At 45.0% G+C, this 288,358-nt stretch overlaps 7 protein-coding genes and 1 pseudogene across 10 annotated transcripts; 2 read left to right on the forward strand and 6 right to left on the reverse strand.

The window, feature by feature from the left end:
• Nucleotides 1-298: 298 nt before the first annotated feature.
• KIAA0319L (KIAA0319 like) lies at nt 299-88,711 on the reverse strand. 4 transcript variants are annotated; one of them, XM_032877218.1, is made up of 21 exons: nt 88,612-88,711; nt 85,403-85,572; nt 58,288-58,814; nt 38,704-38,950; nt 36,255-36,356; nt 33,208-33,305; nt 29,891-29,978; nt 27,772-27,864; nt 25,677-25,809; nt 22,418-22,646; nt 20,801-20,924; nt 20,080-20,212; nt 18,187-18,353; nt 16,944-17,095; nt 16,301-16,439; nt 14,428-14,587; nt 10,136-10,278; nt 9,165-9,287; nt 8,523-8,613; nt 6,842-6,933; nt 299-1,546 (listed from the first exon to the last, which is right to left on the reverse strand). In XM_032877218.1, exons 2-21 carry the CDS (start codon nt 85,542-85,544, stop codon nt 1,359-1,361), a joined length of 3,171 nt encoding a protein of 1,056 aa, XP_032733109.1. In that variant the 5' UTR covers nt 85,545-85,572; nt 88,612-88,711; the 3' UTR covers nt 299-1,358. The 4 variants fall into 4 exon arrangements, with proteins under 4 accessions (XP_032733109.1, XP_032733110.1, XP_032733108.1 ...); XM_032877219.1 differs by lacking the exon at nt 88,612-88,711 and adding an exon at nt 88,368-88,465; XM_032877217.1 differs by lacking the exon at nt 88,612-88,711 and adding an exon at nt 88,273-88,444.
• LOC116879195 lies at nt 30,435-31,274 on the reverse strand (annotated as a pseudogene).
• Nucleotides 88,712-89,078: 367 nt separating the features above from the next.
• NCDN (neurochondrin) lies at nt 89,079-97,530 on the forward strand. The gene is made up of 7 exons (XM_032877220.1): nt 89,079-89,295; nt 90,173-90,313; nt 91,388-92,356; nt 93,143-93,384; nt 93,966-94,190; nt 94,570-94,712; nt 95,999-97,530. The coding sequence occupies exons 1-7, from the start codon at nt 89,263-89,265 to the stop codon at nt 96,433-96,435; spliced, it is 2,190 nt and encodes a 729-aa protein (XP_032733111.1). The 5' UTR covers nt 89,079-89,262; the 3' UTR covers nt 96,436-97,530.
• Nucleotides 97,531-103,728: 6,198 nt separating this feature from the next.
• TFAP2E (transcription factor AP-2 epsilon) lies at nt 103,729-120,513 on the forward strand. The gene is made up of 7 exons (XM_032877026.1): nt 103,729-103,755; nt 104,064-104,537; nt 105,098-105,149; nt 116,186-116,408; nt 117,757-117,875; nt 118,387-118,528; nt 120,109-120,513. Exons 1-7 carry the CDS (start codon nt 103,729-103,731, stop codon nt 120,389-120,391), a joined length of 1,320 nt encoding a protein of 439 aa, XP_032732917.1. The 3' UTR covers nt 120,392-120,513.
• Nucleotides 120,514-128,290: 7,777 nt separating this feature from the next.
• PSMB2 (proteasome 20S subunit beta 2) lies at nt 128,291-160,687 on the reverse strand. The gene is made up of 6 exons (XM_032877221.1): nt 160,513-160,687; nt 155,167-155,289; nt 152,427-152,497; nt 132,558-132,720; nt 131,014-131,063; nt 128,291-128,521 (listed from the first exon to the last, which is right to left on the reverse strand). Exons 1-6 carry the CDS (start codon nt 160,601-160,603, stop codon nt 128,414-128,416), a joined length of 606 nt encoding a protein of 201 aa, XP_032733112.1. The 5' UTR covers nt 160,604-160,687; the 3' UTR covers nt 128,291-128,413.
• A 61,830-nt stretch (nt 160,688-222,517) lies between these two features.
• Nucleotides 222,518-227,150, reverse strand: CUNH1orf216 (chromosome unknown C1orf216 homolog). Its single transcript, XM_032877223.1, has 3 exons — nt 227,064-227,150; nt 224,150-224,843; nt 222,518-223,619 (listed from the first exon to the last, which is right to left on the reverse strand). The coding sequence occupies exon 2, from the start codon at nt 224,836-224,838 to the stop codon at nt 224,152-224,154; it is 687 nt and encodes a 228-aa protein (XP_032733114.1). The 5' UTR covers nt 224,839-224,843; nt 227,064-227,150; the 3' UTR covers nt 222,518-223,619; nt 224,150-224,151.
• A 14,243-nt stretch (nt 227,151-241,393) lies between these two features.
• CLSPN (claspin) lies at nt 241,394-273,093 on the reverse strand. Its single transcript, XM_032877224.1, has 25 exons — nt 272,955-273,093; nt 269,740-269,848; nt 268,770-269,218; nt 267,989-268,159; nt 266,793-266,870; nt 266,397-266,469; nt 265,390-265,498; nt 264,643-265,217; nt 259,774-259,965; nt 256,213-256,454; nt 255,058-255,236; nt 254,733-254,797; nt 253,919-254,118; nt 253,435-253,589; nt 251,856-252,082; nt 251,198-251,309; nt 248,163-248,238; nt 247,811-247,914; nt 245,376-245,540; nt 245,159-245,280; nt 244,807-244,934; nt 244,172-244,274; nt 243,518-243,600; nt 243,107-243,268; nt 241,394-242,795 (listed from the first exon to the last, which is right to left on the reverse strand). Exons 1-25 carry the CDS (start codon nt 272,976-272,978, stop codon nt 242,685-242,687), a joined length of 4,014 nt encoding a protein of 1,337 aa, XP_032733115.1. The 5' UTR covers nt 272,979-273,093; the 3' UTR covers nt 241,394-242,684.
• LOC116879198 (ATP synthase F(0) complex subunit C1, mitochondrial-like) lies at nt 249,949-250,544 on the reverse strand (the record flags this gene model as incomplete). The annotated part of the gene is made up of 1 exon (XM_032877222.1): nt 249,949-250,544. A coding segment is annotated over one exon (402 nt), but the record flags the coding sequence as incomplete, so codon positions are not given.
• Nucleotides 273,094-288,358: the final 15,265 nt, after the last annotated feature.

A 288,358-nucleotide genomic window follows, 5' to 3' on the forward strand; every position in this document is an offset into this window, starting at 1 on the left:
GGCCAAGGGGGTGGGGGAATGAATCATTTTTGTGTTAACAGAAGGTATGGAGAAGAGGACAGAAAACCGGCCTCCCTGAGAGCTAGAGAGGAGCAGCTAGCCGGCAGGGGGCCAGGAGCGTGCACTCCTCCGCCCAGCCAGCAGCAGCAGCTGAGGCAGAATTCCCGCACCATCGGCCATACGCACTGACGATGCCAGGCCTGCAGCCTGCCTCCTGGAAGCCACCGCATCACCGGGATGCGCAGATGACTGGACCCATGGTACAGGTCAGCGACGCAGCACACCTGGCAGGCACACGTACAATTAAATAGCATGTTTAATCATCTCACAACAGACAGTAGTGCAGTAGTGTAAACTAAGTTTCTTTCCAAAAAGTCACTCCCCCGAAGCTCCTGTTCCTCAACACTCAGAACATGGCTGAGGAACCGGTGACAGGGCCAGAGGGGTTCAGGAAGTCTCTGTTCCAAGGAGCTAAAAGTCTGTCCAGGTCAAGGTTGCCTTGCAAGTAGCCGAGAGCCCTATGAGGAGCTGATGCGCGCACATTCTGACACACACGTGCAAGGGACACACGGAGAAGACGTAGGTGGACACAGAGGACCCGCGGTGGGGCAGTCACACACATGCGCTCATGCCGTCACCTTCCAGTCAGCATGTGACTGTCTCCTGCTGGCTCAGGGTGGGGGGGCCTGAGCCCTGAAGCGCTGGTCAGGAGGAGGAAGGGACACGTCTGTGACCAGCCCCATGTCTGACACAACAGTGCAGCCAGAGGGGTCCCTCCCCATTCCTGAAACAGCCAGTCCTCCTGGAATCTCGGCCGGACACCCACATCAGTGGTGAGGACGGGGGTGCCACTTCCTCTGGACCTAGTGAAGAGGTGCGTTCTGTCCCAAAGAAGGGAACAAAGAACATGCCCAGGCAATCCTGGGAGCTGGAGGCTGGGAATGCTTGGTTCTACAGCCAGGTGTTGGGGGCAGAGCCCGGCCTCCCTGTGCAGGCACCCTGGGAACAGCAACACTCCGGGCAGGGAGCCAGAGAGGAGGCTGGGAGCTGCCTGGATGGCCCTTGAAGGAGGGGAGGGGTTTGCGAGAAAGGAGGCCCTGAGGTGAGGAGGTTGGGGTGGAGGTGGGGCTACCAGAAGGGTTTAAAGAGGAAACCTCTTCATTCACAGCTTCATTCAGGGTTCCTGGAGAATGTCTCTGGATTCAAGTACCAGCAGCTCTGGTGGAGGGGATTAGGGTGGAGTGACCAGCAGACGCTGGAAGAACAGCTGCCCACACATGGGAGGTCTGAGGACCAGCCCGGCAATGCTCTGGACCCTGGCACTGCCCACCCCTACCCTGAGGAAGCAGACCAGGTGGCTACAAGATTTCCTCCCGTGGGCTCCTGGCCTTGAGTGGGGTCTGCCCGTTGGGCACAGAGCCATTCTGACCATGGAGGAGTTTGCCCTTCTCTCGGTCTGGCCACGTGAAGATGGCATCATCGCTGTCCAGCTCCGACTCGGAGCGCATCAGGCTGCTGCTCAGCATTGGGCCTTTCTGTTTGCTGCCTGCAAGAAACCGAATCCAGGGTCAGGAGCACACACCTTCCTCGGCTTTAGCCAGGCACTGTACCCTTCTCCCAGCCTGAAGAGCAGCAGAGGGACAGGGAACGTCCCCGCCGCCTGTCCAGGCTGCAAGGGGCTCCCTGAGTCCTTGTCCCAGTCCTGGTTGGCTGGAACAGTTCCTTCAGGAAAGTCACACAGTGAGTAGATGGGACCGACAGACCTGGGGCGCAGCGTGGATTCCTGACCTCCGGCATCTGTTAGCTCCGCTTAGTGCCACCCAACAACATTTCTCCTCGTTGAAATGTGGAATGTTTTATCATCTCACCTCATGAACAGAATGGAATTCCCACAGGAGGCAGGAAAGCACAAGAGGTCAGCTCTAGAGGAGGAACTTTTCACCATGTCCTGGCTCAGCATGGATGGCAAAGGGCCTGCCCGAGTTCCCCACACTGAGGGAGGATACAGCCTCATGCCCCAGAGGGGTTTGCTCCGGCTCCATGGCGTGCGTGCGTGCGTATGGGAGGCGGAGAGCAGGCCCATGCCTCCGAGAGGTCGCTCCTACTGAGAGCGCCTGACTGGAGTACCGGGACTCCCAGACACAGTCCCAAGCCATCAGTTCATCAGAACACACAAACAAGGATCCATAAGGAACACCTGAGGTCAGAAAAAATGCTTGAGATTCTGCAAGCCATTGGAGTCACCTTCATTCTGTGTCATCCCTAAGGCTGCAAAAGCTGTGCCAGAAAAAGCCAAAGGCAGGCAGAGCCAGCAGCACAAGGAGCCGGACATGCCCAGGGCGAGGACCCAGCATGGCAGCGCTTCTGGCCCCACACCACCCACGCTGGACCTAAACTACCTCCTTTCTTAAAAAGGTGACCAGACAGGTGAGGTGTGTTTGAAACCCCCATATCCAACAATCACTCTCCCTTTCCTCTGGGCCCACCCAGATCCCCCCGAAACTCCGAAGGAGTGTTTCTCAGGATTCTCAGAACGTTTTCACGTCATTCTGGGCAGAATGACATAAGGCTGACACCAGCACCCTGAGCTGCTCCAGTGTGGTGGAGGACAGTGGCAAACATAAGAGCAAGGTCCCCCCAACCCCAGCTCTGCCCCTGCAGCTGAAATATCCTTCTCCTTCTGTCCTGTGGGGGCAGGCCCCTCCAAGGACCCACATGAAGCTTCCCTCTCTCAAAGCTGGTCCCGAGCCCCTCCTTCCCTCACAGCTGCTGAGGACAGGAACCCGAGCCTGGCTCCACAGTAGATGGTCTCACACGAACCTGCCCACACGAACTCCTGCTCTGCCTGGAGAACAGCGATTTCCCCCACTAACCAGTACAAGCTGGGCACGGACCAGAGCGTTTGCAGCGGCGCTCCTCATAACAGCCAAAAATGGAAAGAACTCAATTGCCTGACGACCGTATACCCGCCAAAGACATTCACACAGCGGAAACGACACAGCAGGGAAAGAACAGACTCGTGCTCTACCTAACAGCACATGTGAACGTCGTAAATGTAATGGTGAGTGGAAGGGGCCAAATGCAGTGACTCCATTTATATGAACCACTCCAAGATGGTAGAAGGAAGTTGGCAGGGGGAACGCAGTGACTGGAAAGAAAGGGGGTGGATTATATGGGTATGTTCACTTACCGAAAACCCATCAAGCTGTCCTTATGATCTTCTGTACATGTTAGATTGAACCACAAAAAAAACCCACCATTTTTAAAAGTCAGAGAGTCAAATACCCGTAATTTTATATGGTTCAATCTCATATGCTCACTAGAAAGCTTTGAAAAGTCAATAAAATAGCGAAACAAACCCCAGAACCACAGTTGCTGAATGTAAACCAGGTCTCCTGAGGGTGGTCATCCCTCAGGCCCTGCCTGGTGGCCTTCGGCGCTCCAGCTCCCCAGAGACCCCTCGTCCAAGCTCAGCGTGGCTCCCGGCAGACAGGGTCGATGCCCGCTCACCTCCACATCCCAACATGGCCTGCTAAACCCACGCTTCGAGCTGAAGAACTGCCATTCTAAGCCTTATTGCTGACAGGCTCGAATCCCATTCTCCCTGTCCTGCCAGTGGCTCTACTCTGGGTGGCACCCACTCATGGGCCAAGTCTAGGACAAGAGCGGGGCTTCAGCCTGGTCAGCTGCATAAGCCCAAACGCCCAGGGACTCTCACTGCTCCCTCAGCTACACATTTCCTGCACAGAAGGGCCCTCCTGGCTGTCCTCTGGTCTCACCCTGGTGACCCAGATGCAACTGGCCACCGTGGGGCTTTCCCTTGCCACAACCCCTTTTCACTGGACATCTGCCTCCTTTGCATGTTGCCTCTTCAATCCAGCACTTTCTCATGCCCTCCCCCAGCCTTTCCCTCTACGCTGTCTTGCCAAAGCAACTCCCTGTATCTCCCACCCTCTCCTTTCCCCCCACTCCCTCTCTCCTCCTCTGGAGCTTCACCTCTATCTTCTTTTCTGCCTGCAGCCTTGCCCTCCAGCCCCACTCTGCTTCTCCACAACTCACTGCTCCACCCGTAAAGGACTTCTCAATAGTCATGGTCCATTTCCTCACCGTGTACTCACTGCCTGAACAATCTGCATTTCTCTTCTGCTGCCAGTCCCCATCCTACTCCAGCTCTTTAGATGACCAGAAACTTCTCTAGTGATCATGGAAACATTCTGTCTTCTGCAGCTGCAGACACTCCTGACCATTCCCTAATGATGCCCCCCTCCCTCACTGATGGTCCTTCTCGGGCTCTTCAGTTCTGGACTCTTCTTTTGTCCCTCAGTATCCTCCCTAGAAGGGATGTGACCCACTTTTGTGTTGACCCTCATCAGTATCTAGAAGATTCCTACATTGATGCTTGGCAGTTCAACCATTCTACTGAGTTCAACTAAATTCATCTTTTCTTACCCAAGCTATCACTGCTCCAATGCCTTAATTCTGTCTATGGAATCATTCTCTGTCCCTCAGGTCAGAAGTCAGCCCTAACCTTTCCTGTCCCTCCATCCTCCCTCCATCCTCTTGACCCCATGCTGGTTGAGCCATCGTCACCTCCCTCTTAGACCACTGCAAAAATCTCCCTGCTGGCATCCACTAGACTTTCAAGATGACACTTCTCGTCACCATCAGAATTCTTAACTCCTTTGGCTGATTTCAGTGCTTTTACACTTTGGTCCTTGTCAGTCTTCCAGCCTCATTTCCTCAGCCCCATTCACAAGGATCCTAACTAAACACTACTCCTCTCCAGCACTTCCTCTCCAGTACCACCCGGTCCACACATTCTCAAAGCAGCAGCTCAGGGACCAGACTGCACGTCTGCTTTTCTTCCACACCCCTTGGCCAGCACGCTCTGTACTGCATCATGTCTTCCCTGCAAAGGCACCTGGAATCTCTGGGCCTCCTTATGTCATCACCTCGCCACCATTAGGACATCCTATCGAATCCTTTCACCCATTCTTGCCTCTCCAGTTCCCTCACATAGCAGTCGGGGTTTTTAAAGATATAAGTCAAACAGATCATTTACCTCCTTAAAAAGTTGCCCGTGGCTCCCTATTGCTCTCAGAAGGAGCGCATAGCCAGGTCCCTGCTCACCTGCGCAGCACTGACCCTGTGCTCGCCATGTCCAGCAGGTCACCTTCTACTTCCTCAGATGCCTCCGCTCCTTCCACCAGCTGGGCCTTTACCAACTCTGCTCCTTTGCCTGGACTGCTCTTTCTCAGAGTCCTTCTGTGGCTAACGCCTACTCCTCCCTTGAGTCTCAGTTCAAGCGTTCTTTATGTTCCTGTGAAGACCTTTTATTACCACATTCTGCACATTTGTGAGTCCATGTGTTTCGTGTCTGTCTGGGAGAAGCTGCACAGGAGCAGTCTGTTGGTGGGCTCACCGTAATGTTACCGGTGTCCGGCAGAGGGCCTGGCACACAGTGGTCTCTATCCATGTGCACTGAGGAGTAAGACACAGTCCCTGCCCTCAACGATTCCACTGACTGGTAAGGGGACACGCAAGTAACTAGTATAATACAGGGAGAGAAATGCCAAAACAGACACGTGGCAGAGAGATGAGCACAACGTGAGCAGGTTAAGGGAGGGATGAGAAGGAGCTTTCTGGACAGAAATATGAACCAGCAGAATTCGCTGAGGAAGAGAGAGGTCAACAAGGAGGAAGACCTCAGAGAAGCAAACAGATGAAAGGTCACTCAAGGCCACGTCGGCCAGACCCAAAGTCAGCCACTGAAGGGTTTCAAGGGGTGGGGAACCTTTGGGAGTCATGTGAAAACAACCTTGGCAGCTATGTGGAGGGTGGACTGTGCATGTTTTTACCCCCGACCCCTCTCCCGCCTGAGGACCCCACATCTCCTCCAGTGCCGCCCCGCAGACTTCCCGAATCCAGCTGCCCGGGTGCAGGCCCAGACCGCCTCAGAGCATTTGTTTTCTTCTGATGTGCCTTTGCTCCCTCTGTAGCCTGGAATGCCGAGGGCAGAGCCTGTGTCTTGGAACGCTTTGTACTCCCCTTCCGCCTCTCCTAATACAAAGCTTTAACTATGAGTGCTGTTTCGTACTTTGTCTAAGAACAGTTCTGCTTGCCAAGTGTTTAGGAATAGCTCTACCTAGAAGCCCACAGATACTCGATGCCTACCAGAGCCTCGGTGCACGGAAACCTTGCCAACGACACCAGGCCAAGGAAGGGCGCCCCTGCCCACACCCTCACCGAAGCCACCTCAAAGCTGGCGCAGTTGGTGATTCTTGGGTGGGAGGCACCAGACAGATGGGCCCCCGTGCACCAGAGCCAGCAGGCAAGCTGCCCTCCCGCCTGTCCCTCCTGTGGGACAGCAGCAGAGCTTGTGCGTCTGCCAAATACTGGCTAGAGGAAGATGGGAGAGGAAGGCCCACGGAGGAGGACATCTAGAGAGCTGCCTCACCTTATTGTCTGCCCAGAAAGGACAGACTGGTTAAGGCCTAAGAGACCCAGGTCCCTAGGCCTGATAACCCGGGACAGCCTGAGGAGCTGAAAGCCAGGAGGCAACCCTGAGGCAAATGAGCAGGCCAACAAGAGCCAGAGGCTGAGTCCCTCGGCAAAGTGAAGCAATCCTGAGAAGCAGCCCCATCTCAGAGCTCATCCAGCACATGGCTTCTGCCAGGGTGGTGCCAGGTCAGCCCTCCACCTTCATCAAGCAATAGACAAAACGCTTTTCCAGAATGAACAGCTGTTAGCGACAGATTTAGGGGGGAACTAATGACGGCGGCTCTTCACAGGGAGAGTGCACGAATCTAGAGGCCCCACCCCTAACCCCAAGGGCCACTACCTGCTCGGGAGGTTGGCTTCAGTTCCAGACTCTCCTGATCTGTGGCATCCAGGATCTTGTACTTGCTTTTCCTCTTGGGTTTTCCTTTCTGCCTGAAAAACACAATCCCCACCGCTGCTCAAGAAGGGGGTTCTGTGTGAGACTCAGGTAGCTCAACACAGGGTGGCGGCCAGATTACGGAGAGCGCCTGTCCCCTGTGAGCTGCCTAACAGGAAGACAGTTTTTTCCCCTGTGCTTCCCAGCCGAGGGACGGTGGCAGCTGTGACTGGTTCTTCACATACTCCTCACCAATTCCGGGAAGGGAAGGGAACTATGACTATCTGACCAAGGAGTCACCACTGCACAGTGCAAGGAATCAGAGATTGGTTAAAGACACAGCCGTAACGGAGTACAAGCTCACCATGCTCCCCACACGACAGCTGAGGGGAAAGACGCTTGGGGCAAGAAAAGCAACTTGAGTCAGAATGCCAACAAAACGAGGAGATGGTGGACTCCTATCCCATAGAACCATTTTCCCCAGTGTGAGATTTGAGCTGCTTTTATGTAAAGGGGGGAGTGAGAGGAGGCTGGAGTCAAAAAGTGACTGATATCTACAGACGTCCAAGAAGGCTGTGGAACTTTGTCCTTGGTCAGTTGATCTCTGTAGGAATCTGCCTGTGAATCTTGAACACAGCACAGGCATTTCTATATGTACTTATCTTCTCGAGGTAGGTAGGTAGGTTTCAGGTAAAAAAGCAGTTTTGTAAATGTCAGTGATTGGTATGCCCATGTGCAGGGCTCAGCACAGGTGCCTAAGCTGTAGGTCACAGCAGCAAGGGAAGGGAAGCAACATGAAGTCAGACATGCTCCGTTTCTCCCTATTAATCAAGAGAACAAGAAACTGATGCTTGAGGGGTAGAGCGTTGAGGAAAGCATTAAACCAAGCTATTAATGGTGGTAATTTTTTAAAACGGTTTTCACTTTCTGTGTTTTATGTGCAGTTAAATTGCAGGTTAAATCTCAGCTCTGCTACTAATTAACTGTGTGTCCATGGACAGGTGAGGCCATTTTCCTGAGCCTACATTTCCTTAGCTGTGAGATGAGAAAAGGGGGTTATATGCATTAAAAAAAAAAAACAAAAAACTATCTACAAAATATCATCCTGGTACTTGGCACAAAGTAATGCAGAAATCATACTTATTCTTAATAATGAAAAAACATCTAATAAACATACCCTAAATACCGTAAGACTAGATAAGAAGATTCCAACCAAAAACAGCCCAAATGTTTAATCATGACTAACCGAAGTCCACAAATATGTGGAAACATGTAGACACATGAATCCCAACTAGAAAGAAGGGCAAAAGAATTGAAAACTCATGTGTTGAGGCAGGTGTGGAGTAGAAACACAGCCCTAGAGAGGTGAGCCAGGCGCACAGACAGGCCCTCCTGCTCCCACCTGGTCATGGCCACACTTCCCAGGCTGCAAATCGGTACAGTGACAGCCACTTGGCTGAGGGAGTGCGCCCCGGTCCTCAGGAGTGGGAGAGGGTGACGAAAACCTTTTTGCACCTGCCTCGGGTCATGACAGGAAGCAAGGGATGCCAAGACTCAGTGTCTTCCATGTGGAAGATGCCAGATTCCTACCTAATGAATACACAACTAGAAGTTTTAATGAATTTCCGAAGAGACTCTATCTTACCTCTTACAACAACAGATCACCGTCCAGGACAGGATTCCCAGGGCAACAACAATGACAAAGGAAGCAATGATAACATACAACACGCTCCACTCTGCCAAGAGAAACAAAATGGAGAGGGCTGTGAAGACAGAGGCCAGGAGGGCGGCCTGGGGTGCCCCGGCCTCGGCAGGTGGCTTGGCTCTGCGGACAAGGCAGCCCCACAGCAGCCCAGCGCAGGGGAGACCTTGCAGCTGTAGGCAGCTGAAGCTTTCAACCTCCTGCACTGTCCTTGCTGAGCCCGTGGGGCAGAGGGGCAGGCTGTAAGGAGCTTTCTTAGGGGGCCGGGGCACCCAGAAACCTGAGGGCTCCCACCAGGCTGCCGCACAGAGGCACTCCAAAAAGGCGGCCGTGCAGCTGATCCGACCTAGGCTGCAGTTTGCACTCGGTCGGACTTAAGCCTGGTTCTTCGTACAAGCCCGCTGCAGAATTCTGCTCTAACCCAGAGCAGCGTGGAGGAAGGAAGTAAAAGTCCTCTGCAAACAGAACATACACAGAGTTCTCCTCGCTTGCTCATCTGCCTCGGAAACACCACCACCCACCTGCTCAACTCAGAACTGCGTTCAGCGCCAAAGCCACCGGCACAGTGCCGAGCAGAAGACTCACCACAGTTGCTGTCTCCATCCCTCAGCTGCACCTTGATGAAGTTCTCCATCCAGAAAGGGTCGCAGATACAGCGTTTGGTGAATGAATCACAGTGGCCATGGTCAGAACAGTTCAACTGGCACGCTGAAAGCAGCGGGAAAGGGGACGGGGGGCAGGAGTCAGGGCTGGCCCAACGGCTGCCAGCGCACATGAGGACGGAAGGCGCCCCTGCCCTGTGGTCTGCGGTGCCCCTGCCTGGGGGCCTCTGCCGGCACGCACGCCGCCCGGCCACGGTGATGGTCATAGGCAGATCAGCCAGAGTCGGGATCAAGGCCACTGGCACAGTCCAGCTGTCCAGCTTTGCTGCTGCTCCCTGGGGGACGTTCTTAATCTCTCAGCGCCCACAGACCCCTTCTGTGCATCCCATTAATGCCAATATAAAATACACAGTATTATGAAGGAGAGCAATGATATTGCACGTTTTTGAAATATTTAAGAATGTAGTTTTAAGCTAATAATATATGTGTGTCTTTATGAAAACATTAAGTAACCAGATCTAACAGCAGGTCTAAGAACTGCCATAATTTTGAAGTAATGATGAGTAAAAATGACATTTCGTCATGTAATGTGCTATATACTACCTGTGATCTCTACTGCCTTAAAAGTCACAGGTTCAGTTAATACTACTGGGGTTTTTGCCTACCTTCATAATAGCGGGAAGTAATGGATTTCAGTTAGAGGTGGGTGAAAACAAAGACGTCATTTTTATCGCATTCAAGCTCCTAGCCCGCTGACCATTGTCTCGCGGGCCCATGGAACCCAGGTGAAGAACCCCTGCACCGAGTCGGGACGCTTTCAGGACACTGCTGGTGGAGCAAAGTGACTGTCTCCATGCTCCTCGAAAACAGGAGACGAAGCCTGAGGACAGGGAGGCTGCGGGGAGCTGTGGGCACTGGGTAGGCTCTTCTTCCCAGCTGCCCAGGATTACTCACTGACAGTATTGATTTCCAGAGCTCTGAATATCAGAAAGTCTGCTTTTTGCTTCCGCAGCTCACTCTTGAGCATCGCTGCCACCTCATGGCCTTTGAAGATCTGGTGGGGAGGCTCGTTTTGAACAAAAAATACCATCTTGGTGCTGCAGAGACACGCGACAGTGTGAATGAGTGGAAGCCGTGCCCAGCAGCGGCAGCTACGTTCGCTACAGAGCACCGCGCGCCGTGCTGGACACTGGGCTAAGTTCTAGATTCCTTCTCCCACCGCGAGCCAGCAAGAAAGCTGCTCTCTGTGTCCTCTCCATTTCACAGAGGACAGTGTGGGCTCGGAAGGGTTAAGTAACTTGCCAAGGATCACAGAGTTAATCATGGCAGAGCCAAATCCCAATGCTGAGATGTCTGACTCCAAAACCTATGCTTTCAGAAATGCCCTAAGCTGTCCCAGCTCACAAGAGGACCTATTCCAAACCAGTCACTGGAGGTCAGGAAAATGGGGATTTGTTTGGTTACTATATGTCTGCTGCCAGCCTTTAAACAGCTGAGACTGTAGTGTGGGGCTGTTGCATTTATGTCTAGGTTACCTGTAAGACAGACCACAGTGCTCTGAAAAATGTCTGCTGTCGGACAGCATCAAAGCATTATCCATGGGAGCACCTGTGTGGCTCAGTCGGTTAAGTATCTGCCTTCAGCTCAGGTCATGATCCCGGGGTCCTGGGATCGAGCCCTGCATCAGGCTCCCTGCTTGTGCTCTCTCAAACAAATAAATAAAATCTTTTTAAAAAGCGTATAATCCATGGATCAGAACAGCCAAATGATCATTACTACACAGCAACAAGAAAGACCCTACACAGTGGTGTGGTTGGTGCAAGACCATGCTACCCCATGTCCAGAATCTGTTTGCTTTTCTGTCAGTTTCTGTCCAAGGCAGACCATGTTTGACCTCACATTTATGTGGGCACAAAGTCTGTTCTCTATGCCTCGGTCTTCACCCCAGGGAGCCCATGACTCCACATTACTCTCACAGCCAAACCTTTGCAATCAACTCAGAACTGCGTTCAGCGCCAGTGGGTCACACTGGGTTGTAAGTGCATCCAAGATAGCGATCCCCTTGGCACACAGGGTGGCTGCTGGGACCCGGAGGCCCTGGATCAGTTCCTTCCGGTAAAGCAGCCTCATCAATTTACCCCAAAGTGCCCCACACATGGCATTGCTTCCTGTGTTGGTACGACATAACTGGTTAGGAAGCACTGTCATAAAAGACTTTCTGTAAGTTTGCTGCGTGGTGAGATGAACAGTGGGGTATTATAAATTCCAGAATCTAGAAACAAACCTTTGCCATAAAGGGTCTGTGGTTCACTTCTCATTATTTTCTCCCAGTTACCTAATCCATGCTGACAATTTCAGTATCTCTCTCTATACCAGTAACCCTCAAACCTTCACCTCTTCTCTCCTTGTCTCTCCTGAATGACCACATCTACAAAAGCTTGCTAGAATACCCACCCCATCTCTCTTTCAGGCACTTCCAATCCAACAGGTCTCAAACTTAAAATAAGCACCAATTGAGCACACTGTGTGGTAGGGACTGTATAAACATCCTCTTATTTAATTCTCAGTAACAATCCTATGAAAGGGGACTAGCATTTTTACAAGTGCACACCAGGTTCAGAGAGGGGAAGTGCCTTGTTCATCATCCCAGAGCTGACACTGACAGGTTTGTCTGGTGTCAGGCTTGTGCTCTTTCCCACTGTCGTATATTCCCTGCTTACCCATCCTCCTCCTGAATTCCTCAACTAGGCCAATCAGCCCAAGCCAGAAACCCAGAACCACTGTGATCCTGCATCCTCTTCCAGGTGCAGTGAGGGTAAGTGTGCCAGCAAACCCTTCCAGGACACTTCAGCAGCACACCTGCTCACGAATTAGCATTGCGTCTGCCCCGATCCCCACCAGTTCTGGTCAATCCAAGCAGCCACTCGCCCTGTTCCTACTCCCAGGCAGCCAGCAGAGCTTAAAGAGAAAGCCCTAGTCATCACACTCTGACCCAGTGAGCCCCAACTGTGTGCGTGTAGAGAGCTCTGAAGTTTCAGGTGCCCGGACCTCACTCCGGACCAACTGAATCCGAGTCTTGGTGGGGGAGACGCAGCTAACGGCGTATTCAGGAAAAACTCCCTGTGTGGGGAGACGAACCATGCAAGACTGTGGACTCTGAAAAACAATCTGAGCGTTCTGGAGGGGCAGGGGGAGGGAGGTTGGGTGAGCCTGGTGGTGGGTATTGTGGAGGGCACGGATTGCATGGAACACTGGGTGTGGTGCATAAACAATGAATTCTGGAACACTGAAAAGAAGTTTAAAAAATAAATAAAAATTTAAAATAAAAATACCAATCTCCAGGTGTTCTGTCAGGTAGCTGGAGTTGGGAACCACCACTCTCATCTCCTGTCTCTAACTTTGCCTCAGACCTCAATACTGCTCAAAGCTAAAACCCTTTTCTGGAACTCCTATTCCCAACCTTTACCATTTTCCTCAGGCTACCCACCTCCTTCTCACCTCCTCAAAGCAGATGGCCTTGCCTCCAGTTTCAGAAACAAAACCCAGCACACTGGTACCAACGCTGTCAGACACCATCCTGTGTGCTTCAGAATCTATCCATTATAGCACATCTGCCCGCCCTTCCTCCCCCCTCCAGAGAAAGTGCTGCTGCTGCTCCGCCCACAGCTGGGCCCCCAGACCTGCCCCCATTTGGAAGCCACCTCCCCAGCCTCTACCTTCTACTTTTCTTCTGCACCTTCCCTCAGTCTATAAAAGTACTCAAGTATTTCCTGTCTTTGAAAGGTGTTCTTTCAACCTCCCATCTTCTCTTCAGCTCCAGGTTATATTTACCATCTCTGTATCCTCCAACCATGACATGAATTTGCCTTCTGTCCCCAACATCGAAGTAAAATCCTCTCACTATACTTCCAATGATCTCCCAATCAAAAAGCCAAAAAGCCTGTTTTATGTCCTCACCATACTCTTCCTCTGTGGCATCTGAACCCTGTGGCAGCCCCCACCTGCCAGCAGACTGCTCCCATCTGCTTTTCCTCCCGCCTCTACTATTGGTTCCCAGTTGCCTTTGCTGGCTCTTCTTTCCTTGCCTCCTCCTTAAATACTGGGGTTCTCCGGCATGCCGGACACTCCCCCAGCGTGACTCATCTGTCCTCCTGGCTTTGATTCCTGCCTGTGTGCCATGACTCCCTATCTCTGGCTTTTTTTCCCACCCCGAGTTCCAACCTATACTTGCCACTGTCTGATGAAATATCTCTACATGTTACCCGTGAGACAACCAAAATTCAACAGTCAAATTGAACTCATTATCTTTTCTTTGAAACTGATTCCTTCTGAATCCCTAACTTCAGTAAATGGGTCCGCCATCTGTGCAGGCGCGTAAACCTAAAGCCTTCGGTTTGATGCCTCATTCACCTCCGCTCCCAGAGGATCCCCAAGTCCTTCTGATTTACCTGTTTTCATTTCTTCTCCTCTCCTGTTATTCCATTGCCACTACCTTAACTTGGGTTTTATTACCTTTTTACTAGACTAGTTCTAGGCTCCCCAACCCTGCGTCTCTCCCTATTTTGGTTTAGCCTCCATACTACTGGTCTTCCTAAAACAAAACAAAAACCACATTTCCTTGCTTCAAAAACAAAACAAAAACTTCATACATATAAAACTTGAGTCCTCCCCTTCCCAAACTTTTATAAAAACGAAACTCCTTGGCTTGCTTGTGACTGTTGCCCATCTGTACAGCTTGTCTCATCTCCCCCCTTGTCCTGGGGCCTAGGAAGTGCTCTGAACCAAAGGACTTCTTCCAAGGGAAACTCTGTACTTTCATATCACAGGACCATGGCTCATGCTATTCCCCTTTTATGAATTTCCTCTGAGTCTTTCTATGCTTGCTCGGTGGAAAATCTTTGGACCACATCCTGCCCCTACTCATCTGGAAGAATTAATCGGCCTTGCGCATGTCTCCGTGATACCACAGTCTGTCAAATTCACCCTGTATTATGTTATATGCTTATTCTGATTGTCTTCCCTACTAGACTATGACCTGGTACCTGACACCCTGCTACAATATCTAATACTGAGTATGTGACCTGTGCTAGAAGAGACAAGTTCATTCAAGGAACAGAAACCATGAGCAGTTCTTGGTCAGAGAGCCCACCCTTCTCTATCTAACCACACTACTTCTCAGCTCAGTCGGGAAGCCCAGGGGGCCCCTGGTCTTGCCTTCTCACCCCACCACTCCATTGCCCAGCTACCTCTGCTCCGTGTATGGCTGAATCTTTTGCACAATGATGTCGGAATCCAGCACCCCCAGGAGGACCCCAATCTGGCGGATGAACATCCCTTTCAGCCTCTCAGTTAGCTGACTGACGTTGACATCCAAGATGATCTCCACCAGGTGGTTTTTCCTGGGATCTGGAAAGCACGTGGATCAGTCATGGCTTTGGAAGGAGGAGAGTGAACACAGACCTGCCACTGTGCATCCGTTCTGGCACAGGAGCGAAAGCAGTGAGCATTCGGGAATGCAACTGACCTCCTGCAAGCGGGAAGGGACTGGAATGAACTGCCAGTAATGCAATCGGGGGCTGGCGTGGAGAGATCTATGCCATCCTGACAACTACCACACGTGAGCTGGGCATGGGGCCATAGCAGGCAGACAAGAGGTGAAGGGAGTGGTGAAGGGAGTGGGGAAGAGAACACTTCCAGGTCTGGTCTAAAAGCTTCTGCCCTGGGGCGCCCGGGGTGGCTCAGTTGGTTAAGCGTCTGACTCTTGGTTTGGCTCAGGTCATGCTCTCAAGGTCACGAAGGCATCAGGCTCCCCACTCACTGGGGAATCTGCACAAAGGTTTCTCGCCCTCTACCCCTCCCCCCGCTCTCTCTCTCAAATAAATAAAATCTTTAATAATAATAATAATAAAAGCGTTTTCCCAGTTGACTTTGCTGAGCTCTCCAGGCTGAGTGGGGGATATCTACAATCTCTCCACAATCTGATTTTCAATGACTTGCTGTGCTTTGTCTACAACAATGGGAGGGAAAATGTTCATCTCAACAATCTTACTGATAATGGAAATGTATTAGCCCTACAGGTTTGAAGACAGTAAACACACAAAAAATCTGGGTGGTCAAGAAACAAGGACTTCCCTAGAGTAGTATCAGAGCACGATGTTCTTGTAACTCTAGAACTGGGAGACCACTATCCTTCATTTCTGATTGTGTCCTAGAGACTGCTCTGCACTTGGAAGTTAAAAGCGATTATTCAGAATACCTTATTCCCATAATTGGATGCACCATTTGCCTGTCCTGATGTATCATTTACATAATAAGTAGACTATCTGTGATCTGATTTTAAACACAGAAGAGACTTTATAGTGTCTTGGCTGTTGTCCTTCATAGAGGCAGGACAAGGACTAGAAGATCTGCCAAGATCCCTTCCCATCTAAGACATCTGTACATGAGCTTGGCCTATATAACAAAGAGTAGATTTAAAGTTAATACCTTCTCATCAGATGCTCAGGAATTTATAAAGCTCTACCCCACCTCACACTCACTCCTTCCCTAATACCAAATCAGCCTCAAAGCAAAATAAAAACACAGTTCTATTTAAGAAAGAAATTTTATTTCTGCAAATCTGAAAAATGTAAAGGATACCAGTTACTTTACCTTCCCTGGGTTGTCAGATAAAGCCTGAGGCTCAACTTATAAAAATAAATTGTTTTCTGCAGCTGGGTGGTGATGAGACATCATGACTCAAGTTATTCCTGTGCTCAGATTCCCGAAGCACCCAGAGCCCTCTCTCATCCATCACAGGGACAGGAAGGAGTGCTGGACCAGGGACATGAGAGCCTGGCTCTGACACAACTGTTGTGTGACACTGAGCAAGCCCTGCCCTCTGGGAGTCTCAGTTTCTCCATCGGAGATGGGGGGGTGGGGCAGGGGTCCATAATCCTGCGTGGGGAGGAGGGGTACTGTTGAAACAGTCTCCAAGGATTTTTCAGCTCAGGATTTCTCGAGTGTTTAGAAGCTGGCTTTGCCACCTTTCTGTCCTCACTGGGGGAAAGGGGCCCAGGTCCGAGGTCCTGCTGGGCTAGGCCAGCACTCCCAGCCAGTCCCAGTGCTAAATGAACTCACCAGGCTTCACCTCCACGGTAGTCCGATCCATGTCACTCTCCCCCTTCGCATCAGTCACGTGCAGGTGAAATGTGTAGGTGCCCTCAACCAGGTTCGAAAGAAAGAGGATTGGGTGGTGGTCAGAGTGATTTAGCACCTCCTGTGGGGTTGAACAACACTGGCTACACTGAAGGGCAAAACCAGACTCCTTTTGTGGGGTTGGGTGCTATTTCTGTTAAGCTCCCTCTGGGCAGCTCCTGCTTTGTAAGAGCTTTGCAGCCCACAGATGCAAGATTAGGGCGTCCTATTCAGCTCAGGTCCTGATCCTAGGTTCCTGGGACTGAGCCCCGCATCAGGCTCTCTGCTCAGCGGGGAGCCTGCTTCTCCCCCCTCTCTCTGCCTGCCTCTCTGCCTACTTGTGATCTCTCTGTCAAATAAATAAATAAATAATCTTCAAAAAAAAAAAAAAAAAAGATTAGGGCATCCTACCTTGCAGAGCAATGCTAGGCAAATCATTTGGGTCCCCTGAATTTCAGAGGGCAATCCAGGTTTGACATAAGAGACCCCCCGCCATGTTGAAACAGATCCTGGAATGTTTGGCTCAGCCTCCTCTCCCCATCTCATCACCTTGACCCTGTTTAGCTCTCTGGTTCCTGACACTTACCCCTGCCGCTGGGCTCCCTTCATCTCGGGTCCAGAGGTAGCTGACTATTCCCTTGTCATCTGAGGACTTGGAGCCATCCAGCTCTGCTGTGTCCGTGGGCAAGGTAATCACTACATTCCCAGTTATCTTGGCTACAGGTGGTTTGTTCATTTCTAACCAAAGAGATATCAGTGAAATAACATTCTGGAAAAGAAAGAATGCTTCTTCATGATGCTTAGGGGGAAATTAACATCGAAAGTATCTGAAATGGAGAAAACGATCATAAGCACCTATCCATGCCAGCACCTAACAGCAGAGCGGGGGGTTTTTTGACAATGAACTAACTTTCAATTAGTTGGGGGTTAGGACCCAGTGAAGACCAGGCTTCGGTTCCCCTCTCTGCATGGTAATAAAACCCAGCCCAGTGAAATGTTCTTCTGACATCGTCGAGCAGAGAGAGCTGAGTCTTCTCCTGGGTCCTCCTAGCAGCTTCCCTGAAAGGGTTCCATATGTCTCCTCGGGAAGCATGTGGTGACTAGAGACAGAGACCCCAACTGAGCTAAAAAGCCTTACACTTTAGATTTCATGTAGCTGATACCACACATTCTCTTCAAAATATGACCTAAAAATGTTATTTTTTCAACATCTTCTTTTATTCCTTTACACTCTAACAGAAAGAGGGGGGGAAAAAAGGATCTCTCTTCTCCTGGGCACCCCCTGCAGCCTTGTTTACTCAGGTGTGCAGTCTCTAGCCGCTGAGCGTGGACACCCTAGCAGGAGTGACCCTCGTGCCTCCCGTCCACTTATAGCCCTCCCCCAGGGCCATCGCCGGTCTGGGCCTGCAAACCTCAGCAAAGCCAGAGACTCCTGCCTCGTGCTGGCAGCTGGTCCACAGGCTCACAGAGGAGCACAGGGGAACTACAGAGCATGAAAGTCATTCTAAGGCCTGACAGCAGGTGTCCCTGCAGCCAGCAGGAGAACCACAGAAACCCCAGGGCTTAGCAGTGGAGGCAAAATAAAAACGCAAAGGAAAAAAAAACAAATTCTTTCCCTATTCAACTGAGAAGGAAGGTGGGGGACAAGAAGTTAAAATTCCCCTTGCATTCACTCCCAATTAAAGGCCGTTTTAGAAGCACGTAACAGCCGCCCTTCTCCCCCGTTTACCCACGCCTCACCTCTGGTCAACTTCTGCTGCCAAAAAAGGAGAAGCCCGATTCCTCAGATATCTGACCCAGACTGCACCCACCCAAGGGCAGGGAGGTACCTTCTTTGACAATGACATTCACAGAACTTTGGCTTTGCAGGTTTCTCTCATCTTTGACAGTCAAGGTGAACACATAGGTTCCGACTTGGAGCCCTGTCACAGTGGCGACACTGCTGTTGGCATTCTCAAGCTGCACGCCATCAGGTCCCCTGGACAAAGACAGAAACCAGAGGGTGGAGTTGTACCTGTCGGCTATTCTCCTGTCCCTGACTCAGCAGGAGCAGACAATTACTGCCTCAGCTGAGACACGAACGACTGTTTCCCAGCCCTTGAGAGGGCATGTTTAAAAATATTCCATTTGGACAGAGTGTCATTTGGCCCCAAAATACAGGCTTCCCTGCTGATCAGAAAACTCCATTCACCAGCTTTCAAACATGTCTGGCTTTATCCTTTCTAGGAGTTTCTAGAACATTCAAACTGTTTGCTGTTCCAGTTTATAAAGGGAAGAAAGTGATCTGAGCAGGTCTCTGATCAAAAGAATGATTTCAGAGTGATGTTTCTGAAAAGCATTTCTGGCCCAGTAGTTGGTTCAGCTCTTGCCAGCAAAGGAGCAAGATGCGTTTCTTAATCACATGCCAAACTCCCTCCTACTGAAAAGTCAAGGAAAGGAAATGGGCCAAGGCTGCAGAGGAACTCTCAGCAAAACCATCCTCATCTCAGCAGCTCTAAAGCCAAGCTCCCTGCAGCTCCTGGACAGTGGTCACAGAGGACCCCCGGACACCCTGCAGCCTTCCTCCTCCCCTGTGGCCTCACACAGCAGCCTGCAGCCAGGGAGTGAGCTCTGTGCCAACATCCAGGCACAGCTCTACACATTCCAAGGAGCAGAATGCCCCAGAGTTTTCCTTAAAATTAAAGGATGACAAGAGAAATCTGCAGTCTCCCAGGTTTTGCTTTGTTTTGCTGATTAAATCTATAATCTCTGGCCCTAGTCATCCCTCCGAAGCAGATTCTCCTCCAAGAAGCTACTCTCAGCATTAGTTCTGCTGTAGGCACTAGTGAAACTCAGCTGAAGGTTTATCAGCTATGTCTTCAACAGTTATAATTCAAACACACTGGGCTGAGGAAGACTTGGTTCTCCATAAGAGATAAGAGCCGAGGAAAAGAATTTCTAAAATCCAACTCAGCAATCGTTAAGTCAAGTCCCTTCTACAGTCAAGTTATAGCCCCTTCCTACCCATTTCTAATGCCCTCATCAAAAACGAAAATAAAACGAACTCAGTCTGTCCTGTCGTTGGTACCTTTGGAAACTAAGAATGCTTTTAACTCTTCCTTAGAATTCTTTTGCTTCCCGTGGGATCCTGCATACAATCTGAGTTCCATTTGTTATGGCTTAAAGGAGCTGAAAGAAACTGAGAACCAGAAACGGTTCGATTAGGTAATTCCAGTTTAATTAGTATTATTTTGGTTAGTGCCTTTGGCCTCTCACTAACATAATTCGTAAATGGTGTCTTTAAGGAAATGATACCAGAGCAATGTTTTCATTGTGCAGATGAATTTTCAATTCTCTGTAATAGCTTTTCTGCCCCATCCCCACTGCCAGCCTTACCCAGTTAATTTTAAGCAATGGTATTTTTCTGCTCCATTACCCCCTTCCATCCTGCCTCTCAAGTGTAATTAAACTGTGCATTTCGGCAGATGGATTGTACCTGTAAAAGCACCAGGACCACAAAGTACTAACTGGAGACTAGCTGATGGCAAGCATTGTTTTTTTTTTTTACAACAATTATTTTCTGTCATTATCTTAGAGTTGAAGTTTAGGACTGCTAACGTTTCTTTCTCAGTCATCCCCCTTGGATAAGCCAGCAAGAGCAAGTGAACTCTTAAACACAAGTAAGTCCTTGCTTTCAAAGGCCTGCAGACGTTGCAGCATAAAGGTTTCGCGTCAGTACTCACTGTGTTTTCTCCCAGAGATAGGAGATAATTTTCTGGTCGTCAGAGCTTTTGCCGCCATCCAGGGTTGTGCTGTCCACCGGAAGGGTCAGCTCTTTATCCGGGCCTGCGTCTGCCTGTGGAGGCTTGTTGTTTTCTAGAAGACAGAGACAGAGAGGTCAAAAGCAGGCGGTTCAGCTGGGAAAGGAGAGGAACTAACAGGGACATATGTTCTGGAAGACATGAGAACTCTGCCTCTCTGCCCACAAAACCATCAGAGACTGTGGGTCAGGGAGAGCACAATGAAGAATGTTAAGACTGAACCCTTTTTATAAGAACACAGCGGAATGTAATGAAGTTGTCACGCCATGCTACATTTGAGACTCGATGCTCTGGGTGTTCAGAAGAGAGGGTCTGAGTGATAAGGTAGGGCTTTCTGGAAGAAGTGGGCTTTAAGCTGTCCCTTAAAGGCCATGGGAGGGTTTGGGATAACAAAACTCTATCTGCTAAGTCCCCTTGAAAGCACAATAACCAGCCATGGGCAAGACCGCAGCTGAGGTTGTGAAGTCCTGTCTCTCTCTACCTCTGAAGCAAGCACTCAAAATGGACAACCACAGTTGCCAGTGACCCGCGGACTGCCACCTCCCACTCCAGCATCGTAGAGCTCAGAACCCAGACCCTCTTGTCCCGCACAGTACAAAGGGTCGGCCTGCAGAAGGGCCTGCACGATAAGGCTAGAACTTACCAGGCTGCACGATGACAGTCACCTGGGTGGTAGCCTGCTGTCCAATGGTGTCCGTCACTGTGAGCTGGTAAGTGTAGTCTCCTTCTTGCATGGCAGAGAGCTGCAGGGTTGGGGTTCTAACCCCCTGCATATATAAATACAGACAAGTGGGACAGCAGACTCCCAGAATCACAACATCACACAAGTCCTACTCCAGCCTAAATGATGCACCTAGTTTTCTAGAGCTAGTGCGCGTGGCATCAGACACTGTGGGACATCCTGTTAAAAGTAAAGGGCTCCCCTTTCAAGGGGACAACCTTCCCTGACAGCAGCAGTTTCAAATAAAGTCCGAGTTCTCACAAGGGAGAGGAGGACAGGAAAACGTGCAGAGATAACCAAGTTCGGTCTTTATGACCCAAGCCAGAAAGGAGGCCAGGAGTGTAGAATAAAATAACACACTTTTAAAAACCATGTTCTTCCTGCTGAGGCCACTCAGTGAGCTTAACCCAGCTGCCTGAGTAGCACATGGCAGCAACGGCCGACGCTGCGCCGTCACCAGCCGGGCTGTGTGGATTCTGCAGCAGAAGAGAAACCGAACAGGGTATCTAACAAAAGCCGGGTGAAATGTGAGCTTTAAGTCAGGCCTCCAATTTGGAAACACAGAGTGTCAGAAGGAACATTATACACAATTTAGGGCAAACTTCCAAGGCAGGAACTTCCTCTAGAACAGTGGACAAAACTTGACAGCCTCTGGGCAGAATCCAGCGTGCAGACATTTTGTTTGGTCTGCAGTGTCTTAAAAGCTGGAAATTTTCTTTTTCTCTTTTTTTGAAGATTTTATTTTTAAGTAATTGTTATACCCAACATGGGGCTCAAACTCACTCAAACTCAAAAGAGTCACATGATCCTCTGAGCCGGCCAGGTGCCCCAAAAGTTGGAAATTTTTACATACAGGTCTAGATTTGTTTTTTCTTGGAAAGCTGGGCCCCTCTAGGAATACTGGGACCATATTTCCATGTGGCAACAACTCGCTGAGGCGCAGCTGACCACTTCAGTCAGGGGTTATGTTGTCTGGTTTGCCACAGGCCCTACTCAGTTTTATTTACTTACGTCACCTACGGGTCTAATCTCCTAAGTATGTCCATAGAGCCGACTGGGCTATGCCCACTTGTAGTAGAGCTCATTAAGATTTGAAACCTTGTATCATGATCTCAGGGTCATGGGATCAAGCCCCTGTCAGGCTCCATGCTGAGTGTGAAGCCTGCTTGAGATCCTCTCTCTCCCTCTGCCCCTCCTCCCTGCTCTCCCAGTACCCCGAACACATGAGTGCGCTCTCACCAAAAAAAAAAAAATCTGTACCCTTGTGGCTTCGGAGCAGTCTGGCTCTCTGGCATCATCCTAGAACACATCCTTTAATACTAAACATTAAAGACAAAGGTTTTGGTAATGTGTTCCTTAAAGACTCCTTAAATTTTCTAGGTTTTTTTTTTTTTTTTTTTTTAATTCTAGTGTTCAGTGTTCTATATCAATCTGGCTTTGGTCATTAAAATGGGAGCAAAAATAAGCCTCATGAGGGCAACCCAGTCCAGCAGCTGTAATTCTCCTGGGCAAGAACAGACGGAAGCCATTCCCTCCTACCTGCATCTCCACCACTTTCCCCTTGCTGCTTGGGCTGAGTGACCACTCAAAGCTGGTGATGCCGTGGTCGTCAGTGCTCTGGTTCCCAAAGAGGGTGATGGAGTTCTGGGGCAGGGTGATCACTTGGTTGGGGCCTGCGTTGGCCACAGGGGGGTAATCCACCGCTTTGTTCACCGTCAGACTTGCAGTGGTAGAGCTGCTTGCTCCGTCAGAGTCCACCACCGTCAAGCTAGCAGGGCAGAGAAAGGAGTGCAATCAGGGACAGGCTGAAGGAAGAGGCAGCGATCTGAGAGGACTGAAAAATCGAGGCTAAGAAACACCAAGGCAGCAGGGGTACCAAATGGTTACCAATTCTTTATCCATTCTTCTCGGACAGGCAGACTACAACTAAATGCTCACCCTGACCGAGCGCCAGGCACTGTTCCAAGTGCTTCCTATCTCCTTAAATCCTCACAATGGCTCCATAAAGCACGACCCTCATTTTACTCCTTACATATATGAGGAGACTAAGGCACAGAGAGGTAACTTGCCCAAGCTTGAGTGGAGTCAGAATGCGAATCCAGGCACTACATCGCCAGCACCGTTCTGCTCTGCCACCTACACGTGTCCGTGTGCTGGGACCTTCACAGGCACTGTCTGCCCTGGCCCTCCCAACAATCGTATGAAGTAGGCGTCCTCCATCTCCCTGGACAGGAAGCTGACAGAGGCTACGTCACCTGCCCAGGGCTACACAATGAGCCAAGATGCAAGCCCAGTTCTCTGACTCCAAAGCCCAGAAACCAAGTTTTAAGCGTAGATAATCCCTGGCCCCAAAGCCGCGGGGATCAAAGGTGGCCCCAAATAGAGCAAGAACGGACTGCGGCCCGCTCTCCTCCTGCCATCCTGCCTCAGCCATGCACACATCGCAAGAAGGGATGCCCTGGGCAGACAGCCCCTGGGATGGACCAGGAGGGCCGGCTCCGGTAAGACAGGAGCCCGAGATGCAAATGAATTCTCCTACGCAACAGCCCCACAGCTTGTGCCAGTGTGAAACAGGATTTGCAAGAGGAAAAAAAAAATGTTCATTTATAAGAGCAGGCTTTTACCTAAATGATGCCTTCCAGCTGAACAGCCTAAAGCTTCTCTTGCCACCTCAAAATGTGAGCATAAGCAAGCAAGGAGGTTTGGGTTCCTTCCATTTTGCTGACAGAAAGAGGAAAAGCATAGAAAAGACATGTCGTTTGTTTAAATCTCACCACCAGCCACAGACAGAGCCAGACATCTGTGGGGCTGCATCCCACAGTCTCACCTTTTACCTAGGGCCTAAAGGGGATTTGGGGGATTTTATGCTTTAGAGAAAGAAAACGAAAACATCAGACACACAGACATGTGCAAATCAGCAAATATCTGCAGAAAAATCCACAAAAATTTTCCTCTTTTTCCATTTTCCATGTTGTTTTCAGTTTTTTTGTTTTTGTTTTTGTTTTTTTAACATATCCTATTTGTCTCCTATTTCAGAGCAAAAGCAAATTATAGACAAATGGCAAGATGGCAGCTGCCCGTTTACTCTTTCACCTCAGTCCCAGGCTTGCCTGCGAGAATCCTGGACCCGATGAGCAGCCGACCACAGGGCTGGGGAGAGAGGCCACTGCCATGTCAAAGGAGGAGAGAAGGAAAGGTGATTGGAACCAAACAGACTGGATCTTAATGCTAATCAAATCCAGTCCCATCATTTCATAAATTGAAATTGACAGAAAAGAAGAATCACTCCCAATACCGCATCCGCCCAAACACTATGATTGAAAGTGCAGACTCAAGTCATGCTGCCTGTGTGACCTTGGGCAAGTTACTTAACCTCTCTGTGCCTAAATTTCCTAATCTACAAAATAATAGTAATTATAATACTTGGTATAGGATTAAATGAGCCACTGCCTGCACAGAGCTCATAACAGTATTAAACACAAAGTAAGTGTTCCAGAAGCAGGAACTATTATTATTACTTTTTTTAAAAAGGATCAGCCTGGCCTAAGCTAAATTTCTTAAGTGTTAGAACTCCTATATTAGAAATCGAAGGTAAAAACCAACTCACGTTTCCATTTTAAGCCAATGAGAAGGCTCTAACCTTGTGGAATGGCAGCTGCCTTTCATTCATCTGAAGTCTTAAGTCAGTAAGAGTGCTGCTAAGTCATATTTATTTACAGGGCAGATGCTGTTCTAGGACCTGTCACTGTGTCTCTGGTGGTGTCAAAACCTGGTAAACTACAGACCCAGTGGGGAAGAGAGACGCCCACGAATAAACTGTTGCACCACAGAGATAGTTCGGGTGCGACAGTTCCGGGAGAGACATGTTCCCTCCTCTCGGAGGAACCTCAGGAGGGTCTACTCTGCCTCACAGAAAACTGAGTAGGTCCTTAAGGATGGGCAGAACTCTGATGGACTGAGAAGAGCATTCAAGGAAGCATGAACAAAATATGTAAGGTCAGGTCAAGGAGTGGAACAGAGCGAGTCCGGACTTGGTTACAGAATCTGTACTTCGGTTCTAGCTGAAATGTGTGACCTCAGAGAAGTTAGTAAATACACCGAGCCTCATTTTTCTCAGCTGTAAAATGAATTTAATATCACGTACATACAGTGTTTTATGATACTCACATACAAGTGCTCTGTAACAGACAAGGAGTTTTGCAAACCTAAATAGGACTACTCTAGAGTCAGCTCACACTCTTACTAATCACATCCTAGAATGTCAACACGAATTCCCAGGACTATCTTTGAACCAAATTCTCTAAAAACCCCAACAGAAAAAGATCCCACAAATCATACTGAAATAAACCACTAGTCCAAAGTAAAGATTTTGAGATCTTGAGGAAGCATTTACCAAAGGGAAGAGACGAGATGGAAATGGGTTCCTTCTAGATTTTTCCTGAGAAAAGGCACAGGAAGATAGGCCCTTTCACTTAATGACAGAAATCCCAAAAAAATGGGGATCTGCCAGGCACAGCTTTGGGAATGGTTAACTGTGGTGGGTCCTGATCTACTATGCAAGGCCCGTTGCCCTCATCACTGTTGTGACCACAGCCACCAATAGGACTCAGAGAACTAATGGAACCAAAGGTTCTATCGCTTCTCGGCCTTTTGGCTAAGATCAAGTGTGGAACCAAAGGCTCTATCATCAACCAAGTCTATAATGACTTTGATATCTGGTCAGAGTTACTTCTAGAAGAATGTAAAACCCACAAGGGAAAAACATAGCCTAAGGGAAACTTGAAGGGTCCTAATTTACCTGAAAGTGTAGTTCCCAGGGACGAGCTTACTTAGTTTTAATATGGCCGTGTCTTCTGAAATCTTCTCTTCTCTCAGAGGTCCCTTAAGCTCCTCCCAATGGTATTGGACGATTTTATCATCATCAGTGCTTTCTTGACCATAAAGAAACATCAGTTACAACACGAGAGCGCTGGGTCTCAGCACTTACCCAGCTTACACAAACCAGGGCAACTACCAGAGATGTAAGGCTAGGAAAACTTCATGAAAGGACAGACTATCTCTCCAGACTGTTTCTCCCCTAGGAATATTGGGTCATTCTGCCTCGCTATGAATATTCCACTGTGTAGTTTTCCAAGGACCCCAACACAGGCAAACTCTGGTTAAAATGCTACTGTATGAAAAAAGGAAAATCAAAAATTCTTAAACACGTGAAAAGATAAAACCTTACCTAAAATAAAAGAAACGCAAATTTAAATTACACTTCAGATACTGTTTTTTTTTAACCTACCTGCTTGGTGAGGCCAAAGTTTCAGAACACACTCTGTGGGTACAGGTGCGGAGCAAACCCTCTCCTAAGTCGAGGTGGAAGCCCACGCTCGTACCCTCTCCATAAACAGCAACCTAGCAAAACTGGTCTTTGCCCCTGCAATTCCTCTTTGAGGAATTTATCCTACAGATTCATCTGCACATGTGTTAAATGTCACGCTTACAAGATTATTCATGGCAACATTCTCTGTAGCAGCAAAGGACCAAAAATAATCTAACTGGTCATCAATAGAGACTGACTGAAGCCAAGGATATAGCCACATGGGGACATACACAGCCATTCAACGGAAGGCTGTGCAATCCATCAGAGAAAGAAAACAAAACTATTTCATGGATTGGTTCAGAGAAATTCTTCGACATAGAGACACAAGCACGGTACACAACAACGTGTACTCTGTGTTATGGTAAAGACTACATACATATTTTCTTACCTATGCAGAGACTATCTCTAGAAAGAAACATAAAATAATACCATTGACTGGAGGACAACTGGCTAGCCGGGAGATGGGAGTGGCGGTGATTGTCTCCGCTGTACACTCTTACACATTATTTAACTTTGACCTATTCACCAATACCAGTAAAATGGGGCCAGTGACCCTTTTTGCCGCTCTCACAAATGCTTCTCCCTGTTCTCTCTTCTCTCTTGTCCTGCTATTCTTCCACCCTCCTCTTCTTGCCAGTTCCCTCTACGTAAAATGTCGCACCTCGCTGGAGATTCCTCTGCTAGAACAGTACTGCCTTGCCCATTAGGGTGACTGTTGGCAAGACAATCAGGGTAGCAGGGCCTTACTAGGCCGCCAAGGGGACCAAGTAAATACTGCTCAGATGACAGGCCTGAACCCCCCTGCATGCATAGCCAGCCTCAGTGGCAAATACCCACAAGTCTTCTCACGTCACCCATCAGGGGATGCTATTCCGAAGGGTGAAATGTTCACGAGCCCAGTCGGGGCACGGAGCATGTTCTGGGAGTCTCTCCGGGAGGAGGCTGACAAGAATCCAGTCAGCCTTGCACGCTGGGGGAGGGCTCCCAGCCGAGACCCTCACTTACTTATCTTGCACAAGAGGAAGGAGCTTTGTTTCTATAGATGAGAATGGTGACTCTATCTAAGTAAATTTGAAAACAAGCAAGTTTCATACAAAATAATGCTAAACATCTGCAAAATCCCATTTTCTTACCATCTCAAAAGAGCAGAAATATTACTTCAAACAAGTCACATGGGGTTTTTAAATAAGGTCTGTCCAGTTTTTACTTCCTAATCAGTTGCTTGAGATGGGTAGTCTTCCCATAACATGGTCAAGAAGATGGGCCTAACCAGAATATTGACACAGGTGGCACCAAATCTTCTTCCCTTTTTTTTTTTTTCAAAGTGGGCTCCACACCCAGCAGGGAGCCCAACACAGGGCCTGAACTCACAACCCTGAGATCAAGACCTGAGCTGAGATCAAGAGCTGGGCACTTAACCAACTGAGCGACCCAGGTACCTCTGGCCCCAAATCTTCCATAGCGTTTTCTACCACAGTTCACAGTGAATGCTCCTCTAAGACATCATGCCTAGATAAGTACTCACGGCTGCCATCAATGACTGTAGAAGTGGTTGGCAGAGAGATCTCCTGGAACTGTGGTGATACGATGGCAACAGGAGGCTGATTCTTCCGGGGCTCTGCAAGAAAACAATGCAGAAAACACTGGAAGAGGAGCTTTTTAAAAAAAAAATTAGCCGTTCTTATTTATTCAATTTTTTAAAGACTTTATTTACTCATTTGACAGAGAGAGAGAGAGAGTGAGCACGCACAAGCAGGGGGAGCAGGAGAAGGAGGACCAGGCTCTCCACTGAACAGGGAGCCCAATGTGGGGCTCAGTCCCAGGACCCTGGGATCACGACCTGAGCTGAAGGCAGAGGTTTGTTTTTGTTTTTAAAGATTTTATTTATTTATTTGACAGAGAGAGAGATCGCAAGTAGGAAGAGAGGCAGGCAGAGAGAGAGGAGGAAGCAGGCTCCCCGCTGAGCAGAGAGCCCCATGTGAGGCTCGCTCCCAGGACCCTGAGATCATGACCTGAGCCAAAGGCAGAGGCTTAACCCACTGAGCCACCCAGGCACCCCTGAAGGCAGATGTTTAACCAACTGAGCCACCAGGTGTTTTGTTTTCAGTTTTTTTGGTAAAGATTTTATTTATTTATTTATGCGAAAGAGAGCACAAGCAGGGGGAGTGGCAGGGAGAGGGAGAAGCAGGCTCCCACTGAGCAGAGAGCCCGACATAGGGCTCAATCCCAGCACCCTGGGATCATGGAAGAGGGCCTTTATAAATTATAGGAGGAGCAGGCCTATGTGGGTGAATTATAAATTAGTTTCCATTACATAACTGATGGGTGCAGCATCACCGAATGGAAAGTTAAACATCAGGTTACCACTCCAGCATAAGACACATGGAAGCATCAGAGCTCTTCCAAACTTGACTACTCCTAAGACTGTGCCTAGTGCATGCTTTCAATGCTCACGTGCTATCTTGTTCATGACAAGGACTACAGTGGCACAAGCTGAGTAGAGGAGGACAACAAACAAGCTTAGGACAACAAACAAGCTTTGCACAACAAGGGCTTTGACAAACTATCCCTTGGCACAGACTATGCTGAAAAGAGAACGGATGATTTCCCAGTCATCCCTAAGCTGATTGTGTCTAGGCCGGAGTGATGGCAGGGTCAAAAACTGCTCGGTCTACCCAAATGACTACGAGCTACAAACCCAGTGGCCTTTTCTTTGAGAGAAAAATCCAACAGTCTTTATGTTAAACACATTTTTAGGAAGGTGAAAGGATTACCTTGACTACAGAGTTCAAGGAGCAAATAGAAAATCTATTACCAACAAAGATAGAAAACAGTATTAAGAATTTGTGCCAATGTATATATCACTCTCCAATTTGCCCCAAATTTCCCTAGAAGTGTAAAACAAGATACTTTGTTATTGCACTGTAATTTACCAATGGTGGATCACTTAAAAAGGATGACAGGATTTGCTTTCCAAGGTGAAAAAAGACTAGCAGGGTTTAAATGAGGAATTCTGTGTACAAAACCCATATCTGGAAAGAGATCAGAAAGAACCAGTCATTTGGCTGGTTCTCATTCACATGCCTCTCCCAGGCTCCTGGCTTTCTTGTGTCTCTTAATCACAACACATGGTCCTCTGTCAGCATGACCTACTTGGAGAAGCAGTTCTCAGACAGAGGCTACTGCTCGGGCCATACTGTACTGGGGGCCATGTGACTAATACTCCTCTGCCCAGCCAAATGTTCCAACTAGAACTGAAGTATATACTCTGCCACCCTAACCTTTTTTTGTGTGTTTGTTTTAAGATTATTTATTTATTTATTTGACAGACAGATCACAAGTAGACAGAGAGGCAGGCAGATAGAGAGGAGGAAGCAGACTCCCTGCTGAGCAGAGAGCCCAATGTGGGGCTTGATCCCAGGACCCTGGGATCATGACCTGAGCCGAAGGCAGAGGCTTTAACCCACTGAGCCACCCAGGCACCCCTGACCCTAACCTTTTACTACACTGAACTAGGAACTGCCCAATGAATACATTAAAAAAAAGAACAACAATGGGAATTAAAAACCCTTCAAGTCAAATCTGTCTTTGGGAATCCTGCAGAAAAAGCAATGGAGACTCAGCCAGGGCTGGGAAATTCATACCTGGTTTTACTGTCACGTTCACATAGCCTTCCCCATGGGCATTTTGACCGTCTACAATCACTTTGAATTCATATAAGCCTGGAGTAAGCTGCAGAAGTGAGAGAAGATCTTTTAGACAACCAAAAGGGCAGCCATTCTATGTAAAATAACACATGTATCTGAACTTCCCATGCTGATGCTGCACTCCTGCATAGTTTCCAAAATGGAGAGAGTAAACCAGCTGAGGAGATGAAACAATGAATTATAAACTAAAAAACCATAGCTTTTAATGTGAATCTTATTACTAGCTGACTCTAGAACAACAAAAGGGAATTCAATATCTCTGTACTCCCATTTTCTTTTCAGAAGAACATTAAGGGCCCAACCATTCTATTTCATAGAGTTATGAAATTAAAATAATCATCTCTGCAAAGAAAATCATTTTGTAAAAATACCAAATAGCTCCCAAATATCTGAATATTTTCCCCTTCTGATTTCCACTAACTATATAAACATAATATAAAAGAAAGAAAATCACCCACAATCCCACTGTCCTAACACACCAGTTAATCCTATTTCTCTTACTTTCTTCCAGTCCTTGACCACATACAAAGAATGGCTTTTAAATAGTTCATTTGTTCAGCAAACATTTATTGAGAGCCAATTAGATGCTGGACATTATCCTAGGCTTGCGGTTTGGAGAGGAGTAAGATGAGACCACTACCTCTAGGAACTCGACTTTCAAGCTCCAGTTAGAATCAAGGTGTGCATCAAGCTTTTTGTTGTTGGTGTTAGTTCTTGTCTTTTATTAACCCATACACAAGTACTCTGGTCTTCTGGTTTGTTGAAGCAGTAAGTCAGACAATATCTACCACAAGAATGCCTGTCAGAGTGGCCAGCCGTAAAAACTCCAGCATCGCATTCATCTGAAGGGCACTCCCGATGATGGTGACTGGTTTTGCCATTCTCATCCACCTTCTGGTATTTCAGGACAGCTGGCTTAACCTTCTTTCTCTTATGCTTATTCTCCTTGGGAGTGCTGCAAGACTCCTTCTTTCTTTAGCCCCACCACGAAGTTTCAACACAAGATGAAGAGGGGCCTCCTTTTGAATGCTGTAGTCACACAAAGTCCATCCACCTTCCAGTTGCTTGCCAGCAAAGATCAGTCTCTGCTGATCAGGAGGAATTCCTGGATCTTAGCCTTTATGTTCTCTACTCTGAGGATTCAACCTCAAGAGTGATGGTCTTCCCTGTAAACGTTTTCACAAAAATCTGCATCTTGGCGGCAGTCCCACTGCAGATGGCAGATCAGAAAGAAAAACCTGCATCAAGCTTTTTATTATTCTCTCTTCTGTTCATTTACCATAAGCACCTTCCCCCATTATAACAGTCTTTTTAATGGTCACTTCCAATGCTGCAGAATAATGCATGAGTACACGTGTCATATCATACAAGCGTTCCACATTGTTGGCATCCAGGTTGTTTCCAGGCTTTTACTATTATAACCAATACTGTGATAAACATCTTTCAGATGAACGAAGTTCCTCCTTTCTTCCAAATGATCTTTGAGCAAATGCTAATTGACTAGTGTTTTTGATGTTTTTCTTCTTGGAAAGCTCTCATTCCTTGGCTTTCACTTCTCTCATTTCCTTCTATTTCTTCTTCCTTGCACACCTTTAATCACTGTGCTCCCAGGATTCCAACTGCACTCTACACACTCTGTCGGGATGATCTCATACATGACCATGACTTCAAATGTCATCTGTTTGAGGTTGGTGTGCAAATTTCTCTCTCTAGCACAGACTTGTGTCCTGATCTCTAGTCCCTGATTCTCAGCTACTTCACATGCACCTCAAACTCACTCTGTCTACAAATGATTTAATCATCTGCAAACCTCATCCAAACTTGCTCCTCTTTCTGTGTTCTTCATTTTAGTGAATATCACCACTGTTGTGCCAACATCTACCCAAATGCCTGAGCCAAAAGGCTAGAATGATCCTAGACTTCCCTTCCCCAACACCGCCACCCCATCACTTGATCACCAGGCCTTATCAAGTCAACCTCCATTATACTCCTGACATCCACTCACTTCTGTCCACTCACAATGCCATCACCTTAGATTTCAACCATCATAGCAAAGTTATTAAAAGCAAGAGCTTCAGGGATGGAAAGTTCCAGTTCAAACCTACCATTTAATAGCTTTGTGAACTTTGGCTAAATTACTTTATTTTTCTAATTTTTAGTTTTGTCATATAAAACAAATATTAGTATCTACATCTTGGGGTCAGTTAGTGCATAAAACAATTAGCACTGTGTCTGGCACATATTATGAGCTCAATAGTGGTCTTTAAGTTTTGTTTTTCAACCCAGGCTATCACCATCTCACACCTACATCTTTCAAAAGATTCTCAATTGGCTTCCCCAGTTTGAGTCTTATTTGCAGTCAGGGTAAGCTTTCTAAACTGAAAACCTGAACTAGTCTTTCTGTTGTCTAAAACCTTTCAAAGGGTCCATATTCCCTGTGCATAAGATTCATAGTCTTCACTCTGCGACCCATGCATCTCTCCAACTTTGTGCCACTGCTCTTCTCATGCCAGAGGGTCTAAGTCATGCTGAACCACACAGAATTCCCTTTCTGCCACGTTTTCTGTTTGGCCCAGTGGACATTGCTTTCCCTGCATCAGCACTCCACCCTTTACCAAGAAAGTGAGTCACTGTCATGACCCCACTTGGTAAACTCTAAGAAATCAAACTCCCCAGGGCTCCAATACTCCGTGCACTGACCTAGTGCATCCCCTGTTATACTTGTCTGCTTCTGGCCAGTATCACTGGTGAGACTCTACTGTCCTTGAATGTGAAGATTTTGATCAATCCACTGGTAAATCCCCACCGCCTGACACATAACTAGTGTGCGATGAACAGTTGTTAAAGAAAAAAAGAATGAACGAATGAATGAGACTGCCAGGCTAAAGGATATGAACATTTTTATGGTTCCTAATAACTACACTGAATCCCAAAAAAGACTGAGCCAATTTACACAGTCTTGTGGCCACAAAAAACTTAGCTTATCTCCCAAATTCTAAAATCCTTATGTTACCCTTAAAAGCTGTTTAGTGTGTATTTTCAGCTATCACCACCATGCTTATAGTCTCCTCACCATAAATGAACATTTGAGAATCATACACTAACAAATACTGGATGTCAGCCAGACTTTTGGAGGATTCACTTCTGAAAGATCGTTCCTGATTTAAGTGTGAACAGAAAATTCTACATTCTACATTTTAGAAAATGGTCAGCACCTCTACCCCAGCCCTGCAAGTGAGAGGAAGCAAATTCACCTTGGACAGTTTGAGGATCTGAGAACGTTTCCCTTCCATCTCTCCACTGTAGTCTTTAGGATGAGTAATCAGCTGCCAGTTGTAGGTGTAGGTTTCTCCTATAGAAGGGCAGTTACAGAAATCATGAAAACACACACCCACACATAAAGAGGGCAGCCGCACAGCCTGCCAATAACAAATCTCTTCTAAATCTTGACAAGGCCTCAGTTTTTAAGATTCCGCCCCAGAGCCTACAGGAAACCAAACGTCTTGTTCAAAGAAAGGGAGGATTCTGCTGACTCAGCTACAGTCAGGGCTTCCTCCACCCTCTCCCAACAGTGCTCTCTCCTGCCCCACAGCCAGTCTCCCTTTGAAAGAGGCCAATCCTCCTTCCAGATACCAGGTTGCTCATGGTATGGCATCACAGTGAAAATACAAGCCCTATCAACCACTATAGATGAACTCACTGGGAACAAAGGCCATTTTCTTGCAAAACCTCTTTTGCAACAAAGAACAGCAATGACTTCTAAATAACATGGTTCAAAAATAGCTTTTTTACAGAGTGCTAACAATGCTTGTCTCACTGAGGTCATCACACCCTGGTGAGTTAAAAGAGCTACTTCATTCCTGCTGAGCTAAATAACACACTGCAGAAGATGGTAGGGGATGGCCCATTTAAAACAGGCCCCACTGAAATTAATTAAGATCAAATGAAGCATTAAATGGTCCTCATTTGTAGCTCAGACTGTATGACTGGGTAGGACAAGGACAGGATCCCGTTATCTAAATGGAATCCCACCCCCATGAAAGTGGTCTTAAATTTGGGGGGAAACGAAATTTGCATCTGATGAGGGACAAACGGGGTTGGGTATGAAGGCTTAGTTTATGTTACTACCCAGAAGGAAAATAAAAGGAAAAGAGAAGAAACCTCAAAAGCGTAACAGAGAATGGTCATCTCTTTCTTAGTTCATGAGTTCGAAAGTGAGTTAGCACATAGAATCGAATTCCAAGATAGCCTTCATCTGAAGACCAGATTTTATTTTATAAGCTTGAGATGCAAGATCTATCACTCTTCCTTCCTCCCCAAAAAACTAGCTTTGTGTTGGACAGTCATCATGCCTGGGCAGCTCTCACACATATATTCTGTGGAAGTCAGGTCAGGTGAGAAGCAGGAAAGCAGCGGCAGCCATGGGACTGGTGCTAAGAGATGACCTTCCAACTAAAGTTGGAAATTTTTCTTCCACACAGAAAACAGACTCACATTAGTTTGGGAACTGACAATTCTACAATATTTCAGGCTGGCTATGCAATTTCAAGAGAGGGCAATATTCCTAGGACAGAAAAGTTTGGGGGATGAATTATGCCTCACAGCCAAAAATTTACCCAAGGGTAGGAACAACTGATGACAGGCCTGCTAGACAGAATGCTGGTTTAAATGATTTAGGGCAGTGGTTTTCAAACCATGCCTCCAAACCCGAGAGCAATCCTGAGGGGTGCTTCAAGGTCTGCCACAGGAGATGAGGGGGAGGATGAGTGGGCAGAGCTGGTCCTGTTCACTTGTCCCCAGTCTGTGAAAGTTTGAAAACCATTCATCTCATGTATCTGGTAAAGGCTGAACAACCCGTGGAGAGGACAGTTGAAAGGAATCTCTTTCTCAACCCATGTGTCTTAGACTTCGTAAAAGTCTCCACTGTATTTTAACTACATTCCCTAAGCCCTCTTTAAATAGAACCCATGTCCTGATCTACAAGGTGACAGCAACTCACAGACATGTATATGCAAATAGGGGTTAGACAAGAAAATAAAGCAGAATCCAGTACTTTTCACAAAACAGTGGAGGCAACTGCAGCTCAAGGCAGTTCTCTCACCATCTTTAAAGGCCAGCAAGTTCAGTCACCTGAACTTACCACCAGAGGGAGTCCGGATAAAGCTTCTCTGGAGGAAGGTAGAATGAACGGATAAGGAAACCTCAATTTGAGGGCAGAAATATAGAATGAGGAGAGCATTTAGGTTCTGGAAAAGTACTTTTGCATAAATACACTAGTTGGTAATAGGCCTATTAGAAAGCAGGACTACTGTATAAGAAAGGTGTGGACCTAATCCTGAACCCTAAAGTATGGCATTCGATTTGACTAACCCTGTAATGAGAGTAGCATAAACCCAATGCAATTATTTTCCATCAAAGTATACCTCACTATGGAAGCATGTGTGTTTCTAAGCCAAATTTTGGTATTATTAATATATTAATATATATTTCAAAGGTGAAAGGGATGCTCATATTATAAAAGTTTTCTTAAATAATGAATGCAGCATCCCCTAATTTATGCATTTCATAGATCCCAATTTTATGTATCACATTGGGCCTGTCTTTTTTTTTTTAAGATTTTATTAATTAATTATTTTATTTATTTATTTGAGAGAGAGAGAACACAAGAGCACAAGTGGAGGGAGGGAGAGGGACAGTGGGGCTCAATCTCACTACCCTAAGATCACAATCTGGGCTGAAATCAAGAGTCAGACGCTTAACCAACCAAGTCACCCAGGAGCCCTGTCTTCCTTTTTTTTTTAAATGTCAAATCTCTATTAGCCATAGTCTTAAGTAACTCCTCTACAAGTTCTATCTCTGCTATTTACTAGTTGTTTGGACAAAATAAATAGGTTAACCTCAGTCTCAGGTTCTTCCTCTTTTAAAGGGGTATAATCCAACCTCCACTTAATGAGCATCACCTATATGCTAGGCACTGAGGCAGGTCCCTTATATACTGTTTCATTTTGCCCTTAAAGTAACTTTATGAAGTAGAAATTATTATCCTCATTTTACTGAAATAGAAATGCAAGCATAAAAATAATTTGCTTCAAATCATTCAGCTAATGTCTAGCTGAGCTGGGATCTGAACCCAGGCTTAACATCAAAGCCCATGATTTCAAACATTATATTATATTGTCTCTCACAACAGATAAACATTTGTGCCTGTTCTCACAGGACTGCTGCAATGAGTAAATGAGTTAAGGTATGTAAATATCATAAATTAAAACATTATCCAAATGTAACTAAGGGGATGTTTTACCTTTAAGTGGTTCTTGGAGAACATATGCATTTAACTGAACTTCATTCTTAGGCAGGGTAATCTGGACACTCTTTCCAGCAGATACCACCAGTTCCTTCATAACTGGAAACAAAGAAAAGAAACAGGAGATAAGAAATTAGAGCCAGACTACCTTATTCCTCTCCATCCTTTTGGGGCCAAATTTCTTTTATAAACAATATTCAGCTACTGCCTTTATTTCCTCATTATTTACCTACTCTCTAATCCCCTGAAATCTTATTCTGCCCCATTTTCCCACTGAGAAAGATCTTTTGAGGTCATCCACAAACAGCTCCTTAGCAAATCCAGTAACTGTTTCTCAACCCGCATCCTTTACCTCAGTGGCATCTAATACCGCTGACTGCCTCGATATTGAAACACTTGGATTATCATGACACCATATTATTCTACTTTTATTCCTTTGTCTCTGAGTTTTTCTCCACTGTATTTTAACTATAGTCTATCCATAAGCCCTCTTTATATAGTAATTTCCATCGAGTTCAATAATCAGAGTTCAACAGTATTTCAAGCATCATCTTTATGCTGATAAACAACTTTCTAATAAAATACATCTATAAAATTCCAAAAAGAAAAGCCAAATGTTGATCACAAAGACAGCCTTAATTTCGTTCTATTCCAATTGCTACAACCACAGACTTAGGTTATTCCAACAATCTTAACTGGTCTTCCCTCTGCCAGAACTCCCCACTCTAATCCATTCTGTCTTCCTAAAACACCCACCATCATTAGTTTTTCTAAAATACTCCCCCCACCATGTTACTCTCCTACTTAAGAATCCCCACTCCCATACCACATTCAAGGCCAACTGCCAACCTGGCATTAGAAAACCATTACCATCTGATCACACTACCTCACACTTCCTACCCAATTCTGCCTCTAATTATATTCATTTTCCTTCCTGTGCTCCATGGAAGACATGGTCTACATTTGGGGACTTTACTAATGCTATTTCCTTCAACTGGGATGTATGTTTTCTTTATTCTCAATCAGTACTTTGTTTCCAGCTTAAAGCCAGTCTTCTCTCCAAGAAATCTTCGCAGACCATTTCGGTTCAAACTTATCTACTTTCTGAATTAAGTACCTCAGCATTTTTGGAATACCCACGTTAGCTAATAGCTATATACAGTATATTTTCAGTATAGTCTTCACACTATTTCAATAGCTATTTCATATATGTCTGGGTTCTCAACCTTGGCATTACTGACGTTTTGGACCAGATAATTCTTTGTTGTGGGGGTGGGGGAAATTGTCCTGTGCACTGCATGACAGCTGGCAGGATCCCAGGCCTCCACCCACTAGGTGTCAGTAGCATGCCCAAAATGTTTGCAGGTTGTTGAGAACCACTACTATGTAAATTTTATTTCTCTGACAATAATTGTTATTTGGTATGAGATCTAGGAACTAGAGAGCTTAAAACAAACTAATGGCTGGTCCACTCATATTTCAAGACTGAGGGGTAAGAAGGACTTCCTAGACAATCATGAAATTTGAGATGTATCTGTCTGCTTAGGAACACTGCACTGAGGAAGAAATTAAATCTTCCTTATGGAAACTTCAACATTTAGACACCCTAGGAGGCTAAATAAGAATTCTCTGAAGTGAATTTCAAAAAAAAAAAAAAAAAGAAAGAAAGAAAGAAAGAAACCACCATACTCAGAAAGAGTATAATGGACAAAAATAGTGTTACTCAAACCCTTCAAAATCACATAAAAAATTACAGGCATTATGCCTGAACACAAAAATTATTTTAGTCCCTTCGGATTGAAACCCCCCAAATTTCATGTTATACTACCATGAAATAAGAGCCTAGGAAATAAAAAATCAGCAAAAATTCATTTTTTACTGGCTTTGCTTCACCCTGTTGCCTTTTTCAGGGGATAAAGATCAAGTTAGTTTCCTTGATTAACCACTTCCTCCTAATACCTTAGGACAGCACTCATGAAGGACAGACCTGTTGTTAAGGCAACACTCCTTATAAATCTCCTCCCTATGGATGGGTTGCTTTAAAAATAAAGATGCTGCCAAAATCAGAAAGACAAATATCTGACCTACAGTCAGCCATTCAGAAGGCAAATAGGTACAAAGATCCAACTTTCTTCCCATTGGCTTCTATTTGTTTGGTTCCTTGGATATTACTTCATCGAATCTTGTGCCTTTAAATTCCAGGCACAGTGGAATCTGGCTCTGGGAAAATGAGCCTCATTAATTCCCACAGGCTGGGGCCTGTTGAAAAAAGGATGGAGAGCCCCAAGTCCTATGATTACCGGAACAAAGACAGGATTATTTTTTCTCTAATCTACAGTCCTCAAAAGTCATGCCTCTCTCCTTTCCTTGCACCAAAGAGAACACTGTGATCAAATATGCTCTACTTTTCCATCCTATCTCCAAGGGCAGAAGCAAAGGGCCTCACCTGGGTATGGTGCTGAGGTGCTCTGGAAAGAGGCCTGGGGGTTAGGGGTAGCATAACTGTAGGAAGGAGCCACTGGCAGAGGGGTAGAAATCTGGATTTTCCCAAGGCTTTTTACTTGCTGAGTGCTAGGTGTAGTACCAGGATCCTCTGATGTCTCAGGTTGGACTGACACATTCTTTGACCAACCAGGAATCTCCGCAGCCAGGACGGGGGTTAAGGGACTGGAAATTATAACTGCCTTGTGGACCTAAAGAAATGCAAAAATTCATTTGAATAGGCAAAAGTTATACTTTTTTAGGTTATGTCTCATAAAATAATTGCAAGCTAAATGTTTTTATGAAAAATGCAAAAACTGACAAAAATATTAAAGGAACAAATCTCACCACCCAAACTAGTGTTAAAATGTTGTTATAAACCTTCCCAGTCTTTTTCTCTATGCACAGAGGTTTGCTTAAAACAAAACAGTAATAATCATTCTACGTATACTTTTCTCTTCTTTTCTCAACGTTTATATTCAATCTTTCTACAAATACTTATTAAGCACTTGTTACGGCATGGGCCTTGTGGACCCAAAACATAAATGAAAGTAAGTATGCTCAACGTGTGTACCATCTAGTGAGAGAGAACAAAAATGTAAGAAATCAAAAGGACGAATACACCTATAAAAGTTAACAATGGACCGAAAAACTGTAGTCTGAAGAGTACTTAGTTCCTCTCTTGGAGTGTGTGAAAAAGGATGGTTTAAATAAATAGATAAAGGCATTCTCTAGAGGAGAGTCCTAAGCTGAGTTTTAAAAGGTGAACCATTGTTTACTAGACAAAAAGCTGAGGGGAGAGATGAGTACAGGCACAGGAAATGAGATCAGCATGGCTTATGCTGGGAACTGAGAGACCATAAGCAAAGTGAGAGGCAGGAAGTAATAGAGGATGAGCTGGATAGACAGTCAAGGGCCAGGCGAAAGAAGACATATGCTAGTCTAAGGTGCCGGGTAATGGTGAGCAATTATTGGGTTGTATATGGGGAAGAGAAAAAGTCAGATTTCTGTTTTAGGTGGATCATTCAGGTTGCTGCATCACGTAAGGGTTTGAAAAACTAAGACAACAGCAGGAACACCACTTTGGAGGGTACTGTGCTCATCCAACTGAGAAATGATGAGTGGCTAAACAAAGCTGGTGGTATGGATTTTTTTTAAATCAACGTAACTGAAGGGTAATTCACACCAAATAAACTGCACACATTTAAAATGTATAGGTCTATGCATTTTGACAAGGGTCTATACCCACATAACCACAATCAAGACAGAAACCATTTTGATCAGCCCCAGAAGTCAACTCATTCCCCCTACCTCCATCCTCAGGCTCATGCAACCACTGGTATGTTTTCTGTCCCCACTAGTTACTTTGGGCTTTCTTGTATTTCATATAAAATTAATCATATACATACTATTTTCGTTTCTGGCTGCTTTCACTCAACATAATGTCTTAAAGATGCATCCATGGTATTGTGTATAACAGTAGTTCAGTCCTTTTTATTACCGAGTAGTATACTATCCTAGAGATATGCCAAAATGTATTTATCCACTCATATACTGATTTTTGTTTTCAGTTCTCAGCTCTTATAAATAAATCTGCTATAAATGGTTGAAATCCAAAGTTTTTGTAAACATGTGTTTTAATTTATTTTGGGTAAATACTCAAAAGTATTTATTGCTGGTTACATATAAGTGTATGTTGAACTTTATAAGGAACTGTGAACTGTTATCTGAAGTGGCCCTACCATTTTGCATTTCCACCGGCAGTACAAGAGAGTTCCAGCTGCTCCACAATTCACTAATACTTGGTATTATTGGTCTTTTTATTCTTTTGTCATTCTAATGATACCTCACGGGGTGATACCTGCAGGTGTTCTTGTTTAATCTGATGACTAGCCAAGAATTTTGCAATAGGTTGTACTCAGAATTGGGTCTGCTCTCTCTGTACTCTCTTTACTTTAAAAGATTACTCCCTAATTTTTTAGCCTTCAACTCTGCACTCTGACTCCTCAAGTGGTTAGACTTCAGATTTCTGCCACCTGTGCTACGCATGGTTGACGAATTCACAGTGCTCACCTGGCATTAGGTTTTGTCTTTCAAAGACAGAATTCTGCTTCTCTGATCTCTGCCTCCTTTTTAATCATGGCTTCTGGAATCTTCCTATTTGGGTTTAGTTTAGAGGTTCTGCCAGGGATTTTAGTAGAGTTTCTAGTGAGGTTATGGGCTTCACCACATTCTATGGTTTTTTTTTTTTTTCCTTTTTTTAAAAATTAACATATAATGTATTTTTTGCTTCAGGGTACAGGTCTGTGAATCACCAGTCTTACACAATTCACAGCGCTCACCATAGCACATACCCTCCCCAATGTCCATAACCCAGCCACCCTCTATTCCTTCCCCCTCACCCCCTAGCAACCCTCAGTTTGTTTTGTGAGATTAAGAGTCTCTTATGGTTTGTCTCCCTTCCGATCACGTCTTGTTTCATTTTTCCCCTCCCTACCCCCAAAGACTCCCCGCTCAGGTAATTTTTCTATACTGAACTCTGTTCTTTGCTACCATAAGAAAATAAGACTAAGGTTTTCCACTGCCATTTTCTTCTGCTATGGGAGTTAGTGAATGCCCTCAGGCAAAAATTTTAAAAAGCTGCAAACTCACAATTATTATCACTTCTAGTTGCTGTTTTTCAAGAGTAAGCTCTCCTGTAGCTTCTGTCTGCTTTTGGATCCTTTCTAGTTTCCTTAAATACATTTTTTTTTCACATATTTTATAATTATTATCTATGGGAAGATTCAGGAGACCACTTTACTCTGCCACCATTACTGGAAATTCCTCCAGTGGGATGGATTTTAAAATATTAAGGATCTAATATTTGTGAAGCTGAAATACATCTGGGGCTTGGGGAAAAGAATGCAAGATGACTCCCATGTTTCTAGCTTGAATTGAGGGACTAACTATAATAGTGTCAAAAACTAAGACTACAAAGGAGCAACTTTAAGAAAATAACAGGCAAGTTTCGTTTCAGACATACTGAACCTGAAGTGCAGCTGAGAAATTCAAATAGAGACCCAGGGTTGGAATCAAGTTCCCAAAGATAGCAGCTGAAGCCATGGGAATAAACAAGCTTGCCCAAGATGAGCAAGTAAGGCAAGGAAACGGGGCTTAAAAACAAGAATTCCCAAGAATACTTCGGAATAACAATGTTCCTGTAATGAGGAAAAATATCTATTTATTAAAACTGACCCAGAAATAACAGAGGTAACGGAACTAGTAGACAAAGGTGTTAAAATAATTACTATGATTGTATTCCATATATTCAAAAAGCTATAGGAAAGATTGCATGTCTGCTTAAATTAAGGAGAGACACAGAAGATATATTTTTTAAAAGACTCAAATCAGAGGTACCTGGCTGGCTCAGTTAAATGTGCAACTCCTGGTTTTGGCTCAGGTCATGATCTTGAGGTCATGAGTTCAAGACCCATGTCAGGTTCTGTGCTCAGTGAGGAGTCTATTTGAGATTCTTTACCCCTTCTTCTCCCTCCCTCACTGCTCTTTCCCCCTTCACACTCTCTCTCTAAAATAAATAAATAAAATCTTTTTAAAAAAGACTCAAATCAAGCTTCTAGAGATGAATATTATAATGTCTAAGATGAAAAATACACCGTAGAAAAAAATTGTTTTGAACCACTGCTGTGATAAAGTACGTTTACCCTGGCTTATGTATAGACACACACATAAAAATCCGCTGTAAAGATTTAATGGCAGGGTAGACAATGCAGAAGAAAAGATCAGTAAACTTGAAGACGTATCAACAGAAATGATTCAAAATCAAACACACAGAGAAAAAAAAGAATGAAAAGAAATTAACAAAGAAGCAGGCTTTATGACAGAATCCTCTTTTCTTGCTTTTCCCATTTTTACCCACTTTCTTTAGTTCATAGTCCCCTTCCTTCATCTTCAAAGCAAGTAATGTTCTATCTGTCTTTCTTCACAGTTATATTGTCCTCTTCCACTTTTAAGGACCTTGTATTTAAATTGGGCCCACCAGAAAATGCAGGATCACCTCCCTATTCTAAAGTCAGCTGTTTAACAACCTTAATTCCAACTGCAACCCTAATTCCTCTTTGCTATGTAACATAACATAGTCACAGGTTCCTGAGAGTAGGACATTGACCTCCTTAGGGGGACCATTATTCTGCCTATCATCATGAATAAATCAACAAAAGGAGATAAAATGGAATAAAAAAATACTCAGTTAAATTCAAGGAAGAACATAAAAATAGGGATAAAATGAAAGAAGAATGCATGGGACAAACAGAAATAAATATTTCTGTTTGATAAAGTAGATCTGAATCCAATCACATCAGTCGTCACATTAAATAGTCTATACACCCCAATTTATCAGCAGACATTGTCAGACTGGATAAAAAGCAATATCCGACTATATGCAGTTTACAAGAAATCCACTTTAAGTACAAAAACACAAATAGGTTAAAGGTAAAAACATGGAAAAAGATACATTACACTAATACGAACCAAAAGAAAGCCTGATCGGCTATATTAACATCAGACAAAACAGATTTCAGAGGAAAGAATATTAACAGAGATAAAGAAGATAATTTTATGATAAAAAGGTCAACTCACTAAGAGGACATAACAATCCTAACCATTTACACAGCTAATAAAACTTTCAAAGTACATGAAGCAGAAACAGATCTAACAGTTAGCAGAAACAGATATATCCACAAATACAGTGTGATATTCCATCCTCTTAACTGATAGAAACTAATAGAAAATAAGGATATAGAAGATCTAAACAAAAGTAACTGATTTGACCTAGTTGACATTATAGAACACTCACCCAACAACAATAGCAGGATACATATTCTTTTCAAAAGCACAAGGAATATTTCCCAGGACAGACCATTTTCTGAGCCATAAAACTGATCTCGGTGCATTTAAAAGGATTCAAGGAAGGAACACCATAAGAGACACTGAACTCTAGGAAACAAACAGAGGGGTTGCTGGAGGAAAGGTGGATGGCAGGAAAGGGTAATTGGGTGATGGGCATTAAGGAGGGCACCTGATGTAATGAGCTACTGGGTGTTATATGCAACAGATGAATCACTAAATTCTACCTCTGAAAATGATATAAAAAATGTTTTAATAAAAAGGATTCAAGTCATATAATGGTCACTGGCTACAATGCACTAAGTTATTGATCAATAATAGCACAATATCTGGGACCCCCCAAATATTTGGAAACAACATAACATACATCTAAATAATCCAAGGAAGTAGTCAAAAAGGAAATTTAGGAGTATTCTGAATTGAATGAAACTGTAAACACAAAATATCAAAATTTGTAGGATGCAGCTAAAGCAATACTTAGAAGGAAATTTATAGCACTAAAACTGTTAGAAAAGAAGTCTCAAATTAACGACTGAGATTAAACCTTAAGAAACTTAAAAAAAAAGCAAATGGAATCTAAATTATGAAGAAGAAATGAAATAATAAGATTAAAGCAGAAATCAATAACATAGAAACACAACAGAGAAAATGAATGAAACCAAAGTTTCAGTAAGAAAATCTAGCCAGTCTGATGAGGGGAGGGAGGTGGGGAGGGAAAGAGAACACAAATTACCAATACCATGAATGAAAGAGGTAACATTACTCAGGTTCTGCCAGTATTACAAGGGCAATAAGGGAATATAGTGAGCAACTTTATGCCAATACATTTGACTACACAAATTCTAAGACACAATCTGTCAAAGCTCACCCAAGCAGAACTATTATAGATAATCTAAATTGTTATGTATCTATTCTATAGCTTGAATTTATAGTTTAAAATTTTCCTGCAGAGGCGCCTGGGTGACTCAGTTGGTTAAGCACCCAACTCTTGATTTAGGCTCAGGTCATGATCCCAGGGTCGTGAGACAGGGCTCTGTGACTGGCTCCATACTGGGCATGGAGCCTACCTAAGACTCTCTCTCTACCCCTCCCTCGTGCTCTCTCTATATAAAATAAAGTAAAGATTTCCTGCAAAGAACTCCATGTCCAGATAGCTTCACTGGGGAATTATACTGAATATTTGAGGAATAAATAGTACCAATTCTACACAAACTTTTCTAGAAAATGAAAGAAGAATAAAAACTTCTCAGCTCATTTTAAAAGGGCAGCATTACTTTGATGTTAAAATAACAGGCTAATATCCCCCATGAACACAGATTCAAAATTCATAACAAAATCTTCGTAGAACTTGGGGCACCTGGGTGGCTCAGTGGGTTAAAGCCTCTGCCTTCGGCTCAGGTCATGATCTCAAGGTCCTGGCATCGAGTCCCGCATTGGGCTCTCTGCTCAGCACGGAGCCTGCTTCCTCCCCTCTCTCTCTCGCTCTCTCTCTGCCTGCCTCTCTGCCTACTTATAAAAATAAAATAAAATATTTTTTTAAAAAATCTTCATAGAACAAATATAACAATATCCAGAAAGGATAATATACCACAACTCAGTGGGATTTATCTCAGGAATACAAGATAATTTAACACTCAAAATCAATCAAGTTGTTCACCATGTTAACATACTGAAAATAAAAACCTGTATGACCATGTCAGTAAATGTTAAAAAAAAAAAAAAAAAAAAAGCATTTGACGAAAGCCAGCATTTATTCCTGACACAAATTCACAACTAGGAGTAGAAAAGTATACTTTCACTACTTTTATTCAACATTGTAATAGACGTTCTAGCCAGTACAATAAACAAGAAAAAGAAATAATAGGCAACCACATTGGAAAAGAAAAAGTAAAATGGTCTTTATTCACAGACAACATGATTATAAATAGAGAAAACCTAATAGAATCTACAAAAAAGCTACTGCAACGAGTAAGTGAGTTTAGCAACGTTTCAGGATACAGGATCAATATACAAAAAGTAACTCTTTCTATATACTAGCAACAAACAGAAAATGAAATTTTTATTTATTTATTTTTTTAAGATTTATTTATTTACTTATTTTACAGAGAGAGAGAGAGATCACAAGTAGGAAGAGAGGCAGGCAGAGAGAGGAGGATGCAGGCTCCCCACCAAGCAGAGAGCCCGATGGGGGACTCGATCCCAGGACCCTGAGATCACGACCTGAGCCGAAGGCAGAGGCTTAACCCACTGAGCCACCCAGGCGCCCTGAAACTGAATTTTTAAAAACCACTTCTTTAAAAATTCAGTTTTTAAAATGCCAATTATAATAGCTCCAAAAATATGAAATACTGAGCGATATATGTGACAAAATACGTGCAAGATCTGTACCCTGGAAAGGACAACACACTGCTGAGAAAAATTAAGGATGATGTAAATAAAAGGAAAGATACACTGTATTCATGGATCAGTAAACTCACTATTATTATTAGGCTATCAATTCTCCCCAAACTGAGCTACAGCCCCAACATAATCCCAGTCAAAATCCCAGAAGACTTTTTTTAAAAATAAAATGACAGGGCACCTCGGTGGCTCAGTAGGTTAAAGCCTCTGCCTTCAGCTCGGGGAATGATCCCAGGGTCCTGGAATTGAGCCCCAAATCAGGCTCCCTGCTTAGCAGGGAGCCTGCTTCCTCCTCTCTCTCTGCCTGCTCCTCTGCCTACTTGGGATCTCTATCAAAAAAAAAAAAAAAAAAAAAATCTTAAAAAAAATAAATAAAATGACAAGATGATTCTAAAATTTATATGGATATATAAAGGGCCTAGAATAGCCAAAAAATGTCTGATAACAGAAAACAAAATTGTAAGATTACATCATCTGAATCATCTGAATAAAAGACTTATTACAAAGCTGTAATTATCCGGGGGCGCCTGGGTTGCTCAGTAGGTTGAGCCTCTGCCTCTGGCTCAGGTCATGATCTCTGGGTCCTGATATCAAGCCCCGTATCAGGCTCTCTGCTCAGTAGGGAGCCTGCTTCCCCCCTCTCTCTGCCTGCTGCTCTGCCTACTTGTGATCTTTCTCTCTGTCAAATAAAAAATAAAACCTTTATTTAAAAAAAAAAAAAAAGAAAAGAAAAAACAAAGCTATAATTATTGGGACACCTAGGCGACTCAGTCAGTAAAGTGGCTGCAGTCAGCTCAGGTCAAGATCCTGGGGTCCTGGGATCAAGCCCCATATTGGGAATCCCTGCTCAGTAGGGAGCCTATTTCTTCCTCTCCCTCTGCCTCTCCCCCTGCTTGTGTCTGCTCTCTTTCTCAAATAAATAAATAAAATCTTTACCAAAAACAAAAACAAAAAACCAGTTATCATTATCAAGACAGTGTAGTGTTAGGGTGCCTGGCTGGCTCAGTTGGTAGACTATATGACTCTTGATCTATGGGTCATAGAGTTTGCTTAAAAAAAAAAAAAAGAAAAGAAGTATAGTGTTGTTATAGACAATATATGAATATAAACAAAATAATGGAACCAAAAAAGTCCAGAAATAGATTCATACACACATGGGTAACTGATTTTCAATAAAGGTAAAAAGCAATTCAGTGGAGAAAGGATTGAAAAAATATGGTGCTAGCACAACTGGATATTCATATGGCAAAAAACAAAACCAAACCCTTCCATCCACAGCTCCCACCATGTACAAAAACATTCTGGACCTAAATTTAAAAACTTAAAACTATAAAACTTTTAGAAGAAAAGTTAGGAGAAAAATCTTTCTAAAATACAATACCAAAAGCATGATCTATAAAGAAAAAAATGGATAAACTGCCTAGACACCATCAAAATTAATATCGGCTCTTCAAAAGACACTGCCAAGAGAATGAAAAGACAAGCCACAGATTGAGAGAATATTTACAAATAAAATAGTTGATAAATGACTTATATGCAGAATATATATGTTAAGAGGATAATCCACTTTTTTAAAATGAGGAAAAATATAAACAGACACTTTACAAAAATATATGAAAGGCAAGTAAGCACATGAAAAGATGTTACACGTCATTAGTCATGAAGAAAATGCAACGAAAAACCACAATGAGCTACTATTACACATCTATTACAATGGCCCAAACTAGACTCACCATACAAAGTTTTGGTGAGAATGTGGAACACCTAGAACTTTCATACATTACTAATGGGAATGTAAAATGGTACAATTGTTTGGAAAAAACAGTTTGGTGGTTTCTTATAATATTAAATATATACCTACAATATGGCCCAGCCATTCTACTCCCAGGTATCCAAGAGAAATTAAAGCATATCCCCATACAAAGACTTTTATACAAACATTCCGAACAGCTTTATATGTAGCCAAAAATCTAGAAACATTCCAAACATCCAACAACAGGTGAATAGATAAATGATACATCCATACAGCAGAATACTATTCAGCAATTAAAGGGAACCAGCTACATATATGTAGTATGTGACACATAGTATAACATGGATGAACGTGAAAACATTAAGTGAAAGAAGCCAGACTCAAAAGACTATGTATTGGGGTGCCTGGGTGGCTCAGTGGGTTAAAGCCTCTGCTTCCGGCTCAGGTCATGATCCCAGGGTCCTGGGATCGAGCCCCGCATCAGGCTCTCCGCTTGGCGGGGAGCCAGCTTCCTCCTCTCTCTCTCTCTGCCTGCCTCTCTGCCTACTTGTGATCTCTGTCTGTCAAATAAATAAGTAAAAATCTTTAAAAAAAAAAAAAAAGACTATGTATTACATGGTTCCATTATATGAAAAGTCCACAAGGCAAATTTATAGAGAGAGCAGATTAGTGGATGCCTGGGGCTGGGAGTGGGAGTAGGGATAGCATAAGGGAAGATTTTGGGGAGACAGAAATTTAATAAACTGGGTTGTGGTGATAATACAAAACTCTATACTTACTAAAATCACTGAACTGTATGCTTAAAAAGAGTAGAGAGGGGTTAAAGCTTTTTTTTTTTTTTTTTTTTTAATTTATTTGACAGTGAGAGAGGGAACACAAGCAGGGGGAGTGGGAGAGGGAGAAGCAGACTTCCCATTGAGCAGGGAGCCGAATGCAGGGCTCAATCCCAGGACCCTGACAATATGACCTGAGCCGAAGGCAGATGGTTAAAGACTGAGCCACATAAGTGCCCCCAAAAGAGTGAGTTTTATGGTATAGAAATCATACCTCAATAGAGTTGTTAAAAAGAAGAGTATGTAATGTGTGATTCCATTTATTTAGAAATTCTAGAAAATCTATAATAAGCTAAAGCAGATTAGTGGTTGCCTAGGGATAAGGGAGGGAGTAGGAAGGACAGATTATAAAGGGACAGGAGGAAACTTTGGGGGTAATGGATATGCTCATTAGCTTTTTTTGTGGTGATGATTTTATGGGTACATATACGTTAAAACACATCAAACTGTACACTTTAAACATGTACATATAGTTTATATGTCAATTACACTTCAATAAAGCCGATTTTTTAGAGTATGGTCTCCACAGAAGAGCAGGCATTCAGTGTGGCTGGAGTGGAAAGCAAGAGGGAGTAACAGAAGAGCTGTTCATATAACCAAAAATGTATTTTTAATGGCTGCACAATCTCTACTTTCCCCTTATTAGACAAACTGCTTCTGTTTTTTAATTAAATAAATAGCACCTCATCATTGTGTTTGAAGCTCAAGCTCTTTCTTTATTTAGAATCAGTGCTTTAGAATAGATTCCCAGAAATAGAAGAAGAGTATAAATATTCTTAAGCAAGGCAGGCAGATTTTTATTTTTAAAGAAAGAATTTGTTTATTATTTATTATTATTAATTTTTAAAGAAGCAGGAAGAAGAGGTATGAAGCAAATGATTTTACATCAGAAACTACAAAGTAATAATGAAAATTTGTAGAGGATGATAAAGGGCTGACACCTGGGTGAAATTTCCTTGGGCCATTTTTGCTGACACTTGACAGAAATCATAAAAACCAACCTAATTCCGAAATCACCGTAAGTCATCTAATCATGCCCCAGGTGTCCACACCTGTTTCATCTTCAAAGAAGCTTTATTCAGAATGATGCAAGGCTTCTATACACACTCTTTCTCCATCTCGCCATTCCTCCCTCCCTCCTTTTCCTGCTTCTTCCTTCTCCCTTCCTCCCAGACCCACTCGGGGCTGCCCTCTCCTAATCAAGCAAGCCAATCCAGTGATTAATATCATAATTCAAGATGACCCGAAAAACCTCCATCACAAGCTACTGCTCTGAGTATCAGAAGCCTGCAGGTCCCACGCAGGACATTCACACCGGTCAGGGTCACACCATCACAGTCCAGCTAGGGGGCCCTCCTTGGTAACACACATGCTACCCAAGTGACTACTAAATACTAAAGATTGGCTCACAAAAATTGGCCCTTTGACACATTTTGATTTGAGACACAACTATATTAAAATAAAACAAAAACTATCATTGTCATTAACAAAAATCCTACTATAGTAAAGCCAGTATCTTCCTGCAACAGCAAAGCCAGTGGCATTTAAAGACATATCCCAACCAGTTCTCAGCAACTGAAGCTGAGGCTGGAGAACAGGGCAGGGTTTATCTTTGCAGGAGTTAGTTACAAAGTCACGTCTCTTCATAGTCTCCTTGGAGAAACTAAGACTGCCATGAAGTGAGGAAGGGGGAGGGATGACAGGAGGGTTACTAAGAAGTAGCTGGTTTTCAGACTTTCTTCCCATGGCTCAAGCTGTGCCAGCTGGCTCTGATAGCCAATCCACAAAAACCTGCATCAACTCTGGCTTCCTAAGTTAACAAAGTAGCCAACAAACACATTTTCAAATTCATTTCACACACTAAAAACCAGATAAGCAGATAAAAGAATCAGAATACATAGGAGATTAGAGCAGAAAGTGAGCAGTTAAGGGGGGGAAAGTAAGGAAAAGGTATAATGGATCAGGCACTAATAACTGTGAGAAGGAATGATACAATTGCAGGGATTTCTGCACGCCCACACACAACAAGAACGCAGCCTGCCCAGTTTTTCTCTTGATGCAATAAGCCAGTCATGTAAGGTTAGATTGGGGGAGTGGAGTGTTGGCGTAGCGGGGGTGTTTAGTGTATACATGTGCATAGATGATACTGGAAGACCGTTGGTCACCGAGGGGTAGAAAAGCCACACAAATTATCCAGGCCAAAGGGCTGGAAGGAGGCCTGGGGCTGAACAATTTTTGGTGAAAGTTATTAGCCTGTCTGCTGCTCAGATAACGAAGAATGAGGACCTGGGGAGAACTAGGCCCAGAGGAATTCCAAATATGTCACAAAATAATAGAAGAATAAATGAACTCTCGGCAAAAATTTCACAAGCCTAAAAGACTACAGGACAGATTTTTAAAAAAACAAAAACAAAGTGATCAAGCAAAAAACTCTGAAAACCAAATCAAAAACTTGGATGATGGGAAACAGAAACTGGGTTTCTGTCCCAGGTTATGCAAGGCTCTTCTCTGTCACTGCCTACACCCCACACCTCTATCTGCTGTAAGATGTAAGCTCCAGTTTTAGGTAGTCAGCAAAAGAATTTTCCTCAGTAAAAAAGGCAGCAGAGAGGTGCCCAGAGGCTCAACTCCTTTATCCTCTCAGTCATCTGTCCCACAGAAAGGCACTGGCTTACAGGGGCAGGAATGCTGTGGTTGTCTGCAAACAGGGAGATGGTGGTGGCAGAGAAAGGAGCACCTCAGTCATTCTAAAGCCAAACCTTACATGTGGGGACACCTAGCTGCACCTTCATGTCCTGAGCTTAGGGAAGAGTCCTCCCCCTTTCACAAAGCTGGGATGGCAGCCTTAATTGCCAGTGGCTGGACTGCAACAAGGCTTCATGCTCCTCCTGCCAATAACTCAGAGGTTCACAGCACAGAAAGGATGCGGTACTGAAACCAAGCAGTACACGCCTCTCCTTCTTTCAGCTGATAAAGGGGGATTAATTGGTGACATTCCTTTCACTTTTGGAATAAAGGTTCAGAATACCTGCTCTTAGATACAATATATGTATGTTTCCAAAGGAATGAAGAATGTTACTGAGGACCCAATGCCTTTGGAGGACTGCAGGCATCTCAGGCAAGACAAGAGCAATTCAGGATACAATTTCTTACCACTCTGGGTGCAGAGTAGCTTGACCTACCTTAGGGCAAACAGTACAAACTAGAAACTAGTACTGCTAGCCAGCCATCCCTAATTAGAAAGAGAAGATCTGCAATGTATAGACTTCTTCCCCTTTCCCTAGTGCTTTAATAAGCAGAAGTTTGAACTACAAGTCCTCTCCTAAAAGAAATACCTACCAGTTCATCATTCTGAATGCACAAGGCGGTGCTAGGCCCCTTACAGAGCTATCCGTGGCCTTCAGGATAAGAAGCAAGCTCCTAAGAGTGGCATATAAGGTCAAACGTAATCTGTCTGGAACTGAAGACTTCACTTTGCCCTATTTTTTAAGAGTGCTTGCAGTTCTCAGCAAGTGATGCCAATCTACATAATGCCTCCGTGCAACACTGCACAAAGGCCTCCTCCCAGTCTTGGGGTTCATAATTCAAGTTCAGTGTTCCTCCCCCCATATCCGCCCACTCTCTGTGTTAGACATAAAACTCCAGATCCTGGGCGCCTGGGTGGCTCAGTGGGTTAAGCCGCTGCCTTCGGCTCAGGTCATGATCTCAGGGTCCTGGGATCGAGTCCCGCATCGGGCTCTCTGCTCAGCAGGGAGCCTGCTTCCCTCCGCCCTTCCTCTCTCTCTGCCTGCCTCTCTGCCTACTTGTGATCTCTCTGTCAAATAAATAAATAAAAATCTTTAAAAAAAAACAAAACAAAACAAAACAAAAAACTCCAGATCCTGTTCACTAGCAGCAATTTATCGCCACTGTCCACTGCAGGTGAACAAGAAGAAAGAGAACTCCCCAGGCAACACAACCCCAGGATCCTCCTTCCAGTGTACACCTGAAGTCACTAAGGCCCAAATTCACCATCTTCCAGCACACTGTCAGGCCTACATAAACCATATTTCTCTTTTTGCTGGTCTGTTTCTCGTTCTACTGATCATGATTATCTGGGCAGTGTGCCGGAGCTGGCTCACCTGAGCGGGCTGTGCCTGTATCTCCCAACTCTCTATTCAGTGATTCATGTTGGCAGTTCCAAACTGGTCACTGGTGGTTTTATTTACATCATGGAAATTGGCGAAGTCTACAACTCAGGGCTTCTGTTTTTGTTTATGTTTAGGGAGGGGGGAATACCCAATTGTTAAACATTTACTACACCACAATGCTTTCCCTGAATGATTTATACTTCCTCTCCTGTGAGACCTAACTTCCTTTTCTTTTTACCCGAAATTCCATTTAATCACCTAGAATTTCTCTTCCATAATCAAAAATCACCTGGATGCGCAGTCATTTCATGTTTTGTTCCCTAGACCTCCTGCAGGACAAGCTACAGAATTTGCAAGATACAGTACAAAATGAAAATGTGGGGTTCCTTGTTCAAAAAATAGTATTAAGGGAGCACCTGGGTGGCTCAGTCAGTTAAATGTCTGCCTTCGGCTCATGTCATGATCCCAGAGTCCTGGGATGGAGCCTCACATTGGGCTCCCTGCTCAGCAGGGCATCCGCTTCTCCCTCTGCCTCTGCCTACTGTTCTGCCTGCTTGTACTATTTCTTTCTCTCTCTGTCAAATAAATAAATAAATAAATAAAAGCTTTAAAAAAGAAAGTATTAAGAATTTTACCATCTTGGTAGAAACCAAGTGTCTGACTATAGAGTATCAAATGACCATGTAGCTTGAACTTCCCATTATGAGCTACGTTCTGTCAAACCCATCAGTTTATAAGGTCTTGTGGGCTCAGCAGTAATATATCATAAAATAGAAGTGGTACAGAATTGGGGTGCCTGGGTGGCTCAGTCAGTTAAATGTCTGCCTTCGGCTCATGTCATGATCCCAGAGTCCTGGGATCGAGCCCCGCATTGAGCTTCCTGCTCAGTGGAGAGCCTGCTTCTCCCTGTGCCCCTTACCCAGCTCATGGTCGCTCTCTAATAAAAATAAATTTTAAAAATCTTTTAAAAAAATTTCAAGACAAAAACAGCAGAGCATTAAACTAAGAACAGGGCCCAAGTGTCCGGACTTGGACAACTGTACAGGTCCCATGCCCATATAGTGGTCCCTGACTACCTATCCTTAACTGTGAGTGTGCCCTTCCCTGAGGATACTATTTCCTATGTAGCTCTGCAGTATGAGGGCTCCTTACTCTCCCATACTTCAGGATTGAAGGCAGGTTCGTGTTTTATTTGCTCCCCTCCCCAGTGCCTTTGCATATCATTCCTCTTCTAGCTTTCCCATAAAACCTCTCCCCTCTGTCATCTTACTGCATTTCAACTCTCACCACAGCTGTCCTCTCCCAACTGCCTTACTCCTCCTCCTACTTTGCTGAGGTCTTTGACATTGGGCTCTCAAAACTTCTCTTTACCCAAGTCCCTGCCTAAAGAGTAACAGGGTCAAGAGGATAGACTCCGGATAGAATCAGACTGCCTGGGTTCAAGTCCCGGTACTACCATATATGAGCTATAGTTGCCTTGGCCATGCTTCTTAACCTCTCTTTTCCTAAGTTTCCTCGTTTCTAAAATAGAGATGACTAACAGTACTTCATTGGATTTCTTGTATAGATTAATAGTTAGAATATGTAAAGGATTCAGAATGGTACCTGCCACAGTGAGTGCTCACTCAGTAAACATTAACTATTGCTATCATCACTATCAAGTCTAAAGCTACCTCTATGTCTACATTGATAACTCATGTAATACATATTTTGAGCTTCCTGAGTTGTTTGAACTCCTTGTCTCCAATCAGTTCCTACTCTACCCTGCCTCTGCAACCCCCTTCCTTAGCTACACCTTAGATCCTATAATCACCAGAACTTCTCCACTTCCAAAATCTTAATATCCCATCCCCTGATGACTACTTCCAGTCTTCCAGAACCATGCCCCTCGTATCTGCCTCCCATGATGGAAACCTCTGAATGTCAAACTCCTCTATCATATCTCCGTCAGCCCCTCCTACATCTGCCTCTTCTTACAGTCTCTCCTTAATCCACTCTCTTGACAATAACCTTAATTTCCACGCCACAATTTTTTCCTGCACAAGACTGGCAAAGTTCCAATCTTGGGTAAATCAAACTATCAGCCTTATCTTGATAGGGTTGCTGAGAGCTACTGCGGAGACTCACGTGACTGCAGAGATAGGTACCAATGGGATAAATTCGTAATCTCCTACCACCAATCTATTTCCTTACTTGCTTGGCCATCTCCTTCCCTTCACAATGGCTATTTCTCTCCAAACCTCTAATTTTCCTGCCCATTACCTACCTGTGCCCACTCCACCTATCTCTGTTTCTATTCTTAGGAAATGATCTACCCTACTTCAGAAGAACACTCGTTTGACTAGAACGACAACTTCCTCCTACTAAACCTATAATCCCACCTTAGCCACACCTGTATTCACCAATTCTTCCTTCTTATCATGATGAAGATGTCTTTCCTCCCGCTTAAGGCTAATCTTGGTCCTCTGTGCGCTGGATTCTAACCCACTTGCCCTGAAGACAGTGGTTCTCGATGTGTGCTTCTCAGACTAGCAGCACCAGCACTCTGCAGGAACTTGCTGCAAATGCAAATTCTCAGGCCCCTCTCTAGACAAACTCTGGAATTGGGGCCCAGCAATCTGTTTGTAACAAGGCCTCCAGGTGATTCTGATGGATGCTAAAGTTTGAGAACCACTGCTCTAAGGAATTATTTGTTGTTTACCCCTTTTCCTGTATCTTCAACCTCTTTCTTTAAGGCAATGGTTCCCTTGCTTGAAGAGCCTCCTATCCAATTCCTCCCCATACATTCTTGCCCCTCTCCAATCTACCAACCATACAGCAACATATCTGATCAAGTTATCCCCTACTTAAAATTCTTTGGGGCACCTGGGTGGCTCAGTGGGTTAAGCCTCTGCCTTCGGCTCAGCTCATGATCTCAGGTCCTGGGATTGAGCCCCACATTGGGCTCTCTGCTCAGCGGAGAGCCTGCTTCCCCTGACCCCCACCTGCCTACCTCTCTGCCTACTTGTGATCTCTGTCAAATAAATAAAATTTTTTAAAAAATTCTTTAATGACTTCTCACTGATCTGAAGAAAAAGACCAATATCTTAAGAAGGCCTCAATGTTCTCCACAGCTAGCAAGCCTCCTCATACACCTCTGGGTCACTTTGTCGTATAAGACGAGCCTCTTTCAACTTCCTGGTCTTGCCATGCTCTAGGGCACCCAACAAACTTAGAAATTATTCTTTCTCTGCCTAAAATATTCTGCCTGACTCTTTTCCAAACTCTTTCTACGTCAAGTCTCAAAGCACACCTTCTTTACTTAAGTGTACCTAACCTTACCCCTTAGTCTCAGTTAGGTCCCTGTTAGATGCTCTGATAGAACTCTGCACTTACCCTCTCAAATCCACATCCAACTTACAATTATTTAATTATAATAATTGTGTTGTCGTTTTCCTTGGCAGAGCATAAGCTCTGTTGGCGCAGAAATCATGTCTATCTTGTTTACTATAATATTTCTAGTGTATACCTTCCACAGAGTAAATGTGTAGTAAATGTCTACCTACTGACTGAGCCTCTGCATACACTGTGCCTCTGTCCAGAACGTTTTTTACTATCTTTAATCTCCCAGTGAAATCCGACATATCCTTCAAGAAATAAATTAAAGATGGTTGCCAGAGGGGAGGTGGCTGGTGGGAGGGATGGGGGAATCGGTGAAGGGGACTAAGAGTACCCTTACCTTTTTTTTTTTTTTAAGATTTTATTTATTTATTTGACAGACAGAGATCTCAAGTACGCAGAGAGGCAGGCAGAGAGAGGGAGGAAGCAGGCTCCCTGCTGAGCAGAGAGCCCGATGTGGGGCTCAATCCCAGGACCCTGAGATCATGACCTGAGCCGAAGGCAGAGGCTTAACCCACTGAGCCACCCAGGTGCCCCAAGAGTACCCTTATCTTGATGAGCATTGAGTAATATATGGAACTTCTGAATCACTATATTGTACACCTGAAACTAAACTAACACTGTATGTTATTACACTGGGCTTAAAATTTTAAAAAAGAAGATTATAATCTAGTATAAGTAATAAACACTTAAAAAGAAAAAGGAGGGCGCCTGGGTGGCTCAGTGGTTAAAGCCTCTGCCTTCGGCTCAGGTCATGATCTCAGGGTCCTGGGATCGAGTCCCGTGTCGGGCTCTCTGCTCAGCAGGGAGCCTGCCTCCTCCTCCTATCTCTCTCTGCCTGCCTCTCCGCCTACTTGTGATCTGTCAAATAAATAAAAAAAAAAAATCTTAAAAAAAAAAAAAGAAAAGAAAAGAAAAGACATTAAACGTTTCTGTGAGGTCTTCCCTGCACATCCGTACCACCTGCCTGATCAAGTGAATCACTTCCTCCTTTCTGTTCCTACTAAATTGTGTAGGTAACTCTACTAATGCGATAATTACACACTATTATAAATACCTATCTTTGTGTCTGAGTCTCCACTAGACTGTCAACTCCCTGAGGGTATGGACCACATCTCGTTCACCTTTGTATCTCTAGTGCTTAGAAAGAGACCTCATGATGACAACAGACATCTAAATGTTGATGGGCACGTTAAACCTAAGATTATATCTCTAATATCGCACTGAAAGGTTTTATCCTAATATTAAATCTGGGTTCCAATTCTAGGCTTGTTATTCATTAGCTGTGTGATCAAACTATTTAACCTCTTTGGACCTCGGTTTCCTCACTAGGGAAATGGGGCTAATAATACCAACCTAGAAATACTGCTATGGAAATTAAACAAAATGACACTGTACAACAATTAGCACACATAGTGCCTGGCATGTAGTCGCCTCCCCACTCTGGCTTCAACTTGATAGAGACAACTAGGACAAAACAAATACAAAAATAAGTCACAGCAATCAACAAGCTGAGCACAGAGTGAGTCACTCCTTTTAATCATTTGCCTAGGAAGATCAACAATGAAAAAACATAATAAGCAGAATAAACTCTACTGGTGGTAGCCCCCTTGGCATATAAAGCTGGGTAAGAACTCCCCCACAGACCTCTTGGCTCATGGCCACATCTGGCTCCCTAGCCCAGCAGGCCAGGTCTTAGTCTGTGGCGCCAGGAATGGCTACCTCGACTAGAACAGACACTACCCCATGAGGAATGTGTGTGCATGTGGGAGATGGGGAAGGGGGAGGAGAGCCTGAATGCAACCACATCTATCAAGTGTTCTGCAATCTGGCAGAAAATACTAGAGAATTGTTGGTGAAGACAGTCCCCACACAACTGTACCTACCTGTAGCCAAGAACCACCTCAGACTAGATAATGAGATTTCTGCTTTTACCAAGACAATGGTCAGATCTGCATGCAGTGAGCATCTCCAAGGTCCAACTATGCTTGTACATCTGGGCAGCACCCGCAAATACGACGCCCCGCAGCTTCACACACACACTCCTCGGCACAGAGTGCTGCCCACAAGCGCCAGCTTCACTGCTCACGTGTGCCAAATATACGAGCAGATTTAACAGTTTCTCTGCTCCTTCTTCATAATGTGCTTACCTCTGCAGAACCGCTGGTGTTCGGACGACCTACTTCCTTGGAGTCATTCATTTCATGCTGTGTCACTGCATGTGTAGTTACTTCTTCACTGGGACCATCTCTCTTCCAAAGCTTCCTGAGTAAGCTATGATGGCCACCGGAAGATACAGTGGGTCTGAGTGAAGCTCTGGATGCACTCTGTCTCCTCCAAGATGTTCTGCTCCAACCTAGCCCCAGAATATGTGGTACATCATCTTCAGGGGGAAAGCCCAAATCATCTGCAGTTTGGAATTTTTTAAAAAACACCAGCATGGAATTGGAAGAGTCGGTCCTGAAAGTGCGGCAGCTCTGGGGCCTGCTGCAGTCTGCCTGAATGCACATCCCTTCTGACCACCAAAAGGCATGGCAGGCAGGGTCCTGGCAGCAGGCAGCCCAACACAACTGCAGAGAGGAGGTTCCTTCAAGAAGCTGGAGGTGATTTTCTCCCCCAGATCTCAGGCCAACTCCAAATTCTGTCTTCGCCTGCTGGCACCTGCTCTCACTGGCATCTAAAAACAAGGAATGAAAACATTTTAAGATGTAATAAAAACAGATGACTGCTCTGTAAAGAGCCCTGAACACCAACATTTAAGGCTATTTTGAAGACTGGTTTTTAAGAGAGTGGGAAAGCTGTCTAGCAAGTGGAACAGAAGAAGCAAAATAGAGTGTTTTTTGGCTCAAGATACTTTAGCTTATAGAAGTACTGTTCCACATTCATCACTGGTTCCCCTTCTCAATGAGTCTGTTCCACATAGACCTTTCCTACAGAACTCCAGTTCATGAAACAGAAAAAAACAAAACAGCTATCCTGGTAGAAGTGTATGGAGGGGTGGGGGGAGTCCCACCACTTAACCTTCCACTCACATCCTGCCATTTCTCAGGGACAGTGTGACCACTATGGGCCCAGAAGAACAGGTAGCAAAACTGGATGGAATAACTACCCCCTCCCCTCGAACCGGCAGCAACACAAACTGAGTACTCTTAACCTCTTACAGGTTATAGGTTTATCCATTTTCTAACTACCCGTTTGCCAGAGAAAGGCAGTTTTGCACATCACGGTATCAGCCAGAGCAGTAGTCAGATTACCAAGAAATTTAATCATGAGCCAGATTCTGCTAGAATGAACTTCCTACTGACAAGTCATGTCATGGTAAGAAATAAAGGAACAGAAGTACAACAGTGACCTACTGTAGTTAACCTAAATAACTTGGTCCAAAATTCTAGCTAATGTTGCTTCTGCATAAACTCTAGGCTACTGAATTACTTCAGGTGTGGTATTAATTTTCCTGAAGTATTACCTCACTTCTGTCTTCTCAGATGCAGAAAAGTCAAAGCATGTTCTAAACAAAAACTGTTATAGAGTTAATTTTAAGGTCTTAGTTATATAGGTATCTGCGCCCAAATATGGTCAAGGTTATACGAAGCCAGAACCAGGGTGAGGCAAGATAGGTGCCTCAAGCACAAAATTTAAGGAGGTGCGCATTCTCAGACTCATGTAAGCACGGAGCTGGCTTACCCGATCTTGAGAGTGAGTGCCTCCTTAAATTTTGTGCCCTAGGTGTCTCCTTCATCACCCCTACCCTGGCCCTGGGGTTAGAATGTAAAAGATATTTTATAATTACACACAGAAAATATGCAGTAGAATCAAAACACCGAAGATACACGGATAATCCTGTCTGCATGTACACAGAACTGAAAGGGGGCTCTGACTAACCAAAGCAACAATGTGATAATCAGCCAAAGCCAACCTGACTCCCAGGAAATACTAACAAAATGTCCAGCAGACTAAATGTGGACACCAGTCAAATGAGAGAGAAAAGGAAAAAAAGGCAGGCTTCTGGATTACTGAGCAGGCGCTGTGGAAGCCAATCTGCCATTGTTCATTAAAAGAAAAGAGAGAGACTGGCACAGACCTAACATCAGACAAGGCAATTTAGAAACCTAGAAAAAATAGAACTTCCTTAAGAAAAATGAAGAAATAGCAACTACGAAAAAAAAAAATGAAGCTACCAAGAGCTACAGAAATACCCCTCATATCCTTATCCACCTTCCCACACAGTAGCCAATGGTATGAATCTTGGGAACAGCTATCTGAGTATACAGACTGTGTTGAAATCAATAAATGGTTACCTCAGTAACTACTGTCAGTCACCTTTATACCAATTTTCCATCATTCTTCTCAGAATAATTCTCTCACATTTAACATAGTGAGGAGGTCCACACAGATGAAAATAACCTGCACTTTTCTATAAGCCACTATTACATTTAATTTTTAAAATGTACCATGATACCCACTTTTGCCCCTGCAGAACAAATTGCCATAGGACTTGCCCTCACATCATGAACAACTAGAAAACTAGACTATATGAAACAACTGTTTCTAGACAATGAGCAACAGGTGGTCCAGGACCGTGATCCCAAAGAGGAAGGAAACAAACAGTTAAGCCCTACGACCGCCCTGGCTTTCCGTATGGAAGTGCGCTCCAGACAGTAGCACAGGGAAAGAGAGCCGAAGCAGACTAGGGCAGACTTGCTGAGTTGAGGAAACAGAGTTTCAGGTGACTGTGACGGCTGGAATTTTGGAACGAACAACCAGAAAGGAGGAAACAACACAGAGAAAAAGCTCCCAATATCTGGATAATGGTCCCTTTCAATCTTTGACTGAATACTAATTTACCCCAATTATGGGTTGAGACAACAAGAGGGAAATTAGAAAATATTTTTAACTGAATGAAAATGAAAACATAACCTATAAAAATCCATGAGATGCAGTTAAAGCAGTGTTTAGAGGGACAGTTATAGTTGTAAATGCTTATTTTAGAAAATAAGAAAAGTCTAAAATTGATGATCTACATAGATACACAGGGAGAAGGCCATGTGATGACAGAGGCAGAGACTGCTACAAGCCAAGGAATGCCAACGATTGATAGTGACCACCAGACGCTAAGAAAGTCAAGGAAGGGATCCACCCAGAGTCTCAGAAGGTACCAACCCTTTATTTTGGACTTCTAGACTCCAAAACCATTGGCTTCTCAGGATTTTCTGCCCTTACCTAAGAGAACAGTTAAGAAGACAGAGGGCTCCAAGACTACCAAGAGTACACATCCAGGGACCACTGACATTTAGGTATGTGGCTGTGATCTTTACCCAGACTGAATGGAGACACCTGGATTCATTCAGTGGACATGCACAGGGACATGATGCTGGAAAACCACGGGAATCTAAGGGGCTTTTCTTTTTTAAACCAAAATTAACTGCCCAACTGGAGCAAGGGGTAAAGCCCTGGATGGAGGTGTGAAAAGTTCTGCCAGGTTTCTGTATAGTCTAGGAGTACCGGTTTGAAACAAAAGCATCAGTCCTAAAGCAAAACATTTCTGAAGGATCAGCTCCGGAAGAGTGAACATAAGGTGTCATCACTGATACAGGCCTGGAATGGGAGAAAAGAAGTTCCCCAGAGAAGCAGCGCTGTAATGTGACAAAGTCTTTAAATATAATTCCTCCTATATCAGCCATCAGAAAAATCTTATATGTGAGATAACTCATTTATGTACAGAATGTGGGATAGCCTTTATGAACAGCTCATTTCCTTTAAATCATCATAAAATTCATATAAGCAAACAACCTTACAGATGTACTCAATGTGGAAATTTCTCAAGAAGGACTCAACAATTATTAATTACCAGAGAACTCATTGTAGAGAAACCCCATCAATGCAATGTGGAAAAGCTTTCAAAAAGAACTCTACCCTTTTTTTTTTTTTAAGATTTTATTTGTTTATATGATAGAGAAGAGAGAGGGAACACAAGCAGGGGAAGTGGGGGAGGGAGAAGCAGACTCCCCACTGAGCAGGGAGCCCGATGCAGGACTCAATCCCAGGACTCTGAGATCATGACCTGAGCCGAAGGCAGACGCTTAACAACTGAGCCACCCAGGCACCGAACTCTATCCTTTTTAAGCCATCAGAGAATTCATACCAGTCAGAAACTCTATGTACGTAAAGACTAGGAAAAGCCTTTGCTCAGAACCCAGCCCTTACTCATCATGAGAATACACAGTGGAGAAGAGTCTTTCAAATGTAATGAATATGGGAAAGCTTTCAGGGATAATTCCTGGTGGAACATAAAAAAATCCATACTGGTAAGAAACCATATTGGTATAGCGAACGTGAAAAAGCCTTTAGGAAGAGCTCAACCCTTATTAGTCATCAAAGAATACATACAGGAGGGACACCTACGTGGCTCAGTCAGTTAAGCGACCAACTCTTGATTTCAGCTCAGATCTTGATCTCAGGGTTGTGAGATGGAGCCCCACATCAGGCTCCACAGTGGAGCTTGCTTAAGATTCTCCCTCTTCCTCTGCCCCTCCCCTGCCTCTAACCAAAAAAAAAAAAAAAAGAATACATATAGGAGAGAAACTGCATCACTGAAATAAATGTGGAAAATCTTTCAGGTAGGGGCGCCTGGGTGGCTCAGTTCTTAAGCATCTGGCTTGTGCTCCCTCTCTCGCTGTCATGTTCTCTCTGTCAAATAAATGAATAAAATCTTAAAAAAAAGAATCTTTCAGGTATATATCATTTGCTAGACATCAGAAAACTCACAGTGAAAATAAACCCTATTGGTGTAAATGACTGTGGGAAAGCCTTTGTGAAGAGTTCATTGGATATGAGAGAATTCATACTGGACAAAAATTCTATCATTGCAAGAAATACAGGAAAGTCTTCAGGCACAGGCCCGGCCTTGCTGAACATCAGAGAATCCATATAGAGGAAAACCTCAGAAATGTAATAAACATGGGAAGACTTTTCCCAAAGCTTAATCCTTAAACAACATAAGAAAATTCATAACAAAAAGCCACCAAATGTAGTTAGTGTGGTAAATCACAAAGAAAGGGTTTATTCCTTCGAGTATCAAAGAAGAGACATTCAATAAATTATACATTTAACAAAAATATTCTGTGCAGGGACGCCTGGGTGGCTCAGTGGGTTAAAGCCTCTGCCTTTGGCTCATGATCCCAAGGTCCTGGGATCGAGTCCCATATCGAGCTCCTTGCTCGGCAGGGAGCCTGCTTCTCCCTCTGCCTCTGCCTGTGCTCCCACGCTCGCTCTCTCTCTCTCTAACAAATAAATAAATAAAATCTTTAAAAACAAAAAACAAAAACAAAAAAAATATTCTGTGCACCTCCATGCCAAAAAACTTCTCACTTGTAAAGGTTTCATTATAGTATGATTTGTACTGGTGAAATATTTGAAAAACTTCAAGTCTGTAAGTATGAAAATAGTATAGAATACCATGCAGCAACTGAAAACAATGAGGTAGAATTGTATATACAACAAGAGAAATAGCCCCATGAGGGGTGCTGGGATGGCTCAGTCAGTTAAGCGGCCAGCTTTTGGTTTCAGCTCAGGTCCTGATCTCAGGGTCCTGGGATCACGCCCCATATGGGGCTCCACACTCAGTAGGAAGTCTGCTTGAATATTCTTTCTCTCTCCCCTCTCCCTTTGCCCCTCCCCCAGCTCACATTTGTGTGTGTGCTCTCTCTCTCTCAAATTAAATAAATAAATCTTTAAAAAAGAAAAGAAATATTCCCATGATATCTTAAATTAAAAAACCAAGTTGCAGGGGGCACCTGGGTGGCTAAATCGGTTAAGTGTCTGACTTCAGCTTAGGTCATGATCTCTAGGTTCTGGGATCGAGCCCTGCTTCAGGCTCCTCTCTCAGTGGGGACTCTTCTTGTCCCTCTCCTTCTGCCCCATCCCCTGCTCATGCTCGCTTGCTCTCTCTCTCTCTCTCTCTCTCAAATAAATAAAATCTTAAAAAATTTTTTTTTAATTTAAAAAGCAAGTTCACAAAAAATATATATATGATGCTCTTATTTATATTTTTTAAAACCTTTCTTTGTTTCTACATATATATTATATACATTCCAAAGGATCTGGAAAAATGAAGACCAAACATTAACAGCCAAAAACAATTTTTTTTCAACAATGATCTGCGCTTTCATCATAAAAGCTGGAAAAGAGTTAATTATACCCAAAATAAGTTGAGAAAGGAAAAGATAAAGATAAGAGTAATCAATGAAACAGAAAACAAAAAGTAGAGAAAATCAATAAAACCAAAATCTGGTTGTTTGAAAGATCAACAAAACCGATAAAGCTCTAGTCAGACCAATGACAGAAAAAAGACAACAGTCACAAATTAACAATATCAGGAATGGAAAAAGAGATATCACATCACTACTGATTTAACAAACCAGGAGCAGCAAACTATGGCTCACAGGCCAACTCCAGCTACTGTTATTGTAAATAAAGTTTTATTGGAATATAGTCACACTCATTTATTTATATTGTCTACAGCTCTTTTTGCTCCACAATAGCTAAGTTTTTTTTTAAAAGATTTTATTTATTCATTTGAGAGACAAAGTGAGCAAGAGAGAGAGAGCACACAAGCAGGGGGAGAGGAAGAGGGAGAAGCAGGCTCCCCTGCAGAGCAGGGAGCCCGATACAGGGCTCAATCCCAGGACCCCGGGTCACAACCCATGCTAATGGCAGACACCCAATTAAATGAGCCACACAGGCACCCACACAATGGCAGAGTTAAGGAGCTGCAACAGACTTTTATCTTAAGACTCACAAAGCCTAGGGGTGCCTGTTGGCTCAGTGGGTTAAAGCCTCTGCCTTCAGCTCAGGTTATGATTCCAGGGTCCTGGGAAGCTTCCCCAGACTGCTTCCCCCCCGTCCCCCACTCTCTCTGCCTGCCTCTCTGCCTACTTGTGATCTGTGTCTGTCAAATAAATAAATGAAATCTTTAAAAAAAAAAAAAAAAAAAGACTCACAAAGCCTAAAATGTTTACTATCTGGCACTTTAAGAAAGTTTGCCAAACCCTGGTCTAAGAGAATGTACTTTTGTTTGACATATTATTAATTAATGAGTACAACCTAAATTTGGATGTTAACTTATAGAAGACTGATGGGTTACAAATGATTTTGATTTCTACAGAGATGCAAATTATTTCTGTCTAGTAAAAGATAACCTCAAAAGTTTAATAATTAGGCGCCTTTTCTTCCCACCTAGCTATTATCTTTATTTCTTTATTCATTCATCCATTCAACAAATATTACGGTGCATTTGTTTCACACCAGGCATTGCTTTGATGGAGCTTAGAATTTGGATGGGGAGACAGAAATTAAACAGACACAATAATGAATGTAGGATTGCAAACTAATATAAGTGCTCTAAAGGAAACAAATTCAGTCTTGGGGCACCCGACTGGCTCAGTTGTTAAGCATCTGCCTTTGGCTCAGGTCATGATCCCAGGATCCTGGGATCGAGCCCCGCTTTGGTTCCTTGCCCAGCGGGAAGCCTGCTTCTCCCTCTCCCACTCTCCCTGCTTGTATTCCCTCTCTCACGCTCTGTCAAATAAAAAAAAAACTTAAAAAAAAAAAGAGAGAGATTCAGTCTTTACAGAATAAAGGTAGCTAAATTTGGAATTTACTGAACAGATACATTATCACATATGTGACATACTAGCAAAGATATTCACTGTAGGGGTGCCTGGGTGGCTCAGTCAGTTAGGCGTCCAACTCTTGATTTTGGCTCAGGTCATGATCTCAGGGTTGTGAGATCAAGCCCCGTGTAGGGCTTCACACTCAGAATGGAGTGTGCTTGAGATTTTCTCTCCTCTTCCTCTGCCCCTCCCCCTACCCACACTCACTTGCTCTCTAGCTCTCTTTCTCAAACAGTAAATAAATAAAATCTTTTTTTAAAAGATTTTCTTGGGCGCCCGGGTGGCTCAGTTCGTTGAGCCACTGCCTTCAGCTCAGGTCGTGATCTCAGGGTCCTGGGATCAAGAACGGCATCGGGCTCTCTGCTCAGCAGGGAGCTTGCTTCCCTCTCTCTCTCTGTCTGCCTCTCTGTCTACTTGTGATCTCTGTCTGTCAAATAAATAAAGAAAATCTTAAAAAAAAAAAAGATTTTCTTTATTTATTGGAGAAAGAGAGTGAGAGAGAGCATGAGAGGGAAGAAGGTCAGAGGGAGAAGCAGACTCCGCATGGAGCTGGGAGCTCGATGCTGGACTTGATCCCAGGACTCCAGGATCATGACCTGAGCCGAAGGCAGTTGCTTAACCAACTGAGCCACCCAGGCAATAAATAAAATCTTTAAAAAAAAAGATATTTACTATATGTTGCTTGAAACAAAAAAATACTGGACCTAACTTTTAAACTTCTCAATAGAGACCGATTAAATAAATTAAAGAAGATCCATGCAGTTATGGAGATGAATAAGGCTACTCTATATAGTACTAGTATACAGTGATATCCAGAATACACTATGTAGAAAAAGAAAAGTTCAGAGCAGTGTGTCTAGTATGCTACAATTTGTGTGTGTGGGGGGAAAGAATATAATGTTTATGCATATATGCATAGACTATTTTTGGAAGAATAGTCAAGAAGTTGGCATGGTTGCCTTTGGCAGGGGAAAGGAGGTAGCTCGAGAGACTGAAGTGAGAGACTTGTTTGTTCACGAAATACCCTTTTTTACCTTTTGAATTTGTACAATATACATGTATTATCTTTTGAAAGATAAATTTTAAAAATGTAAATAAACAGAAATGTCGATGGCTTCCAAGGGCTCTTAGGGTGATAACCAAAATCCTTAACATAACCTAAGAAGATCCTGTATGATCTAGACCATATCTACCTTTCTAGCCCCACCTTGTAGCAGTCTCTCCCTCAGTCATTATGTTCCAACCCACCAGCTTTCTTTCAATCCTCAAATGGACTACGCTCCTTCTGCTAGCTGGGCTCTGCGCATGCTGCCCGCTCTGCTAGGAACTCTCTTACCTCCCTTCTTTGCCCAGTAAGCTCACTTATGAGATCTCAGTTCAACCATCATTGCCTCAGAGACGCCTCCATGCCAAGTCAGGTCTCTCCATTTATACACTCTTTAGGCCCAGTTGCCCCTTTCCTTTAAAGCAATTATTGCACTTACAAAATTACATTTCTTGTGATCATCTGCTCAGTGTTTTCCCCACCACCACACTGTAAGCTCGAGGATGACAGGGCCATGTCTGTTTTGTTTTTTTCTCTCTCACTACTATACCCACAATTCTGGCATGGCACTTAGCACATTACACTGTAGGTACCCCAAAATATCTTTCTGAATGAATGCACAGATAAAGGCATGTATGCATATGGAGGAAACCAGAGGGCCTGGTATCAGGTAGGTCATACTAAAGACATCCAGGCCGATGACAAGACTTCAAACAGAGATGAGGCCCATGTGCCACAATAAATGGGGGGGGGGGGGATGAGTGAATGATGGTTGATAGATGAGTAATGACTAGAGGTAGGAAGTGGTATAAACCTCAACGAGCAGAACTTTTACATGACACTGGAGGAGTACTGTTCCAGAAGTGACAGTGAGAAATGATGAGGACATCAGTTCCACCTCCAAACTCAGGGATACATGGGAGATAAAAGAATGAGCAACCATCGCCTGCAGGCTAGAGGGAAAACGAAGTCCTTCTCCAAGAGAAACCAAGGTCTCAGAACATTCTCCCTATCTAATGTCTTAACTGATAAGTTTGACTCTAGAGAGGGTTTAATAACTCAATGGATTCTTGTCACAGTTAAAAAGTTGAGAAGGGAGGGGTGGTAAATGTGAGTTGAAAAGCACAAAGTCATACAGGAATGTCAAGTCAGACTCACGCAAATCACAACAGTTAAGGCACTTCCTAGCAAGAAAAAAGGAGAGGATGGAAAGTTATGATGATGAACTGATGACAGGGTTGCTGCTTATCCAGCCTCAGTATAAATGGTGAAAACTTTGAGGCAAATCACAGAGAATTTCTGTGGAATTTGGGGGAACAGATTTAGACTCAGGGGAAATGGTCAAGGAAATTTATGGGAATTACTAGGTTGAAAGGAAAGGAGCAAAAAAATCCTAATTTCCTGGTTGTTGCTAGCAGTTCTTGTCAAATTCACATCTTTGAAAGAAGAGGAGATAAAAGTGGGAGTGGATGGGGGTTAGCTATAAGACTGGTTTGCCCTGCAAGGGTCTTTCACTTCCATGGCTCCCTGAAGAAATGTCATATAAGCTACGCAACTATCTGGTAGTATAAAAGAGAAACATTTTATTTTTTAAAAATTACTTATTTATTTGACAGAGATAGACATAGTGAGAGAGGGAACACAAGCAGGGGGAATGGGAGAGGGAGAAACAGGCTTCCCGCTGAGCAGAGAGTCCAATGCAGGGTTCGATCCCGGGACCCTGGAATCATGACCTGAGCTGAAGGCAGCTGCTTAACAACTGAGCCACCCAGGTGCCCCAAGAGAAACATTTTAGAACCCAAACACTCCCCTGTTTTGTGAGGTGACCTGGAAGCCTCAGTTAGAGATCTTATCCATTACTTTGGGCAAGAGAGAGCATGTCCAACGACAGAAGGAACAACCTGGGCAATCACACAGGATGTTTCAGACTCTCCCAACTTCACTTGGACTTCTTGATTGCTGTATTCTTAAAATTATTATTAAAGCTTAGTGACGGGTAAGATCTCTGACTCATGTGACTCTTACCTGACAATTTGATCCTTTATCTTAGCTCAAGGAAATAGAGCCTGGGAGAGGACAAATGGTCAAAAGCACGTATGTCTTTGACAGTGACCAGAAATAAAAGAAAATGTGAAGTATGGGGCAGGTTAACTGGCTATGGCATTGCTAAGAAAATTAATCCCAATAGTTTCCAATAAGGAGAAGAGGTACTCTGATCTCTCAGTTCACATATTTACTAAGCGGGATTTTGACTGAGTTATTTATTTTTATTATTAACTGTTATTTTTTAAAATGTTGCTCCATTATATGTTCAATAATAAATGCATGGGGGCAAAACAGTTCTTTCCCATCCATTCAGTAGATCATAATTCCTCCTCTCAGATGGCTAAAAGACACAGGTTCCAGATTCAGCTGTAGGTCCATCATTTACTATAATTTAACCTTTGAAAAGTCACTTAACCTCTCTAAGATTCAATTTTCATTGTTGTTACTCTTGAGAAAAAGAGTTCATCAGAGGAGGAAGCAGGGGAGCATTGGTAGAGTCAATATTGGATTCTAGAAGTAACTTGGATAAAAGGTAAGATGAAAATAAGCTCCAATTTTAGATCAGTTCCTCTCCTGCCCACGCCGCCATAGCCTGGCTCTGCTCCCAGGGTCTAAGCAAAAGCAATATTAAATCTTTACAAAAGAGGGATTACATAGAACCTTAGACTGAAAACTCTTAGGGAAAGTCTGGATCTCACTGCTGGTAGAAGCAGGTAGAAAGCTTACCCAGGTAGAGTACAGGAGGGCAGAGCCAATCCTTCTAAAGCCACAACAAAGCAGAGAATACAGAGCTCCCATACGTACTACCTGGAAGATCCCCAAAACTGGGAACTCTGATGCTAGCAATGCTTACTTATCATTACTACCTCTCAAAATACAGAATTCTAATAAATCTAGCACAAAATCTAGACCTGGTTTCATAATTCCAAGTAGCAGAGTGGAAAAGTCTACAGAATAAATTATTGCCAGAGGAAATCATCAAATGCTTTAGGAAGCCGTGAACAACTTCTGAAACACTGAGAGGCAGTGCTGTTGCCTCTGGCATCTGTAAATCTCAGGTAACAAGCCTGACTTTTCCAGGTAATTTGGAAACTGCTCTGGCTGCCAACCAAGAAGGAAGCAGAGACAGAATGCCCACGACCACAGGAACCATACTGTTAAGGTCATTGGGAATTCATACTTTAGCCAAATTTGTCAAATCATATCCCAGTGGAAGGCTGATATGGTGGGAATGAGAGTAGAGGGAATGCCCTGCCAGTATGACTTCAAAAAACAAAACAAACAAACAAACAAACAAAACCAGCTGGTACATTCTTCTGCTGGGGTGAAAGGGGAGCCAAGTTTCTGTGGACAATAATGATATTATATAGGCAAAATTTGCACTAACTTTTAATATCCATTGAAACTAAAATTCCTTTCTAGAAATCTCACTATTTTATAATACAGTTAAGAATCCATTCGAAACTTTCCTTTGATGATGATACTTGTAAGGAACTATTATCAAGCAGTGAAGCAGCAACCTTAAATCTGGTGAAGTCAGTGACTGAACTCTAGCTCCACACCGTCTTCCTGCAGCTATAACCAAAAGTATGCATTCTCTCAGAAGCAATGGGTCTCGGCCAAGATGGCTGCCATATGAAAATGAGACAAGCAGGCATATTATCAATCCCGAAACAACTTACAGGAACTGTTCAAATACAAACTACCTCAGGGGGCACCCTCCACCTTCCTTTTGACTGTCAGCATGTCTGTCACCTGTACACCCACTAACAAACAAATACAAGAATGGTTCCAGTGACTCCCCACACCAGTTCTCTCCCGCGGGCGTTGGCACATTCAGAAAGCAAAGCAGGGGAGGTAACTAAATCCTCTGAAGGGCACAGTCAGGTATTATGAAGTTTGGTAATAACCGGTGCCCTTTCTCCCTTCAAAAGGGCCAACACTTTTTCCTCAACTGCGCACAGGTTAGACTGAAAGGTGGCAGCAGCCTCACAAAGCAGCCCTTTGAAAAGAAAGTAATTACCATTCATTCACTGCCTTTGCTGTGTGCCTAGCTTTGTTAAGAGCACAGTTTGTTAAATGTTGTGGTGTAGGTGATTTGCTGAAACTAAACTAACTGCTAAATAAGAATCAATAGGCTTTGTGTCCATATTCTGACTCCTTTCCCTTGACTGTATGTAACATTTCCATTTTTCCCAAAGACCATTCTGATCAAAGACAAACTCCCCATGGAACCAGCTGCCCAAAAGATACCTCACAGCCACTATTCACGTTAACTCTTGATGGTCTGCTAGATGGAAAACAAGCTTCCAGCCACATGATCACAAAACCTGAGCCCCGTAGCACTTCTCTGATTAAGAGTATTCTGAAGAGGGGCGCCTGGGTGGCTCAGTCCATTACGTGTCTGCCTTTAGCTCAGGTCATGATCCCACAGTCCTGGGATTGAGTCCCACACTGGGATCCTTGCTCAGTGGGGAGCCTGCTTTTCCCTCTGCCTCCCACTCTCTCTGCTTGTGCTCTCTCCAACAAATAAATAAATAAAATCTTAAAAAAAAAAAAAAAAAAAAGCGTTCCAAAGACTAAGTCCTCCCTGTAAACACTGTCACTAAAGAAGCCTTAAGGTGCTGGATTATGGCAAATTGCTGAAGAGAAAAACCATAACATCTCTGTGGAAGATGGCAATATTTATGGGTAAAAGAGGAGGAAATGTTCTTTTAATCTACCTACCTAAGGCAGAATACTGATACTTAACAGGTTAAAGGAACTATGAAAACCACCCTCATTTAATCTTGGTTTAATGAAAAAAAAAAAAAAATACATCCAGTATCCAAGGTGAGGATCATACAGAACTTTCTGGAAATCTGAGTTTAAAAAAAACAAAAAACAAAAAACAGCAAACAAAAATAAAAATAAATTGTTTCCAAAAGAAAATTCCATATCAAGATCAATACCCTTATTCTATCTCACTCATCTTCTGTCCCCTACCACACAGGCTGAAGTTGTGACCCCTGAAACAGGACTGACTGGTTCTGAATCTATGCAGCCAACTTAACTAGCCGTGTCATCTTAGCTCATTTTTCTTGGTTTCTTCACGAGTAGAAATAGGAATGATAACAGTACCTAAACTCACAGGGTTGTTATAGACATAAAAAAAGGTAAGCTATGCAAAGTACTTAACACAATGCCTGACATGTAGTTAAAGCTCAGTATATATTAGCTGCCATTACTTTTGTTGTTATTACACTTCATTTTAGCACAGGCACCACTTCTTCCAGAAAGCCTTCCTTGAGGAAACCGTTACCCCAGGGTCCCTCTCTGCATATCTTCCATCACAGAATTTTCTTTCACTGGATCATATTTGTCTACCTCATATACTCTTCCCCGTTTAAGTGCTGGGTTGCTTCTCATATCTCTGTATTAGTAGGCCCAGTAAAATACTTGGCATATAGAAGGCATTCAAAGAATTGTGTAAACACCCAAAATTTAAATAAATTTATGCAATTTTTTAAACTGACAAAATCTAGCAAAAGATGTCAGCTCCACTACAGATTTACTTGAGTTGTTGTCATTTGAATCAGCTCCTTAATATTAATTAATTTCCTTGGCTAAAATGCAGCAGGGACAGGAAAGAAAAGCAAAGTTCCCAGTTCACTGAGAAACGAGAAAATAGCTTTCTGAATTAGACTGAAGAGAGCACTGAAAGGGAGGTATGAGATGTGCAAAAGAGACACAGAAGAAAAGCCAAATGGATTAAGAAGAGGTTGTTGAATCGAACATAACCAGCTAGAAAAGAGCCTTTCCTGCCTAAACTGATAAATCCTTTCAAATCACAAAGCAATCTTTACTCATGAAAGGACAAACCAAATTTCCGTTCCCCTAGCTAGTTCAGGTCACTCCACCTCACTCAAAGGAAAAACAGGCTTTCACCACAGAACTTTCTGAACAAAGTGACAGTGGAGAATGGTTTCCAGTTCACCTAGACAAACGGCCATTCATCACAGATGACATCTAGGTCCATTCAATTTTCCTTCTTCTGAGCAATGACGAGAAGGAAAAGAAAAAACTCAAAGTTTTGCTCACCTAGGCGGAAAAGATGGAAACCAGTCTATCACAATTCTAATGCCTCTAGCGTCCACCTGATACTTTTTTAAAAAAATCAAAAGTTTGCATTAACTGGATACAGTTGCTATTAAGTTTCAAAGACCTATCTGTAAGGTTTAGACCAAAGCCATTTTCACAACCAAGCAGCAAGTGAGAGTATTAATCAAAACACTGGTAGAGCTGAAAGTAGCTCTCCTGCCATAAAGTCACCAAAAATGATCCAGTCATCAAGGCCCTTACAATATTTAAAGGCAGATGGGAGCCAAATGATTAAACCATTAAATGATTAAACTTATATAAGGGCAGATTGGAGGCAAGCGATTAAACTATTAAATGATTAAACTTTGTAATATTTTAAGGCAGATTGGAGGCAAATGATTAAAAAAAAAAAACACCAAAAAACCTGTAACTAGGGGGGTATATGGCTGCATATAATATACTCAGACTCTCCTGCTTCGCTTTTTCTCCCACCACCTTATGACTAAAAGACTGAAGAATGCTGTCAGCAAGAAGAGCACGCCTCCAAGCCACAGCATGAAGGAACCCACACCTCTCTAAGTAACACTGGCTTTGTACCTCAAAAAGCACAGGTATCAAATGATAACAGATAAACCCTAGCCTGTACATAAAAGCGGTTCTAAAAAGAAACTGTTTTTCTATGGAGAAAGCCCCCAGGTATGATGTGATGAACCTAGCAATTCCCTCTATGGACTACTTGCAGATGTTATTGTTAAAAACCTGCAGTTGACTGCCGTCTCTGACTGCAGGGCTGATAAATTATTTGCATTCATCACAATCATACCAACCTTCTCTGGAAACCCACACAGTGAACCTTGAATCAGAGCACTGCTTTGTTTTTGGGGAAGGTTTTTAAAATTTTTTTGCTGGCTGATTTGGTTTTCTAAAGAGAAGGTCATTTAGAGGACTGTGGCAGAGATATGTAAATTCAATAAAATAACAATAAGCTTGAGAGGAAATAAGAAAATAATGGAGCAAACCATGAAGTGCTATTTCAGCAGATAGGGCCAACAGAGGAAAAGTTTATGTCAATTTATCCATTAAAAATCTCTCTTTTTGGAGAATTATGTAAGTGTCATAAAAAAAAAAAAAAAAAAAAAAAAAAACCACCCTGCAGTGGGCTGAACTGGGACATGTGAGGACTCAATACAACCAAGCTTCAAATACTTAAATATCTTAAACCACTTTTTGCTTATAGCAAATAAAATGCAGAGCTACAGATGCTTTCTCATCTGTGTGTAAATGAAAGCAAAACTGTGTGAGTAGTTAGTATTCTTAGAATTTTTGAGAGCCAGTTTATTTAAATTAAATCCAAGCCAATCTGTATCTGTACAGAAATAATTTTCTCAGGACTCTTATTCTCTAGACTTTACAGAGCTGTACATACTCCGTCTCTACCTCTCTCTCTAAGATAAAGAACAGAAAAGCGCTCTGTGGGTTAAAAACCACTTCAAATGACTCTGGGAGAAGGAAGTTCAAAGGGTTTAGAATATCACTTGTCTCAGCAGCCTGTTATAGAACAGGGTTCAGCTCTTCCCTGCCCGATTCTTTGTGCTCCCATGGCACATCTTGGAATTTATCATGCTTCTATATGTTTCTATATCTATCTCTGCCTCCATAGTGTGAGCTCTTTGATGCCAGGAACTAGGTTTTATTTAGCTTGGGACAGTGTCTTTTGACCTGAATTGTATGTATCTACAGTATGTACATAACACCTAGATATAAACTATCATTAGGTGATTTGAATTAAGCAATCTAGAGAAGGTATTAAAAATGCAATAAGCATATTTTAAGGCACTGAATATAAGACAACACATACAAAGAACTAGGGACCATAAATATTAGGAGAGTGTAATCTAGTTAAAGCCATCAACATAATGCAGCACCAACATTCAGATAATTTGTAACGTTTGGTTTATTTACTGCAGTCATGGGGCTCCTAACAGACTTCATATTGAAGACATGTACTTACACATATTCTTCTCTTAAACCTCCATTTTCAAATTCATTATAATACCCATTCTACTGACAGAAATAAAAACTGGGGCAAGATGGTCAACACTTCTCACCACCAAATGACACAGTATGGACTCCCTGGAGCCACAGAGACACTGGCCTTTCCTTAGCATCATCTGTAAACCAGCAATACTTCTCTGCTGCTTCAAAAGTGACATTAGTCTGGGCAGGACAGTAAGGATATCCAAATGTGTGTGACTAGCAGACACACACACACACACACACACTCTCTCTCTCTCTCCCCTCCCCCCACAGACACATAGGAAAACCCTTGAAAACACACCATACACAGGGCCTTCGCTCTTCACCTCCTCCTCCCCACTGACAGAGGCAGCCATGCTGCCAAGGCAGCAACCCCCACGTGAAAGATGAAAGAGTGGAGGCGAAAGAGCTCCATCAAAACAGCGTGGAAAGGAAAGGAGGGTGTGCTTGTCAGCGAAAGTCTCCGTGGAAAGGCCAGACAACTTTTGCTTCTGCCTTGACCATCCCGGGCAAATGACCCTGCTCAAGGTCCGCTTACCTGAGCTTAGAAGCCAAGCCCTCCCTTTAACCTTTCACAGACGAGGTAACGGGAGAATTCACCCTGTTAGTTGAAAAGTGCATTGTGAGAAATGTCAGGGTGCGGCTGATAGGCATACTCTGGAGAGCGCAGCTGAGAGCGGTTTTGAAAAGAAGCAGTTAGAGACTGAGGGAATAGAACGCACAGGTAGAGAGAGCGCGGCACTGCTTCTGCACTTGCGGCTGTTTTGCTTCCTGCGAAAAGCCACGGACTGACCCAGCAGGACGTAGATTACTCAACTTTCTGAAATGGAATCAGGCTCTGCAGCTTCTCTATTTATTCTGATGAAGACTCACTCATTTTACCTGGCCCACTTCCGTAAGCCTCCAGCTGATGCAGGTTGCCCCCAGTTAAAGACAATAAACATGGAGCTGTATCTCTCTCTCTCTCTCTCTCACACACACACTCACACACACACACACACACACATGCAAACAGAAGAGCCATTTCTTTTAAAAGCCAGTCCTTTCAAAAATTTAAGCCTGAACCTGAAATTAGAGGAGAGAAGGAAAACCAGATCAATATAAACACACCATCTCCCAGGTCTGATTATACCAGTCACTCCCCTTATTACCTAAAAGTGAGGGAATCCGTGAGCACACATTTATTTCAAACTCAAATGTGCTGCTGGATTAGAATCAAAGCATAATGTTAAGCCAGTTGGAAGAAAGACAGCATTCCTAAAAATCCTGTCATTCACTGGGAGGGTTTGAGAAGGGGAACAGGATGAGTGACACTGGGCACTCACCACAGCAGCAGCTGTCTGCAGTCGGTGGGGTTTCGAACAGGGCTTGGCCAGCATTCCTCTATGCTTTTGTTTCTCCTAGAACAGTGTCTGTGATGGTTAATGCATCATTCAGGGACATTCTTAACTCTTGCTTATCTTAGGGTATTTTACAGTTTTTTTGTGATTAACCAGAGAAGTTCAGAATTTGTAGGATTCGGTGCTTGCCTGATGCTAGGCATTGGAACCATTCACCAGACCGCCTGAATAACCACCCTGATGCCAAAAAGACAGGACACACTGACACAGAAAGAGTTTCGAGAGCTGCCTGGCTGGGTGTATCTAATACTTATTATGAAGTCACCAGAGGACAAACACTCCAAGTAGGGACAAAGGCTGCAGCTGTCACCCTTTCCCAAATCTCGAGATAACCACCCTCACCACTTATCAGTGGACACTGGTGGAGAGAGTAGCTATTGTGGAGAGAGTAGAGACTGAAAGGAATGCTGAAAATATACTGTATTGTAGACAGGGGCTTCACCTACACAATTCTTAGCAAAAGGTTACTCTATTGAAGCCAGACATCAAATTGCCTAGTCTCCTACATTTCTAGGATTTTGCAAAGAAGACTGGGTCTCCTCTGTCACTGAATTACCCTGGGACCCCAGGAAGACATCAGCCTCTTCCAAGGGACTCTTGATACCAGTAATAACATCAGCCCTTCCAAAGAGATTTTTCTGTCCCCTAGGAATGGCAAAGGAATCAACACACTGCAAGCTCCAGGAGCACAGAGACCATGTCCGCCTTACTCACCACTGCATTTCTAATGTCTAGGATTATAGGTACGCAATAAATGGGTTTCAAAGGAAGGGACTAACTCTGGCAAGCTACTTCTGACACAAAATCCAAAAGTGCTATTGGATCAGCCTCAGTCAAAGCAATAACCAGACCTAGCACAAGGCCTTACCAAGCACGGCACATCATCAGTTTGGAGGACAGTGAATCGGGGCTGAGGGCCAGGTAGTGTCATGAGAGCAGAACAGAGTTCTGTTTCAGAGAAAAAGTATCCCTGGCTAAAGGAGGAAATAAATGTCATGTTCCTCAGTGGCATGTTGTTAAGTATGGAAAACAGACAACAGAGCTCATCCTGTCAACCAACCACAGGTCTATAAAGGGATATAAATGATGGTTTCCTTTTCCTAACAGTGCAAGAAAGCCAGCTGCCTACCTGCATTCTACTTCTAAAAATGTAGGAACTGAGATCCACTGGATGGAGGTTCAAGAAGCTAGCAGAGAACTCAAACCTGCTGCCCACTGAGTCATCTTGGGGTTAGACAAGAGTTGAACCAAACAGGATTTTACATTATCATTTTATAATGACTACTGTTAACATTTGCTGAATTGTTATTTATGCACCTGGGTGTAGGTAAAATATTTGTGTGAATATTTTATTTAATCCTCACAACAATCCTCTGAGAGGTACTGTCATTCTCATTTTGTAGATGAGAAACCTGATGAAAGGTGGGTTTCAGTAACACCGCCCCGTATATAAGAGAACCCAGACTCGGCCGATGACTACGTAGGTAGTCAAGCCCCATTCTTGCAACTTCTTTCTAAAATCTATCCATTATTGTCTGAAATCAAAAGTGGCTCAAGGATCTTAACCACGTAGGCTGACTTTTCTTAACAAAGCTCTTGGATGAAGGATCAGAAAGAAAGCTGAAAAGGCAGGCCCTCAAACCAAGAGCTATGCATTTTGACCCAAACTTTTCAATACTACTCATCTGAGATGTCTAAACATGAACCACACACACAGTTCTCGATCACATTCCTACCAATTTCACATGATACCGTGAATTGGAAGCCGTTCCAATTAGTAAGATTTTTATGCAATTTCCAAAATAAGCCAAAAGGCTTGCTTTGGCCCCACAATTGTTATTTTGTTTTTATAAATTCCTCCACTTTTATTATTCCCTCCCTTGAGGAATTCCTGAGGCAAGGCCACTTCAGACAGTTTTTAAATCACATTGGATTTACTGCCCAATTACGCCATTTTCTTATCCCTCTTCACTTCACACAAGTTAGGAAATACATTTGTGTTTGCATTATGTTTCTGAAGGGCAAAAAGTACTCACCAAAATTATACTCCAAGATACAGAGCAAGACTTAAGATGATTATCTTTTACTGAAGAGTGTCTAAGCAAGACACAATTACTTCTTCATTTCATTGGGAGAAAGGTTAATTTTAGAGGATTTTCACTGGTCTTAGGTCAATTAAATTGTGATATAACAAGATCCCAAAGACTTGCTTAATGCTAGCTGAATTTTAGAATCAAAAAGCCTGCACGGTTTGTGTTAACAACCAGAAAACTCTACCTTTCCCCAGCTGCCATGTACTCAAGTCATTATCCTACAATCTGAGAAGACAGATTTAGGATTAATAATTTATCACCTTCCCGTACTGCAATATAGTTAAGAATATAGGACAGTTTGGCAGGAGAAAGTTCCTGCTGAAGGTTCATTGTTACGAGATCTACTCCATTAGTCATCCACCTTAAATTAGGTACCCAGCAAGAAGAGCAGAGATATAATGCCCCCTAAAAAGTCTCCTGAAAATGTATTCTCCTAAATATCAGACCAATGCATGGTCAAAATATATTACTCTCTTAAAAGAAAAAGATACCACTCGGTCTGTCTGGTATTATAGCCGTCAAAGAACAACCAAAGAGTAGAGGCAAAGGAGGAAAGTGAGTTCAGGTGTCTTCTGTCTGTGAGGGGCAAATGGTGGCAGTTACGAGAACAGAAAGAGAATGGCAACTAGTGGAGAAAAGACTTTTTGCTAAGCTAGGAGCTGTCTTTGTCACATCCTACCTTGAGTTTGGGACTAAATTAAAAATAAAATATAGCAGGGGTGCCTGGCTGCCTCAGTCAGTATAGCATGCAACTCTTGATCTCGGGATTGTGAGTTCAAGCCCCACGTTGGGTGTAGAGATTACTTAGAAAATAAAAAATTTAAAAAAAAATATGGCTGAGATAAATGGAGATCAAAATATCTTTACAGGGGCGCCGGGGTGGCACAGTCGGTTAAGCATCTGACTCGTCTCAACTCGGGTCATGATCACAGGGTTGTGAGATCAAGCCAAGCATTGGGTTCTACCCTCAGCACAGGCTGTGCTTAAGATTCTCTTCCCTCTCTGCCCCCTACCCCCACATACACTCTTGCTCACATGTGTGCTCTCTAAGATTAAAAATATATATATATGTGTCTATATATATATGTGTGTATATATATATATATATATATATATATAATCTTTATAAGTGGTAAGGTGACTGGAGAATATAGCTTAGATGTACAGTCACAAATGGGCTTTCCAGTACTTAATTAAGCTTAGCCAAATGGACACATGCAGGCTGTTTGGACATGGGCAGACCAGTTAGAGCACGGCAGGGAGAGAACACATGCCAATCCTGAAGACTGGCCATTCCATACAACAGGATTCTTTTCCAACCTCACCAATCAGAAAAAAGCACTCTTCCCTTCAGGGAGAGAAACAGAGAAAAGGTAGAAAAAAGAGCAAAAATGACCTTCCAGCTTCTTTTCCCTCCTGGGAAGTGAAGTGCCCATAGAGCCACGATAGAAAAACAGAGTAGGAAAGAACAATTCTCCTCAACATGTATATTCCAACATGGTGCTATTTCCAGCATTGTCATTAGGTTAACCCAACAAACCTTTACTGCAACCTACTACATGCTAAATGCTAGCTATGTAACTATGATTAAGACAGTTTAATGAAGGAGACACGTAAGTGATCAATCACAGTAACCATCTGCTTCCAGCCACATCTGCTAGGATTACTTAAGTTACTGACTTAGAACAGAGGTTACTCCTTGGCATACCTGGCACCAGACCCAATACCTACCATAAATAATTACAGAACTAGACATAATATACAAGTGCTTTTAGTCAGGAGATGACAGGCAGTGCAAGGCTGCAATCCCCGAGAGAGGGGAAACTTGACCTGAGGCCTACAACTGCCCAGTTCTCTGTTAAGGGACAACTTCCCAACCATGGCACTGAAAGCTGGAACCCAAAGAGAACACAGGGGCCTCACTGAGCCCAGGAAGCCGAGTTCTAAATTTGGCTAGAACTGGAGAGGTGAGACACTGGAGAGGAAGGAGCTGTGAGAAGAGGGAGCCCCAGAAGTCCTTTGGGAAGGTCCCTTGCCAGCCTGAGGGCTGGAATGTAAAGGCACCGGGCAAGATCTGAGGTTTATTAGATAGTAGATGCTAAAGCGCTGAGAGGGAAACAGAATCACCAGAGGTCAAGCAGTGCTGGGGGCAGGAATAAGAGCATCTGGAATTTGACTCTGTCAGAGTGAAGAAATCACACCTCAGACTAGCAGACACCAGAAAGGCCTCACCTTAGGACTAAGGACTACACTTTAGAGCAAGACCTCCTCTGAACCTCTCCTCAACACAGCCTAAAACCCCACAGTATAGCATAGTTTAAGAAAGATGTACAGACTCTATGAGAACATTAAAGAGTAAGCTCAAACCAAGGACCTCAGGGAACATGTCAGAAAGGAGCTTATGCTTACCTGAATCAGAATCCATCAGTGAGAACAGTAATGGCATATGCCGAGCAACAGAGCACTCTGCATGAAGGCATGAGACGGGACTCCATGAATAGTGATTCTAACATGGAGGAGAGAAAGGAGTGTGTAATGACTCGGGGATTTCTACATCGGAATGCAAGTGGAGGTGGTCTCTTCACTGCTGTAGGGAATACAGCAGAAAGAGGGGTAAAGGACCACAGGTTTGGTCTTGATACATTAAGTTAGAGGTAGCCGTGAGACATCCAGTTAGAAAAATGTGACATACAGGTGGCTGTGTGCTCTGGAAAGGAGTAAATGAATAGCTATGAGTTTGGGAGTCAAGAGCACAAGGGTTACAGTTATGGGGAAAAAATGAGGTTGCCCAAGGGAAACACATAAGAGTGAGACAAGAAAGAGTAGAGAGAAACAGAACCCTGAAGAAGAAAACATTGAAGAACAAGCTGACAAGGGAATGAGGGAAAAATAATTACGAAGTGCAGTGCATCGTCTGGAAGGGGACAGAGAACAGCACTGCATCCCTCTGCCTTTTCACCTACCACGGCACAGGTCTTAAACGTTCATTGCCCTCAGGGAACTGGGCGTTCTTCCAGGGCAAGAAGTGCTGTACTGTGTTGTTCTGATCTTTATTACCCGCATGCCTACCCTAGGACCGCACTGCTAGTGAGTTCTCAAAAAACTCGTTCTGAACGGAACACTTCTCTGAACTTACTTATTAACTAACTGTGTAGTCTACCTCCCAGCAGCAGGGGAATGGCAGCGAGAGTGTTCAGAGCTAGTTGTTAGCTTTCAGCTTATAGGAGCCTCTGTAACTCTCCATGGCTTAGGTTTCCAATGCTGGTTCAGGCCCTCTCACCTCCCACACACATGCAGACAGAACTCTGGAGATGTACATATTCTTTCTTTAGATATGTTAACATATTTGTGAATACTTAAATCAGATCTTGTTTTTCTCAAAGGCACTGTATCTCCTTAAGGTACCTTCATGTACCTCTGTTCTGAGTGTGTTAATTTTAAGCTTTACCTCTCAAATAACAAATTATGTTAAAGTTTAATTCTCAAAGGACAATTCCCTTACTAACTTACTAATTTATTCTAACTTACTAATTTATTCAGCCAACAAATATTTTTATGGTGCACCTACTATCTGCCAAGCACTTGGTACCTGCTGGGAATACCCAGTGTAGGTAAAACAGGCAAAACGTCTGCCCTTAAGAAGCTGATACCTATTGCAGGAATTTCCAAATTCTTGGTGTCACCTCACTTTCACCTGCAGATAATCTCCAAGTCCAAAATGCTACTTTTAAGCCATTTAACAATAACATTAAATAGAAAAACAGTGATTCAAAGGTCCCTAAGGAAAACATAGAGCAACTTTTGTCAAATTATAATCACTGCTTTTTAGCAGTGGGTTTCAGTACCGAACCCAGAAGTTGAAATTAAAAAGAAGCCCACTATGGGGCGCCTGGGTGGCTCAGTGCATTAAGCCTCTGCCTTCAGCTCAGGTCATGATCTCAGGGTCCTGGGATCGAGCCCCGCATCGGGCTCTCTGCTCAGCAGGAAGCCTGCTTCCTCCTCTATCTCTCTGCCTGCCTCTCTGCCTACTTGTGGTCTCTGTCAAATAAATAAATAAAATCTTTCAAAAAAAAAAACAAAAACAAAAGAGCATCTCCCATGTACTTATTCTTCTAAACTGTGAATTTTGAAGTTGGATAATATTTCACATGTGGCATGCCACAATCTCACCACGCTCCTGACAGGTTGTGGCAATGTTTTCCAATGTAGAATAAATGACTGTTCTCATTCATAGCCATCTAAATATATCCTTGAGATAAACTCCTAAAAGGGCAATTACCAGGTCAAAAGATACTAACTTTTTAAGGATCTCGATATTTATGTCAAAAGTTCTCTGTTCAAACTTCCCAGCACAGTATGAGGGTAACCACATCACCGCTAGGCAGCATTAAATATATTTACTCTGATCCTCATCAATATGATAAGCTAAAAAATGATCTCTCATTTTAATCTGCGGTTCTTTGGGGGCACATGGCTGGCTCAGTTGGTGGAACATGGGACTCTTGATCTTGGGATTGTGAGTTTGACACCCACATTGGGCACCGTGATTACTCAATTAAAAAAAAATTAATCTGCAGTTCTTCGGTTAGTAATGAGAATGTACATTTATAAATGCTTATACATCATTTTAATTTCTTATTTATGATACTACCTGTATGTATCTTTTTTTATTTAAGATTTTATTTATTTATTTGTCAGAGAGACAGGCACAGCAAGAGAGGGAACACAAGCAAGGGGAGTGGGAGAGGGAGAAGCAGGCTTCCCACTGAGCAAGCAGCCCAACGTGGGGCTCAATCCCAGGACACCAGGATCATGACCTGAGCTGAAGGCAGACGCTTAACGACTGAGCCACCCAGGCGCCCTGTACGTATCTTTTTTCTCTCTTTGTATGTCCTTTATTCATTTTTTCTATTAAGATACTATGTTTGTTAAGAAACTGATGTGAAAAAGTTAAAATACATTAAATAAATTAAATAAATTTAATTTAATTTAATTAAAATACATTACAAATCTGTCTGTCTTGTATTACCCGCATGTTCCCTCAGTTTGAACACGCATGGTTCTTGATTCTCCCATGGCAGAAGCTCCAAACATCTCTAAAATGAAAGCGGTACAATCTAATCCCCACCAGAACCACTCCTAACAATACCACTTTTGCACTTCTATACTCAGTCTGCTCACCGTTGCCATTTTTAAGCACCAAGCCGAGGGGATACTAAAGCCTAGCCCAGTAAGCCCACAGTATTCTGTTTAACCAAGTGCTACTGACTACAAATACAGAAACACTCAGAAATGCTTCTCCCTCCCCTCTAGGCTGAATTCCTCAAATAACAAGCTTCTCATCATGGTTCAGTGTAAAAACCTATCTTTGGTCCTCCAAAAGATTACCTGTGGTTGGAAGGCATAGTAGCCGAAGAAAAAGAGCACAGGCTACTGAGTGAACAGACCTGGATTTAGACTCTTGGCTCTATAGTGTTCTTGCCGTGTGATCCTGGTCAAGTCATTTTGCCTCTCTGGGCCTCAATTTCTTTATGTATAAAATGAGACTAAAGCTACCTGTTTTAGGATTATCGTGAGGATTAAGTGAGATAAGCTATGTAACGTTTATAACCAAGGGCCTGGTATTTGGTAGGTACTCTTCAAAAAATGCGATTTTCCTACTCTGATAGTGCTAAATCAGTTACTTATTTAACTCAAATGATCTTACATAAAATGTTGGCCTGAAATAGTTAGCTGTCCCAGCAAAGCATCATCTGGGTAAAAAAACATTTAGGTCAGCTTTCTGTCAACTGCAATTTCCACTGCTATAATTATGCAATCATCAACCACCACTGCAAGACAACAAAAACCCCAAAGCTGATGTTACTGAAATTGCTAAATACAGTAATTACTTGATTCTCTAGATCACGACCACCAATTCCTTTGGGAAAGCAACAGAAATCTTTAGAATTACAGGAGCCAAAAGGCTGATTAGCTATCCCAGACAGTGGACTCTACAACACAAAGCTTTGTCACTGCCCAGAATGGCAGCATACTGTGAAGTCTTTCTGAAACTGCTCTTCTCTCACATTCCATACTCTGCAAAGAACAATGTCAAAAGAAGAATTGAAAGGGAAAAAATGAAAGAAAGAAAGAGGACTTCTTCACACTCTTTCCTGGCAAGAGGTTCTAGCCTGGTGAGATAATCTCTAGGAAGAAAGCATTCTTCTTACAAGTGAAGATTACTTTAGGAAAGGAAAGGAAGCAAAGAATCATTTACTGAGCACCTATTTTCACAGGGCTGTACAACACACTTTAATTACAGTGTTTCTCATATCAACCTATAAGGTAAATCTTAGCCTTCTTTACAGATAATAGGTAACTTGCTCAAGTTTTCATAGTAAGTAGAAACATCCAGCTCCAGAACTCAGGTCTTTCCAACTTTCAAATGTTTTTCTCTTCATTTACATCTTCACCAAATCTTAAAACGATCACGCCAATCCCCCTTTACAAAAAAGAACCCAATTTTAATTGTGTTTCCAAAACAAATAAACCCAACAAACTAAGTGTCCACCAAAAGGATGACCATTCAGACTCCTGGGTGGCTCAGTCGGTTAAGCATTTGCCTTCGGCTCAGGTCCTGATCTCAGGGTCCTGGGATTGAGCCCCACATCAAGTCCCCCATTGGGATCCTTGCTCAGTGGGGAGCCTGCTTCTTCCTCTGCCTTCTGCTTCCCCTGCTTGTGCTCACTCTCTCTCTCTGACACATAAATAAATAAAATCTTAAAATACAAAGGATGACCATTTCTGTCAATTAGCAGATTACTTTTCTGCCTCCTACTTGTCTTTAATATGAACTGAAAGACTCACACAAAGTGCCCTTTTATCTTAAATCTATATAAAGAAAATGGTACCTGTTGACAACCACAGAGCACTGAAGCAGAAGCAAGTATAAAACGGGTACAGGCTTCTCAACCATTTCACGGATATCTGCCAACAAAATCCCAATAAAATCCAGGAAGCAGGGCTTGGCTTGACTCCCAGCCTCTTCTCCATGGCCTTCCAGACAGGTGGAACCAATTCACTATAAAGACAGAAAGAGAAGAAATTATATGCCAAGTAATTAATAATTGATTCCTGGAAATGAAGAGTGCTAGAGAATGTGACAGATTAGGGGGAAGAGAAATTTCAAGTTTGTCTTTCACTGTTCATACCTGCCTGTAAATTTTAAACCTGAGCCTTGACAAAGCCTATAATTATCAGGATAAAAACATAGCAAGGGATATGAAATGAATCCACTGTAAAACAGAAACATTTTACATTCTATTATTTTCTAAGCTAACAGTAAATCACCAGTGAGGAAGAATGGAAAACACCAGCCTAAAGAGTTTCAGTTCCAGTTCTGCCACTAAAAGCTTTCTGACTTTGACCAAACACACCTTCTTATCTATGAAGAGTTTGGACTACCAGAGTTGAGCACCTGAGAGTTTTGTCTAGCTGTGCTTTAAAAAAAATTTTCATGTGACTGTCTTTAGGAAATGCATGCACTCTCCCATTTACTACTGCCCCACCACTATGATCTTAAAAATCTATCCAAGTTATACTTCGATGTCACCTCCCTGATCTCTAGACTCATTTGCAATTCCTGACTTGAATTCATAGGTACACTCAACAAATATTTGCACAGCACTTACTATGTGCTAGATATTTTTCTGGCTATTCCAGAATCTAGGAGCCAGATAATTTAGGTCCCTTCCAGAGAAAAAATAATTGTCATCTGTTTCATCTGTCTTATACAACTTCCCTACACTGTATAAATTATTACATAAATCTTGGCAATATCATGAAGATTGGTTGCGTTCTGAAGAAGCAATTCAAATTCTTCTGTCCTAAATGTGCACCTGTCACCCACATGTGGCAAATGACTCCAACCGCCAACCGCAGCCAGCATACAAGGATACTGGCGTCACAAAGGCTGGGGATCAATATTGACTAAGACCAGAAAATAGATACATGCACACACAGACATGGACACACAGCTGCAAAACTGACGTACAGCCCACCCAAGAAAAGGTCTTCACCTAGCCTCAAGCATCTGAAGGACTTCTTTCTCATTCACTTCCATCCATTCTGATTTCTTGTAGTTTTGAAGTTGTACATTAGGGAGCAGGGAGCTGAAAGATGTGCGGGCCAGTGACATGTTCAAGAGATTATGAAATGAGCCTAAGTTAGAAAGTCTATCCAGCAACTTCTCTAGCCTTCCAAGATGGAACAGGGAGGGAGAGAGTGAGAGTGTGTGTGTGTGTGTGTGTGTGTGTGTGTGTACGGATCTTACCCAACACATTTCTGCCTACCACAAAAGGATTTTAAACTCAAAGTGACTCAACACCTGTCATCAATAGCGTGACAGGTGGGCGATAGAAGCATAAAAGAAATGAATAGGTTTTGAAAATGGGAGTAATAAACACCATTGAATTAGCAAGCCGATTAGAAGTGCAATGTCTTACAAGCCATGCATAAGAGAGAGGCAGAGCTCTTTTCATGTGAACTCCCAACCAGCCATGCCTCTGAAATCTACAATTGCCTAAGGGCACAAATCACTGCTAGAGTCCTCAAAGCCTTGCTGACCAGAGGCAAGAACAACACATCACCAAGAGCCAAACGGTTTGTTATAGAATCAAAGGGTAAAAACACAGGGAGAGCACACACACCCCCACAATACTTGACAAACGAAAATCTAGAAAAGCTTGCAATAGTTTTGGCATTTAGGGCGTTACAAGTACACCCGAAATAAAAGCACTCTGTTGCAGCAGCTGTTCAGACAGAGCAGGGGGTAATGTTTACTTAATACTTCAGGTTGATGGGGGATGTATCATAGTTCAGTCTGTCAGCTACATACGTGGAACTCCATTTATGTACACAGCGATAAGATATGTTTGAACAACGACAGAGCAAGTCTGAAACAGCCTATTCAGCTGGTATGAGTAATCAAGAATAAAGCTCTTTAAAAAAAAAAAAGTCTCAAGATATTTGGGAAAGTTACAGAACAGACTGCCATGAATAACTCTGCTTATATTTGCAGACATTGTTTTCCAAATAGCTGGAAAAATGAACAGATTGTTCTGGGAGGCCGTCTTTCCAGTCTGTTCCCAGCTCCCGGTTTGTTAATCACAGAAGAAAGCACAAGGACAGTCAGCTAATTCTCTACACTAAGTGCATCTATGGTCGGTTGAGCACAAGCACCAGGAGTCGAGAGAAGGAAAAGCTTTCCTAGAATCGCCTGAGGTTTTCTTTTGACTTCCTGCGTTTCACCTTTGTGCTCATTGCAGACACCACAGAACCCCTCCGTGGGGAATAATTTTCTAAATCCGGAATAAGGCAGGTTTCGCAGGGTAATTTACCCGCCCTGCTCAGCCCCGCCCCCCTTATTCCGCATCAACTTTCTATCTTGGTGAGGAGACCAAACACAAGAGACAGCAGCTAAGGGCGAGGCTGCCAAAGTCGAGGGAGGAAGGAGAGCGGCGCCCCGAGACGGGTCAGTCTGTCAAGGGATGGAGGATGCTGCGTGACCAGGCCCGGGCCCGAGAGAAGCGGGGTTTGGCCTGTGACTCCAGCTCCGCACCTGCAAAAAGCCAAAAGCAGCTGGCTGCCCTAGCCGGGCCAGGAGCGCCACCTCCGGGTCCCAACACCCGGCCAGCGCACCCTCAGAAATAGCCCGTCCCGCTTGCCCCTCCCCTGAGCTCGTGGTCCTTGGCCTGGCAGCCAGCCGCCCCCGGCCACCTACCGGGGCTCAGGGCCACACAGCGGGGCCCCGGCTCTCGGCGGCCTCCGCCTCCTCCCGGTCCATGGGGTCGGGGCCCCAACCTTCGCTCCCCTCACCCGGAGGAGGAGGAAAAGGAAGAAGGTAGTGCGGGCTCCCCACCCGGACAGCTCCCTCTCGCCTCAGCCTCCCAGGACAGCGACCGCGGCCGGAAACGCCGCCTCCTCCCACCTCCCGGGCTCAACCCGGAAACACACTCTTCATGCTAACCAGCCCTCCCGAGCACCCCCCTCTCCGGAAGCTCAAGTCCAGCCGCGAGCCGGAGGGGGAGGAGGGGCAGTGCTGAGGGACAGAACTACGCACGAGCGAAGGAACCTGGACCCCCCAGGCTGTCTCCTCCCGCTCTCCACAAGAAGTCTGCTCCTTCGCCTGCCCTCCGCGAGCCACAGGCCCGGGACTCGGGCAATACCCACAACCAAGATGGCGGCAATGGCAGCACGCTCTACGGCTTAGCGCCCAGGCGTGCCATTGGCCAGAGCCCGGAGTGAAGCCGCCGAGGATTGGTCGAGAGCGCTGCGGGGGTGGGGGTGGAGCTGCAGCCGCCTGGAGCCGGGAGTGGGCAAAGCGGCGTGAGCAGCGGCCCCAGGCTCCCGGAGCATCGAGCTCGGAGAAGATTTCGCCGCTCCGGGCCGCAGCCTGGTGAGCTCAGCCCCCTTCAGGCCCTCCCCTACATCCCAGCCGGGGCCTCGCCGAGCCGGCGCTGATCGATGCCGACACACCCCGGGGACCCTATCGCGACTCCATCGCGCCATATCGCGACATCATCGTGCCCTGTCGAGACTCCATTTTGTCACAGCCCTTTTCAATATATACCTATATATATATATTTTTTTTTTAATTTGCCCTGTCATCTTTGGGGGCTGTCCATGTCGTGATTTTTGCCGTGATCTCTTCGTGACATCACCGCGCCATCGTGAAGTGTGATCTCATCGCCGCCCTGTCGTGACTTCATCAATGTCGTGTTGTGACCTGGCTGCGGCGGGACAGGTGGTGACCGCTAGGAACCCACTTCCCCTTCTCATCTCCCCATCTCAGCAGCCCTGCTTCGATTATCCGGCCTTTGGATTCTCCGTTGTCCTGGGAGCTACCCGGGACCCCTTCTTGCTTCTCCAGCCCCTGCCGGCATCCACAGGCTGGTAGCGGGGCGGGGAGGGCGAGAAGAGGGAACGCGAAGGGTTAATTCTACCGCTGCTTCTGCTGCTGCCGCTGCCGCTGCTGCTGCTGCAGCTTCTGCCCGAGGGAGGGAAAGGAGAGGAGGCAAGGAGCCTGCGGGGGCGATTGAGAGCCCTGGCTGGAGGGGTGGGGTCCCCAGAGGGGCCTCCAAGCCTTCCCTCGTCAGCACCCTGCATCCTCACTTCTGCTGAAGCTTGTCTTCCTGCCTGTTCTGGAGAAGGGAGGGGAAGGGAAACCTAGGATGCCCTTTTCCCTCATGTCAGTCTGAGTCCGGATAATCGAACTTCACCCATGTATGTCTCCATTCCTTCCTGTCTGTCCTCACCTCTCCCTCCTGGTATATGCCTGGGTGGAGGGAGATTAAACCAGCCTCTGGTGCCAGGGGACAGCTGAGCAGTGGGGCCAGCCCCCTCCCACTCCTGGGAAATTGGTAAGGAGAGCTGTCCAGCTGAGCAGCAGGATGCATGGCCCTTCCTTCCCGCTTTCTGGAGGTGACCTTGGACCAGGGTCCCTTCTTCACCCCTAAGGACTTGAGGGTCCAGTGCCTTTAAGGGGCTGCCACAAGGGAGGTCAGTCTTGTGCAACCCATCCCTCCTGATCCCTCCCTCTGTGCTAATCCCTCCCTCCATCCTCCACTCCCACCCCCACCCCTCCTCTGCAGAGGGATGCTCAGTCCCTCTTGTGTTCACAGTTGGGCAAGGCGGGCATCATGGCCTCGGATTGCGAGCCAGCTCTGAACCAGGCAGAGAGCCGGAACCCCACCCTGGAGCGCTACCTGGGAGCCCTCCGTGAGGCCAAGAATGACAGCGAGCAGTTTGCAGCCCTGCTGCTAGTAAGGCACTGACTGAAAATTGGGAGGTGGGAAGGGCTGGGTGGTTGGGACCCCTTGAATGGGGACAAAAAGTCCCCAAGGATACATGGGTGATTGCTGGCATTCCTGGAGGCACCAAAGAAGGCCCCAGAAGCCTACCTTTGGACTCTTCTTTGCTCCCCTGAGTATGGGGCCAAAGGGGAGAATGGGGGTGAATAAGACTTGGGTCCCTAGGAGCCTCGGAGGAGGCTGCCTGGGTCTGCTCTCTGGGGCGTCCCGGAGCAGATGGGAGCTGACTCATAGGGTGACAGCAGCAGGTAGTAACTAGTGCAGAGTACTTGAGGGCTGGAGATGATTGCTCTGGGGGTGGAGAGAACAGCAGAGCTAGAAGTAACTGGGAAGGGGTCTCAGGGGATGGCCGGGAGGCAGTAGGTAGGTTGAGGGTGAGGATGCTGGTTTGGGGCTTAGCCCTGTCGGAGGAACCACACTGGGGCCAGCAGAGCAGGAGCTGCAGTGCTGGGAAGGGGGGGTTGGTGTGTGGGGGGTGAAGGGAGGAGGGAGTACAGTCGCTGCTTGTTTGCCATGGCAACAGGGAGAAGGCTCCAGAGTCAAGGGCTCACACTGCAGCAGAGGAGGTGTTGAGGTGAAATGTAAGGGGAAATGTTTTGACAGGCAGAGTGGCGAGACACAGGAGCCATTTCCCCTGAGAAGGTGGCGGGAATGGATCAGAGGCTTCTCTTGCGGGGAGCAATTAGGGAGAGACCCTAAACCCATGGGAGATTTTAAACTGAGATCGAAGCGCAACTCGGGTTGTTGGCATCTAGATGAAATATCAGGAAGAACTTCCCAGATGACCAGGCGATGAAACGGCAGCATGAGTAGTTGAGGAGGCTTGGACCTCCCTTTTGTGGAGGTAATCACAGATGAGGGATCCCAGAGGTCACAACCCAGGGGAGGGAAGGAACTGGATGAAATGACCTCTGGACCCTCGCATGAGTCCCCTTCGGTGACCCAACCTTGCTAACAGTCAGCGCCCCCAGGGGGCAGGGGGGCAGTCTTCCTTTCATCCCGCTGATAGCACATACCCCCCCTTAGGTGACCAAGGCAGTCAAAGCAGGTGACATCGATGCCAAAACTCGGCGGCGGATCTTCGATGCTGTAGGCTTCACCTTCCCCAATCGTCTCCTGACCACCAAGGAGGCACCAGATGGCTGCCCCGACCATGTTCTCCGAGCCCTGGGTGTGGCCCTGCTGGCCTGCTTCTGCAGTGACCCTGAACTGGCCGCCCATCCCCAGGTCCTGAACAAGATCCCCATCCTTAGCACCTTCCTCACTGCCCGGGGGGACCCGGATGATGCTGCTCGCCGTTCCATGATCGATGACACCTACCAATGCCTGACAGCTGTGGCAGGCACACCCCGTGGGCCCCGGCACCTCATTGCTGGGGGCACCGTGTCCGCCCTGTGTCAAGCATACCTGGGCCACGGCTATGGCTTTGACCAGGCCCTGGCACTTCTAGTGGGGCTGCTGGCAGCTGCGGAGACCCAGTGCTGGAAGGAGGCGGAGCCTGACCTCCTGGCTGTATTACGGGGCCTCAGTGAAGATTTCCAGAAAGCCGAGGATGCCAGCAAGTTTGAGCTCTGCCAGCTGCTGCCCCTCTTTCTGCCCCCAACAACCGTGCCCTCTGAGTGCCTCCGGGATCTGCAGGCCGGGCTGGCACGCATCCTGGGCAGCAAGCTGAGCTCCTGGCAGCGCAACCCTGCCCTAAAGCTGGCCGCCCGCCTGGCGCACGCCTGCGGCTCCGACTGGATCCCAGTGGGCAACTCCGGGAGCAAGTTCCTGGCCCTGTTGGTGAATCTGGCATGTGTGGAGGTACGGCTGGCGCTGGAGGAGACCGGCACGGAAGTGAAAGAGGATGTGGTGACCGCCTGCTACGCCCTCATGGAATTGGGGATCCAGGAGTGCACCCGCTGTGAGCAGTCGCTGCTCAAGGAGCCACAGAAGGTGCAGCTCGTGAGCATCATGAAGGAGGCCATCGGGGCTGTCATCCACTACCTGCTGCAGGTGAGGGCACAGCAGTCCCGCACAGGGAGCCTAGTGTGGTGGGGGGCTGGAAGGCAAGGCAAAGAGGGACATGAACGTATGGCTGCAGTAATGGGGAGAGGGCAAGATGCCACTCTGAGGGCTGATCCTGCAGCACTCCCGGGAGTAGTGTGGCCGAGCCTCCCTCTCCCTCCCCCCTGAGCCTCCACACAAGCACCATACCACACACCATATGTGCACTCACATCACAATACACACACACGCACACACACAACACGGTGACTTCCCACTCACAACCCTCCCCCCAGTACACACGCACACCAAATCGAAGCAGTCTGTTCGGCTCAACGTCTCGCATTGTTTCATGCACCTGCACGTACAGACCTGTGCCAGAGCCGGGCAAAGGAGCGGGGCTGCTGGTTCCTGGCCTCTGGAGAGGTTCAGCTAACTCCTCCCAGGTCAGAGCTGCTATAGAGGGAGGGTCTAACTAGCTTTGGACCTGTGAGTTGTGTTGGAGCCTTGAGGTACTTTAGAGGTGGGTGGGGGGTTGAGCCCCAGTGAGTGTGGGGACATATCTGAAGTCCAGTTCCCCCAGCAGACATGCCCTGAGGGCCTGCTCTGTGCCAGGCCTCTGCTGGGTGCGTCTTTACCATGTGCCAGGTGCTGGGTACACTGGGCTTCCCTCTTGAGGGGCTCCCTGGCCAGAATTCCCTTCTAGTTGTGTTATTCCTAGGCTGGCTGGCATGCTGTCCCGGCCGGGGAGGGTCTCTGGTCCTGCTCCATCTCACGGGGGTCCCATGGCAACAGGTGGGGCCAGAGAAGCAGAAGGAGCCCTTTGTGTTTGCTTCGGTGCGGATCCTGGGGGCCTGGCTGGCCGAGGAGACCTCATCCCTGCGCAAGGAGGTCTGCCAGCTGCTGCCCTTCCTTGTGCGCTATGCCAAGACCCTCTACGAGGAGGCCGAGGAGGCGAATGACCTCTCCCAGCAGGTGGCCACCCTGGCCATCTCCCCCACCGCCCCAGGGCCCACCTGGCCGGGGGATGCTCTCCGGTGAGTTTGTAGTTAGAGTCTGTCCAGCCAGACTGTTCTAAAGAAAAGTGTAACAGGGGGACACCTCCTCCCCCCCACTCCCCCGAACTGCTCTGTGCCAGGCTTCCTGATTGGGGCATGAGATTTCCTTTAGGATTATTTCTGGGTTTTGGGGGGGCTTGTTCACGCAGGACTCCTGCTCAGCCAAGTCTTACTTGCCCGGCCCAGATTTGTCTATAAAGAGAGAACTCGTGCTTATCGAGCAGTTACTACACGCCAGGCATTTTGCTCTACCTTTTACCAAAACAATCTCATTCGGTCCACACAGCAGATCTATGACAAGTCTCATCCGTGTGTTCAGGATGAGCAAACCGAGACTCAAGGTTAAAGTAACTGGCCCACACGCGCACCACAAGGCAGAGCCCAAGTTTGAGCCCAGGCCCGTGAAGGACCACAGCGTCTGTATGTTCTCTGCGGGACCTACAAAGCTGGGTCCTTCCCCCCTGCTTTCATTTCTCTCAGGTGGGATGCCCCAAAAGAGGGACTCCTTGTGCCTTCATCTCTCCCCACCCCTTACACGTCTGTTCCTTCCACGCCCCTAGGCTCCTTCTGCCCGGCTGGTGCCACCTGACTGTCGAAGATGGGCCCCGGGAGATCCTGATCAAGGAGGGAGCCCCCTCACTTCTCTGCAAGTATTTCTTGCAGCAGTGGGAGCTCACGTCCCCGGGCCACGATACCTCAGTGCTGCCTGACAGCGTGGAGATCGGCCTGCAGACCTGCTGTCACATCTTCCTCAACCTCGTGGTCACCGCACCGGGGCTAATCAAGTGAGGCTGGGGAGGAGGTGGGAGGAAGCAAGGGGGGCTGCTCAGACTCACCTCGGATCTCCATCTCGACTTTGCTTCCCTGTGCCCGTGGGTTCCTGTTACGGTTAGAATGAAAGGCTCCCAGAATAGACAGAGACACCCCACGTGAGGATTTGGCATGTCCAGAAGGCCTCTGGGCCTGTCTTTCTGCTCCAGCCATGACCCGTCTCTGCTCCCCAGAGGTCATGAATGGGCCCAAAGTTAACTCTTGACCCTGCTGCCTCATTTCTTGCCAAACCCTGCCTGGTGAAGCTGGGAGCCCAAAATCCCAGGTTTTCCCAGTCCTTGGTCTAGCTCCACCAACCACTCCTCCCCCATCTTTCCCTCCCTTTCTCCCCAGGCGGGATGCCTGCTTCACATCTCTCATGAACACCCTGATGACATCGCTGCCCTCACTGGTGCAGCAGCATGGGAGATTGCTTCTGGCTGCCAATGTGGCCACCCTGGGCCTTCTCATGGCCCGGCTCCTCAGCACCTCTCCAGGTAAGCCCTGGGGACCCAGTCCTAAAGGGTAGGGGCAAAGGACCAGGGTGGACCTATTGTCTTCCAGGCATAAGTCCCCATTTGCAAGGAACGGTTTGAACAGAATTTTCCAGTCAAGAGGCAGTCTCTGAAGTGTGTCTCCATCCCCCACCCTACCCCACCCTTCTTCCCCAAATGATAACATTCTCTTCCTTCTGAAGACTTTTAAGGCAAGGTCTGGTGGGTGTAAGAACAGGCCTGCTCGAAGGCAGAGGCATAAGCACCTGGAATTCCCAGCAGCCCAAGGAGTCTGAATCCAGTGTTTTCAAGGTGGAGCCTCCCCCACCCAGGCCTTGAGTCAGAAAGCTTATTCCTCCCATTGAGGTTTTTCTCTGCTCAACACCTCACCTCCCTCGTGACAGGCTTCAGCACTTTGGTGCTCCTCTGCACAGACCTCTGCAACCCTGCCTCCCCCTGGCTCTGTGCAGGGGGAGGGAGGACATCCCCTCCCGCCCCTGCCAGCCCTCCGTGTCTCCCACTTTGGCCGTGGGTGTCTGCTTGGGTCCCTCTGTCCCCGCCTGTTCCCTGTGTCCCATCTGTCAGGTTGGAGGAGCTGAGCAGATGCCCGGGAACAGGGCGTAATGAGCCTGTACCCTCAGCTGCCTCTCTGTTCCCTGTGCGGGGATCCCAGCAGGGTCCCCCAGCAGTGGGAAGGGAACATGTCCCAGTGGACCCCAAGCCGCCCGTGTGCTCTAGCCCCATGCTCCCTCAGTCCCAGGCTGCCTCATCTCAGCCTCTGAGTAGAGCCCCAGTGCTGTTCACCCACAAGTGCCACCAGGTTGGACTGACAGCCTCCCTGAGAGGGTCTGCAGTAGGGGGGTGAGCCCCCCTGCGTGGCAGGTAAGCCAAGCCCTGGGCCCCCCCCCCCCACTCTGGCGCCCTCTTCTGGCCCAGAAATCAATTGGCATGAGCGCCGTCGCCTGGAGCTCTCTAGGCCCAGAGGTTCTCCCATCACTACCCTGGCTACAATAAGGCCTGACCCGGAGCTTGAGTGTACCAAGATTATTACATTTAATTCTCACAACGGATTGCTAAGATTAGCACTGTTGGCCCCGTTTCACACGTAAGGAAATGAGAGCCAGGAAAGTGGATTAGCCAAGGTCACACAGTGGAGTCGAGGGTAGGGCTTGAGCCCAGGCAGGCTGATGGCAGGCCTGGAGTGTGTCCGCCACGAGAGGGGAAAGTAAGGGTCAGGGCAAGCAGCCGGCCCACCGGCCTCATGCACCCTCCACCCCCTTGCCTTCCAGCTCTCCAGGGAACGCCAGCCTCCCGAGGTTTCTTCGCAGCCGCCATCCTCTTCCTATCACAGTCCCATGTGGCGCGGGCCACGCCGGGCTCGGACCAGGCAGTGCTGGTCCTGTCCCCCGACTATGAGGGCATCTGGGCCGACCTGCAGGAGCTCTGGTTCCTGGGCATGCAGGCCTTCACAGGCTGCGTGCCCCTGCTGCCCTGGCTGGCCCCCGCCGCCCTGCGCTCCCGCTGGCCACAGGAGCTGCTCCAGCTGCTCGCCAGCGTCAGCCCCAACTCCGTCAAGCCCGAGATGGTCGCCGCCTATCAGGGCGTCCTGGTGGAGCTGGCACGGGCCAACCGGCTGTGCCGGGAGGCGATGCGGCTGCAGGCGGGTGAGGAGACGGCCAGCCACTACCGCATGGCCGCCCTGGAGCAGTGCCTGTCGGAGCCCTGAGCGGGTGTCCGCTGGGGACAGACCCGGGGGTGGGCAGCGAGGGAAGGAGGGAGGAGGCATCTTCCCTGAAGCTCCCAGACTGGACCCCCTTCCCCAAACTCCCCCCCCCAAACATCCCAGCTTTCTGGCTTTTCTGAGGGCAAGGGCACGGAGCCCACCCCTCAAGTATAAGGAACTGCATCCCGTCCCCCTCCCCCGGGTCCCCATGGGGGCAGGGATTGGCTTGGAAATCAATGTGGCTGTCCCTGCCAGGCCGGGGAAGGTTGGAGCAGCCCCCAGGGAAGGGGGGGCACTGGTTGTCATTGTGCCCTCTGTCAGGCTCCTCCACAGGAGGGAGGCCCCAGGGTGGTATAGGGCTGGCAGGAGCTAGCTGCCTCAGCCCATGTACCCTGCCGGCCAGGGCGTGGGCTCCCCTGAGGCTGTGGTGTCCCCTCTAGCCTCCCAGGTCCACGTCCTTCAAATTGGCCATTTGGCTCTTGCCCTCAGCCCCTTGGGTGGAGAGCAGACTCAGGCCACTGACATCGCAGTTCTTCCTATCAAATTCAATGACCCAGGGTCTGAACTGCCCCATCCTTCCAGGGAATCCTGGGGCAGACAGGCCTGGCGTGGGGGTATGGAAACCTCCTTCCACCTGAGCTTCCTTGAGGGGACCCAGGAGTCATTAGGCCCTGGCCTCTAAGCTTTTGTGTCATGTTGCAGCAGAGTGACAATGGGGGTTGAGGGTTTATTTATTTTGCCTGTCCTTATCCCTGCTTGGACACCTGAGCCTCTAATCCCTGTCCCCCTCGTGCCATCTGGCTTGGCTGGAGCCAGGAACAGGAGGGACACTTACCCAGAATCCGCATGTTTCCTTAGTGGTTGACCCTCATCGCCATCGTGGTGCCTGGCTTTAATTCCCACCCCTGCTTATGATTCCTCTTTGCAGAGAGACGCGACTTGCGGCTCCAGCAGGGACTACCTTTCTTATGAACCCCGGGGGACCCTCCCCCAAACCTCATCCCTTGCTTCTCTCTCCTCTTCCCTCCCCAGTGCGTTCTGTGATCTCCAAGTTCAAAGCTGTGCACATGCGGACACTCAATAAATGTTCATTCGTGACCGGCTGGTCCTTGTGTGGTCTGTCCTGCACCTTCTCTCTTCCTTCTAGACTCCAGCAGCTCACAACTACCATTTGCAGAGCCCAGGCCCTGCCACACACACTTCCACAGGTGTTCTCTCATTGAGCCTGCCCCAGAATCCTGTGACACAGGCATTATCCTGATTTTACAGGTGAAAACCCTTTGGCATGGGTAGGTGGTTGGCTCAAGGTGGTGCGCCAGTAGGTGTCAGAGCCAAGACCGGGCTGGCCGCTGACTCCTTAGCCCACACCCGGCACCTGTAGAGCAGGATGGCAAACTGGTGCCAAGGGGCCCAGTCTAGTGGGGCTTTGGGGCTCTTGTGTACAAATGAAATGCTGACATGAAGGGCCACCAAGTAGTAGTGCCACATCTTCCAGTTTTTAAAGACAAGTCAGAAACCCTCATTTTTATGCAAGCTCTGATTTTGGAATGTTGATAATTATTTTTTTTAACAAAATCACTGCTGCCCCAACAATACCTCCAGGCCAAAATGGCTTTTAGGCAACCAGCTGTTCACCTCTTTTTTTTTCTTTTTTCAGATTATTTATTTGACAGCACAAGCAGGGGGAGTGGCAGAGGGAGAGGGAGAAGCAGGCTGTGGGGCTCAATCCCAGGACTCTAGGATCATAACCTCGGCTGAAGGCAGACACTTAACCGACCAAGCCACCCAGGTTGCCCTGTTCAGCTCTGTCCTATGCCACATAAGAAGGGGGGGAAGGGGACTGAGAGCTTCAGCAGGAGGTGGGAGCCAAGCACCTACTGCTTCACCAGGCCTGAGCCAAAGCTGTCAGACTGGAGCCAGACCAGCACCCAGCCCACACTAGGCAGACATCTCTACCTATGCCCTCAAGCCAACAAACATTCACTAAGCATGTCTCACGTGTCTGTCTGTGGTGGGCTATGCACAGAGGAAAATTATTTATTAGATGTACAGAAAGTCATGTTCATAGCATGGATTCCCTGGGGAAAATATGAAAAGACAGACCCTGCCATCAAGCAGCTTAAAATCTAGAGAGGAAACAGACGAGGCATCAGACACTACAGGTATAATCAGTTGCTTCTCTGGGGGTCTGAGCGAAGTATGGCTGGAGCATGAGGAGCCCCTCAGCCTGGCTGAGTAAGTCTGAGAAAGCTCAGGAAGCAGTTGCTGAGACCTGGGGGTGAGGAGAGACTTGCCAGGTAGACAAGCAGAGGAACAGCAGGTATAAAGTCATGTGAGCTTTGGAACTGCAAGTAGCTCATTGTTGCTACAATAGAGAGTGTGAAGTGGGATGTTGGACCAGTGGGCATGGACCAGATATTCCAAGTCCTGGCATGCCATGCTCAGAAGCTTAAATGTGTGATCATGCTGAGATTTTTTTAACAGACTATGATCCAGTTTGCATTTTTAAAGATGACTGGCTGCAAGAGGGACAACTGAGGCAGGGAACACAGAGAGGAAGTACTAAGTCTGAACTAAAAGCCCGCGGCGGTGAAGATGGAGAAAATATAGGTAGGAGTTAGTTAATAGGGCTTGGTGATTAACTGTCAGTGAGGAGGGATAAAGAGCCCTCCTGGATACCTGATCTGGGCCACTAAGTGGATAATGGGGCCATTCACTGTCACTGGGAACACTGGGAAACAGGTTAATGAAAAATATAAACTCAATATGGTAAATGGTGAGTTTGTGCTGCGTGTGGAACATCCAGGCATCAGCTGCTTTCTGCAGTCTGTTGCTCAGAGCAGTCTGGGCGAGCAACAGATTTGGGAGTTGGCAGTGTAGAGTCTTAAAGTCATGGGAGTGACTGAGATCATCTAGGGAAGTAGCAAGAGAAGGGAAGGGCCCAAAGCAAGTGGCCACATACAGTCCCAGCTCTCGAAATACTCTCCCTCCCGAGTTGGAGGAGCCAAACCCTGCAGAAAGTCTTATAACAAAAGGCAGACTGAGCTCTGTACTTTAGTGAGGGATGGTCAGAGAGTTCTGGGCTCCTGAATGGGGAGAGGGGCTTGGCTAACTTTGTAACAAGACCAAGCTTGCTTTTGGTAATTCAGGTGCGAGAAAGGGTGACCTGAGCTGCAATTGTGAGATAGAACCACCAGGTGGCGCCTCAGCATCTCCTTGTGCCAGATGCTCCCCCATTCGGCAAACACCCAGCCAGGCCCAGAGCAGATTGCCAAAGGTGGGGAGGAGGATGGCTGTGTCAATAAAGGAGGCAGGCCTGAGTTTTTACTTAACATCGAATCCAAATGCAAGCTTGCTTTTTGAAAAGAGAGGGAGAGATTTGAGACCGGGAGAAGAGCAATAGGCAAAGACTGCCAAATGGAAATCTAGGATGTCTGAACATGAGGACCTATGGGTCAATACATGTCCTGTGTTCCCATGTGTATATATGTTTCCCAAGAGTGTCTCTAGGTATGTTGTATGCCCCACATGCCCAGGAGAGTCTGCATGTGTAGCCCCATGCACATCCCAGGCCTCCACGTGTGCACTCCTCTCCCAGAAAGAGCGCAAGCAGCAATGCCCACCTCCATGCCTCAGAAAGTGAGGAGTCCCTTGGCCCTGAAAGAGAAGAGCAACAGAGTCTGCGGCCGTAAGACCCTGTAGGTTTTAGAAGCCCCCAAAGCAGTCACAGGTCACGAACACCCATCTCCTCAGTAGCCATAAGGAAAATCATTTATCAGATGATCTCCTCAGAGTATACGTGGTTTCTCTGTCTACCTACCCAGGGTCATGCTCACATGGAAGCTTCCCCAAAAGACCCCTCAGTCATCTGAGGAATTCACAAACTCATGCATTCATCATTTTTTTAATAAGTTTCCACTGAGCACCTGCCATGCTCCCAAGCCAGTGCGGGACACACTCTCTGTCTCTCCTTGCATCTTCTTACAGAATACTTCGTGAGGCAGAAAGGAAAAACCAGTTGCAGCTGGAATGCTGGTTAGGGTGCTGACACTTTTTTTCCCCTGAAGATGGACCATGAGGAGCCTCAGGAGTTTTCAGCAGGAAGGTTACATGATTCCCTCCCTCTTACCACTAAGTAGAATGGGAAGTGCGTCATCAGGGTACTGAACGAAGGCAGGAGACCAGCTAGGGGGTTGTTGTCATGGTCTAGACATTAGTTCTCAAACCTTAGTGAGCTTCTGAGTCATCTGATGAGTATTGAAACAAACTTCCAGTCCCCACATTCAGCGTCCTCCGGCGTGAGGTCCAAGGAGTGGCACTTGTAACAAGGTTGCGGAGTCTGTAGGTGATACTGGCCCAGGAAACACACTTTGAAAACCACTGGTCTATGAGAAAGACTATGGGGCCCTAAAGGGCTGACAGGGGGCGGGGAGAGATGTGTAAGGGTTAGAAATGACAACACTCCATGACGACTGGTTTATGAAGGTGAAGGGAAGGCCAGAGTCTGGGATGACTCTGTTTTCCATTTGAGGGACGGGGGTGCCATGTACGGAGCCCAGAGAAGAAGCAGGTTGAGGTGGGTGGCAGGGGTGGAGGGGATGTCGAGTTCACTTGCGGACTTGGAAAGTTTCAGATGGCTGCAACGAGATGCCTGAAGGAAATACCCCCCTGGCAATTGCATCTGTGGGTCTGAATATTTAGGGAGGGACGCAGACTGGATAGAACAAAGTTGAGAGATAACAGCGGACTAGCAGTCACTAAAGTCATAAGGAAGGAACTCACTCACTCGTGAAGAGTGCAGACAGGAACAAAAGGCTGAAGCTTCAACCCTGAGGAAGAATAACCAACATGAAGGATGTGGCTGAACGATGAGCTAGAAAAGTGAGCTGAGGGAGAGTCAGGGTAGAAAGGAGGAGAACCAGGCAAGAAGGGAGTGTCTCAAGCTGCAGCAGGGTAGAGTGAGAAAATCCACAAAAGTCACTGGACAGGCAGCCTGTCCTGTCATTCTGGCCTTCCCCAGCCAGAATTCTGCTGGAGAGAGAAAGGGATCCCCAGAGCTGGGCACGGGCAGCTCTGGCCTTGCCACTCCTGTTCTTTCCCCAATGGGTCCCCCAACCTGCGTGCCATGTACTAACCCACAAACACCTGTCCTAGAGCCTCACTTCTGAATTTGAAGATGGAGGAGAAGGGGTCTCATCACTCACACATCTGCATATCCAGACACACACAAACACACTCCGGACCTCTGGTCTGTCCTGGGCACGGAGGCGACAGCTCTGCCCAGCTCCGCTTCTTTCCCCACCCTAACTGGTGGTTCCAGCCTCCAGAAAGTTCTTAGTGATGTTGCTGCTTCCAGCCTCCTCCCTTCCCCATGGTCCCCCAGACTGAGATGACTCGGACCTGAGCTCTGCCCCTGCCTCTGGGATACCCCACTCAAGTCCCCTCCACATACATTCCACGGGTCAATCCCCCTCTCTTCTTAACCTACCTCTGCATCTCCACCTTTCTTTTCTCATCATCCACTTCACCAGAAAGGGGCCTCAGAAAACATCCAGTCCTCTCTGAGCCACCCTGCTTTGTTGCCACTGTTGTTGAAGTTGCAGGAACTGAGGTCAGGGGCGAGGAGGGACTCACCCAGGGGCACAGGTTGGTCAGAGTGAGAACTACATCTGTAGGCCCCTGAGGGGTAGGCAGTACAGCACAGAGAGAGGCTGGAGGCAGACCACCCTGGCTCTGCCACTTCTCTGGCTGCTCGCTGCTCCACGATGACGTTGGCCAAATCCATTCACCTACCTCCCTGTGCCACATCTTCCTCACCAGAAAGCGTGATGGTGAAGCAACCCAGTACTCACCAGGTACTTAACACAGAACACCGCACACTCTGTAATAAGTACTTGCTGTGATTATTTCAGAATTCTATGTTTTTTTGTCTGAGCATCTTCTTGCCTTTTTTTTTTTTTTTTAAACATCTTCCTTCTGCTTTTTAAATTCCTATTCTTCTTAGTATTCCTCTCATTCCCTTTCTTTAATCCTTGATCTTGCTTCTGGGGCAGGGGGCAGAAGAGGAGAGGGTTGGGTTTTGGGAGAAAGGTGGAGTGACTGAAGGGACGGAAATGTCCTTGGGAGACAGCCAAGCCTGCCATGGTAACCCACAAACACACAGCCTGCACATGTCAGGGTGCCGACTGCACACCATCCACATGGGGCACTTACACATATCTTCACCCAACAGTCTCTCTCTCTCTCTCTCTCTCTCTCGTGTGTGTGTGTGTGTGTGTGTGTGTGTTTGCGAGACAGACCTCTACTCAATCAGCCCAGGCTCTCCTGGCTTCAGAAACATCTGGAGTCCTTTTCTGGTGGAACCCTTGCCCAACCCCCAGCTGGACAACCCTCTTTGTTGGTGTGTCCCCCTTCCTCAGAGGCTTGGCACTGGGAGTTATCAGCCCCTGGAAAAGGCCAGTGAAGTGGGCACCTTTAGAGGGTCTTTGATCCAGAAACATTCAGAAAGACTGTGATGGTTCTCTATGTGTGTATGGCACGTACACACATCACACGCTGACACATGTGTGCACATGAGCCAGTGGGCTTGGGTCTGCAGCTCTCAAACTTCTTCCACATTGACGATGGCCCATCCACAGTCCGGTGAGGGGGTCAGTGAAAGGACTGATACCCATTTTACAGACTAGGAAGCTGAGGATGAGAAAGAGTCGTACCTTGCTCAAAGGCAAATAAAGGCGGTAGAGCTGAGATTCAAAACCACCATCTCTACATCCTAGCCTCCAATCCTTCTATGTTTCACCGCAGCTGGAGCTTTGAGCCCAGAAGGCGGCTCAGACCAGCGGGGCTTGGATTCACGCCCCGCTACCCACCCCACGGGGTCGCGCCAAAGCCACGCCTCCCCTTGAACCGTCGCTGGGGAGAAGGGAGAAAGCGGCCACAGCGTGTCTCTTTAATGCGCGCCCCAGAGGCCCAGCGCGCCCCCGCCACTATAACTGGAGTGCATGGAGAGGGCTGCGCTCAGAGGAAGGAGGGCGGGCGCTGGGCACCAGTTGACCGACTTTTCCAAGTGCGATCTGCGCCCGTCCGGCCCACGTCTCGCCCCCATGGACCTGCCCCAGGGCTCCTACAGCTGAGGACCCGACGCCCGCCGGGCTGCGGGCCGGGCTGCACCCCGCCGCCCCAAAGGGCACCCGCGTGCTGCACAGGCTCCCCGCGCCTCTTCCCGCGGCGCTCGCCGTCGGGCGACGGCTCCGCCGCCGCCACGCCTCGCGCCCCGCGCCCCGCGCCACCCGCCCCATGCTGGTGCACACTTACTCCGCCATGGTAAGTAGTCTCGGGGCGCGGGATCGGGGAACCTGAGCGCCCGGACCTGCCGAACCTCCACCTCCAAAGAAATCTCGGCAGGAGGGGGCCGCAGGGACTCTGCCAGCTGCGAACCGTGCGGGTGCGCGCGGGACACCGCTGTCCTAGCTCGAGGCTCCCGCGCCCACGGGCCCCTCCGAGCTAGACCTCAGGCCCCGCGACGCCTGGGCAGGACGGCAGCCGGATCCCCGCGAGCTGAGGACGGTCCTCTCGGGCCGGGGTCGTTCAGCTGCCAGCGGGTCGCCTAACGCGCCCCTCTCCTTCCCCAGGAGCGCCCCGACGGGCTGGGCGCAGCGGCTGGCGCGGCCCGCCTGTCGTCTCTGCCCCAGGCGGCCTATGGGCCGGCGCCACCGCTCTGCCACACGCCAGCCGCCGCCGACTTCCAGCCGCCCTACTTCCCGCCTCCCTACCCGCAGCCGCCACTGCCCTACGGCCAGGCGCCCGACGCCGCTGCCGCCTTCCCCCACCTGGCCGGGGACCCGTACGGCGGCCTGGCGCCCCTGGCACAGCCGCAACCTCCACAGGCCGCCTGGGCTGCGCCCCGCGCCGCCGCCCGCACCCACGACGAGCCACCCGGCCTGCTGGCGCCGCCCGCCCGCGCCCTGGGCCTCGACCCGCGCCGCGACTACGCCGCCGCGGTGCCTCGGCTCCTGCACGGCCTGGCCGACGGCGCGCACGGCCTGGCAGACGCGCCCCTCGGCCTCCCTGGGCTGGCGGCGCCGCCCGGCCTAGACGACCTGCAGGTGAGGCCCGAACGGTCCGGCAAGGGCCAGGACCGGCCGCGGGGATTTAGGACTCTGGCTGGAGGCACGGTGACGAAGGCGGGCGTCTCACTCGTCTCTCACCCTGCCACCTCTCACTCATGTCTCCGAGGAGGAGCCCCAAATCTGGGTTACATGCTGCCTGTCCATTCAGGCGGCCTGGCGCTGAGTCAGTGCGCGGTGCCTGGAGGGCGGCAACCCCTGGTGGAGTCAATGGACAGAGGCTCAAACACGTCCTTAGCTCTCCGCTCGGCCACGTGGTGCATCCATGGTCCAGACCCAGTCCGCTGGGGCAGCCTGCGTCTGAAGCGGAGAGAGGCGGAGGAGTTTTCTAAGGTTCAAAATTGTTATTTCGCAGGGCAGGGTGAAGTATCCAGGGCTCCAGCCACCAGGCAGTCCTGGCCCTGTCTGTGGCTGCCCCAAGGGTAGGTGGAAAGCACTGGGCAGAGTGGACAGGACCAGGACCAGTGACTGCAGGGACTTGGGAAGTGACAGGGGACTAGGTCCATAAGCCCCCTTACCACTGCCTCTCCTATTTTCAGGCCATGGATGAGACGGGAATGAGTCTTCTGGACCAGTCCGTGATCAAGAAAGGTAAGGAACAGCATGCGTCAGCCAGGGCAGACCTGGGGGACATGGTGCAGGCTCCCCTCGCACAGACCCGTTTTTGTTCCTGTGGAGCTTGCCTCCTCTGTGTCTCTGTCTTCTAGCCATTAGAGGGGCAGCAGAGGCTGGGGTCCTGGCCAGAGCTTTGGCAGAGGGGTGGGTTGGTGGGTTGGCCCTAGGGCCTACCATCTAGGATGGGCTGAGCCCATCGGACTCATTCTGGAGCAGACCCTCTGTGTGGCTTGGCCTTTTCCTATCAAGGGGAGGGTGTTCTTGTAGATCTGGAAATAATTTGCAGAAAGAGTTAAACTACTTTCCTGTTTCCTAAGAGGTGGGAAAGGGGGTGCAGTTCCCATGGGTTTCCTTAAATGATTTCCACATTACAGTGCCTTACCATTTCTTAACCAGGCAAGATTTCCTTCCCAGCAGGACCTTGGGGTCAATTAATGGTGGGGGGAGGCTCAAGGTTCCCCCAGGGAATTTTCTATCCTTGCAGGAGCCTCTTACCACATTTAGGGTTGCGGGAGTTGGTGTGTGGATATCGTGTGTTAGTCTGAGTATAGGAGGGCCAGGACCTGCCTGATCCTGGATGTCCTATGTGAGTTCAGGGTCCATGCATGTCTGGTATGTTCCTTTCCTAGGTGTCTTTCTGGTATTTCTTGGCATGTGTGTTTCTGATGCTGAGTGTGCAATGCATGTCCACTATGTTGGTGTATATTTCTGAGTGTTTGGGAGTCTGTGTGAGTGTGTGTGTGTGTGTGTGTGTGTGTGTGTGTGTCAGGGTCTTTGTCGTGTCCTGGAATTTGTTCTCTGGTTCTGAGGATCTCTGAGTATGCAAGGATCAGTTCCTGTGTGTTTTGGGAGGGTGTTTGTGTCTCTGCTCTAGTAGGAGCCAGGGGTTTGAGACCTGCCTCCACTGGATTTTCCAGCTGGAGGACCAAATTCTGGACATGCCAGGAGAAGGTGAGAAAGAGAGAGATCGAGATGCGGAGGCAGAGGGGTCCAGGCTTTGGGCGGGCTCCTTAGATTTGGGGCCGGTGCCCCAGGAGGAACTTGGTGACACACACAAGCTTGTGGTGCCTGAGGCAGGCACAGCTCCTGCAGGATTTGGCTCCAGTCATTTTTCAAGAGTGAACTCAAGCCCGGGCACTGTTTGGGCACTGTTTGGACTCCACGCGTTCTCACAGTGTTCTCACGGAAGACTGGGACTGAGGCTGGGGTGGGGGCGCTGGGGGTTGGACTTCTAGGAGTGGGGCTGGGTTACCAGGGCCTGAGAGTTAGTCGGATAGCGTAGAATGTGTGGGGAGTAAGAAGAAGGGACAAGCTTCCCTGAACTTAGGGGAGGAGAGCCTCCAAGTGTTGGGCTGTGTCACTTGGGGACATGGATGTGGAGAGGAAACCCAGAACTGGCTTCCTGGAGTAGTCACTGTGCCTTGGCTTAGTGGACTTTTTGGACCCCGTGGGAAAGCAGAGCTCTGTCTGCGGGTGGCAAGAGCCTGCCCCTGGGCTGCGTCCACCAGGAGATACGATCATGGTCCCTGCCCCCAGTTCCCGACTCCTGCCCAGGCTGGCGGCGCTGGGGCGGGTTGCGCGATCGGCTAGGCTCACTGACTCCCTGGAGGAGGCCGGACTCCTGCATTGGGGGTAGGAGCTTGGGAACCTCTGCCCTGGGGAAGAGTGAAGGATCAGCTGGGGCTCTGGGCACCTTAAATTCCAACCCCCAGGCCAGAGCCAGGACTGGGAACTGGCTGCAAGGAGGCGCTGAATTGCCCTGAGTTGGTTTCTCTCAAAGGACATCAGCTGTCATAAATTCTGGGTCCTAGGTGTGCGCCGGAATCCTCAACAGCGGTCCCAGGACCACAGTGAGGGCAGTCGGGGGTGTCGCCAGTGCGGCCCGTGGGTCCCGGCGGAGCTGATGTGGGCGCTGGCGCTGCGCTGGGCGTCCCGGGCGCGGGCGTGCACACCGGCCGTACCGCGGTGCCAGCCTGTCGGTGGCCGAGCGCCGCGAGATAGAGCGCGGGGACCTGGGCGCGCCACCCCGGGCGACGAGTCACAACCTGGAGCGCGGCGGCAAAGGGCCAGGGGTGCAAGCCCGAGGCTTCCTGCGGAGGGAAGCGCCTGGTTCGCTAGCCGCGAGCTCGGCCTTCCACCCGCGCGCCGCGCCTTTGGGAGGAGAGAGGGTCAGTACTGGCGCTTTCGAGCTTTGCAAACGCCGGGGCAGAGCTGGTCCCCGAAGGTCCTCGCCTAAGGGGCCGCATGGACGAGCGACGGCGCCGAGCCGCTGCGGCTAAGCCGGTGGGCCGGCCGGAACCCGGCGCGCAGCGGGCAGTTTTCGCCTGGGACTTCCGCCGTCACTGCGGGACTCGGTGTCGTGGATTAGCGTCCTTCTTCGGCCTCAGGCCCTTCCGATGACATCGAGAGCCCCTGTAACATCCTGAAGCCCTCTGGCTCCCGCCGGAGGTGGTGGGGGACTCAGCGGCCCCCGTGGACCCTGGAATGATAGGAAGTCATTTTGGGCTCGCTGAAGCATCCGATTCCTCCAGCAGCTCCAGGCCCTGGCGGGAGGGACAGCTGAGGTTGAGGCCGGGCAGTCGAGGCCCTGGGTGCGAAATCGCAGCCACCCCGGCCCTACTCCTGAAGCTGTCTTCCTATCGCAGATGTATCGCCCGAGAGGGAAGCCTGGGAGCTCTCGAGGGTCCAGACCTTGCTTGTAAAACTTTCCATACCCCAGGCACTTACTTGTCCTGGGGAGAGGGGAAGCGAAGCCTCTGCCCCGCCATACACTTCCCTGTCGGCTGCCCCTTGCAGCCACGGTGTGGGGCCGGAGGCGGCAGATGGAGCCTAGGCAGACCCAAGGAGAGGCCGGGAACCCTCCATTTGCTGCCCACGTTTGTTACCTCCAGTTTCATAAGCTGCCCTAGGGACACAGAAAGCGAGCGGGACTGGTGGGGGACACACACCTGGATGGGAATATTTTCTAGCCGAGAAATGTGGTGAGGGGGATCGGTACTGGTCGTGTGAGAGCTCAGAGGAGGAGCGCTGAGTGCCTGAGGTTGGGGGCTTCCTGCAGGAGAGGTTAGGACGGTCTCCGCAGGTGCTCCATGGGTGCTGGTTGAATGAATGAGTGATGGTTTTTGAGGTCTGAGCGCATCGGGAGAGAGGTTGTAGAAAGGGCGGAGCTATTTTCACCGCCCTAGGCACAGCATGTGCAAACGCCTTCCACTGTGGAAAAGCCAGCTACCTTACAAAGGTTAAAATCTGCTGGGGTTTCAAGTTCTGCAGCCACAGCTGGAGGGAAAGGGTTCAGGGATGAGAACTGAGATCAATTACTCCTCCTCTCCGGGAGAGTGGGTGGTTGCCTAGTTGGGGGCGGGAACATCCCCTTTGCGGGGCCCTGTGGTCCAATCTCAGGGTCTCCAGGGCAAGAGCTGAGGTAAATAGCCACCCTCTCCGCTGCTCAGCTTGGCTCTAGGGAAAGAAAGGAAGATGGGGAGGGTCTGGGCTTCCCAGTGAATCTGGGCAGGACCAGGCCTCCGGTGAGTGAGTGAAGTACTCACCTGAGACAAAAATTAGATAAATTGTGTGTATATATATATATATATATATATATATATATATAATTTTTTTAAAGATTTATTTATTTACTTTAGAGAGGGAGGGAGAGAGAGAGAGAGCACGTTCGTATAGCAGGGGGGAGGGGCAGGGGAAAGGGTGAGGATCCTCAAGCGGACTCCTGGCTGAGCACAGCACCCCCGCAGGGCGCAATCCCAGGACTCTGAAATCATGACCTGAGCTGAAATCAAGAGTCAGACACTTAACCAACTGAGCCACCCAGGCACCCCAGGTAAATAATGTATCTTTTTTTTTTTTTTTTAAGATTTCATTTATTTATTTGACAGGCAGAGATCACAAGTAGGCAGAGAGGCAGGCAGAGAGAGAGGAGGAAGCAGGCTCCCGGCTGAGCAGAGAGCCCGATGCGGGACTCGATCCCAGGACCCTGGGATCATGACCTGAGCCAAAGGCAGAGGCTTTAACCCACTGAGCCACGCAGGTGCCCCGTAAATAATGTATCTTAATGCAATACTTTAGTATAAGAAGTACTGCCAAAAATCCACAAGAAACAAAAATCAAGGTTTTACATAACGGGAGGGTCTGACCCAGCGCTTCTACATTCCTGCCTTACTTGCCTCCCCAGAGACTGAAAACCCAGTGCCCAAGCAGATAGGGTTTGGATGATAGCTGAGGGCCACATAGGACAGGAGAGTGAAGGTTAGTTAGTGGGAAGGAAACTTCGCCAGCAGGCCCCACTAAGGGCGACAGAGAGGCTCAAGTGGGCTGGGAAGGTCTGCCTTCCTCCAGCCGCTCCCCTCCCCCGCTCTGGGCTAGCGCACTCCAAGTGTGGGCTAAAAACACCACGTGCATCAGAATCCCTTGGAAGTGCTTATTTAGAAAATGCCAGATTTCGTGGGCACCACTCCACATCTACTGAATGAGAGTCCCTGGAAGTATGGCCCTGGAACTTGCACTTCTTAACAAATTTATTGAATTAAAATGTACAGACCTAAAAAAATCACCCATTTAAGAGTATGATTCAACGATTTTTAGTAATTTATAGAGTTGTGTAGTCATTACCACAATCAGTCTTTTTTTTTTTTTTTAAGATTTCATGTATTTATTTGACAGAAAGAGAGCACACAAGCAGGGAGAGCGGGAGACTGAGAAGCAGGCTCCCAGCTGAGCAGAGAGCCTGACATGGGGTTTGATCCCAGGACCTTGGGATCATGACCTGAGCTGAAGGCAGACGCTTAACAGACTGAGCCACTCAGGTGCCCCTACCACAATTGGTCTTAAGACATTTCCATCATCCCCTAAAATTCCTCCATTCCTAATTGTAGTTAATTCTCATTCCCACCCCAAGCCTTAGGCAACCACTGATCTGCTTTCTTTCTATATATTTGCATAATCCGGACATGTTATATCAACGGAATAAATAAAGATGCCCACAGGTGCATCTCTCCTTTTACTCAGCATAATGTTTTCGAGGTTCGTCTGTGTCATAGCAAGTGTGAGTAGCCCCCTTTCTTCGTGTTGCTGTGTAGGCCTCCACTGCGCGCTTGAAACACATTGTGTGTATCCATTCGTCAGCTGACGGATACTTGGGTTGTGCCCACTTTTTGGCTCCTGTGAATAATGCTGCTCCAATCATTCACATACATGTCTTTGCGTGGACGTGGGTCCTCATGGCTCTTAGGTCAATTCCGGTGGATGAAATTGCTGGATGTTATGGTAAGTTTGTGTTTAATTTCTTAAGAGACTGGCGTGCTGTTTTCTAACGGGGCTGTTCAGTTTTACATTTCTACTAGCAACAGCGCGAGAGGGTTCTTCTCCTACACTTGATATTATCTTATCTTTTTTTTTTTAAAAGATTTATTTATCTTAGAGAGAGGGAACCAAGGAGCATGAGTGGGAGGGGCAGAGGGAGAGGGAGAGGGAGAGAGAATCAGATGCCCCACTGAGCGCAGAGCCTCACTTGGGGCTCCATCCCAGGACCCATGAGATCACGACCCAAGCCAAAACCAAGAGTCGGACGCTTAACCGACTGTGCCACCCAGGCGCCCCAGGATTGTCTGTCTTTTTTACGATAGCCCTTGTGGTAGTACCTCAGTATGTTTTGATTTGCATTTCCCTAATAACTAATGATGTTGAGCACTTTTTCACGTACTTATTACCCATCCATTTGTCATTTTTAGTGAGCTATCTATTCACATATTTTGACCTTTTTCCAGTTGGGCTGTTTATCTTATTATAGAATTACAAGAATTCTTTACATATTCTGGACATGCATCCTTGATTAGACATGTGATTTTCAAATGTTTTCTTCAAGTTGATGGTTTGTCTTTCAGCTTTTTTGGCAGTACCTTTGAGGTGCAAGGATGTTTAATTTTCCTGAAGTCCACTTTATCATTATTTTCTTTTGTGGCTCATGCTTTTAGGGTTGAATCTAGGAACTCCTTCCCCAGCCCAAGAGCACAGAGATTTTTCTCCTATGTTTTCTTCTAGACGGAATTCAAATTGTAGTCAGTTTTCTGGGAGAATCTTTTGTACTTTCCCCAGATTCTGTGGTCAGACCGTATCTACCACCTGTGGACGGAGTGTGTAGACAAGTGTGTGGGTTTGTCTGACAGATTGGACAACTAGGAGCTCTTGCATCTGTAGTGTCTTGGCTTCTGCTTGTATAATGGTGGGGGGAGGCAGTGGGGACACCATGAGTAGACCATTCAGCCCCAGGAATCACTGTGGTGTGGGAGACAAACACCAGTGTTCCTGTTTTGCAGTCTGTGCTAGTTTAATTCCTGCCTCCATGACTGTCCCTTTCTTGTGCCATCCACTTCTCTAACTTTGGGTCCCATTGCTCTTGCCATTGAGGGAAGAGGCTCTGAGGAAAGGGGGAAGGACAAGCAGGGGGCGGGGAGTGAGGAGGGGAGCAGCAGAGTCTGTTCCTCCATATCCAGACATACATCCACCTGTCATACACCTACACTTAGCAGCACCTGTATTTGCATACCTCGGGCAAACATTCCATGTTTAACTATATGGACAGGAGCAGGAGCCCTCACAGGTACCTGTATGCATGTGGCCACATCCCTGCAAAACTCAGTGGGGGCAGAAACTGTCTGCATGTATAGCTGGGACCCAGTCTTGTTCAGTGAGTAAGTGTGCACATGCACAGTCTGGCCCTCAGTGCTCTGTCCATGACAGCATCGTGGTTTGTGTGGTCATTTTTGTGACTCGCATTGATCTCTGTTTGCATGTGCACAAACAGCCTCATGCAGCCTTGGTCTCCCTCCCCTCATACAGAGCCTGGCCTCAGGGAGCACCTGGTTTGGGATGGAGGAGGCTGCTGGAGGAGAGAATTTTCTGTTCCTTCTGACTGCTTTCTCTGGCTAGGGGTCATGGGAAGGAGAATGGTCATTCTGCCCTTCTTTTTATTTACTTATTTTTAAAAAAAAGATTTTATTTATTTATTTGACAGAGAGAGCACACAAGCAGGGGGAGTGGCAGGCAGAGGGAGAGGGGGAAGAAGGCTCCCCTGCTGAGCAAGGACCCTGGGATCATGACCTGAGCCAGAGACAGATGCTTAACTGACTGAGCCATCCAGGCACCACCCCCCCTTTTTTAAAGGCTTCTTTTTAGTTTTAATTTATCAATTTGTAGGGTTTTTTTTTTTTAAGTCAAGCTTGAGGTATAAGTAACGTTACGTCTGCATTTATTTACATTTTGACAAATATAAACATTGGTCATGTAACCACTACGATATAGAGTAGTCCCATTGCCCCCAAAGAAGTACCCTCCAGAGAGAGGGACACAGGTGAAGAGGGAACCACGTACAGGCCTGGGAGACATGGAGCAGGAGGTGGGCATGGCTCCCATTGTCTGTCTGTCTCGTGTCTGTTGAGTTAGGACGTCTCTGCTCCTCACTCTGGGAGGGGGCTGGGACTAAGAAACGGGCAGCGAGGCAGAGTGGAGTCGAGAGCAGCATCAGAGACTGTTTCTAATTAAAACATTGATTTTTGTCACCAGGTCTTTTTTACATTAATTTTTATTTTTCAAGATACCGCATTAAAGGAGCACCTCGGTCGTGTAGTCGGTTAAGCGTCCGACTCTTGTTTTTGGCTCAGGTCCTGATCTCAGGGTCGTGAGATTGAGCCCAGAGCAGGGCTCTGTGCTGATGGTGGAGTTGGCTTAAGGTTCTCTCTCTCTGCCCCTCCCCTCCTCAAATGCATATTGCATTAAAATACTGTTTATCTTGCTTGCTGAGTTTTTGGTGCCTCCTTAGATTTTTGCCCCCAAGGCGAGTGCCTCACTTGCCTCCCCCTCGTTGTTCCTGCTCTGGGGACAGAGACTTGCCTGGAGTAGAATGTGTGCTGTTCATTCCCTCCACATTCTGCCCTTTTCCTTTTCTTCCACTCGCCCCATCTGTGACCTCTTGGCCCCTCCCTGGTACCTGAACCCAGGGAGGAAGGGCTGTTTTACTACCCATCGCTAAGACAGGGACGAGGTTCTCCCGATGCCCACCCTCTCCCCCAGTCTGGGCTGTGGGCCATCACTCTTCTGCCCATTTCAGGTCTCCACTCATTTATCCCACATGCACTGAGGCCCACTTGACCTTGATGAGGTCAGGGCTGGAGGGTGAGAGGGGCTGGGGTCGTGGGCCCAGAAAGCAGCCAGGAAGCTTTGCACCAGTGCCCGGTGCCCACACTACGGCTTGGGGAGGAGGGGCCTGCTCAGGAATACGGAGACAGTGAGCCCTTCTGTGGGGCCCAAAGAGCTAGCGCGCTGGCATCCCCCACCCCAGGCAGCATGGCACATCATTCACTGTGTCCCTTGTGGCCTATGCTGGCTTTTTAAATTTTTGAATCGGTTGCCAAGGTTTAAAAATCCAGAATTCACAGAGAAATCCAGCATCCTGGTTTCATCAGCAAACAAATAACGCGGGAGTTCTGGCAATGTTGGTGTGTCCTGCATGGTAACCCCCAGCCAAGCAGCGGCTTCCTGTAGGGCAGCACCTGTCCCCCACAAGCTTCCTCATTACTCCTCTTTGAGTTCTAGAGCTGTGCTGTCCACGGTGGGAGCCATCAGGCATGTGTGACTGTTGGGCACCTGAAATGTGGCAAGTCCGAATTTAGATGGGCTGGAGATGTAAAATAGGCATTGGATTTTGAAGGCTAAGTACAAGGGAAGAATGTAAAATAGCTCATTAATAATCTTTAAAATATTGATGACATGTTTCCACGATAGTATTTTTGACACACTGGGGTAAATAAAATATGTTAAAATTAACCTCACGTTTCTTTTTACTTTTTTTAAATGGAGCTACCAGAACATTTGAATTTAAATTTATATTCTATGTATATATATAATGTGTGTGTGTGTATATACTATATATATAGTACATAGTATATATATAATATAGTATATTTCTGTTCGTCAGAGCCTAAAGGACAGATGGGGGACCAGGCAAGAGGGGTAGGCAGCAGCCAGAACACAAAATGGGCAAAGGAGAGCATTCCATGGACAGTGCTAGGATGACTAAGGATGTGAACTTCGGAGTCTGTGATCAGAGTTCAAGACCCATTTCTGCTTCCTACTTGCTGTGCCATCCATCTGAACCTCTCTGAACTTTTAGTTTCTCCAACTTGAAATGGGGATGGAGAACAGCATCTGCCTCCCAGAGCTGTTTGTGTAAAACACTTGGTGTACAGTTGGCACTCGCTGAAGGATAGGCCACCTCATCCTATCCAGCTCTGACACTGGGATCTGATTCGAGGGGCAGTGATGGCCATCGATGGGTGTCAGTGTGGAGAGTGATGTGTTTCAGAAAGATCCTTTGGGGCGGGGGCAGGGAGACCAGCGCAGAGCTGCCCCGAATTTCAGATGAGGAGTGTCTGTGCATGTGTAGAGAAGTGGCTGCATCATCTGGGGCCCGTGGAGAAAGGAGAGCCACAGGACACAGTGACAGAAGGGATGTGGCGGGAGGGGGCAGTATGGAGGGCATCACTGAGGTTTCCGGCCGGGTGTCCTGATGGAGGGTGGGATTCCACACATCCAGAGAAATCCAGGAAAAGCAGAGGGCCTCTGCCTAGCTGGGAACCCACAGGCCTTGCTTACCTCCACATTCCCAGCACACAGGGCTCAGTGAGTAATGGCTGAGTGGCTGGAGGGCTCCTGCCTTTGAGACCGAAGTCCAGGGCTTGTAACTGGTTCTCAGTCTAGCAGCTGTGTGATCTCAGGCACACTATTTCACCTCTCTGGGCTTCAGTCTCCCCATCTGTAAAATGGGAATAGTAAACATAGCCCCCTCCCGGGTTGTTCTGGGGACTCAGCGACATGATCCGTGTAAAGTACATAGCACAGTGAGTGCCCAGTTAATTGCTGGTCTCCGGCTTCCCACTTAGTCCCTCCCGGTACAGACACGCAAGGACTGCCTTCTCTCCTGCTTTCCCAAGGCTCTCACTTCCTTGTAGGAAGAGAAGCCCAGGTGGAAGCAAGTTCCTTGATTATTCTCTCCTCCCTTTGAGGCCAGGCAGGAGGATGGAGGTTAGACCAGAGAGAGAACTTTCTTTTAGGGCCAGGAGTATCCAAGTGGGGTTGTTTTGTTTGTTTGTTTGTTTTCAAGTAGGCTCCACGACCAGCGTGGAGTCCAACACGGGGCTTGAACTCACAACCCTGAGATCAAGATCTGAGCTGAGATCAAGCGTCAGACACTTTACCGACTGAGCCACCCAGGTTTTAGAAAATTAACTTCTCAGAGTCCCTTCCCTGTCCTACACAGATTAGTGGACTGAGAGCTCTTGGGCAGGGGCCTGTGGGGGTGTATCTCTTTATTCCTGTCTCTTTGAGTATCCCATAGTGACTCGGCAGCCAGGGGCCAGGGCCAGAGGCCTAATGGGGCCATAACCTTCCTGCACCCAGGATGTGGAATCCCAAAGTACCCAGGCCTTCACTGATCTGGGGGGGTGGCACGTGAGGGTCATAAGCAGGCAGGGGGAGCTGAGGACTCCTTGCGTTTGTGCAGACCTAGCTGGGCCCTGCGGCAGTGACCCAGAGCTCCTGCCTCTGCATTTGTGGCTCTCTCTTGGATTGCACTTGCCCAGACTCCAGGACTCTGCAGAAGCTGTTTGAGTTAACAGCGCACCAGCCTGACTCAGAAAAGGGAACCCAGGTGCAGGAGCCAGACGACTCCGGGTTGTTTCCACCACCCCGTTAGCTGAGTGGACTTGGGTGAGTCGCGATAAACTCCATGTGCCTCAGTCTCTTCCTCTGTAAAGCAGGGACAGTAGAACTGCCCTCTGAGAGGCGCTGGGATGGTTCAATGTGGCTGCATGCCCAGCATGTGGCCCGGTGCCCAGGACACAGTCAGCGCTTCCTCAGTGCTCCTGCTCCACAGCTGGCCAGCGTCCGCGTCCTGCGGTCCCCGGCTCAGTGTCATCTCTCTCCCCCTTGCCCTTGCTTCCATTCTGCAGTCCCCATCCCCTCCAAAGCCAGCAGCCTCTCGGCCCTCTCACTGGCCAAAGACAGCCTGGTTGGTGGCATCACGAACCCCAGTGAGGTCTTCTGCTCCGTGCCAGGCCGGCTCTCGCTGCTCAGCTCAACGTCCAAGTACAAGGTGACCGTGGGGGAGGTCCAGCGGCGACTCTCACCTCCCGAGTGCCTCAATGCTTCCCTGCTAGGCGGTGTCCTTCGCAGGTAGGACGGCCAGCCCACACAGTTCCCTGCCCAAATCCATGGTCATTTCAGACCTTCTCTGGGACGCAGAGAGGGCCCCGCCTCACGCCAGGCCACGCCTCCTCTCCATCTCTGTCTCCTTAGGGAACTGTGCATGTTCTGGGGGCAGGCCCTGGTCTCCAGCAGCTCCCACAGGTGTGTGGGCTTGGGGGTGGGGGTGGACAAAGAAGGCCGATCACAGAGAAAGGACGGAGGACTGACCTGTGTTGGGCAGGACGGACCAGGCTGGGGCTGGTGAAGAGAGGGGGCCATCTTCATCCTTTGCCCCAAGAACGGGACCCCAGGACCCAAGGCCCACTCCCTGCAGAACACAGGCCTCTCTGGTGTGTGTGTGTTTTGAGGTCTGTGGTTTGTCTTCATAGCTGGGTGTGCGTCTCTCTCTGTGCACGTCCTAATGCCCTGGTGGGGGGTATTTGCACTTCAGGGCTAGGAGTGTTGATGTGTGTGAGGAGGGAGTGAGCATGTGGGTGTGTGTGAGTGCATGCATGCACGTGTGTGTGTGTATGTGTGTGTGAGTGGTATAGGGGACAGTCAGGCGTATATGTCTCCATGAATGTGAGTTTCTTGTGTTGCATTGGCTAGAGTGTGTCCTCCTCTGTGTGACTGCGTGTACTTCTAGGGATAGACATATGTGTGTTTACATGTCTGCAGCTCCGTGTCGAGGCTGCATTTGTGCAGGGGAGAGGGTGTCTCTATTCCCGGTCTCTTTGAACACCCCAGAAGGGCTTGTGTGAGTCCGCGAGTGTCTGTACATCTGTCCCTGGGATCCTGGCTCGGTGTGACCTGTGCTTCTGCACCCGTGTGTCCCTCAGGGCCTGAGTCTGCGTGTCTCTGTGCATCTGACGATTGTGGTGTGTGTGTGTGTCCTTATCGCTCTCAGTGTGTGTTCGTCTGTGTGCCTGTTTATCTGTGTGTCCCTGGGTGACTGTGTGTGTCCCTGTGTATCTCTGCATGTCATTCTGTGTGTCCCTGGGTAGCTGTGTATGGCTCGGCTGGAGTGCTAAGGCACCTCAAGATTCTGGCCTATCCTTCCCTACCCAGGCTGTCCTCGCTGCTGTTGAGAGGATTAGAGGGAATTGAGTGGCTCTGGGAGCTGGGTGCTAGGCCCCCCAACCCCACCTTGGCTACGAAGTCAGTGAGGTTAGAAAGAGATTGGGACGAGGCTGAAAGAGGCCCCAGAGCATTCCCAGGGCCAGACCCCAGCTTCAGCAGGGGCAGGTGGGGCAGCAAGGACCTGTTGGGGCCACTTAGCCCTAGGCTTCTTTCTTGTCTTCATAGTGTGTGTCTGTCTCTCTCTGTGCACGTCAAGGGCCAAGTCCAAGAATGGGGGCCGCTGTCTGCGGGAACGGCTGGAGAAGATTGGGCTCAACCTGCCAGCTGGCCGTCGCAAGGCCGCCAATGTGACACTTCTGACATCGCTGGTGGAGGGTGAGTGAGGCCTGAGGGTGGGTGTGAGTGTGAGTATGCGGGGACCTGTGTCACCCAGTGGGGCTGTGTGACTGTCCCTAACACTGTCATGTATAAGGAAGGGGTGTATGTGATACATGTGTAGAGTCTTTATGTGTCTGGGCACGTGCACACGTTTGTGTGTGTGGGTTTGTGGAGGGTTGGAGAGGAGTGGCCAGTGTTTGGGTGGGGTGAAGGGATGAGGGGGTGAGAGTCTCTTCCCTGGAGGCTGGGGACTCTGGGCTCGCTCATGTCGAGCCCAGGCTCTGGGATACACAGTGGGCTCAGCGGCCACCCATGAGCTTAGAGCTCATCCCCTATGGTCCCAATGGAGGGCAGCGGGCTTGGGACTGAGGCTGCGCTGGGAGGGAAACCAGAGGAAGTTATCTATAGGAGGGGGTGGGGTAGAATGACTCCCAGCCAGGGGGAGGGAGGTTCAAGGCCAGGCTACAGACTCAAAGGTATTCAGGGCTCTGCCTCTCCTCCCCGGCAGGAGAGGCCGTGCACCTGGCCCGAGACTTTGGCTACGTCTGCGAGACTGAGTTCCCAGCCAAGGCAGCCGCTGAGTACCTGTGCCGCCAGCATGCAGACCCCGGGGAGCTTCACAGCCGCAAGAGCATGCTGCTGGCCGCCAAGTGAGTGAGGGCGCCCTGCAGGGGTGCTCTGGGGCACCGTGCACCAGGCACACGGAGGGGCAGCGCAGACGCACACACCGGGCAGGGGCACTGTGGACGCCACTCACGAGCACACGTGATGTACGATTGGCACCACATGTGGGCACAGAGAGGCATCTCGCGGGGCCCGCCATGGGGCACACAAGGACACGCAAATACCTGGGTTCTGTGCATCAGCAAAACCGGAGTCACTGCCCCATGGCGTCACCACCCCCATTCCCACCACGGTGGTCTTGCTCCCCCTGCCCCCTCGCCTGAGCCTTGCCCATCAGCCCTTCTGCTCCGGTGACTTCCATCAGGGCACCAGTGCTCACCCAGCCACAAGTTGACCCTCCCTTGTCCTTACTTCACAAGTGACCCCCTTCAAGTCCTGTTGGGGGCTCCCCCACTGCCACTCCCATGCTGCTGCCTCAGCTCTGGCCTGCTGATCTCACTCCTGGACTTCATCCCAGTGCTCCCCTGTTCCCCCAGCATTCCTGCATGTGTCCTTCTCCCCTGCCCAAGAATCTTCAGTGACTCCCCACCTGCCCCATTGATTTTCAACCTAGGTTCACTGGGGATGCTTTAGGGCCTGTTTAATGAACTGGTATTCCATTCAGATTTAGTTTTTAGAAGGGTCCCATTGCAAGAAAAGACAGAGAGAGGGAAGAAGAGGAAGTCTAGACTCCTCGGAGGGCCCCACAATCTGGCGGGCACAAACCCCAACCACTGCAACTGACCTTCTCCCTGTCCCCTGCCCTCATGTCTGCTGCTTAGAATACCATCTGGTCCCCCATCTAAGGCAGTCCTAATACAGTCAGATCCCACCTCCGCCCTCGTCCTCTGGGACTTTCTCAGGCTCCTGAGGCAGAAGTGGAATCACAAACTCAAGGGACAGCCCTGTCTCATGGGACCTTTGAGGCTGTTCTTATTATTGCTGGAGAAACATATCCATCCTCCCGCCTGAGCCCCATGCAGGATGCAAAGAAACGGCTAATGGCCACAAACTGGAACAAGAGTCGGATCCCAGCTTTGTCACCTGGACAGGCCAGCCAACTTATCTGAAACCAACTTTCGTATGTGATGAGGATGATGATGACTGTGTAGGTTTGTTGTGAGGACTCAGATGAGGTGGCCAGTGGTTGGCACAGCCTCTAGGCCTCACTTCACGGTCACTGCCAGCATTGGTTCAGCTGGTCATTGTTCCCTACTTACTTCAGAGACAAAGCTCCGTGAAGAATTGGGTGTTTGGGATGGGAGCGGCTGAGGGGATGGAGGCAAGTTTCCTGGATAAGGTAGTAGAGCTGGACTTTGAACGTGGTCAGGACATCCACGGGAAGAGACTATAGGGTATTGGCCAAGCCCGTTCACTAGCTGTGTGATATTGGTCAAGTCAGTCAGTGTCTCTGAATCAGCTTCCTTTTCTGTAGAATGGGTATGATCATCATTTGCAGACTATTGACAGAGCAATCATAAATATATAAACATTGTCACACACACAATAGGTTCTTCTCTAGGCTCAGACTTTTGTCCTCTAACCCCCACCCTCCTTCTCCCACCAGGCAGATCTGCAAGGAGTTTGCAGACTTGATGGCTCAGGACCGCTCCCCGTTGGGCAACAGCCGCCCAGCACTCATCCTGGAGCCTGGAGTACAGAGCTGCCTGACACACTTTAGTCTCCTCACCCATGGCTTTGGTGGGCCCGCCATCTGTGCTGCCCTTACTGCCTTCCAGAACTACTTGCTGGAGTCACTCAAGGGCCTGGACAAGATGTTTCTAAGCGGTACGGGCAGTGGGCACGGTGACACCAAGGCTTCAGAGAAGGATGCCAAGCACCGGAAGTAACTGTCTCCGCTACCTCATCCCAAAGAGGTTGCCAAGGCCTGAAATGAGGCCTTAGATCCTGGGAGTGGGCCCGAAAGGATTAAAAGGCAGAGCTTGTGTCAGGCCAGAAAGAGAACATTTATCTCAAGATCGCTGAGTGAGAGGTTGGAGAAGCGGAGGTGGCTTCTCTCTGGCCGTTTGTCGAGAAGGGCCCAGAGCTCTGCTGCGTGTGTGCAGTTTTCTGACCCTTAATTGCTGGTAAGTGCTTGGACAGGAATGGCATGGAGAAGCCTGGTCTTGAGGCTGAGCCCCGTGCATCAGGGTGCCTGGGCAGCAGTGGATTCTCCTAGAGGCCAAGGCCTTGATGTGTTTACTTATGGCCAGGGGGAAATTGTTAACAAACCAGATGTGTTGAGGAGCTGGCATCCCTCACCCCAGCATCTCCAACCCCCAGAAAAGGGGTGCTGGTGAGAGGCCCCCGTGGGTCCTGGAACCATCCCACTTGGGGAGAAGTGGGTAGGGGAAGCCCTCAAGGAGCAAAGATAAAGCACACATTGTAGAACTTGAATCCATGCTGCATGTCACAGTCCTCTTGCTGTCTGTCCTATTTATTAATGTATGTTGTAATTAAATTTGAAAGTCTAAAAATGTCAAATGCAACTTATTTATCCTGAGTTGAGGATTCTTGTTTCATTGTTTTCTGCTTTATGCACCAAGATGTCCAGCTGGACCAAGATGGAGAGGGTGTGTTTGCTCACAAAAGGCTGGGGGAGGGCCAGGGGGCTTGGGGAAGAAAGATTATGTCAGAGATCATGAAATTTTCACGAAGGTTTTGTATATGCTGTTGTTTCTCTTGACCCTATAATCAATGTACCTCTTTGGCTCTCCAACTGCTTTTTCATTCTCTTAATAAAATTTTTTCACTGGGTATAAAACCTCCCTGTCCTTCTTCAGTCCAGGCCTAGATTTGCCTCTCAAGTGGGGAGGGGCCTCTGAGGGAGAAATCATAGGGGGGGAGCTGTGGGTACCAGGGTGTGCTGGGGGGCTGCAGATAGTGTATCTATCTGCTTCATCAGTGTGGCTGTCATTTCTGTGTGTGTGTGTACTCTTGGACTCGGCAGGCCTGTGTCTAAAAGTGTCTGTCTAGCTGTAGGTCTATGTGATGTATTAACACGACTGTTGGTGGTGGGTCTGTATGTGTCAGTATGGATGCTGGTGACTGTGAGTGTCTAGTGCTAGTCTGGCAGTCTTCTTGAGGATTTCATTCTTCAGGCAGCCTTTCCTGCATCCATCAGTGTCTCCTTCTCTACACAATCATCTACTACGTCACTCCTCAAAGCACTCCTGTTCTAGGGTCTGTCACCTTACAAAACATGAACCTTCCCCCATTTATCTCCCTGAGTTCAAGTTTGTGAAAGATCAATACCCCTCTGCCTCCACTTCCACCCCTCATTCACTCTTCAACCCACTTCACTCTGGCTTCCAGAGTCTATTGAAATTCACTCAGCAAGGTCACCAGTGGCCACAATGTCAAATCCGAAGGCCTTTTTCGTGGGGTTAGCAGCCCCTAACATGACTGACAACTTTCTTTTCTGAAACACTCTTCTCTGGCTCCCAGCATCTGGTTTCTCTGACCTCTCTGGTTCCAACTCTGGCTCCTTCTCTATTTGATCTCTAAGTGTTGCCCTTACTTGGGGGCGCCTCCCTGATTCCAGGCTTGTGTGTGCATTAGCCTCTCTGTCCGATGTCTCCACTGGACGAACAGGCATCTCAAATGTACGTCCAAAATGCAGTATATGACTCAGATTCTCACATCTCGACCTCCACACTTTCCCTCTGAGAACATGGCACCACCCTCCACCCAGCTGCTCAAGCGAGAAACTGGGGGGTCATATTTCTTTCCCTACACCCAATTCATCAGCAGACCCATCTTCGTCTGTCTCCTCTGCCATGACCCTAGTCCTTGGGACTACTGCAGTAACCTTCCAACCACTCTCGGTTTTGACCGTACACCCTCATACAAAGCCCTGCAATGACCTGGGCTTCACCCACCTCCAACCTTATCTTAAACTATTCTCTTTCTGATTCATTTTGAGCCAATCACACTAGCTTCCTGCTTGTACCTGCAATTACTACTTAGTCTTATGCTTCTGGGTGGCTGCACACACTGTGCTCTTTGCCAGGAATGCTCTTTGGCCAGTTGCTTGCAGGTGTGTTGTCCAAGATGTTGAGTGTTTTGCAGAAGTGAAGGGAACAAAAGGTCTAGCAATCATCTCCAGGATAAAGGTCCAAAGATGTGACCTCTTTTCCCAAGAAGGTTCACTGCCTCATACTACCCATATGGAAGACAGAAGGGAGGGACGGCAGGAAGCATGTATGCTCTGCTTTGACCCAAGTCCTGGGCCTGGAAAGAGACACTCAGCCACTAAAGTTGAGACCTTGGGAAGTTGAGGGGATTAAATGAGATAACACATACAGCACTTAAACAATGCCCAACACATAGCAACAAGTCAATATAAGGCTGTAGGTATCTCTAAGGTGAGCAAGGAGGAAATTAGTTTATTACGGATGACTCAGTGCTGGACAACTTTCCCAGTTAACCATGTAGTCTTAACCAAGTCCTATTTTAGAGATAAGAAAATTCTAGTCCAGAGTAACTTGACTAAGGTCACAGAGCGACCAAGAGGAACCCATGCAGGTCTGTCTGATCCATCCCTCCATTCCCACTGCTCCCCATGCCCTCTGCAGAAGGGCTCCCAGATCTGAGTCCAGTGAGGGAAAGCAGGTCCTGCAGTCCGTTGGGCCCCAAGGCTCTGGTCCTCCAGTCTACGGTCAAGATGGTAGCAGTAGAGGCAGGAGTAAGTGTGGGGAACATAAGTGGCATAAGAAGCTTCAGATGAGGTCTCAGCATTTGATTCTTCCCAGTAAGGTTTGTTTGTTACTCCACAGGGGAAAAAATTGTGTGTTAGCCTCTGACAAACTGGGTCTAGCCCTAAAGAACAGTAGATGATGATTAAGGGAAAAGCATATACAGACGGATTACGTGGCTTCTTTTTTGTAAAGCAAGTAGCTGTGAATTAAATGGAGAGTGTTTAGACTGGGTAAGCATCAGTTTTTGGAGTTTATATTCATTTAAAGAAAAGACTTTCCTGTTCTATTTTAAAGGCTCATGGGGCTCCAGGAAGAGTAAGAGTAGCCTTTGAATACCTGTCCCACTTACAAACCTCATGACGTTCGGTGAGTGAGGCTGAGTGGCAGGCCTTTCTCCCGTCAAACACGCATTCCTAACCCACACGCCAGAGCTAGGGGAGAGGCAGACGGTTTGAATCCCAAGAAGGCCCCCTTTCTGCTTCTACACAGCTGCTGCTTCGGGCCAAGGGTCATGCTGAGGAGACAGCAAAAGGACTCCGAGCTCCAGGCATTAGCCAGATTCAGGCAGGGCAGGCTCAGCCACTGTTCCTAAGCTGGGAAGCCAAGCACTTCTCAAGCTATTTCAGTGCCCTCCACTGTTGCTCATCACTTCCCCAACCTCTTCACCAGTTGGGGCTGAGCTTCCCTACCCTGAGGCAAATCAGCTGTTCTCTTCTCCAGCCTATCTCCTCTCACCTCAGGTCTGGAAAGGAATAGACTGTTTTCTATGTATTAATCACCTAAAAGCAGATGGGAACCAATCAGAAGACCATTCTGAGGAGCCCGGGCAGGAGTGTTAAAGAATCAGTGAATTCCCAGTGTTTTTCAAACTTTAGGAAATCAATTTAAGAGGGACACAGTTGACATTAAAATAAGACAAAATCTGGGGGTGCCTGGGTGGCTCAATCGATTGGGTGTCTGACTCTTGGTTTCAGTTCAGGTGGTGATGTCATGGGTTGTGAGATCAGGCCCCTGCATCACTGGACTCTGCACTCAGTGGAGAGTCTGTTTGAAAGATTCTCTCCCGGGGCGCCTGGGTGGCTCAGTGGGTTAAAGCCTCTGCCTTCGGCTCAGGTCATGATTCCAGGGTCCTGGGATCAAGCCCCGCATTGGGCTCTCTGCTCAGCAGGGAGCCTGCTTCCTCCTCTCTCTCTCTGCTTCTCTGCCTACTTGTGATCTCTGTCTGTCAAAATAAATAAAATCTTTAAAAAAAAAAGGAAAGATTCTCTCCCTCTGCCCTCCCCCGCTCTCTCTCTCTCATAGATAAGTCTTTAAAATAAATAAATAATCTAGTAGACTACAGATTAGAAAACATCAGAGTATACCACACTATGACTCAATCACATACATATACATCATCTGTAAGAAAAGCTTCTTGAAGCAACATTTACCCTTCGTCTAGTAGGTACAAACAGGTGTGGAGTAAAAACGCATGCTGAGTCCATAGAAATTCATTTGAATCAAGGGCTTTACGGGGTATAAAAGAGGGAAAGGAAATTGGGGAGCTAGCATGGAGATTATGAAATGCCCAGCATGTCAAACTAAAGAACTGTAAGTTCCACTACTCTAAGTAGTGGAAAACCATCAGAAATTTTTTGTTTCGTTAAAGATTTTATTTATTTGACAGAGACAGCCAGAGAGGGAACACAAACAAGTGCAGTGAGAGAGGGAGAAGCAGGCTCCCAGCCGAGCAGGGAGCCCAACGTGGGACTCGATCCCAGGACCCTGGGACCATGACTTGAGCCGAAGGCAGACGCCCAATGACTGAGCCACCCAGGCGCCCCCCATCATAAAGTTTTAAGTGAAAAGAGGTATGAATGATCAAACTTGTAGAATACAGAGGAAGAACTAGAGAGGAAAGAGAGGAAAAGTAGAGAAGGTAGAAGGCTGTTAAAGTAGTCCAGGAAAGGGGCACCTGGGTGGCTCAGTTTTTAAGCATCTGCCTTTGGCTCAGGTCATGATCCCAGGATCCTGGGATTGAGCCCAGCATTGGGCTCCCTGCTCAGTGGGAAGCCTGCTTCTCCCTCTCTCACTCCCTCTGTTTGTGTTCCCTTTCTTGCTGTATCTCTATCAAATGAATAAATAAAATCTTTAAAAAAAAATAGTCCAGGAAAGAATTATGAGGGAATAAATCAGAATACTGGGGTAGAGATTTTTACTAGAAGAGATTCAGGAACTAATACTGTTAGAACTTGGTGACTATGTGAAGGTAGGAGAAAAAGAAGGCACCAAAAATGGTGCTTAGCTGAGTACAGTGTGGTATCCTGGCCTATATTCCAGAACAGAAAAAGGATATTAGTGGACAAACTGGTAAAATCTGAATAAAACCTGGAATTTAGTTAATACTAACGTACGAACCAATGATGGTTTCTTAGTTTTGACAAATGCACAGTGACTATGTAAGATGTTAACTTAGGGAAAACCATGTGAGAGGTACAGGGAAACTCTGTATTATCTTTGCAACTTTTCTGTAAAACCAAGTTTATTTTATTTTATATTCCATTTATTCATGAGAGAGAGAGAGAGAGAGAGAGAGAAGTAGGCTCCCCGTGGAGCAAGGAGCCCAATGCAGGACATGATCCCAGGACCCCTGGGATCATGACCAGAGCCAAAGGCAGATGCTTAACCATCTGAGCCATCCAGGCACCAATGAGATTACATTTTTTTAAAATAAATGATGCCTGGGCATCTGTCTGGCTCAGTTGATACAGCATCTGATGCTTGATCTCAGGGTTATGAGTTCAAGCCCCACATTGTATAGAGATTACTTAAAAAAAAAAAAAAAAAGATGCCTAGGTTTCTGTTTTGGGTACTTGGGAGCTAGGTGACTATTATTATCTAAAATGGAATGCTGCAGAGGACTTCTGGATGGAGCAGATGGTAAAGCTCAGCTTTAGACATGATAGTTCCCATGGCAGGAGGGTAAGCTAATTAGGAATGAGTTGATCTGGAGCTCAGGAAAGAGATCTGGATTGGAGAAGAGACTGGGAATCAGGGTGGGCTGGTGGGCTTACCTAGATTGTCCTGGGGACACTTAACATTCAGAGGCAGAGAACCATTTCATTCCTAGTGAGGCATGGATACAAAATACCAAGTTTACCAACAATTATATCCTTACTGAGCACATACCGCATGCCAGGCCCTGTTCAAAATGCCTTACATTAATTACCTCATGGAATCCTCCTAACTATCCCCCATGGAATAGATACAATTTTGACCATTTCACGGTTGGAAAAAAACAGGAAGCAGGACCGCCTATACTTTAGTAGTGGTCCTCTACTGGGGCAAGCATCAGAATCACCTGTGGAGCTTTAAAAATAGATGCCCTAGAAAGAGGCTCAGGAATCCAGTCAAAAGCCCAAACCCACGCATATTCATAGTCGCACTAGCGGTTGAGCAAGCTGTGGTGATATGAATCATCTCTTTTCCCCACCTATCCAATGATTAACTTCCTTCTTAAGGTATAAAGCATTTACCCGTGGCTTATCGAAAAGTGTATGATATTCTAAGCTGATGTTAACACAATACTGTTAGTACAAATGCTCTGATCTGTAGAGAGATGGTATTTTACTTCAGATAAACAAAAAACCTATCTGCATTTGATATTAAGAGTAGCACAGAACCGGATAAAGTAGGCCTTATCTTAGTTTGAGATCAAATGGGGTTTGACATTTGGTTGCTGGACCAGCAGCGGCAGCTTCAATTGGAAATGTTAGAAATGCAAAATCTCGGGCCACACCCCAAACATGTAGAAGCTATAGGGGTAGGACCCAGAAAGCTGTCAGTAAGCCCTCCAGGCTCAAGTTTGAGGGCCACTCTCTAAAGAAACTTCCACCCAGTGTTTCTCTATCATGGTTGAATATAAAAATAAGTTGGGAAGCTTTAAAAAATATTCCTATGACTAAGACCCAAACCTAATTAGTTAGAATCTGGGAGTGAGGGGTGCCTGGGTGGCTCAGTCGGTTAAGCATCTACTTTTGGTTTAGGTCATGATCCTGGGGTCCTGGGATTGAGCCCCATGGCAAACTCCCTACTCAGGGGGATTCTGCTTCTCCCTCTCCCTCCCCATGCACTCCCACCACTTACTTGTGTTCTCTCTCAAATAAAGGAATAAAATATATTTAAAAAAAAAGAAGAAGAAGAAGAATCTGGGTGAACAGCCTAATCATGTACCCAGAAAAAGAAGACTCCCCAGGTGATTCTGATACAAACATCCAGTTAGGGACCACTGTTTCAATAGCACTAATCAAAAAACACCTACATTATTCATGTAATTACCCAAAAAGCTAGATTAGGAAGTAAAACAGGATCTGGTTAGCTGCCTATAGTACATCAATTTAATAGAATACTACAAAACTGTCAACAAGAATATGTGTATACACACACACACACACACAGAGAGATATAGAACAATCTCCAGTATAGTGTTAAATGAAAAAAACAATATGCAGAACATTTAAAAATATTTTTCAGTGGGGATATGTGTGTGCATGCACGCATACATGTGCATGCTTTATACATGTACATATACAACTTAGATCTTAAAGGATAGATAAGAAATTAGTAGCTGAAGTTTCTTCTGGGAAGGGAAGCAGGTGATCACATTATAGGGAAAGGAGAAATATTTTTTACTATGTAATTACTTTGTAATTTCTTCTACTTTATAATTTTCTTACTATGTAACATTTTACTTTGTATCCTTTGCATTTTTTAATTAAGTGTATGCATCACCTATTCAAATTAATTAGTTTTTAAAATGTTAAGCTTAGGGGCAAAAAGAACCACTGCTTTAGGGGAATGAGACATTAGCGAACAAGATATATGAAGAGCCTGATGGGCAGTGAAACAGAACGTGGGGCTGTCTGCTACTAAAGGGCAATTAGAGCATTAATGAAGGGAAACGGGCAGAGGGAGAAACAGTCCTGGCAAAAAGTCCAATGCAGATAATCCTCTCTCCGTTTCTGTCTTGAGGCGGTATTAGGTAAACTGAGACTCAAACCAGAGAGCTCCATTTATCCAGATTTAGCTTTATTCTGAATTAACCATCTGTCAAGGATGCACGTCAAAAGAGTAGAAAAGATGAATGAGCCCATCAAAAAAAGTCCCCTGGCAAGTGGGAGGGACAGCGTAAGGTTAGGAGCCCTGTTTAGGGAAAGAAATGTTGTCCAGGTCATGGATGCCATTTTTGTCAATGATTCGAACACTGAAGGTTGGCAAATTCAGGATGAAGCGTTTCTGGAGCTGCAGAGAGACATGAAGAAAATCAGTCAATAATCTTTACTTAGCACTACCTATAGGCCAGGCTCTCTTTGAGGCACTGGGCATATCGGCAGATAAAAATTCCTGCTTTTGGGACGCCTGGGTGGCTCAGTTGGTTAAGCAGCTGCCTTCGGCTCAGGTCATGATCCCAGCGTCCTGGGATCGAGTCCCATATCGGCCTCCTTGCTCATCAGGGAGCCTGCTTCTCCCTCTGCCTCTGCCTGCCATTCTGTCTGCCTGTGCTCGCTCTCTCTCCCTCTCTCTCTCTGACAAATAAATAAATAAAATCTTTAAAAAAAAAAAAAAAAAAAAAAAAAAAATTCCTGCTTTTGTGGAGCTTATTTTCTACCGGGGGCAGTCAGTACTCAGACACTGAAGAAAGCCCAAACTGCAGCTGGAAGCTGGGGGGCAGTGAGCAAGAACTGGGAGAGGCAGCTGGGAGCTCGTCTCTGGTCATTCAGCTGATGAAAGTGTAAGACAAGTCAAGGCTCTATTCCCCACAGTCAGCTACCAATTAGTCTGGTAAACACGGACTTCTTTTTTAAAATTCTCAAGGTAGTAAGCCAACAAAGGAGTGACTGCCCTAGGAATAAGCTTTGGACCAAAGCAATGTACTCCTACGTCCCAAGAGTTTGCTCCAGTCAACCCCCGCCCCCAACATTATATAAGGCCCAGGTGTGTGCAGCTAGAGGAATGGGAGGGAGGAAGTTGGCAGAACTGCTCTTGGAACAACCCCTGCTTGACTCCTGCAATCCAAGCTGACCTGTGATTAAAGTAACATCTCTGCACTCTCTTTAAGATTCTCTGCTTGAGAGGCTGTTCCAAAGGAGCTGTGGTCTAGGTGCATGGAAGCACACAGCCCCCACTAACCTGGCTAGAGACATAGCTGAGGAACACAGCTGGAGGAAATCTATGCTTCTGCGGCCACCCTTCCCAGATACCTCACTTAGTCTTCAGAGAGAAGACAGAAAGCTCTCTACTTGCTCCCTTAGGAGCATATCCCGGAGATGCCCACCTCCCCAGGTCTAAGCCCACCCTCCCATATTTCCCATCTCCTCTTACAGCTGAGGACTAGGCATTGACAACAACCCATTCCATTTCCTGAGACCCCTCTAGCTGATGGCTCCTATGTCCAGAAACAAACTGCAAAATCAAGAAAAGGCAACAATAATGAAATGTGGGTTTCTAAATGATCAAACTGAGAATCTATGGTGAATAAAGTCTCAAAGCACTTGATATGCCAGTGACTTCTCCCCTAGTGGCCCCTTGTAACACTTAGGACTGCTGGACTAATACAGCCTCTTAGCTGAATGACTGAAGAAAGCACGAGAGTTTATTCTCAGCTTCTGCTTTGGAAAGGGGATTCACAAACAAGAGGAAAAAGGGGGCACTGTGGACTGAAAATGACAGGGCTGTATAAGAGGCAAATCGACATCATGCCCAATGCTCCCACCTGGCTCTCACCCTCCTACTCTCTCACCAGACCACAAATTCAAGTTCATCCTCAGGTGACAGAAACAGAGAAAGAATTCAAATGCCTATGGGAGCTGCTTTCTCTTCCTCCTCATCCTCCATATGTACCCCAAAGACTCTTAGGAATAGTACTGGAATGGGCGGGGTACATGTGCCTGGCCTCGTAAACTAAAGGCTACCCTTCTCTTCCGCTTTAAGCTTCCTAGTTGCTTTCTGTGGCCTCCTGAATTCTCAGTGAAGGCTTTCTCTCCAGGACCACTGCACTGTGAGAGAGCAGGCAGTATGGCAACTCCAGGTGGCACAAGAATAGAGCAGGTATAAAGTCTAGGGCAGTAGTAGTTCTTAAAGTATGTTCCAGTTACCACCTGCAACAAAATCACTTGGCACTGCCCATTACTCAGGCTCCACACCAGGACAAATGAATCAGAATGGGCACCTGGTGGCTCAGTGGGTTAAAGCCTCTGCCTTCGACTCAGGTCATGATCAGGTCCTGGAATCAAGCCCCGCATCGGGCTTTCTGCTCCTCGGGGAGCCCGCTTCCTCCTCTGTCTCTCTGCCTGCCTCTCTGACTACCTGTGATCTCTGTCTGTCAAATAAATAAATAAAATTTTTAAAAGAAAAAAAAAAAGCGGGTGGAGGTGGGAGTGGGATAGTCATGAACCTGCTTAAAAACAAAACGAAAAATAAACAAACAAAAAACCCCACAGGTCCCTAGATTATACACACCGAAATCTAAGAGCCACCAGGCTGGATGAACCTGTCCATCCCCACTTAACAAGTAACTAAACTGTAAAACTGACAGTGATGAGAGGAAACCCAGGAGAGGAAAAAACTAAGCTTGTTACCCACCAAACTCTATACCTGATAGGAACTTCACATCTGGTTAGTGGGTATGTATTACACCTTCTGGCAAAGATCAGAAAAAAATGCAACCAAGGAACGGAACAATATTGGCAAACAGAGATAAACACTCCTTTCAGGAACCTGTGGGAGCTACTCACCTCCTCTAGACATTTCCGAAGAAGCTCCACTGCCCTCTCACGAGAGATAGCTGAAAGAGAACACAAGAGACCATGCATGCACTCAAGGTGATGCCATTAAGTCTATCTGCCACAACTTTTACCTTTCAAACTTCTTCAGGTCAGTATGCCACACAAATGGAGACGGCAAAAAAATGCCTAGCCTTCTAGGATGCAATAAACTTATTCCATATGCAGTGGAAGGTGCCCCAGACCCAGTGCTCTGGCAGCCACAAGCCATTGCAAATTGATTTGCTACAGAGAAGGGTAAGCATGACGGAATTCTGCCTCCCATGGCCAGGGCCTGCCTCTAGAGAAGTCCAGCGGCTTGCCTCTTTTTTATAGCCCATCCCCCTCACCCCTACTTGCACCCCAACCCCCCCTTTTAGACCAGGGCTTAAATCAGTTCCATCTGCCCTAGCCAGCTGCAAGTCAGGGAAAGGGAGGACAGGGCCCGAGTTTTAGCCTCACTTTCCCAGCTGGGTCTCCCTTTAACAATGGAAAGAGAATTCATGGGATAGGGCTGAGACTCATAAAATCAGAGCCAAAGGAACTGTCCAGAAGCATGGCAAACTGGGATGACATATTATGCAGTTCGGCTTCAGGGGTGGTTAGTGGTGATTTTGGTGGGCAAGTCAGCTGTATTACTGACAGATGCCAAATCAAGAAACAGTCACTAGGAGGCAAGGCTAATTCTTTTCAGGATGTGGCCTAGAGCTCTGGCATGGCTAAGGTTGAGTGAGAGGACAGCACCAAAAAAAGAGTGGAGGAGCCAGATTTTTCCTGTACTGACAGGGAAGAATGGAATTTAAGGAGAGAAGTGGCTATCTGTGCTGCATCTACAGCCTGTAAAAAGTGAAAAATCCCAAGTGCCTGTTGCTCATGGTGGCGAAAACCAAGGTTGGGACTGGAGTCATAAGATAAAACTTAGCACAAAAGCATTCCTGTGCTGAAAGCTTGGCCAAGCTGACAGTTTATCGACAAGGAGAGAGCCAGCTTTTTCTTATAGGAGGGTCAGCCGTCAGATGATAAGAACCAAGGGAAGGGCCTAGACTTGTGGCCTTCAAAAGCGTTCACATTTTAAGCAAAAAACATCCTCAGTTGTCATGCTAGGGACCCGTTCAACCTCACAAGCTCAAAACAAACACACAAACCACTTGGTTTATTTGCTCGTTCTTTATAGCGGAGATGCTAATAAGCATCTAGGCAGAGCAAAGTGAGTTAAAAAACTGAAAAATTAGTCTTATTCACTACTCCCACACCCTTCAAAACAAAACAAAACCCAGCTCTGGACATAGGCAGTATCTCCTTTTGTCCGGCAGAAAGGGACTACTTTTATTAGCCCTTCAATAGCCTTGACCTGCAGGGAGAGCAGCTTCCACAAGGTACCTGGATATGCTTCCCAGGCTCCATCCATGCTCTACTCAAGCCTTGACCACACAAGCCCAAGGGGTGGTGTACAAAATGAGGAAGCAGCTCAGGATGGGGCTCTGCTACTACTCCCTACCTAGTGCACTAGAACTTACTTGGTGTATAGTATCGGTCCAGGATACTGAGAGTCAGGAAGGCACCATAGCCATGGGCTGCAAAAGGGGCCTTGGCCAAAGCTGCCAGGTAGTCCATGTAGTAGAGCGCTGGACCCTCATGCTCATCATAGCCAGCCAGGAGGAGGTTGACATGATACGGGGTCTGCAAAAGAAAGACATGGTCAAAGCAGGAACACCAACATCTCTTCCCATGACAAATGAGAACATACCAAATTTTTTAAAAAATATTTTATTTTTATTTATTTGACAGAGATCACAAGTAGGCAGAAAGGCAGTCGGGGCGGGGGGGGAAGCAGGCTCCCCACCGAGCACAGAGCCCAAAGTGGAGCTCGATCCCAGGACCCTGAGATCACGACCCAAGCCGAAGGCGGACGCTTAACCCACTGAGCCACCCAGGTGCCCTGAAACATTCCAATTCTTTTTTTTTTTTTTTAAAGATTTTATTTATTTATTTGACAGAGACCACAAGTAGGCAGAGAGGCAGGCAGAGAGAGGAAGGAGAGCAGGCTCCCTGCTGAGCAGAGAGCCCGACTCGGGACTCATGACCTGAGCTGAAGGCAGAGGCTTTAACCCACTGAGCCACCAAGGTGCCCCGAAACATTCCAATTCTTGATTAAGAAAATAGCACCAGCTAAGGAAATCATGATGAAAGTAAAAACTGAGAAAAATCTAAAGGTCCAAGAGTGTGGTAAGAGGTAAAGGGAGGCTGGCTTCTTTTCTCTGAACAGAAGAGCATTAGGAGCACTTTAAGGTATTAAAAACAAACAAACAAACAAACAAAAAAAAACCTGCTTTCTTCTTGAAGCCTATGGACAAGAACTTGTTACAAAAGCATTTCAAAGGCAGAGAAAGCATCGGTGCTCTTCCGTCTGTCCTAATCGCTGAAATCAACAAACACAGTTCTGAGAGTGTCATGCCACAGACTAAAGCAAGCAGCAGCCCCAACCATGCTTCCAAAATAAATAGTTTCAGTTTGGGCACTGGGACCAAACTCTCAAGCGGTAGACCATATGCCCCAGTATTAAAGAAACAACTCATGGGATGCAGAAGGATAGCAGTCTCAAAAATTTAAGTCAAATCACTAAACTTTTTTTTTAATTCTTAATTTTAAGTAGGCTCCATGCCCAATGTGGGGCTCAAACTCACAACTCCTAGATCAAGAGTTGCATGTTCTCCCCAACTGAGCCAGCCAGGTACCCCTCAAATCACTAAACTTTTAGTGCAGACAGTAATAATGGAAGTCCAAAAATATGCTAGAACTGTGGAAATATAGTAAATACTAGAAGAACTATAGATTTAAGTGAAACGTTAATAATATTTTCCTTATATAACAGGGCTCTCCTAAGATAACTGAAAAGTAATTTATATCAATGAGACAAATGTAAAGTAATTAACAGGTGTCTTTTCTTTGTATTACCAGCAAATCTAAACATGCAAGTTTCTTTTTTTAAAGATTTTATTTATATATTTGACAGAAAGCGCGAGAGAACAGGAACACAAGCTGGGCAAGAGAGAGAGGAAAAGCAGGCTTCCTGCCAAGCAGGGAGCCTGATATGCGGCTCGATCCCAGGACTCTGGGATCATGACTCAAGCCAAAGATAGACACTTAATGACTGAGCCACCCAGGTGCCCCTAAATATGCAAGTTTCTACAAAGAACCTTGACTAAGTCTGCCTTGCTCTTCATCTCCAAATGGATGCTTTTTTCTCTTACACCAGCTGGGCCATTTACCATGTTACATTCACCCTGTCTATGCCCCTAGGCATCAGTGGTGAGACTCCCATTTTACATAGCTTCCTTTTTCACTGCAAAATGTGTTTTTCATCTTACATATGCCACTGTGGGTAGTGAGCAAGCCTTGCTCAAGATTATGTGCCCATCCTTAAAGTTACATATTCAATTAAATGCACATTAAATGAAACTGAATATATTTACACACCCTTTTACAGAGCATCAAGTAATAACAGCTAGTGGTCTTTAAAGTGACATCTCACATTCTTGGAAAAATGGTTAACATGGGCACTTGGAAACTTGAAGAAACTCATGTTAGAAGAACACATGAAAATATGATATACTTACTTGGAACTCCAAGCCAGCTGTCCTAGTAACATTTCTCAAATACTACAGAGTAGCTCTAAACTGCAAACAAGGTTCTGCTTTAGGGATAAGATGGTGGATGGTCTGAGAGGAGTAGGAACTGACCAGCAGTAGTCAAGTCTTCTGAGAAAATAATTACCTGCCTGTCACATTTCCTGGTGGGCAGTGTGCTACACTCTGCCAGGCTCCAGAACTTTCTGCCACATTCTGCAACTACGTTCTTAGTAAGTCTGACTTTAGGCAAGACACTTAACCCCTAGGAGCTTCTGTTTCCGTATGTGTAAAACGGGGTTAGTTAATCCTTCCCCTTTCTATCTTCCAGGGGTATGGAGAAAAAATAATAGAGGTGAGCATCCCAAACTCTGGAAGAAAAGAGGCTACCTAAATTTCTTAGTATATTAGCCATACCCCAGTCTCCTTCCAGTAGTTTACCACTTTAAACAACAAAGACAAAACTGTTTAAATTGGCTAGAGATAAAAATATATATCTAATAGAATTTTTTTCCAAGTGTGAAAACAGTACTGTAAAATCAGGCAGACATAGAATACCTTCATGTTGTTATGGTTAAAAGTGCAATAGCAAAGAGGAAACAGAGAGAAGAACAAGGGACAGGGGGAGAAAGAGATGGCAGAGATGGGGATTCTAGCTGGTTTTCCTCCCCAAGAGATTTCATAATAAATTCTCTTACCTATCACAAAAAAAGTTCTCATCTTTTCGCTAAGAGGTTAACTCTACTATTTTTTGTTCACAGGCCAAAATGCCCACCATCTGGTCAACTAGAACAATTTTATCAAGTTGTAATGGTAAGTTAAGGATCCACTCTGCTACCCCAAGAAGTCTAAGCAACAGAACCCCGATTATGTTCTGTCTCTAGGGATGATCTTGTCTACACTATGATAGATTACACTGTGTTTAAAACACATGATTTTAAAGGCCACCACTAAAAGATTTTTACATGAAACTGTATCAACGGAACTTCAAAAGCAAACTGTATTGCTTAACTGGTCTATATAATATCATTTATTTATGCTGAAGCATCTGATACATGCGCTCGTCAAAGTCGGTATTCAGAAGCCATAATACGTGGTAGAGAAGATAACTCACAAATTATTGTGTGACTTTGAATTACCAACTTTTGCAAGTGTGAGATGCTTAAGCATAAATAAATGGTGTTATCTAGACTAATTAAATCAATACATCTGTGTAACAACTTGGCAGTTTCTGAAATTCTTCTGACAATGCTCCATCGAAGATCTCTGGCTCACACTAGTTTTTTAAAATTAAATAAAGTCTTGTATACTGTCACTCCTGCTCCTCTGAGAATCTTGGTGTTCAAAGTGACAAAGCCATAGTTATGGGTTTCTTTACTGTTACAGCCCCTCATATTCTCAAATCCTTACCACTGTCCCGGAATGAGACAAATTCCAAGCCCTTCAATTTTGTGCTATTCTGACCACATACACATGTGTGACTGCTAGTGGTGTGTTTAGGGAAATACTTATGTGTAAGCTACAAATACAATATAATTTGTATTGAATACAAATATTCAAATATTTATGTCAATTATAAGCTCCATGAAGGCAGGATTATGTGTGGTTTGTTCAATGATATATAAGCATATAGTACACACTCAATATAATATTTGCTGACTGAGTAATAATCATACCAGAAAGCATTACACATTTGAATTTATATGTGGCTAATGCCTAGTATCCCAAGATGAGGAAAATCACTAAACAAATGTCAGAAAGTGGTAGGTCCTACTTCCGAGAATTCACTCAAGTCTAAACAGACTGCCAGCATCTCTCTGAATGTCCACACACTGTTGCTTTTTGCTAGATTCCTAGGTCCTTCTCTTTCTACCTCCCTTCAGACATGGGTTGCTAAGTAAAGAAAAACTAAGGATACAGATACAGAACTGAACAAAGGGAAAATAATAGCATAAATAAGTATCTTAGGAAAAATTGCTGGGTTACACTATACACAGACTTGAGTTCAAAATCTGGCTCTCTTACCAATGCGTGGCCTTAGAAAAGCTTGTCACTTAACTTCTCTGAACTTTAGTTTTCTCATTAAAAACATGGGCTAATACCTACACAAAAGAGCTACGATGAAGATTCAAAGAGATAATGCATATAAACAGTAAGCATAGTGCCTAAGACATAGTAAAGACTTGATAAATGCTAAAATTATCACTAGAGAAACACAATCATCTATGCAGTTCACAGTGCCCATGAAATACACAGAACAAGAACTCAGGAGAAGCCCACCTACTCCTAGCATATGTGTCTTCATAAAGAGACATAGAGGTATATTAATAACAAGTGCCTAGCACACTGCCTGACACATGGGAGAAATGCAGTAAATGACAGTTTCCTCCTCTCCCCTTACCAGACTCTTTTCAGGGGCCTCGTGGTGACTGTATTCACTGCCAAAGACATTCACAAGCATCTTAACTTAGAGCATACCCACTTCATGGTGAACCTACCCTAACCTATCTTGAGATTGATCACAGACCTGGAGACCTAGAGATTTTCTGGAGGCCTGAAAAAATACAAACAAAACCAAACCTTACACGTAGACTTGGAGAATAAGAACAAACCTTACACGTAGACTTGGAGAATAAATAAAAGTACTTTATTTATTAAGTACTTTCATGCTGTTTCTGCTGCTATAGGTATGTGCACCTGAGTGCCAGGCCTCACTTTCTAGCTACCTTTTTTTTTTTTTTGGTAAGATGATACACACACACACGTAAATATATATATGGTACATATATATTTATTTATTTGAGAGATTGAGAGAGAGCACAAGTAGGCAGAGTGGCAGGCAGAGGCAGGGGAAGAAGCAGGCTCTCCGCTAAGCAGGAAGCCCGACACAGGACTTGATCCTAGGACCATGGAATCATGACCTGAGCTGAAGGCAGCTGCTTAACCGACTGAGCCACCCAGGTGCCCCTCCAGCTTTTTCATCAGTTCCATTGTACCCCATGATCAGCATTCCCTGTGAGAATGTGCCAATTATTCTAGCGAAATGGAATCCTTTACAAAGTAATCCTTGTTCTGTCATGATATAATCTAGTCTTTGGCTGTTACCATTATTCTAATTATTTAGATAGCAAGTCTAGGTAATGAAACAAAGTTATGAGGTCCCCAAGGCAAGAAATGTATCTTGTATGTCAAGGCACCCTTCACAATATAGTCTGGGACTGAATATTAAACACAATTTTGAACTAACGTAAACATCCAGATGACCAATAAATGAATCCAAACATTTAGATCAGACACTCTCTGCCCAACAGCCTAGCAAACACCAAAATGCTTAGTTTTAAAGTTATATCTAATTGATAGACAAAGAAAAAATTTAAATGCACCATTCTGGTAACACGAAATGAATTTTAGCTTCTAAAACAAGGTACCACCAAAATTTTGCTTCTTTGGGGAGTGGGCAATGCTAGACAAATGACAAATGTGCTCTTTTCCTCCCTTTAAAAAAATACACAATGGAGTGCCTGGGTGGCTCAGTCTGCTAAGCATCTGACTTTTGATTTCAGCTCAGGTAATGATCCCAGGGTCTTGGTATCGAGCCCAGTGTGCCCAGTGTCGGGCTCCCTGCTCAGCGGGAAGTCCACTTGTTCTTCTCTCTCTGCCCCTCCCCCCTGCTTGTGCTCTCTCTCTTTCTCAAATAAATAAATAAATAAATAAAATATTTATTAAAAATCTATGAGAGGAGCCTGGGTGGCTCAGATGGTTAAGTGTCTGACTCTTGATTTCAGCTCAGGTCATGATCTCAGGAGCCTACTTAAGATTCACTCTCCCTCTTCTGCTCCCCCTGCCCCTAATACATGACATAAGGTTATTTTAAAGTGGAAAGCTTTAAGTCATTTTGAGATTTCTTCATCTATACAACAGGGATAATAACAGTAAATGTAAAGTGTCCAATGCAAATGCCTGCTAGACAGTAAAAATACAGATTAGTTATTATAACCATAATCACCACTACGACTGGTACTTTTAGGATGTGACTGTATTATTAACAGATCTGACTAGATAAATAATATCGAGATGTCCCACTAAGAACCAAAAAAATCACCCCCGTTTTTGGTTGTAAAAAGGGATAAAATTTAAGTCAGGGAAATTAGCCAATAAGCACGTCTCCTGTGCACTTCTTCCTGGGATTGCAATGGACTTCCTAATACCTGTGCCCTGTGGAACTGCGCTTGGTTCCACTTTGTGTATTTGGGCGTGAGACGGCACACACATACAAACTTTCCTCAAGTTAGGTAGAGCATTTCCCCCCTTCCAACTCGTAGACACACACAACTCCTTGTATATTCCCTTGCTCATGAAAAAGAAACACTGTAGTGATTAAGAAGAGTGTGAAATTCCATAAATTTTACAGCTAAAGAGAACAGTTGTGATAAATACACTGAAACAACAAAATCAGCGACGAGAGTCTGGGCGGTGACAAGCAGTGGTGTGACATCTGGCGGAAGCCAAAGTCACAGCAAGGGGGAGAGAGGTGGGCGTGAGGAAGCATCCTGCCGAGCGTGGACACAGAAAAAGAGAGGAATTGACAGTCTTCCTTTGGAGCCAGGCCAGCCTTTGCCACCTCTAATTGAATAGGACGACGTCGCTGGGAGTGAGGTGTTCTGGAGGTGCAGTTGCTTTTGCCTGTGCTGTACCTTGGAACATTAAGCAGTGCATGAAGCATACTCCCATTCCCGGGGTAATGGAAGGAGATGTGGAACCACCAATAGGACAAAGGAGTTTGTCTAGCGATACAGGGTTTTAATAAACATGCTTCTAAATGCACTAAACAGAGACAGGGCTTGGAAGGGCAATGTGTGCTATTTCTTTCACCCCAGCTGACTGTCAAAGCTTCCTAAAATCTCACCTTTGGCACCAAGAGTATTTCACAAAAATGCAGTTTACAGAATTAGAAGAAAGCTCAACTAGTTTGTGCAACACCCCTTTTACAAATGTGGGGACTCAATCAAAGAAGGGACAATGATGTGCCCTAAGCCACGCAGCTAATTAGTGTCAGGACCAGAATTTAGATTTCTGATTCCGAGTCTTGTGTGCTTTTCTAGGAAACCATGCTGCCTCCACAAAATGGAAATCAGTGTGAAAATATGATTCCGTATGTAAATGTCAGTTTCACACTCAAATATTTCAGGATATACTATTTTGCTTACCAGTATCTATTGTTCTCTATTTCATGCATCACATCTTACATGACCAATAATATTTTAAGTTTTAAAAAGGCAGATTTAATGTCCGACCACATGACTCCCCCAAAGTGTCTAAAACTCTATAAAACATGTAGTAAGTACTTAATAAATACCTGTGATGATGAGCAGATACCAATACCGTAACTGCTTTGCCAATGCCCAATTTTATAAATTCATTAATAAACAAAATGGATTAGGTTATCATTTCCTTATACTGATACTCTGACCTCTGAATCAGGAGCTTGTTTCCAATAATCAAAAGAATTCACTAGATACTAGATACCTGCTTTGCATGGGTTTGATGGCCTAATTTTAAAATTTCAATGTCAGGGCACTTGGGTGGCTCAGCTGGTTGAGTGTCTGACTTGATTTCAGCTCCAGTCATGGTCTCAGAGTCCCCATGTCAGGCTGCGTGCTCAATGGGGAGTCTGCTTGAGATTTCTTCTCTCTTCCTCTGCCCCCTATTCCCCACAGCATGCTTGTGCTCTCACTCTCTAATAAATAAATTTAAAATTTCAATGTCAATTTTGCCATTTTAATGAAAGGACTTTGCATCTATATTAGAATTGCAAGGTTCACTATATCAAACACTTAAAAAAATCTGAGACTTCAGCAACTTCCAACTAAGCCACTGACTAAGCCAGCCAGGCGCCCCTTTATTTTAAATTCAACAGATGTTACTTAGCATTTACTGTGGGTGCTAGTGAATATGGGAACATGTATACCTAGTGAATTAGGTGATTTTGTCAGGAAGCAGAAGAACTGGGATGATACTGTCATTGGCTTCCTAAAGAAAATGAACTTCACTATGTAAACCGAAGAGGAGCCAGTGAAAACCACTCCTATTCCCCTGCTGAGCCAAGCCTTTTCCACGTCATAGGATACTACAGAAGCAGTAGGGATGGAAGGGGAGAAATGGAATATGAGATCTATTTGGAACGTAGAATTGACAGGAATTAATAACTAGTAGAATAGAAGATGAGAAAGAAAGAGGAGTTAAGGTTCTCAATAAAGGAAAAGATGGTAGAGCAAATGTAAAAAACTCAATTTGGATCCCATGAGCTGTCGAGAGGCAGCTGGAAAGAGAAAAGAGTTTACAACCCAAATTAGAAGCCTGAATGAAGAGCCAGCCAGTTAGGAGGTTTCATTTCTACAAACACTCATTCTTGTACATGTGGAATATAGTGAAAAGTTCACATGTGTAAGAAAGATAGTGAACAATTACAAAAGGACACTGGCAGAGCTATCCCTAGATTGCCATGAGACCACAAAGAAACTGAGGGTGATATGTGTGTGTGTTTGGGGGGGGCGGAGTAGTATAGAGAAAGTTTCCCCGGAAAATGCTGAAGTCTTAAATGGCAATTAAAAGTCAGCCAGTTCGATTCACAGACCTGTAGCCCTGGGGGAAAAAAATATATGTTTATAAAAAATAAAATTTAAAAAAAAAAAAAAGTCAGCCAGTTGGGAGACGTAAAAGTACATTCAGGCATGAATGACTAGTAAAGTGGCCTGGTCAGCAAAAAACAGAGAGACGAGAAAGAACACACAGCAGGCTGGGGAGTGCGAGTGACTGGGCATGAAGTGGAGAAAGCCAGGGTGACAAGGGTGAGGCAGGTCAGCAGTGGAAGGTGACAGATGAAACAGAGGATGATCTTGAAGACTGTGCACTGACTTCTAAGTTTAAGACAGACGTTCTGGGGAGCAGAGAAGAAACTGGACTTTCTTTATAATCACAAGCTGGGACCAGCTCTGTTACCCACTGTTTCTACTTACAGGGTAAAAAAAGGAAGTATGAAGTTGGAAGTTGGAAAGAGTTTCTTCCTAATCCTCTAACTGAAAAATCTCCAATCTGAGCTTCACAACAAGGAAGTTAGATTAAAATGACCGCCTGATTTGCCTTTTCTCCTGTTTGGGATACATTCATCTTTGTAGTGCTAAAAAACAAACTGGCCCATATTTATAGATTCTCACACTAACTTGAGAAATAGAGAAACAAGGAAACCTTTGATTTTTAGAGGCCCAAGACAAAATAAAAGCATTACCCTGAAAATGAGAGTGTCTAACCAAGATTTTTCTTTTTCTTTTCTCCCCCATAGGTCCTTCTCTGAAAGTCTATTTGGCGTACCTGTTTGATGCTGGCAGATGTGAAATCATCATAATGTAAGAACTGTCCTCACTTTCCTTTATAATGATTAGCTCATGTCAAATGTTTTGTTAACACACTGGCAACATTCTTACAATGGCTGAGTTCTCTAAGTTCAGCAATCTCTAAATTACTGCAATTACCAACCTTTTAAAAATTAAAAGCAAACATCTTTTAAATTATTATTTGAACAAACTATGATTTTAAATGCTGTAAGTCAGAAGATAGGGATGCATTTTTGTGAAAAAAGCAACGATGACCCAAGATCAACTGCAGCTTTGTCATTTTACATTTGTTACTTGAGACAGTCATTTGGCCCTGGAGGGGCAAGTGCCCCGTCTAAATATGGGGATGGTATTGCCTGCCTGCCAGCTGTGAGGAATAGAGTGCTATTCTGTGTTAACGTTTCTGAAAGAAGGCCTAGTAAGTAGTAGGGGCCCAATAAATGTCAACTGAATCTGAATTTTAGGAGCAAAAAAACTGAATATTGTGCATATTTCAATTTTTAGCAAAATTATGTTTTAAAGTTCTCCTTCAATAATTCCAAAATTTCTGTAAATTTTACTTCTCTAAAGCCATCACTAACCTCAAGTTTGAAGAGTTCTCCCATTAAAGTTGGAATCTTACCGTAATTAGAAGTTTAGAAATTTAATGAGTTGAAATGCAGCATGGCACAGATGCCTTATTATACCAACTAGTTAACACGGTATTTGTTTTCTACATTAATTTTACTTGCTAATCAAAAATACTGCTTTCTCCCAAATAACATCAAAATAAAATTGCTGATGGTGCAATGGTAAAACCAACACCACCATTGTCTGCAACAAGGCCACTTGAATTTTTTTCATGAGCTAGCAGTTTCCAGGGAAAATTCAAGATTCTATATACCTTTAAGTCAGTTCTCAAAAATTTAAGTGCAGAAACCATGCTTTGTACACTACAAGGCAAATATCAGGTTGTACATACTAAGCATGACCATGAATATCTATGGATATTGAACATCAGAGCTGATTCACCTTCCTGAGTTAATAAATAAGTCTGCTGGGAAAGACTATTTAGGACCATATATGATTGTGTATGTTTCTGGATGGCCACAGCAACCACAAGTGTTCAGGACCCCTTCTATTAGAACACAGTTCTCCCCATTAACAGCCTAGGTTCAATACAATTTATTCTTACCTCTTCAATTGGCATGGAAGCTTCTCATTGGTCTCCCTGCTTCTCTTTTCTTTCCCCAAACACTTCACCAAAAAGGAGCGAATGGTCTAGCCAAATCTCATCTGATCATGCTAACCCCCTCCTAGTCAACAAGCTTCCAGAGAGCTCCACTGCTTTAGCATAAAGCTTTTTCATCAAAGTCTTCATAACATGGACTACCTCTCTAGTTTCAATCTCTTCCATTCCCCTAAAAATCTCAGCATATTTAACAAACTATTTAAATTGTGGATTTTCCATATGTAGGATACATAGAAAAACCATATAGAGATATGTATTTATATTTGTTTTTTCAATCAGTAGAGCCCTGGTTAACCCAACTGGTTAAAACAGCTAAAAAATTAGGAGTAGGAGGCTCAGAGAACTATTTGCCCCCACTCCAAACATCATTAGAAAACCCCTATGCCTGACTTAACACACTCTCACACACCTCTTTGGTCTGTGCTTCTGGTTTTCCTTTTTGCTTCACCTTTGCTTTAATGACAGCGGGTCCTTTAAGGCTCAGGTTAGGTTCTGTTCCCAGAGCACCTACCTATCTCTGTATGGCCAATGTGCCACTTGTCACTCTGCAGTGCAATTTCTCCATCTAAAGGCACTCACTGAGCTCTACACTTGTTTCTCCAGCCCCAAGGACAATGCAAGCTGTAGATTTACTGAATAAATGCTATCAGCACCTGCAGAACTTCTCACCTATAAAAAACTGCACACATTAGGAGGCATCAGAAAGGCAATGCAGAGTTTGGCAGGTTACTTCAATTTGTAAAGACTCAGAGATCATTATTTTCTCTCCCTGCCTTTTTTCTTTCCAAACTAATTAATCCTATTTGCTCTATGGTCTACACTCAAAAGCAATGGTAAATCTGAACTTATTTTCTTCAACTTATCAAAAAATGTGTTATGCTTTCTTGCCCTTTTACCCTTTTTATTTGCTTAAACTTTTTTTGTGAAGTAACATATACATATAAAGGTGCATAAAATATACACACACAGGTTAATGAATAAAATGAGTATACATGTTACTACTTTCTAGGTTAAGAAATACTACAGTGAACTCCTTCCCTCTTCAAAAGCTTCCCACTGTCCTGGGTGCCTGGGTAGCTCAGTCAGGTAAGTGTCTGCCTTTAAGAGCCAGGTCATGATCTCAGGGTCCTAGGATTGAGCCCCATGTGGGAGGGAGTCTGCTTCTCTTTCTGCCTCTATCCCTGCTCCTGCATGTGCTCTCTCTCAAATAGCTAAACAAAATCTTAAAGAACAAACAAACAAAAACTTCCCATTGTCCTTTGCTTTAGATAACCAGAGTACAGGAAAACCCCATGGAATTGTTGGGACCAGACACTGAATTCATATGCCTGCATGATCCTGGGTTAGGCCAAAAAAAAAGAAGAGAGAGAGACATCAAGTTGAATCACATATTGTATACCTGAAACGAATTTAATACTGTATGTTAACTATACTGGAATTAAAACTTAAGAAACAAAAATAAAGGCATTAGCAACTTCCAGGTGGCCAGGGGACATGGGAAGAGGCAGAGTATTTGCATATTTTTAACTGTGAGTATGTCTGAGAGAAGGCCCACACAAGCCACGGTTAAAGAAATCCTAAAAGGCAGGGTAAACCTGTACTTCTGATGGTACACATTTTCAAAATAAAAGCATGTTTTTACTAAGCAGACACAGTACTCTGCTGCTCCAAGCTTTTTTAGTAGGAAAGAGCATAATTTTCAGGACACAAGCTTCAAAACAGTATGAATTTAGACCAATTACCTTCAACCCCATTGTGGGTAGGAAAGATGCTTTAAGTGCAAAGTTGGCATTATGGGGTTGCACAATCCCAGCTACCCAATAAGCTCATTCCATTCAACCAGAACAGGGGTTCTCTCTGCTCACAGCAGGCATCCAACAGGGTAGCACATATATGCTCTCTGAGTGAGAAAGCAACACCTTCTCACATACAACCCCCTGGAGAGAGATGGGGAAGGGGAGGGAGGAGGACTTTACACCTGCAAACTCCTAACTCTATCAGCACTAAGGCTGGGAAAAACAGCACATATTTAAAAAAAAAAAAAAAAAAAAAAAGGATTCCTGATAAAGCCAGTAACTTTCAAAGAAGGATCTTCTTAAACCATTTTTTCCTTAGAAGATGAGTAAGTATAATGATTCAACATTCAAGTCTTTGTCTTCTTAATGGACTTAGTCAAGCCCTAATGACTGTGTAAACAAACTGTGTTAAAGGGCTGCTGTCAGAATTCTTATTCTTCTTGGGAGGAAAACACTGTAAGCACCAAGTGTTAACATATTAATCAAGGCATCTCAACTTGAGATGTGGCGGGGCCCTTGGATAATCAAAATGACCACTAAAAATAGAACAGTACTATCTCCAATGGGGCAGACATGAGCCACCCCCAATCCTAAGAGACTCCTGTGAGATGTGACATGAGATGCACATGTGTTTTGCAGTACCACTAAATATCCATCTAAATGCAGTCATATGTTTTCAGTTTTTACTGTATGTCCACTCAGGCTAGGAAACCAAATAATTAAAGAATATACAACTCTTGGCCCATCTAGTTAGCTGACTAGTTGACTGAGGTCTGGTGGGAAAGAAGTGTTCTCCAGGTCTGAAAGAGCTGCTGCTTGCACTGAAATTCCATGAGTTTCATGATGAAAATCTTGATTTTTTTTTTTTCTTCAATTTCCTCATCACCAAAAGTAAGCCAGCTCTGTCTGTCAAGATGCCCAGGCTGTGTGGCAGTGGTGTCAAAGGCTGCCATTTGCTCGAAGGCACTGCCATCTGTGGCAGCAAAACATTTTGTCTCCGGAAAATAAACACATCTGCCTTTGCCAGTGTCCTCCCACTGTGCCGCCCATCTGGAGCAGGTAAGCTGGAAGGCAAGCCTGGGCATGGGTGAGACAGGAGTGAGCAGGGGAGACAAGGCCTCAAGGGAGATGGCACATGGAGGAAGAAGGTAGTGCTGTGTCATGTCACATCCTGCTAACCACATTCGCCAAAAAGCATGTGAAATTACCCTTGTTAGTGATATTTTAATCATATGTAACAAATGGTTAGTCGTGTTTAGAGGACAAGACCTGCAAAGTCAAGGTTTCACCAGGGCCATCTGCTCACCATGTCACATGACCTCACTGATAACAATAAACAGATGATATCTTTGTGCCAGCCAAGAGGACAGTAACTCTACTAGTCAGATTAGAGGCTCAAAGCAACCAAGATTCTTCTAGGACAAGACCACATATCCATGCCTACTATAAGCCAGACGAAATACACTCAAAGTCAGGCCAGGGTGTTGGAATAAGTCACGGTCACTTCCAAAAATGACTAATACCTGAAATTCTTTCCAACACATTCTTTACCTTTCCCTGAAAAAAATAAATTCAAGTCTGGTCATGGTCTTGACATCACATCTTTAACTTATACTATTTGAGGGCTAGAAGAAACCATAAAAATTATCCAAACAAATTCTCTCTTTCTCCCAGGGTTTTTTCAACTACCTCACAAGGGAGATGGTGCTAAAACTTCCCAAGCAGGGCCCTTTCAATTAAACTACTGGTTTCCGAACTCCGGCAGAAAAGGGGACCATGAAGCTGCTTTTCTCAAATAAAACCCTACAGGGAACCCCAATAGATAAGATAGAACAGAAGCAGAGCTAAAGTTTCACCACAGTGGTCTTCCTTGGTGACTTTCCTGAGGCAGCTTCATGGAGCAGAGTTTGAAAACCACCACACCAGCCTGGCTGATAATTTTTCCAACTCGTGATTTCCATTTTTTAGGTGCTAAGCAATAGCAAGTATAGCGCTATAAAAAGATAAATTACCAAAGGTTCACCAAGTACTTGGCAGAAAAGGTTCTATGAGAACACTTTGGCCAATGAGTAGCAGCAGTAAAGCCCTGAAGATTACATACCATGGAGGGCAGCATTCTACTCTAAGCCTTGCCATGCCACAGGCCCTAAGGATATCAGATTTGGCTGGCTCATACCTTGGTCTCTGCATACGTGAAGTGAAGATCTGGGTGGATAATAACAGATAATTTTAGGGCATTCAAATACTATGCCAAATATGCCACCTAATTAATTTCAAGCAAGAAACAGCCCATTACTTATCACTCTCTCTTCTATAGCCCATTAATCAAATCATAAGGAGACTCGAAATAAGCATCGTGCAAACTATGCCTATAAGCCATTACAAAATTTTCCAAAATAATCCTATTAAAAATCCAAATAGCATGTTCTTAATGATGAAGTCATTATTAAATACTTGCTATTTTCAGGGAGGTATCATTCACTCATTCAAATATATTTTATTAAGCCAATGGCTAATTCTCAGTTCTTGTAATTCGCCACATTTGATCACTCCTTCCTTCATAACAGATGAAGAAAGTGAGGCTTAGCAAACGTAAGTGATTTAGTGAAGATCACAGAAACTAGATCATATGAGAGAACAGATTAGAAAGCTGATATATGTGATTCCAAAACCCATGCTCAAAGAAGCCTCATAAATAATCAAAAAACAGGGAGACAAACCCATAGCAAAAAGCCTAATAAGCTCTTTTCCTGCTCCCTGGGGTATAATAAGGGGGAGCTCAACTTAAATGTACACATGCATTTAAGTAAAAACTAGAATGAAGGCTTTGATTTTTTTCTCCCATTCTGTGTTTTTTTCCATCTCTTCCTACTGATTTCATCTTTAATTTCATAGTACATGGCAAAGCAACATCAATTCATTAAAAATATTTTAATAAAGGGTGCCTGGGAGGCTAAGTCAATTAAGTACCTGACTTTGGCTCAGGTCATGATTCCCAGGGTCCTGGGATTGAGCCCTGCCATACTCCCAGCTCAGTGGGGAGTCTGCATCTCCCTTTCCTTCTGCCCTTCCCCCAGGCTTGTGCTCTCTCTCTAATAAATAAATTAAATCTTTTAAAAAATATTTTAATAAAATTCCCTTCCAATATATAAATGTACAATAACATTTTCAGCGATATCTGTGGACCAACTGGGTGACATTTATTCAGCAAATACATATATATTTTTAAGATTGTATTTACTTATTTGAGAGAAAAGTGAGAGGGAGAGCACAAGCAGTGGGAGCTACAGGGAAAGAGGGGGAAGCAGGCTCCCCACTGAGCAGGGAGCCCGATGTGGGGCTTGATTCCAGGATCCTGAGATCAAGACCTGAGTCAAAGGCAGATGCTTAACTGACTGAGCCATGCAGGCGCCTCGATTCAGCAAATATTTACTGAACGCCTACAATGGGCACATATTTATATCTTATCTATATAATCCTACATGGAGATCTTTTAAAAGATTTTATTACTTGAGAGAGAGAGAACGCATGTGCATGCATGCACTGGAGCTGGGGGAGGGGCAAAGGGAGAGAAGAGAGAGAACCCCAAGTAGACTCCATGCTGAGCATGGAGCTGGACACAGGCCTGGCCCTCACGACCCCAACATGACAACCTGAGCCAAAATCAAGAGGCAGACACTCAGCAGACTGAGCCACCCGGGTGCCCTCTTATTTGGAGATCTAAACACTTGAACAGAACTGGAAATTTTATAATTCCCCAAACGCACAAACATACTTGTATATTAGTCCAGTCATTAATTAAGGAGACAGTATGAAAGAGTACGGTATTGGAATTTAGAATTTTACCTCAGACTTTGACGGGCTATACACGTCTTTGGTATACTCAAGACACGAAACAAATATTTAACCTCTTTATTAGTAACCAGTCTAAAGTAGGCTTGTAAGTAAACTGGGGATAACATTCATCTTATGATGCCATAGTAAGCATTAAATTAGGTCACATATATAACTATCTAGAACAACACTGTCCAAGAGAACCTCCTACAATGATGAAGATGTTCTGTAATGTCCAGCATGGTAGCTATTAGCCACATGGGCTACTGAGCACTGGGAAAGTGGCTACTATGACTGAGGAACCAAATGTTTGTATAGAAACAAAAGTTTATTTTTCATTCAAAGTCCAAGAGACTCTCACCTAGGAGCCAAATTTTAAATTCTATTTAATTTTAATTATTTTAAATTTTAATTGCCACTTATGACTAGTGGTTACCATACTGGACTGTGTCGATCTAGAACAAAGCCTTGCACATAATAAATGATCAATGTTGCTTTACTTCCACCTTCCCTATTCATATCAATACTTTTTTATATCCTTTTTACCAGCAAAGAAGTTCAACTAAACTTGCACAACAAAGAATCTCCATAAAAAAACAACCAATAGCTATTAAATTGCTCCTTCAACCAAGCAGCAATGGCGGCACAGAAACAAGTGACTGATTGGTCATGTGTGCCACACACTATGCTAACAGCTTTGTATGACCGCTTCATGTAGTTTATAATAATTTTGTAAAGTAGGTGCTATTATCTTATAAGTAGAGAAATTAAGCTTAGAATCTGTCCAAAGACACATAGCTAGTAAGTTCGTGAGAAAGAGATTTAAACTCAGGCAGGCTAGGGGGCATGTAGGTGGCTCAGTTAAGCATTCAATTCTTGGTTAAGCATCTGACTCCTGACTTGGGCTTAAGTCATGATCTTGGGAGTCATGAGACTGAGCCCCACATCCACTCCATGCTCACCAAGGAATCTGCTGTCCTTCTCCCTCCCCATCTGCTCGTCCCCCTGCTTTCTCTCTCTCAAACAAATAAATATCTTAAAAAAAAAAAAAACAAAAAACCTCAGGCAGTCTAATTCCAGAGACAGTGCTTAACCACAATGCTAAACGTGCATGCATCTTAAAGAACTAATTTACAATAAATTTATTATATATTGTGCAATAAGTAAATGTCCTCCCAACCGAACACCACCCCCAATGACACAGATGTACATACACACACACCAAATTAGGTATCAGACAATTTGAGCTATTGACACAAAGTTATACATGGGAACTGGATGACCCGAAATAAGTCTCATGTGCCACCTGGTGTGACTGCATAAATGAACCAAATCTAGTGACTTCACACTTATTAGAAAGACTGAAAAAATATCATCACCTTTCTCCCCAGAATAAAATGACTAAAATATCAACTCATATTTTAGAGCTAACAATCTAAGTTGATAGAAGGGTGGGAGAGCAAAAGGTTAGGCTGAGAACCATAGGCAGATGTAGTCAGTATTTACTAAAGCCCTATGTCACTGTCTACAAGGGGTATTTATTTGTTAAGACATTAAACATTTCTGTTAGGAGATTAACCAGATCCACTGCATTTACATGAAGCACACTGCCTGCTACTCTTATCTCAATTCTAAAAGGAGCTTAACTTACTTCATGTCTGCTATATTTATGACAAAGTCTTTATTGAACCCAAAGCTGGAATTCTTATTCCAGTTCTGCCTGACAAGTCAAAGGAAGATTTTACACAGCAAGCCACAGCATACTCTTTACCAAACACCACAGGAATTTCTGAGAGGCAGGAAAGGCCTTATCTGACCCATTTTCCTCTCTCACAGAGCAGTGAACAAGAAAAGGCCACTGACCTTTTACCCAGATCAAAACAATATAGGTAAATCTATCTCCTTCTCACCAAAATATCTTTAGCTTCCCTTCAAACCTCATGATCGTTATTTTGCATAAGCCCCTGGGTCAAAGGTAGCACTGAGAAAACGAGGTTCTATTTATTGAGACATTCTGATGTAACTTAAAAAAAAACCAAACAAAAACAAAAACAAAAAAAACCCCTCTACTTTAGATTCTGTCATAGTTCAGCTTAAGCAAGTGCAGATGAAACTAAAACCATAGTAAAAATATGAATAGCACTGATGTTCTAGAAACACTACTGAAAAATCAAGGAGCTGACATAAGGCAGAACAGTCAAGTAATTATGGCACCATTAGTGTAACTTTGTCTGACCTGCTGTGTGACCTGGAGCTAGTCCTTTTCCCACTTTATGCCACTCATTCCGAATCAGTGATAGAGAGTTAACTACTATATATCTCAGTGGAATAGTGAGTAGATTAAATTATCAAGCAAAATGCTTTGGGCAAAAGTCATATGAATGTTAAATATTATGATTTACAAGCATTCATTTCCCTAGCACTCCTGTGGAGTTAGGAAGTTATCTCGATTTCATAGATGAGTAAACAGGCACAGGGGGTAAGGTCACATGGTAAGGCTCCATTTACTTAGTTCCCGTGGGAAGGGAGTAACACACACCTTTAGCAATCATATGAACTTTCTTGGCACATCCTCCACAATCTTTAATACATTCAATCCTTAACTTAATGTTGCCTTTTTTTAACATGCTGTCCAAGGAACAAAAACAGCTCCAAGATAGCAACAAGGCCTAAGTAAGTGAAGATGAATAAATCTGTGTGCTTTGGCAAGAATAATCACAGAAAGACACATAATCTTAAAATGAAATTTGTGGGCGCCTGGGTGGCTCAGTCAGTTAAGCTTCTGCCTTTGGCACAGGTCATGGTCCTGTGGTTGTGGGATCAAGTCTCAAATCCAGCTCCCTGCTCAGCAGGGAGTCTGCTTCTCCCTCAACCCACCTGCTCCCTGCTTGTGATCTCTCTCTCTCAAATAAATAAGTAAAATCTTAAAAGAAAAAAAAGATGAAACTTGCATTGTTATTTTTTTTTTTTAAAGATTTTATTTTATTTATTTGACAGAGAGAGATCATAAGTAGGCAGAGAGGCAGGCAAAGAGAGAGGGGGAAGCAAGCTCCCCACTGAGCAGAGAGCCCAATGCGGGACTCCATCCCAGGACCCTGAGATCGTGACCTGAGCCGAAGGCAGAGGCTTAACCCACTGAGCCACCCAGGCGCCCCTGCATTGTTATTTTCAAAGTTTCGCCTCCACTACCACATAAGAACCTTCAGCCACTGGAATTAAAGAACATAATTTGCTAGGAAAACTTTAAAAAAATTTTAAAGGCTTTCATAGGCCTTCATATTGGTGTGCCCCATCCAAATTCTCTGGGAGTGTATCTGCCCTTCGGGCTTTAATTAGCAACTATGCAGAAAAAGAAAACAAGTCCATAGAGTCTGAAGAATGAACAAGTACCAAGAAGAATGGCTTAGGAAGTCCAAAAAAGGGCAAAAATGCTTCCCAGGTATAGTAAGATACAGAAGCACAGAAGATTTTTCTGCTTTCACGTAAGGCTGCTTGATGTATTGCTCACCCGACTCCGAAGACAATCTGCCAGGTTTCGGCGTGTGAAATTAGCTGCTGCTGTGGGAGACAATTCATAACCTGGTACAAGAGACAAACAGTCATACTTAAAAGTGAAGCAGCAGGAATAACAGCACCCCAAATCATTCCACTACTCCTGTTTTCACATCCTTCCACTCTCTGTACGCCCAGAGTCAGACTGGTTTCCTCTATAGAAGGAAGGGGGTACAAATGCATAGGTATTGGGGAAAAAAGAAAGGTTTCGAGATGCTGATTTTTAAAGTTGATTTAAAAAGAATATTGGGGGGGCGCCTGGGTGGCTCATTGGGTTAAGCCGCTGCCTTCGGCTCAGGTCATGATCTCAGGGTCCTGGGATGGAGTCCCGCATAGGGCTCTCTGCTCAGCAGGGAGCCTGCTTCCCCCGCCCCCTCTCTCTGCCGGCCTCTCCGTCTACTTGTGATCTCTCTCTCTGTCAAATAAAAAATTAAATCTTAAAAAAAAAAAAAAAAAGAATATTGGGAAAAAAGAGGATAGAAGTTAGGAGGGGTCATACTTTATAAGGTTTTCTTTAAAAAAATAAGTAAGTTTATTAAATATGATTTTCAAAAGTACAAGCAACAGGGAAAAAAAAAGTTTCCATCACTATCTACAACATTTCTAAAAATGGGAGTATCACAAGCATAAAAACTTCTAAAAAAAAAAGTTGTAATGACAACAAAACTACAGCCCAGAGGAATGCCAACAGGTGTGCATTTAATAATGCACTCTCTCGGGGACTTAACCCCCGCCCCCAGTAAAATGGGACTAAAGCCAAAAGCCAAGAAAGACCCGCAACTGAGCAGACCCATGCATAAACTACAACTTTGGAAAGACAGCACATGTTATCATCAAACACCAGTGCTACAGCAGGTAAGATTTGGTATATGTGCTGCAGAAGCAAGCACAGCAGGTAAGATTTAGATTAAAATTCTAACAATTACTTATTGAACAGCAGCTATGTTTCAGGGTCTGTGCCAGGTGCTTTCACAGTTTATTAACTTCATCCTCACAACCAGTCTATTAGTGCATATTAAATTATAATGCAAGCAACTGTGAACAAGTAGGAATAGTTTTCAATTCTCCACCTAATCCCCTAAACACCACTAAGGATTTGACAGTCATCTTAAAGGCAGAAAGGTCTGATGCCTATTTACATATAGATGTTTTCCTCCTTTCCCTTATTTTAGCTTAGTTCTTGACCTTTAATATGCATAAGAATTACAGTGTAGGGTTATATAAACAAAACTACACTTGATAGGTAATTTAAAAGATTTTATTTATTTATGTTTTTTAAAAAAGATTTCATTTATTTCTTTGACAGAGAAAGACACAATGAGAGAGGGAACACAAGCAGAGGAGAGGGACAGGGAGAAGCAGGCCTTCCGCTGAGCAGGGAGCCTGATGCAGGGCTTGATCCCAGGACCCAGGGCTCATGATCTGAGCTGAAGGCAGATGCTTAATGACTAAGCCACCCAGGCGCCCCAATTTAAAAGATTTTAAAGGCCATTTTAACCACACATAATTTTTGTTTTGTGCACTGACTTTAAACCCTAACATCTACGCAATAAGCAACCCTCTCAACTCTTGTTTACTCTCCCTCCCTCTCCTAGGACAGGACAGTGAAATATTGCTGTAGCTAATTGAGAAATATACTTGAGAAACAATACTGGCATCCTTCACCTGCCATGTAGGCATGAAGTAGAGAACCACTAAAAAATAACTCTTGAAATATTCTCAACTTGCTTAAACCTGAGTGCTACGTCCTTTAGGTGTTTTTCATCTTTGAATTCCCTGTGGTAATAGCCAGAGTCCTTAAGATAGAGGAGGCCTTCAAAAGTATTCATGGAATTAAATGCATGATGCTAAATTTGCTGCCTAAAATCTAGCCATTTTATACAATTATATTCAAATTAAGTTCTTTCACAGTCCCACATTGTATCAGTGCTGTGCATAAGTGTATTAAACTGTGAAGTAAGTAACTGAAGTAATGTCCCTTCTGCTAAGGTGTCACTATAAACTTCCCTGGATCATAAAGCTAGTGGCTAATATTATCTGTTAGTGAGGCTTTCTCTAATGAGGAAATCCTAGTGAGGAATCCTCTAATAAGGATGACAGCTTATTAGCCCCAGAGGGAACTCACAAAAATCCTAATTATCTTCCTAGACAAGAATCTACCAGAAAGGCAAGGCAGAACTCTTCAATTACATTAAATCTCCTCCACAACTACACAGAGCATTAAGTTTACAAACACTTTACATGTTATTCATTAATATTATTATTATCCCATTTTAGATGTAAGGAAAATAAAGACTCAAAGAAGCTAAGTGACTTGTCACATTAAAAAAAAAAATAGTAAAACCAAGTTTAACTGAGGTCTTTTAGTTCTGAGGTTCAGATATACTTTAGTCAAATGACATCCTCTGAAATATCTAACACTTAAAAAGCCTGATACTACCATGTTCATCTCCAAGGTGGACCTCAAGTATCAGTGTTATAATAGTTATTTTCTCAGCTCTGGGATTTTTGCAGAAAATTTTTAAGATCAGGAGGGTCTAGATAATGTTTTAAAAGTAGGAAGATTCAAGTAAAAATATGACCACACTGGTCTGCTCATGTGTAGAATTGCCAGTAGAGAGTCAACTTTTTTATTTCAGATTTAAAGACAACAAGTTACATTCCAAAAACATAGTTACATTCCAAGTATTACCCACCATTTCGCATCTTATAAAGTTGCACATTTTTCTGAATATATTCTGCAAACTGTACAGTGTCTCCAGCCTCTCCAACACATAGGAGTAAGATTTTTTCACTCATCTTAAACATCTTGTCATGATCTGCTCAAAGAAAAAAAAATAATGTTAAAAATTACCTCATCAGAAATTTACTGCTATTACACAGGCAACCACAAACAAGTTTATCAGTCACTATATTGAAAAATTTTACTAATCGCTGTTTTTAGAAGACTTTAATGGGCAACTGTATTAATTATTCTCTTTCACTTTCCATGTTAAACCCATTGGCCTATTTTATTAAGGTTAGTTTCAGTTGGAGAATATATTTGAAAGCCGAAAACTGAAAATACAGTTAAATACATTTGAAGGCCCCTGAAATGCAAAAACTGAACTTTCAGAGACTGAAGGAATCAAGCCAATGGCCATTATCTTTAGGTTCATGATTTCAAAGCCCTGAAATGTCTCTACACATACAAATTTTATTCTATTTATACACACACAAAAGCATACATGAAGGACCAGTGCTACACTGAAAATTAAGGAGTCATCTCGAAAAAGAACAACAAAATCAACTGAGAATATAAATTACCTTAAAAAGTAAATTAACACCATTTCCAAAGCGACGAGAAAATTATAATGCCAGAGCAAAAATTCTAATGAATATCTTAACACTATGCTATTTAAAAATACCTCAAAAATCCCAATAGTCTAATCTTATCTAGTTGAACCAGACTCATTCAGATTACATAGATAAATAAATATTCAGATAGCAGTTAGTGCCTAAGGAAGAAAACTCCAAATTCAGTCTGTAGCTTCAGAAAAAGCCTAAATCTCCCTATCTCACTCTCACTTTCACTTTTCATTTTTCAAATAGTGCTGAATAATCTTCCCTGGGAGACATGTTTCCTGTCTGAAAGCTTCTGAAATGTCAAAATCCCTTAATAGGATTTAAAGAACAAAATGCTACAGTCAAATATTCTACAAATGTTCGAAAGTTGTAGAACCACAATGTGGCTTCTTAGACTTGGGGGATAAAACCACACAAAGTGTATCTGCAGAGAGTATCAAACTGCCTTGCAATTCCTGAACAAACACACTTTTATGTGTTGCAGGCTACAGATTTAAAGACTGTTAGTTTGCAAACATGGTCATAAAAGAAAAAAATTCAGGGCACCTGCGTGGCACAGTCAGTTAAGCAGCTGCCTTCGGTTCAGGACAGAGTCCTGGATCGGCTCCACGCTCAGCAGGGAGTCTGCTTCTCCTTCTGCCCCCACATCCCAAAAGATTATAAAATAAACCTCATAAAAATAAATAAAATCTTAAAAAAAATTCACTTATGGATATATTATCCATATATTATACTGGATATATATATAATATACATATTATATATATATAACTATATATATAATATATATATTCACTTATGGATATATTATCTATGCAAAGAAAAAGGACCAGAAAAGTATTAGATGCCACTGGCATCTAAGTTCTTGCCAGTGGCAAGAGTATGGGCAATTTTCATTTCTTTCTTTTTATTAGCATTTCCTAAAATACCCTGTATCATTTCTGTAAGAACATATTACTTAATAAGCTTGCATTCTTTTCTTTTTTTTTTTAAGGATTTTATTTATTTATATGACAGATAGAAGAACACAAGTAGGCAGAGCAATAGGCAGAGCGAGAGGGAGAAGCAGGCTCTCTGCTGAGCAGGGAGCCCAACGTGGGGCTCAATCCCAGGACCCTGGGATCATGGCCTGAGCTGAAGGCAGCTGCCTAATCGACTGAGCCACCCAGGTGCCCCTATTATTTTCATAATGAGAAAAAAAGCTGGGTTTTTTTTCTGTTTTTTTAAAAGATTTTATTTATTTATTTGAGAGAGAGGAAAAGCACAGATGGAGAGGAAGAGGGAGAAGCAAACTCCCCACTTAGCTAAGAGCCCAACTTGGGGCTTGATCCCAGGACTCTGAGATCACAACCTGAGCCGAAGGCAGACACTTAACCAATTGAGCCACCCAGGCACCCCCCAAAAAGTTGTTTTTATTTTGGAAAGAAAAAGCTTGTTTATAAAGAATTAATGTCACATTAAGAAAAAATGCTAAAATTCTAGGCAGTAAACTGTTCAATTTTGAAATGAATTCAATACGAGGCCAAAAGTGTATTTTAAACATTTATTGTGTGTCCAGTGAGTAGTAAAAGGGAGGTGTTATAAATGCTAATGGCTCTCTGAGGAAACAGCCTGCATAACACTAGGGAATTTCTGATCCTTGACAAAGAACTTAAAAAATCCACACAGATGAAACAAACAGAAAACAAATTGAACATCAGCATACAATACTGTGAAAGGCCAACTATACTAGAACCCATCAGACTTTAGTTATTTTTATTTTTTTAAAGTAGGCTCTGCAACGAAGGTGAGGCTTGAACTCACAACCCCAAGATCAAGAGTTGCATGCTCTACTAACTGATCCAGATACCCCATTAGACCTATATTATAATCTGACTCAGCACTCTGAACTTGGGCTCTAGTTTCCAAGTGTATAAAATGGTTATACTATCACTTACCCTACCTGGTACATAGGGAAAACTATACATGAACAATATCACATATTCAGTATTAGTCAGTGTAGCTCAGATTACACATGATATATGAATTCAGAAAAAAAAAAAAAAAGCATTCTGTGTGGGTTTAAGTGCTCTGAGTAATGTATATTTTTCAATGACTTTATTTTTATTTAGTTGAGAGCAAGAGAGAGAGAGTACAAGCAGGGGGAGGGGCAGAGGGTGGGAGAAGCAGATTCCCTGCTAAATAGGGAGCCTGATGTGGGACTCAATCCCAGGACCCCAGGATCATGACCTGAGCTGAAAGTAGATGCTTAACTCACTGAGCCACCCGGTGCCTTGCTCTGAGAAATGTAAAAGCAATTCTATACAGACCAAGAGACAAGAGACATGAATTGTAGCATATAATCAAACTGAAGATGTGGGGCACTTTCATAAGCAAGCAATCTCTGGGAAATATCTTCTCTATATCAAAATATCTTACAAAAGTGACAAACCAAAAAAAAATTACTGGAATTATCATTCTTATTTTATACTTGGAGAAAATAAATCCCAAAAGGCTATCCATTTTCAGCATTCTGCTTACCCTACCTAAGTAAGCAGAAATGAAATGAAATGAAATGAAAGGTAGGAAAAGTCCTCATAGAATTTCAAAGCTCCTATCATAAAACATTTTATACCAGAAAAGACTACAGGGAAAATTAGATTTGAGTGCAATTATTTCCAACCCATTTTTCAAGCACTAACTCAAATTCATCTTTCTTCCATACAACAGTGATGTTTCTTTTCTCTGAATACCCTTAGGCTTTACACCTGAAATCATTATTTTAAAAACTAATACTGACTAGTGATACTTCTTTTATCATACAAAATCATCTTGTAGTACTTATTTCCTTGTTTTCTTAATGTCTTATAGCCCTGTGTGGGTTATACAGAGTATCTGTAAAGGTATTGATTTGGTTATTGTTCTACCCAGACACTACTTCATCCTAAAATCACCTGTATATCAAAGGTCTTAGTATTCAAAATAATGGACAGATTTGCCCTCAAAACAAACTGACTCCTTTGGGAAGCATGATTTACAAATAAAACTTCTAGGGGCACCTAGGTGGCTCAGATGGTTGTGTCTGCTTTCTGCTCAGGTCATGATCCCAGGGTCCTGGGAGCCAGCCCCATATCGGGCTCCCTGCTTAGCAGGGGGTGTGCTTCTCCCTCTCCCTCTGCTCCCCTGCTCCTACACTCACTCACTCTATCTCAAATAAAAAAATAAAATAAAATAAAAAAAGGAAGAAGAAGAATGAAAGAACAGAACTCAAGCAGAGTCCCTCAGTGTTCTTTCCATCTCCCCAAGTGATGACAGCCTGACAAGCAGATGCCTGTTGCTTATAAAAGCAGTGATGGACATATACTTCAGAAAATTCCAGATTTAGTAGCTTTCCTTTCCTTAAACCAAAGATGAACTATACCTGCCTTCTCAAAACCTTCCCTAATCTCTACAACTAGAAAGAATTTCTTCTTCCTCTACATTACCCGAGAAGTTTTTTTTTTCATATGTAGCATAATTTTCAAGCTTGTACTATAATTATTTGTACACATATCTGAGTCCGTTATTAAACTGTAACTTCCTTTCAGATACAGGCCACATCTTATTCTTCTTGCATCCCTTCAGAACCTAGCACTGGTAGTGGGCAACACAGGTGTCAAAACACATGTATATTTGTCAAATAAACATGAAGTCATCTGAGCCAAAGCATAATACTTTTTCAACAGTAGCATGTCTGTGATCAATCACGAAAACACACTCTTAGATTCCACAGATCAACAAGCAAAATCTTAAAAAAATTAAATACTGACTATGGGGAGACAGTACAGTATAGCAGTTATGGGCAAAGGATCTGAGTCAAATTGCATAGGTTTGAACCTGGGTGGTCTTAGGCAAGTTTCTTAACCCTAGGCCTCAGAACTAACATCTGTAAAATGGCAATATGATAGTGATCTTAAAAGGTAAATGAAATAATGTAAATCACTTAAAATAGCACCTGCTTAAGTCCTTAGTATTATTACTACTATTTGTCACTGCATTAAGCATTTGCACTAAACCGTTTCACTCCATACTCACAACAAGCTTGTGAGGTTGGTATTAATAACCTGACTTAACAGATGAGCAAATCTGGCCACCCTGAAAAAACTTGTACAAAGTCGCAAAGAAAGTAAGTCATAAGACTCCAATCTGCGAATTCCACTACTACTTAAATACAAGGAAAACTCGGCAGCCAGTGCCCCGGAAAACTGGAAAAGGAGGATAAGAGCTGACAAAGGGGAAGATACAGGTAGCGGAAGGGAAATGTCAAGTTTCTAGCCCCACAGTCTCAGTTTCCCCAGGATCCCATCTTACACCGCCAGCAAACTTACCTCATTAGCAGCGACAACAGAAAAACTTAAAAGATTCGGGGATCTAGGGAGCTTGGTGCCCGGCAAGCGCTTAAACACTTAAAAACTGAATTCCCACAAGCACCTTGCGCCCAGCAAGCATTTAGCGAAGGCCGGAGCAGGGCACTACCTCGGAGACCTAGGAGGAGCGAATGCCAAGGTCCTAAGCTAGTCTGCCCAGCTCCTCCTTCTATAAAACATGCAAGGGCAGAGCAAGACACGCGGGGTTCCTAGACCTCCCTGGTGCTCACCGAACTCCCCCCCGCCCATCCCGAACTCCCTCCGACTGCCCTTACACCCAGGCCCCGCCGGGCCTCCCCTGCTTCCTCTCACCGTCCTTCATCTGGACAATACTGCTAGCGGCCACCTGGTCGGAGGCGACAAGGACATAATCGGGGCCCTGGATGCCGATGAGGTACTCCATAGCGGCGGGAAGCCGAGAGGACAGTATGGGACTCTCCGACTTCTCGGCCTCACCGGTGAGACAGCACCGCCGAGCGAAGATTTCGCGCGACACAGGCCGCGCGACCGCCCGGGCCACCGGCGCTTTCGGATGACGCACAATTGTCGCGAGAGGTTGGAAAGGGGGCGAGGCTTTGGGCGTCAGGATTCTTAACGCTAGCGTTTTGGCCTGTCGGCTCTCTTGTAAATCTGCTCTACAGGCTGCTTTTCTTAGGTAACGCCCAGTTTCTTTACTTATGAATTAAGTTCAAAACTCGCGTTGGGGTAAAATCACACACTGCAAATAAAGTCCCGAGCACGTGTGGGTGCCAAAAAGGCGTGCGGACGTTCCTAAATGATTGTTTCCCTTCGCTCGGTAAAATAAATCCAGAAACTCCCTTGAAAGCCAGATTACAGAAAAATAAACTTGATGGGAGCCCTCGTTACATGCTTCACAAAAATAAAACATGGTTGCGTTAAAGATCTAAGCATGAAGACATTATAAAAGATCTTTAGAGATGTCCCAATTTCAAATTATATGCAGTTGTTACTTCCGGTAACAGCGACTTGGAAGGGAGGACTCTCACTTACTTTATACACATCTGTATTGTTTGAATGTTCTACAATGCTCATGTATTACTCATTTCTTATAAATAGGAACACGCTTGGCCATCTCTTTATATCTTGCAGCCATTCTGGGAAAATCTGAAATATTCCATGATTAGTTCCTGACATTCACAATTTAGTCTTCATGCCAGCCTTACTAGCTTCCTGAGAAATGGCAAAACAGTTGCAATTCTATTTCCAACACAACTCTGCAATTCATTTGCTCCTGCAGAAATCTGTAGTCCTCACTCCCTTCAGAATGTTTCTAACAGCTCTCTGCCTATGAAGGAATATAGAGCCTGAAGAGTTAGGGGCAGCTCATCTATCATAGGATGGATGCCACGGGCAAGTGAGGTCATTAAGTCAACCACACCACTAAGAACACAGACGCATCCATCATCCTAGAAAGATTCTTTTCTTAAACTCCATGGTGGAAGAAGTCTCTTGAGTCTCTCTCCCACCTCCCTTTCTCTTTGTGTGTGTTTGTACATTTTTTAATTGCAAAAAGTACACAGTTGTACCCTAAACACAAATCATGCAGAAGAAATATAAATACCTCTCCTCCTCCCACCAGAGGTAACTACCCACCAGATATCTGTATCCTTCCAGATTTTTTTTCCTTTGTACATACCAGTATTCATTCATTCATTCATTCATTCATTCACAAAAGCTACAGCATTCTGAATTGGAAAATGAACCCTCTTCCCCCTAAAAAAGACACAAGGGTCTTTAAAGCTGTATCTTCCCTCTTCCTCCCAGGAAATCCCCTCGAGTTAAATCACACTAGATATTCTCTGTTGGTATAAAAGAAAGTAGATTTTCAAGACCTAACTTGTACTATCTCACCAAGAATCAGGGAGAATCCTTTATCCACCTAAAGTCTTAGAATAGGGGTGCCTGGGTGGCTCGGTCAGTTAAGCGTCTGCCTTAGGCTCAGGTCCTGATCCCAGGGTCCTGGGACAGAGCCCCAAGTTAGGCTCCCTGCTCATTGGGGAGCCCTGCTCAGTGAAGAGCCAGCTTCTCCCTCTCCCTCTGCAGCTCCCCCTGCTTATACTCTCTCTTGCTCGCCCGCTCTGTCTCAAATAAATAATAAATAAAAATCTTTTAAAAAAATAAAGTGTTTGAATAACTGAGTCTTAGAATTAGAATAAGTGTCTGTGGAGGTTCCAGAAAAAGCATAATGTGGCCATCTCTTTCTATAAAGGGCCAGACAATAAATATTTTTTTAATTTGTAGGTGAAATTGTATCTGTCACAACTATTCAACATCATCACTGTGTGTGGAAAGCAGCCATAGCCAATAAATAAATGAGCAAATATGGTTATAATCCAATAAAACTTTATTTACAACAGCAACGAAAAAAGATGAGGGAGAGCGGGGGAGGTGGATTGGCCCATGGGCTATAGTTTGCAGACCCCTGATGGAGTGAGAGACCCGTAAATCAACACCTAACTTGGCTCTAGCTCTACTTCTTCCAACCTTGCTGCAAAATGTATTGAGCCTCAATTTCCTTATTTATAAAGGGACAATTAGAAGAGAGATTTGCTTTGTAATTCTCTTGAGATGGGGAGAAGATGCAGGTTTCGTTGGTTCCATGAGTATAAGGAACTATATCCGGTACCTTCATGAACCCTGGGAAGTCTGGCAGGATCTGAAAGAAGAATGACTACAGTGTACCTAGAGAGCATGACCATAATATGGGAGGCTACCAGCTTTGCAACATTCCCAAGTCCGAGCTTGACATGGAAGCTCACACTCAAAAGACCCTGTGAACTTACACAATAGAGTTAGGACAATGGTAGACTGGAGATCAGAGGCCTACCCCTAAATATTCAGGAATGTTAATTTATCTGATGCTGTTAATGCCTGCCAATGGCCCTTTTACCTACCTGTGGTAGCTGCTACCTCTCAGGGGCTATACGTGTTTGTTGATACAACTCACAACTCTCCCTTTCTTCAGAGATTTCCCTCAATCATATGGGAAGCATCCTTGCCTGGGAGGCTATGCACCCATACCCATGCCCTAGCCAATGACTGATTGACACAAGGACAAAAAGTCAATTCTCCTAACTATAAGTGGGATAGTTTGTCCTCCAGAGTTTCCCCGTAGATCATGTTCCTCACCACCCTGCCCCTGGCCCTAGCTTGCTTCTGTTACTCCCTTTCTCCCGAGAGCAGTTTCCCAATAAATGATTTGAATAAACATCCTCATTCTGGTTCTGTGTCTAGGAATTCAAACTAAAATATCTGGTGCCAAAAGTGATCCTAGAGAGCAGTCTCCAAGGGATTGCAGAGTGAGAACACTCACTAGGTGGATGACAGTGAGGACACAACGCTGGTGGCAGAAGTATTCAGTCTCAAACCTGTAACACTGCAATTCCTAAGACTTTCACCTGTGTTGAAGTGGAAGGGCCTATGTCAAAGGTGTTTTCAGTCATAGACAAGCTGAAAAAAATCTATCACCAGAAGTCCTGCATTACAAGAAATATTAAAGGAAGTCCTTCAAGTGGAAATGAGATTATACTGGACAAAAACCTGGATCTCCACAAAGGAATGAAGAGCTCTAGAAATGGTAATTCTGTGGACAAATTAAAAGACTTTGTTTCTTATGATTTGAATATCTTTAAAAAATAACTGGTGGTGGGGTGCCTGGGTGGCTCAGTTGGTTAGGCATCTGACTCTTGATTTCAGCTCAGGTTGTGATCTCAAGGTGGTGAAATGGAGCCTTGTGTCAAGCTCTGCCCTGAGCCCAGAGTCTGCCTAAGATTATTTCTTCCTCTCTCTGCCCCTCTGTGCTGTGCGTGTGTGTGCTCGTTCTCTCTCTCTCTCTCTCTCTCAAATAAATAAATAAATCTTTAAATAAAAAAACTTTAAAAAGTAAAAATAAATTAAATACATAAATCTTTTAAAATTTAAATCTTAAAATTTTTAAATTTAATTTGTTTATTTGACAGAGGAAAAAGAAATGGAGAGAGCACAAGCAGGGGGAGCAGCAGGCCAAGGGAGAAGCAGGCTCCCCACTGAGCAAGGAGCCCGGATGGGACTCAATCCCAGGACCCTGGGATCATGACCTGAGCTGAAGGCAGATGCTTAACCATCTGAGCCACACAGACGCCCCTAAGATTTTATTTTCAAGGGTTACCTGGATGGCTCTGTCCATTAACCATCTCCCTTTGGCTCAGGTCATGATCCCAGAGTTCTGGGATCAAGCCTCAAGTCAGGATCCCTATTCCATGGGAAGCCTGCTCTCCCTCTCTACCTGCTTGTGGTCGCATGCACTCTCTCTCTGTCAAAATAAATAAATAAATAAATAAATAAATAAATAAATAAATAAATCTTTTAAAAATATTTTATTTTCAAGTAATCTCTACACCCATCATAGGGCTCAAACTTATAGCCAAGAGACTAAGAGACACATACTCTACCAACTGAGCTAGCCAGGCACCCCACCAATTTTAAATTTAAATACACACAAAGACTTGCACATGAATGTTCATAACAGCTTTATTTGTAATAGGCCCAAACTGGAAAAGTTGGAGGGAGTCATGTTCATCAACAGATGAATGAATAACACGTTGTCTATCCGTACAATGGAATACTACTCAGAAAAAAAAAAAAGAACCGTTGTTACATACAACAACATAGAAAAACCTCAAAAGAATTATGCTGAGTGGAAAAAAAAACAGACAAAATGAATACACATTGTATGATTTCATTTATATAAAATTCTAGAAACACAAACTATTTGGTAGTGAGAGAAAAGCTATATGTGGTTACCTTAGTTGGAGAGGGTGGGGAGGGACCGGATGAAAGTGTGCAATGGGCATGAGGAGGTTTTAGAGGGTTACGGACATGTTAATTATCTTGATTGTGGTTATGTAGACATACAGCAGAGATATTGAGAGTTCGGTTCTAGACCACTGTAGTAAAGTGAAAATCACAATAAAGCAAGTCAAATGAATTGTTTGGTTTCCCAGTGCACATGAAAGTTATGTTTATGCTATACTATAGTCTATTAAAGGTGCAATACCATCATGTCTAAAATCGATGTACACACTTCTTCAAAGATTTTATTTATTTATTTGTCAGAGAGAGAGAGAGCACAAGCAGGAGGAGCAGCAGGCAGTGGGAGAAGCAGGCTCCCTGCTGAGCAAGGAGCCTCACATGGGACTCAATCCCAGGAACCCAGGATCATGACCTGAGCTGAAGGCTGATGCTTAACCAACTGAGCCACCCAGACATCCCAATGTACATGCTTTAATTTAAAAATACTTCGTTGCTGGAGCGCCTCAGTGGCTCAGTTGGTTAAGCATCTGATTCTTGGTTTTGGCTCAGGTCATGATACTGGGGTTGTGGAATAGAGCCCAACACCTGGCTCAGTGCTCAGGATGGAGTCTCCTTGTCCTTCTCCCTCTGCTCCTCACTGCCCTCCCGCCCCACTCCCTCCCCCCCGCCAAACAAATAAATGAAATAATAAAATCTTTTAAAAAAATACTTTATTGCTAAGGGGCGCCTGGGTGGTACAGTCTGTTAAGCCATGGACTCTTGGTCTTAGCTCAGGTCCTGATCTCAAGGTCCTGAGATCGAGCCCTGCAACAGGCTCTGCATTCAGCAGGGAGTCTGCTTGAGATTATCTCTCTGCCTCTCCCACCCCCACACTCTCTCCCCCTCACTCTTTCAGAAATAAATACATAAATCTTTTTTTAAAAAATACATCATTGCTTTTAAAAAGCTATCATCTAAGCTTTAAAGTGAATTGTAATCATTGATCACAGATCACCATAACCAATACAATAATAATGAAATGTTTGAAATATTGTAAGAATTAGCAGAATGTGACAGAGAGACATGAAGTGAGCAAATACTGTTAGAAAATGGCACTGAAGGGGGCATTTGGGTGGCTCAATAAGTTAAGCATCTGCCTTCAGCTCTGATCGTGGTCCTAGGGTCCTGGGATCAAGCCCCACAGGGAGCCCTGCAGCAGGATCCCTGCTCGGTGGGGGGTCTGCTTCTCCCTCTCCCTCTATCCCTCCCATCACTTGTGCTCTCTCCCTATCAAATAAATAAATCAAATATTAAAGGAAAAAATGGTGCTGATAGACTTGCCTGACACAGGGCTGCTACCAACCACCCTTTAGTTTGTAAAAAATTGAAATGATCTGCAAAGCACAATCAAGCAAAGTGCAATAAAATGTGGTACAGCTATAGTTTCACAGGTGTGTACATGTGTCAACACTCATTAGATTGTATGTGTCTTTTATTTTATTTTTTTAAGATTTTATTTTTAAGTAATCTCTACACCCAATATGGGGTTCAAACCCACAACCGGAATATCAAGAGTCACACACTCCATCGAACAAGCCAGCCAGAACCCCTGTATGTGCATTTTAATATACATTAATTATATCTTGAGAAAGCTATTTTAAAACATTATTATGTGTGGCAGAAATTGGTGTGACACTCAAATATTTCTCTTCTTTTTTACGATTATTTATTTATTTATTTATTTGAGAGAAAGAGAGAGAGAAAACACAATTGGGGGGAGGGGCAGAGGGAGAGGGAGAAGCAGACTCTGCGCTGGACAGACAGCCCTCCATGCAGCTCAATCCAGGACCTTGAGACCACGGCCTGAGACAAAAGCAGATGCTATAACTAACTGAGCCACTCAGGCACCCCAAGTGTGACCCTCAAATACTTCAATGATGTTGTGGTGGTCATCTCATCTTAACTCCATTTTTTAAAAGACTTTGTTTATTTATCTGACAAAAAGAGACACAGCGAGGGAGAGAACACAAGCAGGGGAGCAGCAGAGGGAGAGGGAGAAGAAGGCTTCCTGCCCCGCAAAGAGCCCAATGTGGAGATGGATCCCAGGACCCTGGGATCATGGCCTGAGCTGAAGGCAGACGCTTAACGACCAAGTCACCCAGGCGCCCCCATAACTCCATTTAATTCACCAATCTGTCACTTGCAAAGCTTGGAAGGGCTACAACAGATGACAAGGGATCACTGCATGTTTAACCAAGTAATAGCTTTCATTGTTTCTGCTGTGTTGGACTCTGGAATAACATCAGACTACATCAGACCATTTGACCCAGCTGATTGCATGTTACTGAGGTGCCTTTGGTTAAGGAATATGCCATATGGATCTTCTGGTAATCCACAATGGAAGAGTTGCAAAATGCAAACCTCTAGAAATCTAGAACAGGGGGTTACCAACTTGGTAGAAACCAAGTGTCTGACTATAGAGTATCAAATGACCATGTAGCTTGAACTTCCCATTATGAGCTACGTTCTGTCAAACCCATCAGTTTATAAGGTCTTGTGGGCTCAGCAGTAATATATCATAAAATAGAAGTGGTACAGAATTGGGGTGCCTGGGTGGCTCAGTCAGTTAAGCATCTGCCTTCAGCTCAGGTCATGATCCTGAAGTCTCAGGATCCAGCCCAGCATGGGGCTCCTGCTCAGCAGGGGAGCCTGCTTCTCCCTCCCCTTCTCCCTCTGCTCCTCCCCCTGCTTGTGCTCGCTCTCTCTCTCTCTCTCATATAAATAAAAGGAAGTCCAGAGAATATAGGTAAGCTGCACAATCTGTCAGAGGTAATTAATCCTAATCATTATGAGGACCTAGGACTGCTGCTACCTAACAAAGGCATAGAGAAATGATTTTGGCATTCAGGTGATCCACTGGGGGCATCTTTTGATCCACTTATGCTCAGCTGATTATAAATGTGCAATTATTGCCACCATAGCCTGAAAAGTGTGGTGACCAGGAGGCCTTACTCCCTAGAAATTAAGAGTGGGGCATATAGGTGGCTCAGTTGGTTAAGCAGCTAAATGCTGATCTCAGCTCAAGTTATGATCTCAGTGTCCTGAGATTGAGCCCCATATTGGGCTCTGCGTTGGGTGGAGTCTGCTTGAGGGTTTTTTTCTCCTCTCTGCTCCTCCCCCTCCCAGTAGTGTGCATATACACATGCATTCTCTCGCTCTCTCTAAAAAAAGTAATAAAATAAAATATGTTTAAAAAGAAATGAGTGTAAATATATATGTCAAATCATCACATTGTACACCTTAAACTTGCAAGATGTTATATGTCAGTTATATCTCAATAAAGCTGGGGAGAAAAGAAATGACAGTATGCATCAACTCACCAGGCAAGCCAAAGGGGAAGGAGATCTAAAATGGGTAGTAGTGGAAGGAGGTGATGAGCATCAGTCACAACTCATGAGCCAAATGCAACAACAGAGGCCATTAACCCTTCTCTTGCAAGTTTTCCCAAAAATCATGACCAGTCAGGATCCTGGAGCAGCCATACCTAGACAGAGTGAATTTAATGTAAGAAGCAATTGGAGATAACTGGTACAAGAGGTGGACTGCTGAGAATCTACTGGTGTGCCCACACCCCAACTACACTGATGGTTAACAACTCACACCTGCTCTATTAGTCATCTTGGGCTACCACAGCAAAATACCACAGACAGGGTGGCTTAAACAACAGAAATTTATTTTCGCACAATTCTGGGGGCTAGAAAGTCCAAGATCAAGGTACCAGCAAGATTCAGTTCCTGGTAAAGCTTTCTGCCAGGCTTCCAGATGGCTGACTTCTCACCATGTCCTCACATGGCCTTTCCTCAGTGCATGCACACTGAGAGAGAAACAGGAGAAAGAGTGCTTTTCCTTTCTTCCTTTTTTAAAAAACTGAGATATAACTGACATGTAGCATTGCATAGCTTTAGGTATACAACATAATGGTTGGATAGATGTATATACTGTGAAATTATTGCTATGATAAGTTTCTTCAACACCCATCACCACATGTAAGTTACAAATTTTTTCTTGTCATGAGAACTTTTAAGATCTACTCTCTTAGTAACTTTTAAATATACAATATGGCATTATTTACCATAGCTGCCATGCTGTACATTACATCCCAGGACTTTATTTTGTATCTCTTCCTATTCATATAAGCCTCTCATCCCATCATGAGGTCCAAACCCTCACAACCTAATCCAACCTTAATTACCTTTCTCAAAGGTAATTACCTAATTACCCCATCTCAAAATGGCATCATATTTGGGCAGTTAGGGCTTCAACATATGAATTTTGGGGGACACAAATATTCAGCCCATAAAAGCTACCCTCTCTTACGGAGAACTGTCAATTCCCTCAAGTGGGAGGCTGTATTCCACCTGGGCAATAAACAATTGACAAGGGGATATGAAAGACTGGCTCTTTTGCTTCAATGGGGAACTGATTCTGAGGTCCAGTTTATGTTCCAGAGCTTTCTTGTAGAATCAGCTGAGACCACATCCTTGCCAGCTTTTTACTCCCTGTCTCATTCTGCTTCTCTCAGGCTTCCTCCAGAAATGACTCCCCCAATAAATCACTTGAACAAGAATCACTGTCTCAGACTGCTTCTAGGCAAACCAGTCCAAGCCAGAGTATGCTGGTCAGAATTTTTACGTAACCTTATGGAGAAGTAGAGTTCCCCCAAACATTTCTGAAATAGAATTTCTTGTTAACCAGAGTGAGTTAGGGCTTAAATAGTATTTATCTAATGTACAAAATATACCACATCTTACATGTGAGTGTTGTAAAATTCACACCCATTATGGGTGAATATTTTGTTGTCATATGGTTTACACCGCACTTCTTCCAGTGAGTGGATTTATTTTGAAAAAGGTGTCTCTTCCATTGCCGGATGCAAGTCAGCACTTTTTAAAAGCATTCTTTACCTCACTTTTTGTTAAATTCTAGTATCGTTAACATATAGGGTTATATTAGTTTCAAATGCACAGTATAGTGTTTCAACAATTCCATCCATCACCCCATGCTCACCATGACAAGTACACCCCTCAATCCCTATCTTCTGTTTCCCCCATTACCCCACCCACCTCTCCTCTTGTAACCATAGATTTGTTCTTTATACTTAAGAATCTGTTTCTTGGTTTGTCTCTTTCTCTCACTGTTTTTTCCTTTGCTCATTTGCTTTGTTTCTTAAATTCCACATGTGAGTGAAATCATAAGGTATTTGTCCTTCTCCGACTGACTTATTTTGCTTAGCATGACACTTGCAGAACAGTCCACAACTTGAGAGGAAGCAGTCTCATGCTCGCAAGGCACCAACTGCAGAACCACGGTTAACTGAATGACCATTTCCTGACTCAAGCTTCTGGGTTCCCTGTTTCTTTTATTTTTTTTTAAGATTTTATTTATTTATTTGGCAGACAGAGATCACAGGTAGGCAGAGAGGCAGGCAGAGAGAGGAAGGGAAGCAGGCTCCCTGCTGAGCAGAGTGCCGGACGTGGGGCTTGATCCCAGGACCCCGGGATCATGACCTGAGCCGAAGGCAGAGGCTTTAACCCACTGAGCCACCCAGGCGTCCCTGGTTTCCCTGTTTCATTTGTGTCTGCCACTTGTAGCCTTTTACTTGGTACATTCTGACTGAAACTTCAGTAATGACAGTTTTACCTTTGGTCCTACCTTTGCCTCATAGACTAGTCATGATGGCAGCCACTGACATTCATCAGTTGACCTTGGCTTCATCTCTCAATGCTACCTTTGCCTCCTTGATTGCATCTGACATATGCTAGTTGCCCGTCTGGAACAGGCCCTGATACTCCTGAGGTTTTGGTCTTCGTAGACCCTCTTTGTATAAAACATCCTCTTCTATATTCAAGTCAAGTGTCTCATTCTACTCAGCCTTGTTGGTACCTCTGAGGCTGTCCACCCCTGGCTGGGTGAATACTTTAAGTTCATTTTTTTATCATCCCTATTTTGTTGGTGATTAGGCACCTGAAGTCATAAGCAGCATTTCTAAATCCTATTTATAGGTATTTTTGTGTTCGTATTACCAGCCTCCTCCTTTTCTACAAAGGACCTTTCTATATCACATCTTTGACCTTCATGGTATCTATTTTTACTTTAGTCTGGATGTTCATCTTTCCTCATCACACTTATATCTAGCACTTGCTGCACTGTGTCAGGAAGATTTCTTCCAGACATACATTTCTTAAATATCTATAAAAACAGTCTCTAGGGGCGCCTGGGTGGCTCAGGGGGTTAAGCCTCTGCCTTCAGCTCAGGTCATGATCTCAGGGTCCTGGGATCGAGCCCCGCATCAGGATCCCTGCTTGGTGGGAAGCCTGCTTCCCCCTCTCTCTCTCTGCCTGTCTCTCTGCTTACTTATGATCTCTCTCTGTCAAATAAATAAAATCTTTTAAAAATAAATAAAAATAAATAAAACAGTCTCTATACTAACCAGTGATGCTTGTCATGTTCTGAGAAACTCAAGTCCTCCAACTAGGATAGGCACCACAACGTGGTGTTTAACAGCTTGTATTTTGGGGGCACCTGGGTGGCTCGGTTGGTTAAGTGTCCAACTCTTTTTTTTTATAAAGATTTTATTTATTTATTTGACAGAGAGAGATCACAAGTAGGCAGAAAAGCAGGCAGAGAGAGAGAGAGAGAGAGAGGGAAGCAGGCTCCCTGCTGAGCAGAGAGCCCGACACGGGACTCGATCCCAGGACCCTGAGATCATGACCTGAGCCGAAGGCAGCGGCTTAACCACTGAGCCACCCAAGCGCCCCAAGTGTCCAACACTTGATCTCAGCTCAGATCTTGATCTCAGGGTCATGAGTTCAAGCCCTACACTGGGCTTCAAACGAGGTGTGGAGCCTACTTAAAAGAAAGAAAAGAAAAAAGAAAAGCTTATATTTTGAAATAAAACAAGCCTGAGTTCGAATCCTGACTCTACTACTCACAAGCTAGGAGACCTTGACCAACATGCTCAACTTCTTTTCGTCTGTTTCATTTTTTATAACACAGACAATGACCATACTAGTAATTACCTCATAAAACTGTCATGAGGATGAAATGAGATCAAGCAGTGTTTAGCCCAGAGCCTAATACGCAGTATACATGTCATAAATGATATTATTATTATTTATTCACCATCTTCAAAGGCAGCTATTCAAGCCCATAGTTATGCAGCACTTATGCAAAGGGCCAAGCAATACCTAGTAAGAACTGTCCATCAGAGCCCTCACCACTGTGGGAGGTAGATGAACCAAGGCTGCCCCAGAAGTTCCATCACAGAAGAGGTTGGGCAAGAGAGCAGTCAGGCCAGATGGAACACAAGCACCAAGCCAAAGAGTGGAAGGGGGAAAGACAGCCCCTCAAAGCCTCAACTAGAGAGGCAGGGCAGAGGAGAAGACCAGGGATAGATGAGTGTGTGTTTGGGGTGCTGAGTGAAAGGTTAAAATATAAATGGGTGAACTGTACAGATTTGGAACAAATACCCCGAAAGACAATATCCTTCCAGACCCAAGGTACCCTGAGTTGATAGAAACAGAGCCTTAGAAGAAAAGAGCCAGGACAGATCAGAACCTTCTCAAATTTCAAGTTTTCTCTCCTGCTTCCCCACTTCTGACCTGGGAACAAAGAAGTTTGGCTTTCAGTAGAAGACTTTGGAATGAAGCCAGTCTTGGGGAGGAGACTAAATTTAAAATCAGGGACCTAGAGATTGAACAAACTTTGTGACTGGATCTCACGCATCAGGCCTTAGTTTCTCTGCCTGGGAAAGAAAACTTCTGCCAAAAATGGCCCAGTTTCCCCTCATCATCCCTTGGGGTGTGATTTGCCTAAACCGCAAACACCAAAGCTGGCTGATGTTTTCAGCATCAGGCCCCAGAATCTGAGAGGCTGTCAGACAAATGACACCTTCCTGCCCCTCTCATCAGCCCCAGGGACCAGGATGGTCATATCTGCTCGTGGCCCCGAATACAACTCTTCTGGTAGTTCTCACAGAAACTGATGCAGCCCCCATAGAATTAAAGTGGTCCGTGATCAGACACCTGCTGCTCCCTTGTACTGTCTGAATCTGATGGCACCATGCACGTGATTGGTAAACAGTTGTTCTTTACCACCTGTAATTATTTCAAACTCTTGCCCAGGGGCAGCGGAAGGGGGTCTAATGCCGTTTAGAGAATCCCAGTGGCCCAAGAAGTCTGAAATAATCAATACAGTGATTTTGGGAAACTTCAAGAAAAGTCATAGAGGATTTCTGAAGATTCTGCCCAAATATCATTTGTGCCCTCGAATTTCTGGTCCCCGAGGAGATTTTACAGAACCAGGAAGCCCACTGAGCCTCTCCCCAGGTCTTGGAACTATAAAGGAACTAGGACCATGGTAAGCCCTGCCTTACCTGTCCCTTGCCCCCATTCTCACCGCAAACCAACCTCCATGGACAGCCCACCCTTAATTACCCACTCATGATGCAATGAAAGTTGATAAGCCATCTTGCTCAGGGCCCTTTAATCTGGTGGTTTCTGCTCCATAGCACCTGTCCTCTATATCCCTACATCCTAATAGATCTAGAGCTTAGGACTATGGAGACAGGAGAAAGATGCCAATGGGCCCTGATGCCAACCACCCAGAATGGATGTTTGGATTGCTGAGACTCTGGGCTGAAAGCCTATGCTGAGCCCAGTCCTCCTTGCTGCTTATCCTCTAAGAGACTTTGCTTCCCTGATGCTTCTCTTGCCACAAGGAAGTATGGCAGGCCAGTTTGCTGCTGGCACCTGCCATACTGTAGCATAACACCAACACTAATGACAGAAATAATCATGGTGACAACAACGGCTTGGTATACATGCAGAAGGTACTTGTCATCTCCCCAGGAGCCTCCTGGCCTGGGGCTCAATTGTGACAATGTACCTGGCCCCTGGCCCACACTGTGGCAGTTGCACACCAGATTTATCTGAATGGTTGACATTATCATTACTGTCATCACCATTCTTGATAACTATTAATTTATTCCTACAAAACACATTTACTGAAGATGAACTACGAACTGCATGCCAGGTACCATGCAAGATGTTAAAGGAGTTATAAAGATTAACATCTTCAGGAAGTCCACAGGGAGCAAGAGAGCTCAAAAAGAATTCCAATGTAGGATTATAGAGACTGTTGTATATGGATATATTTCCAGTGCCTAGAAGAATATTAGACCATAGTAAATACTCAATAAATATGTTTCAATGAATATTGAAAGAATGAATGAATGGAGCAATGAATGAATATTTAAGAACTATAGGATCTAAGAGTGGGGAAAAAAGTAACTTTGTTGGAAAGAAGTCAAGGAAGGATTCAGAAAAATTGGCATTTGAGCTGAACCCTGAAAGCTGAAAAGGCAGCACAGTGTACTGATTAAGAGCATGGAGTCTGGATCCAGAATGCCTGGGTTTGAACACCAATTCCATGTGGTTTGGGGCATATTACATAACTTCTTTGTGTCTCAGTTTCCCCATCTATAAAATGGGTTCACTTAAAAATATTTTATTTGGGGTACCTGGGTGGCTCAGTTGTTAAAGCATCTGCCTTCAGCTCAGGTCCTGCTCCCAGGATCCTGGGATCAAGCCCCACCCCTGCTCAGAGAGCCTGTGCTTCTACCTCTGCCTCTGCTGCTCCCCCTGCTTGTTTTCTCTTTCTCTCTCTCTTTCCAGCTCTTTCTCTCTCAAATAAGTAAATAAAATTTTAAAAATATTTTATTTATCCATGAGAGAGGGAGAGAGAGAGAATGATTGGAGGGGTAAAGGGAGACAGAGAGAAGCAGACTCCCCACTGAGCAGGGAGTCTTATTCGGGGCTTGATACCAGGACCCTGGGATCATGACCTGAGCTTAAGGCAGATAACCAACTGAGCCACCCAACTACCCATATAAAATGGTTTCATAATAGTACCTCCCTTATGGGGTTGTTGCAACGATTATATGGGTTGATATTTGTAAAATGCTTAGAACCTAAGTGTAAGTAGCACAAGTGTTTGGTAAATAAACACAACTGGCTAGGAATTCATCAGGCTGACAGGGTGGAAATTTAAGGTGTGAAGAAGAACATTCTAGATAATGTAATGGTATTGAGGTTTCCAACAGAATGTCATCCTTAAGAAATGGTAGTAAAGCCATGGGGGGCAGGGCTTTGCTAGGGGATCTTGAATATCAGGATAAGTGCTGTGGTGAACCATGACTTATTTATTTGTTTGTTTGTTTGTTTAATTTATTTTTAGAGAGGGAATGAGGGGAGGAAAGGGCAGAGAGGGAGGGAGAGAGGGAATCTCAAGCAGGGTCCACACCCTGTGCAAAGCCCAATGTGGGGCTCAATCTCACAACCCTGAGATCAGGACCTGAGCTGAAATCAAGAGTCGGATGCTTACCTTACTGAGCCATGCAGGCGCCCCAAGCCATGATTTTTTTCAAAAACTTTTTTGTTTTGGAATAATTTTTAATTTACAGAAAAGTTACAAAGTAGTGCTGAGAATTTCAGGATATCTTTTACGGTTTATGGTTTCCCCAAGGGAGCCATTGCTGCTAAAGCAAGAGTATAACATAGCCAGGCACATGTTTTAGAAAAGCTGGTGTAGCAGTTGTGAGGAAGAGTCGGAGGGAGAGAGACTAGGGGTCAGCAGACCAATGAGGATGCTGTTAGCGCCATCCAGTAGACAGTCATATAGTCAGGACCAATGGTATTAAGAAGACCTGATGTGACTTGTCCAAGGTCACACAGTTAGAGTTGGCCTGAGACTGAAACCTAGACCGATTGGACTCTCAGCCCAGAATTCCACTCTATTGTTCTACCTGGCAATGGTTCGGGGAGTGAGATTGTAATATGGGGAAAATATACAGAAGACTAAAGCTTTCAGGAGACCAGAGGTGCAGAGTTAACCAGCTTCTCAACCCCTCAAGGACAAATGGCCTGATGAGGCTGGTTGAGGACTGTAGAGAATGAGGAATCGATCTGCCATCCCATGTGAAAATGGATTGTAGCCCCAGCTTCTGTGTGTCAATGGACCTGATTAGCACTTGCGTGAGTTTCTAGCCATCGATTGGCAGGTGAGAATCATTCCAGGAGCAGCAGGGAGCCAGTCCTCTCCCACCTCCATCCCCACCAGCTTCCTCCCTCCACAGAAGTTTGCTCCCCCCTCCCTGCTACCTGAAGTCTCCAATTCTTCTCAATTCCCAGGCCTAATGGGTGCTCAGAGGAGGGCATGGCTACTACCCATCTCATTCAGCCATGCTAGGTACAGCTGGCAGGAGGACAGATGGCCTTTTCAAAAGGCAGTACCTGCTTGGAGGGATCAGTGAGTGAATGGGTACAGGGTTAAATTTGTAGCTTATAACAAGCTATGGAAAAAGCAAGGGTTGTACCACATATTGACAATGTGACCATGGGCAAGTCATTTGCTCCTCTGCACCCCAGTTCTCCATGTGAATGCATGATGGTTAATTTTACATGTCAAATAACTGGGCTAAGAAATGCCCAGATAGCTGGTAAAATATTATTTCTTAGTGTGTCTGTAAAGGTGTTTCTGGAAGAGATTAGAATTTGAATCGGTAAACTGAGTAAAGAAGATCTGTCCTCACCAATGTAGGCAGGCACCATCAAATCTGTCGGTGGACCCAAATACAATAAAAAGGCTGAGGAAGAGCCAGTTCTCTTTTTCTCTTCTTGAACTGAGATATCCATGTTCCATGACTGCAGACATCAGAGCTCCTGGTTCTCAGGCCTTCGGACTTGGATTGAATTATACCACCTGCTTTTTTGGTTCTCCAGCTTGTAGATGGTGTATCGTGGGACTTCACAGCCTCCATAACCATGTGAGCCAATTCCTATAATAAATCTCCATATATATATATGTCTAAATATATTCTATTGGTTCTGTTTCTCTGGAGAACCCTGAATAATACAGTATAGGATTAAAAATAACTTTTCTCACTGGATTGTTTGGATTAAATAAGGAAGTGTATATAAAAGTACTCTGCAGTCCCTGGCACATAGTAGTTAGTTGGAATTGATTCTCCATTCTCCTCAAGAGACACCCACTCTGGGAAACCTTCTGTAGTTAATCCTCGTTCTATCTCTCTTTTCATCACTTGAGTGTCATGTTCAAGTGACAGCAAGAACCTTAGTGTTTGCTATGACCTGGAGAAGTTTGTCTTCCAAGGAACCTCAACCTGTAGTATTGGGTTGCCTTTGGAGGAGTGTCAAATTCCAGTAAAGGGACCAGATAGGCTCATATTCATCAGACCCCCCCCCAACAAGATTCATCTGGATTTAGAGGTTCTAGCCCAAGCTTGTTACATGGTATCTAGGGGGTGCCCTTAGCATTCTTGTGCATGCCAGGCTGTGCCCTCTCCCAGTATACTCAATTGTGCCTAGTCTATATGACAAGCTTCCTCCATTAGTTTTCTTCCCTGTCTCTCTAAGGCTGGAGCTCTCTCCACTTGGTAGTAGCCTTGATTTCCTGCCTTGAACTTGCCCCAGGGGTATGGACTTATATACTTGTGGCTGGTCTTCTTTTACAAGAGCTTGGCCTCCCTGTTGCCTTAGTTGGCCACTGTGGGACCACTGAAGTTTTCTGAGGCTACAGCCAAAGGGGAGTATCTTCTTGAATCCCCAAATTTGGAGAATGTGACTTAGTTATAAACTCATATCAAACCTCAGGCTATAGTGGAAAATGATGAGATTGTGGTCAGAACCATGGATAGAAGCAAGAGGGTTTGGGGTGCTTGGTGTGAGGATGAGTTCAGTAGCCCTGACTCCCTGCTGCTGCAGTGACTAGGGGCACAGAGTCAGCACCATGGACAGATGCCATAGGCTGCTGTTATACTGAAAGTGCAGTCTTTTTAAGATCATGGACTAGTCAAGAAATGGAAACCTACTTTAAACTAGCCTAAGTTAGTCTTTGGTTGAGCTGGATGAGTGAGGCGGGGCCTATGCTGACACTGAATGCCCAGTCTTGTTGCAATGAGCTGTGGGAAATTATAGGCACATCCCCCTTTACCTTAAAGTATGATGTGATTTCTCTAACAGCTGTAGGGCTATTCCAGTTGTCTATTTCTTCTTGAGTAATTCGAGGAAATTGTATTTTTATCCAATTTATTGGTGTAAAGTTGTCCATAGTATCCTCTTATTACTTATGAACCTTTAAATTTTTTTTCTTTGCTATTTTTTAATCATTTTTAAAATTTATTTTCAACATAACAGTATTCATTGTTTTTGTACCACACCCAGTGCTCCATGCAATCCGTGCCCTCTCTAATGAACCTTTAAATTTTTGTAGGATCTTTAGTAATAAATAAACCCTTTCTGGTTCCTGATGTTGATATTGGCAATTTACATCTTATTTCCATTTTTCCTGATTAGTCTGACTCGAGATTTATAAATTTCATTGATTTTTCTTTTTCTTTCTTTTTTAAAAAAGATTTTATTTATCTATTTGAGAGAGAGAGAGAGAGAGAGAGTGAACATGAAAGGGGGAGGGGCAAAGGGAGAGGGAGAATCAGACTCCCTGATGAGCAGGGAGCCTGACTAGGGGCTCCCACCACAGGACCCTGAGATCATAACCTAGAACACGACCTGAGCTGAAGGCAGAGGCTTAACCAACTGAGCCACTCAGATGCCCCTCACTGACTTTTCATTATTCCTTCCACTACCTCCACTATGGCAATTTGGGACATTATCACTTTATTGTGGTGGCCTCCTAAGAGGCTTTTATGCCCTTCCACTCCATTCCAGTACCCTCTGTCTTCTGCTGCCAAATGATGCTCCTGCAAAGGTTTCTTTCATCTGGGACTCTCACTGAAGCTACGTTGTTTTTGAATAATTTCCAGACCCCTTCACTTGATGCTCAAGGCCGTCCACCACCATCTGACAAACATTTACATCCCCAGTCATCACCCATTCCTCCCCTGCATGAATCCTCCTCTTTTCTAGCCAAACGGGCACGTCTGTCCTTCCCATTAAATCTAGGTAATTTCTCAGCAATGTGCTTCTACAACTCTTCAGCTGTGGCTGCTGAGGAAAAAAACACAAGATTTGGAGTCTGAAGGCCAAGATTGGAAATGAGAATTATCCCATTTATGGGTTATATGGCCCATTTTCTTTATCTGAAATATAGGGTAATAATGCTTACCTTGTGGAGTTATTTTTGATTCATACAGCAAGTGATTGTTGAAGAAATATGCCTTGAGACCTACCTGCATACCTGTGTGCATGTATGTACATGTGTGTACTTGCATGAGAAGCAATGCCCTCATGAAAGTATGTGCCCTGAAGACAAATACGAAGAAAAACGATAGGCAGCATTTATTGATTGCTCGCTGTACAGTTAACCCTTGAACAACAGAGCATTAGGGATGTTGACCTTCTGGACAACCAAAAACCCACATATAAATTTTGACTCCCCCCAAAATTTAACTACTGATAGCCTACTGCTGACCAGAAGCCTTACTGATAGCATGAGCAGGTAATTAACACCTATTTTATATGTTATATGCATTTTCTACTGTATTCTTACAAAAAAGTAAAGAAACAACCAAGAAAAGCATAAAGAAGAGAAAATACAATTACAATACTGTATTATATTTAAAAAAAATCCATGTAGGTGGACGTGTACAGTCCAAACCTGTGTTGTTCGGTAGTCAAATGTATTTGTTTATTGAGTGCTTACTGTACTAGGCTCCAGGGCTCACAAAACTCCCTGCCCTTTTGGAGTTTACATTTAATCCTTACATTCTAATCCTACATTTAATCTTCTGGAAATCTGAATTGAAGGCTGTAGTCTTTTCTTTTTCAATTAAAAAATTTTAATTATGGTAAAATGCACATAACATTAAAATTTACCATTTTAACCTTTATAAAGGTGCAGTTCGTGGTATTAAGTACACTCACACTCACATGATCACCAACCATCTCTAGAACTCTTTTCATCTTGCAACAATATAACTCCATACCCACTAAACATTCCCCCTATCGCCCAGCCCCTGCCAACCACCATTTTAGTTTCTATCTCTGAATTTGAATAATCTAGGTACTTCATATAAATGGAATCATACAGTTTTTGTAACTGGCTTATTTCTTTTAAATAGGCCCCATGCCCAGTGTGGAGCCCAATGTGGGGTTTGAACTCATGACCCTGAGGTCAAAACCTGAACTGAGATCAAGAGTCAGACACTTAAATGACTAAGCCACCCAGGTGTCCATAACTGGTTTATTTCACTTAACATAATGTCCTCAAGGTTCACCCATGTTGTAGCATATGTCAGACTTTTCTTCCTTATTAAAGAAGAATGATATTCCAATGTACATTTTTTTGAGACAGAAAGAGTGTGTATGGGGGGCAGGGTGGGGCAGAGGAAGAGGGAGAGAGAGAATTTCAAGCAGGCTCCACGCCCAGCACAGAGCCCAACTCTGGGCTCAATCTCACAACTCTGAGATCATGACCTGAGCTGAAACCAAGGGTCAAACACATAAGCAACTGAGTCACTCGGGCACCACATATATTTATTTCTTTTTTTTTTTAAGAGTTTGTTACTTATTTTAGAGAGAATGAGAGTGAGAGAGAGAGAGCATGCATGCGAATGGGGGGAGGGGCAGAGGGAGAGAATCTCAAGCAGATCTGCACTGAGTGTGGAATCCCACATGGGGCTCAATCTCATGACCCTGAGACCATGACCTGAGCCAAAACCAAGAGTCAGATGCTTAACTGACTGAGCCACCCCCACTTTTTTAAAAAAGCAAATCAATATATGTACATCTGTACATAGTTTTGTTGTTGTTTTTAAGATTTTATTTATTTATTTGACAGAGAGAGAGAGATCACAAGTAGGCAGAAAGGCAGGGAGAGAGAGGGGGAAGCAGGCTCCCTGTCGAGCCGAAAGCCCTATGCGGGGCTCGACCCCAGGACCCTGAGATCATGACCCAAGCCTAAGGCAGAGGCCTCACCCACCGAGCCATCCAGGTGCCCCGTATACATAGGTTTTTTTAAAAGTTAGCTAGTAATACAAGTATAACCGCAAAAAACAACAGTTCATACCCCACTCCCTAGTCTCACTCTCCAAGGCAGTCACTTAAAATAATATGAGTTGATTGTACCAGTAATTAACTCTCAATATCTAAATAATATGCCTTTATGCTAGTTTTTAATCTATTAGGAAAGATAATTAAATCTTATAGCACCCTACCCCTACACCTCTCCCTCTTGCATCCTTCTAATATAATTATATCACAATTTTTGGTTACATCAATATTCAGGATTTGCCTTATTGATTTTGCACACGTCATGCATTGCTGACACTAATATTGCATGAGCTTTCCTGTACAGTTTTTCTTAATCTTCCCTTGTGTTAACAGCCTTGTTTTATTTCCTTTCTCCCATTTTCTTGGTTTTGTACTTGCTTATCATTCATTCTTCCCAGACTCTTCAACAGAATGTAAAAACCTTCTAAATGCTAATTTCCACATAGCAAAACACATCAGATAATCTATTAATTCTACTTTTATTTTCTTCTTAGGGTATCCCTGCTGGAACCTTCCACCTACCTGTTCAATGTGTATTGACTCTTTGGGCCACAGTTGGTCATGGAATCTCCTTTGTAATTTTTCTGGGCTGAATCTTCTTTCCTGGATCCCACATCTTTTTCTTTCTTGGTTAGTCCTTCCTTTAGATGGACATCCATTAATAGCTTCCTGAGAAAGAATAGATGAGAAGTAAAATTTCCAAGACCTTGAATTTCAGAAAATTCTTTATTCTACTTATTCTACTTTCACAGGTGATTTATAGTTGGCTGGTATAGGAATTCTTTAGAATTTTGAAGTCATTCTTCCAACATGGCTGTTGAGAAGTCCATTGCCATGGCTGCTTCCACTGTTGTCCTTTATGTGTATATTGTCCTTTCCATATGGAAACTTTTAAGATTTTATCTGTGCCCTCGCCCATCTAAAAGTTCATGAGACTTGATAGGGGCCTATTGTAATTTATTTTACTTGTCACATCTTTGGTGAGCCTTTTCACTCTGGAAATTCATGTCTTTTATTTATTTTTAAAATATTTTATTTATTTATTTGAGAGAGAGAGAGTACATGAGCAGGGGGGAGGGACAGAGGGAGAAGGATAAGCAGACACCCTACTAGGCAGGGAGTCCAACGCAGGGCTTGATCCCAGGACCCCAGGATCATGACTTGAGCCAAAGGCAGACACTTGATGGACTGAGCCACCTGGCACCCTGAAAATTCATGTCTTTCAGCCCTGAGGAATTTCTTCTATTATTTCTGTGAACCTCTTTTCTCCATCTTTCAACATCTAAAGATCCTTTCTCTGCTCAGTTTCTCCAGCGAAGAACCCACCAGTCTCCACCTGAGCAGATATGTCCCTGATTACAAGCATTTTAGAAGCCATGTCTCATGAGCCCTAGAGTCTCATTCTTCAGACTCTCAGTTAATGTTCCTCTTTTCATTGGGACAATTCTTCTCTGATTACTATAGTGCTGAGTGTTCCTAGATTAGAGCCTTTCTGGTTTGCTTTTGAAACAGAATAAAACCTCCAGTTCCTGCCAGGTTAGGGGAGGTGTAGTCAGGTATCTGTGTGTAATAAGAAAGGGTTCTGTTTCTGATGCTCCCTTGTTCCCAATTCCTTGTTCTTAGCCCTTTGCCTTACTCCCACCTTCTGCTGTAACTGTTGCCTCCAATATCTTTTCTTGGGTCTGGGTCTCCAACTGGATGACTCCTCTTTGGTATCTTTTGTTGTGGCAACTGGTATGCAGCTATCCCAGCTCTGCCAACTTTTCCATCCACTTGCTAATCTTCCGAAGATGTGCTGACATCTGTGGTCCACCATTGCCTCTTTTATATTCCTTTACTTTTATTTTAGTGAGGCTTGTTGAGGGCGCAGATATAAATGCATGTATTCCATCTGCCACACTTAACCAGAAATCCAAAGACTGCACTCTTAATTACCATGCTATATTGCCTCTCAAATGAGACAGTGCTTCTGGGATCCTACAGCCCAGTGAGGATGAAATGAGGTTACACGTGTGAACATACTTCGTAAGCGCCAAAGAGCCCTTTGAATGAGAGAGTGTTAAATTCCCCTACCCAAGTTCCCTCCTTCCTTCTCTCTGCTCTCTGATTCCTCCTCATCTCCAAGGTACAGCTCAAGCTTATCTCCTCCTTGGGGCCTTCCCTCATCAACGCAGCCAACAGGATGGCCCTGAGCCCTGGGCCCTGAGCCACCACAGGATTCTCTGTGCACCTCCCTTGGCCCTAAGCAATGCTACTTTATTCCACGGTGGGCACAGAGCTACTGGCCAAGATGCATAATAAAATGTGGATCTTTCAGTGTATAACAAAAGAGATTTCCTCCTTCCTACAGTCAAGAGACACAAGCCTGACTAAACAAGGACGAGGTTTGGAGGCAAGGGAAGGAGAGTTTTGTTTCTTTGGTAATGAGTTTAGAAGTTAAGGTAGCTTCTGTGTCCTTGCAGTCTGAGGTCTACCTTCTCCCTCTTGCATCCTCTTCTCTCTCCAGAAGTCTCCTCCAGGCAGAAGGGGCAGTGGCAGTGGCTGCACCAGCAAGTCTGTGCCATTGGTCCGAGGCTGCATATCACTCCTTCCCTCTTACCAGAACTTTGATGTTGATTCGGAGAGCTTCTGTTCATATCCACAGAGAGCTTAGGCCAGGGCGGTGGTGGAAAAGGGGACTGGTCTCTAGCCAAAAGAGCTGACCTCAATCTCACAAAGATTCTGATTAGCAGCACTGCTCTCAATAACTAAAATGTGACCAGTAAACTATGGTGTATACCCAAATAGTATTCAGCCTTAAAAGAAAGGAAATTCTGACATGGTACCACCTGGATGAATCTTGAAGACATGATGTTAAGGGAAGTAAGCCAGCCATAGAGAGAGATACTATCTCATTGCAGTTACATGAAGTACCTACATTAGTCACATTCAGAGACAGAAAGTGGATTGGTGGTTGGCAGGAGCTGCGGGGGCCAGAGGGGAATAAGGAGTTATTGTTTAGTGGAAACAGTTTCAGATTTGCAAGACGAAAAAGTTACGGGGATGGGCAGTAGTAATGGTTGTACAACAACGTGAATGTTTTCAACACGACTGAACTGTACACTTAAAATGGTTCAAACAGTAAATTTTATGTTATGTGCACTTTATCGCAATTGAAAAATGTGGAAAAAGAAGTGATCCTGATTATTTTCCAAGAGACAGAGTCCATCTGAGTCTTTACAGAACACTCTACCGCAGTAAAATGTGCCATCTCAGGTCCCCTGACTGGTGATGATTAGAATGAAGGAAACTGAGTTTTGCCTGAGGACTGCAGCTGTAGGGAGCTGTCCCAAGGTCAGCACTCCTGTCCAGGTGCACACACAGACACACATGCATGCACGCACACTCGCACTCCCATCTCCAGACTACCTCCCACCCACAACTCTGGGTACAGCAGCAGCACTTCCTACCCCATGTGTGTGCGCCAGGGGAGAAATCTAGTCCCTCTTCATTCTCCCCAGTCCTTTCCAGACCCTTCATCTTGGAGACCCTTGAAACAGGGATTGATTTGGCTAGAAATAGCCTGCAGGAGCAGCAAGGTGGGGGAATGGCCAAGAAGAGAAAAGACAGCGAGGAGGTCCAAACACTTTGGCCGGCCTCATCCTGCCACAGACTTCCCCGGGCTTAGGATCCCAATTCCCCCACTTCTTTTCTGTCTAGAGCTTGTCATTCAAAACGGGAGCCACTAGCCATGCGTGGTTGTTGAGAACCTGAAATGTGGCTAATCTAAATTGAGGTGAGCTGTAAGGGTAGCATATATATCAGAATTTAAAGACTGAGAAAAAAAATTAAGAATGTAAAATATCTCATGGAGAAAAAATGTTTTTATATGAATTACATGCTGATATAACAGCTTTTTAAATATACTATTGGGTTAAATAAAATATATTACTATCATGAATTCCATTTGTTTCTTTTTATGTTATTTAATGACATCTGTGGCTTGCATCATATTTGTGTTGGAAAGCACTAGCCTGCAACCCGTCCTGATCCCAGACCACTTGGCTGGGCCCTGATCCACTGCTTGGATCTTGTCATTCCTTTCCACAGAAATGGGACCCTTGTCACCATGGGAGTCCCTTGCTGAATGGAGTAACAAATGGATTAATGCCAAACCCGCCTGACGTGGACATCACCACCTGCCTGGACTCCTTCCCACTGTCCAGAGTTTTGTTTTGTTTTGTTTTGTTTTGTTTTGTTTTTTCCTGGCCAGAGCATGCCCTCTCCTCTTCCTCACTACCCATTCTGCTTGAAGTCCAAACACATGCTGGGTCTCTGGCCCAGACACGGGCCCGGAACTCTCCAGGAAGCCCCTGACAGGCTGGACCCACACCATCTGCTAAATGTAAAAAAGTAAGAGGCCACAAACACCATGTCTTTCTCTTATTTTTGCCTCCTTCCTTCTTATGCACCCTCTCCTCCCCCCACTGGTGCTTCTCTTTTTTAAAAGTCTAATTCTGAGCAGCAGGCTCTGTTCAGCCTGACTGGTTTGTTATGGCTTATAATCTGCGCCAGGATTAATTAGCTAATTACTGACAAATGTCCGCTGGCAAGATTCTGTTCCAGCTTGTCAGCTTGAAGTGTTTAATTATTTTAATCATTTACTTTCATCTTCAAAATTTATGCTACCAAGAGAGTTGCAGGGCATCTTTTAATTATGATTCGGGGTTTCTGCTGGGCTATGTTCTGTTTCTGGGAATAGGGGATATTATTTTTTACTAATCTTCCACCAAGACCTGAACCCCCTTCTAGTCCCAGGGCCCAGCATCATTCTCCATGGATTGGAGGTGAGGTGAGAGCTTTATCTCCAGAACATGATATACACAGGAGCATGATAGGAATGTGCATTTTGTGAGTACCTGCTATATGCTGGGCATCGTGCTACATGTTATCAATATCATTTCTCATTTGTGAGTGTCTGTAGACACAGAAACAGCTTGAGAACTGAACAGAGTGGCCTAGGGTGATCAGTGGTGAGAAAAAACATAAAGAATGGGCTTTGATTATTCGTCTGTGGCATAATTTACCAACAGTCAAGTGAGGTTGTCTAAAATATAAAGCTCTGTGGTGTCACATATGTGTACACCACCACCCAGATCAATGTATCCTAGAGGCTCCTTTATGGCCCCTTCCCAATCAATACCTCCCAAAGGTAACACCTGCTGACCTCTATCACCATAGATTTGTTTCCTCTTGTCTTCACTGTCATATAAATGAAATCATGTGGCATGTTCTCTTTTATATGTGACTTCTTTCACTCAACATTTTGTCTGTGAGAGGAAAGGTTCTTTAATATAAATCATAGTCCCTTGCCAAGGCTTTGGTTTGGGTCCAACTGAGAGATTCAACCCAAGTCTTTAGAGAGACTTGGCCATGGTTTTCTTTCTCATTAACATCACCCTAAAAGCAAGTTTGGAGGTAATTTTTCTCCTTCATCTCCTCATCTTCTCTACTTCCCCATATCTCCTATCCTCCTGCCCTTCTCCCTTATCTTCCCCATGGCCATAGACACATTTATCACCATGTCCTATTAGGAAGTTATTTTTGAGCTTCAGTACACGCCATTCCTGGTGCAAAGGTTAGGTGTTTCCTAATGACACATGGTGTCGGGAGGGAGATTGCGAAGGGCAAAAGATTGTGTCCCTGTGATTGATTGGATTCTATTCTCCAAGAAAGATATGTTGGAGTCTCAGCCCTCCCCCACCTCATAATGCAACCTTATCTGAAGATAGGGTCTTTCCAGAAGAAATCCAGTTAGAATGAGTTCATTAGGATGGGCCCTCATCTGATAGGACTAGTGTCCTCAAGAAAAGGGGAAATTCGAACTCAGACACACACATCAACATCTCCACATGAAGATGAAGACAGAGATGGGGGTGATACTTGTACAAGTCAAGAAATGCCGAAGATGGTCAGCAACCCACCAGAAACTGGGAGGAAGGCCTGAAACAGAGTCTCTCTCATAGCCCTCAGTAGGAATCAACCCTGTGGACAACTTGATCTCATAATTCTAGCCTCTAGGACTGTGTGACCACAAATTCTGTTATTGAAGCCACTTAGTTTGTCATTCTTTGCTATGGCAGCCCTAGCAAACTAATCTACTACCAAAGGGGGACTTTCTGAATATGTGTCATAAAACCAACAGCAACTTCTGCAGGATTTTCTTTTTTTCTATTTCTTTTTTTTTCTTTTATTTATTTATTTTCTCTGTGTGAGAGAGAGGTGGGGGCAGAAGGAGAGGGAAGAAGAGTCTCAAGCAGACGCCTCACTGAACGTCGAGCCAGACTTGAGAATTGGTCTCATGACTCTGAGATCACAGCCTGAGCTGAAACTAAGAGTTGGACTCTTACCGACTATGCCACCCAATGCCCCAACTGCAGGATCCTCTATGCTGGAGCCACCAAGGGTTAACTCAGTCCCAGGCTAGGATTGTCTGAGGTGACAGCTCAGAGCTGAGAGACTAAGGAGAAGAGAAAGATCAATTTAATGAGCTTAGTAATGCATTAATGAGGCACCAGGCAATATCTGGGGGGCTTCTGTGATGGCCTCCACTAGGGTAAGACAAACTGAAGGATGCCAGCTTCTGATGTGATGTGATCTGTCTTCTTTATGCCCAGGATGGGGGTGGGAGTGGACACAGAGAGAATCCTTGTCCAGTGGCCAAGATGGGGTGGGACTCCCCTCCCCCTCTCTGGACTTGGGTGTGACCCAGCACATGGCATCATACTTTCTAGTACACAGTGCATACCTGAGTGGACCCTCACACGCGCCTGCCCCTTAGCAGCAAGCTTCAGCAAAGGCGCTCCTTCTCTCTGTGTTTCCCTCCTCCTGCTCCCACCCACCCTTAAAGTTCCATCTGGAACAGTTTGCATCCTAGGAATGCAATTGTGTATCTTGCTAGCCTGTCTGGCAAATGCATAGAGAAACTTCTGCCCAAATTCTGCAAAACCCTTTCCCCCTGCTATTTCATGAGAGAAATCTCCCCACCTCTCATCTCTCCTCCTTCCAAGGATCCCATCCTTAAGGTCAGAGCCAGGTCTTACTGCTTTCTACTAGAGCCAAAGATTGCCTAACAAGCCTACTCCCCACCCCATAACCAAGGGCTCTCCCTATTCTGTCCTTGGAGGCTTACATGGGGTCTGGTCCCTATCTCAGTCTGTGTCTCCTATAAGTAAGTCTAGTTTATGATGATTTGCATGCTGAGAGAATAGGAGCCAATCTCCCACCATGAGCTATCTGATAATCTCAATCATAGGTGAATCTCAGTCACAGATGATCATGATGCCTGTGCCTGGGGGCCTTATAATGAAGTGAGGAGTGAGGAGAGAAACAGGATGGGACCTGGGTTCTAGCCCTGGCTCCACCTTCAGCACAGTCGCAAGCTACCTTCCTTCTAAGTGTGTTCCCTCACCTGAAAAATGGGGACAATGATCTCTATTGCATAGAACTATGCAGAATAAGTAAGGGTATAAGCTGTAAACTGCATGTAGTATATTCACACAATGGAATATTATTCAGCCTTTAAAAGGAAGGATACTCTGACACATGTTACCACATGAGTGAACCTTGACAACATGATGGTCAGTGAAATAAATCAGTCACAAAAGGACGGATACGGCATGATTCTACTTATATGAAGTCCTAGAGTAGCCAAATCCTTAGAGAGAGAATGTAGAATGGTGGCTGCCAGAACCTGAGAGGGGAGGGAAATGGGGAGCTATTATATAACGGACACAGAGGGTCTGCTTGCATGGCAAAGAGTTCTGGAGCTGAATGGTAGCAGTGCTCACACAACAATGGGAACGAGCTTACCGCAGCAAGGTGAGTGTGAAGAGGGGAGGAGGGTTGGGTATCGGCATGGAATAGGAACAGGAAAGAGTCTGGATTCCAAGTGAGACATCTGCGCTGGAGAAAGAGACCAGGGAGTTGGAAGAACATGACTTGGGCATAGATGAGATTTATAGGTAAGAGAAGCAGATTGGAGTCCACCCCAGCATTTAAAGGGTGGGTGGAGGGGCACCTGGCTGGCTCAGGTGGTAAAGCATGTGAGTCTCAGTCTCTGAGACCCAAAGTCCCACTTTGGGCATGGAGCCTACTTAAAAATAAGTAAATAGGGGCACCTGGGTGGCTCAGTGGGTTAAGTCTCTGCCTTCGGCTCAGGGCATGATCTCAGGGTCCTGGGATCGAGCCCCAACATCGGTCTCTCTGCTCAGCAGGGAGCCTGCTTCCCCCGACCCCTCTCTGCCTGCCTCTCTGTCTACTTGTGATCTCTGTCTGTCAAATAAATAAATAAATAATATTTTAAAAATAAGGGGCGCCTGGGTGGCTCAGTGGGTTAACGCCTCTGCCTTTGGCTTGGGTCAGGATCCCAGGGTCCCGGAATTTAGCCCCACATGCGGCTCTCTGCTCAGCAGGGAGCCTGCTCAGAGAGAGCCTTCCTCTCTCTCTGTCTCTCTGCCTGCTTGTGATCTCTGTCTGTCAAATAAATAAATAAAATCTTTAAAAAAATAAGTAAATAAGTAAAGGAAAATTAGCAAAGGGCGAGTAAAGAAAGAGGAGCCCAGGACCAAGAATGAGACATTGCAAAGGACAAAGAGGATGAACGTAGAGTGCTGTAAAAAAACCAAGGGAGGAGAGGGTCTCAGGAGAAAGACAAGGGTCCACAAGTGTCACATGTTTCAGACAGGTTGTGAGAAAGGCCACTGGGATTGGCTTTCAGATTTATTAGTAGCTCCATCGAGAGTGGTGGGACAGAAAAGCCAGACTGCAGTGTTTCAAAAAGAGATTGGAAGGGAGGGAAGTGTATCCGCTGATCACAACTATTTTCCCAAGAATTGCACTAGTGAAGGGAAGGAAGGGATTAGAATGATGGTTTGAGGTAAGCCCATTTTGGAATGGAGAAGATGTGAGCAAGTTTATAGGCAAAAGAAGGAGCCAGTAGATCGGGAGAAAATGAAGATGCAGGTTGAGAGTGAAGGGCTGTCCAAGAGGTAGTTATGTCCAGGCGCCCTCCAAGCATCCCCTGCCACTGCTTCATGTGCATTCAGAGAGCCCAGACCTACACAGGCTCCACCTGTGCTGACAAGAGGGGACCCCTTCACCCTTTCACATGGACAGATGTGGGTGTCCCAACACTGAGATTAACCACACATATTCTCATTCCCACTCCCAGACTCTTCTTCACAAGGTTGTGAGAAGTATGATGAAATGAAAAGCATGTCTAAATGCCTTGTAAAATGTGAATAATACAAATATTAGTATTTTATCATTATTATTGGCAAACAGGCTCACACAGATACACAGACACATTAACCCATAAACACATGCAGAGTTTTGCTTTTTTTTTTTTAATAATTTATTTATCCTAGAGAGAAAGTCAGAGATAGCAAGAGAGAGCATGAGCAGGGAAGAGAGGGAGAAGCAGGCTCCACGCTGAGAGAGAGCCCAACATGGGGCTTGATCCCAGCACCCAGCAGAAGGCAGACACTTAACCAGCTGAGCCACGCAGGCGCCCCTAAACTGGAAGCTTTTCTGCCTAGAGAGGGTTGAGTTGACTGGACATCCACGAGCCAGGGAAGACATCTTGGTTAGCAAATGATTTTGCCAACCTGTAACTTTGTATCAAGACATTCATATCCTCAGAGACCCAATCTGTCTGGGGCCAAGTCAGGTAAGCAGAGAGTCTGAGAGAGAGAAAGAGAGAAGAGAGAGAAGGTTTAGAAGAACTGAACTCTTCCCTCGCTTTCCTTGTCTGCCTCTCTCTAGATGCCTAGGGGTCCTTGTTCTCACACCTCTGAGCAGAAGTTGCAGATCCTCTGAGCCACAGTTCTTGTCCTTGGAGAGCCCTCATCCCCCAGGCCAATGCCACAGTCATCAGATATATCCCATAGGATGTCTGCACAAACTTAGCTGCCCCCAGCCTCTCCTCTCCTGATTTCACTGCTGCATCCCCAGCAAGCAGGTGAGCCGTGTGCAGATGGGTCTCCACTTGGATGATGAAAAGCTCTGAGTGAGAGAAAGGAAGAACTCTATCCTGGGAGTGGCACATGTTTGTCTCATTGGGGCCTCAACCTGGCACAGCAGCCTTTTCACAAACCCCCAACCAGTTCCCAGCCTTTCCTTCAACAGCTGCATCAACCTCTCTTCTGAAACCCACATCTCCACCAACTCCTGACTTCATTCTCAGCATATAATCTCACTTCTTTCTTTACAGAGAATATACATGGTTTAAGGACCAACAGAAGCAGACCCTCTCAGCTTCCTGAACACCCCCCATAGAATCCTCCTCAAATTTGGTTTCATCCTAATGTCCTCCCATCTCAGAGGTATCCGCAACTAATTGCTCACTGCAGCTCTGCTTCCCATCCCAATCTACCTTTCCTAGAACCTTTCTCCATCGACTATCCTGCTCTCCACAAGATCCTTCTTGCATTTAAATATGCTCATATGCTCATATCCTCCCAGTTTAAAAAAAAAGTTATTCTTCTATACAACACTTTTTCTATCTGCCATTCTGTCTGTCTCCTTCCATTCATTGCCAATTTTCTCGGAAGAGTTGTGTCTGTTCACTCTATCCTCTTCTTACCACCCTGCATTTCCCAAGTCCCTACAACGTCTCTGTACTCCACCCACCCCCACCCCACCCACACACAGCTGCCCACCAAGGGCACCAGCCATGTCTTTTGAGTTGACCCAGTGTCCACTTTCCAGTCCTCACTGTTGGAAGCTCTTGGCAACGTTGGACATTACTGACCAGTCAGTCCCTCCTTGGGACTCTCTCCCCTAGTTGTCTTCTCTCTTGGCAAATTTTGACTCTCTTGTCTTCTTCCCACCTCTCTGGCCACTTCTTATTGGCTTCTTCTTCTTCTGTCCTATTCCTTGACTTTCCATGTCCAATCAATATTAATTCTGTAGCTTCTACATCCTAAAGATCTGCAAAGGAAAAGAAGTCTACCTCTCTTTTTGTCAAGTGAGACTATCAGCTTTTTAACCTGAATTCGAACAACACCTCCCTATCTAAATTTTCTGGATCCACTCTTGCCTTTTCTAACTTACTATCTATACTTCATTTGAGTTATCCTTTTAAAATACAAATCTGACTCTGTCCTGCTGCTGCATAAAATCTCTCCTTGGCGTCTCTTTGCCTATATGATAAAATCCAAATTCTGAAAGGTGGCTTATCAAAGCCTGTGTTCACATTCTACCCTCTCTTGTGACTTCACCTCTCACACCTACCCCCCTTGCCTTTTATAAGCCTTTTCAATTTAGCTAAACTCATTTCAACTTTTGAAATACAGGATGCTATCTCTTTCCTTTAGTCATTTGAATGTCCTATTATCTCTGCCTAGAACACTTTCCTACCCTTGTCCCTACCTTCACCTAAACAACTTATCTTTCAGGGCCCAATTCAACCATTGGTTCCTTAAAACCCTCCTCATCCCACCCATCCTTTTATTCATTTGTTCATTTATTCAGTGAGAGTAGCTTCATGTAAACTTTAAGACCCTCAGAGAGAATGCCCATCCCACCCAGGGACCTGCTAGGGGAATAGAAAGGGAAGAAACAGGACTATAGGGTCCTAATTATTTGATGGGAGGCAAAACTACTGAGAAAGAGTTTACTGAGCATAGAACAATGCATAGAAAAGTAGTGAGAACTATGGGATTTCTCCCATGTATGTTTTAGTTAAAAGTTTCAAGGGCCTGATAGGGAACTCCATACTGACCAGGAAAACCAATTTCATAACAAATCATATTTAATGGACACTACAGACACTAGAGGAGGCATGTCATATGTTTCATCTGCCACAATCCCCGTGATGAGGTAAGTATGATTCCCATTTTGCAGATGAGGAAAATAAGATCCAGAAGAGTTAAGAGATTTGTCCAAAGTCTCACAGCAGATTTGTGGCAAACACAAAGTCAGACCTGTCTGTCTGAACCCAAAGCCAATTTTTTTTTAAAAACAACAAAAATTTATTTCTCACAATTCTGAAGGTTGAGAAGTCCAAGATAAAGGTACCAATATGGTCATGTTATGGTGAGAGATCTATTTCTGATTCATAGCTGACACCTCCTTGCTGGTCCTCACATGGTGAAAGGGGCTAGAGATATCTCTTTTAAAGGTACTAAACCCATTCATAGGAGCACCACCACTGTAACCCGAACACCTTGCAAGGCCCTACCTCCTAATACCATCACATCAGATATTAGGATTTCAACATGAATCCAAAGCCAATTCTTGATCTTGACATTCTTCTGCCCATTATTACCACAGGGGTAGGTTTAGAGGGAAGTTCAAATACACCAAGGAGATGGAGAGCCCATCAGTAGTTTCCACACTTAATGTCCCCATGGCACCCATCCTGTGTGTGCTGACAGTTTGACAACTTACACAGCAGCTGGTTTGCTCGGAGGAGATCTCTGTTAATTAAAATAGCACAAAGGGAGAGCAGCGCACAAACCATGTCAGTGGGTAATTAATTCAAAAGAGGGCCCAAGTGTGCAGAAACACTCAGCCTCTACCTGCCAGAGCCCAGCTTCACTCATTGCCCCCAGCTCAAAGTTGCTGTTTTGTTCCTATAAGCATGAGCTGCTACCTGCCTCCTACCTCCATTGATGGGGGAGGGAGGACCTATCCTCTGGGGCCAGAACCTGGGCTACTACTCTCACTGGGTTCTGGCCCTCTCAACCTCCACTGAACTGTTCATCTCTCCCAGGGATACACAAAGACAGGATGAGCCAGAGATAAGCCACCCAGGACCTAGGGCTTTGGGACATCATCTTTAAGGAAGTGTTAGTCATTGCCTGCCCCTTCTCCATCAAGTGGACCACTGCCTTATCTCTCAGGACAGGGTCTTGAATTATCCTCCCTTGGTATCAAGGGAGGTATCAATGATAATTATCATCTCTGCACTGGGATGAACTGAACCCAGTGCCATCATTGCTTCTGCCTAGGGCTTAGGTTGGTTTCCCTGCTAGACTCGTGCCTGGTCCTGAATCTCATGGTTCTGCTGGATCCAGACCTCCTTCCTGTCCTTTCACTCATTTCATTGTCATCATATTTCCAGCAGGTACACTGCAAAAGGATATTTCTCTGTTGAACAGGTGAACAAACTGACGTTCAAAGCAGCAAGGTAGCTTGCCCAAGGACAACAGAGGCTTTCCTTTCTATTTCGAGAGGCTATGCTCTTCTAGGATTCTAGCCGTGGATTTAGCGACACATTGCTTTTCTGTTTTTAATAAACTTTTTTATTTTTAGATAACTTTAGATTTACAGAAAAGCTACAAAGATACTACAGAGAGTTTCTGTATACCCCTTACTCAACTTCCGCATGGTTAACATGTTATATTGTCATGATACATTTGTCAAAACTAAGAAACTGCTATTGTATACTTAGCTTTGAATCAGTTTTTTTCCCCTGAGAAAGGAGTCATAAACTTCTGTCTTATCCATCCATAGGTCCAATGAAAAGTGTAGATGCTCAAAATGTGACCCCTTCAGTGCCAGCATAGCCCCCATGCATCCCTACCTTGCTCCCCCCAAATAAAGCCTAAAGGACCATCAAGAAGGAACAGCTATAGGACAAGAGGCTAAAACTCCCAGACAGTGTGCTTCAGGTCCCCCACACATCAAGTTTCTCTTTCCATTAGTCCCCAAATTTACCTTTTGCCCACAAATACCCCCTCTCCCGGTTGGTAGTCTTTTCACTAACTCTGCCATTAGTCCTTATGGGCAACTATCAGTGTCAGCTTCATCCTCAAAGCTCTCAATCAGATTCAATTCGGCAAATATCTATGGATAACACAGAAACAAATCGAATCCAGTCCCTGACCCTGGGGCAGCTCCTGGCATTTGGGGGGAGGGGAAGGAATAGACACCTCTATCCATGATTAAAATATTATATATTAAGTACACAGTGGTTAAAAGCTTGAGGTCTTCTATCACAAATCTATGTGACTTTGGGTAAGTGACATTCGTTTCCATGGACATCAGTTGTCTGAACTCTAAAATAAGAATAAGAGTAGAACCTATATCATAAAGTGTTTATGATCAACTAACTTAAAAAACAATAAATACCTGTCACTTATTATGTAGTCTCTGTCTGATAGGCACTGTGCCAGTTGTTTTGCCTTAAGTAAAAGATTACAAGTAAAAGTTTCCTTGCCTTTACAGGCAAAGCTAGGGATGATGGTGACCTGAAAATGGATTCAAGAAACATTTTAGAAGTCAGTAAATGATTGGATTTGGGGAGACTGAGTTGACCATGATGTATACATATAGCTTGGGCCACTGAGAAGGTATCAGTGACATTTATTGTGAGAGGGAAACTGGAGGAGGAACAGGTTTGAAAACGGTGATGAATTTAGTTTGAGCATGATGCATTGAAGCAGTCTTTGGGATATTTAAATAGAGATGCCCTTCATACAGTTGCATATATCAGCTCAAATTCAAGAACAGAGATAGAATGTTCTAAAGCTTCTGTTTACTGATGATATTTGAAAATATTTGTGTAGATATAATTGCCCAGGTAGAGTCAGGAAAAAAAAAAAAAGAACAGAATTCAAAGTAACAGCAATATTTAGGGGATGAATAAAGAAGGAAAATCCTGAACAGGAGATGGAATTGTTTTAATATTTAGAAACATTTTAAACATTCCTGCCTCTTGCATCCCACACCTTCTCTAGATTTTATGTATTTCTTGCTGCTAGACAGCCTTTAATAGCTCTTTTAGCAAAAACTATTTTTGTCTTTATGTGACTAAAATCACCTTATTTTGCCATCAACTTTCTGTTTTGGCCAGTCAGGTATAGAACTCTAAGTAGACATTCTTCTTCACACATTGATGATATTATTCCATTGCCTTCTAGCATTGACTCTTACTATTGAGAAGTCTACTGTTGGTCTGATTGTCATTCTTTTTATATATCTGTGTCAGTGAGAATGTGGAGAAAAGGGAACACTTGTGCTCTATTGGTAGAAAAGTAAATTGGTGCAGCCACTATGGAAAACAGTATGGATTTTCCTCAACCAATTAAAAACAGAATTGCCAGGGGCGCCTGGGTGGCTCGATGGGTTAAGCTTCTGCCTTCCGCTCAGGTCATGATCTTGGGATCCTGGGATCAAGCCCCGCATCGGGCTCTCTGCTCAGCAGGGAGCCTGCTTCCCTCTCTCTCTCTCTCTGCCTGCCTCTCTGCCTACTTGTGATCTCACTCTGTCAATTAAATAAAGAAAAAATCTTTAAAAAAAAAACAAAAAGAATTGCCATATGATCCAGCTATTCCATTTCTGGGTATTTTATCCAAAGAAAACAAAAACACTAATTCAAAAAGATATATGTACCCTCATGTTCCTTGCAGCATTATTTACAATAGCCAAGACATGGAAATAACCTAAGCATCCTTTGATGGATGAATTGATTCAATGGATGTATGGAAGAAGATGTGGCACATATATACAAGCCATATAAAGAATGAATCAGAATGCCTGGGTGGTTCAGTTGTTTAAGCATCTGCCTTCCACTCAGGTCATGATCGGAAGGGTTCTTTGCTCAGTGGAGAGGCTGCTTCTCCTTCGGCTGCTCCCCCTACTTGTGGTCTCTCTTGCTCTCTCTCCCCTTCCCCTCTCTGTGTCAAATAAATAGATAAAATCTTTTAAAAAAAATGGATCTCGCCATTTGCAACAGCAGGGAAAGACCTTGAGGACAATATACTAAGTAAAATGAGTCTGAGAAAGACAAATATTTGAAGTTACTAAGAGAGTAAATCTTTAAAATTCTTATCCCAAGAGGGATGCCTGGGTGACTCAGTGAAGTGTCTAGCTTGAGCTCAGGTCATGATCTGCGGGCCCTGGGATCGAGCCCCACCTCAGGCTCCCTGCTCAGTGGGAGTCTGCTTCTCCCTCTCCCTTTACCCCTCCCCACCACTTGTGATCTCTGTCTCTCAAATAAATAAATAAAATCTTTAAAAAAATTTCTCATCACAAGTAAAAATTTGTTACTAAGAGTGGTGACAGCAACTAGACTTACTATGGTGATAATTTCGTAGTACATGCAAATATTGAATTCTTATGATGTATGCCTGAAATTAATATATGTCAATTATACCTTAATAATAATAATAATAACAACAACAACAATAACAACAAAATTGTTGTTGGTCTTTCCCAGAAAGAGAAATCAGAATCAAAAGTGAAAGAAAGATGGGAGAGCAGAGATCATTTGAGTTGAGGGGGCAAGTGGAGGGGTTCACATCCCCGGCTAAGTGGAATCTGTAGCTTGGCCCTGGTTGAGGAGATGAAGAGCAGAGGAGGTAGGGTCTTCGGGAGGACCTGAGTATGTGGGATGAGTGGGAATAGGAGAGGCCGCATCGCTGAATGGCCCTCAAGGGTGGAAAGGCCAGGGGATCCCCACCCCTCCACAACCCTCCACAGGCCAGCCTGGAGTGCATATTAGTGAGGCAGATGCTGAAGGAGGCCAAGGGTAAGGGAATTTGAGTGCTGAGGAAGAGGTGGGGCCGGCACAGGTGGGGCTGGGTGGAGTAATGGTTCAAAGAGAGAGAGAAAGAGAAGCAGGTGGGTCCAAACCACACTTGGGAAGAAAGTGGAAAAACTGGTGAAAGTAAATGTTTCCAAAAGTGGAGCTTGGAAATGTTTTCTTATATGTAAATTGTTTTTTGGTTCTCTTTGACTGGGACTTGATCAGTAGATGAAGAATGAATGAGTGCATGGATGGATGAATGAATGACAAGTAATAGATCAAAGGAAAACAAAGAAAGAGAGAGAGAAGTTGGGGAGAGAGACAGGCAGGGGGGAAATGTCTAGGTGAGTAGATGAGGATAAAATAAGTGGACTGACAGATTCATTCTCCTCCCTAAACCCGGTCCTTCTAGACTCAGTTATGTTCTCTGTATTCTTCCTCTTTTTCCTTCCTCTGTCTCCTCCTCCTGTTATCTAGTGGCTCAGTGCCAAGGTTGGAGCGGGGCTGGAGAGTTACTTAGCAAAGGGCTCCTTCTGTAGGCTGGCACCGGGTTGGGGCACTGGGGCTGGAGGGAGCAGCTTTGGGGACACTGGGTGGCAGTTTGCAGCTGAAGCTCAGGGGGAGGGCTGGGGTGAGGGGAGGCAGAGGTGCCCCAGGCATGGAAGCTACGAGGTGTCAGAGATAGAGACTTAATGACAAGCCCGGGGTCCACCTGCACAGATGAGCAGGGCTGGGAGGTGGGAGCTGTGGGGAAATTGGAAAAGGGACACATTCATTTTTCAGCACACTTCTCTCTCCTTACACACACACACACACACACACACACACACACACACACACACATCTTTAATAAAGAGCCAGAGGCTTACTCTGTCCTGGCTCTCACTCCATTTGCACAAAAGACTTCTAGGAAAGAGGTTGTAAAGAGGGATACAGAGGGTCTTGAGATGGAACGGGGTTGATTTCTCCCCTGGGCTTTGTCCCTGTCCATGCACCTGCCTGGGGGAGACCCAGCCAGCCACATCTCTGGTAAAGGGGCGATGGGGTAGGGAGGGCTGGAGAACCAAGGACCAGACTGGGAGGCTGACTGGGTGCCCAATACTGGAGCAGGCACTTGGCCAGAACCCCAAGCCCCTGGAGTCTCAACGCAGCCCTTCAGATGAAGCCCAACTATAGCCTGGGAAAACAGAGTGCCCTCTCCCCCAAACACAACACACTAGGATCACAGGAACTCAGGACATTCACTCAGCCCAGAGACATTAACTCGCTGTGTCCTCCCTCCCTGAACCTGGAATTGGGGCAACGGAACCAGGGCCAGACTGAATTACTGGGCCAGGGAGAGGCCTGGCTGCTGCCAAGGTCGGCCCTCAGGACCCCATTCCAGCCCCATAGCCATAACAATTCACACCTGTCTGGAGAAGTGAGTGGTTACATCTGTGAGAGTTCTACACACACCATTCTAACAGTTAAGGGCATCGCCGCCAGCTCCTGGCAGTAGGGAGATAGCCCTTCCTTCTGATCCCATCTGCTGGAGGAGGGGGTAGCCCTTGCGTCCAGTACACACACACTTGCTCACACATAAACTGGAGATTCCCTAATGCAACGGCTGTGCCTTTGTGTGCATAGCAATAACCCCAGCACTGATCTTGCGTGACCATGTGACCACTGAAGCCCATCCCCTCTCCCACACATTTCTGAGGACTCGGGGAGGTGTTTACTTGTTCCTTTAACTCACTGCCTGCCACTCAAGGAGCTCAGAATGGCTGCACAGGCTGTAGACTCTACATGTGTAGGACACCATACACGTAGACTACGATGATCTTATCTCTGTCTTTGTAGTTCCAGGCAAGTGCACTGACAGGAGTTCAGGTTCTTCTCTTTTTTCCAAAAGGCACAAGTCACCCAAGTCAAAGAGGCGAATCCTCCCAAATTCTGAACTTGAGTTATTTAAGCTGTCCTGATTTAAGCGGTCTGCGTTTGTTGCTTGTAGCCTCTTTTTTTTTTCCTGGCAGAGGGTATAGACGATTATTTTATTAGTCACCAGCCACAGGTAATTCATTTTTCTTTTTCCTTTTTTAAGGATTTTATGTATTTATTTGACAGAAAGAGACACAGCGAGAGAGGGAACACAAGCAGAGGGAGTGGGAGAGGGAGAAGCAGGCTTCCAGCAGAGCAGGGAGCCTGATGCGGGGCTGGATCCCAGGACCCTGGGATCATGACTGGAGCCGAAGGCAGACGCTTAAGGACTGAGCACCCCAGGTGCCCCAGTAATCCATTTTTCAATCATGACTTGTAAAGCCCTGTATCACCTTCAGAGTTGGTTTTGTTCCTAAGCTCTGACGGCTGCTATAACTTGTATGCCACTTGCTTGTGACACTGCTGAGTATGGATTGCATGAAGTCACTTGACTCTGATTAGCCCAGGCAGCAGTAGGTGACTCAATACTCATTAAACACTAACTCCCCATTTCTCCCCCACCCAGTCCCTAGCAACCAGCATTCTGTGTTCTGTCTCTGAATTTGACTATCCTAGGTACTTTACATAAGGGGGATCATTTAGTATTTGTTGACTGGCTTTTTTCACCTTGCGTATTGTCCTCAAGGTTCGTCCACGCTTGTGGCGTGTGTCAGAATTTCCCTCCTTTTTAAGGCTGAAGACTATTCTTTGTCTATCCACATTTTGCTTATCCATTCATCCACTGATGGAGACTTGAGTTGGTTCCACCTTTGGCTACTGTGAATAATGTTGCCATGAACATGTTTCAGTCCTTGCTTTCAATTCTTTTAGGTATTTACCCAGATGTGAAACTTCTAGATCATATAGTATTTTAACCTTAACTTTTGGAGGAATTGCTGTACTGTTTTCAGCTACCCCATTTTACACTCTAACCAGGAGGGCACAAAGAGTACGATTTCTCCAAGTTCTCATCAACGTTTGTTATTTTCTGGTTTTGTTTTCCAAATTCCAACCAGCTCAGCTTCTGCTGACTGCAGGGGAAGGCGGGACAATCAGCGGCCACAAGGGACTCATGGTCCAGGCTTCATATACATGAAGAGCCTGAATTCTGTATTTTAAATTTTTTAAATGTTATTTTAAATTTCCATTGAGATAGTACATAGATTTGTTGTTTTTGTATCGCTGTTAAAACAATCAATTTAGGGGCGCCTGGATGGTTCAGTCAGCTAAGCATCTGCCTTCAGCTCAGGTCATGATCTCAGGGTCCTGAGATGAAGCCCCAGTGGGGCTCCCTGCTCAGTGGGGAGTCTGCTTCTCCCTCTCCCTCTGCCCCTCCTCCCTGACCGTGCTCTCTCTCTCCCTCAAAAAAATAAATAAAATCTTTTTTTAAATAATAATTTAATAAAATTATTATAAAATAATATATTTAATATAATAATATAATATAGTATGATATAAAATATAATATATAAAAATAAATGTAATACAAAAATGATATAATATAATATAAAATAAATATATAAAATAAATGTAAATAATATAATATAATAAAAAATAAAATAATCAATTTATTAATGGAAGCATTTAAATTATACTACATTTTAAGCCCACTATATTGGTATTAGACATTTTTTATTTACCCAGACCCTCAACTACAAAATAGTGGCCTGAACTCTGTCAGACTCTGAGAGGCCCTGACTGGCTGCCCCTCCTGAAAACACCAGTCTCAGTCTTACATTGTCATGCCTCCGTGCCCCATCTCTGCCGATTCTTCCCTTTCCCAGCCCCTCCATACAGGCCTTCATTCCCTAGGGCCCGTCATCTTCCATCACCTTCCCCCACTCTCCCATCGTCCTTCCCAAATCTCTCTCTCTCAAATCAACTTTCCTCCCCAGGCCAGATATGTATTTGCAACTGTCTAGAGTGGGTTCCCTGAAAACAGACTCCAAGATGGAGATCCGTAGACAGGAAGCTCATTGTGGAGTGCTCTTGGGATCAGCGTCAGTGGGGAAGGGGAGGAAGTAGACATGCGCAGTTGAAGAAACTGAAGGGTCAAAACAAAAGCCACCACCAATCTCATAAAGAACTCTGGAATCTAGACGGCCTTCAGATTTGTCCTGTCTTGGGGCCTGGCCTTTATATCTCCACTTTGGTCAGTCATTGATATTGATTTCCTAGGAAGACAGTGTGACCTTGGGCCTCTTCAGCTGAGGGCAAATACAGACAGGAACTCAGCTGAGAGCCCTCAGCCACCAACACTTCCTGGATGAGGGAATAAGGGTTTTGGCACTGAAAGAGGGATTTGAGTGATATTCCACAGCATCTGCTACCCTACCCCCACTCGGGTGTGTAAAGTTTCGCAGGCGAGGTAAACATAACACCAGGCAAGGTGGGCGCAAGGCAAGATTTAGTAAAGGCACTCTCCGGTGAAATTTCAGGGCTCAGGAGAAGGGTAGCCAGAAAAATCGTGCCAGGAGGAGGTGGGCACCCTCGGGCGAGGTTCCTCAACTCCTGAAAGGGGAGGGGGGGGAAGTCGCACTGGGAGGGAGTTGGGTGGGGGGGTGTCTTTTATCGGGCATGGGCTCACATCCATATTTGGTGATCGGAAGGTATGTATGGGGTGAGGGCTCCTGATACTCCTGTTTCCTGCATAGGTATCGGGTTACCTATGGAGATGTGACCTGGGCATACACCCTTTTGGCTGGAGAGTCTAGGGTTAAGGAAGGGGGTGGGGAGGAGACTGGAAGATGGTGGCCCCGTGTCATTTCTGTTGTTCCTCCTGCATTCCCGGAACCGCCTACCCAACATGATGTGCTTGGCTATCTCAGACTTGATATGCCCCAAACTGAACCGCCCTGCTCCCTTTCTGGGTTCTCTCATGTTCTGACCCAATTCTTAGGCTTGTCAAGTCTGAGTGAATTATCTCCCCTCTCCTTTACCCTACATCCAACTGATGTTTTGGATTTGGGTATCCGAATTGGCCTAAAGTGTCTTGAATTCATCCTGATCCCCTCCTTTCCCACCACTGACTTGGCTCAAGCACTCACAACCTTGTTATGGCACTGTAATTCAATTACCTTCGAGTATATTCAGTGGAAGGAGCCACATAACACAGAACAGGCGCTGCACAGAAGATTTATTGGGATACTGTTTAAAAAAGAGAGTGAGAGGCACTCAGGTGGCTTCGTCAGTTAGGCGTCCAACTCTGGATTTTGGGTCAGGTCATGATCTCAGGATCGTGGGATCAAACTCCCACCCCTGCGGCTCCATGATTAGCTGGGAGTCTGCTTAAGATTCTTTCCCTCTGCCCCTTCCCACTTTTGCATGCTCATATGTGTGCACTCTCTCTCTCTCTTTCTCTCTCAAATAAATAAATAAATATTTAAAGAAAGAGAGAGAGAGAGAGAGAGTGATACTCAACCTCACTAGAAATCAGGAAGGAAGGAAAGAGAAAGAAAATGAAAATAACAGATTTCATAACATATTGTTAACTGTCATATATATAACAATATAGAGTATATTTTGTTAGGCATATATACAATTATATCTAATATTTATTGATTTTGTATTTATTAAATTTGAAAAGATGTTTTCATGTCTCAATAGCAATAAAGACTCTTTGATCCAGGAATTCTAACTCTAAGAATCTACTCCAAACAAATAGCTCAAAATATGAGGGGTAATATGAACAAAGATGTTAAGTATAGCATTGCTCATTATAGGAGAAAAAATTGGAAGCATCTTAATTTTCTAACATTAGGGGATGAGTTAAGTATGTTGTGGTTTTTTTCTACGTAACATTATAAAATTATTAAAAATAATGGTCAAACAGTCAATGTAACAGCATGGAAAATGATTACTGCCATGTTGAGTAAACAAAATTGGGATTCATCATGCTCACACGTTACGGTTGCGATGATGTAGAAAATATGATTGGGGAAACGCTCTGAAAGAAAATACACCAGCCTGCTGAAAGTCATTTTATTAGAAGAGTCATTCCAGGTATTGTTAGCTCCTCTTCTTTCACCGTAATCTCCTCCTCATCCTTTGGTGTCGACATTATTTTCTTAGTATATAAAGTGGTATGAAAATGCAATTCCAAGATCCACTCCCTGCTCGCATCAGCAGCACATATACTAAAATCGGAACCGAGATCCACTCCTTTCCATCAGATCGTTGTCTGAAAGTCCTCTTTCACAATGATTACGGAGTGACCACCAGTTATCTCTGATTCCACAACCCTACTTTTCAAACTTGTAGTTGGTGACTTTATGATATGACATATAAGATCATATAATTATAAGAAAAAATGGATCGGTGCTTTAGTTCTTTTTATTGTTAGGTAATATTCCATTGTATGGATAGACCACATTTCATTTACCCATTCATCAGCTGATGGACTCTGGTTTTGTTAAAGAAGGAACTGCAAGGGGCTCCTGGGTGGTTCAGTGGGTTAAGCCTCTGCCTTCGGCTCAGGTCATGATCTCAGGGTGTTGGGATTAAGCCCCACATCGGGCTCTCTGCTCAGCAGGGAGCCTGCTTCCTCCTCTCTCTCTGCCAGTCTCTCTGTCTACTTGTGATCTCTCTCTCTGTGAAATAAATAAATAAAAACTCTTAAAAATTTAAAAAAAAAAAAAAGGAACTGCAAGCTCAACATGGAATCACTGTTGGGTCACATGGGTGGCTGAGTCAGTTAAACATCGAACTCTTGGTTTTGACTCAGGTCATGATCTCAGGGTCTTGGGATCCAGTCCCGAATCAGGCTCTGTGCTCAGTGCAGAATCTGCTTTGGATTCTCTCTCTCCCTCTTCCTCCACCTTTCCTTCTCTGCCCCCTGCCCCACTATGGGTGTACATATGCTCGCTCTCAAATAAATAAATAAATAAATAAATAAAATCTTTTTCTTTTTTTGAAAATGGAATCTCTGGTGCTAAGCCCACATCAGCAACCAAGACTTAATACCTAATGTAACCTCAGTTTGAGCTTCTCCCAGGAATGTAACCTTTAACCAGTTGTTCTTGAAGAACCTCATCAGCACTAGTGAGATAATCTACAGGATCTCCTCAAAGGAAGGTAACCTCACCTGAAACAGTCCCCTCTCTGCTAGAATTACTTCTTGCTGCACCTCCTTCTGCCTATAAAACCTTCCATTTTGTACGGCTCCTTGGAGCTCCTTTCTATTTGCTGAGATACTGCCCATTTCATGAATCATTAAATAAAGTCAATTAGATCTTTAAATTTATTCAGTTGGATTTTGTTTTTTAACAGGTTGTTTCCACTTTGGACTGTTATGGAGAATGTCGCTTTGAACGTTCACATACGTTTTTTGTGTGAATGTATGTTTTCAATTCTCTTGGGCCTAGACTTACTAGGAGTGAAATTAGTGGGTTGTGGAATTATGGAACTCTATTTCAACTTTTTGAGAAACTGCCAGATTGTTTTCCAAGCAGCTGCGTCATATTACATCCCCACCAGCAGGTCACGAACATTCCAATTTCTCCACATCCTCACCAACACTAGTTATTATCTGTTGTTTTGGTTATAGCCATCCTTGTGGGTGTGAAGTGACATCTCACTGTGGTTTGATTTGCATTTTCCTGATGGCTAATGATGTTCCCCATTATTCATTTGTAACTGAAAGGAATTTTTTAACAAAATAAAGTTGAAATGTTCCCATTATAAAAGTAATTCATGCATTTTATGAGATATTTTGAAAAGTTTTTAAAAATTCAACCACACCCAAATAGCACCATCTAGAGGTAATCTCTGTAAATATTTCAGTGTTTTCTTTGAATTTTTTTTTTTCTCTACTCTTTCTAAAATATGGCTGAAGTCACATGACATTTGCAATTTTGCTTATGGCATTTTTACCTAATATGATAAAATGGGAATTTTCCCGTGACTGGATATAACAATTTCCTTAGCCATTCCCTGATTGATGGACCTTGGTCCTTTCTAGCTGCATATAATATTATAAATAATGCAATAATATACTGATTTGGTACTGCTTTTTTTTTTAAAGATTTTATTTATTTATATGAGAGAGAGACAGTGAGAGAGAGCATGAGTGAGGAGAAGGTCAGAGAGAAGCAGACTCCCCGTGGAGCCGGGAGCCCGATGCGGGACTTGATTCCGGGACTCCGGGATCATGACCTGAGCCGGAGGCAGTCCGTCCAACCAACTGAGCCACCCAGGCATCCCTGTACTGCTTTTTTTCTTTTTTTTTTTTTTAAGATTTTTATTTATTTATTTGGCAGGCAGAGATCACAAGTAGGCAGAGAGGCAGGCAGAGAGAAAGAAAGGGAAGCAGGCTCCCTGCCGAGCTGGCCCCTGCCAAGCAGGACCCTGGGATCATGACCCAAGCAGAAGGGAGAGGCTTTAACCCACTGAGCCACCCAGTCACCCCGATACTGCTTTTTGATCTGTGTTCCCTTTCCATCCATTGGCATCATCCTGGGACAGTACTTGGTACAGAGGTCTTACTGAGTCTTCACTGCAAGACAGACACTGTTCTAAGCACTTGACACACACCAATGCATTTAATCCTTACAACTTTTCCATGACTGAGTAATAGTATTATCATTCCTATTTTATACATGAGGCAGTTGAAGTAAAGAAATTCACCCAAGGTCATCAGCAAGTAAAGGACAGAGGTGGAATTTGAATCCAGGCAGCCTGGTTCCAGAGTCGGAACTCTTAACCATTAACCATACTGCTTCCCTGTGATGATGGAGGCCAAAGGAATTGGTGATGGGAGACAGCCATCCTGGCTTTGGGAACTGGCTGGTTTCATGTTTGAAAGCTGGTACCCAAGCTTTATCTCTTAATTGGGAAGGGAAGGTTAGGAAGCCTTGGGGGACAGAAGTGATTCAGCTCCAACTCACAGGGCAGGACCTTTCAACTGTCTCCAGCCTTGCACCTTTCTATAATATTAGCCCACAAAGCAATAGAGTGGTCTTTCTCATTGCAAATCTCATCTTTTCACTTCCTTGCTCAAAGCTCTCTACTGCCCTCAGGATAAATACCCAAGTCCATACCTAGTAGGCAAGGTTCTCTCTAGCTCCAACTCTCTCCATTCTCCAACTGGCCTCTCTTCTCTGCCTTACCTGCAGATCCTACAAACACCACCACACTGGGTCTCGCTCTCATACCTTTTGGACTAATCCCCCAGAGAGCTCTTTCCTACCTCACTCCTGAGGGGGGCCAAAGTCTTAAACAGACTTTGGCCCCCCCTCAAAGTCTGTTTAAGCACTCCTCTCTTCTAGAAAGTTTGCTCCAAACTCCTTGACTGGATTGTGTCCCCTCTGCTAGTCCTGTACTTCTCTCCTGACACTTCTTTCTTGTAATTGCTTTTCTTAAAACATGAGAAAAACAAAAGAGGATATTCTCACTCCACAACTTCAATTATCAATTCACAGTCAATCTGATTTCACCTGAGCTCCCAACTATTTCCCTCCTCCTGTATTATTTTTAAGCAAGCATTACAGAGCATTTTATTTCATCTGAAAATATTTTATTTAGCAAGTGTCTCTAAAAGATAAGGACTTTAAAAATCCTAGGTACAGTATCATCATCATACTTTTTAAAGTCAATTATAGGGGCACCTCAGTGGCTCAGTGGATTAAGCCTCTGTCTTAAGCTCAGGTCATGATCTAAGGGTCCTGGGATTGAGCCCCGAATCCAGCCCTGCATCCAGCCCTGCATCCAGCTCCCCATTGAGCAACCCCGCCCCCCCACGCCAATCAGGCTATCTGCTCTGCCTGCCTCTCTGCCTACTTGTGATCTCTCTCTCTGGCAAATAAATAAATAAAATATTTTTAAATAAATAAATAAAGCCAATTATAGGGGCCCCTGGGTGGCTCAGTAAGTTGGGCATCTGCCTTTGGCTCAGGTCATGATCTTAGGATCCTGGGATCAAATCTGCATCAGGCTCTCTGCTCAGCAGGGAGCCTGCTTTTCCCTCTTTCTCTGCTGTTCCCCCTGCTTGTAGTGTCGTTCTCTTTCTCTCTCTCTGTCAAATAAATAAATAAAATCTTTTAAAAATTTTTAAATAATAAAAGCCAATTATAATTTTCTCTTTTCAACTTTTTATTTTGAAAAATTTCAGACTACAGAAAAATTGCAAGAGTAATTCAATGAACAACCCTAAATTTCTCACCCAATTCACCACTTGTTAGCATCTTGCCACATTTGTTCTCTGAACCATCTGAGACTAAATGACAAATATCATCTTTTATTCCTATACATTTCCACGTATATTTCCCTCAAACAAGGAGATTCCTCTATGTAATGATAATATGCTGATCATAGTCAAGAAATTTAAGATAGATATGATAAAATATGTATAATATAATCCATATTCACATTTTACCAAATATGCCAATGCTGTTCTTCACAGAATTTTCTTTTCCAGTCCAGTATCTGATCCAGAATCATGCATTGCATTTAGTTGTCTTGTCTTTTTCACCCCTTTAATCTGGAAGAGTTAATTCTTCTTTCCTGACTATGATGTTTGTTTTAAGATTTTATTTATTTATTTGACAGACAGAAATCACAAGTAGGCAGAGAGGCAAGCAGAGAGAGAGGGAGAAGCAGGCTCCCTGCTGAGCAGAGAGCCCGATGCTGGGCTCGATCCCAGTACCCTGGGATCACCACCTGAGCTGAAGGCAGAGGCCTTGACCCACTGAGCCACCCAGGCGCCCCCTGACTATGATGTTTTTAAAGAGCCCCTGCCTGCTTCCTAGCATGACCTTGAATTGGGGTTTGTCTGATGGTTTCCCTCCTGGTTCTGCATAGTTGGCAGGCTTGCCCCCTCAGTGGCAGTGTGTGTCCTCGGGGCTTCACACCTGGAGATGGATGGCCATTTGTCTCACTATGATGATACTGATTTTGATTGCTTGTTTAAGGTGTCCTATAATTGCTTTTAAATTTTTAAATGATCTGGGGTTTTTTTGTCTGTTTGTTTTTTCCTACTAGACTGTGAGATTCATGAGGGCGGAAACCATGTCTGTTTTCTCCATCTCTGGATCCACCAAGCAAAGCAGGTTTGTTTAAACTGGAAAGGTGTACCTATCTGGGTCCCCAGCCTTTTGTTCTACTCTCCCTCACAACAGCCCTGGGAGGGACTAATTGAGACCTCAGATGAAGAAAATAAGGCTTACAAAGGGCCTGGCTTCATAACAAAGTGATTTCCTCCAACTTCTACCTGAGCTTTCCCCTCCCTTCTAAGACTCTCTCTTTGGATGGCACCTGGGAAAAGCCCCCCTCCCTCACCCCCCTAAAAATTGGTTTCAATGGAAACAGAAATTCCCAAAAAGAAGGAAATCACATTAGCTGTCCAGAGCCTAGGGGCTGGAGGAGAGAGGTGGGAGGCCCTATTTGCATTTTTTCCATTAACAAGCTGGAGTCGAGCTAACTTGCCTGGGGAGATAATTTGAGAGGGAAATCTTTGCATATTTTATTTAAAAGCACGCTGCGTTAGGCGGGTAATAATGCGGAGTGTGGCGATTAGGTGAGGCCTGCAGGGGGCGGGGATGGGGTCCTTTCCCTCTCCTCTCCTACCACCCCATCCCACCCCTCAGCACCACCTCCCCCCACCCCCACCCCCACCCAGTCCTGGGAACCAGCCTCATTAAAGGAACAGCCTCCTTGGGCCTCAGAGGCAGGCTGACACCTTCTTGCTGAGCGAGACCTAGACTAGGGAGAGGTCCAAAACTGAGACACTAGCCCTTCGGTTCCAAGCTGCTGGCGTGAGGATGAGGGTGGGGGTGGAGGGCGGGAGGGGAACACCACCCCTTTGGGGGGGGTTTAAAAATATGAGAGAGAGGGACGCCTGGGTGGCTCAGTTGGTTGGACGACTGCCTTCAGCTCAGGTCATGATCCTGGAGTCTCGGGATCGAGTCCCGCATCCGGCTCCCGGCTCCGCAGGGAGTCTGCTTCTCTTTCCGACCTTCTCCTTGCTCATGCTCTCTCTCACTGTCTCTCTCTCAAATAAATAAAATCTTAAAAAAAAAAATGAGAGAGATGTATTGGTTGTCTCAGCCATCGCGGAGACAGTCCTATTGGTTTCATATCTGGGGCCAGGGATGCTAAAGTGGGACCCTGCGTGGCCTAGCACAGTGCCACTCAAAGAATTATCCAAACGCCAAAGCGTTCTCTATCCGCACGCATGCGCAAGCCTTTCCTGTGAGTCCTGCAAGGTTGTTTGTGTGGGATTCAACCAGGACCTGCGTGCTTGGAGTAGTTAGTTAGCTGAATGGGCGGGTTCCTTGCTCCATCCCAAGTTATCCGACCTTGTGTAAGTCACTTAACCTCTCCAGGTCTTTACTTCCTCTTCTATAAAAAAGGCATAACAATGCCTCCCCTTCAGTATAGTCGTGAGAAAGCAATGGGAAAATAGAGTTTATAGAGTTCTATAAACTATGGAATTCTGATCGCACATTAGAGGGTGTAAGGAACCCCTGAGGGTAGTTATCCTTCTCTGGGCAGTTTATAAGGCCAAGGCGACCTAACCTCCTCACCAGTGAGGGACTCATTAGGTCACAAGGTCAGTTAACATTGCTTGTCCTTGACTGTAGCCTCACCACTGAAAAATGGGGGCTCATTGCACCTTCTCTATAGCCAAATAACAGAACTGGAAGTGATTTGAGAAAATCTTAAATATTATGAAGAGGCAAGGTATGAGAAGTTCCAGTAAGATCATTTGTCATTTCCAAATGAGCCAGAAAAGTCTGCCTTCTCTTCCTGCCTCAGTCTTCTCATCTGTTAGATGAATACATAATCATTGACTCGCCATCCCCAAAATGTATACGCAAACGTGCAAGCCCACACACGGACACACACAGAGCCATGAATGAGAAGATCTTATAAGGAATTAGGGGAGTGTCTGAGTATCTCACACAAAAGAAGTTTCTTTATGGAGATGAAGGTGATGATTGCACCTGAGAAATCAATAGAAGAGTCTGTTCCTATCTGCCTCAGTTCGGGGATAGGAAGGAATTCAGGGGTAAGGTGGTTTGGGAGTCCCGGGAGGCCGAATGAGGATTCTAGGCATTCAGCACAGAAAGCAGAATAAGTAACACCTTCCCTTCTCTCCATTTTCCCATAAGAAGGAGGAAACGTCATTTAGAACATTAACTATAGGGGCGCCTGGCTGGCTCAGTCAGGAGAGCAAGTGACTCTGGATCTTGGGGTCATTAGTTCTCAAGCTCCACATTGGATATACAGATTACTAAAAAAAAAAAAAAATTAAGTAAAAAAAAAAATATTTTTAAGGGCGCCTGGGTGGCTCAGTGGGTTAAGCCTCTGCCTTCGGCTCTGGTCATGATCTCAGGGTCCTGGGATCGAGTCCCGAATCGGGCTCTCTGCTCAGCAGGGAGCCTGCTTCCTCCTCTCTCTCTGCCTGCCTCTCTGCCTACTTGTGATCTCTCTCTGTCAAATAAATAAATAAAATCTTTAAAAAAATTTTTAAATCTAGGGCATTAACTATAAAACTGTACCATGAGACAGATACCAGCTATCATTTCTCCCTCCCCTTTCCATTCCAATGGCAAGCTCCCCCCTCTTTCCTGCTCAGTTTCACTCAGCCCCAGGTGGGTTGGTGGGGATGTTCCCTAACTTACAGACCCTTTCTGAGTACAGATGAGCCTCTTTCTCTGGCAAGGAGTCTATAACCTCATTTCTTCCTGGCCAGGGTTGGAGGGGGAATGTGAGAATGTAGAGTATTTCTGGGTCCTCCCAGATGTGGAACCCACCTAAAGTAACTTCTGTGTATTCACCTGTAAAATGGGATAACAGAAAAGGCACCTCGCTAGGAAGGCCTGAAACAGGGTGCCCACGCCTCTTGTCGGCTCTATATCTCTACCTTCTTCCCATCCACGGCTCCGTCCCCATCCCCCATTCCCCATCTCACCTCCACTTTCGCTCACAACCATTCCATGTTCAGGAATACTAAAAGCAGGACCTCCCATGGAAAGTATTCCCAAATTTGCGAATAAAAGCAACCTTTTCTTTTAAAAAATTTTTAATCACAGGGGCACCTGGGTGCCTCAGTTGGTTAAGCGATTGCCTTTGGCTCAGGTCATGATCTCAGGATGCTGGGATTGAGCCCCACATCCCATCAGGCTCCCTGTTCGGCAGGGAGTCTGCTTCTCCCTCTGACCCTCCCCCTTCTCATGCTCTCTCTTTCTCTCTCTCATTCTCTCTCTCAAATAAATAAAATCTTTTTTAAAATTATTTTTTAAAGGATTTATTTTTTTTTAAAGATTTTATTTATTTATTTGACAGAGAGAGATCACAAGTAGGCAGAGAGGCAGGCAGAGAGAGGGGGAAGCAGGCTCCCTGCTGAACAGAGAACCCTATGTGGGGCTCGATCCCAGGACCCTGAGACCATGACCTGAGCCGAAGGAAGGCAGAAGCTTAACCCACTGAGCCACTCAGATGGCTCTAGGCGCCCCTTTAAAAAAAAAAAATTACTAATCACAAACAATAAAGATTACCACATCAGTAAACTTCATACAATTATTTTCAGAATGTCATAAAAATGTCACTGTTTAGAAAACAAACGGTCAACTGCTGAAATAAAGACATTTGCTTCTAGAAAGGTTGGAAAATAATATCAAACAAATTAACAAAAAGGACAACACATTGGCCTGTAACAATCTTGCAATTTATAAAGCAATTACAAGAGCATTTTTAAAATACTTACAATAATCCTGTAAAGTAGATGGTACTTGGGGTGCCTGGGTGGCTCAGTCAGTTAAGCATCTGCCTTTGGCTCAGGTCATGGTCCCAGAGTCCTGCGATCAAGCCCCAGATCAGGCTCCCTGCTCAGCAAGGAGCCTGCTTCTCCCTCTCCCCCTACCCCATGCTCTCTCTTGCTCTCAGATAAATAAATAAAATCTTTAAAAAATAATAATAATAAAATAGATGATACTTGCTTTCTTACCCCCTTCTAAAAGATGTGGGAACTAAGGCTGTAAAAGACTAAATGAATTTCTCTCTTGGTCACAGGGCTGACGAGCTTGAGAAGAGGCTGTAAAGTTTACAGTTTTCTAAGGGGTCTGGGGAAGAGGAAGGGAACAGAGATGGGAAGGTCGAATGAGGCTGCTGGAGCTGAATTGGATGAAATCGGACCCAGAGGAAGTGGGGTGGGAGTCATACTCCCAGGACAGGATGATAATGGCATCTGGGCATGGAGACTGGGGTGGGAATATGAGTAGGAAGAAATGAAGAAATGTACAGAGGTAGGTAGGGGTGGAAGTGGGGCAGTGAGGAGTTTGAGGGGGTGAAAGCACTGATCCTGCAGCCACACCATCTGGGTTTGAATCCTGGCTCTGCCTCCTACCAGCTGTGTGAATTTAGGCGAGTTGCTCACACCCCTGGGCCTCAATTTCTTCATTCACAAAATGCGGATGATAATAGTATCTTCCTCCTGTGGTTACTGTGAGGATTAGGTGAGTTAACGTGCGTAAAGCATGGGGCGCCTCGGTATCTTAGTCGTTAAGCATCTGCCTGTAGCTCAGGTCATGATCCCAAGGTCCTGGGATCGAGCCCCACATGGAGCCCCACATGGAGAGAGCACAGCATGGAAAGCTGCCAGGGCAGCCAGAGAAAAGATGCTCTGGGTCTCTTCACATGAGTCTAGACACACATTTTCATCTGTATACACCTGCATGTTCTAGATGGAGCATATGCTGGGCTCTTGCAGGACCGGATTCAGCTGACACAAAGTAGACCCTTTCGAGGGGATCTTGTGGGTTCCCTTGATGACACCTAGTGACCCTGGTGTAGAACACCTCTTTACAGAGGACTGGCTTCTGGGGTTCCCAGTCTGCACCCACTACTACCCCATATGCACCCAAACTGCGACAGTCCTGGGTGTACCCGAAGACAGAGGTATGTCTGGCTCACAGACTAGTGGGGTGTTTTTACTGACCTTATTATACTGCCCAGCATCCCAGGAAGTGATGTGATGTCTCAGGCCAAACTGATGACAGCGAACATCTGCCACAGATGTATAGATAAAGCCCCTTCCCACAGTGCAGTTGCTGGCTCAAAAAGACACCTCTGGGGGCACCTGGGTGGCTCAGTGAGTTAAGCTTCTGCCTTCGGCTCAGGTCATGATCTCAGGATCCTGGGATCGAGTCTCAGCAGGGAGCCTGCTTCCCCTCTCCCTCTGCTGCTCCCCCCACTTGTGCTCTCTCTCCTTCTCTCACTCTCTGTCAAATAAATAAATTCTTAAAAAAAAAAAAAAAGAAAAGAAAGAAAAAAAAGACACCTCTTTCTCTTGCTCAGTGCCCTGCCCAGAGTCCCTGGGTTCCTGCCTCCCCAGGACAAGTCCGCTTCCTTTTCCTACAATGCTCTTTTCCTCACCGACTTTTCCTCATCCTCCCAGGTACACCAGCTCCTCTGTGCACTCTTTCTTGATTGCCCCTTACCTCCCTCATTCCTCTTTCCACCGCAGACACAGAAGCAATCTCTCCATTCTCTAGGTTCCCACAGCAATGTGTTTCCCAAATATGATCTCCAGAACACTCAATCTAGAAGATGATCCATGAGAAAAGGTTTCCATGCTCAAATAAGTTTGAGAAACCCTTTTCATATGCTGCTCTCCTCTCAGGAACTCACACACATACTGGCATAGTAAAGGCCCTGAGGAGTCCTGCAGTAAAAGTAAAAAGGGGCACCTGGGTGGTTCAGTCAGTTAAGTGTCTGCCTTCAGCTCAGATCATGATCCCATCAAGCCCCCGAGCATGGCATCATCACACCCCATCATCATGGGGCTCCTCTGCTTCTCCCTCTCCCTCTGCCCCTCCTCCTGCTCATATGTGCTCTCTCTCTCTCAAATAAATAAAATATTTTTTTAAAAAAAGAAGAACTCCAGTTTGCATGGTTAAACCCAAACCCTTTGGTCTCGGAAATCTGTTACTTCCTGCCTATTATTCTGGAAAGGGCTTCCATAGCACTGTGTACAGACTTCCATTAGCACTTATCACACTGCACTCTGATTACTCATGTCTGGGTCTGGCTCCCTGGAGAGACTGTGAAATCCCTGCAGGCTGGGACTGTCTCTGATTCATCCGGGTCCCCGGTGCCTAGCAGAGAGTCTGGAACATAGTAATAAATATTTGTTCAATGCAGGAATTTCCTGTCTGGGACTAAGATGAGGCATGAAGGCAAGTTCCTGGCAGCACCTCGGAGGAAATGTCTTGTGACAGTAGTGACGGGAGCAAGGTGACACAGATACGCTTGCAGACTGTTGGTTTCCAGGCCTTCCAGGGATATGATTCATCCTGAGGGATCTGGGACAGAGATGAGGGTGTCCAACATCAAGGAGGACAAGAGGGTGTCCACTTCAAGCACCTGAAGTGGCCTCTGTGGCCGCAGTGGCCTGAGAGAGCCCCAGGAAGGGCAAGTCCTCATCAGCTTGGGAGGAGCCTGGCTGTCCTGCGCTTGGCAGGCACCGGGTGGGTCAGGCTGGGCCCACATACAACATCTTTGGAGAGCCCGGCTTTCCAGACTCATCCACTGCCCCGTCATTCCCTGGATCTATGCACTGAGGGATGGTTCTGTGGGGAATGAGCCTAAGCCAGCGATTTCATTCCCTTGCCTGAGAGGGAAACAATCTCCATGGAGCCTCTTGAGGAAGGTGTTTGTGGACTAGACAGTAACTTGCAGAACACTAGACCCTGGAGAAAGATCAGGCCAGCAGGCATGCAGGAACCAGAGAAGGCCTTGCAAGCCAGGCTAAGAGAGTGCAGTCCCTGGTCTGAAGTTGGAGGAGCAGGGTCAGTGCCCTGAATGGAAGGGAGGGAGCCAGAGCCGGAGGGGCTGGAGAAGTGCCTGGGGACTTCCAGTGAGTGTGATGGAGGAGGGCCCCAGATGACTGAATGGAGAGAGCAAGTTTGTGGGTGCAGAGAAGATGGCTCAGTTTGGGACTTGGGAAGTTTAGGGTGCTCGAGGGTATTTGGGTGGCGCTGTCCAGTAGGTAGCTGACTATGGGGGCGGGGGCAGAGGCCCTGCTGGAGACAGAGGTTGGGGAGGGAGTCACAAGGACAGGAGAGGACTGAAGTCACAGAATGGAGGAGATCCCAGAAGGAGTGTGGAGAGAACCGGTCCCAGGACAGCCCAGGGGCGCATCCAGGGAGTTGCTTGCCCATGAGAGCTGTCTGAATACTGACAGCTCGGGGCTGGCTAGAGGAGTCTAAGAAGCAGGCAGCACCAGCTCCCACCCACAGGTTCCGTCCCACACCTGTGTTCTCACTTGCACACCCCTGCACTCCAAGCGGGGGGCATACCCCGCAGCCCCTTTTTGCTCCTCCCCCACGGACCCGCCCCTCCCTTCAGACCCTGGGGTTAATCCTCCCCTCCCCCAGATTAGGGGCGCTGCCCCGCTTTGTGCGCCCAAGTGCCGGAGGCGAAAGCCCTGGGAGGCTCGCGGCCGTCGGGGCAGCTGAGTGGAGGAGGGCGGAGTGGGGCGCGGGGAGGAGACACAAAGAGGAGGAGGGACCCCGGCTGCAGCTGTCCCGCGAGGAGGCCGGGACAAAGGGCCTGCTGGCGGGCCGGCCCGAGCCGTTTTCATGCTTGTTGGGATTAGGCGCAGGAAACGTCGCTCCCAGTCTTGCGGATCAGCAGTCCGGGGCGAGCCGGCGCGTGGGGCGGGATCGGCCCCGCCCGCGCCCCGCTTTGTGCCGAGCCCCGGCTCCGGGGAGGCCGCCCTTTTGTCTGAGCCTTTCGGGAACGAGCCCCGCCCGGGCTCGCAGAGAACCAGCTGAACGCGGGCCTCCAGCCCTCTCCTTCTTCCCAAGGGCGGAGCACAGAGCTCCACCTTGACACCCCCGCCTTTATGGGGAACGGTCACGCCCCCCCCCGCAACGCCCGAGGCCCTCGGACTGCTCCCACCCCACGGTCCGAGCACTCTCTCCTCCCAGGTGGGGGCGGGTACAGGCCTCCGGGGACCCATTCCCTAAGGGCCCTGACCTTAGTAGGACGAACCCCCGTTTCTCGCGCGCCACCTCCCCCTTTCCACCCACTAGTCCCGTAACCAGATGAATCTTTTCTCAAACCTACTGGTGATAAATGAGAATGGAGCGATTAGAGGATCGACCGGTTTTGAGCCGGGGTGGGGGGAGTGGGGGGGGGCGGGGGGATTGTTGGGGGAAAGAAGCCGGGCGCGGAGGATGCGGTTCAGCCAGAGAAGCCTCCAGGCCTGGAGAGGAAAAGCAGACAGATTTCTGGCTGTCCGGTACTGGGCCTGGGAGAGTCTCAGGGTTATCAGGAGTGTGGACACCTCCCCAGGCTGGGTGCAGTCTTATTTCTGAAAGGGATTGAGGGAGGAGGAGGGAGAAAGCATGTAGGGTCCGTAGCCAGGAGTGTGCGTTTGTGAGTGTGAGTGAATGTGTGTGTGTGTGTGTGTGTGTGTGTACACGCTCATGCATTGGTGTGGGCCCTTGTATCGGGGCCCTGTGTGTTTGAGGTCTGACTCAGACCCCAGAACGTCCCCATCTCATGCTCCTCTTCTAACCACCACCATTTCATTAAACTCATGGGTCTGGGGTTCAAGGTCCCTTAGCCTTTGTGCTAATAGCACAATGGCCCAGCTGTATTTCCTACCAGTGCTGGCTCCCCATCTTCTCCCCATCAGTTAGTAACAGCTCAGGTTCGCTTCTTTGTGCCAGGCTCAGGTGTAAGCCCTTTACATGTGTAAACTCTCTCACATAATCCTATGAAAGAAGTACTAATTATCCCCATTTGACAGTTGAGAAAACTGAGGTACAGCTAGTAAGTGGAGGATCCAAGACATCTAGATGCAGTCTATACTAGAAGTCACTATCCTCTGTTGCTTCAACTTTTATTCATTCTCTAGGCACTTCTTCCTCCAGGGAGCCTTTCTAGAACAGGTGCTCACAGATATCATCGCTTTTCTGTTCCTGTCACCTGTTCTGGGATTAGGAGCTGCTTTTAGGAAACAGAGGCTGGTAGGTCACAGGCTGCCACCAGGGGGCATTCAATCTCCTCAGAGATAGCCACCACACAAAGCCCTGATGAGCCAGGTTGGGGAGCTCACCCAGCACAGTCTGAAGCCTCCTCATGAGCCAAACTCTCTACACTCTTCCTCAGTTCCCAGGTCACTGCCTGCAACTCATGCTTTAACCCCATCAGCTCTGCGACACTTAATGGAAGTGACCTATTTCTCTCCTAGGAGAGAAAGTTTTTGTGGAACTAGCCCGTTCTTCTCTCCCCAGAGGATGAGCCCTGCACTGCCTCCCCGACAATCCCTTCCATTACTCATCCTGTCCCTGGGCCCTGCTCAGGCCTCTGCTCTGTGCCCTGACCCTGTGAATCTCATCCCTCCTTCCTCCTGCTAAGCAAGACTCCTCAAGTAGTACCAGAAACCAAGTTAGAATTCCTTGTTCCTGGTCATGGGATCCCATTCCAGCTGGAAGGGGAAGTGGCTAATTGGTTAATTCCTTCCCAAGAGCATGAACCTTCCCTACTCCTGTTGCAGTCCCAGGGACTAACTAATCCCCACCCAATGACTTTAAAACAAGCTCCGGAGTAAAGAAGTCTCTGGCGGAGAGCTGTGCAAAGGATCAGCCCAGCTCCCCTCTCCTTGGCCCAGAGTGGTTTATGCATTAGTCTTTCGAGACTGAGATGCAAGTCTCCTCTGCCTGCTCAGGTAAGGCGTGCTCAAGGGCAGAGTCTGGCTCCACAGGGCCTTGCGGGTTTTAATGCGTACAAAGCATCTCCAGGTTCATTTCCTCATTCACGCTGTACAACTGCCACAGGTGAAGAAACCAAGGCAGTCGGGAGTCTTCTCTAGATCCCTACCACACCAGGGGCTGGGCCTGCCCCTAGACCCTCAGTGACTGGCAAGGGTCCATACAATTCACCACACCAGTTCCTTGGTCTGGCTTTATTTTTTCCTTGGTTCAGACAGCTCTTTTATGGAAAGGAATACTAGACAGCTTTATTTTTAAAAGCTCTTTTTAAAAGATGCCTTTTAGGGGTGCCTGGGTAGCTCAGTTGGTTAGGCATCTGCCTTTGGCTCAGGTCATGATCCTGAGTCCTGGGATCGAGTCCTGGATCAGGCTCCCTGCTTGGCAAAGGGCCTGCTTCTCCCTCTGCCTGCTTCTTCCCCTGCCTGCTGCTCTGCTCATTTGTGCTCTGTCAAATAAATAAAATCTTAAAAAAAAAAAAAAAAAAAAGATGACTTTCGAATTTTAGATTCAAATTCCTTAAGGAAAATTTGAATTTTTTTAAAGAAAAATGTAATTGTGTATCACAAAAGCACTATTTAAATAACTCTCATTAATGCAGTTTACTATGTGCCATGTAGAGTTCTAAGCATTTTGCATATTATATATTCATTTAATCCTTGCAACAACCCTATGAGGTAATTACTGCTATTGTCTCCATTTTAAGATGAGGCAAACTGAGGCACAGAGAAGTTAATTGACTTGCCCAGGTCACAGAGACAGAGAGCAATGGTGCCAATATCCATTCCAGGGGTCTGTCTGGCTTCAGAGTCTGTGATCTTAACCACTGGCTGTGCTCACAAGAGCGTTCACACATTTAGGAAAGAACCCCTTCTAAATATTCACTATCTTGTGCTCTGAGAGATTGACGTTGTCTCCTTATTAGACATCTCCATGGTTAAAGTTGAAAGCCTTAAAAATAAAACTGTCAGTTATTTTACCAGGAAAGATGGGTTTATTTGAGGGTAGCAAAGAATTGTAATTCAGAACAAACAAGTGTTAGCAAACCATAGCAAGTCCAGAGAACAAAGGAGAAGAATGCTCTTTTATAGAGAAAAGAGGAGAATTGGGAGGAGCTGTTATAAACAAAAAGTCCATGTAGGAGCAACCCAGGAGTTTGAAGTGTAGTGGCCATCACGGCTGAGTTGTGACAGATTCTCATTGGCTGGGCTGTTGCCCCGCAAGGAGAAAACCTTTCTTGCTCCGGCTCTGGCAGCAAAGAATTAGCTTTTTCCTGTCGGAAATGCAAAGTAGTCCCCTCCCATTGGTTATGCAATTGACTAGGAGTGATGGGGGGTGAGGGCTCCCCCTTCTGGCCTCCCTACTGCATTTCTTTCTTTTCTTTTCTTTCCTTCCTTTCTTTCTTTCTTTCTTTCTTTCTTTTTCTTTCTTTCTTTCTTTCTCTCTCTCTCTTTTTCTTTTTCTTTCTTTCTTTCTTTCTTTCTTTTTCTTTCTTTCTCTTTCTTTCTTTCTTTCTTTTCTTTCTTTCTTTTTTTTTTAAGATTTTATTAATTTATTTGACCAAGACACAGTGAGAGAGGGGACAAAAGCAGGGGAAGTGGGGGAAGGAAAAGTAGGCTTCCCACCCAGCAGGGAGCCCAATCCCCGGACCCCGGACCCCGGGATCAAGACCTGAGCCAAAGGCAGATGCTTACCGGTTGAGCCACCCAGGTGCTCTCCCTACTGCTTTTTAAATGAGGTTTCCTTTTATTAATTTTCAATTATGCGCATTAAGCTATAGCTCTTAGCTAGAACAAATCTCTTAATAAGTGGAATTTGTTAAAACTGATGCAATATTGTTTCTGTTTAAATGGTGTTGGAGGCCACGGGACGGTTGGAGTCGAGGATCAAACCCGGCCCTGACTTGTGTCTCCTTCAAAGTCCGGACACCTTGATGAGGTTAAGGACAGGAAAGTTGAGCAACACTGAGAAAAGGGTCTGTGCTCTGTGTCGTGCACTCGCCTACGTGACTTCCCACACACTCTCCCTACAGAAGGGAACAATGTGGTCAGGGTCATGAATTCTTAGTTGGTCCTTGTTGTTCCTGTACCTCCCATAACCCACTCCCTGGTTGATTGTCTTGCTAATGGCTTTAGCTGAGACTACCTGCATCACGAGGTTTGCTTGTAGTTAATGTAAACTTGTTATAGAAACTTGCGGTCATCTGACTAGGTATTGATGTATTACTCCTCCTATTCTGGTCTGCCTTAAAAATGATTGTAAGATGTGGAATAAAATCGGCACCGTTGGACATCCTCCTCAGTGTCCCTCCTGCCCCCATCTCTTTGTCTCTTAATTTCTTTTCACCATCCTCTTACCCTCACGTTTTCCTGGTCGATTTGTCGATTTGTCGTGCTGGCCGCGACAAAATGGCATATGTCAAGGTGACCAGAATTATTAATACCTTGGGGCTCCTGGGTGGTTGAGTTGGTTGAGAGGCTGACTCTTGGTTTTGACTCAGGTCATCATTTCAGAATCCTGGGATCGAACACCGACTTGGGCTCTGCACTCAGCACAGGGTCCACTTGAGATTCTCTCCCCCCTCCCTCTCTCTTACTCTCTCTCAAATGAATCAATAAAATCTTTAACAAAACAAAAAAAATGCCTTGGATCACTGTTTCAGTGAAAAGTACACTTTGTGAGGTTTAAAATATATTAATCTTATTGGAGAGAAGTACAAGGGGACATTAGATTTCTCTGAAATGTTCCAGTTTATTAAAGTAGAACATAATTTTTGTTTGTATAATTAAAAAACAATAAAAAATACGCCTTTATTTAGTCAATCAAAAAATGCCTTCTGTGGTAGGCAGCCTCAACCTCCTGGTAATTAGTCTTATATAATACCCTCCCTTTGAGTGACTTTTTTTATTTTTTCTACATTTATTTATTTTAGAGAGAGGGTGCACATGCATGTGGGTGTGTGAGTGAGGAGAGGGGCAGAGGAAGAGAATCTCAAGCAGATTCCCTGCGAGCATGGACCACCCCCCCACCCCCCAGTGTGGGGCTCAGTCCCATGACCCATGAGATAATGACCTGAGCTGAAATCACAAGTTGGACACTTAACCAACTGAGCCACCCACGCGCCCCTTGAGTAACTTGTTTTTAACCAGTAGAATACAGCAGTATTGAGGGATTAGCCCTTCCATGAGTAGGTTACAGAAAATCATCACCTCTGACTTGCTAGGACGCTGTCACTTTCTTGGCTTGCACGCTTTGATGAAGTGAGTTGCCATGTTGGAAGAGCCACATGGCAAGGAACAGAAAATGACCTCCCTTGAGGAACTGAATGCTCCCAACAAATAAAACCACAGACCCTGAACCGACATTTTCATTGCAGCCTTGTGAGAGATTCCTGACCTACAGAAATCGTGAGATAACAAATGTGTATTATTTTAATCCCTAAGTTTTAGGGTAATTTGTTATACAGCAATAGATACCTTTGTTATACAAGTGAATTTTTGAGAAATGAATTAATAAATCATCATACAAACCCATGTAAAAAAGAAGGTCTAGCCTACACTGGCAGTAAGTATCTGAAATCACAGACATGCATGGTAACCACATCTGCCACAAATCTGAGGAGCTTAACTCAGTCTTTTTGTTTTTGTTTTTTTAAGATTTTATTTATTTATTTGACAGAGAAAGAGAGATCACAAATAGGCAGAGAGGCAGGCCGGGGTGGGGGGTGGAGGGAAGCAAGCTCCCGGCTGAGCAGAGAGCCCAATGCGGGGCTTGATCCCAGGACTCTGAGATCATGACCTGAGCCAAAGGCAGAGGCTTAACCCACTGAGCCACCCAGGCGCCCCTTAACTCAGTCTTTTGCAGTCAGGGCACCCTCCAGGGAAGTGGTGGCTCTAAGGCAGGGGTGAGTAGGAGTATGGGGGTAGGGAGGGAGGAAGCATATGTATCCCTTACCATCAATGCCTACCACCCCCCACCTTCAGGCCCAAAGGTGCCTTAGGACAAGGGCAATCCTATACAAGGCTCTCGGGCTGTGGCCAAGTCTCCCCTCTCAGACCAAGAGGCCCCCAGGGAGAACTTCTTGTCACCCCCAAGAGCCACAGCAGGCTGAATTCCTCCTCCCCAGTGACTTTCTCCCCATCTGTCCCCTAGCTCCCAGCCCAGAACTCTGCTCAAAAGGGCAGCTCACACGGTGTGGAAAAGAGACCACCAGACAATGGGTAGAATAGAAACACAAACTCAAGAAATGCATTTCTCTGCCCCAGTTTATTCCTTGGCTTGGCCCAGAGGCCTGGTTCATACTCAACATGCAAGGGCTAGACACAAAAGTCCCCAGGACCATCACTTCAACCTTACTTCCTATGCCCTTCACCCACCCACCTGTCAGGGATAGAACACTTCAGAGATAGGAAGAGCACCCCCATTTTGAAGATAGGGAGACTTGGCGTCATGCCACTGCTCACCCACCAAGACCTTGTATCCTCATGGCTCCCAAAAGCAAAGCAGAGAGCTTGGCTCCTGTAGTTCTTGGTTCTCCCCAGAATTCACCCACTCTCCATGTCACAGAGCCTCTGCTGGAGCCTGTCAACCCCCAACAAAAGGACCATGCAGTGACAGACAGGGTTATAGGCTGACATCGCCCCCTGCTCCTCCTGGAAAGCCGACTATGGCTCCTCTGGGCCCAGACAGCCTGATTTCAGGAAAACAGACCAATCTAATTTAACATCCAGTGTCGCTAAAGCCAGAGAGGCACAGCAAGTAGAGGCACAGAGAAGAAAGTGAGATTTTTTTTCCCCCAGCAGTCTTGGAACACCTCATCCATTCCTTGCAAGCGAATAAGCACACATTCACTTTCATCAGAAGCTTAAATCAATATGGTCTGCAACAGCTCCTTTGCCGTGGAGAAGTGTGCTTTGTTTCAAAGTGGTATTTTAGAATTCCCTTTCTCCTTTTCTTCACAGGGTTCTGTGCTCTCTTCTCCCTCATCCCCATCTCCCATGTGCCCCAAGGCAGAGTTCAAGTGAGACAGCCCTTTATCTTCTTCTCTGATCCCACCTGCCTCCATCCCTGCCACAGTGTTGATCACCACCCCCAGCTCCCCTCCCTCACACTAATTCTCTACCAGGTGCCCCGGCAGAACTGTGGCCAAAAAGCCACAGCAGGCCAGAGCGGCCACCAAACTTCCCACAGCAAATCCACCATCAGGGACAATAGCCTTAGCAGAGCGAAGTCTGAGAGGAGGGATGGGGAGAGGGTGGAGAGCCGGCCTGGGAAATCTCAGGGGACTGGATCAGCCACAACCCTCAGATAAATACTGCAGGCTAGCCCTCTCTCCGGAGCAATGGGACCCTGCAGAGGAAAGAAGGCTACGGTTGGCATCGGGTAACACAGGGTGTGGATACCCCCACATAAACAGCTGCGTATGTATTTGCATACACCTGCTTGTGAGTCTGCCTGCAAATACACGTGCCCCTGATACACACTTCCCATGCCTGCACCTGCACACACAAAGACACATTCATATACACCTCCCACGACCTCAAACTCACACATATACACACACACCTTCTGTATATATATCCTCCCTCGCGCACACATACGCACATTGCTGGCTACCTGTTCATGCACACATACACAAACTCACTCCCTCTCCTCTACATGCTCCACACACCCTATGTTCACGCGCAGAGGCCCGCACCCAAGTTAGCTGGCGTGCACACACAGGTCCGTGCCCGGATGCATCTGCCTGCAGGTCGGCGCACACACTCACATTTGCTTGCCTGCACTCATACCAGCAAATAATCACGTACTTCCTTGAGCACAAGCACACACATGCGCACAAATCTGGACATACACCCCTGCACCCGGCAGAGACACACCCTTAGCCCTGCTCCTGGGGCCCAGAGGGGGCTGCTTTCTGTTGGAGACAGCGGATCAGCTCCTTCCGGTTGTCCAGGATGGTGTCGAAGCTCTCCTGCAGGCGGGCCTGCTGGTCTACCAGCTGGTGCTGCAGGCCCCGTATCCACTGCAGCAGGGTCAGCCGGCGGTACATCACTAGGTGCGCATGGTGCTTCTCCTTCTCCTGCTCTTTGTAGCGCTCCTGGTCCTGCAGCTGCTGCACAGCCCGGGCCACCGAGGGCAGAAGGGGATCTGCAAGGCCCAGGCCTTGGGGGGTCCCACAGGCCGGCTCAGGACTGCTGCTGGAGCCATCGGTGCTTGGAGAGCTGCTGGCATAGCCATTGTCCTCCAGCGGGGAGCAGACCGCGCTGGCACTGCCCAGCTTCTCAAGCTTAGCTCCAGGGATTTCTGCCCCTTCTGGGGGGCTGCGCACCTCCCCCTTAGGGAGTCCGGGGTCCTGGAACGCCTGGTTGTCAGAGGGCAACTCAGAGGAGCGCCTCATCGGTATGGGCTCCACATGGCCAGGCATCCCATGCCAATTCTCGTTGGCGTCTTTGGCACTTGCCATGAAGTTAGAGTTGTTGTCTGGTTGGAACTCTGGCTGACATACTCCCGGTGGGCCCCCTGGGAACTGGCCCCCCTCAGCTAGCCCTGGCTGGATGGTGAACATTTGGTCTGTAAAAAGGAAGCAGAAGAATGAGTTAGAGCAGGACAGGGGTTCCAGGGGCAGGGGAGGGGGGTGTCTCAAGTCATGGCAACCTAGTGTCAGGGGCAAGGTGGTCTCAGTCCCTTTCCCTCTGGTAACACCTCCCTTTGTGGTTCTCCTCCTCCCTCTCTGTTAACTCAGTGTCCTTCCCCCGTAGGGTTTTCTTAGCCCTCTGAGGCAGCTTGTCTTCTCTCTGCCTGTCTATGTCACTCCATGCCTGTTTCCTCAAAGGACCCCATCCTCTACGGTAGCTTCAAGAACCATCAGGTGTTGGTGACTCAGATGTGTCTCCAGCCCAGATCCGACTGCTGTCCAACTCTGCAACCAACCACAGGCTCCCCGAATTCTACACGTCCAAACCAGCTCTCCCTCCCCAGTGTGCTCAGCGAAATGGCCCACTACCCATTCAGTCACTCCAGCCAGAAACCTGTAAGTAGCCCCGACTCCTCGCCAGCTTCCTTCCCCCATCTCACCAGCCACCATGTGCTGACAAATCTTCCTCATGAAACCCTGTGCGTGTATGCACAGCCATCAAACTTCACTTTCACTCGGTTCAGGCCATTTCTTCCCTGGAGTACGGATGGCCACAGCCTTCTCACTGATCTCCCTGCCTCCCGTTAAAAAAGTAAACTTGATTTGTCACAGCCCCGGGTGCCCTCTCTAAACTGCTGAACCTCCACATGGCCCATAAGGTTGTGCTCCAGCTGGCCCCTGCTCACCGCTCCAGACTGGCCTCTTCCACTCTGGCCCTCTCACCACCCCCAAACTGCTCAGAAACCTCAAAATATGCCATCATTCACTTCACACAATTCCCTTCCCAACACACACAACCTCCCCTTCCCCTCACCTCTAAGCTCCTCAGTTCTCCCAGCAAATTCCTTTCTGAACAAACCCCAAACCCAGCTCTCACCTCCCAGCTCTCAACTCTCCTCCTCGCTGAGGCCTTCCTGATAACCAACCCCTGCCTACCCCAGCAAACATCAATAAGCACAGTTAACCATGGCTTCCCTGGGTCCCCAACTGCACTGGTATACGCTGCTTTGTCCGTATTTGTTCCTTGTCCCTGGAACGGAGTTGATGGTCAGTAAATGTTTCTATGCAGTCGTTTGGGGGTTTGTTTTGTTTTTGGACTATCTTGTGCTAGCAACTTGTACGTGACTAATTCTGGAGTTCTTCTGTATCTCCTCTGTCCTATCCCCGGAGCCAGCACTCAGCCTGGCACTAAGCAGTTGTCACAGTACACAGATGCTGAGGGAGTGAATGCAGGAGGGGGACTGCAGTGGGCTGTCTGTGCTCAGAAAGAGGGAACCAGCAGTAGCAGGAGGTTACTGCTGGCTGCCCAGGGCTGGAAGAGCTGGCTTCAGTTCCCTCCTCTGCCCCATGGTGCGCCCCCATGCCCTGTGCCCACACCCCACTGACAAGCCTCTCTCCTGACCTTGCCCCCTTCCCTCTGTAACTACTATCTCATGTCCGGCCCTAGCTTGCTCCATCCTGAGGCCCCAGAGGGAGGGCCTATCACAGCATTCCTCCCTCCCCACTAGCCACTTCTACCAAAATTAGGGTTTGAATCGACAAGAGGATTCTACTGACCGCATATTGCTAGGATTAGAAAAATAGAGGATCGGTGAGAGCAAGAGATAGTGGAAATACAGCATACACTGAAGAGGTATTTGTAGGTAGCAGGGACCCTCCCTACGTCCAGTAGTGGACAAAAGTCCCAGAGTCCCTTAGTGACCTATATGCTCCCATCCCTCTAAGCTATCTTGGAGATCCTCGCCGGCCCAAATGTTTTCTCTTTTTCCTAAGCTGGGCGGGGCCACAAGGCAAGCAGAGATGCGGTGGTTGCGGCACTGAGGCTCACGGGGTTCTCCGAGATGGTGAAATGGGAACCCAGACACCCCGACATCAGCCTTCCCCCCAAGCTAATCTGCAAGTCGGCCGGGGTCGCGGGATGGGGTGGAGGGGGCGGCGCTTGGCTCAGTAAGGGTCGGGGAGGCGGCCTCCCTTCCTTCCTAGCTCTGAGGGACAAGACCTCCCCAGAAGACAGAGGATAGAGACCATCCTTCCCTAAGCTCCCCATACGAGGCAGCCAGGCGGAGGCTGCGACACCCACCCCCACCCCGCCCCCCAGACCTGGACCGGCTCCCCTCCCCTCGCCACCCCTCCCCTCCCTTCCCCGCCCGACTCACGGCCTGGACGCGCCTGCCCCGGCGCGGTTGGCTCTGCTCCCGCGGACCCGGTGGCGGGATCTCGTCCCTCGGGGCGGGGTGGGGGGAGGGGGGTCCTTCGGCTGGCCTGGGCGGCCCCGCCGGCCGGGCGTGGGGTGCGGGGTTCCCGCGCGGCGCGGCCAGCCCCAGGCCCCGACTCTGGAGTCGGGCGGCGTCAGCGCGGCGGGGCGGGGCGGCCGGGCTCACGTGGGCCGGTTCGGGGGTTCTGCCGAGCTGGTGGCTCCCGCAGCCCGAGTGACCGAACCGACTCCCCGCCTCCTGCAGCCTTGACCGAGGCCTGCCGGGTGAGGGGTTTATCTTCTAACTGCATTCACTGGATCCCTCGGATCGCTTTGCATCACTGCAAATACAGTGACATTTTCAAAATGAAAACCTGATCATGTCACCTGCCTCCTGCTTAAAGCCTTTCAAATGGCTTCCCTTTTTTGGGGTAAATCCCGGAGGCAGCAGCCACAGGGTTCTGAGCCACCCGTCCTGTCTACCTACCCAGCTTCATCCTCTGCCCTCCGTCTCTGCAATTAGGCCTCACGACCCTTTCTGCCACAGGACTTCTGCACACACTGTTCCCCCGTACCTGAAACTCTGTTCCCATTCTCGACTTACTCATGTTCCAGCTCTCTTCTCGGATAAACCTTCTCTGACCTCCTAGACCAGATTCGTTTCCCCTTTTATGTTATCCCAGGGCACTTGGTTCCTTTCCTTCATTGAATCTGTCGCAGTTTGAAATGATATATTTATTTTGTGCTTATTTCATTAAAGTCACTTAATGAAAGCTATGTGGTTTTTTTTTAAGATTTTATTTATTTATTTGACAGAGAGAGATCACAAGTAGGCAGAGAAGCAGGCAGAGAGAGAGGAAGAAGCAGGCTCCCCGCTGAGCAGAGAGCCTGATGCGGGGCTCGATCCCAGGACCCTGGGATCATGACCTGAGCCGAAAGCAGAGGCTTTAACCCACTGAGCCACCCAGGTACCCCTGAAAGCTATGTTTTAAGAGAAGAAAGAAAATCTGCTCTGGGACAGGATTGGGGCTCCTGTACCGCACCTAAGCCCTGGCACCTCCCTCTCTGCAGGGCGGAGAACCTCTCCATGGTGTCTGTGCAGTGAGCTCTTCTCAGTTCCTGCTTACTAAAGCCTGACCCCCTCACTCCCTTCTTTCTAGGATGAAATGTGAAGGGGTGGGCCTCGGTTTGCAATAAGAATGGATTGGGAGCTGATTCTGACTCTAATGATAAGAAAGCACTGGCTGGTGTTAGGGAAGTTACGGCTTCTTGAATTTAACTTCTTGCCTAAGGAAGCCCTAGAAAGGAGACTGGGACAAATTGAGCCTTCAGGGCACCCACATGAGATTCTAGGAGATCCCTTCCATACCCCTCACTTTCCTGAGTAAAGCAAGCAACTGGCTACAACCTTCTTCACGTTCTTCCCCCATTAAAAACAAAATAAAACTGGGGCGCCTGGGTGGCTCAGTCGTTAAGCAGCGGTTGCCTTCAGCTCAGGTCATGACCCCAGGGTCCCTGGGATCAAGCCCTTCATCAGGCCCTGCTCCGTGGGGAGTCTGCTTCTTCTTCTCCCACTCCCACTGCCTCTGTTCCCTCTCTCGCTGTGTGTCTCTCTCTGTGTCAAATAAATAAATAAAATCTTAAAAAAAATAAAACTGATATGAATTTATCTTTGGATCAAATACATTTAAAAATACTCTTGTCTTTTCCTCATCTCTTTCTGTTTCCCCCTCCCATCTTTTGCTATTTTTTAAGACCTCAGCCCCATTGCTACATCAGGTACTAACTAGTCTCCCATTTTCCCTTACCCACTTCAAGTTCCTCTTGCCTTTAGCCAAGTGATCAAATGACGTGACCCAGATCCTCCTAAAGCCACCCTGAGCCCATGTGGTCTCAAGTTCTGCCGATCTTCCTGCGCCCTACAGCTGTGTCAGATAATTAGTGGTTCTGTGGGCCCAGAGCTTCTCCTCCCCTTACACTCCGTTCCCGTGGACTCCATCTCTCCCAGATCTAACCGTGTGGGCCAAATGGGAGCCTGATGTGTCCCCAGATGGGAACCCCACTCCAGGGGAGTTAGCATCCTTCTCTGGGACTTTCTGAAATAAAAGGAAGGCAAAGCAGGGAAGATAGATGGACAGGGCTGCGGCAATCACATTCCCTGCCAAGTGGGAGTCAGTTTATAGCAGGAGAAAATGATGCTTGTGCACGGAAGCAGAGACAAAAGACGGAAGTCCTGGCAACGTTCCGGTCCCTGCTTCCTGAGGCCTTTCTCTATCTTCCAATAAGGCCCCTATGTTGCCAAGCCTAACTTGAGTGGAATTTCCTTCACCGGCAATCAAAAAATCCTGATTAATACAAGAGCACAAGGTGGTGACCCAAGGGTCCTTCTCATATACCTCTCAGCCCTCATTAAGGAGGAACAACTCTGTTTCCCCACGGTAGCCATTATCAACCCAGCTTACATGGTGACCTCCTTTGAGATGCAGTGGAATCATCATAGTGTTCCCTCTGGGGAGGAATAAAACATTCCTCCCCAGACTCCGAGACCTCCTGACCTGTAGAGGTTAGAATGGCAGAGACAGGAAGCAAAGTCTTGGATAAAGTGTCACGTGCAATCGCATAACATGCTATGCCTACTTCTGCCTCTTACTATGTATTCTGGCTGCAGATCCCAATTCTATGCTGACTGTTGACCTGGAGCCTCTATGGTGCTCTGCGGGCATCATCTGGGAGAAGGCACAGGAAGTCCAAGGGTGTTAGATTGCAGCCTCTCTTCTCTTAGTCAAGGGCAAAGTTGTGTGGGATCTTCCAGCCCTGGCTAATCAGTGCAGTGAGTGCTCAGACAGTGGTCCTGGGCATGCCATAATTTTCAAAGAGCCTTGAGAACAAAAAACCCCAGGAAGGCAGCGGTATCCATGCCCACATGATCACAGAAAAGCAGATATACGGATGTCTGTGGTTCATTCACCAGAAGATTCCAGTTAGAATGCCAAGGAACCAGTCATTCCAGGTAGAGCGGTAAAGCGTCCGCCTACCTGCATAGATTTCAGGGATGTAATTGGCAAGGACATAGGAATCAGAGAGGGCCAGTAGGAGCCCGACTAGGCCAGCCTGGGACAGGAGACAGATGTCCTGGCAGACAGACATGTCAGAACTAAGAGAGGCTAGCAGTGAGTAGCCAGACCCAGGTCCTAAGGGCCTAGAGTGCAAGGTGAGGAGGCAAGGGAAAGGAGAGGTATTTCTACCCCAGGAAATAGGAGGTGCATGAGTTCCTCTTCAGGTGGAGAACTTCTCAGCATCAGTCCTCCCAGGAAGAAAGGGGTGGGGGGTAGGATCAAGGTGTTTCCTCCTCAAAGACTTTGCCCCTTCCTGTCCCTTCCCTCACTCCCTCACACCCAGCAGAGGGCTCACCTTGGGTCACGGGCTGTGTTGGGGATTCAGGGCAGAATCGGGGCCTCGTGCGACTCCCTGTTTAGAAAGGGAAATAGAAAAAAGTGGGCCGAACAGGGTGGCAGGCCCTACGACAGAGCTACGAGGCAAAAGTAATGAGTACAAAAGTGAGTAAGGAACTCTCTGGCGTCCCAGAGAGGATATTTGAGCCACGCTTTAAAGGATGAATAGAAGATCCCCAAGAGAAAGTGCGGGAAGGCCGAGATTATATGCCATGTGTATGCTCAGACTGTGGCCCAGGTGACCGGGACTTGAGAGGAAATGAAGGTAGGAGATGAGGCTAGAGGGTGAAGTTGGCCTGGCTGTGAAAGGCCTTGACCACCATTTCAAGGAGCCTGAGCCTCATCCTGCGGGCAGCAGAGAAAACCTGAGCACGCCCCCAAAGCTTCCTCATCAGAACAAAGCACAGTTGTGCCCCTGGAGGGCCAACTCTATTGCTACCCGCTTTCTTCTCTTTCCTCGAGCTCACGGCATCTGCCGGCTTCCCCACATGGCTTTGGGAATTTAGGCAAATCAAAGCATTTCAAACTTTCCAGATTAAATAACGGTACTGTGCCTTGAACATGGTTAAATAACACTGTAATTGTGAACATGGTTCCTTGGACTCCCAGCACTAGACACAGCCCTGAAAGACCTCTGGTGTCCCAGAGGGTCCTTACGGCCGATGAGAAGGAAAATCATCCCCCAGAATTAGCTCATCCTGGGAAAGAAGGCCTACAGAGCTGATGACCTAGTTGTTTTGTTCATCCATTTCTCCGCTGCCCTTTAAAGGTAAAGTGTCGCTCTCTTCTCTCAAGAAATTGCTGTGCGATCACTTTAGGTAAGACACATCCATTCCCCACCCCCAATATGGCTGTTTTCTTGGCTGTAAAATGAGGGGAGTGCCATCAAATCAGAAGTTGTTTTTTGTTTGTTTGTTTGTTTTTAAGATTTTATTTATTCGACAGAGATCACAAGTAGGCAGAGAGGCAGGCAGAGAGAGAGGAAGGGAAGCAGGCTTCCTGCTGAGCAGAGAGACAGATGTAGGGCTCCATCCCAGGACCCTGGCAGAGGCTTTAACCCACGGAGCCACCCAGGCGCCCCTCAAATCAGAAGTTGTTGTTGTTGTTTTAAGATTTTATTTATTTATGTGACACACAGAGAGAGAAATCCCAAGTAGGGGTGGGGCGGGGAAGCAGGCTCCCCACTGAGCAGAGAGCCCTATGCGGGATTAAATCCCAGGAGCCGGAGATCATGACCTGAGCCGAAAGCAGAGGCTTAACCCACTGAGCCACCCAGGCACCCTCAAATCACAAGTTTTAAATCTTTTTTTTTTTTTTTCTCTAAGCCTTGGAATCTTTTTTTTTTTTTTTCCTCCCAAACAAAATCTATGCAGTATACCCAGACGGAGATCTCGTCTTCTGCTGGAACCCTCCACCCTAAAGGGTTCCTGAGGAGGCTCCCAGGAAGCTTTTAAAGCTCGGATGGGGTACAGTTACAAATGCGCTAGGAGATGCATCCCTCAACTCACCACCCCTGCTCCCCCCAAAGGGGCAAGGAGAAACTGAGGGGTGTTTTGGAGCTGCTGGGGGAATGAACGGTAGTGTAGACTCTCTTAATGTACCTAAGTGGTAAATGGCCTCTTCCAAACATCTCTCCCACCGTGAGACCAGAAAGGCAAATCCGAGGTCTCGAGGCTGTGGGAAATCCTAGAGTCCACAACAGAGGGAGCGGGCTAGAGAAGCTGATGGGAAGGAGGACTGGGAGAAGGCAGTGCCTGCCTGTCCCACCCCCTTCCTACCAGCTGCCTCCGTGGGCTCCGTAATCCCCATGCGCCCTCCCCCTCCGAACCCTCTGGCCGCCCACCTCTCCTCCACCCACCCCATTCATCAGTAGGAGGGCACGGTATCAGCACAGCCTTTCAGGGTCTGACAGGTCCTTTCTGGGTGCCCCCCACATGTAACCACTTAACCCCCAGCACAAAGGGCCTAGCTGAATGGGCTTGGAGCCGGTGGCTCGTGCAGAAGGGGAGGCCTCAATAGGATTTGGGGAGCTGGGTGTATAAACCGCTCTGCTCCAGCAGCCCTCAATGGAGGAGCTGGAGTCGGGGCATGTGCCGAGGGGAGGAGCCCGGCAGCTGCATCCCACCCCCGAACAATGATTTATTCATTCTCCTGGCACACACAGAAAAAACAGGCCGGGGGGGGGGGTGGACGGGGGAACGTGGCCCCACAAATCGCCCCTGACCTCAGCTGATTCCCGAGGCAATGAAGCAGCTCAGAGCGCACCCTCCCTTTGTAATGCGTTGCCTCCAGGTATCCCTTCTCTTCCCCGGCCAGCAAGTAGTAGAGTGCGTGACAAGGTAAGGGATGCCTTGAGTAGCCTGCAGGTCTGGCCGGCTTGCTCTGTGAACTCGCTCCACCCAATCTCAACCTCACTCTCTAAAATCTTCCTGGTCAGGTTTTTCTCAAACCCATTTCACAGCCAGAGAAACTGAGGCAGGGAAAAAAAAAAGGCACATAGCTTGACCCTTCTCAGGACTGCCCCAGGGGAAGCGCTGCCAAAAAAAGCAGGGTTCGGGAGTTCAGCCTGGAGATGGCCTGCAGATAAAGGGCATGCAGTAAAGTCTTGCTAACAGAAGGTATCCTATTTGTTGTCCACACTTCTAGCCCCCATCCTCCAGCCACATCTGCCTCTGATTCCTCAGAACGATCTTAGGGAGAATGTTGTGAATTAGGGGAGAGAAGGAAGACAGGTAAGTAGAGATGCTAAAACCAGTAGATTAAAAAATATATATTTTGAGGGGGCACCTGACTGAAGGTAGAGCATGCAACTCTTGATCTTGGGGGTCACGAGTTCGAGCCCCACATTGGGGGCAGATTGTACTTACAATTAAAAATATATATATTTTTAAAAATGTTGGGTGGGTAGGAGGTTTCGAGAAGCTAAATTGTGACAAAAATAAATTTGCTTTTGCTTCCTAGCCTCCACACCTCATGTCACCAGAGCCAGATTAAAAAAAAAAAAAGGGAAACATAATAATAAATAAAACTAAAAATCAATAATGTTAGCAGAACAGGGAGAACCAGATTGAAGTGACCATCCTTAGACTGGCCCCTGGGCCTCCTGGCCCCAAGCTCATAATTACCCTGTCACACAGAAAACAAATCTATGTGGGTGTTAAATGCGGAGAGATGGGAGATCCTGGGCAAGGAAGTTGCCCAGCTCAGGAGGGGGAAGGGAATTGCAGCAGGAAAACAGATTGGCTTTTGGTGCTGGGACAGGAAGGGGGTGGTTTGAGACTGACAAAAATTAAGGCCTTGAAAGTTCTAAAAACGTTTTCTTCCCTGAGACAGGAGGGTAGACGCAAGAAGGAAGGTGATCCTGCCTAATACTGAACATTAGTGGTGGGAAGTCAGAGGGAGAAGTCCCCCAGCCCACTTCTCTGAGCCCAGGAGGGCAGGTTGCTATGCCGCTGCTGCCCTCTGGTGGGCAAAAAAGACAGTCTCAACACCTCCAACGCCGGAAACTTGCTGGAAACTGCAAAGTCTGTTTCCTTTTCTGTTCTAAAGCCTTGGTCACCAGGACGAGCAAATCCCAGGAAGCAGATGCTGAGGCAGTTTAGCATATGGAACACTCGTTAAGAAGTGCCCTTGAGGGGCGCCTGGGTGGCTCAGTGGGTTAAAGCCTCTGCCTTGGACTCAGGTCATGTTCCCAAGGTCCTGGGATCGAGCCCCACATCAGGCTCTCTGCTCAGCAGGGAGCCTCGTTCCTCCTCCCTCTCTGCCTGCTTCTCTGCGCACTTGTGATCTCTGTCTGTCAAATAAATAAAATCTTAAAAAAAGAAAAAAAGAAGTGCCCTTAGGATCAACATCTGTGGAAGAGAGGGTACAGAAGCCCAACCGCCATTCAGGCCCCCGACGGCCTCAGTCAACACCTCAGGGAACTCTAAAGGTTGGATGGTCCCTCAAATTTGTCCCCAAATGAGCAGAGACGGCCAGCCCTTCATACTCCTGTCACTGCATGCAGGCCATGCTGGAAAGGGGCATGACCTCAGGCAAGGGGTTCTCTGCTGCAAAGGCAGTCCTTCAAGGGGCTGACCACTGAACGCTGTCTGCAGAAAGTGTTCCCCAAAACTGGGCTAACAAGGTCTTCCTTGAAGTGGGATGGGACAGCGCATTCCTTTCGACCCCTTACCTCACAGATACTCATCAAACATGTGTTACAGGAGCAGCACAGTTCAATCCCGCCTCAGGCTCCAGGCTCAATGGGGGCAGCCTCTAAATCTGTTATTCAAGCAACTGATCTTGGGAAATGGTTAAGGGAGTCTTAATGCTCGAACTCGTGGATCCATTCATTCAACAAACACTCACTGGGGTTTACTGTGTGCCAGGTCTGGAGGGAGACACTTTACCGATGTTTTTCTTATTTAATCCTCACAACTGTGCGGCTGGTATTAACTTAAATTAGTCACATGAGATGAAGTTACTAAGTGGCTTTTGCTGTGCAATGACACTTTAAAAATGACACAATGGGACAAGTGCTGTTGCTGCTGTCAAAGGTCTTTCGGGCCCCAAAGGGGTGTCCTCTCTGTTCTGTGTGTGTGCGTGCCTGTATGGAGAGAAGTGGCTTTTCTCTCTGCTTTTAGCCAGCATATTTCCTAGATCACTGCCAAGAGTCATGCCTCCGTGGCTTCTGACTTTCATTCCTTTCTACAGAAGCTTGGGCTTTAAAAATCCCTGATTGTGGGGCACCTGGGTGGCTCATTTGGTTAAGCGTCCGCTTTCAGCGCAAGTCGTGATCCCAGGGTCTTGGGATCGAGTCCCGTGTCAGGCTCCCTGCGTAACAGAGTCTGCTTTTCCCTCTGCCTGCTGTTCCCCTGTTTATGCTCGCTCGCTCTCGCTCTCTCTCTGACAAATAGATATCTTAAAAAGGAATAAATAAAAATTCCTCGTTGTAGCTACAGAACTGGCTTCTTCTCTGGGTAAAGGGAGAGACCACTCTTCATCCCTGCTGCTCTTTGGTCATCTGGTCATTCGAAAGTCCATGAAAGGGTGAGTTCTACCTCCAATACCTAATTTCCTTAACTGCCTGATCATTTGGGGAGAGCCCTGAAGGGATAAGAGGTGGAGGTTTCTTTTTTCTTTTTCTTTTTTTAAAGATTTTATTTACTTATTTGACAGAGAGAGACACAGTGGGAGAGGGAGAAGTAGGCTACCTGCCAAGCAGGGAGCCCCATGCAGGACTCGATCCCAGAACCCTGGGATCATGACCTGAGCCGAAGCCAGACGCTTAACAACTAAGCCACCCAGGCGCCCTTAGGTGGAGGTTTCTGCTCCAAAAACCTTTCTGTACTCTGTAGCTCTCATAACCCGACTGACTGCAGGAGGTGAGGGCTGGACAGATAGAGGAATCTGTCAGCCACTGTTCCATTATAGCCCTGACCCATTCTCATCTTTGGCCAGTTAAGTCTCCCTGCCACCAACATAAAGATTTAGTTTTGTCATTTAGATTCTAATCGTAAAGAACTTGAAGGAAAAAGAGGCATGTATGTGTGTCGGGAGGAAGCTTGGATGTCAAACAACTTCTGGATCTGACTGCAGAAAGACATAAAGTACTCTCAATATTCCTCACCCCTCCCAACCACACACACACACACGTTCACATGTATGCACATACACCACACACACCTTTCCTCCTGGGCCCCCAGAACCTAATTTTTCACGTTTGGAAAACCCAGATGATTTTGCCTTGGTCCATCTGGCTTTCCAAATAACCTGTCTTTTTGATAAATAACATAAGTTAAATTAGACAAGACAAACAAAGAGAGGGGTGGGCAGTTGGCTTTTTTCCTTCCATCAGCCTCTGAGAGAAAGACAGGGGCTGAAAAACATACATCATGACTCACTCCCAACCCTTCCCTAGCATTTTCCACCCCTTAGACTCGGCCCTGTGATTCCCCAAGTTGAGAGCTGGGGGCCTCCCCTTCACCCCCACACACCTCACCCACCAGCCATCAAGAATACCAGACCATGGAGCTTTTTAAAATAAAGGGAAAGAACCCAGGCGTTCAGCCCCAGAGTTTCTTCCAAACACCCTGAGGCTGAGCTACTTCAAACCCCTTTTTCCCATTATGTATCCCACCACAGGGAAGAACTAGATCAATACACTGAAAATGAAAACCTTTAAGGTGAGAGAAGAGAGGACAAAAAGGGGATGGGAAGGACGTGGATAGTACAGACAGATGAGACAGCTACTAGGGATAGAGGTCTGGTACCGGGGTCTCCAAAGGTTCAGAGGTGACCCCAACCATCCACAAAGTCGTGCTGATCTCCTCAGCTTGCTGCGAGAGTCCAGTACACGGCCAGCGCTCATCCCAACCCCTCCCACAGGTCCCAGCACACGCCAGCTCATGGGCCATGGGCTGCTGGCTCTGGCTAGGCTTGGCTTCTCCTCCCCACTCAGCCAGAGCCCTACGAAGCCTGACCCCCAGCCTGTCCTCAGCAGCGGGCTAGTAGCCATCAGTGCAGCCTCTTCTGTCTATCATTTCAGATTAATTTGTGCCTCTGATCCCAACACAACCCTGTGAGCTAAACCCAGTCATTTCACACAGGCCTCATTTCCAGTTGAGGAAAGAAGTTCAGAGAATGACTTATTCAAGGTCATGCCCCTTGTAAGTTGCAGAATAAGGATTTAAGGCTTCAGCCACCACCAATATTCTATCCCACACTAGGAAGCTACTTTATAAGCAGTTCAGCTCCAAGCTTCTCCCCATTAGCTCTTCCAGGCTTTAAATCAGTCTTTGCTCAGGAAGTACTTATTGAATGATTCTATGTGCTGGGTATGGTGATACCTATGCTCTTTCTTTCTTTCTTTCTTTCTTTCTTTCTTTCTTTCTTTTTTTTTTTTTACATTTTTTAAAAGATTTTTTTTTAAGCAATTTCTATACCCAACATTGGGCTCAAACTCACAACCCTGAGATCAAGAATCACACACTCTATGGACTGAGCCAGCCAGGAGCCCCTTTCTTTATATTTTTTTAACAAAACAGATATGGTATCTGCTTTTACAGAATTTAGTCTAACAGGGAAGATAGGCCTACACAAACATTTAAGGTGGCAAACCGTGACAAAAGGGGGTGCCTGGGTGGCTCAGTCAGTTGAGCGTCTGCCTTCAGCTCAGGCCATGATCTCAGGGTCCTGGGATTGAGTCCTTCATCGGGCTTCCTGCTCAGCGGGGGTCTGCTTCTCCCTCTCCCTCTGTGCTCTCTCTTTCAAGTAAATAAATAAAATGTTTTTTTTTTTAATTGTGATAAAAGATGCAAAAGAAAAGGAAACTAACAGAGGTAAGCACATTAAGAAAGGGGTGGTAATGGAAGGCTTCTCAGAGGAAGTTCAATTTAAGCTAACATCTGGAGAATTATACACTAGCCAGACAAAAAAGGAGGGTGGAGAGAAAGGCATGCTGGGAAAAGGGAAGAACACTTTGGAAAGCTCTGAGGTTAAGTGTAATGTGGAAGAAGAGTGGACAGGAGGTTGGGAGGCAGAGCTATATAATGGAGGGCCTTGTAGGTCATGAAGAGTTTGAACTTCATTCTGAGTGCAATGGAAACAATGAAAGGTTTTATTTTTTTATTTTTTAGAGGGAGGAGGGGCAGAGGGAGGAGAGAATCTTTATTTTTTTAAAGATTTTATTTATTTGACAGAGAGAGAGCAAACAAAAATGGGGGGAGCAGCAAAGGGAGAGAGAGAAAAGTAGCTCCCTATTGAGCAGCAAACCTACTTGGGACTTGATCCCAAGACCCGGAGATCATGACCTGAGTTGAAGGCAAGCACTTAACCAACTGAGTCACCCAGGCACTCAAGACACTGAAAGGTTTCATATGAGGGAGTGGCATTCTCCAGTTTATGTTTATACAAAGGTCACCCTCTGGCTGATGTACATAGATTAGATGGAAGGCAAGCTAAAATATTTTAGGAGAGGAGATCTCAGGAGGCTGCCACAGACCGCTGGCAGGAAATTAAGGAAACTTGGATTAGGGCACTGGCTATGGAATGGCAAGACAGCTGAATGCAATGTAGAAGTCAAAATAACTGGTCTCAGAGTGTTTGATTATGGAAGTAAGGAAGGAGGAGTCGATGCCCTTACAGAAGCACCTGGAGACTCAGTGGGTATAGTGGGCAACTCTTTATCCTGGGCTTGTGAGTTCAAGCCCCATGTTAGGTGTAGAGATTATTTAAAAATAAAATCTTTGGGGCACCTTGGTGGCTCTGTTGGTTAAGCATCTAATTCATGATCTCAGCTCAGGTCTTGATCTCAGGGCTGTGAGTTCAAGCCCCGCATTGGGCTTAAAATATAAAAGAAATACTTAAAAAAAAAAAGAAAATATAAAGAAAAATATTTTAAAAAGACAGAATGGTCTTATAAATTAACTAAGTCATGGAGATATACTCTACAGCATGGTGACTGTAATTAATAATATGGTGTAGCATACTACGAGTTGCCAAGACAGTAGATCATAAAAGTTCTTATCATGAGAAAAAAATGCCTAAGTAAGCCTGTGTGGTCACAGATGTTAATTAACTAGACTACTGAGGTGATCATTTCACAATATATGTAAATATCAAATCATTATAATGTATACCTTAATTAACATTATATGTCAATTATAACAAAAAAGAAAATCCTTTAGACTCAGATTTGAAGGAATGATAAAATGAAATAAGATCCTCATAACTTAAAAAAAAAAATTATGCCCTTCAGGTTTCCAGACTGAATGACTGGGTATATGAGGTACTTTTTACTGAAATGAGAAACACTTGAGGAAGAACAGGTTTTTAGAAGGAAGGAAGATCATATATATATGTATGTATGTGTGATATATATATATATATATATATATATATATATATATATATATTTTTTTTTTTTTTTTTAAGAAAAGCTCTGGGCCAGGGGCGCCTGTGTGGCTCATTGCGTTAAGCAACTGCCTTCGGCTCAGGTCATGATCCCAGGGTTCTGGGATCGAGCCCCACATCGGGCTCTCTGCTCAGCCGGAGGCCTGCTTCCCTTCCTCTCTCTCTGCCTACTGCTCTGCCTACTTGTGATCTCTCTGTCAAATAAATAAATAAAATCTTTAAAAAATAAATAAATAAAAAGCTCTGGGCCCAACATGAGGCTTGAATTCACGACCCCAAGATCAAGAGTCGCTCACTCCACTGACTGAGCCAGCCAGGTGCCATGGGGAAGATCACATTTTTAAGATGCTTTTTAACATCACACATTTGAGATGCCTATGAGACAACGGGCCTTTTAAGAAGCTGTCCACAAAACGTGATACAGTTGAGACAGTGGTGATTTCTTATGCTTTTAGAGAAACACCTGACATAATGCATTCACGTTCATTTTCCAACTTAACGCCTCACAGCAACTCCAAGACAGGCATGAATGACGATCCTCATTTTATAGCTATAAATGGAGGCTCTGAAAGGTGTGGTTTTTTTCATTCAACCTTTACTAGGCAGCACTACATTCCAGGCCGCAAGTCAAGGAATAAGGAGAGGGGCACCGATGCAGTAGAGGAAGCTACTCCTGATCTCAGGGTTGTAAGTTCAAGCCCCACAGTGGCTGTAGAGATTACTTAAAAATGAAGTCTTTATGAACAATAAAAAAAAAGAATACAAGGTAGAAGATAGAATGCTGTCTCGAGTATGATGTGATGATAGCATGACACTCCTCCCAGAAATATGCTCCCCTATCCTTAGGTGAACAAGTCAAGACAGAAAGCCCCAGGAGTTATTAAACAAGTACAGGACATAAAGACCATGGATGTTCAGTCTGGACCATTAGAAATTCTCAAAGGGCAGTTTGTGGAGAAGCAGTTGAGATGAGGGATTGCAAGAGTGCTGAGCGGCTTGTCCCCATGGCGCTTTGGTGAACAGAATCTGACGCTTTAAGCACTAGCCCTAGAACGGTGTATAGTTTGTACAAGTGTGGACCGAATTAACGAGATCAGAGACCTGTTCGCATGAAGTAAAACCATGTGTCCTACCCCACTGTGTAGAACCAGGAGGTGAGAGGGCCGACACTGAATGTATCTCTCTCACAGACACACGGGGTCTTTCACTTCCAGGGAGGAGTCCAAGCTAGCAGGAGCAGAGTCCCAATAGGAGCCGTTGTGGCAGTGGGCCCTGGGGCCTGATTCATGAATACATTGCTGAAGGTGATGGCTTAGTGTTTGGGGCACAGGCCTCTGGGTCTGGAGGCAACTCTCCAATCCTGTTAGCAAGGTCAAGGCTTGGCTTGCCCTATGACAGCTAGACCAGCATGGGGGAAAAAGGAATCCAGAGCTGAAGACCCATCTTCACTTTCTCCAAAGAGTGCTTTCTTTCCAGAGCCTAGGACAGAAACCACTGGCTCCCTGGCCATCTTTTGCACTGCTTTTCTCATCCTCAGTGATCAATTCCAACCCTCTTCTTTTCTCCCTCCAAAAAGTATCTGGGAAAGCAAGAGGGGAGAAATAGTTGGCCCTCCTTCCCAGCTCTTTTGCATGGCAAAGGCTGCCTGCCTGGGGCCCTGTTTAGAGGGCTAGGGGGTGGGTGCATTAGCCCTCACCTTGGACCTCAGGCTGCCAATCAAAGACCTTTAACTCCAGGTACCATTTGTGTAAATTCTCCTCACCTGCATTGAACCCAAACCACTTGGGGAGTTAATGTGATTGATTCACCAGAGCAGAGAGGCCAGGAGGGGCAACTGCAGGGGTCTTTCTCTCTTTAGACCCAGGGGGCTCCCCTGGGAGGGAAGAGGCCTGAAAACGATGCTTCTGAGCATAAGACAGGCACTGACCTAAGAACAAGCACCCAATCTGGAGGGCAAACCCTGCCTTCAGGCATTGAGTTTTATTGAAATGCTACATACATATTAAAACATCTTTATATACATTTTCCCCATTACAAGATTACAAATATACATGTTCAAGGTCAGCATCTTGTATATTAGAGACAACTGTAGAAAACCTATGCCCTAACTCCAGCAATTAAATTGGTGTTCCCCATCTGCCTGTAACAAACTGGCACAATTCATCCAATTTCTTAAGTCCAGCTGCTGACAGTGAAACCACCATATTCACATGGAATGTTTTTCCAAAGTAGTAGTGACACTCAGTTTTGAGGGGGGAGAAAAAAATCTGTCTAGAATTCTGAGAGCCTCATGATTGTTCAGGGAAAATTGGGAGTGGGGGAACATTCTCTTCAACAATATTTTGATTATAAACTTGATAGTGGTTTTCTCTCTAAATAGCAATGAAGTGTTGTCCTCTGGTCAGAGCAATGTAATAAACCCCGTTGTGTGCAATAAATAATGGTTATATGCTTTTGCCAGGATGAGAAGGGAGGTCCTTGAGCAACACTGTTCCATGTTGAGAATGTAGCTCCTGGAGGAGACAGCTCTCTCTGTCCCATGGGGTAATGTGGACAGACACCGGGTGTTTGCAACCCTTTATCTTCATCCTCATAATCCAGAAAATACGGGTCAGTGTCTTTCTGACTTGGGTACCGATTTGCGTCCTTACCATAAGGGAAGCAAAAGTTAATCGGCAAGTTGAGGCTGCCTTGGGAAGAGGCATATGGGAAAACAGAAGGGGCAAGATAAATATAACAGCCCATCAGCGGGTTCCAAGGTCCTCCAAGAAGGTCTCTTTTACTGAGTCCAGGTCACTGTGCACATCTTAGGGTGTGAAGGATTCCTTCTGGTATCAACATTCCCTGTTTTCTGGAATTTTCCGTAATGCCACACTTTTTCCTCCTCCTCCTCCAACCACCCGTTTCACAAAGAGCTATCAACCTAAGAGTCTGCTAGGCTAAAATGCCAAATATACAATGGAGGAAGTGAGCCTTCACCCAAGCAGCCATGGGTTAATGTTGTAAACACCGCAGAATTAAGATTAGTGGCCAACCCAGGAAATAATACTAGGAAAGAAGAAAGATGTCCAGAGCGATGCAGTGGAAAGAATTGGAATCTCTGTCTGTAATCTTAATGCGCTGATTACAAAGAAGGGAGGGGAGTGGAGATCATCTATGTGAACATCAATTCCAATCTTCAACGCCAGGAACTTCTCAAAGCAGTCTCAGCAAAGGTGCCAGCACCCTTGATGATGTTAGCTTTCCAAGTATCTGAAGATGCTTTGCTTCAATCCTGAAGTACTATCATCTGTTTTGAGGCGCTTAGGTGAAGGGGATGTCATTAAAGATGGAGTCCTTCTCCTTACCTAGAAAGCAGAGAAAGAGTCAGGACCAGCTCAAGACCCTCATACAAGTCCTTACCTTCAGTTAGCTCTTAAGAAACACAGAGTTAAATCATGAATGTTTAGGAAAAAGAGAAATATAAACTTTCCGGGAAAGTTTCAAAGCTGATGACCTACTGCGGGTAGCAGTCCTCTTGTACTTCAGTGGGAAGTACAAGATTAACACCACAGTGTAAGCCTTTAAGCCAGAAATATCTATATTTTTTTTACTTAAATATCAATCATCCATCAATCTTGCTCTGGACAGCCACCAAATCAGTTCTCAAATTCCCTACCTGAGGCTTAGATGATTCCTTCGCTGCCTCAGCCTTGGCAGGAGAAAGTGTATGGAAGACAAAGTTTCTTAAATTTCGGGGTGCACTGGGGTTCAGGTCAGAGAGGGCAGCCAGTTTCTGAAGCACAGCTTTGGGCTGGTTTAGCAGTGAGCCTGTCTTCGGCTAAAGAGATCAGAGTCGGTTGGCATCGGATCCCAAGTGCCAAGGGAAGAATGAGAAGCCAGTCCCTCCCTGCCTCCCCCTTGTCTTGAGGGGACATATTCCTACCCCACTCAAGTAGAAAAGAAAGAGCAGACTCCTTTGACATCTACTTCCATTTCTTGCAGCCACCTCCCTCTGCTAGTGACAGAGTACTCCCTTAGCCTGATCTGGGCCTGTAGAACCTTGCAGATCATGAACTCCCCAACCAACCTGGTGGGCACTTTCCGGATTGATGGATTCAAAAGGATTTCTGAGTAAAGACTTTGGTTCTTGCATAACCACAGCGCGATTGGCTGAAAAGACAAGACAGAGAGGCTTGTTCTGGGCAAACCTGGATAGAATTACCTTTAAATCTAAACAAGAAGCCTGTAACTAGACCAGTAAACTAAAGCTTAAGAACTTAGATTATTTTATAACAGTGACTTGAAACTATAGTAAGGAGCAGCAGGAAGACAGACAACCAACTTGAACATTGATAAATAGTTGACAGTAATAAGCAAAAACAAGCATGGTAAGAGTATAGAATAGTGTTTTAGAGCCTCATTCCGGAATTAGATATATCTGGGTTCAAAGTCCACCTCTAACACAATCCTGGGCAACTAAATAAAGAAGGCAGAATTCCTACTCTGAGAGGCCTTAGAAGATGAAGTCAAACCAGCTACATATACTCACAAGTACAATGTCCACTGCCCAGTAGTCTAAGATCCAAGAACACTACCCTTTCCCATCTTGGAGGGCCTCTTTAAGACAATGTTAGACACAGGCCCATGCCTAAGCCACAAGAGTCCCTAAGGCTGGAGTCACTTTAAGGCTCCAGCACAAAAAATCCAGAGGGCTGGAACCTGAGGATGGCCAATAGCTCACCATTTTTCTGTAGTGCTTTGGCTGTAACCTTCTTGGCTAGCATCATAAACTGACTGTCTTCCCCAATGTCTTCTTCTTCAGCTGCAATTTTTCCCTGCTGTGCCTAAAAATAAAAATCAGCATTAACAGAAGTCTACCCTGCCACCAAATAGTTAGCATATCCTGGACTGGGAAGCTAAGGTACCTGGGATATCATTTGCTTTCCTTTTTGCAACCTTTGTTGCTGTAGACAAAAAAAATCGGTATTGGACAAACATGAGTTGAACTGCTCATGGTCATTTTCTCAAAGCGCAAAAGAAAACTGGATTAAAAGGGACAGCAATAAGTTGCCCAAGGTTTTGAGACTATCCTGACAAGTGAGGTGAGTGGGTCCTCTCTTATTCATAAACTAGGGACAGAACAGAGGACTTTTTTTTTTTTTTTTAAGATTTTATTTATTTATTTGACAGATCACAAGTAGGCGGAAAGGTAAGCAGAGAGGGGGGGGGGGAAGCAGACTCCCCGCCGAGCAGGGAGCCCGATGCGGGGCTCGATCCCAGGACCCTGGGATCATGACCTGAGCCGAAGGCAGAGGCTTTAACCCACTGAGCCACCCAGGCGCCCCAGAACAGAGGACTTTCGTGCGGATTTTCTACCTGGTCCCGAAGCCACTGCTCTCGTTCAATTCGCTCCCTCCTCCAACGGGCTTCTGTCTCGTCAAGCTGCTCCTCAGTCTGATCATCATCAGAGTCTCTGTGGAACAAGTCCATCTGGGAAGCATCATCTAAAGCAAAGAGTCAAGGCTGTCAGCATTCTCCTAGGAGAAGGTGCCCGGACAGACACAAGGTACTCATTGTTCCTCATACATCGGCACAACCTTTCCCCACTCACTAACTCAAAGTCATGGTGACAGCCGGGTCTGTTGCAGTTTGGATTTCCACTCGCCATCTTAAAATGGACAAACACGGTCGCTGTACCATTTGTTTCTGAAAGCAATGACCAAGATACCTATGTTTTTCCATCGGAATTTCCTCATTCGGCCAGGACCGTCACTATGCAGATCCCCATCGGCAAGGTACCTCTCTTGGTATAAACGTAGCTGTCGCTTATCATCATCCAACATCGTTTTCCTGCAGGAAAAAAAAGTACAGTGTTCAAAACCAGGACCACTCTGGCTGGTCGTAGAAACGACCCATCATGCAAAAGGGCCTGTCGGGATACTGACATGTGTATTTTCTTGATCTGATTCTGCAGCTCCTCATCAGAAGGAAGCACTTCATCAATTTCCTCCTGTTCATATTCGTCCAGCTCTTCCCCATCATACTCATCTTCGCTTCCCACGTCACTCCCCGACACCTCTGCCTCATCCTCCAGGTATTTCTTCAATCTCCTAGAAAAGAATTGTCAAGATCAGAAATGCAATAAACATACACAGACTAGGGATGGAGTGAGAAAAGCAGAACACAGAGCCACTTAAATTTTAATAATACATTTTGAAGATAAAGTCTGTCATTTAATACACACTGGATGCCAATAACTGCACTTTCCAGGCATCACGGCATTATCTTAAGGGGAGGACTATTATCCCCTTCAATTTACAGCTGAATGAACTGAGACCGAGAGAGTAAATAAATTACCCAAAGTCACGCAGCTAGGAAGTAGCAGAGCCTGGATTCAATGAGGTTCTTTAAAGCCAGGACTCCCGATCTCCCTTATACATTTGGGACATCCCCGCTGGCAGGTTCAGATCATTCTGTTCCGTATGTAAGCTCACCAGTGTTGGGAGACAGATTGGAGATGGAATGGTACAGAAACATAATAGCCTGGGATCCCTTACAGCTACATCTTGACCCCCAAGTTAGAGGCATGACTGAGGCTCAGAGTTACTGGTGAGAAAAACCACTATTAGTTTTGGTGACCTCAGTTCCTACTGAGAACAAGTCTGCTGTCACTCTGAGTTCAGAGTCCTGTCATCTATGGCTGTGAGGGGCAGAAGTCTGATGGCTTTCGGAAGGCTGATTTTTATCAAAGACTTAACGTTATTTTTTTTTAAAGATTTTATTTATATATTTCTTTGTCAGAGAGAGAGAGAGAGAGAGAGATGGACAACACAAGCAGGCAGAGCAGCAGGCAGAGGCAGAGAGAAGCAGGCTCCCTGCTGAGCAAGGAGCCCGATGTGGGACTCGATCCTAAGGACCCTGGGATCATGTCCTGAACCAAAGGCAGCAGCTTAACCAACTGAGCCATCCAGGTGTCCCAGACTTATGTTATTATTTTAAAGCTGAATTCCTCTAAATCTCAGGGTTCCTGGGGAATTCCTTCAAGGGCTACCAGCTGAGTTCTCTGATCTTCCCATTTACCCACTTGGAGCTGTTCAACTTTTAGCTGTCATTCTTCCTAAGATTTCATTTGGACAGAGGACTCTGCTGTTAAATAAGGTTTAAGAACCACTACCCTAGAAAAATCTATAGATGACCCAAATCTGCAAGAGATAGTTAATTTTTTTTTTAAAGATTTTATTTCTTTGACAGACAGAGAGAGATCACAAGTAAACAGAGAGGCAGACAGAGAGAGAGGGGGAAGCAGGCTCCCCGCTGAGCAGAGAGCCCAATACGGGACTCAGTCCCAGGACCCCAGGGCCACAACCGGAGCTGAAGGCAGAGGCTTAAGCCACTGAGCCACCCAGGTGCCCAAGAGTTAATCTGACAAGCGACAAATTAAAGCCCCAAACTGATCTTAATAGAATGGAATGATGGGTTAGAGATAATAATATAGAGCTAGTAGAGATCAATATGATATCCTATATGTGAATTCCAAAAGTCATTCATGTACAATATAATACTGAGTACCTATTAAAATGGTCTTTATAAAGCTGTAACATCACAGGAAAATGCTTATGGATATCCCAAGTGAGAAAGAAGCAAGACACAAAAGTGTACATACAAAAAAAAAAAAAAAAAAAAAAGGCACAGATCTCAACTATATGAAAATATATGCATAAAAATGGTTATGGAGCAAGCTACCATCTACACATTCATTAAATATTTGGATGATGAGCACAGATAAGCTTTTATTTGTAGCTTCCTCTCTTCTTTTAAATATTCTAAAATAAATGGTTTACTTTCATGAGCAGAAAAAAACATAAAAGAAAAAAACAAAAATGAACAGGAGGTCATTTGCCCAAGACCAGGATGAGGAAAACCTGAAATGACAGTAATTCATAGGAAAAAAGACCCTAGTTCTAGACAGGGAATTTTCATCGTCTTCTAAATCCTCAGGATCTACAGTGACTCTGCTCTTAGGATCGTTGGTTACTTTGTAAGTCATATGCGCCCAGAACAAGGATGTAGTTATATTGCTACCTACAGCTGGAGTCCAACCACACCTGAGGATAAAGAGAATATCCAGGACATGAGGAGTTGGGAAGCAACGTTATATGAGAAATAGCTGAAGGAACTAGAGATATTTAGTATAGAACTCACTTAAGAGTACATACCATCTTTGAACACTCAAGAGATAGCATGAGATTGGGGTTTATTTCATCTGTGTTAACCACAAAAAGCAACAGAACCAGCAGACTTAGGTAAAACAATAGCAAGTTACAACTTAACCGTTAGGAGAACTTTCTCTAGCAGTGGAAGGAATGGCCCTAACACCTACATTTGCCTTCTCAGCTTCTCAGACTGCTTCAGGAGCTCTTCCTCATCACCATCTTCATGGTCTCCCAGTGCCAGATCTTCATTATCAGAGTTACTGCGTTCGTCCTGAAAAAATGCAGAGTATCACACATGGGATTAGCAGAACAAAACATGTTCTGCTTAACTCTGTTCTGCCTAACTTTAGTCCTCAACTAAAACAGGATTTATAAACTTCTGCCCAAACATCTCATTCTAGGAAATGGCTTCGGATAATATGCCAAACTCAGAATTCTCAACAATTCAGACTAGGAAAAAGACAAACAGCAGCCACACCCGGAAATCGGTTAGGATTACTCTGTTCCCTTCAAACTCACCTCATCACTATCAAACTCATTATCATTTGGGACAAGCCGAAAGTCTCCAAATTCCTCCTCTTCACCTTCTTCTTCCCTAAAATGCAAATCAAGAAATCAATAAGTAAGTTGTTGAAAGCAAACTACAAGGATTCAGTCAACTTAGAAACCGAAAGTATTTTACTGGCACCAACAATCTCTTCAAGAAACAGGAAACAAAGATGCCTTGCCTTTAAAAAAATTTTTAATTATGATAAAATACACATAAGGCACCTCATCTCAGCTGCCCTGCCCGAGATCCCCTGAGTGCCAGCCCTATTCTCCAACTCGGTCTCATTTCCGCTCCAACAAGATGAAAGACACTCTCATGAACCAGGAAAAACTCGCCAAATGGCAAAGCACAAGTGTGCATTGGTGGGAAAGGAACTGCTTGCCGAAAGAAGGTGGTTTATAGAATGGCTATAGCAGGTGATAAAAAAACTACGGTTCTCCTTAAAGAAGTTAGGGATAAACAATTATCTCTGGTACTGAAGGAGTGAGTATGTTCACCAAGAAGAACAGTGACCCACTCTAACAACCCCAAAGTTCAGGCATCATTGGCGGTGCACACTTTCACCATTCCAGGCCATGCTGAGACAAAGCAGCTGACAGAAACGCTACCGGCTGTCTTAAACCAGCTTGGTGCAGACAGTCTGACTAGTTTAAGACTGGCTGAAACTCTGTCCACACAACCTGTGAATGGAAAAGCCCCACTTGCTACCAGAGAGGATGATGATGATGAAGTTCTAATTCTTGTGGAGAATTTGGATGAAGCTTCCAAGAATGAAGCAAATGGAATGGAGTCAACTTCTCAAGAAGATAAAACTTAAAAGAAGTTACTGGGAGCTGCTATTTTATATTATGATAGCTTTTTAAAATTTTGTTCATGGATCTGATAAAATCTAGATCTCTAATATTTTTAAGCCCAAGCCCCTTGGACACTGAAGCTCTTTTCAGATTTTGCTTATACAATTCATTCTTTGGAGTGAATTAAGCTGAAGAAGTCTGGGAACAAAGTTTGAAGCAATGTTAATTTAATCAAGTTCTTTGCCTAGGACACAAACAAACAAACAAAATACATGTATCTCAAGCACAACGCCCCATGCAGAGCCTAGCGTGGGATATGATCTCAAAACCCTGAAATCATGACCCAAGCTGAAATTAGGAGTCGGACGCTTAACTCACTGAGCCACCCAGGTGCCCCAAAACTCTCTACCCTTTAAACAACAGGTTCCCCCTCTTCCCTCCCCTCAGCTCCTGGCAACTACCCTTGTACTTTCTGTCTCTAGGAATTTGACTATTTTCAGTATCTCATGTAAGTGGAATCCTACAACACTTGTATTTTGGGGACTGGCTTATTTCACCTAGCATAATGTCCTCAAGGCTCATCCATGTTGTCACATGTGTCAGAATTTCCTTTCTTTTTAAGGCTGAATAATCGTGTGTGTGTCCACCACATTTTGTTTCGTCACTTGGGATGTGTCCACCTTTTGATCATCATGAGTAATGCTAGGATGAATACGGGTATACAAACACCTGAGACCCTGTTTTCACTTCTTTTGTGAATATATTTGAAAGTGGAATTGCTGGATCATATTCTATTTTTAATTTTTTGAGACACTGCCATTCTGACTTCCACAGAAGCTTCCACATTTTACATTTCCCACCAGCAGTGGATAAGGGTTCCAATTTCTCCATATCCTCGCAAATAATATCCTTATTATTTTATGGGCTTTTTTTTTTCTTCTTTGCCATCCTAATCGGTGTGAGGTGGTATCTTACTGTGGTTTTGATTGGTATTTCCCTAATTATTAGTGTTGAACACTTTCATGTGCTTATTCTTGCCCTCCCCGCTTTTTAAAGAGAAATGTTGTGTTTAATGGTAAAGCTTGGCACACATTTAGTACCAGCCATGGCCTTAAATTGAAGCAGCAGGGACAGGTAGGTGACCCCCACGAAGGCTCACATGCCAAAGAGAATGAGGAAGGCGACCATCACACAGAAGAGCCCCATGTCCTCAGACAGGGCAAAGCCCAGAACGGTACAGAAGAGCTGCCCCTTGAGAGAAGGGTTCCTAGCACAGCCAATGATCAAAGCTGCCACTGTTCCAGAGCCAGCCCCTGAACCAGCCACACTCACCGTGGCAGCCTCAGCACCAATAAACATGGCTGCTGTGGCAATGTCCCAGGAGACAACGCTGGTCTGGAACTTGGTCAGGGCCCCCATAGTGGGGAGCTGCCCTAGGAGGCTGTTTAGATGGGATCCTGGCCTACTCAAGGAGGCAGACACAGGCCTGACTGGAGCCCTGGCACAACAGTAGATCAGAGCCAAAGAAATGAGCAATGCCCAGTCCTCTGCACTCTCTGCCTCCCAGCTTTAGCTCTAAGTTTCTATTCTTGCCCTTTTTAATTTTTTCCAAGATTTTATTTATTGGGGCGCCTATGTGGCTCAGTGGGTTAAGCATCTGCTTTCAGCTCAGATCATGATCCCAGGGTCCTGGGATTGAACCCCACATCGGGCTCCCCACTCAGCAGGGAATCTGCTTCTATTCTTCCCCATATTTATGCCTTGTCTCTCGATTTTTCTCTCTTTCAAATAAACAAATAAATAAAATCTTAAAAAAAAAAAAAAAGACTTTATTTGAGAGAGAGAGAAAGCACCAGTGGGAGGAGTGGTGAAGGGAGAGGCAGAGGGACAAGCAGACTCCCTGCTGAGGACGGAGCCCAACTCGGGGCCTGACACCAGGCTCAGTCCCAGGATCCTGAGATCACAACCTGAGCCTAAGGCGGAGGCTTAACCGACTGAGTCAAACAGGCACTCCGTATTCTTGCTTTCTTTAACCCTGTTCTCCACCAACTAAAGGAAAGTATTGTAATTTCTTTACTTTGCAAATAAGACTCAAATGTACCGTAAGACTCTCAGGATAGGAAGCGCCTAAGATGGTTCCTTATTGCTGACCTCAGGATTTTATCAGAAGTCTGGGCCTTCCTACATTCCCTCCAATCACTGAGACTCACCTGTCTGTGGGGAAAGAACCTGAGCAAAGAGCAAGTGCTTCTTCCATGGGATCCCCCAAGCTGCTCTCCTTCTCCTGCTTATTTAACTCTGATGGAGCCAGAGTAGAGGCGTCTATACCACAACAAAGAAAAAGATTTGTCATCAAGAAATTACAGCTCTGTCCTCTTTCCCCAGCTCAATACAGTTCTAAGGTAAGCTTGCCAAAAAGAGCTCACCATCCATTCATTCAACAAATCCTTATTTGGTGCTTACTATGTGCCAGGCACCAGGGATATGGTAGTGAACAAAACAAAAATCCCAGCTCTCAGAGAGCTGACATTCTAGCATCGGGGAGGAAGGAACACGCAGGTGGAAATAAGTAGGCACTGATATGAAATTAACTATACACCAACTCTCTTCTAAGCTTTGCATGCATATTAACCATAAATGAGAAATCACATGGGTTAAGTTAAGAAATCACTGAAGCTTAAGTTGACATTTTATCACGTTAAGAAAGTAAGGGCTCCAAATGTCAGGAAGCTAAGAATTCAAACCACCCACAAGAATCCGTCACAGCCCTGCCTTCTGTGAATTTCTCACCCAAGGGTAACAGGCTTCTCTTCAAGGACACTGACTTAAGATATTTACTATGGTGAGCCTGATCTCTTGGCTATTTACCCTGAGAAGTGAATTTTCCTGAACAAAGATTCAGAAGTTCTTCTAGGTTCTCTTTCTTGTCGTTCTTCCTGGGCAGAGATTTTTCAGTCTGAGATGGGAACTTTCCAGTACACAGATCCAACAGCTCATCCATGTCTGCATCCATAGCATTCTCATCCATACTGGCCAATGGCAACCCCGGCTTCAGAGCGTGGTACTGGTTCCTGTGGTTTCTAACATTTAAGAACCTACAAGCACAATAAAGAATATAGGACATTCTCTAAGGGAAAAAACAAAGTAGTGAGTAAAAAATTTTAAAGAGGATTTTTTTTTAAGAAGGTGGGGGAGGGGTTGATGGAGAAGGAAAAAGAGAATCTTAGGTAGGCTTCATGCCCTGCGCAGAGCCCAAGGCAGGGTTCAAGCTCGTGACCCTGAAATCATGACCTGAGCTGAAATCAAGAGTCAGATGTTTAACTGAATGAGCCACCCAGGCATACTGTGGGTAAAAAAATTCGATGTTTCTTTTCTTTTCTTAAGATTTTATTTATTTATTTGTCAGAGAGAGAGAGCACAAGCAGGGGGAGCTGCAGAGAGAGGGAGAAGTACCCTCTCCGCTGAGTAAGGAGCCCAATGTGGAAATCAATCCCAGGACCCTTGGATCATGACCTGAGCCGAAGGCAGATGCTTAACCCACTGAGCCACCTAGGTATCCCCAAAATTTGATCTTTCTACAACTAATCTTAAAAGCTGAATTCCAGGGGCACCTGGGTGGCTCAGTGGGTTAAAGCCTCTGCCTTCAGCTCAGGTCATGATCTCAGAGTCCTGGGATCGAGCCCCACATTGGGCTCTCTGCTCAGTGGGAAGCCTGCTTCCTCCTCTCTTTCTGCCTACTGTGATCTCTGTCAAATAAATAAATAAAATCTTAAAAAAAAAAAAAAAAAAAAAAGCTGAATTCCAGGGGCACCTGGGTGGCTCAGGTCATGATCTCAGGGTCCTAGGATCAAGCCCTGTGTCAGTGTCCCTGCTCAGCAGGGAGCTTGCTTCTCCCTCTCCCTCTGCCCCTCCTCCTGCTTGTGCTCTCTCTCATATACATCAATAAAATCTTAAAAAAAAAAGCTGGATCCCAAACTAGAAGACAAAGGATTCAAACTGTAGCCCTGTGATAATCTAAAGAGGGAGGGAGTTTAGTAAGAGAATAAATGCTATTAGAAAGGTAAAGGGGTAAAGGATAGTTTTAGGTTTCAGACAGTGCCAGAGTAGAACTTGGTATTATGTCCATGTAATGTGCCACAGCTCTGTCCATCCTCAATCCCACACTTCAATCCTAACACAGCAGGACAGATAATCTGATGCCCTTACAACAGTTGTGCATTTCAAGGAAAGCAGAGCTCGAAGGATCAGAATGCCAGCAAGGACTATTTACGTTTTATTTTCTGGAGAGCTTTTGTTCAAACTTGCAGAATGTAATACTAATGGTCTGTACACCTTCTCTTTCTCAGAAGAGAAAGCACAGATGGAGCAACAGAAGCTCACTTTATTTTTAAACAAAATTAAGCAGTACCCAGCACCATTCCACCCACAGAAACATAAAACTACCTACCCATCTGCATCTAACAGTTGGCTCTGAGTGTCATCTTCTAAACAGAACTGGAAGTCTCCGGCTCCTAGGAAAAGTGTCTTAGGCTCTGGGGAGGCGTTATACAGATCCTGGGAATCCTCTATGGGAAGTGAAGGCTCAGACAGCTTTCCTGAACTCTGGCACCAAAACAAAACCAAACAAAAACAAAACATTTTATAATTGTCATTCACTGTCATGACAACAACAGAAGTTGCTATTTGCAGGATTTTATCTACTCTCAGGCAATTGCAGTTGAGGAGGACAATGCATAGCCAAGAGAAGAATAAAGGAAAAACGTCTTCAAGAAAGTAAGAATGCTGGATGAGGCTTGTTTTTTAATACACAAAGGGGGGTGGTTTCTTTAAACTGAACATACATAATGTGGTGGGAGTTGCTTGGCTTTGACACAATTTAGCAGGGTGGGAAGTAAAAGGGGGAGGAGATTAGAAAACCATTACCATCTTACCTTAGAAGCTGAGCTGACCAGACTGGCTCGAAATAGCCCAGGGGAAGGAGATCTGAATCCTCCTGGTGTAGCGAAAAAACTGGTCCCACGGCCTGTCTGTCTGTTGCAAGGCTGATAGGATGGAATCGTGGAGCCAATCAGCTCAAAACTACTATTGTGGCTGCTCTCCTTTGTTAGCAATGAGCATGAATCATCTTCATCTAAAGAAAGAGGAATAACTTTTAAGTGCATGGGTCCAGAAATAAGGTGGATCTGTTTAGGAAAAAGAATTGAGAATGAAACTGTCAGGTAACATTCATAGGCAAACCTCTCAAGTTATAAGTTCTAAAACATGAAGGTGAAGGTGAATTATGGTACCAAAATAGCATTATACAGTTGGGGTTTGTCACTAAGCTAAGTGACACCTGAAAGTTCCCATCTTTTTCCCACCCTGCCTAACACCTATCGTCACTCTCCCTGTTATCCAATCACGTATTCATCTTCTTTTCATCTACATAGGACAGAAATGCTTCATGGTTCACTTAATCAACATATACTACTAAGGTCTTATTATATGTCCATAGTCAACTGTAAGGAAACTGAATGTAAGCTTTCAAAAACAGAATGAAGAAAAATTTTCTAATTCACAAAGTCCTTTTAGAAAAATTTTCTAACTCATAAATTCTTTTCATTGCCTCAGGGAAGACTGAGAAAAGTCTACTAGAGTTTAAAAAAAAAAAAAAAAAAAAAAGGAATCTTATGGAATTGTAGTCCTTAAGTACCAAAGCTAGAGGAGCTAAGAAAAGTCAGGTTCTGTGTAAGAGTCATTACTTACCCAGTTTGCTAGACCTTTTGCCTGAGATTTCATCTGTTTCTGATTTTTCTTCACTAGGAAAATAACTATAAAATAAGAAAGTAAATTGTTTCTGCTTTTTTTTAAGGGGAGAGGGAGAGGAAGAGAGACAGAATCCCAAGCAGACTCCCCACTGAGCCTGGAGTCAGACGCAAGTCTCCATCCCATGACCCATGAGTTCATGCCTCAGCAGAAATCAAGAGTCAGACGCTTAACCGACTGAGCCACACAGGTGCCCGATGTTTTTGCTTCTTATGAGAGGGCAATCCCAAGGGAATCTTATCTTTCACTAGAGAGAATTACTTACCCCATCTTGGAAGAGTTGTCCTTAAATAGAAGTAAGGTAGAATCGGATGACAGAGGCTTGGGGACAGACAGAAGTCCAACTGATTTCCCAATGTCACTACTGCCATCACTGTTGTCTTTATCTATTTCTTTCTCGTCTTTGGTTTCTATTTCTTCACTACCGAGAAGGAATTCTGCAATCTTCACCAATCACGCCACCCAAAAACAAAAAGAGTCAAAAAATTCAAAAGCAAATATGCTGTTAGCCAAATATATGGCTGCTTGGTTACAGGTCACATCTTAGATCTGAAAAGGTAAATCTGAAGGAAGCTTGGTCTAACCATTAGCAGTAATATAACTTTCCGACACCTCTAGAGCTCTTTTATACTTATTTTACCTTTTACCTTCCCCAAATTGCTAAAAGATTGTGAAAGACTGGGTTATCATTTTATTGAGGCAATAAGAGGCTAAATAATTAGCCTGAGATTGAAGGACAATTAGTGGCCTCAGACCAAAACCAGACTGGGACATGCTGCCTAGTTCGGCCTTTGCTTTTTTTCTTTCTTTTTTCTTTACCCAAGGATAAATAGGAGCCGACTCTCACAATGACTGCAGAGTTCCAGCAAGGGAGCTTTTCTTTTTTCTTATGTATGTATGTATGTATTTCCTTTGGTGGCTTTTTTCTTTTTCTCAGTACCCAAAATCCTATCATCATCTATCTTACCTAGCCAGAAACAAGGGCAAGAGGCCCTTCTAAAAATACCCTCCTCAGTGAAGAAAGAAACAAACTCAGGAAGGACTCAGCTTGCCTGAGAACTTATTCCAGACCTCCACCTGACCAAGGTTAAGACCGCTGTTCATCCTAAATAGAGAAAACTATGTAAACAACAAGATAGAAGCAACTATGAATACAAAGCTGTTTCCATTTTAGCCCTATGTTTCAACAAGCAGACTAACAGGTAGAAGCCAAGGCTAGGGCCCTGTGAACCGCAGGTAGTCAAAGGTGCTGAGAGAACTGAAGGCACTAGGACTTCAGTACCTCTGAGCTAGTTACATCACCTCTGGCCCTAAAATCTCTTATACAATTGAACATGCTTCCTCTGCTCTTATTCAAATCTGATTTTCTCTTTTTCTTATCCATCCTGACCAAGTAACAAAATTAAATAATTTTCAGAACCTCCTGATTGCCTTCTTCCTCCACTTCTTGCTCTAAATCTTCCTCTTCTTGCTCTAAATCTCCCTCTTCCTCCTCTTCTCCATCTTCCTCTGACTCGTCCGTCATTTCTTCCTCCTCTTCCTCTTCTTCAAATCCATCTTCATTATCTAACTTAAATAATGCTTGGCGCTTTTGGCGCTCCTCAAGCCTACGGAGTTTCATCGCTTCCTGTAGTTTGGCTTTCAGCACCTGAAGCTTTTCACCTGAACAGAAATACGGAGAAATGCTTCAGACAGAATGACCGACTACCCACCGTAATCATGGAAGTGTGAGTTTCGGGCAACTCCAGAAGCGTTCTAGTCACATCCCCAAAGGAAAATCAGAGACTTTAGTACTCTCGGCTTTTGTTACCTTAACAAATAAGGAGTATAAAGAACTAAAATGTAAAAGAGAACTTTCACAGTGATGTTCTACACCCTGGAATAATATACCACACAGAGATTATAAAGTTATTAAAGAACAAAAACACGGTGGAAGAGCAGGACTCTGGCTCAGAAGCCATGAAGGACAACACTAATAATATTAAGGAAAAAAAGAAACAACTCAAGAGTAAAATGGGCAAAGGGTATATTCAAAGAAAAAATGAACATATGTGGTTAATAAACAAAAGTAATGCTTAACCTTATTTTTTTTAAAGATTTTATTTTTAAGTAATCTCTACACCCAACGTGGGACTTGAACTCACAACACCAAGACCGAGAGTTGTATGCTCCATCACCTGAGGCAGTGAAGCACCCCTCCCCTCATTTCTAATTAAAGTGATACAAATCAAAATAATTTCTCAAAATAATTTGACATATTTGGCAAAAATTAGGTTTGATAATATCTCTTATTAACAAGAGGATACAGGAACTCTTACACACTGTGATTCTGTGTGTAAATTGGTACAACTATTTTTTTTTTAAAGATTTTATTTGTATTTATTTGACACACGGAGAGAGATCACAAGTAGACAGAGAGGCAGGCAGAGAGAGAGGGGGAAGCAGGCTCCCCGCTGAGCAGAGAGCCCGACTCGGGACTTGACCGCAGGACCCTGAGATCATGACCCAAGCCAAAGGCAGAGGCCTAACCCACTGAGCCACCCAGGCGCCCTAAAGATTTTATTTATTTATTTGAGCCAAAGAGAGAGAGAGCACTACCAGGAGGAGTAGCAGAGGGGAGGCAGAAACAGACTCCTGGCTAAGCAGAGAGTGAGACATGGGACTTGATCCCAGAACCCTGAGATCATGACCTGAGGCAAAGGCAGACGCTTAACAGACTAAGCCACCCAGGTGCCCAGGTGCCCTTAGTACAACTATTTTGAAGGACAATAGGATGATACATATCAAAATTTGACTCAATAATTCCACGGAGTAAGGAATTCTGCATCCAGATACACCAATATACAACTGATACTGGGGTGAAACACTGTATAAAATGCCAAGAACTAGAATAAACTAGATATTCATTAACAGGAGTATAGTTAAACAAATCATGTTATAGTTGCACAATGGAATATTATGCAGCTGTTAAAAAAAAGAAAAAACACTTTAAAAGCGGGTGCCTGGGTGCCTCAGTGGCCTCTGCCTTCAGCTCAGGTCATAATCCCAGGGTCCTGGGATAGAGCCCTGCATTGGGATCCCTGTTCACGGGAAGCCTGCTTCTCCCTCTCCCACTCTTGTTTTAACATTGTTAAAACAAAAAAACAGATAAGAAATCAGAATGCAGGGGCACCAGGGTGGCTCAGTCGTTAAGGGTCTGCCTTCGGCTCTGGTCATGATCCCAGCGTCCTGGGATCAAGCCCTGCATCGGGCTCTCTGCTCGGTAGGGAGGCTGCTTCCCCGCCTCTCTCTGCCTGCCTCCCTGCCTACTTGTGATCTCTGTCTGTCAAATAAATAAATAAATAAATAAATAAATCTTTAAAAAAAAAAAAAAAAACTTCAAAAGCAAGAAAATGTGTATCTGAGCTCTGAAGTTACGAGGTCTGGATTAGGCTGCTGGTTCTACTACTCATGGGCTGTGTAAACTTGAGCAAGTGGTTTAAATGCTTTGTATATCAGTTTCTTCATATATAAAATAAAGATATTGATGTTATTTACAGTAAAGTACCTAGAGCAGTGCCTGGCTGAGAGTAAGTATCCAAAGTCTGTCTGTCTCTTTCTCTCCCACACACACACAATGGTATACATATACATTATGAATTTTCTTCCTAGAACACACAAAAAACTGTGAACAGCTACCTTTAGGAAGAATAACTTTACATTTCATACATTTTCCTCAGTGTCTTAATTTTTTTCTTTGTGTCATATTAATTGTATTTTCAGAGTAGAAGTGGGGACTACAGACATTATTAAAACAAAAAAGCAGATAAGAAATCAGAATGCAGGGGCACCGGGGTGGTTCAGTCAGTCGTTAAGGGTCTGCCTTCGGCTCTGGTCATGATTCCAGTGTCCTGGGATCAAGCCCTGCATCGGGCTCCCTGTTCACAGGAAACCTGCTTCTCCCTTTCCCGCTCCCCCTGCTTGTGTTCCTGCTCTCCTTATCTCTCTCGCTACATCAAATAAATTTTAAAAATCTTAAAAAAGGGCGCCTGGGTGGCTCAGTGGGTTAAGCCGCTGCCTTCGGCTCAGGTCATGATCTCGGGGTCCTGGGATCGAGTCCCACATCGGGCTCTCTGCTCAGCAGGGAGCCTGCTTCCCTCTCTCTCTCTCTGCCTGCCTCTCCATCTACTTGTGATCTCTCTCTGTCAAATAAATAAATAAAATCTTAAAAAAAAAAAAAAAAAAAAAAATCTTAAAAAAATTTTAAAAAAATCCAAATGCACGGTCTGATCATCCTATTGTTTCTAAAAACATATACATACATACATGGAAAGAGAGATTTAAAAGATACACAATAGGGATGCTTGGGTGGCTCAGGCGGTTAAGGGATGGACTCTTGATTTCAGCTTAGTTCATGAACTCAGGGTTGTAAGATCAAGCCCTGGGCTCAGGAGGATGTCTGCTTGAGATTCTCTCTCCCAATCTCTCTCTCATTCTCTGTCCCTCCCCAAACTCATGCTCATGCTCTCTCTACAATAAACAAACAAAAAAGGATACAATATAGTTATAAGTGTCTCTGATAGAGAATCGTAGAAGCTTTGTCTTTATTCTTTGTGTTTTCTACATGAATATTTATAGTTTTTTTAAATTAATATATTAGTTTTTAAAGTTTTTTACTTATGTAATCCCTATACACCGTGGGGGACTCAAATTCACAACCCCAAGATCAAGAGTTGCATGTTCTTCTGACTGAGCCAGCCAGGCATTTCTATTTATTGTTTTTTACAAGACAAAGACAATTGGAAATAAAGTCATCCTACCCACCCCACACATCTAAGCAATGCTACATGTGAATCATGCCACAGGTACTGCTATCCAATCTCCAAAGTGTCCAAGGAAAGAGATTCTAGAACTTTTCACGACAGGGTCTTCAGTCGCCATAAATACCTGCCCGAGTACAAAGCATAAGGAATCAAATGAACAAAAACATGAACTCAGATACCTGGCTTTGTGTGGCTTGCTCCATCCAGCTTCTCAGCGGCCAAAGTCACAGGTACCACATCTGCCTTCAGCTCTTCCTTTCCATCAGTATCCATGCCTTTCACTATGATGTTTACATTCACCTTCTGACCAGCCCTGGGCTTGACCACTGGGTTAGCATGCTTCCAGAAACGCTGTTTCAAAGCTTCCAGTTCTAGATCCAAACACCAACAAGTATGTCAGTTTGCCATGCTTAAACTCTTTCCTTTAAGATTCCAGTTATGTTTAAGTTCAAAAAGTTGCCAGGGGGAAAAAAAATACCCAAAGACACCAAACACTCCTTTGCTACTAACACCTATGTCAAATTCATACCCATATAACTTAACCCAAACTAATAAAATGTTGCAATTGTTCTTCCCCAGTATACTTCACAAATCATTTTACGGTAGAAATTTATAACTGAAGTTTCTAGATGTAAACAATTCTTTCTTTTCCTCATTTTTAAGATTTAAATTCAGTTAATTAACATATATTAGTAGTTTCAGATAAATGTAGGCAATTCTTAAAAAAAAAGTATTGAACTGGTAGAAACTGCACCATAATTATCATTCAGTGGCTTAATTTTTCATAGATTCCAGCCTCTTTTTAAAAATTTACCTATTCTGAACATTTCACTATTAATTAGCAATCTTATTAAATACAGACAACATCAATTAAAAAAAAAGGGAGAAATGATAATCCATCCAGTTAGTGATGTAACTCAGCAGCGGGACTGGAAAAGTCTATTGGTGAAACTGTTGTACTAGTAAGATCAATATCATCAGGAAGGAAATCCTATTTACACGTGGCCTCTATACCACACACCCGACTAGTATACAAAGGGAAATATATAAGCTGGGAGCAGTTAGTTCAGTGGTCCAACGACAACAGGGTCTCTCCCCACTTCCCCATTGCTATAATAGCTCAGAATTTCTTTTTCCTTTCTCCCTCAGCTAGCTGTGACCTGGCATCATCACCTTCTGCCTCTGTTTAAGATCTCATACCACAGTGGGCTGTTTTAAGAGAGCTGACAGTTATAAAAAGATTCCTTTGGGTTTAAGGTATGTTAGATATTTTCACATGCCTTCTCTTCCATCTAAAATGTCCAGAACACTCCAAGTTTGATTCTTTTTCTAAAATTCACCTGAGGGCACCTGGGCGGCTCAGTCGTTAAGCCTCTGCCTTTGGCTCAGGTCATGACCCCAGGGTCCTGGGGTCCCACATTAAGCTCCCTGCTCAGCGGGAAGCCTGCTTCTCCCTCTCCCACTCCCCCTGCTTGTGTCCCCCTGCTTGTGTCCCTCGCTCACTGTGTCTCACTGTGTCAAATAAATAAATAGAATCTTTTAAAAAATTAAAAAATGAATGATAAACAAAAATCTAGGAAGAGAAGATATAAGTTTGCACCTGCTTTTCTAGCAGTTCAGTAAGGCTGGAAGCAATGGGGAAATGCAAGTGGAAAGATAACAGAGGTAAGCAGGGTGTTACTGGCACCACAGAACGTGGAGGAAGATATGTTTGGGACCCAAAATAATAGTGAGGCAGAGGAGTTGCCTTCATTCTTCTAGAGAAAGTCAGTCTCCTTAAAGCTCTTCAACTCCAACGTACCTGGCACCTACTTTCCTTGCCTTTTACTACATGACTCAACCATGTCCCCCCTCACCCTAGAAACCCTGCTCAGGCTCCTCTCCCTCAATCAGTCTCTGCCCAGCTCCATTCATGTCCTCCATGAAAAGTGTCTGCTCCAGCTCAGGTCTCCACCAGCAGCAGCTTGAATCTAAAACTGTTCTCATTCTCATATTTTAGTCCAGAAAGTAGAAGAATTAAGGGCAGAGATTATTCCCTACACTATTACGGGAAGCAGGAGTCCTACATTTCTGGCATCCCTAAGTTGAGATCTACCTGCCTTTTCTCATGGAAATCTTATTTTATGTGAGGTTAAGGAAACTAAGCTGTTCCTACTGCTTTTACTCTTAACCCTTTCCCCTGTCCATCCAGCTAGCCACCAGATTGAACTTCCCAAAATGACTATCTGATTGGGTCATTTCCTTTGCTAAACATCTGTCAGTGGTTCTCTTCTAATAAAAGGGAAAAGGCTCAGCTCCTCCCAGGGCCTAAAAACCCTGCATGACCTGGCCTCTCATTACCCATCCACAATGCCTTTGCAATCTTCACTCTGGTTCACCAGAATACCCTATTCTCTCTCTTGTCGCTGTTGGGCCATTTGCAGGTCTGTTCCCTCCACCAAGAATGCCCTCCCTCACCTCTCTGCTTTGGAACCTCCTATTTGGCTTTCAGGACTTAGCTCTGGTCCTGGTTCCTTTCAGAAGCCTCCCCGACTCCCCAACGAGGTACTCAAGGGAGCTACCCTTCCTCTAGTCCCACAGTATACCCAGCCCTTACCATCTAACATGAAATGGTCTGTGTGCCTGTCTGTCCCTCCTACTAGACTTGAACTTCCTTGAGAGCAGGGACTATGTCTTATATACACAGCAGCCGACACCATGCTAGATAAAAGTTTCTTGCACGGATAAATAAAAGTTGATCCTAAGTTCATACATATGGAACTGGCTGGCATGGAAACCCAACTTTCACGTCAAATACTATTTCTGAAGGAAAACATATTTTGAGTTAAAAATAAATGCCTACAACGTGCCAAGCACTGTGCTAGTTCCCTATATAAGCCAAGTGTAATGTTGGAAAAAATGACCCAACCTCTCCAAGTCTCTGTCTCTTCACCGCAAAATAATACCTGGGGCTGTAAGAATTAAGAACAATAATAGAGAATCTATCAATGTCTAATATAGCAGGCACTCAAAAAAAAAAAAAAAAAAAGGTTTCTTCCTTTTCCTGTCTCAGTCCAGAACGGTTTAGATTCCCTCACAGTGTCTAGTATTGTAACTATTTAAGAAATGTTTCCTCCCCCTCTCTTACTCCGGCGCTGTTCAGATTATTTCTGGTCCCACATCACGAAACTTTCCCTCCATGTTCAACAACTTATTTCCCTGCTTCTTTGCTAATGGAGCTATGCTGGGTTCTGTTATACAACTCTTTTCACTTCACCTCCTGCTCTGGTCAAACAGACTTATCCATCCTACCCATATGCTCTATGCAGAGCTCACTCTGTCCCTTCCAAGAAGGTCCTTCCCTCCACTTCCAAAAAACCCAACCATTTAGTCAACAAAGACTCACAGGGTATAATTTAGACACTAGATATCATGGATGACAGAGTACCTGCCAGCCAGAAGCAGTTATGGTTATGATGTAAGTAATTTCACTAATAATAGAAATAGGAGCCACTATTTGAGTGTTTCCTTATGCCATCTATTTCTGTGCCTTATTTCAACACATCTTCACTATAGCCTGGGAACTGGATATCCTTTTTTTTTTCCTTAAAGAAGATGGCTCGGAGAGGTCTTATAATAGCACACTCAAGGTTAAACAGTGAGTAGCATAGTCCAGATTCAAACCTTGGTCTTGCTACAAAGATTTATTTGCTGATTATCATGCCATACTGCCTCAGTACAGAGGAGGGAACACCCAATTCTACCTACTATTCAGGATATGGTAATATTACCTAATATAGTAATATATGAACTCTGAACTCTTGAAGGACCATTCATCGTTCACTCATCCAATATAAATGCCTATAATTTGTCATCCACTGTGGAAGCACTGGTAATAGAGTAAGGAACAAGCCAGAAGATCCCTATTCAAAGTATAAACGGAAAGGCAGTGAACAAGTAATTACATCCACCTACTCTTCAAGCCTTCTTTTAACCACCTTTTGGAAGAAACCAATCCTTCCTCTAAAGTGTCAGAGCACTTTATTCTAAGTGTTTCCTTCAGCAAAGACTACTTTTCCCTTTCCCTCATATAATTTTTTTCCCATCATCAGTGACACACATTCATTCTAGATGTCACTTTCCACCTTCTCTCTTGCATTACTGTTATTTGCATACTTATCTTCCCTACAAGAGTGTAAATAACTTAAATGTACAATAAATTTTAGATTGCTCTTGGTGTGCCCTACAGAACCTTGCGTGTCGTGGATAGTTTAATATTTGTTAAATGAGCGTAGAAAGAAAAGAAATTCAGTTTGCAGACAATTTACTGAACCAAATGTTTCTCTTAATGGTGAAAAAAATGAATAATGCTGGGGTGCCTGTGTGGCTCAGTCGGTTAAATGTCTGCCTTCTGCTCAGGTCAAGATCCCATAGTCCTGGGAACGAGCCCCACATTGGGCTCCCCGCTCAACGGGAAGCCGGCTTCTCCCTCTCCTACTCTCCCTATTTGTATTCTCTCTTTTGCTATGTGTGTGTGTCTCTCTCTGTCAAATAAATAAAAAAGATCTTGTAAAAAAATGAATAATGCTTTTTTGGATGTCATACCATAATACAACAGAGACGTACCTCTTTTGTATACTAACCTATCAACAGGCTTCCTTTTTTTTTTTTTTTTTAAGATTTTATTTATTTATGTGACAGAGAAAGAGCGAGAGCAGGAACACAAACAGGTGGAGTGGGAGAGGGAGAAGCAGGCTTCCCACCAAGCAGGAAACCCAATGTGAGGCTCGTTCCCAGGACTCTGGGATCTTGACCTGAGAGGAAGGCAGACGCTAAACGACTAAGCCACCCAGGCTCCCCAACAGGCTTCCATTTAAACAAGGTTGAGAACACTCTGATGCCCCGCCAAATTTATCCAAATAGATTTTTACCCATATCTGGTACATCTATAGAATACAATCACGTGTGGTTATGGGTTCCTCCCGTGTTCCCTATCCTCCATAGTAGCAAATAATAGAAAGTTGCCAAAATAAATTACTCTAGAGGCTCCCCCCATTTCAAAGGATTACCTCTGTTGGTCTCAGGTTCTTCAAGTATCACAAAGGAATCTTCATCAGCACCCAGTCGAGGTTTAACGGAAACATCTACCCCCAGTTGCTTAAGTCTATCCAGAGTGAACCTCCTCACTTTTTCAGGTGGCACAATTATTGATTTAGTTTGCTGCCCATGCTCCTCCACCTTCTCATCTGCCTCTCCTGTTTTCTTCAGGATTTCCTCTTCCACCAGAGCATGAGGTTCAGGTGCCACAAGCCCTCTGGCTTGACACTCCTCGTCCTCATTCCTGAGGAAGCTGGATTCCTCTCGTGCCACAGAGCTGTCCTCAGGTGAAGGTCTATTGTCACTCTGCTTCTGTTTCTCCTGAATTTCTTGCTCTTCACTTCCCATCAAATCCTTACTGCAAGACTCGTCTGATCCAGTAGTGATCTGGGGTTCCTTTGAAGCTGCAGGGAGGGCATGAATTTCCATTTCATATCCTACACCTGTTGTCTGCTCAGAATCTTTGCTATGGTGGTCATTACTCTTCTCACTTGTATTTGCAGTGTCTGTGGTTTCTTTGCGATGGCTTGACTGATACTTAGATGACCTAGAGAAGGGAAAATGAGCTGAAGTTGAAAATTATCCTATGTGGGAAACTCTCATAATAATATCAATTAAATTGGTTTTAGGAGTGAGTAATCTGGACTTTTTATACCAGATGTCTGTTATAAAACTGAATATTTACAAAAACTATAATCACAAGGAAAGAGAGTTCTTACTTCAGTAGTGCCATGGCATTTCCCTGGCAAGTGGGTCGGGGTTTACGTTTGAAGAAATCATGAATGGTTTTATTCTCAGGCATATGATATGGAAGATTAAGTGCAGACTCTATAAAATGGAACAAAACAAGCAAATACATATACTGTATATTTGGAATGTCACTTCATATTCAGTTAACTAAACAGTACAGCAAAAGTCATCACGAGAAACAGAAAACAATCCTGGATTTAATAAAGACGTGATCTAAGTACAAAAGAACTTCCTGAAGACCAGTGGCTTTTAAACCTAGTTGTGAAATCAAACTGATCCAGGAAATTGTTTGTTTGTTTTTAAATGTTTATTTATTTGACACAGAGAAAGAGGGAGAGAGCAAGCACAAGCAGGGGGAGCAGCTGGCAAGGGAGAAGCAGGCTCCCCACTTAGCAGAGAGCCCAAAGTGGGGCTTGATCCCAGGACCCTGGAATCATGACCTGAGCCCACGGCAGACACTCAATGACTGAGCCACCCAGGCTCCCCTAAAAATAAAGTCTTAAAAATCTTGGGGGGCACCTGGGTGGCTCAGTGGGTTAGGCCCCTGCCTTCGGCTCAGGTCATGATCCCAGGGTCCTGAGATCGAGCCCCGCATCTGGCTCTCTGCTCAGTGGGGAGCCTGCTTCCTCCTCTCTCTCTGCCTGCCTCTCTGCTTACTTGTGATCTCTGTCAAATAAATAAAATCTTAAAAAAAAAAAAAAAATCTCGGGCACTCGGGTGGCTCAGTTGGTTAAATGTCTACCTTTGGCTCAGGCTGTGATCTCAAGGTCCTGGATCGAGCCCCACATCAGGCTTCCTATCCAGGGGGGAGTCTGCTTCTCCCTCTGGCCCTCCCCCCAACTCATGCACGTGTGCACTCTCTCTCTCAAATACATAAGTAAAATCTTAAAAAAAAAAAAAAATCCCTAACAGCCAAGTTGAACTTACAAAGAAATATTGTGATTTGCCTCAAAGTTACTGCACTGGTTTACATTACCTCGAATAAGGCGCTGAGTTTCACTATGCAGTTTTTTTAACGCTTCCTTACTTAATCTGGCTGCCTTTCTTTCCTTAGAGAAAACAAAAAGTGAGACTACATTAATGCTCTTATCCAGAAAGATATTCATGCTTCAAGAGTTTGCCCTCTCCAAGAAAAGCGGATGGAGAGAGAAAAGTAAGCAGTAAGTTCAGCACAATATAAACTCAAGATTGCTTATTTTGCCTATCACAGAATTAATTCAACACAATCCATATTTGTATCCCTACTGTATACAAAACAGTATCTTGGGTACCAGGAAAATATGACAGACATGATAAAATATTTATCCCTCAGAAATTCACAATCTCCTGGGGAAAGAAATCAACATGACAATTATACAGAGCTCTATCTCACCTTCCTTATGGTACCTTTTGACAACTTGGTTTCTTCTCCAAACGGATAGACTCCACTCTCCAAAGACAGTTCCTTTTTCTAAAAGAAAATATTACAAGTTGAAAAATATGGAGAAAAATTAAAATGAAGGGGCGCCTGGGTGGTTTAGTCGGTTAAGTGACCAACTCATGATTTCAGCTCGTCATGATCTCATGGGTCATGGGATCCAGCTCTACATGGCACTCTGCACTGAGCAGGTAGTCTGCTTGGGATTCTCTCTCTCTGCCCTCCCCCCAATACAGTTCGCTCTCTCTCACTCTCTCTCTCTAAAGGAAATAGATAAAACTTAAAAAAAATTATTTGAAAAAATTAAACTAAAATAAGAGGATATTGGCTACTCAAAGGATTGGTTTTGTATCCCAACATCACATTATGCTATGTTAATAATGAGACAATAATTATCAAATAAAAGTTTTAAACATACAGCATCCCTATAAAGCCTAGAAAAAAATTTACTGTCTTGAATGGAGGTTGGGCTGTTGTTTCTTACATTTCTTTATTATATCTTTCCCTAAGGAGGGACACTGACTCCCAGGGAGCTAAAGATAATCTTAGCAAGAACAACTGTGCTTCCAAACACTCAGGACAATAATATTTGACTGTTGCTTCTCTTTGATACCTTTCCAGAAACACTTGAGGTTCATTTCATAGAAGCCATAGGATTATAAAATTTATATCTCTACAATATAAAGAATCTCATTTTCCCCTTAACATTCCCCTATGAGGGCAGTCAAAATACTAGCTTCCTGGGGTGCCTGGGTGGCTCAATTGGTTATGCATCTGGCTTTGGCTCAGGTCATGATCTCAGGGTCCTAGGATCAAGTCCCACATCAGGCTCTCTGTTCAGCAGAGAGCCTGCTTCTCCCACTACCCCTTCCTTGCTCATGCTCTCTCTCTCTCTCTCTCAGTCACTGTTTCTCTTTCTCTTTCAAATAAATAAATAAAATCTTAAGAAAAAAAAAATACTAGCTTCCACACAAGTTAGCATGTCTATCACCTGTACTGTCTGATTCCAAAATTAACAGCCAAAAAACCTACATCAATTGCAACATGTTTTTCTTCAGTTAAAAAAAAAAAAAAGTTCCAACAGTAAATCAGAAGATAAAGCAAAGGTTAGAAGCAGTGGGTTAGCTCTTCTGCAATCATCTTTTACTTGCCTTGTATTTTTTTACTTTGTTTTTCACAGCTGCCCTTATTGATTCTAATGACTCTTCATCTTCCAATGCAGAGTCATTTTCCTCTTCTTCCTCCTCTAGCCCAGTTTCAAAAAGGTCTTTATCCACAAGAAGACAGCCACTGTCATTAAATGGCTGTTTCACATCATCTTCCTGGATGATACATAAAGAAAAAGCAAAATCCAATCACCCGAACTCCAATATTTCACAACATCATAAGGTAATTTGGATCAAGGCATAAAAAGCCCATATTCCATCAGTAGACAAATATATGGCATTCTAGAACATTCTCTCTGGTTCTTACCCACAGTTTTCCTTTGAGGTTCATGCTGTGATTTTAGTGTCCTAAACTAACTTAGTAAACAGTATATATATTTTTTGAAGAGTCAATTAAATACTTTTTAAGCAACTACTTTATAAAACTTGATGGTTTCTCTAGTTACCAAATAAGACTTGACTTATGGATGCCTAAAAAACTCTCCTCTGAAAGTTAATTTTCATCAGAACAGAGGCAGCAATTTAATCCATGTGCTCACAAAGAAAATCAGAAATCTATTTACTTGGAAGTGTCCATTTATCCAAAATGGAGAATGAGACCAACAAGTTTTAAATTACTTTTCTCATTACTCACAATGCAAAACAATCAACTCGAAGCTATATTCTGAGTGCAGAAACCTCAAGAACTGAAAGCAACTCTTTCTAAGATGTTAAATTCATCTGTCCTAGAAAGAACAAATGTATTCTTTTTTTTTTTTAAATATACCTCATTTTTTGTTTCCTTCTTTTTTAGCCGCCTGATTTTTTCCATCTTTTTTTCCTCCTTCTCAAGTCTTCTCCTTGATTTTACTTTTGCTTTTCCTTCAGTTCCTTCTTTATCATGTTTGAGTTTTTTGGAAATCTTTCTGTCAACTGGGGAGTCCACAGAGTTTTCAGATTGGAGACTCTGCTCTAAGCAAGGCATCACCTGGGTTTCAAGGTTTTCCTGATACAAAGACTCCTCGATGTCACTTTCAGCACTGTCTGCCAGAGTTTTGTAAACCCTTCTGACTTTTCCACTTTTTCCGGCATATAAATTCTCTTTATTTTCCTCCTCAACACTGTCATAGGGAGTTTTCTCTGGAGAGGCATTTGTGTTCTCTCTCTCAGAATCACTGTCTTGTAGCACCTTCCTGCTTTTCAATTTCTTACTCACGAATATCTCTTCATCTGAATCTGGAGGAAACATAATTTTTTTTAGAGGTCTACTGTCATTTGGCCCGCCTCCTAGTCCCATTGCCTCTCAAAAACATCCAATTATCCATGTGCTATGTCACCTTGTGAAATTATGTAACTACCACTAAGAACTGACTGTAGCAAAGTAAATCTAAAAATAGGTTTTGAAAAACATTTTCCCTGGAAAAATGTCTCTTACTAAGAAAAATAATTATATATATTTACAAAGTGTAAAGTTGTTCTAATTCTTCTGGCAGGTGTTAAAAATCCTTTTATTAAAGGATGAATGCATTCAACAAGGCAATGTGGTAGCTTCTAAACATTTTATACATTCAATAACATTACAGAAATGCTTAATATCAAAAGGGTACAAGTACTACTATTTTGTTTTTATAATAAATAAGATAATAAGGTTAGGCAGTAATAATTTAACAAACCAAAAGAATAATGAAATTAATCCAACCCACTTACAATCCAGGAGCCCACACTCTATTCCTAAAAACAAAATCACTGTTACAAACCTCTGTCACTCGAGGGTACAATTGTTTCGCAGCTGCCTTGTCCACTGTCTGAAGGACTATTGGCTTCTTCCTGTGAAATGAGCTTTGAATCACTAATTTCTAGGTGAACCTAGAAAATGAGAACATACTTTGCATTAGCCAGTTGGGGACAAAAATCTCTAAGTACATAATGATACATAAATCATCATAGGATTGTAAGGCTGAAGTAAGGAAAGCACCAATACAATGGTTCAATGAAGGATGACATTAAGAATTACTGGACAGGGGCGCCTGGGTGGCTCAGTGGGTTAAAGCCTCTGCCTTCAGCTCAGGTCACGATCCCAGGGTCCTGGGATCGAGCCCCCTATCGGGCTCTCTGCTCAGCGGGGAGCCTGCTTCCACCTCTCTCTCTCTGCCTGCCTCTCTGCCTACTTGTGATCTCTGTCAAATAAATAAATAAAATCTTTAAAAAAAAAAAAAAAGAATTACTGGACAAGGGGCACCTGGCTGGCTTGGTTCAGTGCAGCATGTAATTCTTTTTTTTTTTTTTTTAAGATTTTTATTTATTTATTTGACAGACAGAGATCACAAGTAGGCAGAGAGTCAGGAAGAGAGAGAGAGTAGGAAGCAGGCTCCCTGCTGAGCAGAGAGCCCAATGTGGGGCTCGATCCCAGGACCGTGGGATCGTGACCTGAGCCGAAGGCAGAGGCTTTAACCCACTGAGCCACCCAGGCACCCCTGAGCATATAACTCTTGATCCCAGGTTGTGGGTTCAAGCCCCACGATGGGTGTAGAGATTACTTAAAAATAAAATCTTAAAATAAAAAATCACTGGACAAAAAACTAAAAATTCATTGTTCACCTTTGAAGAATGCTATAGAACCAATGGCTTTATTTTGCGTAATGGTACGTAAATAAAAAGAATCAAGCATTTACACATTTTCTGTCTGAACTGCTGCTAAGTGTATTCAAACGACATGTTAAATAACACCACAGAGATGCAATCCAGATGTGAAAAACCCTATAGAAAAAACTATGTGCTTCCTTAACAGTAAACGGCAAGAAAAAAAGAGAAGGGAGAGGGACCTATATAGAGTCAAGATATATCTGCGCGCGCGCACACACACACACATATCAACAGTTGTAATATGCAGACTTTGGATCCTGATTCCAATAAACTGGAAGTATACATATGAGCCAATGAAATATGAACACTAGATATTTAGTATTAAGCAACAATTCTAAATTTTTTAGGTGTGGTAATATTTGTGGTTATCTGTTTTGGAAAGCTCTTATCTTAGAGATGCATTATGAAATATTTGTAAATGAAATGACGTCTGGGATTTGCTTCCAAATTAAGACTATGTAGATTTCATATATTTCTGAATCAAAAACATCTTTGTCTTCACAGTAGGAGTTAGAGATTTTTTACAAATTAAGACTATGTAGATTTCATATATTTCTGATTCAAAAACACCTTTGTCTTCACAGTACGAGTTAGAGATTTTTTACAAATTAAGATGGGATTTGCTTCCAAATAATCCAGTGAGGGGGGAAAGTGGGTGGGACTATAAATGAAATAAGATTGACATGATTTGATAACTGTTGAAGTTAGGTGATAGGTTCCTTATACCAGCCTTTCTATGTTTGTATATCTTTGAAATTTTCCAAATAAAACCATTTTAAAAGTCACAAGTAAGGGGAACCTGGATGGATCAGTGGGTTAAGCCTCTGCCTTCGGCTCAGGTCATGACCTCGGGGTCCTGGGATAGAGCCCCACATCAGGCTCTCTGCTCAACAGGGAGCCTGCTTCCCCCTCTTTCTCTGCCCACCTCTCTACCTACTTGTGTTCTCTCTCTGTCAAATAAATAAATAAAATCTTAAAATAAAGAGAGAAAAAAAGAAATGTTTCAAAAAAGTCACAAGTAAAAAATATAAGTAGGACTGCTGTGTTAGGTGACTTGACCAGTTAGTGACCAGGCTGATCCTAGAGGCCAGATCTCCTACATCCTTGGTGTTCTTAGGACTCTGAATTGACATAATAGGAGGGTAAATATTAACATCTGTAAAGTAGTAGGGCACTACCCATCTTATTGGTTTCTCAAACAATTATTAAATTGATTTAAATGTTTGGTACAATTATTTAAATAATAACCAAAGGTAACAGGTACTGAGAAATCACTGAGGATCATCATGCATGTGCTGATGTTTCTCTGAACAATCCAAAGCAGTTAAGATTTTTTGTGGATGCCGAAACTGAGTTTAGGTAACCACATAACTCAGTACACGGTGTTGCTCTGAATCACTTTATTCTAGGCAATCTGTACCAGTATCAGCAACAGTCAGGACCAGGAACAGGGTGAAAACAGAGTCAAGTCTCAAAAACCTCAGTAATCAAGATAGTATCTTAGTGCAGTATTTAAAAAAGACCAAATTGATAAACTATGGTTCATGAGGTCGGCCAACTACTTCTATAAATAAAGTTTTATTGGAAACAAGGCCAGGATTAGGGGAAGGTGAGGTGGAGTAGTGCAACTGCAGGGTTTTGCTTTATTTTAAAAAATACTGCATTAAAATACTATCTCAATTACGGAGTTTTGGGGAGCCCTCTGAAATTCTGCTCCCAAGGCTAGTGTCTTACCCTAGTCCCGCGCCAGGAAAGAACACGGGTCTGAAAACAGATGCTTCCATGCTCAAGCCCGCCAGCGATCAACCAGCCACCAGCCGGGAAGCCCCGAGACTGCTGCTTCTCTCGGGGTCCCGTACAATGACCTCAAACCCCCCTTGCAAACTCAATTCCGAGTTCCCAGAGACTCCCGCCGTCCACTTCCGGGGAACCCCGCCCCGCAACCCAGCAGCCCAGGTCAGCCTCCGCCGGCTTCTGTTTGGGGGAGCTGAACAAGGAAGAGCCCCGGCGGCAGGAAACGCGCCAAAGGGGAGGCCGGACGGGCGGGGCCAGCTGATAAACCGCTCCCGAAAGGGACACAAGCGACGCCGCCGAACGCACGGAGGGGCGGGAAGCCCAACGCGGGACTGGACGGCAGGGTCTCTAGCCCACTGGGCTGCGGAGGTATCCCGCCAGACCCCACAGCGCGCGGCGCCTCCACAAGAGCACGCCGGGAGCTGTAGTCCTTCCAGCGTCCGCGACCCGCTCCGCCCGGCTCTACCCCTACCCGACACCGCTCCTCGGTGCCAGGCCTCTGGAGCCGCGGACGGGGGTCAGTGCAAGAACTCACCTCAGAAACTACTTCGCCGGTCATGACTCCGGCTTCCCCGGCGCTTTGCTGTAACGGAGCAGGTCTCCAGTTTCTTAGCCGGGGTGCCGCTGCTCCCGCCGTCTCCAGTCAGGCGACACTGTTCGAGCTTTCGCGCCCAGCCTGAGTGGAGGCCCCGCCCTAGCGATTCGCACCAATCCCGAGGAGTCTTTCTACATGAGGCCACGCCCTCCACACTGTCCTACCAATCACAAAGCGCCTTCGGCCAGTCCCGCCCGTATAATCTGGGTTGGGTTGGCGGGTCCGGGCTCCTCCAGTCAATAGAACCGAAGGGAGCATGGGGGTATCGCGTCTGCGGGCCGAAGGGGCCCTCTGGCCTCGTAAGGCAATACCAAGCGAATGGTGGCCTTTGACCTTTGGCCCTTGCCGCAGCGCATTTTGAGGAGTAAGCCTTCCAACCGGGAAGTGAACTGGGAGAAGATCCCAGGGCAACAGAAGGTACCTGTGGGGATTTTCTCCAAGACCTCCCTTCATCCCTAGAGCAGCTAGATCCTACCTGCTCCTTCTTGTACATTGCATTCACGCCACCCGACATCGACAAAGAAAAGTTTTGTGGGCTGCTCAGATACCAAAGAATATCCTTGGATAGACTTTACAATTTTATTTAAAGTTAATTTGAGGGCGCCTGGGTGGCTCAGTGGGTTAAGCATCTGCCCTGGCTCAGGTCATGATCCCAGGGTCCTCTGGAGCCCTGCATGGGGCTCCCTGCTTGGCAGGGAGTCCACTTATCCCTCTTTCCCTCCCCCTTGCTTGTGCTCTCTCTCTTTCTCTCAAATAAATAAATCTTTTAAAAAATAAATAAAGTTAACTTGAGGACGCGGAAAACACCTACCTATCCATTCCTAGACTCTTTAGACAAAGCAAGAAAAAAGAATAAAAGTTCTGGAGTCAGACTAAGCCCAGACAATTCTAATCCCTTGTCATTATGCTGGTCACATCTTTTTCCCCGCGGGTCCATTCTCTGTCATTCCTTATCCTGCTCTGTCCAGGCAAGGTTGACTTCTCCCCACTGGGTTACCCAAGCTCCCTTGATCTCAGGCTTCTGGTTGAGTCAAACTCCTGGAAGATACTTTACAATGTTACTGTTAAGGAGGAGATCAAAGAGCACGAAGAAAGAAAGGCCACTGTAGTTACCGTCCCGCTTCACTCTCATGATCCTATCCACTGGTAGGTAACCAGCTCATTCTAGTTTTCCCAGGACTTTCCCAGTTTTAGCACTGAAAATCTCACCTCCTGAGATTCTCATTCCCAGGGAAACCAGGATAGTTAGTTACTATATCCACTGGCCTCCTCTTCAAAGTTTCTAGCTTTAGCTGGGTTCAGATAAAAATTCTCTTTCCTTGTCTTTCTTTCTTTACCTCCTCACCACTTCTCAAACCACTTTTGCCCCCTCCCCCAGATCCCATTATCCATCCTCTTCTCTCCCATCCATATAGCCACATTTCTACCCACTTCACTATTTCTACTTGATGATTTCCAAATATACAGCTATAGTACTCCTCCTTCATATTTGGAGGGCCAACATTTATCAGGGGCTTACCCTGTGACAAAAACACTTGCAAGAATTTTCCAAACATCTTTTTTAGCCCTCAGAGTAAATTTGTAAGGTAAGTAATATATTATCTCCATTTTAACAGGAGACTAAACCTTTAAATTCTAGTAACTGGTGGAGCCAATATTCATACCCTGCTCAGTCTGACTCCAGAGCTCATACTCCTCAGAGAGACCTTTCCTGAGCCCCTTCTCCATTCTCCTTCCATCCCCTGTTCTATTTTCCCCAACAACACATCTGCTTGAAATTTTACTTTTATCTATTTGTATATTGCTGCTCCAAGAGGACAAGCACTTTGTTTCCTTTAACACCATATCCTCACTAACTAGTTCTACAACTTGAACAGCCATTAGAATGTCCTGAAGAGCTGGTAAAAAAGGTTGTTGAACCCCACTCCCGGAGTTTCTGAGACAGTATGTCTGATGTGAGCCCCAAGAATTTTCTTTTTTTTTTTTTAAGATTTTTAAAATTTTATTTATTTAAGAGAGAGCAAGACAGCACAGTGAGGGGGAAGGGGCAGAGGGAGAAGCAGGCTCCCCGCTGAGCAGGGAGGCCAAGACAGGGCTGGATCCCAGGACCCTGGAATCACGAATCCCAGGACCCCAGGATCATGACACAAGCCCAAGGCAGACACTTACTGGGCTAAGCCACCTAGGCACTCCGAGGCCCAAAGATTTTCATTTCCAACAAGTTCCCAGATGATGCTAATGCTGCTGGTATGGAGACCACACTTTGAGAACCAAGGACTTAAAACATACCTGGCTCATGGTAGGGAAATCAATATTTGTTGAACTAATTCCATCACTTGAAACTATACTATTCATGAACTCCTTGGAAATGAATAAATGAGATAATACTCTTGATATTAGCATTTTCAGAAGTAATTAGCATTTTCCTCTCTGAAGAACATCTATTTAGTCACCAGAAAAACAAAGAAAGAGAGCTCTGATTTGGAAAATGAGCGGAATGGGTGAGTTAGGAAAGGGAAACCTTTTACTCTATACATTTACTTGTGCTAATCTAAAGCAAGTCTGTATTTGGAATTAGCAATCTATATTCTCAATCTTGGTGGTTGGCACCATAATCCATCACTCACCAATTTAGAAACCTGGGAGTCACCTGACTCCTTTCTGTCTCTTGACTCTCAAGGTTAATCATCCAACAAGCTCTGTTTAGGAAGTTGATGATGATGAGAGAAAACTCTGCAGCGTTCATTTTGCAGAGATTAGCCTGAACCTGTTCAGTAAAGGGCTTTGTAAACTTAGATGAGTCATTTAGCTTCTCAGAGTCTTGTTTTCATTATTTATAAGTAGAAAACACTGGATCCAATCCAGTCAAATCAGATGGAGTCTCCAGTGGGTTTCATTGGCAGATCACCTGGACGTGAAGATATTTCTACAGGAAATATTTCTACAGGAAATATTTTCAGTACTGAGCATGCCTAATCTGGTCATAGAAATTAGGAATTGTTTTTACTTCTAGGATCTAAACTTATGTCACACAAAATCAATATTAAAAAGGAATCCTTAGGGGCGCCTGAGTGGCTCAGTGGGTTAAAGCCTCTGCCTTTGTCTCAGGTCATGATCCCAGGGTCCTGGAATCGATCCCCACATCGGGCTCTCTGCTCCGCGGGTAACCTGCTTCCTCCTCTCTCTGTCTGCCTCTCTGCCTACTTGTGATCTCTGCCTGTCAAATAAATAAATAAATAAATCTCAAAAAAAAAAAAAAAAGGAATCCTTAGATTACATGTCTATGAAAAAATAAGCTGCAGGATTTAACATTGTCAGCCCATTCTAAAGTTATATTTACATTTGCTCACTGGAAGACAAAAGCAGATTCCAAAGGCTTATGGAAGTTTGGAGGGAGAAAGCTGGGATTAAATTCCATATTTTATTTCACCTTTTCTGCAAATTGAGGAAGCCTCCATGTTTAAGTTTTAGCACTACTATTCTTCTGGTGGTGTGAGGAATGGCTTGCATTTCTCAAGTCCTCGGCCATTGATTCTTTATCCCTGGAGAAGCACTGCCACCAAGTGGCAGACCTTGATCATATCATTCCATCTATTGCCTGTACCCACTCTAGTCTTAAAAAAAAAAAAAAAAAAAATTAAATAATTCAGAATTGCTTAAATTTTCCTTTGGTGCAGTGAAATAATTGCATCTCCAAAAATCTGCTTTCAAAAATCATTTCAGGGGCGCCTGGGTGGCTCAGTGGGTTAAAGCCTCTGCTTTCCGCTCAGGTCATGTTCCATGGGATGGAGCCCCACATCAGGCTCTCTGCTCAGCAGGGAGCCTGCTTCCTCCTTTCTCTACCTGCCTCTCTGCCTACTTGTGATCTCTGTCTGTCAAATAAATAAATAAAATCTTTAAAAAAAATCATTTCATGCGGTAATTCCATATAGTTTAAGCTTCTCCTGGCAAGTGCCCCACTGTAAGTCCAGGGCTATTTTTTCTGCTTCACTTAAGTAACCCCTGACCTTTAAAAATGTCACAGGACCTGACACATAAGGAGTGCTTACTACATAATTGAATGAATGGTGAAAATACCATGGCCTAAAAAACAAAACCGAAAACTCTCAGGGCCTCTTCCCAAGGCATGACAGCATACAGGCCATCTGCTATTTTGTATTCAGAAGCTCCTTTACTGCAACTTTCTTTTCTTTTTTTTTTTTTTTTTAAGATTTTATTTATTTGACAGGAAGAGACACAGCCAAAGAGGGAACACAAGCAGAGGGAATGGGAAAAGGAGAAGGAGGCCTCCTGACAAGCAGGGAGCCCAATGTGGGGCTTGATCCCAGGACCCTCCTGGGATCATGACCTGAGCCAAAGGCAGACACACAACTACTGAGCCTCCTAGGCACCCCTTTACTGCAACTTTTGGCAAGCTTAAGTATCTATCCAATATTCATCCGCTCACTTAACAGAGCATCTATGTCAAGCCTATTCTAAACACGGAGACTATAAAGATAAATAAAATACAGTCTTGTTCTCAGAGAACTTCCCATTGTTGGTTGGAGACAGGCACACAAATACACACATGTGATAGTAGAAGTGTGTACGGATAGCTGTGGGGGCCTGAGAAAGGCAAGTGACTTTGCCTGGGGTAAGCCAGGGGTAGATGACTCCTGAACTGAGTTTCAAAGAAGGATTGGAGCTCTCTTGGCTGGCACAGGGAGGAGAAGGCATTTAGGTATCTGCAGGGGCTTGATAAAGCCTGTTGTGCTTGGGGAGCTAGAAGTAGATCAGTATGACTAGAGCCCAGGGTATGCATTTGGGCAGGGAAAGGGCAATGGCCAGAACAAAGGTTGGAAGTTAAACAGGGAACAAAAAGAGTCTGGCATGCTATGCTTAGTCTAGTTTTTAGACAAAATGAACTGGGCATCTAGGGGTGCGCGTGGGGGTTGTAAAGAAGGAGAGCAATGTTGTTTGATAATATGTTTGAGAAAGATTATTCTGGCAGGGTATGAAGGCTGGATTGGAAGGGGATTAGACTGGAGGCAGGAAGACCAGTTGTCTAGGTGGGAGATTAGAGGGAACTGAACTAGGTCAATGATAGCAGCAATGGAGAGAAGGAGATGGATTGGGAACAAAGAGGCACATAGGAGGAGGGCTTGTTGGATGATTAACCTTGAGGGGCGAGGGACAGTAGAATCGGTGTGACTTGTGACTCTCAGGTTTTCAGATTGGTGGGTGACCAATTCTGGTGCCATGTACCAAAATTGAGAATATACATAATTAATTCTAAGTACAGGCTCACTTAAGCTTAGCCCAAAAGCTTGGTTAATATGCAGAACAAAAGGAGCGCCTGGGTGGATCAGTCAGTTAAGCATCTGCCTTCAGCTCAAGTCACACCTGGGATCTGCCCCCCCCCCACCCCGCATTAGGCTCCCTGCTCAGCAGGAAGCCTGCTTCTCCCTCTCCCACTCCCCCTGCTTGTGTTTCCTCTCTCGCTGTGTCTCTATCAAGTAAATAAATAAAATCTTTTTAAAAAATTGTAGGGGCACCTGGGTGGCTCAGTGGATTAAAGCCTCTGCCTTCGGCTCAGGTCATGATCCCAGGGTCCTGGGATCAAGCCCCGTATTGGGCTCTCTGCTCAGCGGGGAGCCTGCTTCCTCCTCTCTCTCTGCCTGCCTCTCTGCCTACTTGTGATCTCTGTCAAATAAATAAATAAAATCTTTATAAATAAATAAATAAATTTAAAAAATTGTAGAACAAAAGGTTTCCCTTTCCAAACTCCCCCTGTCCACACCTTGTCCACATTGCAGCTCTCTCTCTTAGCTTTCCTGGTGACTGAAGAGGCACTGCCCATGCACAGACTCCTCTGTCCATTCCAATTTCCAAACTGCTCTCCATGCAATACCCAGAACCTCAACTCAGCAGCTCTTTGTTTCCTGTTCGTATAATTTCTCCTTAATTTTCTTTTCCTTTCTGGCTTCCTACCCGGGGGCGGGGGGGAAGGGAAGGTGTAAGAAAAATTCCTCTGCCCTACTTTATTGTCTCTTTTTCCTCAGGCTTTTGGCTTCAGTTTTTGTGAAAACCAAGTATTTTCGTGACCCAATCCTCCTCTAAAAACTTATAGACACTTAATTGCTTGGTGTTGCAAGGAGTGTTTAATCAGACATCAGCATCCTCAGCACTTGGTTACTTATACCTCAATCACATGTTCCTCGAGTCTAGGGAAACTCTACATCTTTAAGTATGTCTAGGGGAGGGGATTCCATCACAGAAGGACAAAGGGGATCTGCTCCACTTGTGTTTTCTATTAAATTTTAGCACCTGCTTTTGGGTAGTCTAATGCCTACTTCAGACATGTCAGATAATTTGACTGTACCTAGAAGGGCAGAATCTTATAGTAATATAGTAACTCCTTCAAACACAATACAGTTGGGGAAGGAACACCTCCTAAGACAGGAGGTGGTACTGGACAGACAAAACAACATGGTTCCCACTATAAGCCCAAACAATGGTTTTATTAGTGGTATTCAACCAGGGGATTTATCACAGTTGTTATAATGCCCCCCTCCTTTACTGGAATTTAGAGGGTAGGGCCAAGGTTGCTAAATGCAATAAGCATGGAGGAAGAGTATTTTTTTTAAAGATTTTATTTTTAAATAATCTCTACACCCAACATGGAGCTCAAACTTATACACTAAGATGAAGAATTTCATGCTCTACCAACTGAGTCAGCCAGGGGTCCCCGAGGGAGAGTATTTTAGGCAGGGAAGATGCAATGGGTAAGGGCACTGAGATAGGAATGATGGTAAAGATTTTCAGGGAATTGTTCAATTAGTGACTTTGTGATGATAGAATGGATGGTAGGGGATAGGATGTCAAGATTATTGAATTAAATTCAATTCAAGGATCTATAGAGTGTCTTTTTGGAGACTGAATATCTGTTACTTACTCGGAATATAGGGAGAAAACAAGACAAGGTAAATTCCTTTGAGGATAAAAAACAGAACAGAATGTGATGAGTGTTACGGGAAAGACAGGAAATCTGCACTCTGGGAAGCACGATCACAGCAGAACTTGAATATGAAGATGAAACTTTCAATAGTCATTGACTCACTTCATAAACCTTTACTGAGTATTGTGATGGATTGCTAGAATAATCACAGCTTTTTTGTCCTCTCTCTTCCTCAAGGTGATTTGTGTCTCCCATCTAATTCTGTCTCAAATCTGGGCCTTCCTTGTTACTTGCAGTGATGAACAAACTATAGGGAAGGTAACATTGTATATACAGCTTCTGGGGCTAAGCTTTACGGAACTTTGCAGCTTTTATTTTCATTACCTTAGAACACTGTGGCTACCATTTAAGAAACCCAAGGTCTCGTACTGTGTGGACCCCATAGAGGAAAATAAAGGCACTTCACCCAACAGCTACCTGCTAGACTTGACCATCCTGGACTATACAGCCCTAGTGAGTATCTAGATGAAAGTAGCCATGTGAGCTACCAAAGATGAGATCAAGAAAAGAACTGATAAACTAAGGCTAGCCAAACCACAGAATCGTGGGCAAATAAATGAGCCGCTACATTTTCGTATGGTTTGTTATGCATTAATAGATAATTGAAACAAGCTCCTACCATGGGTCAGGCATAGATGATACATCTTTAAACAATGGTTCGGCTTTTATGGAGATTATGTTCTTTTACCAGAAGATAGACAATAAACAAATAAGCAAATATAATGTCAGGTAGTGATAAATATTTTGAAGAAAAATAAAGGATGGTAAAGGATTAGAGAGTAGACTCCAAGTAGCCAAAGCAATCCTGAGAAAGAAAACTGTATTAGAAAACTATTGTGATCAAAACAGCATGGTATTGGCATAAAAACAGACACATAGATGAATGGAACAGAATAGAGAGCTCAGAAATAAACCTATAAATGGGGTGCCCAGCTGGCTCAGTGGGTAGAACATGTGACTCTTGATCTTGGGGTTGTAAGTTCAAGCCCCATGTTGGGTATAGGGCTATCAATAAAGCAGTGGGGTGGGAATGGAGAGGGAGAGAGAGACCCATGAATATATGACCAAATAATTTACAACAAAGGAGCCAGAAATATAACAATGGGAAAGGACAGTCTAATAAATGGTGTTAATAACTATACAACTTGGTATAAAAAAATAAAAAATCCAATTAAAAAATGAGCAGAGAGGCATCTGGATGGCTTAGTCATTGAAGCATACAACTTTTGATCTCCAGGTTGTGAGTTTGAGCTCCACATTGTGCATAGAGATTACTTTAAAAATAAATTAAAAATTTAAAAAATGAGCAGAGACTCTGAATTGACATTCTTCCAAAGAAGACATACACATGGCCAACAGGTACTTGAAAAGGTGCTCAACATCACTCATCAATAGGGAAATGCAAATCAAAACCACAATGAGTTATCACCTCACACCTGTTAAAGTGGTTATCATCAGAAAGACAAGAAATAACAAGTGTTTGTGAGGATATGGAGGACAGGGAAATTGTACACTGTTGATGCAGCCACTTCCTCAAAAAATTAAAAATAAAACTACCATATGATCCAGCAGTTCCACTTCTGTGTATTTATCTGAAGAAAATGAAAGCACAAAGATATATGTGTTCCCCCGCACCAGGATCATTGTAGCATTATTTAGAATAGCCAAGACATAGAAACAGACTAAATATCCATTGATGGATGAATGGATTTTTAAAAATGTGATACACACATACACACACACAGAAGAATATTATTTGGCCGTATAAAAGAATGAAATGTTGTCATTTGCAGCAACACAATCTTCAGGGCATTGTGCTAAGTGAAAAAACTCAGAGAAGAACAAATACCATATGAACTCACTTTTATATGGAATCTAAACAACAAATTCACAGATTTCATAGATACAGGGAACAGATTGGTGTTTTCTCAAGGTAGGGGTGGGGAAATGGAGAGTGTGTGTGAAATGAAGAAAGGGAGTCAAAAAGTATAAACTTTCTGGGATGCCTGAGTGGCTCAGTCAGTTACGCGTTTGCCTTTGGCTCAAGTCATGATCCCAGGGTCCTGAGTTCAAGTCCCATATCAGGCTCCTTGGTTGGTGGGGAGCCTGCTTCTTCCTCTGCCTGCCACTCCCCTGCTTGTGCCCTCTCTCTCTGACAAATAAATAAATAAAATCTTTTTAAAAAAGGTTCAAACTTCTAGTTATAAAATAAATAAGTCTTGGGGATATACTGTGCATCATAGTGAGTGTAGTTAATAATACTATGTTGCATAATTGAAAGCTGCTGAGAGTAGATCTTAAAAGTTCTCATCACAAGGAAAAAAACGATAACTATGCATAGTGACAGATTGTGGCAATTAGTTTGAAATATTCAACTGCCCCCTGAACAATGTGGGGAAATGGATTGGTGCTGACCTCCCCATCCAGTTGAAAATCTGCATAGACTTCTGATGCCCCCCAAAACTTAACTGTTGACCAGAAGCCTTCCCAATAACATAAGAGGACATTAACACATATTTTGTAAGTTGTACACATAATGTGTTGTATTCTTTTTTTTTTAATTTTTCTTATTTATTTATTTGAGAGAGAGCTCAAGCAGGAAGAGGGGCAGAGGGAGAGAATCTCAAGCAGACTCCACCCAGTGGAATGCAGTCTGTAGGTACCGTATTCTTACAATAAAGCTAAAGAAAAGAATATGTTATTAAGAAAATTATAAGAGATTAAAATTATGAGATTAAAAAAGAAAATTATAAGAGATGATACACTTACAGCATTCTACTGTAAAAATGCACATATAGGTGGATCTACACAGTTAAACTCATGTTGTTCAAGGGTCAACTGAATACAGATATTGAATCATAACATGGTACACCTGAAACAAATATAATGTTATATGTCAGTTATACCTTAGTGTTCAAAAGTGTATTAAAAAGGAAGGGTGAGAGGATGACAGGTGTGGTTGGAGGATAAGGAGAAGAGCTGCTGTTTTAGAAAAATAAATCCTTTTCTGGGGGGGGTTCTTTCAGGAAGAGAAAGAGGGTGAAGGGGAGAGGGGGACAGAAGGACAGGAAGAGAGAATCTCAAGCAGGCTCCATGCTGGGCATAGAGGATGTGGGGCTTGATCGCTGAGTTCATGACCTGAACTGAAATCAAGAGTCAGGTGCTTAACCGACTGAGCCACCCAGGCACCCCAGAAAAAGAAATCCTTTGAAGGAAACCTGAGTGTTCTAGAAAAGAGGTTTTCATGCTGATGACCTTCTACCACCTATCAGTAAATTCTTTTCATGATCCTAACCCAGATCCTTACAACTGCATTAGATTCCATTTTTAGAATCATGGAAGAAACTTTAGAAGTCAGTTCCTCCTATCTCCTCACGTAAATAGACGGAGCCCTAGAGGAGGTGTTATGTTGATATTTACTTATATTAAATACCATAATATAGAATATAGATATATTATGTGTTAATAGGTGTTACAATGTTTCAGACGAGAAAGTTTGATATACAAGTATATTAACTAGCTTTAGTGTAAACCTACTGAAGTGTAAAGCTATTCGTTAACATGGAAGTACCCTAATAAGAAATATACTTTAGGAGTGGTTAGTTAGTATCTGAGAAATGCTAGTCAATAGGCTACATTCCAGTAGCAGTTATAAGAACTTCCACTATCTCTGTCTGCATTAGAAAGCTGTTAGGGGCGCCTGGGTGGCTCAGTGGGTTAAAGCCTCTGCCTTCGGCTCAGATCATGATCCCAGGGTCCTGGGATCACTGCTCGCCAGGGAGCCTGCTTCCCCCCACCCCCTCTCTGCCTGCCTCTCTGCCTACTTGTGATCTCTGTCAAATAAATTAAAAAAAAAAAAAGAAAGCTGTTAAATATGGTTAGGTGTTAGATAGTTTCTCATGCATGAAATGAGTGATGTCAAGATATGTGATTTGGGTAGAAGTATTATATTGTACAAGCATCCCCACCCTTACCTAACCAAGATATAAGAATCTAGTGTGCCCAACAACTAGGTTCCTTTGGAGAGATGTTATGGGCTAGGACCTATTCAGTATTTTCCCTCCCATTTAGTGGAGAATTGTGTTACCTGATTCTGACTAGCAGGTCAGATAAATCCTGCTGCTAGAATATTTTCTTATTTACCTAAAGTAAACCTTTCATGCCAAGTGCTTGGCAAAGTGTCTAAAAAGATCAGGAGCTAAGACTTCATTGAGCTAACAAGTTGTATGGCTGGTTTTGCCTGCTTGTTAAAAAATATTTGAGCATGTGGCAGATTTCAGTTTAAGACTTGCCTTCATTGTAATACACCACTTGGTGGTAAGGTTTGAGGAAGGAACATGTGGCCCTTCTCTTCCTGTTGAAGGTTACTGATAGCTGCCCTTCACCCTTGAAAGTAAAAACGACCGAAAAAGAAAAAATAAAACCCTACTCAATCGTTAATAGTTTACTAATAGAATATAATTAACAAATGAACAAATTGGCTTGGCTTGATATGGGACAGATGATTTGCCTAAGATCACATAACAAATTGATTCTTGCCACCATTAAATACCAAACAATTTGGACCCACATTACCAAAGGGAAGCCAACCAATGTTAAGTCAAGGTAGACACATGTTTTAGGAAGTTCAGCTTGCTACAATCTAAAGAATGGGTTGAGAAGAGAAATGCTAGAGACAGGACTAGCAATTAGGAGATTGTTGCTATAGCCCAGGTGAGGTGGGAGTCAGAGGAAACAAGCCTGGGCACTGGCATCAGAGAGATCCTCATTCCAGTACTGGCTCTCCCATTTATCAGCTGTTTGACTACAGGAAAGTTACTTCCCTTTTCTCAGATTCAATTTCCCCCCAATGAAATAATGATTCAATGAAACGGTAAATGTTCAGACCCCTAACTCACTGACTAGTGTGCAGTCGTCAGTAAAGAAATGCTAATTCCTTTCACCACCATTAAACAATAAAGTGGAACAATGTGATGGACATAGAAAGACTAGCCTAAGCCCATACTATGTGAGCAATAATATAAATTACATTTATGGCCCAAATCATCCCTACCTACTCCATACACATTCTCTGCCCAAAGTTTTCCAAATATTTTTGCTATATAACTTGGAGAATCCTTTTTATGACTATCATGACTTTTAGGATTTAATACAGTTGTGAACATATTCCTCTCATGTGGCTATTATGGACATAGAAGCCTTGACAACATGGAAGAGTCAACTTGAGTTGGCAAGTAGAAAATGCCTCCACAGTCAGGTAGTTGGAAAATAAATGGATGGATCAGGCAAAAATACTTCTGGTCCAGTTCTAGTCCCTGGGAAAAAGAAAACAAGAGATCCTTTGGAAGACAGAGGCACCAAGAGCTCTAAGGAATGTGGTTTCTCCAGGGAAGAACTCACATCCCTCCTAAAATTCTGGTCCCAGAACCTAGAAAATTGCCATACATTTGATGATCTCAAAATACTCTTGCTGAGAAGGAGAACTGGTAGTTTGAACACATATGTTTATCTCTTCTCCTTCTTGGAGCCCCACAAAAATGACAGCAAGTGAATAAAACCAGAATAAACCCACAAGGATAAAGAGAGTGGGAGAGGAGGCATCAGAGGATAAGAAGATGGAAAGCCAAGTGAAAAAATTAGCAGGGCTGAGAAAGCTGCATACCAAGTGTCTGCAGAGGTGGTGTTAATGAGAAGCAAGGCATTTCCTGCCACAGAACTCCAGTGAAGCTCAAGTACTAGAGAGGACCCAGAAACCCAGGAAGAAAGACCCAGGGAGAAGAATGGATTGAAGACAAGAGGATTGGATGAAAGTATCTATGATCCATTAGCCCTCCAGGTCCATCTACAGTCTTGTACCTGTGAAATGACTGCCCCTCCCCAGCAGGATCTAGAGGGTTGTTCTGTGGAGCAACTGAACCAGTGCCTCCCTAGAAAAAGGGAAATTCATTGGAAGTCTATATATCGAAAAAGAGAAAACACACTTCTCTGTCTACTCTCACCCCATTTCCCAGTCTCTTTACGTGGTAGCTACGTTAATAGCTCCCTGGGTATGAAAATGAGGACATTTTCTCTGGAGAGACTGAACGGCCTCAGAGACCTAAAGTTGTAGCTGCTATTATGAAAGCCACCAAAACTCCACACATAGAAACAGAATGCAAATCAACCTTTTAATACCTGATTCTTCAATGTGAGTGGACAAAAAAGGATCAGCAGACATTTGATACCCCCCCCAATTAAATGAAGGAGACTAAAATAAAAAATAAGGGACTAATATTTTTGAAAAAGGGACTAATACAACACTTGACTCCCTTCATTTCTGGGATTTCACACACCCTTCTTTTCCTCCTACCTCTTTGGCCATTTCTTCTCCATCTCCTTTGCTGGATCTTCCTCATTTCTTTACCCTTAAATGTTACAGTACCCAGAACCTTATCAATCCCAGAATCTCTTTTCTTCTCCATCTACACTCACTCCTTTAGTGATATTATCCAGCCTCCTGGCTTTAAATAATATCCAAACACTGTTGACTCCCAAACATATACCTTTAGACCAATCTCTTCCCTGACTCCAGATTGTGTATCTCTATGACTATGCAACCTCTCCACTTGGTGACCTAACAGGCACCTCAAAACTAATGTGTTCCAAATGTACTACTGGTCTTCCCCCTCCCAAGAATCTGCACCTGCCAAAGTCTTGCTCATCTTAACAAATGTCAGTTTATTCGTTGATAAATAATAATAAATGTCTTTCTGAGCTGCTCATGCTAAAAACCTTGTGTGTTAGTTTGAATTTCCCCAAAAGCGTACTCCAAGATAAGAATTCAAGTACAAATAGTTTATACTTTTTGTATAGAAGAAGGAGCCACTAGGAGGAGAGTGTGGAAGCGACATATGGAAGAGAAGATGGCCAATGATGATGTGTTGTTCAGTTAGCTACCACTGATCGGCTGGAGCTTAATCTTTCGAGAAATGGTGTAAAACACATGTGTCAGAATTATCCCATCTGAGGGACAAAGGAGCTGAGGTATTTATACACCAGTTCCTGAGAATCACTGGTTGATATAGCTTTCCATAGTTGGGGTTAATTTCCCAGCACTTCCAGCCTATGGTAGGAATTGTTAGACTGGCTTTTCCTTTGCAGTTCTGGGAAAGGCATCAGGCACAGAGATGTAGACACCTGGGGTACTAACAGCACTGAAACCTTAGAATAATACTTAATGTTCCTCCTACTTTTATACCCCATATTCAGCTGATCAGTAAATTTTGTCTTCAAAACACATCCAGAATCCACAGCTACCATGTGTTATAATACTTCCTTTCCTGTTAAACTTTTGTGTTCTTCTTAGAGTTAATAATTGCCTTGTTTTTTGTTTTAAATAGTTCTCAGTGTGACTCTCTTCCCCTCCTCCAGCGCTATTGAAATATAATGGAGAAAACTGTAAGATATTTATTTTTAAAGATTTTATTTATTTATTTGTCAGAGAGAGAGAGAGAGCACAAGCAGGGGGAGTAGCAGGCAGAAGGAGAAGCAGGCTTCCTGCTGAGCAAGGAATCCAAAGCAGAACTTGATCCCAGAACCCCAGGATCATGACCTGAGCCAAAGGCAGACGCTTAACTGACTGAGCCACTCAGGCGCCCCAATTGTAAGATATTTAAAACATACATCATGGTAATCTGATATACATATCAAAGGATTGCCACCATCTAGTTAATTAACAGATTCATCACCTCACATATTTATTTGCTAATTTTTCTACTGTATTGTTAGTCTTTTACTGATGGTTTTGTAGGAGACCTTTATAGTTAGTTTTATGGGTTTTTTTGTGAGAAGTTTTAATTTTTCATATTATTAAATCTGTTGGCCTTTTTCTTTATGTGGTTCCAAATTTTGTATCTTGTTTAAGAATGCCTTTCCTGGGCGCCTGGGTGGCTCAGTGCGTTAAAGCCTCTGCCTTCAGCTCAGGTCATGATCCCAGGGTCCTGGGATCGAGCCCTGCATCGGGCTCTCTGCTTAGTGGGGAGCCTGCTTCCCTTCCTCTCTCTGCCTGCCTCTCTGCCTACTTCTGGTCTCTGTCTGTCAAATAAATAAATAAAATCTTAAAAAAAAAAAAGAATGCCTTTCCTATCCCCTCAAAATTTGGAAATACTTTTTTTTAAAGGTTTATTTATTTTAGAGAGAGAGTGGGGAAAGGGCAGAGGGAGAGGGAGAGAAGTAGACTCTATGCCAAGCATGGAGCCTGAAATGGGGCTTGATCTCAGGATCCTGAGATCACCATCTGAGCTGAGCCTAACTGACTAAGCCACCTAGGTGCCCCCAAATTTGGAAATAGCCCATAGTTTCTAGTACT

This window comes from Lontra canadensis, unplaced genomic scaffold, assembly GCF_010015895.1.
Source record: "Lontra canadensis isolate GAN:19392208 unplaced genomic scaffold, GSC_riverotter_1.0 scaffold60, whole genome shotgun sequence".
Classification (NCBI taxonomy): Eukaryota; Metazoa; Chordata; class Mammalia; order Carnivora; family Mustelidae; genus Lontra; species Lontra canadensis.

Coding starts and splice junctions, on each gene's coding strand:
- KIAA0319L (XM_032877218.1), bottom strand. CDS start 85,544: ATGGAGAAGAGGCTGGGAGTCAAGCCAAGCCCTGCTTCCTGGATTTTA. Junction 22,647..25,676: donor CCTGGGAACTACACTTTCAG/GTAAATTAGGAC, acceptor CTGCCCTGCTAG/CTTGACGGTGGTGGACTCTG. Junction 10,279..14,427: donor CAGCCATACACGGAGCAGAG/GTAGCTGGGCAA, acceptor GTGTCTCTGCAG/CACCAAGATGGTATTTTTTG.
- NCDN (XM_032877220.1), top strand. CDS start 89,263: ATGTCGTGTTGTGACCTGGCTGCGGCGGGACAG. Junction 93,385..93,965: donor TGGCCGGGGGATGCTCTCCG/GTGAGTTTGTAG, acceptor CCACGCCCCTAG/GCTCCTTCTGCCCGGCTGGT. Junction 94,713..95,998: donor GCTCCTCAGCACCTCTCCAG/GTAAGCCCTGGG, acceptor CTTGCCTTCCAG/CTCTCCAGGGAACGCCAGCC.
- TFAP2E (XM_032877026.1), top strand. CDS start 103,729: ATGCTGGTGCACACTTACTCCGCCATG. Junction 103,756..104,063: donor TGCACACTTACTCCGCCATG/GTAAGTAGTCTC, acceptor CTCCTTCCCCAG/GAGCGCCCCGACGGGCTGGG. Junction 104,538..105,097: donor CCGGCCTAGACGACCTGCAG/GTGAGGCCCGAA, acceptor TCCTATTTTCAG/GCCATGGATGAGACGGGAAT.
- PSMB2 (XM_032877221.1), bottom strand. CDS start 160,603: ATGGAGTACCTCATCGGCATCCAGGGCCCCGATTATGTCCTTGTCGCC. Junction 132,721..152,426: donor CAGATTGTCTTCGGAGTCGG/GTGAGCAATACA, acceptor TTTCTTTTGCAG/ACCCCGTATCATGTCAACCT. Junction 131,064..132,557: donor GGACCGATACTATACACCAA/GTAAGTTCTAGT, acceptor GTTCTCTTTCAG/CTATCTCTCGTGAGAGGGCA.
- CUNH1orf216 (XM_032877223.1), bottom strand. CDS start 224,838: ATGTTCACCATCCAGCCAGGGCTAGCTGAGGGGGGCCAGTTCCCAGGG.
- CLSPN (XM_032877224.1), bottom strand. CDS start 272,978: ATGACCGGCGAAGTAGTTTCTGAG. Junction 266,871..267,988: donor ACAAAGTAAAAAAATACAAG/GCAAGTAAAAGA, acceptor ATTTTCTTTTAG/AAAAAGGAACTGTCTTTGGA. Junction 243,269..243,517: donor ATCCGGAAAGTGCCCACCAG/GTTGGTTGGGGA, acceptor TGATCTCTTTAG/CCGAAGACAGGCTCACTGCT.